General features: G+C 48.0%; 1 protein-coding gene across 1 annotated transcript; it reads left to right on the forward strand.

Annotated features, from left to right (window-relative positions):
- The first annotated feature begins 117,559 nt into the window (after positions 1 to 117,559).
- On the forward strand, positions 117,560 to 240,007 carry klhdc4 (kelch domain containing 4). The gene is made up of 11 exons (XM_072518082.1): positions 117,560 to 117,788; positions 124,868 to 124,959; positions 129,062 to 129,140; positions 131,682 to 131,780; positions 132,496 to 132,632; positions 153,267 to 153,359; positions 161,936 to 162,095; positions 226,984 to 227,062; positions 234,017 to 234,637; positions 236,320 to 236,433; positions 239,437 to 240,007. Exons 1-11 carry the CDS (start codon positions 117,690 to 117,692, stop codon positions 239,607 to 239,609), a joined length of 1,746 nt encoding a protein of 581 aa, XP_072374183.1. The 5' UTR covers positions 117,560 to 117,689; the 3' UTR covers positions 239,610 to 240,007.
- Positions 240,008 to 261,183: the final 21,176 nt, after the last annotated feature.

Here is a 261,183-nt window from a genome sequence, read left to right on the forward strand (position 1 = left end):
CATTGCTGACCGCCACTCCAATAAGATCCGTTGCTGGGAAATCAGAGAGGCGAAGGCCACAATGTCAGCCTTTCTCCCCTCCATCAGCTCCAGCTTCTCCGAAATCCAAAATACCGCCATCAAAGGATCCAGCTCCACCTCCTCCCCCACTATCCTTGCTAGCGCCGTGAACACACCCGCCCATAATCTCTCCAACTTTTCGCAGCCCCAGAACATGTGCGCATGATTCGCTGGTCCCCGCCCACACCTCTCACACTCATCTGCCACCCCTTGGAAGAACCCACTCATTCTTGCCCGAGTCATATATACCCTGTGTACGACCTTGAACTGTATCAGGCTCATCCTTGTGCACGAGGAGGTCGCATTTACCCTTCGTAGTGCCTCACTCCATACTCTGAAATTTATCTCTCCTCCCAGCTCCCCTTCCCATTTTTCCTTAATATTCACCACTCGCCTACCTCCCTGCTCTCCCAGCCACCTGTATGTGTCTCCAATTCTATTCTCCCTTTCCACATCAGGAAGCAATAGTCGCTCCAGCAGGATGTACCTCGGCGACTTGGGGAAATCCTTCCAAACCTGCCGCGTAAATTCTCTTACCAGCAGATACCTAAACTCACTCTCTCTCGGGAACTCTACCCTCTCCCTCAATTCATCCATTCTGGCAAACCCTTCTTCCAGATACAAATCCTTCACCTTGACCAGCCCCACTTCTCTCCATTTCCTGTACATGCCCTCCATCTCCCCTGGCTCAAATCCTTGATTCTCAAACAGCGGCGTTAATACCGCCATCCACTCTCACCTAAAGTGCTTCCTCAACTGGTTCCAGATCTTCACCGTGGACTGCACCACCGAGCTCCCTTAGTACCTGCTCAGCACCATTGGGAACGCTGCCGTCACCGTAGCCCTTAAGCTGGACCCCTTCAGGATTCCTCCTCCAATCTAACACATCCTACCCCTTCTCCTTCCCATCATCGCTTTGCCTTCTTCACGTTAGCCACCCAATAGTAATGAAGCAGGTCGGCAGCGCCAACCCTCCCTGCTGCCTCTGCCTCTGTAACAGGGTCCTCCTAATCCTTGGCACCTTCCCCGCCCATACAAAGTCCAAAATAATTGTGTCCAGTTTCCGGAACAAAGATCGGGAGTGTCTGAAAAATGAACAGGAACCACGGCAGAATGATGATCTTTACCACTTGGACCCTCCTCACCAAAGTCAATTGCAACGCTTCCCACCTCTTGAGATCCTCCCTTGCCTCCTCTATCAGCTTCGTTAAATTCCACTTCCGTTCCCTCGCTAGGTATCCCCAGGTATCTGAACCTGTCCCTAGCCACCTTAAATGGCATCCCCCCTAAATTGGCTGTTCCCTACATTTAACTTATACCCTGAGAACTCCCCAAACCTCTCCAACAGCCCATGATCCTCTCCATGCTCTCCAGCAGGTCGTAACATACAACAGTAGGTTGTCAATTTAGAGTGACACCCGATGCTCCCTCTGTCCTCTCATAATCCCTTGCCACTCTGCCGACCCCTAAGAGCCATTGCCAGAGGCTCTATCGCCAGTGCAAACAGCAGTGGCGACAGCGGGCACCTTGTTCCGTGTGCAATTCGAAGTTCCGTGAGCCCATGTCATTAGTCTGCACACGCGCCCTCAGTGCCACATATAACAAGCGACCTGCCTCCATAGCTGTGTGCTAGCATTCGACTCACCTTCTCCCCGCATCGTACTGCACCCCTCTTGCCCTATGTAGCTGTCCTACCACCCTCCCTGTTGTCAGCCTGTCAAATTGCCCCTGTAATTCTTTCCTCCTCGCCAATCCCTCCATGGTGGGCACCCTCGAGTACTCCCTATCTACCTCCAATAACTCGTTCATGAGCCATTCATATTCCTCCCTCCTTTTCCTATCCAAATGAGCCTTGGACGAGATAATCGCCCCCCGGGCAACCACTTTTAGCGCTTTCCAAAATGTGGCTGCCGCCACCTCCCCGTTCTGGTTCAATTCCACATAATCTTTAATCGCCGCCCACACCTTGGTGCTAAAGCCTCCATCTGCCAACATCCCGAATCAAGTCTCCACCCCGGACTCTGTTCCCGTCCCGGCTCCCTGGATGTGGCCTCCCGAAACGCCCGCGCTTACATCCCCGACTGCGCGGCAGCCCCCTGGGCAGCGTGGAACCCCCCCCGCGGCCGACCCCGAGGCATCTCCCATCCCCCCACAAGCTTGTGCTGCAAGGTGGCCTGGCAACCCTGGGGAGCTCCACTTCTATTTTTGCAGGCAAGCCAAGCACCCCCGACAGCGCTGTCCGGCCCGTGCATCCACCTGCAAGGGATGCGGTAAAAAGGACCACTTTGTGGCGGTATGCCAGGCCCGGGCGGTCGCTGCGGTCTCCGGTGGCGAAAGTGGACCGCCACCACAAACCGTTCCACGGTCCCCGTGTGGCCAGCGGGTGCCGCCACCTTCCTCCTCCAGGGCCACGTGCGGCATCCGGGCGCCGCCATCTTGTCCCGCGGACGCAACGTGCGATGGATGGGCGCCGCCATTTTGTGCACCCCCAGCCATGTGCGACCAATGAGCGCCGCCATCTTGGATGGACTCCCAGGACCCCAGCTCGGCTGACCACACACCGCCCGAAGAAAACATTCAACTGCTGCCACAACTAGCCTCAGTGACCCTGGACCAGTCTCGGTCCCGAACACTATCGACTGCTACGACGACGGTGCTTATCAAAGGATATGAAACGTCCTGCCTAATCGACTCTGGGAGCACGGAGATCTTCAGACACCCTGACAGGGTAAGACGCTGTTCTCTCCCCGTCCACCCCGTTAATCAAAAAATCTCCCTGGCCTCCGGATCTCACTCAGTAGAGATCAAGGAGTTTTGTGTAGCTAACCTCACAGTCCAAGGAAGGGAGTTCAAAAACTACCGACTCTACGTCCTTCCCCACCTCTGCGCGGCCACACTCCTAGGTTTGGATTTTCAGTGCAACCTCCAAAGTCTAACGTTCAAATTCGGTGGCCCTATACCCCCCCTCACTGTCTGCAGCCTCGCGACCCTCAAGGTCGATCCGCCTTCCCTGTTTGCGAACCTCACCCCGGATTGCAAACCCGTCGCCACCAGGAGCAGACGGTATAGTGCCCAGGACCGGATCTTTATTAGGTCAGAGGTCCAAAGGCTACTGAGGGAAGGGGTCATTGAAGCCAGCAACAGTCCCTGGAGAGCTCAAGTAGTGGTGGTAAAGACCGTGGAGAAGCATAGGATGGTCATCGACTACAGTCAGACCATCAACAGGTTTACGCAGCTCGACGCGTATCCTCTCCCCCGCATATCCAACCTGGTCAACAGGATCGCGCATTACAAGGTCTTCTCCATGGTGGATCTTACGTCCACCTACCACCAGCTCCCCATCCGCACTAGTGACCGCAAATACACTGCCTTCGAAGCAGATGGGCGGCTCTACCACTTCTTAAGGGTTCCCTTCGGTGTCACTAACGGCGTTTCGGTCTTCCAACAAGAGATGGGCCGAATGGTTGACCGGTACGGTTTACGGGCCACATTCCCGTACCTCGATGTCACCATCTGTGGCCACGACCAGCAGGACCACGACACCAACCTCTGAAAATTCCTCCAAACCACAAAAATCCTTAACCTAACGTATAACAAGGATAAATGTATGTTCAGCACCGACCGCCTAGCCATCCTCAGCTACGTAGTGCGTAATGGCGTTATAGGCCCCGACCCTGAACGCATGCGCCCCCTTATGGAGTTCCCCCTCCCTCACTGCTCCAAGGCCCTGAGGCGCTGCCTGGGTTTTTTTTTCCTACTATGCCCAGTGGGTCCCCAACTATGCGGACAAGGCCTGTCCACTGATCGAATCCACAGTTTTTCCCCTGTCGATAGAGGCCCGCCAGGCCTTCAGCCGCATCAAAGCAGACATTGCCAGGTCGAGAGCGACGCGTGCGACGTAGCTCTGGCGGCCACCCTCAACCAAGAGGGCAGACCTTTGGCCTTCTTCTCACGCACCCTCCGCGCCTCCGAAATCCGCCATTCCTCAGTTGAAAGGAGGCCCAGGCCATAGTAGAAGCTGTGCGACATTGGAGGCATTACCTGGCCGGCAGGAGATTCACTCTTCTCACTGACCAACGGTCGGTTGCTTTCATGTTCGATAATGCACAGCGGGGCAAGATAAAAAACGACAAGATCTTACGGTGGAGGATCAAACTCTCCACCTACAACTAGGAGATCTTGTATCGTCCCGGGAAATTAAACGAGCCTTCTGATGCCCTATCCCGCGGCACATGTGCCACCGCACAAGTGGACCGCCTCCGAGCCCTCCACGAGGACCTCTGCCACCCGGGGATCACTCGATTTTTCCACTTCATCAAGACCCGCAACCTGCCCTACTCCATCGAGGAGGTCAGGACAGCCACCAGGAATTGCCAAATCTGCGCGGAGTGCAAGCGGCACTTCTACAGGCCAGAGAAAGCGCACCTGAAAAAGGCTTCCCGTCCCTTTGAATGCCTCGGTATGGATTTCAAAGGCCCCCTCCCCTCCACCGACCGCAACACGTACTTCCTGAACGTGGTTGACGAGTACTCCCGGTTCCCTTTCGCCATCCCCTGCCCAGACATGACCACAACCCCCGTCATAAAAGCCCCCCATGGTATCTTTACGCTGTTCGGTTTCCCTGCCTACATACACAGTGATTAGGGGTCCTCCTTTATGAGCGACGAACTGCGTCAATTCCTGCTCAGCAAGGGCATCGCCTCGAGCAGGACAACCAGTTACAACCCCCGGGGAAACGGACAGGTAGAGAGGGGGAACGGAACGGTCTGGAAGACCGTCCTACTGGCCCTGCGGTCCAGGAATCTCCCAGTCTCCCGCTGGCAGGAAGTCCTCCCGGATGCCCTCCACTCCATCCGGTCACTGCTGTGTACCACGACCAAACAAACACCTCACGAACGTCTCCTTGTCTTCCCCAGGAAGTCCGCCTCTGGGACCTCGCTCCCGGCCTGGCTGGCAGCTCCCGGACCCGTCCTTCTCCGAAAACACGTGCGGGCGCACAAATCAGACCCATTGGTCGAGAGGCTCCACCTCCTCCACGCTAACCCTCAGTACGCCTATGTGGCCGACAGGATACGGTCTCCGTACGGGACCTGCCGACCGCTGGATCCCCACACACCCCCCCGCCACCAGCCCCATCCTCCCTCCCACCGGCACACCCCACAGTCGTCCCCTTCCCAGGTGATCGGTTCTTCCACTGGCCCTGTCTAGGCCCTGCCCACCGGTACACCCCACAACCGCCCCCTTCCCAGGTCAGTCGGCCATTCCACCAGCCACGTCTAGGGGTGATGAAGCCGCCGCAGAAGCCGAAACCACGCTCCCGGAGTCACAGACGCCCGAACCTCCACCGACATCACCACCAAAGCTACGACGATCGCAGAGGATAACCAGGGTCCCCGATCGTCTAATTGCTTCCTTTTGAAATGTACATTACTGTTGTAAATAGTTAAAAGTTGTAATGAGGCAAAACGCTGTACGAAGGCATTATGGTACCTTCATAACTATAACTTCTATCATTTTTACCACGTTGTAATACGAAGCCACCACTCCCGCCGGACACTTTTTTATTTTTAAAATTTTTTTATTCTCCTCCTTTTTCACATTTTCTCCCACATTTACATCCATCACCAATAAACAATAATCAGCAAGATATGTCAGTCCCCATAATAACAACAGCGATCCCATCCGCCCACCAACCCCCAAACATCAGCCCGCATGTTTACATAAACAAATGACAAAAAGGAATCAGGGATTACCCATAGTCACCCTTAATCTTACACAGCCCCCCCCCCCCCCCCCACCCACCCCCCCCCCCCCCCCCGCGCACCCCAGATCTCCAGCTCCTCCCGTCCACTGCCTCTTGTAAAACTCCTCCTCCCAACCTCGGTTCCATCCCCCCAACTTTCCACCCCGGCTAGATCACTCGGACCCTGTTCTGCCAGGCTCCGATGGCCGCAGCCCCTCCCCCCACCTCACTCCCGTTCACTGGCCGGCTTAAACCGGCCAGCGTGGAGGCCCCCGCCCGGGTCCCTTTCCCACTTCCCCGGCCCTAGGAAAGCCCAAAGATCCCCTTTTAGCACACAAACCCCGCATATCCACCCTCACCCCAAAGAACTCTCATTTCGAGTGAAAGTCTCGTCCCTTCCCTCGTCCAAATATATACCACATTGGCTCCTTTAGTCTCTACACCCGCGCGCAGTGATACAAAAAAGAAGAAAATACAGTCATGAGGTTACATCGGCACATGGCCATTCCTCAGTTTGTCAGTTCTGCCACAGTCCTTCTGCTTTCGCAAACTCCTCCGCTGCTTCCGCCGTTCCAAAATAAAAGTCCCTGAGCTTGTAAGTCACCCTCAGCTTCGCTGGATATACAATGCCGCACCGCACCTTGCTAATGTACAGTGCCCTCTTCACCCGGTTGAAGGCAGCCCGCCTCCTTACCAGCTCCACCGTAAAGTCCTGGTATACACGTATACCAGCTCCAGCCCACTGCACCACCCGCTTCTGTTTGGCCCAGCTCAGGACCTTCTCCTTCACACTGTACCTACGGAAGCACAGAGTCACTGCCCTTGGCGGCTCACTCGCCTTTGGTACAGGCCTCCACGACCGATGAGCCCGATCCAGTTCATATCGGGATGGATCCTCCCCCTCCCCCAATAGTTTTGCCAGCATCGCAGCAAAATACTCAGTCGGCTTTGGTCCTTCAACTCCTTCGGGCAGCCCCACAATCCTCAAATTCTGACGCCTGGATCTGTTTTCCAGGTCTTCCATTTTTCCTCGCAGATCCTTGTTAGTATCCATTACCTTCCGCATCTCTTTCCCCATCGAGGCAAGTTGATCACCGTGCTGCAATAACGTCTCCTCCACTTCCTTCAGCGCCTCCCCTTGCTCTCGCACCTCCGCCACTGCGCTCGCCACCTCCGTCCTCACCGGGGAAACCGCCTCCTCCACCAGCACATTCAAAACCTCCCTCATCTCCTTGCTCACCGTCTCCATGCATTTCGCAATCTGCGCCAACTGCTTTTCAAATTCCGCAGCCATCACCTGAGTTATTTCTTCAGCCGTAAGCAGTGCGGCCTTCCCTGGTGTTCCAGCCTCCATTGTCCTTGGTGACCCCGCGGTGACCTTTCCACTCCCCGACGGACCTTCAGCTGTTTTTTTTCCGACCGTTTTTTTGCTCACCCTCGACATTTTTCTTTGTTTTTTTCCCCTCCTGTGTCTTCACTGTGCCTCCTCCGTGCCTTCTCCCTGCTTCTGCCGCCTCCGTGGACCCTGGGACCGGGCTTAAAGCCCCGAAAATGCCGTTCCCGAACGGGAGCCCTCCATTGTGCGGCCTCCTCCTGCCGGCCGTCACCAGAAGTCCGCTGGACTCTTTTTTTACAGGGGGTGAATGTGGTAGTCTGTGTTAGGAGGATTACGGTACCTAGTAATGCCGGAATACCATTGGTGGAGAATGTACTTGTTCCCATTGGATAAGCTTGTATGTTAGCTCCACCTTGCAAGGCGGGGTACAAGAGCCCGTGCTGCCCCAGCAGCTTTCTTCTGTACCTGCGCTGCTGGGGGAAACATCTAGCGTATTAAAGCCTTCAATAACGGGCAGCACGGTAACATTGTGGATAGCACAAATGCTTCACAGCTCTAGGGTCTCAGTTTCGATTCCGGCTTGGGTCACTGTCTGTGCGGAGTCTGCACATCCTCCCCGTGTGTGCGTGGGTTTTCTCCGGGTGCTCCGGTTTCCTCCCACAGTCCAAAGATGTGCGGGTTAGGTGGATTGGCCATGCTAAATTGCCCATAGTGTCCAAAATTGCCCTTAATGTTGGGAGGGGTTACTGGGTTATGGGGATAGGGTGGAGGTGTAGACCTTGAGTAGGGTGCTCTTTCCAAGAGCCGGTGCAGACTCGATGGGCCGAATGGCCTCCTTCTGCACTGTAAATTCTACGAATTCTATGAATTGTCTCCAACCTCGTTTCTGAGGTTATTGATCGTGCATCACTACCCAGCTCCTGTGCCATTCGTATCCTACCCATTGACCTGGGGCTCTAAGACACAGTTAAAATCTCCTCCCATAATAAACTGGTGCGTGGCCAAGTCCGGGATTGCTGCCAGCAACTCCCTCATAAAACCAACATCATTCCAATTTGGTACACACACATTCACCAGTACCACCCGCGTCCCTTCTAATACCCCACTGACAATCACATATCTTCCACCTGGGTCCTCACTTCCTTTGCGCTCACACACCCTGTTTTCTTACACATTAAAATTGCCACTCCCCGCGACTTTGAATCAAACCCTGAGTGAAAAACCTGACCAACCCACCCCTTCCTTAGTCTGACCTTATCCTTCACGCGGAGGTGCGTCTCCTGCAGAAACACCACCTCCGCTTTCAAGCTCCTGAGCTGCGCAAAAACCCTAGATGTTTTAACTGTCCATTGAACCCTCGCACGTTCCACGTTATCAGCCTTACTTACCGTCCGCCATCCTCCCCTTTTGGCTCTAGCCCCGTTGATTGCACCCTGCACCTGGCCCATCCATGATGGACCCCCTCTCCGCCTCAGGACACGGGGGGGGATTCTCTGACCCCCCGCCCCGACGCCAGCTGATTCTCCGGGGCCGGTTTTTCGGCGGGGGCGGGAATTGCGCCGTGCCGGTCGGGGGGCGTTGGCGATGGGCCGAGTGGCCGCCCGTTTTCGCCGGGTCCCGTCGGTGTAAAATACACGAGGTCCGTACCGTCGGGACCTGGCTCTGCGGGCGGCCTGCGTAGTCCTCTGGGGGACGCGGGGGGATCTGGCCCCGGGAGGGGCCCCCACGGTGGACTGGCTTGTGACCAGGGCCCACCGATCCGTGGGCGGGCCTGTGCCGTAGGGCACTCATTCCCTCCACGCCGGCCGGTGTAATGGTCCGCTATGGCCGGCACGGAGAAGAACCCCCTTGCGCATGCGCTGGGATGACACCAGCACACGTTGGCGCTCCCGCGCATGCGGCAACTTGCGCCGGCCGGTGGAGGCCCTTCGCCGCTGGTTGGCGTGGCACCAAGCCCTTTGGCGCCGGCTGACGCTACGCCAATCCCACCGGCACCGGCCTAGCTCCTGGATGTGCGGAGGATTCCACACCTTCAGGGCGGCCCGACGCAGGAGTGGTTCACGCCACTCCTCGGCGCCGGTACAGCCCGCCCCGTCGGTTAGGGGAGAATCCTGCCACATGTCTCTTCTCCCACTTTGCCTCGTCTCGTCACCCTCCCTATCCTCCCCACCCCCCTCCAAGCTGCCTTCCGCCCCCCCCCCCCCCGCCCCCCCCCCCTCCTCCCCATGTCCACCTCTCTCGGCCTTCTCCCTCACCTCACTTCCATTCACCAGCATTATGTGCGGGGGTAGTAGGGAACGTTGTTTATAGGTTTTTGGTGTGGGTCGGCCCACACGGTTGTTTAAGGAGTGTTAAAGTGTGAGACTGTAAACTGTGAAAATTACAAATGCTTCAATAAAATATTTTCTAAAAAAAGACTCATCTTGAACCACAGGTCACCGCTCCTGAGAGCAAACAAACAAGAGATAAAACACACAGGAGGGGGGAGAGGGGGGGGGGGGGGGGGGGGAGGAGCCATCCCAGCACAATCCTTTTACCCCTGCTACACTTTATCAACCCAACAGTAAATGACAAACAAGAACAAAAACCTCCAGAATGGAGGAAAAGAACCCCCCACTCCCTACCCCCACTTTACCCGTATTCCCAGTCATTTCAAAGTTCCAGCACCTTAGTCTCTCAGAATTGTTCAATTCAGTTCCCCCCCCCCCCAGTTTATGCTCCTCGATGAAGTCCTTGGCCACTTCTGGCATCTCAAAATAGTATTCCTTGCTTCCATACGTCACCCATAATTTTGCCGAGTAGAGCACCCCAAACTTGATCTGCTGTCGATATAGCACCGCCTTGGCCTTGTTGCACCCTGCACACCGTTTTGCCAGCTCAGCTCCAATATCCTTGTTCCCCTCCCATTCACAGTTGCGCTTCTCCCTGGCCCGCTGCAGAATCTTCTCTTTCTCCACAAACTTATGGAGTCTCACAATCACTGCCCGTGGCGGCTCCCCCGCTATAGGCTTCTGCCTCAGAGACCTGTGCGCTCTATCCACTTCAGGGGCCTTATACAAAACCCCCTCTGCCACCAGCCCCGCCAGCATCCTCGAAATGTACCTTGTGGCACTCGCACCTTTCACTCCTTCAGGCAGGCCCACTATCCGCAGATTCTGCCTTCTCGGTCTATTTTCCTGCTCTTCCACCTTTTCTCTCAACATCTCGCAAAGGTCTCCTAAGAGCCCCACCTCTGCCTCCAATACCACCACCTGATCGCTGTCGTGCAACATCACCCTCACAATCTCTCGGATCTACGACCCTTGTGCCTGCAAGCATTTCTCCACCCTATCCATCGAACCCTTTAGGGCTGCCACAGCCCCTTTGATGGCCTTCGAGCGATCCTCCTGCATTTCCTTCCTCTGCTGGCGGAACTCTTCCTTGATGAAGGCCATCAACTGTTCCATCTGGGGCTTTGTTACTTGCACCAGCCCTTCCCCCTCCGCCATCCTTCCACTGATTGTGGTGTGACAGGTTCCTTCTAACTTCTTGGCCAGGTCTTTCACCTTCTTCTGCTGGGTTTGGTAACCAGCGGATATACCACTCCTGGGGGGGACTACTCCGCCAACCTTCAACTACACCTTCCTGTCGAAGTTACACCCAATATCGGGTAAAAAGATGTATTTTCTACGGTTTCAAGCATGAGCTGCCCGATGTGCGACCATTCACACCATGGCCACCATCGGAAGTCCCCTGACTTGGAAATATATCGCCGTTACTTCACTGTCACTGGGTCAAAATCCTGGGAACATCCTCCCTAACAGCACTGTGGATGTACCTAGTCATAGGAATTCTATAGTAAGAGGCACAGATAAGCACTTCTGTGGAAGTGAAAGAGATTCCAGGATGGTGTGTTGCCTCCCTGGTGCCAGGGTCCAGGATGTCTCTGAACGAACACAGGAGATCCTGAAGGGGGAATGTGAACAGCCAGAGGTCGTAGTACACATAGGTACTAACGACATAGGCAGGAAGAGCAATGAGCTCCTGCAGAAGGAGTTCAGGGAGTTAGGCAGTCAGCTAAAAAGCAAGACCTCCAGGGTTGGAATCTCAGGATTACTCCCTGTACCAGATGCCAGTGAGGCTAGAAATAGGAGGATAGGGCAGCTAAACACGTGGCTAAACCAGTGGTTTAGGAGGGAGGGTTTCAGATTTCTGGACTATTGGGATCTCTTCCGGGACAGGTGAGACCTGTACACGAAGGACGAGTTGCATCTAAACTCGAGGGGCACCAATATCCTTGCTGGGAGGTTTGCTAGTGTCACTCGGGAGGTTTTAAACTAGTATGGCAGGGGATTGGGAACCAGAGCGTCAGCTTAGAAGGTGTCATAACTGATGGGGAAATAGAGAACAAAAATAAGAGAACAACATCACTCTCAGGCAGGACAGAAAAGGTGACAAATGTGAGAAGGGAGGTGGTTAATGCAGGACTGAGGGTGTTGTACCTTAATGCGCGCTGTATACGGAACAAGGTAAATGAGCTTGTTGCGCACATTGAAATTGGTCGGTACGATCATACAGACCCATTACACTGCTGAACGTGGATGCAAAAATACTCGTAAAGGTCCTGGCCAAAAGGCTGGAGTGCTGCGTACCAGAGGTGGTCGCAGAGGACCAAACGGGCTTTGACGCCCCCCCCGGGAGAGAACGCCAGAGGTGATCGTCTCCCTGGACGCAGAAAAGGCCTTTGACAGAGTTGAATGGAGCTACCTCCTCGAGGTACTGGAAGGGTTTGGGCTAGGAGCGGGATTCACCGCCTGGGTGAGGCTCCTGTACAACGCCCCCAAAGTGAGTGTCCAAATTAACACCACCAGCTCTGAATACTTCCAGCTACAGAGAGGAACAAGACAGGGCTGCCCCCTGTCCCCACTCTTGTTCGCGCTAGTGATCGATCCCCTGGCATTAGCCCTGCGGGATGCAAAAAGCTGGAAGGGAATCTGGAGAGGGGACAGAGAGCACAGAGTCTCACTTTCTGCAGATGGCCTGCTCCTCTGTGTCTCGAAGCCACAGGAGGGACTGAAGGCAATACTGCAAATGCTGAAAGAGTTTCGAACCTTCTCGGACTACAAACTTAACCTGGGCAAAAGCGAGACATTCCCAGTGAGCCCAAAAGGGGGAGGGACAGAGCTGAAGGGGCTCTCGTTCAAAGCGGCCTAGAACAGATTCCCCCCAGCCATGCTAGATACCACCTTTGATGGAGGCGGGACGGGGGTACACTGACGGTCGGGGACTTCTACATAGGACGCAGACTGGCGACATGGGACGAACTGACGAGGAAGTGGAAACTAGCAAGAGGACAGGAACTGAGACACCTCCAAATAAAGCAGTTCCTCCGCAAAGAGACAGTAGGGTACCCTGGGGCCTCAGAAAGCACACTACTAGAGAATTGATAGGTACAAGCAGCGAGAAGGGGGTGCTATGTGGGAGAATATACGGACAGCTACTGGACAGAGCCCGAACACCACTAAGGCTAAGCCTAATGCAGCTCAAAGTGGTGCACAGAGCGCACCTGACCAGAATCCGAATGAGCAGGTTCTTCCCGGAGGTGGAGGACAAATGTGAACGGTGCCAGAGGGGCCCGGCCAACCACACCCACATGTTTTGGGCTTGCCCCAAGCTTGCTGGGTTCTGGACAGCCTTCTCCAAGGCAATGTCCACGGTTGGTGGGGTGAGGGTGAAGCCATGCCCATTAGAAAAATGGGGAAACCACAAAAGAGGAAGGGTGCTGAAACCAATGGGGGGTGGGGGGGGGTGGGGGTCGGGGTAGAAGGAAGGGGGGATATCATAGACCGATCCAGAGGGCAGCAAAATGTACATACAGTTAGTCAAATGAAGGACAAAACAAACCTCTCTGTAAAATAAAGCAAATTAGCGCAGGCAAGAAAAATGTAATGTATATAAGTAACAACTGTTTAGAAATATGAGAAAAGCCAATAAAAAGATTTTTAAAAAAAGAAATTGGTCGGTACGATGTTGTGGGCATCACAGAGACGTTGTTGTTTTGAAAGGGCAGCATGGTAGCATTGTAGATAGCACAATTGCTTCACAGCTCCAGGGTCCTAGGTTCGATTCCCGGCTTGGGTCACTGTCTGTGCGGAGTCTGCACGTTCTCCCCGTGTGTGCGTGGGTTTCCTCCGGGTGCTCCGGTTTCCTCCCACAGTCCAAAGATGTGCAGGTTAGATGGATTGGCCATGATAAATTGCCCTTAGTGTCCAAAATTGCCCTTAGTGTTGGGTGGGGTTACTGGGTTATGGGGATAGGGTGGAGGTGTTGACCCTGGGTAGGGTGCTCTTTCGAAGAGCCGGTGCAGACTCGATGGGCCGAATGGCCTCCTTCTGCACTGTAAATACTATGATAATCTATGTGGCTGCAAAAGGATCAGGGCTGGAATCTAAATATACAAGGATATGTATCCTATCGAAAGGACAGGCAAAAGGGCAAAGGGGGCAGGGTTGCATTGTTAGTAAGGACTGAAGTTAAATCAATAGCAAGGAGCGAAATAGGATCAGAAGGCATAGAATCTCGGTGGGTAGAGTTGAGGAATCGCAAAGGTAAAAAGACCCTGATGGGAGTTATGTACAGACCCCCTAGCAGTAGCCAGGATGTGGGGCAGAAAATAAATCCGGAGATAGAGAAAGCATGTAAAAAAGGCAATATTACAATAATCATGGGGGACTTCAATACGTAAGTGAACTGGAAAAATCAGGTTGGTAGTGGATCCCAAGAAAAGGAATTTGTGGAATGTTTAAGATTTTTTTTGCAGCAGCCTGTGGTAGAGCCCACTAGGGAACAGACAATTCTGGATTTGGTGATGTGTAATGAGGCAGACTTGATTAGGGATCTTAAGGTGAAGGAACCTTTAGGGAGCAGTGACCACAATATGATAGAATTTACCCTACAGTTTGAAAGGGAGAAGCTGGAATCCGATGTAACGGTATTACAATTAAATAAGGGTAACTACAAAGGCATGAGGGAGGAGCTGGCCAGAGTTGATTAGAGAAGGAGCCTAGCAGGGAAGACAGTGGAACAGCAATGGCAGGGGTTTTTGGGGGTTATTAGGGAGGCACAACAAAAATTCATCCCAAGGAAGAGGAAACATGCCAAGGGGAGGACAAGGCATCCATGGCTGACGAGGGATGTGAAGGACAGCATAAAAGCTAAAGAAAAAGCATAAAAGTGGGATTAGTGGGAAACCAGAGGATTTGGAAGCTTTTAAAAGCGAGCAATGAACAACTAAAAAAGCAATAAGGGGGAAGAAGATGAAGTACGAGTGCAAGCTAGCTAGTAATATAAAAGAAGTTAGAAAGCGTTTTTTTCAATAAATAAAAGGTAAGAGAGAGGCAAAAATAGACATTGGACCACTAGAAAACGTGGCTGGTGAAGTAATAATAGGAAACAAAGAAATGGCAGATGAACTGAATAGTTACTTTGCATCAGTCTTCATGGTGGAAAACACCAGTGGGATGCCGGAACTCCAGGAGAATCAGGAGGCAGAGGTGAGTGCAGTGGCCATTACTAAGGAGACGGTTCTGGGGAAACTGAATGGTCTGAAGGTGGATAAGTCACCTGGACCAGATGGACTACACCCCAGGGTTCTAAATGAGATAGCTGAGGAAATTGTGGAGGCATTAGTGATGATCTTTCAGGAATCACTGGAGGCAGGAAGGGTCCCAGAGGACTGGAAGATGGCTCATGTAACACCATTGTTTAAGAAGGGAGAGAGGCAGAAGATGGGAACTTATAGGCCGGTTAGCCTGACTTCGGTCATTGGTAAGATTTTAGAGTCCGTTATTAAAGATGAGATCGTGGAGTACTTGGAAATGCATGCTAAAATAGGACTGAGTCAGCACTGCTTTGTCAAAGGGAAGTCATGTCTGACAAATCTGTTAGAGTTCTTTGAGGAGGTAACAAGGAAGTTAGACAAAGGAGAACCAGTGGACATGATTTACTTAGATTTCCAGAAGGCCTTTGACAAAGTGCCACATAGGAGATTGTGGCCATCTAAAATGTCCGCCAGCAAAGGATGATGAGATTTGTGGTCAGGTTGGGAAACAGACAGGACACAACTTATGTATATTACAAACAACAACTCAGATTTATACAGAAATTGCACCTGCTAGAGACCACTCACAGGTCTTCCCAGGACAATGGGCTTCAGATTGAAACGTACCATTAGTAGCAGACTCTGGGGCATCTTTTTGCCTTATTTGGGAGTGCCTATGTGCTTTGGACAATAACAACTGGGACCCACCCAGCCGTCAAGGTACCCGCCCCTAATTGGCCAGAATCGATTAAGGTGATTGAAATCCTATCGATCCATTGGATCCCTACCTGGGACCGCCCAAAAGAGCACAAAAGATCGGAGGATAAGAAGAACTGCGCAACCAACATTCTGTCTCGTTTGGGGGACTGGCTTCTGTCATCCAACTGCAGCACATCAACCAGCCAAGTTCAAGGACCCGCAATCTCCACCTGAAAGACGACACTCAGCCTAGACGAACAAGACAACCTCCAGCCGCCACATGGGGGGAACCAGATAAGGTCTTATCTAACCTGCACAGAGCCGGTCACTTGGAAGTTAAGTAAAGATCGTTTAACTGCTAAATATAGTCTAATGTGTAGTAGCGTGTAATTTATTCAGTATAGAACTAATCCTATGTTCAATAATAAACTGTGATTATACTAAGTACTTGTTGTGTGGCCATTTGTCCAATACACGGAACACACTCGCACATTGTGGTTATTAATAGTAATAAAGATAGCAGTCAGTCAACAAGATTGTTAAATAAGTTAAGAGCCCATGGTGTTAAGGGTAAGATCCTGGCATGGATAGGGGATTGGTTGACTGGCAGAAGGCAGAGAGTTAGGTTAAAGGGGTCTTTTTCAGGAATGCCAGCCGGTGACAAGTCGTGTGCCTCAGGAGTCTGTGCTAGGACCACAACTTTTCAGAATACACATTAATGATCTGGAAGAAGGAACTGAAGGAACTGTTGCTAAGTTTGCAGATGATACAAAGATCTGTCGAGGGACAGGTAGTATTGAGGAAGCAAAGGGGCTGCAGAAGTATTTGGACAGGCTAGGAGAGTGGGCAATGAAGTGGCAAGTGAAATACAATGTGGAAAAGTATGAGGTTATGCACATTGGAAGGAGGGATGGAGGCATAGACTATTTTCCAAATGGGAAGATGCTTCGAAATCAGAAGCACAAAGGGACTTGGGAGTCCTTGTTCACGATTCTCTTAAGGTTAATGTGCAGGTTCAGTTGGCAGTTAAGAAGGCAACTGCAATGTTAGCATTCGTGTCGGGAGGGCTAGAATACAAGACCAGGGATGTACATCTGAGGCTGTATAAGATTCTGGTCAGACCCCATTTGGAGTATTGTGAGCAGTTTTGGGCCCCATATCTAAGGAAAGATGTGCTGGCCTTGGAAAGGGTCCAGAGGAGGTTCACAAGAATGATCCCTGGAATGAAGAGCTTGTCGTACGAGGAACGGTTGATGACTCTGATGACGGTTGATGATTCGTTGGAGTTCAGAAGGATGAGGGGGGATCTTATTGAAACTTACAGGATACTGCGAGGCCTGGATTAAGTGGACGTGGAGAAGATGTTTCCACTTGTAGGAAAAACTAGAACCAGAGGACACAATCTCAGACTAAAGGGACGATCCTTTAAAACAGAGATGAGGAGGAATTTCTTCAGCCAGAGTGTGGTGAATCTGTGGAACTCTTTGCCGCAGAAGGCTGTGGAGACCAAATCACTGAGTGTCTTTAAGACAGAGATAGATAGGTTCTTGTTTAATAAGGGGTCCAGGGGTTATGGGGAGAAGGCAGGAGACTGGGGATGAGAAAAATATCAGCCATGATTGAATGGCGGAGCAGACTCGATGGGCCCAGTGGCCTAATTCTGCTTCTATGTCTTCTGGTCTTATGGACTGCAGCAGTTCAAGAAGGCAGCTCACCACCACCTTCTGACGGAAAATTAAGGATGGGAAATAAAAGTTGGCCCAGCCGTTGAAGCCCACATCCCTTGAATGAATTTTCAAGGTTGTAAACTATGCCCACCTTCAACCTGTCATCTTTCTCAATAGAAAGGTATAGACTTCCTGAATGTACAACTTATTTCCAATCACAGGCATTTCCTTATGGAGGGCATTTTCTGGTAGCACCTATGGTCCATTCATCCTGTGGCAGTGTTCTGTGCCATCTCTATTCCAACCAGGCTGGCTGTGTCCAGGCATGGCTCATGACTCGCGTCAGGTACCCGGCATGGTACCAGAAGAACTGTGCCACCACTAGAAATAGCATTGAGTGGACCATTGATGTTGGCAATTTCAATTAACATATTCAGTGATAACAATTTATTTGTTTTAGTTACAACATTGACCGTAAAAATGTTAGCTGCAGAAAATCCCATGCTTATTACTTTAACATGGTCTGATTCCATCTGCTGAGACCAAAAATATCTTTCCACATCATTACAGGCACATTCAGTCGGAACAATGTCTGCAGTCCTATTTGTTTCCCTTATCTGTTAATTTGTCTTTGACGCAGTCAATTCAGCCAACATCCTATTCAAAACTAATTTCCTCTCCAAAGTTTGAAAGAACTTTCACATGTGTGATATGGGTTCACAAGGCAGCGTGTTCAGCTGAGTTTTTCAGAATTGAGGTTAAAAGATGTTAGTGGACTTGTAGGCTGTACATTTATTTTAGGTTACAATAGTCAACAATATGGTTACAGAGAGTAATGGTGATGAATCTCTGAAAGACTTACTGCAACTGGGAAGTAGAAAGCATCGAACTAAGGCTACGTATTAATATCATAGTACGAAGTCTTACAACACCAGGTTAAAGTCCAACAGGTTTGTTTCGATGTCACTAGCTTTCGGAGCGCTGCTCCTTCCTCAGGTGAATGCAGAGGTCTGTTCCAGAAACACATATATAGACAAATTCAAAGATGCCAAACAATGCTAGGAATGCGAGCATTAGCAGGTGATTAAATCTTTACAGATCCAGAGATGGGGTAACCCCAGGTTAAAGAGGTGTGAATTGTATCAAGCCAGGACAGTTGGTAGGATTTCGCAGGCCAGATGGTGGGGGATGAATGTAATGCGACATGAATCCCAGGTCCCGGTTGAGGCCGCACTCATGTGTGCGGAACTTGGCTATAAGTTTCTGCTCGGCGATTCTGCGTTGTCGCGGGTCCTGAAGGCCGCCTTGGAGAACGCTTACCCGGAGATCAGAGGCTGAATGCCCTTGACTGCTGAAGTGTTCCCCGACTGGAAGGGAACATTCTTGCCTGGTGATTGTTGCGCGATGTCCGTTCATTCGTTGCCGCAGCGTCTGCATGGTCTCGCCAATGTACCACGCTTCGGGACATCCTTTCCTGCAGCGTATGAGGTAGACAACGTTGGCCGAGTCGCACGAGTATGTACCGCGTACCTGGTGGGTGGTGTTCTCACGTGTAATAGTGGTATCCATGTCGATGATCTGGCACGTCTTGCAGAGATTGCCATGACAGGGTTGTGTGGTGTCGTGGTCACTGTTCTGAAGACTGGGTAGTTTGCTGCAAACAATGGTTCGTTTGAGGTTGCGCGGTTGTTTGAAGGCAAGTAGTGGGGGTGTGGGGATGACCTTGGCAAGATGTTCATCGTCATCAATGACGTGTTGAAGGCTGTGAAGAAGATGACGTAGTTTCTCCGCTCCGGGGAAGTACTGGACGACGAAGGGTATTCTGTCGGTTGTGTCCCATGTTTGTCTTCTGAGGAGGTCCAACATCTTCATGCACAAGTTTGAACAGGACCTACTCACCGCACAGGACCTTCAACCGACGTTATACACCAGATACATCGATGACATTTTTTTCTTTTGGACCCACGGCGAAGAATCACTGAAACGACTACACGATGGCATTAATAAGTTCCATCCAACCATCAGACTCACCATGGACTACTCTCCCAAATCAGTTGCATTCTTGGACACACTCGTCTCCATCAAGGACGGTCACCTCAGCACTTTGCTTTACCGCAAACCCACGGATAACCTCATGATGCTCCACTTCTCCAGTTTCCACCCTAAACACATTAAAGAAGCCATCCCCTATGGACAAGCACTCCGTATTCATAGGATCTGCTCAGACGAGGAGGAGCGTAACAGACATCTACAGACGTTGAAAGATGCCCTCGTACGAACGGGATATGGCACTCGACACATCGATCGACAGTTCCAACGCGCCACAGCGAAAAACCGGACCGACCTCCTCAGCAGTCAAGGGCATTCAGCCTCTGATCTCCGGGTAAGCGTTCTCCAAGGCGGCCTTCAGGACCCGCGACAACGCAGAATCGCCGAGCAGAAACTTATAGCCAAGTTCCGCACACATGAGTGCGGCCTCAACCGGGACCTGGGATTCATGTCGCATTACATTCATCCCCCACCATCTGGCCTGCGAAATCCTACCAACTGTCCTGGCTTGATACAATTCACACCTCTTTAACCTGGGGTTACCCCATCTCTGGATCTGTAAAGATTTAATCACCTGCTAATGCTCGCATTCCTAGCATTGTTTGGCATCTTTGAATTTGTCTATATATGTGTTTCTGGAACAGACCTCTGCATTCACCTGAGGAAGGAGCAGCGCTCCGAAAGCTAGTGACATCGAAACAAACCTGTTGGACTTTAACCTGGTGTTGTAAGACTTTGTACTGTGCTCACCCCAGTCCAACGCCGGCATCTCCACATCATATTAATATCATGTTAAGTCAGTAGCCCAACCATTAAGGAGGATATCATTTAGATTTCATCTTGTAGATTGTACACACGGCTGCTACTGTGCATCAGTGGTGGAGGAAATGTTTGTGGATGGGGTGCAAATCAGGCGGGCTGGACAGCTTTTAGCTGATGAAATAATTGAGCCACGAATGATCTTAGACCAAGATTAGTCCTTTAATCAAGCCAATGGGGGTGCTTGATCATGCATGGATATCCACCATGGTGTACAGTGAAAAAAGAATGTCACCATTTCTGATGCTGGAGGAGAGTGAGGAATTTTTATGGCAGTAAAATGTTTTCAACACTTTGGTATGAATGTGCAGGAAATCCAAAAGTAGTCCAGGATTTGTGAAGCGCAGGGAGATCGAGGCCTGCAAGATTCCCACCCCCACCACAGGACTTAGCCAAATGATGGAAGAATTCCGCCTTAAGTATTCAACACCAGGGCCGGGATTCTCCCCTAACCGGCGGGCGGCCGCACTGGCGCCAAAGAGCGGCATGAACCACTCCGGCGTCGGGCCGCCCGGAAGTTGCGGAATCCTCTGCATTCCAGGGGCTAGGCCGGCGCTGGCGTGGTTGGCACACGCCAACCGACACCGAAGGGCCTCCGCCGGCCGGCGCAAGTTGGCGCATGCGCAGAACCTAACCGGCGGGAGTGCCAGTGTGTTCTGGCGTATGCGCAGAACCGCTGGTGTGATCCCTGCGCATGTGCAGGGGGTTTCTTCTCCGCGCCGGCCGTGCCGGAGCTTTACTGAGGCCGGCGCAGAGGGAAAGAGTGCCCCCAGCGAAAACAGCGCCGGAGGAGCGAGCCGGGAGATTTTAAAAGCGCGGGAGGAGAGAGCCGGGACAGTGAAAACAGCGCGGGAGGAGAGCGAGCCGGGACAGCGAAAACAGCGGCGGAGGAGAGAGCCGGGAGATTTAAAAAGCGCGGGAGGAGAGAGCCGGGACAGCGAAAACAGCGCCGGAGGAGAGAGCCGGGACAGTGAAAACAGCACGAGAGGAGAGAGCCGGGAGATTTAAAAAGTGCGGGAGGAGAGAGCCGGGACAGCGAAAACAGCGCGGGAGCAGAGGGAGCCGGGACAGCGAAAACAGCGCTGGAGGAGAGAACCGGGAGAGTTAAAAAGCGCGCGAGGAGCGAGCCGGGACAGCGAAAACAGCGCGGGAGCAGAGAGAGCCGGGACAGCGAAAACAGCGCCGGAGGAGAGAGCCGGGAGAGTTAAAAAGCGCACGAGGAGAGAGCCGGGAGTGCTGGGAGAGGTGAGTGCACAAAAGGTGTGGCAGGAGTGCCTTTAGTCACGGAGTGCTGATTGGAACAGAGTGCATCTGAGTTTAGGTGAGTGACTGAGTGCTGATTGGAACAGAGTGCATCTGAGTTTAGGTGAGTGACTGAGTGCTGATTGGAACAGAGTGCATCTGAGTTTAGGTGAGTGACTGAGTTTGGGTAAGTGGCTGTGTTTTTGTTGGTGTTCGGGTTTATCCTTGAGGTTCTATAAAGAAAATTTTAAATATATATATATATATATATATATATTTAAATTAATTAACTAGTTGAATATGGCTGGACAGGTGATGTGCTGTTGCTGTATGATGATGGAACTGGTGGATCCCATTGAGACCATCAGTGACCACATCTGCAGCAAGTGTTGGCTGCTCGAGGAACTTCGGCTCAGAATTGATGAGCTGGAGACTGAGCTGCACACACTGCGGCACATCAGGGAGGGGGAACATTACCTGGAGGCTTTGTTTCAGGAGGCAGTCACACCCGGGAGAAAAAATTCTGTTAATTCTGACAGTGGTCAGGGACAGAGTGGTGTGACTGCAAGGGAGGCAGGTAGGGGGATCCTGAGTTTAGGAGTTGAGGAGCCTCAGCCCTTGACCTTGTCCAACAGGTATGAGGTACTTGCTCCCTGTGTGGATGAGGAAGAGGGCTGTAGGGAGGATGCGTTGACTGACCACTGCACCGTGGTACAGGAAGCCATTCAAGAGGGGGGAGCAAAAAGACAAGTGGTAGTTGCAGGGGATTCTATAATTAGGGGGATTGATGGCATCCTTTGTAAGCCAGATCGAGAGTCCCGCATGGTATGTTGCCTGCCAGGTGCCAGGGTGAGGGACATCTCTGATCGGCTTGAAAGGATTTTGGAGAGGGAGGGGGAGGATCCAGTTGTTGTGGTCCACGTTGGGACTAACAACATAGGTAAGACTAGGAAAGAGGACCTGTTTGGGGATTATCAAACACTAGGGACTAAATTAAAGAGCAGGTCCTCCAGGGTTATAATCTCTGGATTACTACCCGAGCCACGTGCCAATTGGCATAGGGTTGATAGGTTGGCCACAAGGACTTTAAACTAGCAAGTTGGGGGGAAGAGAAGTGTAAAGCTATGGACAGTATAATGGTTAATGGAGATCAAGGCAGCAGGTTACGTGACAGGTTATTATGTAGAGACATGGGTTCAAAGACAAGGAAAATTAGGAGAAAGGGTAAGAGGAAAAATAAATTGCGAAAAGTTACTGATCAAGGTGTTAGGATTCATAACAAAGACATAAAAAACAGCATAAGTGTACATTACCTGAATGCTCATAGTATACGAAATAAGGTAAATGAGTTGATGGCGCAAATCATCGTGAATGACTATGATTTAGTGGCCATTACTGAAACATGGTTAAAAGACGGTCACGACTGGGAGTTAAATATCCAAGGGTATCAGACTATACGAAAGGATAGAATGGACGGTAAGGGCGGTGGTGTAGCTTTGTTGTTTAAGGATGGCATCCGGGCAATAGTAAGGGATGATATTGGTGCTATGGAGGACAAGGTTGAATCAATTTGAGTGGAAATCAGGAATAGTAAAGCAAAACGGTCACTGATAGGAGTAGTCTATAGGCCACCAAATAGTAACAGGATGGTAGGGCAGGCAATAAGCAAAGAAATAACGGATGCATGTAGAAATGGTACAGCGGTTATCATGGGAGACTTTAATCTGCATATCGATTGGTTTAACCAGGTTGGTAAAGGCAGCCTTGAGGAGGAGTTTATAGAATGTGCCTGGGATAATTTCCTGGAACAGTATGTAATGGAACCTACAAGGGAACAAGCGGTCCTAGATCTGGTCCTGTGTAATGAGGCAGGATTGATTAATGATCTCATAGTTCGGGATCCTCTTGGAAGGAGCGACCACAATATGGTGGAATTTAAAATACAGTTGGAGAATGACAAGGTAAAATCAAACACTAGTGTTTTGTGCTTAAACAAAGGCGATTACAATGGGATGAGAGAAGAACTAGCTAAGGTAGACTGGGAGCAAAGACTTCATGGTGAAGCAGTTGAGGAACAGTGGAGAACCTCCCGAGCGATCTTTCACAGTGTTCAGAAAAGGTTCATACCGACAAAAAAGAAAGACGGTAGAAAGGGGAAAAATCGACCGTGGATATCTAAGGAGGTGAGGGAGAGTATCAAATTGAAGGAAAAAACATACAAAGTGGCAAAAATTAGTGGGAGACTAGAGGACTGGGAAGTCTTTAGGGGCCAACAGAAAGCTACTAAAAAAGCCATAAAGAAGAGTAAGGTAGACTATGAAAGTAAACTGGCTCAGAACATAAAAGCAGATAGTAAAAGCTTCTACAAATATATAAGACAAAAAAGAGTGGCTAAGGTAAATATTGGTCCTTTGGAAGATGAGAAGGGAGATTTAATAATAGGAGACGGGGAAATGGCTGAGGAGATGAACAGGTTTTTGGGGTCAGTCTTCACAGTGGAGGACACAAATAACATGCCAGTGACTGATGGAAATAAGGATATGATAGGTGAGGACCTTGAGATGATTGTAATCACTAAGGAGGCAGTATCGGGCAAGCTAATGGGGCTAAAGGTAGACAAGTCTCCTGGCCCTGATGGGATGCATCCCAGAGTGTTAAAAGAGATGGCTAGGGAAATTGTAAACGCACTAGTGATAATTTATCAAAATTCACTAGACTCTGGGGTGGTCCCAGAGGATTGGAAAGTAGCAAACGTGACACCACTGTTTAAAAAAGGAGGGCGGCAGAAAGCGGGTAATTATAGGCCGGTGAGCTTAACTTCGGCTGTAGGGAAAATGCTGGAATCTATCATTAAGGAGGAAATAGCGGGGCACCTGGAGGGAAATTGTCCCATTGGGCAGACGCAGCTTGGGTTCACAAAGGGTAGGTCGTGTCTGACTAATTTGGTAGAATTTTTTGAGGCCGTTACCAGTGCAGTAGATAATGGGGAGCCAATGGATGTGGTATATCTGGATTTCCAGAAAGCTTTTGACAAGGTGCCACACAAAAGGTTGCTGCATAAACTAAAGATGCATGGCATTGAGGGTAAAGTGGTAGCATGGGTAGAGGATTAGTTAACTAACAGAAAGCAGAGAGTGGGGATAAATGGGTGTTTCTCTGGTTGGCAACCTGTAACTAGTGGGGTCCCTCAAGGATCAGTGTTGGGCCCGCAGTTGTTCACAATTTACATAGACGATTTGGAGTTGGGGACCAAGTGCAATGTGTCAAAGTTTGCAGACGACACTAAGATGAGTGGTAAAGCAAAAAGTGCAGAGGATACCGGAAGTCTGCAGAAGGATTTGGATATATTAGGTGAATGGGCTAGGGTCTGGCAGATGGAATTCAATGTTGCCAAGTGTGAGGCTATCCATTTTGGGAGGAATAACAGCAGAATGGATTATTATTTAAACGGTAAGATGTTAAAACATGCTGCTGTGCAGAGGGACCTGGGTGAGCTGGTGCACGAGTCGCAAAAAGTTGGTGTGCAGGTGCAACAGGTGATTAAGAAGGCTAATCGAGTTTTGTCTTTCATTGCTAGAGGGATTGAGTTCAAGACTAGTGAGGTTATGCTGCAATTGTATAGGGTGTTGGTGAGGCCGCATCTGGAGTATTGTGTTCAGTTTTGGTCTCCTTACCTGAGAAAGGACATATTGGCACTGGAGGGAGTGCAGAGGAGATTCACTAGGTTGATCCCAGAGTTGAGGGGATTAGATTATGACGAGAGGTTGAGTAGACTGGGACTGTACTCATTGGAGTTTAGAAGGATGCGGGGGATCTTATTGAGACATATAAAATTATGAAGGGAATAGATAGGACAGAGGCGGGCAGTTTGTTTCCACTGGTCGGGGAAAGCAGAACAAGGGGGCATAGCCTCAAAATAAGGGGAGGTAGATTTAGGACGGAGTGTAGGAGGAACTTCTTCACCCAAAGGGTTGTGAATCTCTGGAATTCCTTGCCCAGTGAAGCAGTTGAGGCTCCTTCTTTAAACGTTTTTAAGAAAAAGATAGATGCCTTTCTAAAGAATAAAGGGATTCGGGGATATGGTGTACAGGCCGGAGAGTGGAGCTGAGTCCACAAAGATCAGCCATGATCTCATTAAATGAAGGAGCAGGCTCGAGGGGCCAGATGGCCTACTCCTGTTCCTAATTCTTATGTGCTTATGTTCTTATGGTGACCTAAAAATGAAAAATGAAGCCATTGAAGGTACAGTGGAAGCTAATTCTCACTCAATAGCACAAACTATGTTCAGAGCCCAATGCAATGGGAAGAACGAAGATGTGCTGTGACAGATAGCAGACACTAAACAAAAGCTCCCCATCTCAGCTGAAGTCAACAGCTCGGATTTGTAACCCTCCGTGCACCAGAAGAGATTTGCAGTGTTTTGCACAACACAAAGCCACTGACTACTGAACAGATCCTAACAAATTGAAAAGATGGTTTCACAGGTTTTGAATGTCTTCCTGGTGTGTACCATCTTGAAGTAGATGAGAGTGTGAAACCAACTCAGCACCTTCCGACTTGAGTCCCAGCTGCCCTCAGGTCCTGCCTGAAAGACAAGACGGAGGAACTTAAAAAGAAGGGAGCTATCAAGCAAATGGCAACTATGGCAGACTGGATTGGAGCAGTGAAAAACCCTGGAAACTGAGAGGGTGCATAGATCCCACTATCCCAGGCCAACCATTGAAGAAATGTTGCGGTAACTTGCCAAGGTAAAGGTCTTTAGCACCCGAGATATGAAGGGTGGTTGGTGAAGTTGGATTGAAATTCAGGCTGGACATAGGTCTGGGAGATGTCAGTGGAACTGATGCAAGCTCCTGGCAGTAATGTCATGGGATGCCAGCACATGACATGATGAGTGAAACTAATTCCTCTGTTGGTGGAAATCAAGGACGACTTAAAGTTAAAGCTATACCAGTCAAACGGGCACTCAACTGCAATCCACTCATTTCAGCTGGTCAGATTTTACACCAAGCCGGCCAAAAAATAGGGCTTCATGGCAGCAGTGTTCTCATTAACCCGATCCTGTGCGTGGCTGCCCAATAGCCCGGGAGTTATTGCACAGGCCTTGTTCCATGTTAGATACGTGTTAGCAGCGAAGCACAAATATTAACAGATACAACTGAAGAAAGTGGGGGCACCTCAACAAAATTTGGAGATACAACCAGGCTGGCATTGCATCCCTAATAGCCTCAGCAAAAATGTTACTTAAAAAAAAATCTGATTCCGTTCCTGACCAGCCTCCAGCAAACATTTTAAAAATGGCTGCGATTGTTGGCACCGCAAGCAAAGAATGGAGGGCAGAGGCTCCATACATACACAGTCAGCTATCTGCATTAAAGATGGTGCAGACCAATCAAACTCAAAATGGAGACCCCCACCCCCATCACAATGTATCCTCCCCCTGCTCCCTTCGCAAAATATCCCCCCAGCTTCTTTTACAGCTGATGCGACCATCAATTCACTCAAAGACACTGGAGAAGTAAACCGTGGTTTTGATCAGCTTAGAACTGAGCCTGCCTGTCACCGGTACAACACTGAAGGCGGCCCCGCAGGTCGGCAGCTCTTATACTTCCTGTAAAGGGGGTGGCGCCTTGGGCGGAGCCCTTACATGCCCCAACATATCCCCTGTGGGTGAAGCCACACAATGGCCCATAGGTAGAGCCCACAGGGTTAATAACATAATACAGTGCACTAGTGAATTATCAGTAATTATACATTCACCACATTCACCCCCTGTTTAAAAATGAAGTCCGGCGGGGGTGACGGGCTCATAGATTCAGTCGGTCCGGTGCCCGGATCGTGCGTTGCGACCGCCGAAGCACTGGTGTTGCAGCCGCTTCGGGTGGCTGTGGAAGTGGGTGCGGAGCCGGCACAGGGCGTGGATTCCGGGAGCGGCTCTTCCGGAGCTTCATTCCTGTGGACCGGTGCGGCGGATGGGAGGGAACGCGGGAACCATAAAGGGGTGGGGGCGCTGAACATGAGAGGTTGGACGGGACATAGTGTGGGGGATGCAGTAGTGGGAGTGGTGTTGGAGCCTGCGGGCGCCAGGTCCCGGAGGGAGACGGTATCTTGCCGGCCATCGGGGTGTTCGACATACGCATAGTGTGGGTTGGAGTGCAGGAGCTGGACCTCTCTACCAGGGGGTCGGTCTTATGGCTCCGAACATGTTTTCGGAGGAGGACTGGACCCGGTGTCATCAGCCAGGGCAGAAGCGAGGCCCCTGAGGTAGCTCCCCTAGGGAAAACAAACAAAGGGTCATGAGGAGTCTGGTTTGTGGCCGTGCAAAGGAGGGACCTAATAGAGTGGAGCGCATCGGGGAGGACCTCCTGCCAGTGAGAAACTGGGAGATTCCTGGACCGCAGTGTCAGTAGGATGGTCTTCCAGACTGTCGCGTTCTCCCTCTCCACCTGTCCGTTTTCCCTGGGGTTATAACTGGTAGGCCTGCTCGAGGTGATGCCCTTACTGAACAGGTACTGACGCAGTTCGTCACTCATGAACGACGAGCCCCTGTCGCTGTGGACATAACTGGGGAAACCAAACAGGGGGAAGACACTATGCAGGGCTTTAATGACAGTGGGGGTGGTCATATCAGGGCAGGGAATGGCAAACGGGAAGCGGGAGAACTCATCTATGATGTTAAGGAAGTACGTGTTGTGGTTATTGGAGGAGAGGGGCCCTTTGAAATCGATACTGAGGCGTTCAAAGGGCCGGGATGCCTTTACCAGGTGGGCCTTATCCAGTCGATAGAAGTGCGGTTTATACTCCGCACAGATTTGGCAGTCACCGCTGGTTATAGCTCTGACCTCCTCGGTGGAGTAGGGCAGGTTGCGGGCCTTGATGTAATGGGTGAGCCGGGTGACCCCTGGGTGGCAGAGGTCATTGTGGATAGCCCGTAGTCGGTCATCTTGCGCGCTGGCACATGTGCTGCGGGACAGGGCATCTGGGGGCTTGTTGAGCTTCCCAGGACGATATACTATATCGTAGTTATAGGTGGAGAGTTCGATTCTCCACCTCAAGATCTTATCATTCTTGATCTTGCCCCGCTGCGTATTGTCAAACATGAAGGCAACCAATCATTGGTCGGTGACGAGGGTAAACCTCCTATCAGCGAGGTAGTGCCTCCAGTGCCGCACGGCTTCCACGATGGCTTGGGCTTCTTTTTCGACCGAGGAGTGTCGAATTTCGGAGGTGGTGAGGGTGCGTGAAAAATACGCTACCGGTCTGCCTGCTTGGTTGAGGGTGATGGCGAGAGCGGCCTCTGAGGCGTCGCTCTCCACCTGGAAGGAGACAGACTCGTCCACTGTGCGCATCGCAGCTTTGGCGATGTCCGCCTTGATGCAGTTGAAGGCCTGGCGGGCCTCGGCTGCCAGTGGAAAGAGGGTGGCCTTAAATAGTGGGCGGGCTTTGTCCTCATACTGGGGGACCCACTGGGCATAGTAGGAGAAAAATCCAAGGCACCTCTTCAGGGCCTTGGGACAGTGAGGGAGAGGGGGTTGTAGGAGGGGGCGCATACGGTCAGGGTCGGGCCCTAGGACCCCGTTTTCCACGATGTAGCCGAGGATGGCTAGCCTGGTTGTGCGGAAAAAGCATTTCTCCTTGTTGTACGTGAGGTTGAGTTTTGGGGCGGTTTGGAGAAAACGGTGGAGGTTGGCGTCGTGGTCCTGCTGATCATGGCCGCAGATGGAGACATTGTCCAAGTACGGAAACGTGGCCCGCAGCCCGTACTGGTCCACATTCGGTCCATCGCTCGTTGGAACACCGAAACCCCGTTTGTGACGCCAAAGGGGACCCGGAGGAAATGGAAAAGGCGGCCGTCTGCCTCAAACGCCGTGTAGTGGCGGTCCTCCAGGCGGATTGGGAGCTGGTGGTATGCAGGCTTCAGATCCACCGTGGAGAACACGCGGTAGTGCGCGATCTGATTTACCATGTCTACAATCCGGGGGAGGGTTTACGCATCGAGTTGCGTAAACCGGTTAATGGTCTGGCTGTAATCAACCACCATCCGTAACTTTTCCCCGGTCTTGCTGACCACCACCTGAGCTCTCCAGGGGCTATTGCTGGCCTCTATGACCCCCCTGCCGCAAGAGACGCTGTACCTCGGACCTAATGAACATCCTGTCCTGCATGCTATACCGCCTGCTTCTGGTGGCTACTGGCTTACAATCAGCGGTGAGGTTTGCGAAGAGGGGGGAGGGTCGATTTTTAGGGTCGCGAGGCTGCACATGGTGAACGGGGGCAGGGGCACCCCGAACTTAAGAGTTAGGCTCCTGAGGTTGCACTGGAAGTCGAGTCCCAAAAGGAGAGGAGCGCAGAGGTCTGGGAGCACATATAGTTGAAAATTAGCGTACTCAGCGCCCTGTATCGCTAGGGTTGCAGTAGTGCACCCTGGGATTTGCACTGAGTGCGACCCAGAGGCGAGGGATATGGTTTGTTGCGTCGGAAATATTGGGAGCGAGCAGCGTCTTACCATGTCCGGGTGAATGAAGCTCTCTGTGCTCCCGGAGTCGAAAAGACAAGGTGTCTCGTACCCGTTAACCCGGACGGCCAACATGGAGCTCCGGAGGTGCCTAGGTTGCAACTGCTCCAGGGTGACCGCGCTGAGGTGTGGGTAGCCGGCGGCGTGATCGTAGGTGCTGGGGCGGCCCGCGATGGCTGTCCGTGTAGGTCATACGCGTCGAGCGGTGTAGCAGATGGCGGCCAAAATGGCGGCCACCGTTGGTCGAGCGTGGCGGGCAGTGAGGAAGATGGCGTCCAAGATGGCGGCCCCCATGGATCGCACGTGGCCGGCTGCGTGGGGGAGGATGGCCAAGATGGCGGCCCCCATGAGTCGCACATGTAATGCGGAGCCGGAGTCGGCAAACATGCTGCCACCTTGCAGGGTCTGCGGGCCTGTGAGTCTGTGGATCGGGTCTGTGAGTTCGAGTTCTTAGACCTGGCCAGGCAGACCTTGGCGAAGTGTCCTTTTCGCCCACAGCTGTTGCAGTTCGCGTTGCGGGCCGGGCAGTGCAGTCGGGGATGTTGGGACTGGCCGCAAAAGTAGCAGGGTAGCCCCCCCATGATGGGCGGGCGGCCGCGAGGCACAGGCCTGGGGTAGTCTCGGGTCGGGGGCCCACGAGGGGGTCGCGTGATCGGCTGGGAACGCAGTAAGGCTCTGAAAAGTGGCCACCAGAGAGGTAGCCATTTTTACCGTGTCATCCAGGTCCTGGGCCCCTTTTTCGAGCAGGCGCTGTCTCACATAGTTCGATCGGACCCCCACCACGTAAACGTCTCGGACGGCGAGCTCCATGTGCTGAGTGGCCGTAACGGCCTGGTAGTTAACAGTTGCACGCGAGGGTTTTGAGGTCGCATAGGTAATCATCGAGCGACTCCCCGGGACGCTGGCGGCGAGTGGTGAAGACGTGTCGCGCGTACACCTCGTTCGTGGAAGAGGCTCAGCTTCTGTTCGTCAGTGATGGATGGCGTAGACGACGCGGTGAGATAGGCCTTGAAGCATCGAAGCCAATGTGAAAAAAATTATTTCGCCTCCGCGGCCTGTGGATCGAGTTCCAGTCTGTCAGGTTTGAGGGCTGATTCCATAGTAGTATTTTAAGCTGATTAAATTGATGCGACCATCAATTCACTCGAAGACACGTGGAGAAGTAAACCGTGGTTTTAATCAGCTTAGAACTGAGCCTGCCTGTGACCGGTACAACACTGAAGGTGGCCCCGCAGGTCAGCAGCTCTTATACTTCCTGTAAAGGGGGTGGAGCCATGGGCAGAGCCGTACTTGCCCAACATATCCCCTGTGGGTGAAGCCACACAATGGCCCATAGGTAGAGCCCACAGGGTTAATAACATAACACAGTGCACTGGTGAATTATCAGTAATTATACATTCACCACAACAGCGTTACCCCAACTTCCTCCCCTAGTGTTTTAACCCCCATTTTCTTCAACGTGTTTCCACCCCCCCAGTTCCCTTTACAGTGCTTCTGCCCCCAGCTTCCATCCCAGTGACCCTCCCCCCCACCCCACAGCAGCTTCCTTCACTGTGCTTCCGCTCTGTATACCCTGCTCCCTTCGCCACTCATGTTGGGGAACATGATAACATAATCATGCACATTCACAGATTGCATGGGAGGCACGATGGTGCAGTGGTTAGCACTGCTGCCTACGACGCTGAGGACCCGGGTTCGATCCCAGCCCTGGGTCACTGGCCGTATGGAGTTTGCACATTCTCCCTGCACCTGCGTAGATTTCACCCGCACAACCCAAAGATATGCAGATCAGGTGGATTGGCCACGCTAAATTGCCCTTCAATTGGTAAAATATAATTGGGTACTCTAAATTTAAAATAGAAACATTCACAGGTTGCATAATGGCAACCAGGAAACAGATGTGTCCCAACCCCCCAGAATGATTTCATTGACCAGTGTGAGATTGGTGCCAATACTGGGAGACACCCAGCCATTCCGGGAGCGTTGTCGTTCCTCAGTATGCAATTTTCTTTTTCATTTTATGGAATGGGAACATTTGGAGAAATGGTATTTTGCACTGCTGTCTCTTGTGCACTCTGGCCTGCCATAGTCTTGTGGCCATTGAGATCATCATGGGCGAAACAAAGTCTTTGGGCAGAAGCTATTTTATCCACCACATGGAATAGAAATGTAACCAGTGGTAAATTTTGATGGTTGGCAACAGGGGCTTAAAACAACAACAGCTGACTACATATCAGTGAATGATGCTGCTAAGAAAGTAAGGAAGAGGAGGGTGGTCAAAGTTAGATCCTTGGGGATTCTGGAGATAATGTTGTAGAAAGGAATGGAACCATTAAAGTTGTAAGGACACAAGCACAGCATGCCACCTCTAATACGTCAACTCCTCCAAACTTGTAAATAGAGAATGCCACTTGAACAAGCAACCCACCATGTAATAGTCCTGGAAATGGATGGAGCTAACCAGAGTCATGCAGCTTTGAGAATCGGATCGTAAATTCCAAGCTTGCAAAACAGGTGATCAGTAAAGAAGCAGTAAAAACCATGGAATAAAAATATATATATTTTTAATTTAGAGTGCCCAATTCATTTCTATCCAATTAGGGGCAATTTAGTGTGGCCAATCCAAAGCCTGCACATCTTTGGGTTGTGGGGGTGAAACCCACGCAAACACGGGGAGATTGTGCAAGTTCCACATGAACAATGACCCAGAGCCGGGATCAAACCAGGGATCTCGGCGCCATGAGGCAGCAATGCTAACCACTGCGCCACCCTGCTGCCCTGAAACCATGGAAAAAATATGACCTGGCAACAGGTGCAGGAGAATCAGATTCCTTTCACAGCAATAAAGCAACAAAGGTGCTTTGGAACATTGCAAAGGCATTCCTGCGGATTATGGGGCCCAGTTCTAACTTAAATTTCTTTGGAGTCTTTAATAAACCCAGCACACAACATGTTCCTTTGGACAATAAGTGTTTCTGGCACATTCTGATGTGCAGTGGCCTCAGAACCCCATAATCCAGGTGCTGGCATCCAAGTAGCAGTCATGTTGCTGAAGTTGATAATTGCATCAACACCAATTTCTTTTTTGAAAGGCTACTCATGCACATGATCCGATACACTGAGGTTTTGTGACATTGACGCTACTTTGAGATTCAAGTAGCTCACTTGATTATGCCCCATTGGTCAAAATTATAATTACATTAGATGAATAAAATATAATTTAGAAATATAAATGAAATGCTGAATTCGTGTTTTAATACTAATTGCCACGTACAGTTCTGGGAAAATCTAATCATACATCTCTATTTGATGGCATTTGCAGATTTAAAGAATTAACTCAACCTACTGATTAAGAAGGCTACACAATGGAGCATAATCTTGTCCCATAAGCCTCACAGTGCAGTCACCATCGGCTGACACTAATGCTGTTCTGAAGCTGTCTGACCAATCCTAATTCAACTGCATACCACAAATACAATGCCAGAGGAATGATGTGCTTGTTTTGTGGCTAGGCAACGCTCATAGTACAAGCTTGACACAGATGGAATGAGCTTACAGCAGTAATGATTACTGAAGAAATCAGTGTGCTCCAAGTTTTAACTTATGAGTGCTGTACAACAGTGCTGAAAGCAGATCTACCAGGGTAGCATTAACATTTCTCCCTTCTTTCAAGTTTATTATAGATGTGTATTTCATGTAAGCTCTTATTTGTTTAATTGGGGTTTGATCCTCCTTTCATGGCACTATTTAGGAGCAGTCAATGCAGGGCACACTGGAAACGCATTTGGCCTCACTGATAGAACCATAGAAGAATCCATAAAACCATAGTATCCCTACAATGCAGAAAGAGACCATTTGGCCAATCGAGTCTGCACCGAATCTCTGAAAGAGCACCCTACCCTAACCCAGGCCCATCTAACCTGCACATCCTTGGACACTAAGAGGCAATTTTATTGTGGCCAATTCACTTAACCTGCACATCTTTGAACTGTGGGAGAAAACCGGAGCACCCAGAGGAAACCCACGCAGACATGGGGAGAACGTGCAGACTCCACACAGATCGTCACCCGAGGTTGAAATTGAACCTGGGTCCCTAGCACTGTGAGGCAGCTAACCACTGTGCCACCCTGATATCTTCAATGCTTGGATCACTTGGGTTTCATCATCATCATATGGTTGGCACTCACTGATGTACACAAGGACAGATAGAAAATTACATTCAGGTGCTGCTAGTGCCTTAAAGACACCTGCAGGTTCAGTTAAAGTCCCATTGGAAAGCTGAATTGAATTAGCTATTGGGGCAGGATTTTGATTGGGCCAGTTTCTGATGGACAGTTCTTAAATGAATGGAAATGTGCCAGTACCTGCATTTTGCATCTTGATGGACTTCAAATTGATTCAAACATTCAATTCAAAACTCAATGCATTTTGGAAGGTCTAATATTGGTGGGAATTATACAGTAAATGGCAGAACCCTTAGGAGAGGCAGAGAGATCAGGGCGTACAGGTCCACAGATCACTGAAAGTGACAACGCAGGTGGATAAGGTAGACAAGAAGGTATATGGAATGCTGCGTTCAACAGTCAGGGCATTGAGTATAAAAATTGGCAAGTAATGCTGCAGCTTAACCTTAATTAGGCCACATTTGGCAAATTGTGTACAATTCTGGTTGCCACATTACCAGAAGGTTGTGGATGTTTTGGAGAGGGTACAGAAGATGTTTACCAGGATATTGCCTGGTCTGGTGGGTATTCGCTATGAGGAGAGATGGATAAACTTGGATTGCTTTCACTGGAACGACGGAGATTGAGGTGACCTGATAGAGGTTTACAAAATTATGAGTGGCATGGACAGAGTGGACAATCAGACGCTTTTTCCCAGGATGGAAAAGTCAATTACGAGGGGACATAGGTTCAAGGTGTGTGAGGGAAAGTTTAGAGGAAATGTGCAAGGCAAGTTTTTTATACAGAAGGCGGTGAGTGCCTGGAACGCGTTGCCAGGGAAAGTGGTGGTCGCAGATACAATAGCGATGTTTAAGAGGCATCTTGACGAATACATGAATAGGATGGGAATAGAGGGATATGGACCCCGGAAGTGCAGAAGGTTTTAGTTTGACAGGCATCATGATTGGTACAGGCTTGGAAAGCTGAAGGGCCTGTTCCTGTGCTGTTATGTTCTTTGTTCTTTCCCTGTGAGTCACCTAGCATAACTGTGATAGTAGTATCACCCTAAGCAGCAGTCTGAGTTCCCTGCAGTCTACCTTGGAGGGAGCTGATGAGGAGGATGTCACTGAGGGTCAAGCATAGTTGAAGGAATAGCAGCAACAAGGTGTGTGTATGAAGTGATGGTGCTGTCATGAAATGCAAACATGCAGCTCATGAACACATGGAATAGGACACGACCAATGAGCAATCAGAACACTCAGGGGTGGTATCTCACTATAAAAGGGATGAGGCACTCACACCCGGCCTCTTTCCACAGAACAACATCTACAGAGTGAGATAGAGTGTATCCTCAGCATCACACCCCAGCACGTAGCTTAGAGCAAGGCTGGTTCAGTTAGACTGAGTTACTACATTTAGATTAGCAGAGAGTCGGACTCATTGAGAACTGTGCTAATAGTTCAATAAAACACATTGAACTCACTTCAAAGTCTGGAGCATCTTTTACTCAAAACTGCATCAAGTGGCAGCTTCTGTTATTCCAAATTACATAGCACAACAGGTGCAACCACAAGCTTGACTCTGAAGTTTGTATTTTACTTCAGGCCGAATGAGCAGTTGAAAGATGAAGGACATAAATTTTTGCCCTGATATAGGGACTCTGGAGTTAGCCAAGCAACAAAGGACTGTAGCAGCAAAATACTTTTAAACTTATGTTCAATAAAAAAGCCCTTTTTGATCATACCAATCGGTTTAAAGGTGCAGAAAGGGAAGCTCTGATTGACAGGTCTGTGGGAGATCTGGGGTTGCAAGCATTTGAGTGCCTTGACTGCATTGTGCCTGATGCAGCCTTACCTCTGAGATTCTTACACACACACGGAGGTGAGCCAGCCAAGCCAAGAGACATCAACTGTAGGACAATCCTGCACACCAAGCTGTGCATTTTCCGATGTTGCACACAGCCCTTGCTCCTCCTTCCAGTTGGGCTACACCATGCTTCCAATGATTGTTCCTTCTGCATGGCTGCTGCCCTTCTCATAGAATCATAGAATCGCCACAGTGCAGAAGGAGGCCATTCAGCCCCATCGGATCTGCACCGACCCTCTTAAAGAGCATCCTACCTAAGCAGACTCCCGTGCCCTATCCCCGCAATCCCATCTAACCTTTGAACACTAAAGGACAATTTAGCATGACAAATCCACCTCACCTGCCCACCTTTGGACTGTCGGAGGAAACCGGAGCACCCGAAGGAAGCCCACGCAGACACGGGGACAATGTGCAAACTCCATACAGAATCAAACCTGGGTCCCTGGTGCTGTGAGGCAGCAGTGCTAACTATTGTGCCACTGTGCCTGCACTGCACTGTCTCCTTTCTCCGACTTCAGACTGAGAGGCCCACATAGCCGCTAAACTGCATGTCATCTGTAATATTTCCATTTTGCAGGAGGAATCTCTGCACTCTGCGACTCCTGTTGTCAGCCCCTGAAATAAAACAGGAACTTTGACATATTTCCCCTTTCCAAAGAGGAGTAAGGACAACAGCGCCCCGCCCAAACCACACTACCCCCGAATTCTGAGTGCTGGTACGAACCATCCTTAATGAGCCACATTAACGATCCCCCACCCCCTATTTTGGAATCTGCATGCATCCCCTTCCTGTAAACAAAGTGGTATCCCTTTGACCCCCTTTTTGGCAGCGTATCATGCACACTTGTCGGGGTCCAGCTTCCTAGCCCTCTGTCTTTCCTCTACCTTCCATTGTTCGTCATTCTCATCCTGCCTCCTTGATCTTCCCCTCCCATCCTTGCATACCCCTTTTTCCTTGTGTCTGGTGTTTCTCTGTCCTTGTACTTGGACAGCCCTCCTTCCCTACTAGCTCCTTGTGTTTGCTCGTCCCCCTCCGCTGCCTTTGCACAGCCCTCCTTCCCCATTGTTCCCCTTGTCTTTGTCAGCCGCGCTGATCACGCCGGCGCCAATGGCGCTGATTCTCCGCTCTACGGAGAATCGGCAGACCGGCGTCGGGGCAGCATTGTGCGATTTGCGCCTGTCCCGGCGATTCTCTGGCCCGGCCTGGGCTGAGAGAATCCCGCCCCCTGTGTTTGCTAACTTTATTTAAAAGTGGGCTTTGACCTGTGATGGGTTTTGTTTGATTGGAGATAAACGAGGTAGCAGTTAGGAGTTAAACTATTTCATTTTATTGTTAAGCTTTGTTTAACTGGTAAATGTAAGCTATATTTCTGTCATGTTAAAATAGTATAATACTGTGTTAATAATAACGTTGTTTCACTCCTGGAATACGGGCCCCTGCGATGCTTTGCCTCAACTTAGGGGGAATTCCTGTTGGCGAGATTCACTTGTGCTTTTAAAAATCGGGAAACAGGAGCCGTGGCTGATGAAGAGAGAGAGAGGTAGGACATGCAGAGGCGTGAACTTGGGCTGCCGGTCCTGACACTGGTCACTGTTGGGCTGGCTGGGGGTGGGACGGGGCGGGGGTGGGGTGTGGGGGGGGGCACTGCTCGGGCTCGAAAGGGGGTTGTAATGGGGGGACAGGCCATGGATCTGGGGTGACCCTCCATGGGGCTGGGGTGGTGTCCAGGCACGGACCTCCATTGCTGCGGTCTGCAAGGCAGCCATCTTGCTGTGCACCCCACTGACTACCCATCTTGGCCCCTGGTCCTGCAGAGTGCCACCGGCCGTATGGTGGACTTCCTCCTAGTCGCGGCAGCCCTGGGGGATGTACTGCAGCTGTACAAGCTGGGGCAGCTCGAGGAGGAGGAAGCTGCGGCAGCGGAGCCTTCCCAGAGGAATAGGCAGCTGGTGAGGATGGCGAGCCAGTCGCCCAACAGACCAAGGAGGAGGATGTGCAAAGGAGCTGCCGCATCAGGCCTCGTGTGTACCGGCATCGCCTGTCATTCGAGGTCCTGCCGGTCCGGGCAGGTCGTCAACTCCGGCTGAGCAGGGAGACAGTGCGACATATCTGCCAGATCATGGTGCATCTGGTGCCCCAGGGGAACGTGGGAGGACACCTGCTCCTGGTGGCAGTCAAGGTGACTGTCTCTCTGAACTTCCACAACAAGGGGTCCTTCCAGGCGCCGAGTGGGGACCTGTCCAGAATTTCACAGAACTCAATGCACCGGTGCATTCTTGTTGTCACGGAGGTCCTATATGGCCGGTCGCCACATTACATCCATTTCAATGTGGAGCGAGTCCACCAGGGTGCCCGGGCAGCGGGCATCGCCACCATCACCTGGATGCCCCAGGTCCAGGGGGTGATCGACGGGATGCATGTCCCCCTACAACCTCCTGCAGATGACAGGCCGCTCTACACAAACTGAAAAGGGTTCAACTCGATGTACGTGCAGCTGATATGTGACCATCAGCTGCGCATCATGCATGTCTGCGTCCGATACCTGGACAGTGTGCGCGAGGTCTTCATCCTGGCGCACGCGACGATTCCTGGCCTCTTCGAGGCGCATTCCCGGCCGGGGGGTTGGTTCTTGGATGACAGGAGTTATCCATTGCAGTTGTGGCTGATGACATCGACAGACCGATGCAGAGACCCGCTACCCTCCAGTATAGTATTGGGAGGGTCAGCCACATCATGGTGGCCTGCTGCGTCCTATATAACATCGCACAGCAGAGGGGCGACATGCTAGAGGAGGTGGATAAGCGTCAGTCCTCGTCCAACGAGAAGGATGCGGGACAGAGGGAGGGTGGGTAGGGCGAGAGGAGGGTGGGGTGGGGGGAAGGGGGACTGGCCAGGGACACAGGCACCGCATCCCAACACCCCTACCCCTACCCCCCTGCCCCCCCCCCCCCCCCCCCCCCCCCCCCCCCCGGCCACACATCCCTGCCGCAACCCCCTCCATGATACCAGCTTGTCTCACTGCACGATGTGGGCCCTGGGGGGTTGGCAGTAACAGTGGGTAATGTCCGTGTGATGGAGGATGATGACAACCCACCCTGCGATGAGCTCTGGTGCCTCGCATCATTTGGCAACGTCTGACTCCTGCCCACAGTAGCACTTTCCACCATCCACCTGGGTGATCACTGCGTGCGAGCTGGCCAATCCATCACACGGTCCCATCGATTCCCTGATGCGCTCGCGGAGGTGGGGAGTGAAGGGGGGACAACAGAGCGGTGAGAGCTGGCTGAACTGCGGTCCCTGGGTCAAGCCCACCATCAGTATTCAACCATTTCACCCCCACCCGCACCCCCGCACCCCTCTGCAGCCAGCCCAGACCAGCCCACCTCTCATACCCTTCTGACAGAGCACGAGACAGGTTGTAACATTGTGCACAGGTGTTTAATGTGAAATTATATATACTGGTTTGTGCCCTAGCCCCTATTGGTAAACTATGCCCTCCACCCATGCCAACTTAACTAGTGTCTACTTTACTGGCCTTATGGGCCCTAACACTACGTCTAGGTGTATCCCCAGATGGTACATCAGGAGTAGAGGTGGCCTGCTGTGCATCCCGCCCTGTGACCTGGGTCCTCTTTGGCGGCTATCTTTTTGTGTGATCAGGCGTTGATGGGTCCGGCTGCTGCTCGGCTGTCCCAGGTGGCGTGGTGCCGCCCTCTTCTGCCCGCTGCCCATGTTTTACACCAGGGACGGGAGGGAAGGGGGGGTCCGAGGTGCTGCGGTGTTCTGGCACGTCGCCTGAGGGAGTCACCGGCATGGGCCCCGTTACCTCCTCCTCTGTCGGGGTAGACGGTGGCTCCCCAGGCTAGTCCCTGGGATGCAGATGTGAATAGAGCTAGCCACTGAGGTGCTGCCAGTCCTGGAAGCCCGCTGCCGACTTGACCAGTGGCTGCATGCTCGTGGCCATGGAGCACAGGGTGTGGACCACCTCCATCTGGGACTGCGCCACATCACACTGCAACTGTGCCACCAACCTCTGGGTGTGTGCCACATCAGCCAGTGACTGCACCGTCTCCCTCTGGAACTGGACCACCTCCCTCTGTGTCTGTGCCACGTCAGCCAGCACCTGGGCAATGCCACTGACGCTCTCAGCCATGGCAATCTGTGACTGGGCAGGAGCGATGCTTCAATGTCCAGGTGGACCTGACACATGGCTGCCTGTGAGTGGGCATTCTGTCCTGGGCCTCAGTCACTGCCTGCGCAGACAGCCTGTGTGTGGTGTGCACTAGATAATGCCCCAGGAGCCTCTTCACTAAGGTGCCCAACCGATGTGAGTGTCTCCTGGATGGTGGAGGTTGTTGGAGACAGCTGTGATGGTAAATCAGTGTCATCCTCGGACTCGAGCTCTGGGGTGTCCTGGGATGCGGGTCAAGGGCTCCTGGCTGTGTCGTCTTCGTCGCTGCCTGGCACCTGGAGTTCTTGCTGTGGCTGGGGGGGGGTTCTCGAGTTCCATGTCATTGCTGCCATCTTGTTGGCTGGGATGGTGTGTGTGGGGAATACAGCGTGTCTGTACGGCAGCAGCTTGTCAGCCTCCTGAGTGTCAATCACGGACCCGGCGGATCCTGCACTGTTTCTCATTGGAATCGATTGTGTTCCACATGGCGCCGGTGCTCGTCCCTTAACGGGCGTTGAATCGGTCCAGGTGCGGAACCAGTTTTGCTGTGGTAGAACTCCACAAATCCTGTCCCGGATGACACTTCGTCTCAGGAACGGAGAATCTGGCTGCTTGAGGAAGTGACATCCCATATTGACTATGGTAAGCACAATTAAATGGTACATCGTGACTCCCAATAGACACAAGTATTGATAGAAATGCTCATGCAATAAAAAAAGGTTATTGTTAACTGCTGCCTTGTTTGATTTTAATTAACCGTGCTTCTCATTCTACCATCACTGAGAAAAGTGCAAACACCTCTTCAGTATTGAAGTGTTAGCAGTTGTGGTGAATATATCAGACATTCCAGTATCAACTTAGAATTTAAAACACTGCCTTTTGTTATTTGAAAAGCCTGTGCAGCTTTGTTTAGCCTTGTAAGGGAATTACACATAATCCAGGCTTTAGTTATGGCCAAGTGCTGCTGTCAGAGATCTGAGTTCTTCTAATTCCCACCATTTACTTCCAATTCTTCTCACACCAGCTCTGGATGGACTAATGAGGTAGTTAGTGAAACTGCCTCTTGTTCAAGTAACTTTTCTTTGGTTTGGACAAATTAGAGGTGAGTTTAACTCTGGACTACTTTTCCCATCTTAAAGGACCTTTCTGATTGGCCTAGCCTCGGTTCTGAATGATTATTTTGTAGGCCAAGACATCCAGGTCTCTGATGAAGAGTGGTAGTGCTTAAATCTTGTATTCAACTGACATTGGAAGGAGACATCTGTAGCCAAGAGATTTCCCCTTTTTGCCATTTGGACTCTACAGACGTGAATTTTTTGTTCTTTCTTCACCACCAGCAGTGATCATGTTGAAATATTTCCAGAAAAACACTGGTTGGTCATTTTAATCACAAACACTGTCTGTGGGGTAAAATAAACCAGTTTGTCTCCTCTTTGCCAACAGGATTATCAGCCAAGAGCTTTCATTCTCTTCAGTGCATTCTTACTCTGAAGGAAACATTTGTGTTGTTGTGGATCAGTTGCTTCTTTCAGACTTTTTGAACTTTACAGTAACTTCAGCTCTGTTTCTAAAGCTTGATGTAAAAAATATTTATTTTAATTGGGTTTGCTTTACAATTATGATTCAAAGCAAACAATTCTATGTATAAACATTACATTTGTACAATGCAGAGACAGTACCGCAGTAACTATTTCTTCCATGAACCATGCATGCTCAAAGGCAGACGACACTTCAGCCATGATTTCCTGTTGGGGGTGACAATCTTGCTTTACCACTTATCAAAACCTACTGGAAAATATTCTTGCTGGCGTTAATGGTGACAAACTTGTAGAAACTCTGCTGCCTGTGTCCTTACTTACAGCAAGTCCTGTTCACCCAGTAACCCTGGGCGGGATTGTCTGATCCTGAGGCTCAGTGTTGACGCCGTCGCAAACGCCGTTGCGTTTCCCGACGGCGTCAACGTGGCCCCAGGATCAGCAATTCTGGCCCCTAGGGTGGAGGCGCTGGAGCGACCCACGCCGCTCCAGCTGCCGATCCCAGCATCAACAGGGTGCCGCGGGGTCCACGCATGCGCAGTGGCTCCCTTCTCCACGCCGGCGCCGATGCAACATGGCTTGGGCTACAGGAGCCGGCGCAGAAGAAATGAGGCCCCCAGCCCGAGAGGCCGGCCTGCCGATCGGTGGGCCCGATCGCGGGCCAGGCCACAGCGGAGGCCCCCCCGGGGTCGGACCCCCCCTCCCACAGGCCGCCCCCGGATCCTTCCACGCCGAGGTCCCGGCCGGGTAAGACCAGGTTACAACGGTGCCAGCGACACTCGGGTTTTTTGTTACGGCCGCTCGGCCCATCCCGGGGCAAGAATCGCTGGGGGGGGCCCCGTAGAGTGGCCCCCGACCGGCGCCGCACTGACCACGCCAGCACCAATGGCGCCGATTGTCTGCTCTGTGGAAAATCGCGTCCGGCGTTGGGGAGGCGTGGTGCGATTCACGCCGGTCGCGGCGATTCTCCGCCCGGCCCCAGGCTGGGAGAATCCTGCCCCCTGTGCTTGCTGACTTCCAGTTGAGACAGCACCTCAGTTTTAAAGTTCTCATCCTTGTCAAATCCTTCAACTGCTCCTTAGTTCTGATACTCTTCCAGTCTCACAATGCTTCGAGAGATCTGTGCTCCTAGAATTCTGGCCTCTGCAGCATCCTCAATTTATTTGCTGCACCATTGGTGGCTGGGCCTTCAGCTGCCTAGGCCCTAAGCTCTGAAATTCCCTCTCGAGAACTCTGCTTCACTTCCTTTCTTTCCTCCTTCAAGACACGACTTAAAACTTCCTTCTTTGACCCAACTTTTGGTTATGGAAACATAGAAAATGTGGTGATATTCCTATGGGCTCTTTCATAGTTGGAAGGTGTGCGACCTCCATCCAGCAGGTGGCGATACAAACACACCATGCTGTCTCTAGACTAAGTTCATGTGACCTGTGACTCCGTTATAAAGGGAGACACATCCAGCCATCTTCAGAAGAAGATTGAGAGGGTAATAAGACATACATGTGAATGGTCAGTGCTAGTTGCAAGTTCCAGAGGAGTAGTTAGCAGACTCCATGATAATGTGCTCTGTATCAGATTGCTATCTTACCACATGAGACTCAATAAAAGATTCTGGTTTGGAAAAGTCAAAATGAGTTTGTTTGTGGTGAAGTACAAAGGACCAAAGCCAGCAGAAAATAGAGCAGGAGGAGGCCATTCGGCCCTTCAAGCCTGCTCTGCCATTCATATAATCATGGCTGATCATCCAACTCAATAGCCTGGTCCCTCTGCCCCTCCATATCCTTCAACCTAAGCACACACCCCCCCCCCCCCCCAGGAGAAGATCCCCCATAACCGCCGGGAGTGGGAGAAGACTTGAGACTGGAGTGGGATTGCCGGACCTGTGGACCCTCACTGCAGCAGAGCAGAGGGCCCAGGACGTAGTCGGTGGGCCCGTGGAAAGGGCAGTCACTGGGGTGGAGATCGGCCTCGGGTGAGGAAGTGAGACCTGTCATGATATGCAAACATGCAACCAATGAACACTCAGAATAGGACACAACCAATGGGCAGTCAGGACACTCAGAGGTGGCATCACCACAGGAGGGCATGACATAAAAACTATAAAAGGATGAGGCACTCACACCCTGCCTCTTTCCACAGTTAGACATCTAGAGAGTTACACAGGGTTGATCAGCAGCATCACACCCCAGCACTGAATCTGACGAGGTTGGTGGACCAAATGGAGGAGGACTTCAAAAGATGGGACATGTTACCGCTCTCGCTGGCGTGTAGAGTGCAGTCGGTCAAAATGGTGGTCCTTCCGAGGTTTCTGGTTGTGTTTCAGTGCCTTCCCATCGTGATCACCAAGGGCTTTTTTAAGAGAGTAGGTAGGAGTATTATGGGGTTTGTGTGGGCGAATAAGACCCCGAGGGTAAGGAGAGGGTTCCTGGAACGCAGTAGGGACCAAGGAGGGTTGGCGCTGCCAAACCTAGGGAGCTATTATTGGGCAGCAAATGTGGCGATGATCCGCAAGTGGGTTATGGAGGGAGAGGGGCGGCATGGAAGAGGATGGAGATGGCGTCCTGTAAAGGAACGAGCCTGGGGACATTGGTGACGGCACCGCTGCCGTTCTCGCCGTCAAAGTATACCATGAGCCCGGTGGTGGCAGCAACGTTAAGGAACTGGGACCAGTGGAGACGGCACAGGGGTGCAGTGGGAGCCTCGGTGTGGTCCCCGATCAGGGGTAACCACCGGTTTGTCCCGGGGAAGATGGACGGGGGGTTCCAGGGCTGGCATCGGGCGGGGATTAGAAGAATGGGGGACGGGACATTTGCGAGCCTAGGGGCACTGGAGGAGAAGTTTGAGTTACCCCCGGGAAATGCTTTTAGATATATGCAGGTGAGGGCTTTTGTGAGACAGGTCAGGGAATTCCCGTTGCTCCCGGCACAAGAAATTCAAGACAGGGTGATCTCGGGTGTATGGGTCGGGGAGGGCAAGGTGTCGGCAATACACCAGGAGATGAAAGAAGAGGGGGAAGCGCTAGTAGAAGAGTTGAAGGGTAAATGGGAGGAGGAGCTGGGGGAGGAGATCGAGGAAGGTCTGTGGGCTGATGCCCTAGGTAGGGTTAATTCCTCCTCTTCGTGTGCCAGGCTCAGCCTGATACAATTTAAGGTGGTTCACAGAGCTCACTTGACGGGAGCGAGGTTGAGTAGGTTCTTTGGGGTAGAGGACAGATGTGGAAGGTGCTCAGGGAGCCCGGCGAACCATGTCCATATGTTTTGGTCATGCCCGGCACTGGAGGGGTTCTGGAGAGGAGTGGCGGGAGCAATATCTCAGGTGGTGAAAGTCCGGGTCAAGCCAAGCTGGGGACTAGCAATATTTGGAGTAGTGGACGAGCCGGGAGTGCAGGAGGTGAAAGAGGCCGGCATTCTGGCCTTTGCGTCCCTAGTAGCCCGGCGAAGGATCTTGCTAATGTGGAAGGAGGCGAAGCCCCCCAGTGTGGAGGCCTGGATAAACGACATGGCTGGGTTCATAAAGCTGGAGAGGATTAAGTTTGCCTTGAGAGGGTCTGCGCAGGGGTTCTACAGGCGGTGGCAACCGTTCCTAGACTATCTCGCGGAGCGTTAGAGGAAGGTCGGTCAGCAGCAGCAGCAACCCTGGGGGGGGTGGGGGGGGGAACGTCTTGGGAGGGGGGGGTGGGGAAGGGGGGGGAATGGGGGATTGCTTGGGGGGATGGATGAGCAAGAGATAACATGAAGGGTGGGGGAAACTGGCACGTGCGGGAGAGAGCCAGTGTATAAAGCTATGTAAATATACCATTTTCCCATGTATATATCTTGCTCAGTGCGATTTCTTGTTGTTTTGTTACGGGGCGGGGTGGGGGTTATTGTTTGTAAGGGGAAAAAATTGTGTTGTTAAAAAACTTTAATAGATATATTTTTTAAAAAAAAGAAAAACTAAGCAAAATATTTGCAAGATTTGGAACATTGGAGCAGATTGTCAGTGATAATGGTATGCAGTTTACTGTGAAGGAGTTTGAGGATTATTTGAAAGGGAACGGTATTCACCATATCAAGTTAGCTCCATAGCATCCAGCAACAAATGGATTGACTGTATGTTTTGTGCAATCATAATAATAACCTTTCTTAGTGTCACCAATAGGCTTACACTAACACTGCAATGAAGTTACTGTGAAAATCCCCAAATCACCACACTCCGGCCCCTGTTCGGGTACACTGAGGGAGAATTCAGAATGCCCATTTCACCTAACAACATGTCTTTCAGGACTTTGTGGGAGGAAACCAGAGCACCCGGAGGAAACCCACGCAGACACGGGGAGAACGTGCAGACTCCGCACAGATAGTGGCCCAAGCCGGAAATTGAACCCGGGTCCCTGGTGCTGTGAAGCAACAGTGTTAACCACTACTACCATGCTGCCCATGATTAAAGTATCCTTATAAAAGTATTGAAGGACCAAGAAGAGTAAAGAAATTCCTAATATTGTGTTGAAATGCTGTACATGCTACCACGTAAAGTTCACCGTCAATGCTGTTGTTCAAGAGGAAACTGCAATCAGTTTGATTTGTTAATTTCACCTGATACTTCAGAGATTATCAAACGACAACAACAAGCACAAATTTCTAGGAGGGAGAAAATCTCGAATGCGAGTATTCCACCAGGGAAAGAGAGTGCTAGCTTAGAGCTACACCACCAACAAGAAATGGGTATCTGCTATGCTCCTAGCAAAGGCAGCTACAATATCTTACATGATACAGGGGGGTGATGAAAGAGTTTGGTAATGTCTTGCTGATCAGTTATTTGCTGTACAAAGTGAATTTGCAGAAACTTCTCAATAGGTTTTACTTTTAGAATATCTAGAGAGCTACACTTTGGAACAGAGATCAGAGGCAGTGATGAGCTCAGATTCTGTTTCTGAGGGCTTGCCAATGCGCATTGTGAGATACTGATATAACTACTGAAGAAGTGCCATCTTGCAGGCTGCAAGGAGGTTCTCACTGGGCAGTGCACCATGATAGAGGAAGAGCTGAGCCTTATGAGAAGTGGGGTGCCCCCCCCCGCCCCAATGTCTGTGCTGTTGAAGGTCACTGTGGCACTGAACTTCTACACATAATAATTATTTCAAGGATCAAACAGAGAAATCTGTGGGATTGTCCAGCCTGTGGCTCATTGCTGCAATGCGATTGTCACCAGTACACTCTTCAGGAGAGCTAGGCAATACGTCAGCCTCTGTAGCAATCTGGATAGTAAATTTGAGAGAGCCATTGGCATCACTTGATTCTTCCATGTGCAAGATGTAATTGACTAGATGAATGTGGCCATTAGCCATCACACCCACAGTTGAGAGAGCGACCTTCATTAACAGGAAAAGCTACCATTTGCTCAATGCACAACTGGCCTGTGATCTCCACAAACAGATCTTCAGGTCTGTTCATGGCTCCCAGGAAGCAGCCACGGCACCAATGTACGAAGGCAATCTCAAGTCCCAGACACTTTTATGTCCCCTACACGCGTTTAAGAATGGCTACTGGGTATTACGGCTTATCCCATGAAGACATGGCTACTAACACTTTTAAGGTACCCAACCACAGATGTAGAGGGGAGACACAACTCCTGCCATGGCACAACTCAAGTGATTATTGGGCAACCATAGACCTTCTGAGGATGAAGTTCAGATGTGTCAATAGATCCAATGTAGCCCTACAGGATGCCCCAGCAAGGGTCTGTAAGTTCCAGTCAATGTTTCAGGCCTTTAGTTCTGACTGTTCACCTACCTCTCTGGGTTCGAGGCATTTGCTATAAGCAGTAGTAAATTTATTAAGTAGAAGCAGAAGTAGTATAACAAAATGGTACTCAGCAAGGCAATAGTCATAACCTATTCTTATGAACATTGGCTCCAGGCTCTCCGGCTGATTGGGGCACTGTCTCTTGCTCTGTTCGTGTTGCTGCTGCCTTCTTGTTGACCATAGTCTATCTACTCTCCTCTTGATTGTGGGTTGAGGGTCACTGATCAGTTTATCTTTGAGTAGGGTGAAATCTCACTTTAGCTAATCTGATTAGTTTACTGTTATCGGCAGGATTAGTTCACCATTATTTAATTATTGTTAATCACTGTATTGTTAACTTACATGTCCCTCCTGCATGAACTTTTTATTTACTAAGCAGGAGATCCTTTAGTTGACATAGTTAAAATAACACAGTTCTTTATCTTTACTATTGTCTTATTACAGAATTCAACAGAAGACATGCTTGTCCAAGCTTCCAATCAGCCAAAGGTCAGAACACTCCATGACCCAAGCTTTTATAACTGCTTGAGGTTTTTTTCCACCATCCTCCATAAGTCAAAATCTTACATTGATTAAATTATTTTAAAATTAATTTTTAATTTTTCCAATTAAGGGGCAAATTTAGCATGGTCAATCCACCTGTCCTGCTCATCTTTGGGTTATGAGGGTGAGACCCATGGAGACACAGGGAGAATGTGCAAACTCCACATGGATAGTGAACGGCCCTGGGATTGAATTGGAGTCCTCGGCGCTGTGAGGTAGCAGTGCTAACCACTAAGCCATCATGCCTTTATTGTAACAAAATAAAAACAATATTTACATTTTTAAACTTCAAACCTGCCAAGAACAGCTTACATGTATCTCTTAATTTCCCATTTAACAGCACGTAAAATGAACATACAGCTCCACTTACACCAGGCCAATGAGGTCACATGCTTAAGATTCAAAGCAGATTCAAAAGGACTGCATCCCCTGAGGACAAGGTGAGGGCCATACAAGAAGTCCCTGAAACAAAGAATGTTGCAGAACTTTGATCATTTTTAGGGATGGTAAGCTACTATAATCACTTCATCCTCATGTTGGCAACTAAGTTGGTGCCACTACACCTCCTTTTAAAGAAGCATCGATGCTGGCATTAGAAGAAACCACAAGAACAGGTTTTCCACCATGTTAAACAGGCCCTGCAGAGGTCCAGCTTATTGGTCCATTTTTATCCAAGGAAACAAATCGTCTTGAATTGCAACGCTTCGCCTTTTTGGTATAGGGGCAGTTCTATCCCATTGGAAGGAGGACGGGTCAGAAATACTCATCGCCTTTGCCTCCCGTGCTCTCACAGATGCAGAACGGAAGTATGCACAGATTGAAAAAGAAGGCCTCACTGTAATTTACGGTGTCAGAAAATTCCACCAGTACTTGTATAGCCGCTGTTTCACCATTCTCACAGACCTCAAGCCACTGCTGTGACTCCTTCGTGAGAACAAGTCAATTCCTCTGATTGCTTCTGCCAGGATACAGTGGTGGGCTTTATTGTCAGCCTGTAACTATATTTTCCAGCATTGGCTGGGGGACGCAGACCTCAAACGTCAATGCCCTCAGTCGGCTCCCACTTCCCCAAAATCTGGCGCTGCCACCTGTCCCAAAGAAATGATCCTGCCGTTAAACTTTCTGGACACCCTGCCGGTCTCGTGGGCCTTCTTCAAGAAGTGGACTTGATGCAGTCCAGTCCTTTCCAAGGTGAAACGAATGGTCCTGACTGAATTGCACCATGAGCAGTCAGACCAGCTGAGGCCCTACATCACCAGAAAAGGTGAATTCAGTTGTGAGGGTGGAGTTTTACAAGGGACCCCCAGGTGGTGGTACTGCTCCCAGCAAGCGAGCCGCTGATGGAAGAGTTGCATAGTGAACACCTTGGTCAAATGAAGATGAAAATGTTGGCCAAAAGCTACACATGGTGGCTCAGCATTTAAAAGGATAATGAGAACCTCATGCACCTGTGTGATTTGCGTTTGATAAGGTTCCCCACGGTAGGCTATTGCAAAAAATACGGAGGCTGGGGATTGAGGGTGATTTAGAGATGTGGATCAGAAATTGGCTAGCTGAAAGAAGACAGAGGGTGATGGTTGATGGGAAATGTTCAGAATGGAGTACAGTCACAAGTGGAGTACCACAAGGATCTGTTCTGGGGCCGTTGCTGTTTGTCATTTTTATCAATGACCTAGAGGAAGGCGCAGAAGGGTGGGTGAGTAAATTTGCAGACGATACTAAAGTCGGTGGTGTTGTCGATAGTGTGGAAGGATGTAGCAGGTTACAGAGGGATATAGATAAGCTGCAGAGCTGGGCTGAGAGGTGGCAAATGGAGTTTAATGTAGAGAAGTGTGAGGTGATTCACTTTGGAAGGAATAACAGGAATGCGGAATATTTGGCTAATGGTAAAGTTCTTGAAAGTGTGGATGAGCAGAGGGATCTAGGTGTCCATGTACATAGATCCCTGAAAGTTGCCACCCAGGTTGATAGGGTTGTGAAGAAGGCCTATGGAGTGTTGGCCTTTATTGGTAGAGGGATTGAGTTCCGGAGTCGGGAGGTCATGTTGCAGCTGTACAGAACTCTGGTACGGCCGCATTTGGAGTATTGCGTACAGTTCTGGTCACCGCATTATAGGAAGGACGTGGAGGCTTTGGAGCGGGTGCAGAGGAGATTTACCAGGATGTTGCCTGGTATGGAGGGAAAATCTTATGAGGAAAGGCTGATGGACTTGAGGTTGTTTTCGTTGGAGAGAAGAAGGTTAAGAGGAGACTTAATAGAGGCATACAAAATGATCAGGGGGTTGGATAGGGTGGACAGTGAGAGCCTTTTCCCGCGGATGGATATGGCTGGCACGAGGGGACATAACTTTAAACTGAGGGGTAATAGATATAGGACAGAGGTCAGAGGTAGGTTCTTTACGCAAAGAGTAGTGAGGCCGTGGAATGCCCTACCTGCTACAGTAGTGAACTCGCCAACATTGAGGGCATTTAAAAGTTTATTGGATAAACATATGGATGATAATGGCATAGTGTAGGTTAGATGGCTTTTGTTTCGGTGCAACATCGTGGGCCGAAGGGCCTGTACTGCGCTGTATCGTTCTATGTTCTATGTTCTATTTCTGTCAGATACAGCAACGCTTGCCGCCCACGGCCCATCTGCATCCATGGGAATGGCCTAGTTCTCATGGATGAGGATACATAATGATTTTTCAGGCCCTTTCTAGGATAAAATGTTTCTGATACTATTTGATACCGACTCTCCTTTTTTTTCTTTTTACTAAATTGAAAGCACCCAATTCTTTTTTTCCAATTAAGGGGCAATTTAGCATGTCCAATTCAACCCTGCACATCCTTTTGGGAGTGAGACCCACGCATACACGGGGAGAATGTGCAAACTCCACATGCACTGTGGATCCGGGGCCGGGATCGAACCTGGGTCCTCGGCGGCGTGAGGCAGCAGTGCTAACCACTGCACACCGTGTTGCCCTGATGCTAACTTCAGTGGCTATATGTTCAGGAGATGGGGACGACAACCTGAGCGGTCGCCATTGACACTATGCATCGCATCTTCACTACCCACAGCCTCCCCGAGGTATTAGTGTCTGACAATGGCACCGGGGTCACCGGGGAGGAATTTCAGCATTTCGTCAAAACAAACGGCATCCACCACATTCGAACAGCATCTTACCACTCGCCCTCAAACAAGTTAGCAGAGACAGCAGTTCAGACGTTCAAGTCTGCAGTGAGGAAAGAACCTGACAGACAGTTACACCTCAAGTTAGCTAACTTCCTTCTCTTGTACAACACTACCTGTCATGCTATCACTGGAGACACACTGGCACAGCTCCGAATGGGTCATCACCTCCAGACTCGCTTAGACCTTGATTTTCCCAATTTGGCAGGCAGCGTGGAGGCACGACAGGTCCCCTGAAAGAAGCAGCACGATTCAGTAAAAGGAAACAGGCCAATTCAAATTGGCAACCTGGTCTATGTAAGAAACTTTGCACCTGGCCCATTGTGGTTACATGGCAGAATTGTGGCCAAGTCTGGTCTCATACATGGTGGACTTGCAAGGCGGAAGCTCATTGACCTTGTGTGATAAACCACATTATTGTATTACATGTATTGTATTGTATTGTGCATGCTTGTACATGCCTGAGCTTGTCCAGGCTGGCTCCGCCTGTGGCTCCTCCCCTCGGGCTGATGTATAAAGGTGGCAAGTCTCCGCCTCCGACCCAGTTCGGGTCCAGAGGCAGCAGGCTTGCTGCTTAGTGTATTAAAGCCTCAGTTACGCTCATCATTCGTTGTGTGTTATTGATGGTGTATCAATTTCATACACTAAACTCCTAAAGGTGAACTCATCACTCAAGCCTGATCGCTTGGAGCTGGACCCACGGGCAGCCGACGCTACAGAAACGTTTGAACACTGGCTAAGCTGCTTCGAGGCGTACCTCGCATCCTTCAACAGAAGAAACAGGTCCTCCACGCACGGGTGAGCCCAAGAGTCTTTCCTCTCATCAGGAACGCCCCCTCGTACGCGGAAGCAGTCATGCTGCTAAAAGGACAATGCGCGAAATCCGTTAACCAGATATATGCTAGGCACCTCCTTGCCATGATACGGCAGCGCCCTGGGGAATCACTCGCGGAATTCCTGCGTGCCTTGCTGTGCCGGAACTGTGACTGCCGGGCGATATCGGCTACCCAGCACACGGAGCTGCTGATCAGGGACGCTTATGTCGCGGGCATGATCTCTAACTATATCCGCCAGCGATTACTAGATTACTCGGCCTCCTAGAGACAGTATAATTCTCCAACTCACTGGAGGTGGCCTCCCAGAACACGGGGGCCTACACCTCCGACCGCGCGGCACCCTCGTGGGCCTCGTGGGCACGGCCATCAACCAACCCGGGTACGAGACAAGCTTGTGCCGCACAGCGGCCCACCAACGCCGGAGGCCCGAGGTGGTACTTCTGCGGCTAGGGTAATCACCCCAGACAACGCTGCCCGGCACGGAACGATTGCGGGAAGAAGGGCCACTTCGCAAAAGCCTGCCAGGCCCGATCCCCCCTAAATCTTCTAGGCCCAGCAGCGCTGCCTGCTGCCTGTCAGGGCCGCACCCAGCTCCTGCGCCACCCGCCATGTGCGACCCGTGGGCGCCTCCATCTTTAATTTCGGCTGACACGTGCAACCCATGGAGGCCGCCATCTTGGATGCGATCGCTGCTGACACCCGCCATGCGCGACCCATGGGGACTGCCATCTTGGACGCCATTGCAGATGCCACCCGCCATGCGCGACTCATGGGGGCCGCCATCTTGGGACCACTCCGCAGCCTCACGGGAGCCCAGCTCACCCGACCGTACGCTGGCCGCCGCTACCTGCGACCGGCCTACCGACCGCCTTCCGACACTCACCTCCATCACACTCGACCAGTCCCGGCCGCACCACCTCGGCAAAGTCCACGATCAACGGGCACGAGACGGCCTGCCTTTTTGACTCCGGGAGCACAGACAGCTTCATACACCCAGATACGGCAAGGCGCTGCTCCCTCCCCATCCTACCCGCGACCCAGAAAATCTCCCTGGCTTCCGGATCCCACGCAGTAGAAATCCGGGGGTACTGTGTCGCGACCCTTTCGGTACAAGGCGTAGAGTACACCAACTTTAGGCTCTACGTCCTCCCCCATCTCTGCTCTGCCCTATTACTGGGGCTCGACTTCCAGTGCCATCTCCAGAGCCTTACCTGAAAGTTCGACGGACCCCCCCCCCCTCACCGTCTGTAGCCTCGCGACCCTTAAGGTCGCCCCACCCTCCCTCTTCACACACCTCACCCCGGACTGTAAGCCCGTCGCTACCAGAAGCAGACGTTACAGTGCCCAGGACAGGGCCTTTATCAGGTCAGAGGTCCAGCGACTCCTGCGAGAGGGGATCATTGAGGCTAGTACCAGCCCCTGGAGAGCCCAAGTGGTGGTCGTCAGGACTGGGGAGAAGCACCGGATGGTCATCGGCTGCAGCCAGACCATTAACCGGTACACGCAGCTCGATCCGTACCCCCTCCCCTGCATATCTGACATCGTCAATCAGATTGCGCAGTATCGAGTCTTCTCTACAATCGACTTGAGGTCTGCATACCACCAGCTCCCTATCCACCCGGAGGACCGCCAATACACTGCCTTCGAGGCAGATTGCCGCCCCGACCACTTCATCAGGGTCCCCTTCAGCGTCACCAATGGGACTTCGGTCTTCCAAAGGGAAATGGACCGAATGGTTGACCAGTATGGGCTGCGGGCCACGTTCCTGCACCGAGACAACGTCACCATCTGCGGCCATGACCAGCAGGACAATGACGCGAACCTCCGGCGCTTCCTCCACACCGCGAAACTCCTGAACCTAACCTATAATAGAGAGAAATGCGTCTTCCGCACAACCCGCCTAGCCATCCTCAGCTACGCCGTGGAACACGGAGTCCTAGGGCCCGACCCCGACAGCATGCACCCCCTCCTGGAACTCCCCCTTCCCCACTGCCCCAAGGCCCTGAAGGGATGCCTGGGGTTCTTCTCGTACTATGCCCAGTGGGTCCCCAACTATGCGGACAAGGCCCGTCCGCTGATCAAATCTACCATTTTTCTCCTGACGGCTGAGGCCCACCTGGCCTTCAATCACATCAAGGCAGATATTGCCAAAGCCGTGATGCACGCTGTGGACGAGTCCATCCCATTCCAAGTGGAGAGCGATGCGTCGGACTTTGCTCTGGCCGCTACACTCAACCAGGCGGGCAGGCCCGTGGCTTTCTTCTCCCGTACCCTCCACGCCTCTGAAATTCGACACACCTCCATCGAAAAAGAGGCCCAAGCCATAGTAGAAGCTATGAGACATTGGAGGCATTCCTGGCCGGCAGGCGATTCACTCTCCTCACTGACCAACAGTCGGTTGCCTTCATGTTCAATAACACACAGCGGGGCAAGATCAAGAATGACAAGATCCTGAGGTGGAGGATCGAGCTCGCCACCTACAGCTATCATATCTTGTATCGACCCGGGAAGATCAATGAGCCCCCAGATGCCCTCTCCCACGGTACATGTGCCAGCGCACAGGTAGACCGACTCCGGGCCCTCCACAATGACCTCTGTCACCCGGGGGGTCACCCGTTTTTTCAACTTCATCAAGGCTCACAACCTGCATTACTCCATCAAGGAGGTCAGGTCCGTGACCAGGGACTGCTAGGTCTGCGCGGAGTGCAAACCGCACTTCTATCGGCCAGACAGAGCACATCTGGTAAAGGCCTCCCGCCCCTTTGAGCCTCAGCATGGAGTTCAAAGGTCCCCTCCCCTCCACTGACCGTAACGTGAACTTCCTCAACATCGTTGACGGGTACTCAAGATTCCCCTTCGCCATCCCCTGCTCTGCCTCCGTTATCAAGGCCCTGCACAGTCTTTTCACCTTGTTCGGGTTCCCCGCCTACATCCACAGTGATCGGGGCTCCTCCTTTATGAGCGACGAGTTCCGTCAGTTCCTGCTCAGAAAAGGCATCGCCTCCAGCAGGACGACCAGCTATAACCCCCGGGGAAGCGGACAGGTGGAGAGGGAGAACGCGACGGTCTGGAAGGCCATCCTTCTGGCCCTATGATCGAAAAGTCTCCCAGTCTCCCGCTGGCAGGAGATCCTCCCCGATGCGCTCCACTCCATCCAGTCGCTCGTATGTACAGTCACTAACGAGACTCCTCATGAACGTATCTTTGCCTTCCCCAGGAAATCCATCTTCAATCCCGGGGCCTGTCCTTCTCCGGACGCATGCGAGGAGCCATAAAACTGACGCCCTCATCGAGAAGGTCCTGCTCCTCCATGCAAACCCCCAATACGCCTACGTGGCACACCAGGACGGGCGGCAGGACACAGTCTCCCTTCGGGATTTGGCACTGGCAGGTTCCCCAGCGACCATCACCACCACCCCCCACCCTACACTGTCTTCCCCACCCCTGCCCACTTCCCTCACGAGCTAACACCCACAGGCTCACCGGCGACAAGCGCCACCACCTCCACCCATACACTGCCCCCTTGCCGACTAAACATCTGGGTGAAGAAGAAGAAGACAGCACGCTCCCGGACGCGCAGGTCTCGACGCCGGCGCCCACACCACAGCCGGGATTGAGGCGATCACGGCGGAAGGTCAAGGTCCCCGACAGACTTGACCTTTAAGGCCACCTCACCGTCGCCAGACTCTTTTTTTAAACAGGGGGTGAAACCACATTATTGCATTATATGTATTGTATTCTTTGTGCATGCTTGTGCATGCCTGGGCTTCTCCAGGCTGGCTCCGCCTGTGGCTCCTGCCCTTGGGCTTATGTATAAAGGTGGCAAGTCTCCGCCAGTTCGAGTCCAGAGACAGGAGGCTTGCTGATTAGTGTATGAAAGCCTCAGTTACGTTCATCACTTGTCGTGTGTTAGTGATGGTGTATCACCTTGCAAGGAGCTGAGAAACCACAACCCCAAAGGCTGAACAGGTGGAAATAGAGCAGACATCACCAACGCCCCCGTGGCGGAGTCAGAACCGATGGACCTGGGAAGTTCCGTAGAGTCCTTACCAATGACACCTGAGGGAGCAGGTGGAGGGGCCACTCCTGATGTACTGGTTAAGTCGTCGAAGCAACCTCCTGCTGTTAACAACGATGCTGCCTCATTGGTGGAGGAGCTGGTTACGGGATGAGGCAGTTCACCAGGCCTAAGAAATCTCCTGACAGATGAACCCAATGAAAGACTGTTATGGACTCCCTCTTTTATTGTCTCAACTTTTCCTTGTACATTGTTGACCGCAAATGACCCATGTTGTATATATGTTACTGAGGGACTGAAGGGGGGAGGGATGTAGTAGCCCGGCCCCTTTAATGGGTGATCCCTCACAGTCCACATGACCGACCCAGGGCCTATCTTGCGTGAGCACGCGAACCCTGACCAATGTGGAAAAGCACGGGGAGCAAAGTCCCGGGCAGTGCGGACTGGGGAGTCATGCAGTTCAGACCTGTTTTGGAGATCTCTGCGCCTACATATAGTTAACCTTTTCCTTGTTCTCAATAAACCCCTTTTCGTTATACAAGAAACCTTTGCAGTATTACCTCAAGCCACCACAGGGGTAATGATGCTTGTAGACAAAACTGGCCCCAACTCACTCACTGAGATTTTTCTGGAAATCGGCAAAGGCCAATGGCGGCTGGAAAAGTGGTGTTGAAGCCACTGACAGCAATGGCGACTTTCTCTGTCATATAGACTGAGACTTTGAAAAAAAAATCAAGGGGCAGGTCCCATGATGTTTTCCTGATAGAGTGGCCTCTGCTTTTTCCGCCCGTCAGCAGCTTAGACACTTGGATTGGAATTGGATTGGATTTGTGTATTGTCACGTGTACCGAGGTACAGTGAAATGTATTGTGCTGCATACAGCTTAGAAAGATCATTCCATACTTGATAAGAAAATACATAAGGCAAACATAAAATACACAATGTAAATACATAGATACAGGCAACAGGAGAAGCATACAGGTGTGTAGTGCTACTCAGTGGAGAAGATGTGTGAAGAGGTCAGATCAGTCCATAAGAGGGTCATTTAGGAGTCTAGGCTGCCCCAGCACAGAGAGAAAAAGAAGTCCACCCTGGAATGCCCTCACGCCCCGACAATGTCACCTAGCACTGCCAATGCCAGAGGAAGTGCCCGAGCAGTCCGAGGGAACGGGGGCAGTTCAAGGGCAGTGCAAGGGGGCAGTGCTGGGTGACAGTGGCAGGGTTCGGGTAGTGCCCGCTGTGCACTGTACTCACTTGAGCTCCCATGGTGGTCTGCTCACCAGGTGAACACCTTGGGAGACAAGTCTGGTTCTACGCCATTCTGCTGTCACGCCGATGTGAATGGATTTTCTGACAAGGGGAAATGATTCAGGCATACCAATGATTCATTGATAATGATATGTTAATATAATCAAATGATGTTCCCAGCGTTGAACATTGGGAAATTTATCCCATCACTGACAGGGGGCTGAGGACAATTACGTCACGCGTTTACAAGTTAAAACGTGACTGATAGTTCTCGCAACATTTTCGGCTCCCATCGCTGAAGCCACCAGACGTGATGGGGAGGGGAAAATCCAGGCCGCTCAAAGGTGCCAATGAAAAATTGATTTGAAATCTCCAGAAAGGTTTTCTTTCATCACCCGGAGATTGATGCTGATTCCAAGAGTCTCTCAGGCATCCCAGCTGGGTTGGCAGCCCTAGTCTTTAAGCATCTTGCTACCTACTGCCTATTCTCACAAGCAACAAGCTGGAAGGCTGATTAGCACCGTGGACTGCATCCTGAGCAAGATATTTAATAACAGTGGAAGCACGGGCGGCATGGTGATGCAGTGGTTAGCACTGCTGCCTCGTGGGGCCAAGGACCCAGGTTCAAACCTGGCCCCGGATCACTGTCCGTGCGGAGTTTGCACATTCTCCGTGTTTGTGTGGGTCTCACCCCCACAACACAAATATGTGCAGGGTAGGTGGATTGACCACGCTAAATTGTCCCTTAAATGGAAAAAAGTAACTGTGGAAGCATGTCATGTGAACAAACAAGTTATCCACAAATTTTATTACTGTGTCATTGTGGAAAATGGAATTACAAACAATTTGTACACTTTAAATCCTCTTGTTAAGGTGTTAGAATTGCTTCAATGACCACACTGGGAAGAAAATCCCATTCACAAAAGAATAAATCATCTGGATTACAATTCAACAACCCTGCTTGAAAAAGGCTTACATAGTTGCTTTTTCCCTTGTTATCTGCAGTTTACACAGGCATTATTTATCATGTATGTTGTGGTAGTATGTATTGGGGGTCATGTGGGACTGGAAGCCCTAATGTCATTGGCTGACAGATCCCGGGTCCTGGTTGGCCGTTGACCTCAAGCTCCGCCCTGAAGGCGAAGTATAAGAAGCCGGTGTCTTCCCCCGCAGGCCAGTTTACTATCGAGCTGCTGGGGAACAGACACGCTTAATAAAGCATCATCGACTTCACTATATTCGTCTCATGGAGTCTTTGTGCGCTACAATTTATTAAGCGTGCCTAAAAAGGACTATGGAGCTCAGGATCATTCCAGAATGCCTGAGGATCAGCCCCCACGCAGTGAATGCGGCAGCAGCCTTCAAACACTGGCAGACTTGCTTCGAGGCCTACATCAGGACGACCACCGGCCGAGTCTCAGACGAACAAAAACTGCAGGTCCTGCACTCGAGGGTGAGCACGGAGATTTTCACCCTCATTGAAGACACCGACGATTTCCAGACGGCATTCACAGCACTGAGAAGTCTCTACGTTCGCCCAGTTAACCAAATCTATGCTCGCTACCAGCTCGCGACGAGACGGCAAGCTCCCGGAGAATCGATGGACGAGTTCTACGCCGCGCTGCTGATTTTGGGACGAGCCTGCAGCTGCCCGTCGGTGAACGCAAACGAACACACGGACATGTTAATGCGCGACGCTTTTGTGGCAGGTATGCAATCCTCCCAAATCCGCCAAAGACTTCTAGAAAAAGAGTCGCTAGGACTCTCAGAGGCACGGGCCCTAGCAGCCTCCCTAGACGTGGCCGCGCGTAATACCCGCGCCAACGGCCCCGACCGCGCGGCAGGCCATTGGGCTCCGTACGTATCCGTCGCGGCAAACCCCCTACCCCCCCTCCCGGACGCCCCACAGGCTTGCGCAGTCCAAACGCCGAGTCGCACCGCTGTTATTTCTGTGGCCAGGCAAAACACCCCCGACAGCGCTGTCCGGCCCGCGCAGCCATCTGCAAAAGCTGCGGGAAAAAGGGCCATTATGCGGTTGTGTGCCGGTCCCGCGTGGTCACCGCCGTCCCGGGAGCACAGGGAGCCCTACAAGCAGTCTATGCGCCCCAACCCCCCCAGCACGCCATGTGCGACCCGCAGGCGCAGCCGCTCTGGGTCCCGACCACCGCGGTCCCGGGAAAACTGGGAGCCCTGCACGCCGCCTACGCTCCCCAACCCCCCTCCCCGCAGCCCACGTATGACCCGCCGCCGGCGCTACCGCTTTGGGTCCCGGCCAACACTCCCCACGGAGAGGAGGGGTTTTTCGCGTCCCTAACGCCACCCTAACCCCCGTCCCGCGCCCCACGCCTGACCCGCCGGCGCCACCTACTTGGACCCTGACCACCGCTGTCCCCGGTGAGGGAGCTCCTCGCGCTCCTTGCGCTCGCGGCCCCACGCCTGACCCGCCGCCGCCGCCGACTTGGGCCCCCACCACCGCTGTCCCCGGCAAGGGAGCTCTGCACGGTCCCAGCATTCGCGGCCCCACGCCTGACCCGCCGGCGCCACCTACTTGGACCCCGACCACCGCTGTCCCTGGCAAGGGAGCTCTGCACGGTCCCAGCGCTCGCGGCCCCACGCCTGACCCGCCGGCGCCGCCGACTTGGGCCCCGACCACCGCTGTCCCCGGTGAGGGAGCTCCGCGCGGTCCTAGCGCTCGCGGTCCAAGAGCTCGCGGTGAGGGAGCTCTGCGCGGTCCTAGCGCTTGCGGTCCTAGCGCTCGCAGTGAGGGAGCTCCGCGCGGTCCTAGCGCTCGCGGTCCTAGCGCTCCCCAGACCCCCCAGCACACCATGTGCGACCCGCAGACGCCGCCATTTTGGGTCCCGGCCACCACGAGGGGAGGAAGGGCGCCGCCATCTTGGACCACCCCAGACCTGTACGCGCATGGGGGCGGCCATTTTGTCCACCCCCGCCGCCATCTTGTGACCCCCCAGCCACGTGCGATGTATGGGGGCGGCCATTTTGTTCATCCCCGACGCCATCTTGGACGGCAACAACGGACCCCACTCCACTACTACAACCACGGCTCGCTTCGGTTACGCTCGATCAGGCTCGGCCCCGGACACTCCAGACGACGACGACAACGGTCCTAATTAACGGCCACGAGACGCCATGCCTAGTCGACTCCGGGAGCACGGAAAGCTTTATACACCCCGACACGGTAAGACGCTGTTCCTTGACCATCTATCCCAGCGCACAAAAGATTTGCCTAGCTGCAGGAACCCACTCCGTACAGATCCAGGGATTCTGCATAGTTACCCTAACGGTGCAGGGGAGGGAGTTCAAAAACTACAAACTTAACGTCCTTCCCCAACTCTGTGCCCCCACCTTGCTGGGATTAGATTTCCAATGTAATCTACAGAGCCTTACGTTTAAATTCGGCGGCCCCATACCCCCACTCACTATCTGCGGCCTCGCTACCCTCAAGGTACAACCCCCATCCTTGTTTGCGAACCTCACCCCGGATTGCAAACCCGTCGCCACTAGGAGCAGACGGCACAGCGCCCAGGACCGGACCTTCATTCGGTCCGAAGTCCAGCGGCTACTAAAGGAGGGCATAATCCAGGCCAGCAATAGTCCCTGGAGAGCGCAGGTGGTAGTAGTGAAGACAGGGGAGAAACAAAGGATGGTCATTGACTATAGCCAGACCATCAACAGGTACACACAACTAGACGCGTACCCTCTCCCCCGTATATCCGACATGGTCAATCGGATTGCCCAGTATAAAGTCTTCTCCACCGTGGACCTCAAGTCCGCCTACCATCAGCTCCCCATCCGCCCAAGTGACCGCAAGTACACAGCCTTCGAGGCAGACGGGCGATTATACCATTTCCTACGGGTCCCTTTTGGCGTCACAAACGGGGTCTCGTTCTTCCAACGGGAGATGGACCGGATGGTTGATCAACATGGGTTACGGGCCACGTTCCCGTATCTCGACAATGTAACCATCTGTGGCCACGATCAGCAGGACCACGACGCCAACCTCCAAAAATTCCTCCAGACCGCCAAAGCCTTGAACCTCACGTACAACGAGGACAAGTGCGTTTTTAGCACCGACCGGCTAGCCATTCTGGGCTACATAGTACGCAATGGGATAATAGGCCCCGACCCCGAACGTATGCGCGCACTCATGGAATTTCCCCTCCCAAAAGCCCTGAAACGCTGCCTGGGGTTCTTTTCGTACTACGCCCAGTGGGTCCCCCAGTACGCAGACAAGGCCCGCCCCCTAATACAGACCACGACCTTCCCTCTGTCGACAGAGGCTTGCCAGGCCTTCAGCCGCATCAAAGCGGACATCGCAAAGGCCAGGATGCGCGCCATCGACGAGTCCATCCCCTTCCAGGTCGAGAGCGACGCCTCCGACGTAGCTCTAGCGGCCACCCTTAACCAAGCGGGCAGACCCGTGGCCTTTTTCTCCCGAACCCTCCACGCCTCAGAAATCCGCCACTCCTCAGTGGAAAAGGAAGCCCAAGCCATAGTGGAAGCTGTGCGACATTGGAGGCATTACCTGGCCGGCAGGAGATTCACTCTCCTCACTGACCAACGGTCGGTAGCTTTCATGTTCGATAATGCACAGCGGGGCAAAATTAAAAATGAGGATCGAGCTCTCCACCTTCAACTATGAGATCTTGTACCGGCCCGGAAAGCTGAACGAGCCGTCCGATGCCCTATCCCGCGGCACATGTGCCAACGCACAAATTGACCGCCTCCAAACCCTCCACGAGGACCTCTGCCACCCGGGGGTCACTCGGTTTTACCACTTCATCAAGTCCCGCAATCTCCCATACTCTTTAGAAGAGGTCCGTACAGTCACAAGGGACTGCCACATCTGCGCGGAATGCAAGCCGCATTTTTTCAGGCCAGATGGAGCGCACCTGATTAAGGCTTCCCGCCCCTTTGAACGCCTCAGTCTCGATTTCAAAGGGCCCCTCCCCTCCACTGACCGCAACGCATATTTTCTTAATGTAGTGGACGAATACTCCCGCTTCCCTTTTGCCATTCCCTGCTCCAACATGACCGCGGCCACAGTCATTAAAGCCCTGAACAGCATCTTCACACTGTTCGGTTACCCCGCATACGTCCTCAGCGACAGGGGGTCCTCTTTCATGAGTGATGAGCTGCGCCAGTTCCTGCTCAGCAAGGGCATAGCCTCAAGCAGGACGACCAGCTACAACCCCCGGGGGAACGGGCAAGTAGAAAGGGAGAACGGCACGGTCTGGAAGGCCGTCCTACTGGCCCTACGGTCCAGGGATCTCCCAGTTTCACGGTGGCAGGAGATCCTCCCGGACGCTCTCCATTCCATCCGGTCGTTATTATGTACAAGCACTAATCAAACGCTGCACGAGCGTCTCCTTGTCTTCCCTAGGAGGTCCTCCTCTGGAACGTCGCTGCCGACCTGGCTGGCGGCCCCAGGACCCATCCTGCTCCGAAAGCATGTGCGGGCACATAAGGCGGACCCGTTGGTCGAAAGGGTTCACCTCCTCCACGCAAACCCCCAGTACGCCTACGCGGAGTACCCCGACGGCCGACAGGACACGGTCTCCCTGCGGGATCTGGCGCCCGCCGGCACCACGCACACCCCCCCCGACACCATCACCCCAACCGCCCCCCTTCCTGCCACCGCCGCACCCCGTGACCGCCCCCTTCCCAGGAGGATCAGTCCCCCTCCCCTTTGCACCGACAGCTGAAACCGTACAGCTCCTGGAGGCGACAACACTGGTACAAGCACCACCACCACCGCCGGGGCCGAGGCGATCGACACGGACAACCAGACCTCCCGACCAACTCGTGGCGTCGATGTAAAACAAAGATGGACTGTTCAAAGAACATTTTGTTTTTCCTATACCCTCTGTAAATAGTTGTAACAGGACGAAACTGTCCAATACTGTACTACCATGTAAATGTTCTATCCTCCCAGGACCAGCCCTGTAAACCCTTACCACCATACGAAGCATCACCCCGCCAGGTTCATTTTTGACAAGGGGTGAATGTGGTAGTATGTATTGGGGGTCATGTGGGACTGGAAGCCCTAATGTCATTGGCTGACAGATCCCGGGTCCTGGTTGGCCGTTGACCTCAAGCTCCGCCCTGAAGGCGAAGTATAAGAAGCCGGTGTCTTCCCCCGCAGGCCAGTTTACTATCGGCTGCTGGGGAACAGACACGCTTAATAAAGCCTCATCGACTTCACTATATTCGTCTCATGGAGTCTTTGTGCGCTACATATGTTTACTTCTGTAAAGGGTAAAAGGTACTAAACTGCTCCTAACGCAGTGTGATGAGATTTGTGTCAGCTGTGGTTTAGTTGGTCGTATTTTCACCTCTGGGTCACAAGGTTCCAGTTTCAAGTCTTAATCTGGGACTTGGGCACAAAAGTCAATGTTGACTCTCCAGGGCGGTACTGAGGGAGGTGCCATATTTCTGATGAGACATTAAACCATTAAAACATGAAATATTCTTCCCCTCAGGTGGACATAAAAGATGCCGTGGCACTATTTTGAAAAAGAACAGGGCAGTTAACCCTTGTGTCTTGGCCAATATTTACACCTCAATCAAAAGTGCAAAAATGGATTGTCTAGTCATTAACATGTTGTTTGTGGGAGCTTGCTGTGCACAAATTGGCACTACCTATATTGGAACAATGACTGCACTTCAAAAGTACCTCACTCACATCGGGTGGTGGTGAAAAGCATTCGATAAATACAAGTCTTTCTTTATTTTGCATTGTTCCTTTGGTTCTCCACTTCATCTTCCAAAATATCATAGAATTTAATCATAGAATTTATCATAGAATTTACAGTGCCGAAGGAGGCCATTCGGCCCATCGAGTCTGCACCGGCTCTTGGAAAGAGCACCCTACCCAAGGTCAACACCTCCACCCTATCCCCATAACCCAGTAACCCCACCCAATACTCAGGGCAATTTTGGACACTAAGGGCAATTTATACAAGTACAAAGGGATTAACATCGGAACACTCATTGTGTTATTGCTAATAAAATGGCACTAGTCCAATTGCTGAGATATCTGAACATAAAAATGACAAGAAAAAAACCAATAAATTCTCCCTGCCATTTTCAGATATGCTGTTGAAAAGCAATTTTAGTGGTAGCTCAGATCCTGTTCCATGAACATGTTGATATGACAGTAATGTCCTGACTGCAACACCAGGAAATTGCAAAAAGGATGCTAATGTTATTGGGGCCTCACTGACAAATCAACACTGGTGTGTGAATGCAAGTGGGTGCGAAATAAGCAAACAATATCTAGCCAGTTCTAACCAGAAAAGGCCATCAACTAGAAATCACTTTAAGGATGCAATCTGCCAGTAATGTTGCGCCGGGCGAGAGAACGGGTGGGCTGGTTAGATAGCCAAAATCGGGAGCCATGCCGGGCGACAATCAGTTTCCGATTTAACCGGCCTGTTGCCGTTGGCAAGATCCTGCCACAGTGAGGCGAGAAACCAATAATCACCAATTAAGACCAAACTCCATCCCATGAATGGGAAAGACCCTCTATCAAACAGCCTCCCGTGATCTAACCGCCTCCCCAGCGAGCAATCACGCAGGCGCGCTTTAGTACATCTATTTAAAAACGTTAATCTAGGGAAATGGCTGCAGTCGGGATCCGAGGAGGTGAGTAGCCATCTTCGAAATCGGGCAGTAAGCCCGGGGGCACTGGGATCTGGGGTCCAGTGCCCAGGAACCCTGCTACGGCCAGAGGTTGGAGGGCACTCTGAGGGTTGGTAGTGGATGTGAGGGTGGGGGACGCCTGGGGACCCGAGGGCTCCAGGGTGGAAACCAGAGCTGTCTGTCGGTCTCACATCCTTCTTTTCAATTCCTGACAGATATCAGAGTATGGATGATATCCTTGACCGTGCGGAAGCTGCTATCACGGTGCTGGTGGCAGTCCAGGTGGCCAGACAGGTGGCCAGACATGGTGCGGCAGCAGCATCGACAGAGGCTCGAGTCGGCAGCCCATGTGCAGGGGCCCGCCCCACACTCTGAGGACCCAGCCTGCCCGGAAGACCAGGGAGGCCCTCATCCTCGCCCGCTTCACATAGGACGTGGCTTCAACCACCATCTTTCCCCTCTGCTCTTCCCAACCACTGTCCCACCGCCACCTGTCCCCCGCAATTCTCCCACGCAGACAGCCAACTCCCACCCCCTCCCACCATCCCCACCTCCATCACCCTTTTCCACATTCCCAGGGTTTTTGTTACATCACTCCATGGTAATGGGCCTGTGTCAGCACTGTCAGCGGGTCAATATACAAGGTAGGAGGTTGATAAAAACCCGCTATCAGCTGAGCTCTGGTGCTCCTGAATCTATGTCATAGTCTAATTCCTGGATTCCAACCAGCAGTCCGACCTCATGGTTTATGGTGGACAATCACACCGAGGGCGTGGCCACACTTCGCTGCGTACAGGGAAACTTCGACTTCCACATTGTGGCCCAAAATCACAAACCACTAATAGGACCCCTCTTATCTCATTAGGAGACATTCAACTTGGCCCAGAAGTCCATGCTGTGCAACGTCAAGCCTCGGAGATGACAAGGTACAGTGACATTTTTGGCTGTCAGACAATCGGCAAGCTACCTGTTGTATATCATATGAGATTAGATGACTCGATCACGCCAACAATATGTGCGCCAAAAAAGATACCGATTGCGATAAAGCAAAAGATCATCAACGAATTGCATTAAATGACAGAAATGGGCCTAATTACCCCAGTGAAAGAGGCCACAGAATGGGTTTCGGCAATGGTAGTCGCAGTGAAAGAGAATGGTACAATCAGGATATGTATCAACTATGTACATTTAAACAAAGCTCTACTCAGGCCACATCACCCATGAAGATAGTAGAACAGGTCATCCCAGACATGCTGCAAGCTAGGGTATTTAATGCAGTAATTTTCAAACCCAGGCTCGCGACCAACCCACGGGTTGGTCATGTTGGAAGGGTCGCACCACCATGCCTCGTGGCGTTCCCGATCACAGGAAGAAGTGCTCAACGGCGCGACTGGCTTTTAAAAATGCTGGCCGCGATCGGTTTTCGGAATGCCGGCCGTTCCGCGCATGTATGCTCACTCAGCAGTGGGCAGGCCCGGAGCCCAGCAGGGCAGAACGTCTTCTCCTAACGTCGGCGCGCTGACCCAGGAGCAGATCGTTTTTTAACCGCTGGAATCTTCCTGCCTGGAGCGGTGGCAGAGAGCACGTCACATGCCCTGTACGCTGACGTCACGTACTCTGGGCGCACAAGAACGATTCCTCCATTTTGCGGCTGCCAACAGTGCTGGTGTGAGATCCAGGGTCTCTGGTGAACAACCCATGAAGAAGCTAAAAACAGGTACAGATGATTACTAGAGGTGTGGCTTTATTAATTGTGCCACTGCAAATCAGGATTCAAAGTTCATGTGTGTTATCTGCAGGGAAGCACTGGCAACTGAAAGTTTAAAACTCTTATAACTTCAAAGACATTTTAAGACTAAGTATGGCGAGTTTGAGGACAAACCTCTTTATTTTTTTCAACGGATGCAGTGAGATCTTAAATCATCAGCTGAAAACATTATCAGAAATGTAACATTGAATAACAAAGCAAGTGAGATCGTGAGGACCAAGCAGGCTCACCTGTCACACTAAGGCAAGTGGAAGTGGTGGGTCGCGAAGGTCAGGCGACGTGGGTCATGAAGGCTGGCCTGCGTGGGTTGTGAAGGTCGGGTGCCATGGGTCGCGAAGGTCGGCTGGCGTGGGTCCTGAAGGATGGCTGGATGGTAAAAAAGCGTCCCAGGCAAAAATAGTTTGAAAAACACTGATTTAGTGTGTTAGATGCAAAATGCAGATTTTGGCAAATCCCACTGGATCAGGGATCCTCAAGATTGACAACATTCATGTCCCCAGTAAGCAGATGCTGTTTTCTCTGAATGCCATATGGTGTCTCTACCGGCAGTGAGGATTTTCAGCTTTGTATGGAACAGCCCTTTGCAGGTCAACCATGTGAACCCATAGTTGATGACATCCTGATCTGGGGTTGTACTGTAGCTGACCATGATGAGCATTTGCATCGTGTCCGAAACAAAGTCAGGGATTTCAATTTATCATAGAATTTACAGTGCCGAAGGAGGCCATTCGGCCCATCGAGTCTTCACTGGCTCTTTGAAAGAGCACCCTACCCAAGCCCACACCTCCACCCTATCCCCATAACCTAGTAACCCCACCCAACACTAAGGGCAATTTTGGACACTAAGGGCAATTTAGCGTGGCCAATCCACCGAACCCGCACATCTTTGGACTGTGGGCGGAAACCGGAGCACCCGGAGGAAACCCACGCGCACACAGGGAGGATGTGCAGACTCCGCACAGACAGTGACCCAAGCCTGGAATCGAACCTGGGACCCTGGAGCTGTGAAGCAATTGTGCTATCCACAATGCTACCGTGCTGCCCACTTGAAGCTTAATCATGCAAAATGGCAATTCAAGGTCAATCAGGAGCTGTATGTGGACAATCATATAAAAGCAAATTACTGCAGATGCTGGAATCTGAAACAAAAGCAGAAAATACTGAGCAATCTTAGCAGGTCTGACAGCATCTGTAGAGAAAGAAGGGAGCTAATGTTTCAAGTCTGGATGACTATTTGTCAGAGCTGGAAATAAGATAAGGTTTATACTGTTGTGGGGAGGGGAGGGTGGGGGGGTGGGGGGTTGGAGCGGTGGGGTTGGGTAGGGAATAGATGTAGATTGACAAAGATGTTGTGGACAAAAAGACAAAGGAAATGATCAAGGCATAGAACATACAGTGCAGAATGTGGTCATTCGAGCCATTGAGTCTGTACTGTACTGACCCACATTAAGCCCTCACTTCCACCCTATCCCCGTAACCCAATAACCCCTCCTAACCTTCTTAGTCACTAAGGACAATTTATCATGGCCAATCCACCTAACCTGCACATCTTTGGACTGTGGGAGGATGCCGGAGCACCCGGAGGAAACCCATACAGACACGGGGAGAACGTGCAGACTCCGCACAGACAGTGACCCAGCGGGGAATCAAATCTGGGACCCTGGTGCTGTGAAGCCACAGTGTTATCCACTTGTGCTACAGTGCTGCCCAAGAAGGGTACTGATAGTGGCAAATTAGGAGATTATAATGTGTTAATTGCAGAACAAAGGACAACTAAGAATAGGGGACAGATGGCCCAAGTGGGGTGGGGTGTGGGGCAATGGTGATGGAAAAACAGATCAATGGAAGAAATGAAAATAGATGGATAGAAATAAAAATGGAGTGAAGGTGAAGGAGAGAATTCACAGACTGAAATTGTTGAACTGAATGATATGTCTGGAAGGCTGTAACGTGCCTAGTCGGAAGATGAGATGCAGTTCCCCCAGTTTGCGCTGGGCTTCACTGGAACATTGCAGCCGGCCAAGGGCGGACATGTGGACATGTGAGCAGGACGGTGAGTTGAGATGGCAAGCGACAAGAAGGCCTGGGTCCTGCTTGCGGATGGACCGAAGGTTTTCTGCAAAGCAGTCACCCAGTCTGCGTTTAGTCTCTCCAAAGTAGAGTAGACCACATTGGGAGCAACAAATGCAATAGACCAGATTGAAGGAGGTGCCCATGAAGCACCTCTGGGTGCCTCTGGTTTAGCACAGTGGGCTAAACAGCTGGCTTGCAATGCAGACCAAGGCCGGCAGCGTGGGTTCAGTTCCCATACCAGCCTCCCCGAACAGGTGCCAGAATGTGGCGACTAGGGGCTTTTCACAGTAACTTCATTGAAGTCTACTTGTGACAATAAACGATTGTTATTATTTATTATTATTATTATTATTAAGCGGTGCCTCACTTGTAAAGTGTATTTAGGTCCTTGGCTGGTGAGCAGGGAGGAGGTAAAGGGGCAAGTGTTACACCATCTGCGATTGCATGGGAAGGTGCCGTGGGAAGGTGAGGTTTTGGGAGTGATGGAGGAGTGGACCAGGGTATCCCGGAGGACACGATACCTGTGAAATGCTGACAGGAGGAGTGAGGGGAAGATGTGTTTGGTGGAGGCGTCATACCGGAGTTGGCGGAACTGGAGGAGGATGATCCTTTGAATGCGGAGGCTGGTGGGGTGAAAAGTGAGAACAAGGGGAACCCAATCCTGGTTCTGAGAGGGTGGGGAAGGGGTGGGAGCAGAGGTGTGGGAGATGGTTTGGACATGGTTGAGAGCACTGTCATCTACAGTAGGGGGGAATACAACAGCAGGGATGTACCTCTGAGGCTATATAAGGCTGTGGTCAGACCCCATTTGGAGTATTGTGAGTAGTTTTGGGCCCCATATCTAAGGGAGGATGTGCTGGGTTTGGAAAGAGACCAGTGGAGGTTCACAAGAATGATCCCTGGAATGAAGAGCTTGTCACATGAGGAACGGAAGAGGACTCTGGGTTTGTACTCGTTGGAGTTTAGAAGGACGAGGGGGGATCTTATTGAAACTTACAAGATACTGTGAGGTCTGGATAGAGTAAACGTGGAGAGGATGTTTCCACTAGTAGGAAAAACTAGAATCAGAGGACACAGCCACAGACTGAAGGGTCCTTCTAAAACAGAGATGAGGAGGATTTTCTTCAGCCAGAGGGTGGTGAATCTGTGGAACTCTCTCCTCCACCTTCAACCCATTTTTATTTCTGTCCATTAATTTCATTTCTTCCATTGTACTGTTTTCTCATCACCATCAGAAGGCTAAATCACTGAGACTCTTCAAGACAGAAATAGATAGATTCTTGATTAATAAGGCGATCAAGGGTTATGAAGACCCATCATTGTGTTGCTGAAGACCCATCATTGTGTTCACCTGCACCATCCACCAATGCACACACACCTCAGTGGATCTTAGATCTAGATTAGGTTCAAGCAGGCATTTTGGGGAACACGTCACTGATATGTCTCCACAGCAGTCGGAGGCAGTGACAACAGGTCTCCGGCACTCAGAGGACTGCTGGAGAACAGGCATATGCTAAGTCTAAGTCCAATGAGCCTCTGGAAACGGCATTAACATGTATTGGAGTTGCAAAGATAGGTGGCAGCGGAACATCAAGCAGAGTTGCAAGACAAAGTCAACAGACTAGAGTGAAGGATGGAGGAGACTGTCTGTGTTCTACCTGTGGTAAACCACTGTTGCACCTGTATTAGGTGATGTAAGGTAGGACCTGTACTACAGGTTCGCCGGTAGTCCCTGCCTGCTGGCTCCGCCCAGTAGGCGGAGTGTAAATATGCGTGTCCTCCATTCAGCAGCCATTTCACCAGCTGCTGTGGGAGGCCACACATCTTAGAGCAATAAAGCCTCAGTTGTATCCAACTCTAGTCTTTGTTCAATTGATCGTGCCTCACTACCTGATGTCATGATTCCAACATACGAGTGCCTCGAGGTCACTTTGGGAATGATGGAGGCTGCCTTGGAGATACTGGTCCAGCAGGTTCTGCCTGATTTGTGCCTGGACCTGCACTCCATTGCTCCATCCATAGGTGGGTTTCACCAGTGGCCTGATGAAAGGGGGGCAGGGCACCTTGATCTTCCACCAGATGCCCCTTCCCCTCAAATAGTCAAAGACTATGGGCACCCAAAAGGACACTGCAGGGCCACCTACCCTGAAAACATAGAAACATAGAAAATGGAAGCAGGAGAAGGCCATTCGGCCCTTTGAGCTTGTCCGCCATTCATTATGATCATGGCTGATCATCAAGTTCAATACCCTGGTCCCACCTTCCCCCCATATCCCTTGATATCTTTAACCCCAAGAGCTATATCGAATTCCTTCTTGAAATTACACAAAACTCCTGGACTATCCAGTTGCTTCCAAACCCTTCTGCCTAGAACCCCATCAGCTCCAGCTCCACAGGCTGAGGAGAGTGCACCTGCCCTACAGCAGGAGACACAAAACAGGCTGGAATCCATTAGGCCTCGTCTCTCAAGAGGATGCCTGGCAAGGACAGAGGGCATAGCTGTCAGCTGGCTGCCTCCCCTCTGCTGTGACTGTCGGGGATACACCTAGATGTAGTGGTACCTAGGTGCAATGGTGGCATGGATGCTCATTCGCTGTATGTATCATGCACCTTTATAAATACACCCTGAGTTCATGATGATGGTCTCATCATGTGAATGCATTTTGCATATGAAACTATGTACCCTTTTATTGCAAGGCTGACCCAAGCTCCATGATTGCACCCCTTTATGTGTCTTAGATTCATGTGATGTTTAGCCAACGCATGTTAGTCATTCATCCCTTGTATCATGTCAAGGAGATGTGTCAAATCACATCCTGAAAGTGAATGCACATGGAGATTTGATCCTTTAAGCCTTGCAATACATCATAAAATTAAGCGTGCACATTTGTATTGGAGGGTTAAATAGTTAAGCTATGTTATTAACACTGTGTGTTTTTTGTGAGTGTGAAAGCACATGGATGGGGATCATTATGGTCTCTGCAAACACGTGCAACTCTCTGCGGCCACTTAAAGTGTCTCCTTTTTTAAAATAAACCTTGCAAGGTAAAACACATCTAGGAAACATAACTGGACGGGAGGGGTCTTTCCTCCCCTCTCTTCTATTCTCTCCTTTTTACCGATCATCTAACTGGGATGCCAATGCTTTTTACATTCTGTTGTACAGTTGTCTCGGCATCGGCCTTTACTCGTTTCCCCTTCTTGTTTTTCTTCGCGTTCTCTCGGCGTGCTGTGGTTGCTGCCACTGTTGTCTTCCCCTGTGCTCTCCCCCCACCCCACCCCATTTTTGTTCTCTTATCTGTTCCCTCTTCTGTCTCCCCTTTTTTGTTTCCCCCCTTCCCCCCCTTCCTCCCTTCCCACCCCCCATCTTCACTGTTGCCCCCCAATCTTGCTGGGTTTTGCTCCCTACGATGGGCGATCAGAGGCAAACACAAGGGCTTCCATCCTCCTCCCCATGAAGAGATGTGGCTGGTCACATACTCCGAAAACCGCCACTTTTGGACATTGCATCGAAGAAGGCTGTCCGAAACACAGCAAGTCTGGGGCAAGACCAGAACATGTGGGTGTGGTTGGCCGGGCCTCCTTGGCACTGTTCACACCTATCCTCCATCTCCTGGAAGAACCTGCTCATTCGGGTTCTGGTCAAGTGGGCTCTATGGACCACTTTTAGTTGCGTTAGGTTGAGCCTCGTGCATGGGGAGGTGGAGTTGACCCTATGCAGTGCTTCGCTCCAAAATCCCAACCCTATTTCGAACCCCAACTTTTCGCGGGTATATCCTTGTTTCCTTCCATAGGAAGTTTTTAAGCTGCAGGTATCTGAATATGTTGCCTTTAGCTAGTTGGAATCTCTGTGACAGTTCTTCCAGTATTGTGACCGACCGTCAGTGTATAGGTCCCTGACTGTCAATGTCCCTCTGTCCTGTCCCCACCTTTTGAAGGTGGCGTCGGTGAGTGCTGATGTGAACCTGTGGTTATTGCAGATGAGGGCTTTGTCGGACATTTCGGTCAGTCCAAATTGCTGCCGTAGCTGGTTCCATGACTGGAGGGTAGCTACCACCACTGGGCTGCTGGAGTGTTTCTTGGGTGGGGATGGGAGTGCCGCTATGGTGAGGGCCCGGAGAGAGGTCCCCTTGCAGGAGGCCTCCTCCGCGCGCACCCGCTTGGCTTCTGACTCCTTTATCCATCCCATCGTTCTTTCCGCTGTCGCTGCCCAATGGTAGAATTGTAGGTTTGGGAGGGCTAGCCCTCGCCTGGATTTTGTCTTCTGTAGGACCTTCTTTGTGATCCTTGCATTCTTTCTCCCCCTATACAAACACCATGATTAACTTGTCTAGTGAATTAAAAAAGGCCTTGGGGATATAGATTGGGATGGATCTTTGTAGGTAGAGGTACCTGGGCAGCAGGTTCATTTTGATCATCTGCACTCTCCCTGCGAGGGAGAGTGGGAGTGTGTTCCATCTCTGCAGGTCCTTTTTGACTTCCTCTGTCAGACTGGTCCATCTGTGCTTCCTCGTCCAGTCATGAGCGATTTGGATCCCCAGGTAGCGGAATTTGTGTCGGGCTTGTTTAAATAGCAGCCCACCCCCCCCCCCCCCCCACCCCCCCCCACACACCTTGTGGGTTCACCGGGAAAATCTCACTTTTGCTCGTGTTGAGTTTATAGCACGAGAAAGTACCGAACTCTTTTAGGAGTGCGATGATTCCTTCCATGCTGCTCTGTGGGTCCGAGATGGAGTGGAGCACGTCATCCGTGTAGAGCGACACTCTCTGCCTCCTCTTTGGATCCCCCTCCAGTTCTTTGCTGTTCTGAACGCAATCGCTATTGGTTCATTCACTAAGGCGAACAGCAGCGGGGAAACTGGCATCCCTGCCTTGTGCCCCTGTGCAGCTGGAAGTACTGGGAGTTGATGTTGTTTGTCCATAGGTTCCATATGGGAGCGTTGTACAGGAGCTTCACCCATGAGGTGAATCCTTTTCCGAGCCCGATCCGTTCCGGCATCTCTATGAGGTACTTCCACTCGACTTGTCGAAGGCCTTTCCTGCGTCCAGGTGCTCAGGTGCTCTGTCCCCAGATGGGGGTCATGATCATGTTCAGCAGGTGCCTGATGTTTGATGTTAGCTGTCTACCTTTGACAAAGCCCATTTGATTCTCTGCGACCACCTCTGGTACGCAGTCTTCTAGCCTTTTGGCTAGGATCTTGGCCAATATTTTGGCATCTACGTTGTGGTGAATGTATTATGCCAATAATCCACCATTGTATTTGTATCTGTGCTATGCTGTTGCCCTTGTGAGCTCCTCCTATGGGCCATTGTATGGCATTATCCATAGGGGAACATGTTGGGGACTGCATGGGCTCCGCCCATGGCTCCTCCCATTGAAGAGAGGTATAAAGAGCAGTCGACCTGTAGGTGGTTCTCAGTATTGGATCAGTCGCAGGCAGGCACTGTTCTAAGTTGATTAAAGCCACAGTTTACTTCTACTCCCGTCTCAAGTGAATTGATGGTCGCATCATACGTTTAGTAGCGAGATGGGTCTGTATGAACCACATTCAGTTGGGTCTTTGTCTTTCTTAGTATTAGCGAGATTGAGGCTTGTGCTAGCGTAGGTGGCAGTGTGCCCCTTGCCAGCGAGTCTGTGAGCATCTCCCGGAGGTGCAGAGCCAGTGCTGTCGCGAATGGTTTGTAGATGTCCGCCGGAAACCCGTCTGGTCCCAGCGCCTTCCCCACCTGCATGGAGTTTATTCTTTCCATGATCTCTCCCAGTTCTAGCGGTGCTCCCAGGCCCCATTTTTTGTCCTCTCCCACGACTGGCATGTCCAGACCATCGAGGAACTGTTTCATCCCCGAGTCCCCTGTTGGGGGCTCTGAGGTGTACAGTCCCCGGTGAAAGTCCTCGAAGGTTTTGTTAACCTTGTCTGGGTCTGTTTCTAGCGTGCCTCTGTTGTCCCTAATTTGCGCAATCTCTCTGGTAGCTGCCTGCTTTCTCAGCTTGTGTGCCAACAGGCGGCTGGCTTTCTCCCCATGTTCGTATAGGGTCCCCCGTGCCTGGCGGAGTTGGTGCACTGCTTTCCTCGTGGACAGCAGGTCAAAGTCCATTTGTAGCTTTTTCCTTTCCACCAAGTGCTCTACGGTCAGGGCCTCGGAGTATTTACGGTCTACCTCCAGTATGGAGTCGACCAGCTGCTGCCTAGCCGCACTCTCTCCTCTCTATCCCTTTGCGCTTTAAAGGCGATAATTTCCCCTCACGGCCTTTAGCGCCTCCCAGAGCGTGTAGAGTGAGACCTCCCCATTTTGGTTGTTTGTCGTATACTCCGCTATGGCCTGTGATACCCTCTCGCTGAAAGCCTTGTCGGCCAGTAGGGCGGTGTCCAACCTCCATGTGGGGCATTGGGTACTGCCTGTCTCCAACCTCACATCCATATAATGTGGAGCGTGGTCGGAGATTACAATTGCGGAGTACTCCGCCTTGACCAGCCCTGGGAACACCGATTTTCCGACCACAAAGAAGTCAGTTCTTGAGTATACATTGTGAACTGGGGACAAGAAGGAGAAATCCTTCTCCCCTGGATGGGTGAACCTCCATGGGTCCACCGCCCCCATCTGCCCCTTAAAGCGACCGAGTTCCTTCGTTATTTTCAAGGTCTTACCCGTTCTGGGGTTCGACCTGTCTGTCTGCGGGTCCTGTACATACTTAAAGTCTCCCCTCCCCCCCAGTGATCAGTCGGTGCGTCGCTATGTCGGGATTTCCGCCATGGTCTTTTTAATGAATTTTAATGAGTATTACCCTGGGTTACAAGATCATCCGTCCAGTGACAATGCCACTGCCTCCACTAATATATTAGGTGAAAGATGGCCTGTCACATCATATATACTTACCCAAGCATAAGGTTAATGTGAGTTAGGGAAGAGAACAAACTGGCAAATTATTTTTGCCTTCGTGCAATCATACAATTTTGAAATACTTTTCTGCTTTAAGTTTTAAGGTGAACTTTTGAAACTTCACCAAACCATGGCAGATTTGTAATCAAAATACAAGAGGAACAGAGTTGGTCATGTTCCTTATTAAATCAGATATCAGAAATAGAGTAATAACCTTTCCAAGTATGAATCATACTCCTTGTCATTTTGGCATTCAGTGTACACAGATTTAATTAATTTTATCAGTTCTTATGCATCTTACTTGAAGAATTAATTCTTGTTTTAACATTTGAGTAGATTGTCAACATGCTGCTCATACAGAACAAAACTGAAAATCAGGTGGTTTCTTCAATACGTGTCTGGTTGGGACATTCGGCACTGTCAACTAGACCATGAACCTGCAATCCTACGTGTCCATAGTAATACCAACCACAATCTGTGCCAAGCAGACATGGAAGAGAACATAATAGATGTCATATCAATTGGATATCTTTTACCGGGTCTGCCTACTTAAGATCCTGGCCATCACTTGGAGAGACTCCAACGATGATGTACAAGAGGACTGGTCAGAGGTGCTTGCGGGACATCCTGATGGAAAGGTGACTGAAGTTTGCGGGGCACATATTTTGCCTCTTGGATGTACACCCTGCTAATGTGACCATGGAATGTACACCACCAGACGGTAAAAGGAGTCAGTGGCGTTGGAATTTGGGGCGGGATTTTCTGGCCGTTCACGTTGGGAGGATCTTCCAGTCCCCACCACCGGCACATCCCCACCGTGGGTTTTGCAGCAGTGAGGGTAGCGTTCAACACAAAGCTCCGTTGACAACAGTGGGATGAAAAGATCCTGCCACCGGCCATTGGCGAGCTGCCCTCCAGAGCAGCAGAACACGCTTCGGAGGGGGAGGAAAATCCCACCCTTGGATTCTATAGTAAAACTGAGAGTATGAAAATTCTACTCCCAAGTAGGAGAGCAAACCTCCACGGATCCACTCCCCCCATTTGATCCATAAATCCCCTTAGCACCTTGGCCGCTGCCGGCCTTCTTCCGGTCCTGGATCTAGACCGGTCTAGCCCTGGATCCAGCACAGTATTAAAGTCCCCCCCCCCATTACCAGGCTTCCCACCTCCAGGTCCGGGATACGTCCCAGCATCCGCTTCATAAATCCCGCGTCATCCCAGTTCGGGGCATATACATTTACCAGCACGACCGCCTCGCCCTGCAATCTACCACTCACCATCACATATCTGCCCCCGTTATCCACTACTATATTCTTAGCCCCCGTTATCCACTACTATATTCTTAGCCTCGAACGCCACCCGTTTCCCCACCAGTATCGCCGCCCCCCTGTTTTTCGCGTCCAACCCGGAGTGGAATACCTGTCCCACCCATCCTTTTCTTCACCTAACCTGATCCGCCACCTTCAGATGCGTCTCCTGGAGCATGACTATGTCCGCCTTCAGTCTTTTTTATTGCGCGAACACCCGGGCCCTCTTAATCGGCCCATTTAGGCCTCTCACATTCCACGTGATCAGCCGGATTGGGGGGCCACCCCCACCCCCACCCCCCCCGCCGACTAGCCATCCCCTTTTCTGGGCCAGCCCCCCGTCCAGGTCCCGTGCACCCACCTGTCCCCCAGGCGGCGCCTTCCCGTCCCGACCACCTCTTCTGTTGCCAGCTCCCCCTTGCACACAGCGGCAGCAACCCAGTTAGTCCATCTCCCCCCCCCCCCCCCACCCCCCCCCCCCCCCCCCACCCCCCGCTAGATCCCCATCTAGCATGGTTACTCCCCCCATGATGCTTCTGAAAGTCAGCTAACTCTAGTTGACCCCGGCTTCCCCCGTTCTCTCTTTGACCCCCCTGTGTGTGGGGCTCTCTTCCTTCCTGCGCCTATCTTCCCGCCATCATCTCCATAGCGCGGGGAAAACCCCGCGCTTTCCTATCGGCCCCGCCCCCTGTGGCGCAGCTCCCTCATTCCCCATCCCCCCTCTCTGTCCTTTTTTCCACCGGCGCCCACATTTCTTCGTGTCCCCCCATCAAGGGGAGAGGAATTCCCTATCCAACGTTACTATATAATAAACCTCCCATTTCCCAATTTACATTTCTGTACCCCAACCTCATTGTTTCCCCCCCAACATCAAACTCTCAGTTCTAGTACAGTTTCTCTTCTTGGATGAAAGTCCATGCCTCATCCGCCGTTTCGAAGTAGTAGTCCTTGCCCTGATGCGTGACCCACAATCGCGCCAGCTGCAGCATCCTAAATTTTAGTTTCTTCCTGTGAAGCACCGCCTCGGCCCGATTGAAGCTTGCCCTCCTTCTCACCACCTCCGCGCTCCAGTCCTGATACACTCGTATCACCGCGTTCTCCCACTTGCTACTCCGTACCTTCTTGGCCCAGCTCAGAACGGCCTCTCTGTCCATGAAGCGGTGAAATCTCACCACTATCGCCCTTGGTATTTCACCCGCCTTTGGTCTTCTCACAAGGACACGGTGCGCTCCTTCCACCTCCAGGGGGCCCATTGGGGCCTCAGCTCCCATTAGCGTATGGAGCATCGTGCTCACATAAGCCCCAACATCAGCTCCCTCTGTTCCTTCGGGGAGACCTAGAATCCGTAGGTTCTTCCTCCTCGAGCTGTTCTCCAGGGCTTCCAACCTTTCGATACACCTCTTCTGTAGCACCTCATGCGTCTCCGTTTTTACCACCAGGCCCTGTATCTCATCCTCATTTTCGGCTGCCTTTGCCTTCACTCCACAGAGCTCTATCGCCTGGACCTTTTGTGTTTCCTTCAGTCCATCGATTGCCAATAGCATCGGCGCTAGCACCTCCTTCTTTAGTTCCTCCACACACCGTCGGAGGAATTCCTGCTGGTCCGGGCCCCATGTAGTCTGGGTCCATCCGCCGCCATCTTGCTTCTCCCTTCTCTTCTCTGCCGCCGCTCCAAAGGATCCTTCGCAATCTGACCACTGCCACTGGTCCTTTCCATACACCCCCAGGGGGACACCTTCCTTCATCACCCCACACTGGGTTTGGTCTGAAAAAATGTCTGTAGGGGCTCCCGAAAAGAGCCCAAAAGTCCGTTAGAACGGGAGCTGCCGAAACATGCGGCTTAGCAGTGCATCGCCCCAGCCGGAAGTCAGCATTTATATTTTCAATTAACACAATGGCAAGATTGACTGCTCCAAGCCCAGTGCTGCTCTATAATTAGTTAGTAGGAGTTGGCAGCAATCCTGCAATTATTTCCTCCTCGGGCATTGTTACAACAAAGGTTCCATTCAGCAGCCTGACTGAGAGCTGCTTGACCATTGTGATATTTAGTACAATTGAGTTTAAATAACGGTCAAGATCACATTATTAAATAGTCTTTGCATGGGAACTGTAGAACCAGCAAGTCAATCAGGAAACTTATGATAAACCCATGAATGAGGCATTCTATATATCCGAAGAAGGGTAATTTAGACTCAAAACATTAACTCTGTTTCTCTCTCCACAGATGCTGCCAGGCCTGTGTTGCTAATTGTGTTTCTCTTCATTTGACTCTGAAGATGGCGACCAATATGGTCGCCTTCCTTAATTCTAATTACGTTTGCTCTAGAGTCGCCAGGTATCTTTCGATACCGCCACAAGGTTCAAAACCGAATACTGATCAAAGACTCAATACACCAGTTAGTTAGTTCAAACTCAATGCTCATTTATTTAGACACACAGTCAAATATACTCATGCATAAAACTCTACCAACTAAACTATCACTACTGCTAAAGCCTATACTTAGCTTTGGGCACCCACTCAGTCAGAGGAACAATGGCCGTTGTTCGGTTCTGAGGCTGCTGGGGTCGAATTGGTATGGAATAACAGCGAGGAGCGTCTGTCTCGTAGCGTGCGTTGACCTTGGACTTACTTGTTCTGATGTTGCTGTTGGGCAGGTCTCTCCTTGGTGAGAGCCAGAGCCACGAGAGCGATTCTCTCTTGGGGGATTATTCTTATACCCAAAAGGGGCTTCGCGTGCTTTTGGGCAGGCCTTGAATTTGGCCCCAATTAATTGTGTCATTTCCCAATCGTTCCTATCGATTTCCTCCAATAGAGCGGTGGGTGCCCTGTTTGCTGGGCGTGTCCTAGGTGGCCGTTGGCCTGCTTTGTTCTGGTCTCCTCTGGCACCGGGGTTTCTGCCTTGGTATCGTTTACTTAAATGTTACTCTTTTGTCCCTGGGGATGGCTCATTAGTGTGGTAATGGAGTTGCAGTGTCAGCCTTGTCTGGGAGCTACGGCTCCAATCAACAGACAAACCCTGCACCTGCTTGCTTTCTTAGTATTGTCCATTTTCCCTGCAATCTTTGCAAAGTGTCCATTTTGTAATCGGGAAGTGGCAATCCCAGATGGCTACACCTGCTGAGTTTATCTTGCATTTTCTGTTTTTATTTCAGATTTCCCACATACTTAGTATTTTGCTTTTATTCTATACATCTATCAATCATATAGTAAAGATGGTGAGAGATTCCAAGATTTTAAAGGTATTGCACCAATGGTAGTGTTCATGGCATTTACACGTTGGACAGAGAAACTTGTGGGTGCTACTTAATGTCAAGTTACCTCCAGTGTTTGAAACTTTCCCTTCGCAGTCAGCCACACAAAATACTCATTGTGCAAAACAATTAATTTAAAAGTGAGACATCACTGAGTTGAGCAGTGAGTCTCACTTTCTGGATCAAATTCAAGGAATAATGACAAAGAGACATTCAAATGCCTACCTGTTTCTTAGATGTTTGAGAGCAGCAGGTATTGCCACAGCTCACATGCCTTTTCCCAATTTCAACAGGCAACACGTGACCAAGTAAATGTAACAATCACTGTATATTTATTGCAATATATTTCAGCACCAAGCTGAATCATACCACAAATCTCTCATTGGACCCCAGCAGTGAAATGTGAACAGCTTTGGAGCCACCAGCGCAAAAGCTTATCTGCATGATCAGAAGAAAATCTGATATATTTTAGCAAAATAAAAGTATGACCAGTCCATATCATTCCTCTTATCTAAAGTGAAGATCTGGCCACAGGCACCTACAATAATAATAATAATCGCTTATTGTCACAAATAGGCTTCAATGAAGTTACTGTGAAAAGCCCCAAGTTGCCACATCGGTGCCTGATCAGGGAGGCTGGTGCAAGTGTTGACCTGCGCTGCTGGCATTGTTCTGTATTACAAGCCAGCTGTTTAGCCTACTATGCTAAACCAGCCCCTTCGACGCTCCTCACTCTTCCAAAGGGAATGCTCCCCCATGCCACCCCATACCAGAAAGAATTAATAACTGCAGCCCACCTCTCAAACTATGTTATGTGTTCTGCTTGTGAGCTAACATTACATGACAGCCCCCTTTTATATTAATCCCTAATCTACCGTTTCCACTTGAGCTTAACAAAGACAGTAGTAGAAGTTGGGGGCAGCAAACGCTGGAATAAAATGAAGATTGGCATAAAACAAAACATTGTTGATGTTGGGGTATTACAAAATAAAGGCATATGTATCTTTAAAAAAATTATTTCACAGGATAATAATCATAATAATCTTTATTATTGTCACAAGTAGGCATACATTAACACTGCAATGAAATTACTGTGAAAATCCCCGAGTCGCCACACTCTGGCGCCTGTTCGGGTACACTGAGGGTGAATTCAGAATGTCCAATTCACCTAACAACACGTCTTTTGGGACTTGTGGGAGAAAACTGGAGCGTCCGGAGGAAACCCACGCAGACATGGGGAGGACGTGCAGACTCTGCGAAGACAGTGACCCAAGCGGGAATCGAACCCAGGCCCCTGGTGCTGTGAAGCAACTGTGGTTCCCACTATGCTACCATGCACGGATATGAGTGTTGCTGACTGATATCCAACACGCATACCCAAAAATGGGGTGTCAACCTGGTGAAGCTCAACATAAGACTACTTGCATGCCAAACAACAGAAGCAGCAAGTGATGAAAATGAAAATGAAATGAAAATCGCTTATTGTCACAAGTAGGCTTCAAATGAAGTTACTGTGAAAAGCCCCTAGTCGCCACATTCCGGTGCCTGTTCGGGGAGGCTGTTACGGGAATTGAACCGTGCTGCTGGCCTGCCTTGGTCTGCTTTCAAAGCCAGCGATTTAGCCCTGTGCTAAATTGTGCTAAAGGCAGAGCTAAGCGATCCAACAACCGATGGATCAGGTCTAACCTCTGTAGTCCTGCCATATCCAGTCGTGAATGGTGATGGACAATTAAACAACTCACTGGAGGAGGCTCCGCAAATATCCCCGACCTCAATGATGGTGGAGCCCAATACATCGGGCAAAAGACAAGACTGAAGCATTCGGAACAATCTTCAGCCAGAAGTGCCGAGTGGATGATCCATCTTGGTCTCCTCCAGAGGTACCCTGCGTCACAGTTGCCAGTCTTCAGCCAATTCAATTCACCTCATGTGACACCAAGAAACGGCTGAAGTATCTGGATATAGCAACGGCTATGGGCCCTGACAATATTCTGGCAATAGTATGGAAGACTTGTGCTCCAGAACTTGCTGCACCCTTAGTCAAGCTGTTCCAGTACAGCTACAACACTGGCATCTACCCAGCAATGTGGAAAATTGCCCAGGTATGTCCTGTACACAAAATGCAGGACAAATGCAACCTGGCCAATTACCATCCTATCAGTCTACTCTCAATCATCAGTCAAGTGATGAAAGAGGTCAGCAACAATGCTATCAAGCAGTACTTACTTAGCAATAACCTGCTCACTGATGGTCAGTTTGAGTTCCGCCAGGATCACTCAGCTTCTGACCTCATTACAGCCTTGGTTCAAAGATGGACAAAAGAGCTGAACTCCAGTGGTCAGTTGAGAGTGACTGCCATTGTAATCAAGGCAGAATTTGATCGAGAATGGCATCAATGTCCCGAGCAAAACTGGAGTCAATGGGAATCAGGGTGAAAAAGCTCCACTGGTTGGAGTCATACCTGACACAAAGAAAGATGGTTGTGGTTGTTGGAGGTCAGTCACCTCAGTCCCGGGACATCACTGCAGGAGTTCCTCAGGGTAGTGTCCTAGGCCCAACCATCTTCCGCTGCTTCATCAATGATCTTCCTTCCAACATAAGGTCAGATGTGGGGATGCTCGCTGATGATTGCACAATGTTCAGCACCATTCATGACTCCTTCGACACTGAAACGTCAGCAAACTTCCATCAGAACATAAAATGTCATTAAAAACTGAGCTTACCAAGTACACCATCCTCTGGTTAAATATTTGAAATACTTTAACTTTACATATCAGTAAAGTATGTTTTGAAGAACGTGTAATCTTATCAGAAATTATCTTGAAAAGTCTTTCTTGCAAAGGGAGAACATATTCCCACCCAATTTGATTGTCTTATTTGGAAAAGTTCAACAACTGTAAGTTTTTTTTAAACCAGAAATATACAGCTCAACAAAAAGAAGCAATTTTCAATTAACATCTTTTAACAGTTAAGACCAAGGAAAGTGCTGTATTTACAATAAAAAGCTTTTGAATTGGCTACATTCTCTCAGAGAAGATTAGTAAATTGGTGTGACTAAGTCACAATTAATTTCACCACTCCTAGGAGTTATTTGTTTTTCCTTTAGCAGATGTACAGAAAATTTGATCAAGCAAAATGGTGCAATTTTCATCACAGTAAAAAATAGGGCTGGACGAAGGCTATTTCTCAACTTTTGTTCCTTCTCTGCAAAATAAAACTTACACAATTTTCAACCAATTTTTACATGCACAATACTCTGGAGGCAAAAGTCTCCAAATCTCCAACGTGCAAATGCAGCTAGACCTGGGCAATATCCAGGCTTGGACTGACAGGTGGAAAGTAACATTTGTGCCACACAAGTGCCAAGCAATGGCCACCTCCAATAAAAGAGGATCAAACCACCGCACCTTGACATTCAATGTCATTACCATCACTGAATTCCTTACTATCAACATCCTGGGGGTTATCATTGACCATAAACTGAACTGGTATAGCCATATAAATTCTGTGACTACAGGAGCAGATCAGAGGCTAGGAATCCTGTGGTGAGTAACTGACCTCCTGACTCCCCAAAGTCTGACAACCTACAAGGCACAAGTCAGGAGTGTAATGGAATACTCTCCACTTGTCTAGATGAGTGCAGCTCCAACAACATTCAAGAAACTCAACACCATCCAGGACAAAGCAGCCTGCTTGATTGCTACCCCTTCCACAAATATTCAATCCCTCCACCACCGATGCACAGGAGTAGCCGTGTGTACCATCTACAAGATGCACTGCAGAACTCACCAAGGTTCCTTAGGCAGCACCTTGCAAATCTACGTCCACTACCATCCAGCAGGACTAGGGCAACAAATACATGGGAACACCATCACGCGGAAACTCCCCTCCAAGTTACTCACTACCCTGACATGAAAATATATCGCCATTCCTTCACTGTCGCTGGGTAAAAATCCTGGAACTGGATCCCTAACAGCACAGTGGGTGTACCTGCATCACATGGACTGTAGTGGTTCAAAAAGGCAACTCATCACAACCTTCTGATGGGCAATTAGGGATGGGCAACAAATGCTGGCCTAGCCAGCAAAGTCCACATTCTATAAAAATGAATTAAAAATGAAGCAAATGAAAGATACTTTACATTACAATAGGTGATTTGCATCTGAAATTATCAAGGATAATTATAAGTATTCCATTTACAGAGCACCCTTCAGCAAATCTTTGTAAAACATAGGCTGGAATTTCACTCCCAGGTCGGGAGCACAGAGTCGGACCATTGCCAGGCTCCGCAAATCCGAACTGGGAGGAAGTGTCCCAGAAGTTGGAATTTTTGTGCCTGATGTGATTCTCTGGGAGGCGGGACGGGTGACCTCGGAATAAGCGCAAAGGCTGCCAGGTGTGGAGGGGGGCTTGTCACAAGACCAATCCACATGCGCTGGCACTATGTTGAAGTTAAAAAAACAGTAAAACAGCCTTCCATCCCTCATATCACCTCACATCTCCTGATACACACACTCCAAGTCCCATCCATGGCAACACCTGCCTCCCACACCACCCCCATGGCCTTTTAGAGCCCCTATTCCACTTCAAGTCCTCCATCCGCCACCCCATTACTCCTCATACTCTGAATGCCACCACAGTTTCCTGCTCACACCCCCTTGGCCCTTTATAGACCCTATGCGAACCTAGTGCTAACTCATACAATCACAAGTCTTACCATCCTTTGCCCTTACATCTGCCATGCCAACTCACCCAGTATCCACCATGGGCAGACCTCAGGAGACACGCTGAGATGAAATAAAACAAAGTTCTATGTATCTATTGCAAAGTTTGGTCTGGATCTTTGCAATTGTGGAGAGCATCTTGTTGTGAAAATGGAGGAAGAGGCCAAAAATCAGAAGCCCCAACACCAAAAATGGCTTCTCCCATTTTTGTGGGGGTGAGAAAGGGCCAGGGTTGGGATTTGTACATATACTTTCACAGAGGCAGCTGCTCATATAAATCAGCAGCAGCCTCCACTCATGTTTAAATTTGGTGACCATGGGTGTATGTAACATGACGTACACAGATTAGGCCTGGTAAGAACAGATCTGAATTTTGTGGTATCTTTTGGAAAGGCATGATAACCCTTTCGAGAGGTAGGGTACACCTTTGGATATCACCTTTTGGGGTGGATATCACCTTGGGAAAGGTAAGATGCCCCTTGGGATTGTTAAAAGCATACATGAATATGCTGAAAAAGTGCATAAACGTATTAACTGTAAAGCTCATTGGAACTGTTAAAAGAGTCAAAATGAACTGACAGAGGAATTGTCAAAGGCAACTGTCAAGCATTTAAAACTCCTGCTCTTTAAATATTGAAACCAGTCTGAAGTGTTAAAAAAAAAAAATTGCTTTTTTTTTACACTCTGTTGCCAGAGGCCTGAGTGTTTCCATTACTGGATTAGTGGTGTCTACTGTTCACAACTTTCAATATCACAGTAGGGTGCGTTCCCTTTCACAACTTTCTTGGCAGCTCCAAATGGTTATCGACTTTTTGAAGTGGAACCATAAATTCCAATGTTTGTTTATTATTAGGGATTAAGTACTTGAATTAAATATTTGCTTTTTTAAGAATATAGTTGAAGGAATATAAATGTAATGAATTGGGATTTTAAATACTATGCCAACAGTAGACACATGGAGTTTAATTTAATTTTATGCCAGCATGGATCCTGAGATCTACCCGTGGTGGATACGGGGTGAATATGCATGGTGGGTGTAAGAGCAAAAGGTTATAGTTGTGGTGGAATGGGTTGGCACTGAGTTGGCATAGGGCTAAACAGGGAGATCAAGGGTGAGTAGAGTTGCATAGTGTGGGATTGAGGGATAGAGGGACATTTTGAGGGTGGCTAAAGGAACATGGGTTGGCATGCTGGATATGAGGAGCCGTGGAGTTGGGTAGATGGCATGAGGTGGCATGAGTTAATATGGATGCAACGATATTGCTGTTCCTTCACTGTCGCTGGGTCAAAATCCTGGAATTCCCTCCCTCACAGCATTGTGGATGTACCTACACCACATGGAGTGCAGCAGCTTTAGAAGGCAGCTCACCACCGCCTTCTCAGGGCACTAGCCAGTGACATTCACTTCCCATGAAAGGATTTTAAAAAAAACTGCTTTGAATGTAAAGGCAGGGGTTTCAAAGAAATACGATATTAAACATTAAATAATGTGTCTTGAATAAAGTTTTAAATATCTTCTTTTTTGAAATACATTTGCCCCCTACTGTCCGAGAACAATTATAATTTAGGAGCTTTAAATTAGCTCAGGTGCCTACAGCCACATATGTTACCCAGGCATACTTTATGTCCAAATTAGAAACCAAAATAAATAACTTTTGTAGTAACTTTGCGAAAAGGGATGCAATGGTCACATACGTGCATTACTAAACCAAAATATAAAGTTCAAGAATACCATTCAAGTAATTCAAATCAGAATAGAAAGCAAACATTTGGCATTGACATTGGCCACTATTCCTGCTGTGTGGTATTCTTTTCAACTCTCCGGCAAATTGTGATATAAATTTGTCACTTTGATATGGGGGGCCAAATGTGCCATTCCAGTATACTCTGCCTATGCCATTGACTCATTAATTTACAGCAATAATGTCCATCGTCTGTTCCCATTTCCATAAACATTTGTTTTGGCTGAACTTCAGACACTTAATTACCTTTTGTTTGAATTTATCAAACTAGACCAATGAGGCTAAAATGAACAAATGACCCATAAAATCAGGATTTCAGAAGCTTTCCCCCCGAGTAACTGTTAACAACCCTGGATTAGGCCTGTAAAATAGGCTGCTGTCTCACCCTTAGGGAGGGATTAAGATCTGCTGACTAGCACTTGCTGTAATGGGGCTGTCCTGAATACAAATCATTCCTTTTCAAGCCATTGTACCAAATATTTTACAGCATGGAAAAATTTTCAGCCAAAGACATTGTTTATAATTCTAGATTTTAGAGCTGCCACGTTTAAATAATTAAAAATCAAGTTAAATCTTAAAATTTGAATTCCCACCCTCAATAATAATTACTTAGAATCAAAGTAGTTTAGAGCACAATAGGAGACCGTTTAGCTGCCTCTTTACTGGAGTAATTTAACAGAAATTAATTTTTCAGCCTATTGTGCGTGATCCCTGAGAGTTGACTGCCATGTGGGGTTTATAAGCTGATTGAGCATATTGTTATAACGTTGTGAGAATGGAATGTTCATGAATCCTTTAAAATACACAATTCTCATGCATCATCAATGCAGAACGACCCCCTACTTTTACATGACAAATAGCATTAGAGTTACTCAAATTGGTGTGAAATATTTTGACAGTCTTCTTAGAATGCTCCAGACATGCAGGGGCCAGTCATTGTGTGATCAGTCATGTCACCAGCTGATAGGTTCCTTGTGGTACATTGCTTCCATAATGTCCCCCAATCACGAAAGATATCCTCAGTGATGCTTTTGTGATTGTTTTCAATGTTCAGACATAGGACAGAATTTTATGCTCCCCACAGGTGGGTTCTAACATAAAACTGCATGGACAGAATTCCATCTGGGCACCCAACTGCCCCAACCTGTCGTGTTGGGTGTTCTGATGTACAAACGATCCAACACGGCTGGAGATGGTGTAACTCAGTTTTTGCAAAGCAGTGGCCATTGTCTGACATCACGGTGAACGGAATGCCGTGGCGAGCAAAGGTCACTTTGCAGGCCCAGATGACAGCCGATGACGTGGTGTCGTGCAGGCGGATGACCTCTGGATAGCTGGAAAAGTAGTCGATGATGATGATGTAGTCCTTGCCGAGTGCATGGAACAGGTCCATGCCCACCTTCGACCAGGGGGACGCGACCAACTCACGGGGCTGAAGGGTCTCACGGGGTTGTGCCGGCTGAAACCGCTGACAGGTGGGGCAATTGAGTACAGTGTTAGCAATGTCCTCAGTGATTCCCGGCCAGTACTCAGCCTCTTGGGCCCTCCGTCGGCACTTCTCAACGCCGAGATGGCCTTCGTGCAGTTGTTCTAAGACAAGCCGGTGCATGCTGTGTGGGATCACGATGCGGTCCAGCTTCAGGAGGACACCATCAGTGACTGCCAAGTTGTCCCGAACGTTGTAATACTGTGGGCATTGTCCCTTGAGCCACCCCTCCGTCATGTGGCGCATCACACATTGCAGAAGGGGGTCGGCCGCAGTCTCATGTCGAATGTGGGCCAGGCATGCATCAGTGGCCGGCAGATTGGCAGAAGTGAAGGCCACATGTGCGTCGACTTAGCAAACAAACCCCTCAGGGTCGGACGCCGTGTTGACTGCCCTGGACAGAGCGTCTGCTATGATGAGGTCCTTACCCGGGGTGTGGACAAGTTGAAAGTCGTACCTCCGGAGTTTGAGCAGAATGCGCTGGAGGCGAGTGGTCATATCATTGAGGTCCTTTTGAATGATGCCAACCAGCGGGCGATGGTCAGTCTCCACAGTGAACTGGGGAAGGCCATACACATAGTCGTGGAACTTGTCAACGCCAGTCAACAGGCCTAGGCACTCCTTTTCAATCTGCGCATAGAGCTGCTCTGTGGGGGTCATGGCCCGTGACGCATAGGTGACTGGGGTGCATGATGAGGCGTCATTCCGTTGCAGGAGGACCGCCCCAATGCCGGATTGGCTGGCGTCAGTCGAGATTTTCGTCTCCCTTGCGGGATCGAAAAACGCCAATACTGGGGCGGTTGTGTGCTTGACCTTGAGCTCCTCCGATTCATGGTGGGTGGGAAGCCACTGGAATTCAGTTGTCTTCCTGACAAGGTGCCGGAGAGCTGTAGTGTGGGAAGCAAGGTTGAGGATGAACTTGCCCAGGAAGTTGACCTTTCCGAGAAAGCGTAGCACCGCCTTCTTGTCTGTGGGCTTCTGCATGGCCGTGATGGCTGCCACCTTGTTGGCATCCGGCCGCACCCCCAATTGGGAGATGTGGTCCCCCAGGAACTTCAGCTTGGTTTGTCCCAAAGAGCATTTGGCTCGGTTAAGACGCAGGCCCTGGTCTCGTATCCGTTTAAAGACGCGCTGGAGGCGACTGATGTGCTCCTGCGGTGTGGTGGACCAAATAATGATGTTGTCTACGTAGACGTGTACCCCTTCGATGCCCTCCATCATCTGTTCCATGATGCGATGGAACACTTCAGAGGCCGATATGATGCCAAATGGCATCCTATTGTAGCAGTATCTGCCAAATGGAGTGTTGAACGTGCACAGCTTCCTACTGGACTGATCCAATTGAATCTGCCAGAAGCCCTTTGAGGCATCAAGCTTGGTGAATATTTTTGCCCAAGCCATCTCGCATGTGATCTCCTCGCGTTTGGGTGTGGGGTAGTGTTCCCTCATTATGTTGCGATTTAAGTCTTTTGGGTCTATACAGATCCGGAACTCGTCGGAAGGTTTCTTGACGCACACCATGGAGCTGACCCATGGATTCTCCCTGCCTGTGGCCTCGAGGAAGGGTTGGAAGCGCTGCTTGTATAGTTTCCAATTGACCCCGAGATTGCCAGCGATTCGGAGCGGCGGCGGCGGGTTGATGTTCTCCTTGATGCAGGACGGTGGATTGCTGATACGTTGCAGGTAGGTCTCACAGGCGCTGGCTTGCGTCCACTTCTGGTATCATGATGTGTTGGGTGTTCTGGTGTACAAACGATCCAACACGGCTGGAGATGGCGTAACTCAATTTTATTAACTACGTAACTGTAACAGCACACTGCTAACTTGGGTACGTGCATGACCAGCTAATCTGTGAACCCTGTCCTATTACTATCTGGGTGAGACACTCAGCACATGGTGAATGTCTGAGTGGCAGGCTCTGAGCTCGGTGCTCTGAGCTGGCTGCTGCTGGAATGAGCGGGAACTGTAGTGTCCCCTGTTTTTATAGTGTGTGTGCTCTCACTGGTGATTGGCTGCGATGTTGTGTGTGTGTTGGTTGGTCCTACTGCATGTCCATCCGTGTGTGTTTGGTTGCACCATGATATGCTGATCTAAATATCATGACACAACCCAGACGCAGTTTCACAGTGGGGTGAGCAAGGCTTCAGGCAGGATACCAGCCCTTTCTCCTAGTAGAGGCAGTGGGGTAGTGGTATTCTCGCTGGTCTAGTAATCCAGAGACCCAGGGCAGTGCTCTGGGGACCCGGATTCAAATTCCACCATGGCAGATGGTGAAATGTGAATTCAATAAAAACCTGGAATTAAAGGTCTAATGATGACCATGATAACATTGCCAATTGTCATAAAAACCCATCTGGTTCACTAATGTCTGTTCGGGTTGGAGATCTGTTGTCCTTCCCTGGTCTGGCCTACATGTGACTCCACATCCACAGCAATGTGGTTGACTCTTAAATGCCTTCAGGATTCTGAAATAAATGCTGGCCCACATCCCCTCAATAAACAAAAAAGTGAGCACTTTATAGCCACTTAAGGGTCTTTTCTCGCCCAGCCTCATTTTTTAGACTGGCTGGTGCGAGTCAGTGCAAGGTGGGAAACTGAGAAATCGATGAATCTCCATTCTGGGTGGGAAAAGGTAGGCACCTCAATCTGAAGCCCCCTTCCTGGGAGTGGCAGTCCTTCCTCTTCCCCTGGCCAACATCACCACCCCCCCCCCCCCCCCACCACCCCCACCCATGCCGAGATTACGCTCTCCCAACCCCAGGGCATCCCCTATCCTCCCGCCCCTGGGAACCCCGAGACATGCCTCAAGTGGTCTTGGCACTTAGTTCCAGGCAGAGTACCGCAGTACCTCTTCTAGCCAATGCAACACTGAACGTGAACATGCCGGAGCGCTGCCGGCGAATCTCATTGGTTGATAGCTCTCAAAGGTGGAATTTCCTTCCAAGGGTTGTTGGAAGTCCCACCTATTGCCAATCAGAGTTCAGTTGAACATGAAATGGCAACGGGCCTGTCAGAGTTGGCAGGTATGGGTTATGCGTCGACTCTCAGGATGATGAGCACTCTGCAAGAGCCCGCCCTGCCAGCAGCTTCGGTTGTAAAAGATAAGGTCGCGGCCTTGATACAGGAAATTTAAAAATAGGAACGTCCCTGCACGTTCCCCTCTCAACACAACCCCACCCAACAGAACACCCATCCACACAACACAACCCCGCAAACTGATCTCCCCTGGCATTGCACCCTGCAATGCCTGAGCACAGCACCCTGGCACTGCCTGGCACTATCCCCGGCACTGTCATGGTATTCGATGGTATTCCCGTTACAACAATGGCAGGGGGCGGAGACAATCAGAACGGGAAATCCTATTGGCGTAAGCCATGTATTGGGACTCCCTCAGAATTTCCCACTCCTGCTGCCGATCCCTACCCTCGAAGATGGGAGCACAAAATCCCCCTCAGAATTAATGTTTCAAATGAATGGATTCATCGGATTCTAAACATTAACCCTGTTTCTCTCTCCACAGGTGCTGCCGGCCATGCTGAGATTTTCCAACATTTTCCATTTTAATTCCAGATTTCCAGGATTTGCAGTGGCGGCACGGTAGCACAGTGGTTAGCACTGTTACTTCACTGCACCAGGGACCCGGGTTTGATTCTTGGCTTGGTTCACTGTCTGTGCGGAGTCTGCGTGGGTTTCCTCCGGGTGCTCCGGTTTCCTCCCACAAGTCCCGAAAGACGTGCTGTTAGGTGAATTGGACATCCTGAATTCTCCCTTAGTGTACTCGAACAGGTGCCGGAGTGTGCCGACTAGGGATTTTCACAGTAACTTCATTGCAGTGTTAATGTAAGCCTATTTGTGACACTAATAAAGATTATTATTTTGCTTTTATTTAAGGATTGGATTAATGAGGTCTATCCCTCTAAAACCTGATTTTAACATCTGTCTGTGTTGATCAATCATTTTGTTTGGGAGGAAAACACACATTTTACCCACCACCATTCATTCATTCACCTCACTTTTTCACCGTTTTAGCTTTTGCATTCAGCGATGTTTTGTTTTGGCGCTGTTGACTCTTTCTTGCTTTAAGAATCTGATTGATGTCTCTGAATATATTTCGAAGAAAAATAAACTCTTATTTTCCCAAGTCCAGCCTCTATTTTATTTACGTGTCCAATTGCTTGTTCTTTGCCTAGATTAAACAACCTTCCCTTTCATTTGCTTTCACTCATTGGGTTTTCTTTATCACTGCCAGCTGAGTCATTAATAGAGCAACTTTAGCTGAGTTTGTATTTCCATTGAGGCCTGTCCATTAAAAACAATTGACTCTGTAAAAGATATATTCACCCGGATAAAGGCAGGACATAATTACAGTACAAACAATGCCAGATGTGGTATAGGAGTTCCTGGTTTGCTAGCTTTGAATTTGTTTGCTTTCATCAATGGTTGTGTGCGTAGGTTAGACATATATTTTGGCAGATATGCCATTGCAATTTAACCAAAACAACACTTGGCATTATGCACTGCTCTATGGGATGCCTACAATGACGTTGGGGTCTTGTCAGGCAATTGGTAGCATCCCTGCCTCTAAGTTAGGAGCTTTGGGTTGAAGTGTCCTCGCACAACTTGCCCCCGCCACCTCTCGCAAGAAGGAGCAACCAAACTATGCGTACCATAAAATGGAACTCCAGTTTGGACCTATTATATTTTTGCTGCCGCAAAGCGAAAAGGGATGGAGGTGTCCCACACTCTGGATTCTTGTAAAACATGGTGAGAGGTTTATTAAGGGTGTTGCTCATACAATCAAGATGGTGATCTGCTGAAAGCCAGAGCAAACGCTCTGCTCACGTTACTTCACATCATGTGTTACATAACCAGCCAGAATGTATTTTCTGATTAAAAAAACACCCCACCCCCAATCCATTAGTGTAACAACAATGATTAACATTTATACAACAAATCCCTTTATATAATGGCATGATTTTCCAGAAAGTTCACTAAGTGTCATAGCGAGCTTCCCGGCGCTTGGCCAGGCGAGGTCAGCAACGCAATACAACGTTAATTGGTCACACGAGGCGCAACGCTGCAAACGAAGGCTCGTCAGCCAATTCGCAACATGGTCAGGAAGCACTTGGACAGAACTTGCACAGTCAACCCCATTCAGCGGGTGGCCATGGCGCCAAGACGACAGGCCCCAAGGTTTGGAGATGCCCGGGAGGCTCCTAGCTGTGGATGATGTCAGGCAGGATCTCCTGTTCCCCTGAGGGTCCCGGTGGGTGAGCCACAGGGCAGCCAGTGCTGCGTGGGGTGAAGTGGCAGCGGCCATCAGCTCGGGAAGTGTGACCAGGGGGACAGGCAAGAGGGTCAACAACCTACACCGGGCAGCATGCATGAGTTCACCCCCCCACCCCCCAACCAGCTCCCCATGGTGATATGTAGATAATATTACATGTACTCAGCAGTGTGACATCCCACCAGCAGGTGGCCATGTACTCAGCAGTGTGACCTCCCACAGCAGGTGGCATCCGATATATGTCAGGTGACTTCCGGCTACCAGCACAAGGTTGTAAGGTGTACATGAGGACATCCGTGCATAAGGGTAGGTCCAGGAGAGTCTAATGTAACTTTATGATAACTTGGTTTGCATCTGATCGTTATCTTACCAGGTGTACATTGATAAATTCTAGTTCTGGCAAAGTCGCCAGCAGTTCTGTAGAATCATTGCAAGACAAGAACGTGGAACACAACACCCCCCAAACCCTCCATTTGCCCCCCCCCAACCCACCGTTCACCACCTCCCTTCAACTCAACTCTCCCTTCACTCCCTACTCCCTTCTTCCCAACCCTCCCTTCACTCCCCACTCCCTTCACCCCGCGAAACCTTCCTTCACACCACCTCACCCCCCCCCCCCCCACCCCAACCTTGTGAACCGCAGGTGTAGCTGATAATGCCCTCCCTGTCTACGCAGGAAGAGCAGTCCCACAATCGTCGAGAGAGGACCCAGACTGTCGGAGTACTACCGGACATAAGAATCCTCAGAACCTTCAAGGAATGCGGTGGCCGAGGACAGAGCAGTCACCAATGCGGAGGTTGGCGCATGTCGCAGAGGTGAGGGTCCACCGGGCCCCTCCCGGAAGACCTGTCAAAAGTGAATTGTTATTGGCGTACAGACTGACACATTCCTCCCACGAACCACGTGTTCATTCTCCCGCCGGCCCTCTCACTGACAGCGCCAATCCTTCCGGGATGGCCTCCTCCCCTTCATCCCATTGAACCACCTCAGAGGAGTGCTCCAAGGATGCCACAATCGATGTGTCACAGCTGTCAGCCCCACCCTCCACCAGCGCAGGGACACTCACATCAGTGGACAGGCGTCTGGGCACAATCTGGTGAGCATCACACAGTTGCTGATGTACATCAGGTGGAGGCAGTAATGCCCAGGCGAGACAGCGGTAAGAGGGCTGCTGGATCCCAGCTGGGTCCCAGCCAGATGCTGAGCCAATGGAACATGCTATCCCGGAGCTTATGGAGACGTTAGGGAACAGCCGGGACATTCAGAGGGCGATATCAGCAACACTCCAGCAGGCCCATAGCTGATTGGAGGACTCCCAGAGGCTACTAGCACAGGACATGTCGCCGGTAATGCGTGGTACCGAGGCCAACACAACAACATGGGTGGCACGGTAACACAGTGTTTAGCATTATTGCTTCACAGCGCCAGGGTCCCAGGTTTCCGCTTGGGTCACTCTGTGTGGATTCTGCAAGTTCTCCCTGTGTCGGCGTTGGTTTCCTCCGGGTGCTCCGGTTTCCTCACACAGGTCCCGAAAGATGTGGTTGTTAGATGAATTAGACATTCTGAATTCTCCCTCAGTGTACCCAAACAGGCGCCGGAGTGTGGCGACTAGGGGGTTTTCACAGTAACCTCATTGCAGTGTTAATGTAAGTCTACTTGTGACAATAAGAAAGATTATTATTATTATTATTATTAGGGTGGTGACCACAGTGGAGAGCCGGCAACATGACTGAAGGTGTCCAAGGCATGGCACAGTCGGTGACAGCCGTGGCTGAGGGCCTCGGCAGAATGGCCGACTCGCTGGGGAACGTGACCCAGTACCAGGCTGACCTTGATGAGGCACTGAGGGACATGCCCTGGTCTGAGATAGGAATGGTCGAGGCACTGCAGAGCTTGCCCAATCGCAGGTGGGCATTGCCGAGGCACTGTAGAGCATGGCCCAATCACTTAGGAGCATCACTGAGAGCATTGAAATCTGGTGCAGACAATGGGGAGTCACCAAGGCTGGCAGAGCTGGATGACGCAGTGGCAGCCGGAGCTCAATCCAGCTGCCCCTCCAAGCACATTGAGGATCGTTGAGGACACTGGGAGTGGGGGGTTGGGGGAGGGGGGGGGGGGGGGGGGGGAGGCTGGGTAGGTGGGGTTCAATCACAGTGTGCATGTATCAAAATGTGATTGTGATGCGAGGCAATGAGCCCCACATGACACATGACACCCACCACCCACAGGGATCCACTTGGGATGTGTGAAGTGCTCACTTAACCACGGTTGCCAATTCCCATTAGCCATTGCCTTCAGCCACACGGCCAGAGACCCTCGCGGTCAATGGGAGTTATGGGTGATTGTTGGGCAAACAGGCAGGGCCTAGGGCTGCCTCTGGAATGGGAACACATGGTCCAGAGGTTGGCATGGAGGACCCCAGAACCCACCCACAGCCACAATACCCCCAACCCCCATGGTGGCCCACCCCAACTGGAACTGCATCCACCCCCCCCCCCCGGTTTTCCCCCCCCCCCTCCCCTCCGAGCACAGGGATAGCATGCCCAGTGCCTCCAGGCTCACTGCCTGTGAACACAGACGGCTGCTCACCTCCTCGGCTCCCTGCAGCAGCCCATCCCCCAGCTTCACGTTTTTCAAAAGAAGTATTAATTGGCGCCAACGTGGCCACTTGCTGGGGAGGCTGCTCGATCACAGGAGGCCTTCGGATATTGGGTGGCTCCATTAATTGCCTGGAAATAGGACTTAAATGGTGAGAATTGTTATCTCACCACGGTACGGCAAGATCCTGATTTAGCCTAAGGGAGCGGGCCGGTTGCATCACAAATTGCCGCCTGGCACGATTCTCGTTTTTGGCCTCTCCTGCTATTCACTGTTCTCGTTGCGCTCTCACTCGAGCGAACAAGGCCAGAGAATCGCACCCATATATAGAAATATATACAATTCAATAAGACAGTCTCTGTGCTGGATGTCTATTCCTTTTTGGCAGAATTTGGTGTTCTTGAACTTGGCTACTTGAGACCTCAGAGGTGTCCTCATTCCTTTCTGTACATGGTACTTCTTGAGTAATTATTTCAGTATCTGTCATTATAAGCAGTGAAAAATCCTCAGACACAGAATCTGAACTCACCCCTGTCTCTCTATCGAAGTATTGCTCCCGAGATTTTTCAAGGGTAGAGTCACTTGAGCGGTTTCTGCAAACTCACTTTCTGCAGCAAGTAACTGATCGGCATGACATCGCCAAACTCTTTCATCATCCATCTGTATGGTTTATGAGAGTAAGTAAAGGAAGTAAAGTTGACATAGTCCCAGATGACCATATACTGTTTTCCCCTTTGAGGGGGAAAGTTGGCTGGTGGTTATTTAAACTGGGTGAACATCACAGTTCAGGTGAGGGGCAAGGTTGAGAAGACAAGGCCTTCATGAATAACCTGTATGATATTGGACCTATCCTTGCTAGGATCATAGCAGGTACCCGTTTCTTGTTGGTGGTGTAGCTCTGAGCTATCACTTTCTCTCCCTGGTTGAATATTCGCTTTTTAGAGATTTTCTCCCTCCGGGAGCTTTGTACTTGTTGTTGTCGTTTGACAATCTCTGATGTATCAGGTGGAGTTAACAAAACAAACTGCGTTCGCAGTTTCTTCTTGAACAACAGCATTAACGGTGATCTTTGCGTGGTAGCATGGACAGCATTTCAACAAGATATTAGGAATTTGTTTACACTTCTTGATATTATCCCCTGGTCCTTCGATGTTTTAAAAAAATGCTTTAATGATTACACAAAATGTTCAGTCAATCCATTCGTCGCTGGATGATATAGAGCTGACTTGATATTGTGTATACTGTTCCCTTTTTAAGTAGTCCTCAAACTCCTTTGAAATAATTGGCATGTCATTATCACTGACAATCTGCTCCAGTGTTCCAAATCCTGTAAATACTTTGTTTATTTTCTCAATGTCCTGCTCAGGCATTGACTCCATGAACACGACTCCTGGCCATTTAATCACTAAGAATATGTGACCCTCCTGTGGATCAGCATGACTGATGTGTATTTTCTCTTGGTTTTGCTGGGTGAACGAGATTCTGTAGCAGCATAAATGTTTTATGTCCTACTAAGCTGAGAAATGCTGTGATTTCCAGGTCCTCCGGTGTCTGATTTATTATTAGGAACAATTGGAATCTTTCCTCATAGAACATAGAACATAGAAAATACAGCACAGAACAGGCCCTTCGGCCCACGATGTTGTGCCGAACCTTTGTCCGAGATTAATCATAGATTATTATTGAATTTACAGTGCAGAAGGAGGCCATTCGGCCCCCTGAGTCTGCACCAGCTCTTGGAAAGAGCACCCTACCCAAACTCAACACCTCCACCCAACACCAAGGGCAATTTGGACACTAAGGGCAATTTATCAATCCACTGAACCTGCACATCTTTGGACTGTGGGAGGAAACCGGAGCACCCGGAGGAAACCCACGCAGACACGGGGAGGATGTGCAGACTCCGCACAGACAGTGACCCAAGCCGGAATCGAACCTGGGACCCTGGAGCTGTGAAGCAATTGTGCTATCCACAATGCTACCGTGCTGCCCTTAAGAACAAATAAATCTACACTATATCATTTTACCGTAATCCATGTACCTATCCAATAGCTGCTTGAAGGTCCCTAATGTTTCCGACTCAACTACTTCCACAGGCAGTGTATTCCATGCCCCCACTACTCTCTGGGTAAAGAACCTACCTCTGATATCCGTCCTATATCTTCCACCTTTCACCTTAAATTTATGTCCCCTTGTAATGGTTTGTTCCACCCGAGGAAAAAGTCTTTGACTGTCTACTCTATCTATTCCCCTGATCATCTTATAAACCTCTATCAAGTCGCCCCTCATCCTTCTCCGTTCTAATGAGAAAAGGCCTAGCACCCTCAACCTTTCCTCGTAAGACCTACTCTCCATTCCAGGCAACATCCTGGTAAATCTTCTTTGCACCTTTTCCAAAGCTTCCACATCCTTCCTAAAATGAGGCGACCAGAACTGTACACAGTACTCCAAATGTGGCCTTACCAAAGTTTTGTACAGCTGCATCATCACCTCACGGCTCTTAATTTCAATCCCTCTGTTAATGAACGCGAGCACACCATAGGCCTTCTTCACAGCTCTATCCACTTGAGTGGCAACTTTCAAAGATGTATGAACATAGACCCCAAGATCTCTCTGCTCCTCCACATTGCCAAGAACTCTACCGTTAACCCTGTATTCCGCATTCATATTTGTCCTTCCAAAATGGACAACCTCACACTTTTCAGGGTTAAACTCCATCTGCCACTTCTCAGCCCAGCTCTGCATCCTATCTATGTCTCTTTGCAGCCAACAACAGCCCTCCGTACTATCCACAACTCCACCAATCTTCGTATCGTCTGCAAATTTACTGACCCACCCTTCAACTCCCTCATCCAAGTCATTAATGAAAATCACAAACAGCAGAGGACCCAGAACTGATCCCTGCCGTATGCCACTGGTAACTGGGATCCAGGCTGAATATTTGCCATCCACCACCACTCTCTGACTTCTATCGGTTAGCCAGTTCGTTATCCAACTGGCCAAATTTCCCACTATCCCATGCCTCCTTACTTTCTGCATAAGCCTACCATGGGGAACTTTATCAAATGCCTTACTAAAATCCATGTACACTACATCCACTGCTTTACCTTCATCCACATGCTTGGTCACATCCTCAAAGAATTCAATAAGACTTGTAAGGCAAGACCTACCCCTCACAAATCCGTGCTGACTATCCCTAATCAAGCAGTGTCTTTCCAGATGCTCAGAAATCCTATCCTTCAGTACCCTTTCCATTACTTTGCCTACCACCGAAGTAAAACTAACTGGCCTGTAATTCCCAGGGTTATCCCTAGTTCCTTTTTTGAACAGGGGCACGACATTCGCCACTCTCCAATCCCCTGGTACCACCCCTGTTGACAGTGAGGACGAAAAGATCATTGCCAACGGCTCTGCAATTTCATCTCTTGCTTCCCATAGAATCCTTGGATATATCCCGTCAGGCCCGGGGGACTTGTCTGTCCTCAAGTTTTTCAAAATGCCCAACACATCTTCCTTCCTAACAAGTATTTCCTCGAGCTTACCAATCTGTTTCACACTGTCCTCTCCAACAATATCGCCCCTCTCATTTGTAAATACAGAAGAAAAGTACTAGTTCAAACCTCTCCTATCTCTTCAGACTCAATACACAATCTCCCGCTACTGTCCTTGATCGGACCTACCCTTGCTCTAGTCATTCTCATATTTCTCACATATGTGTAAAAGGCCTTGGGGTTTTCCTTGATCCTACCCGCCAAAGATTGTTCATGCCCTCTCTTAGCTCTCCTAATCCCTTTCTTCAGTTCCCTCCTAGCTATCTTGTAACCCTCCAATGCCCTGTCTGAACCTTGTTTCGTCATCCTTACATAAGTCACCTTTTTCCTCTTAACAAGACATTCAACCTCTCTTGTCAACCATGGTTCCCTCACTCGATCCTCTCTTCCCTGCCTGACAGGGACATACATATCAAGGACACGTAGCACCTGTTCCTTGAACAAGTTCCACATTTCACTTGTGTCCTTCCCTGCCAGCCTATGTTCCCAACTTATGCACTTCAATTCTTGTCTGACAACATCGTATTTACCCTTCCCCCAATTGTAAACCTTGCCCTGTTGCACGTACCTATCCCTCTCCATTACTAAAGTGAAAGTCACAGAATTGTAGTCACTATCTCCAAAATGCTCCCCCACTAACAAATCTATCACTTGCCCTGGTTCATTACCCAGTACTAAATCCAATATTGCCCCTCCTCTGGTCGGACAATCTACATACCGTGTTAGAAAAGCTTCCTGGACACACTGCACAAACACCACCCCATCCAAACTATTTGATCTAAAGAGTTTCCACTCAATATTTGGGAAGTTAAAGTCGCCCATGACTACTACCCTATGACTTCTGCACCTTTCCAAAATCTGTTTCCCAATCTGTTCCTCCACACCTCTGCTACTATTGGGGGGCCTATAGAAAACTCCTAACAAGGTGACTGCTCCTTTCCTATTTCTGACTTCAACCCATACTACCTCAATAGGGTGATACTCCTCGAACTGCCTTTCTGCAGCTGTTATACTATCTCTAATTAATAATGCCACCCCCCACCTCTTTTACCACCCTCCCTAATCTTATTGAAACATCTATAACTAGGGACCTCCAACAACCATTTCTGCCCCTCTTCTATCCAAGTTTCCGTGATGGCCACCACATCGTAGTCCCAAGTACCGATCCATGCCTTAAGTTCACCCACCTTATTCCTGATGCTTCTTGCGTTGAAGTATACACACTTCAACCCATCTCCGTGCCTGCAAGTACTCTCCTTTGTCAATGTTTTCTTCCCCACTGCCTCATTACACGCTTTGGCGTCCTGAATATCGGCTACCTTAGTTGCTGGACTACAAATCCGGTTCCCATTCCCCTGCCAAATTAGTTTAAACCCTCCCGAAGAGTACTAGAAAACCTCCCTCCCAGGATATTGGTGCCCCTCTGGTTCAAATGCAACCCGTCCTGCTTGTACAGGTCCCACCTTCCCCAGAATGCGCTCCAATTATCCAAATACCTGAAGCCCTCCCTCCTACACCATTCCTGCAGCCACGTGTTCAACTGCACTCTCCCTATTCCTAGCCTCGCTATCACGTGGCACCGGCAACAAACCAGAGATGGCAACTCTGTCTGTCCTGGCTTTTAACTTCCAGCCTAACTCCCTAAACTTGTTTATTACCTCCACACCCCTTTTCCTACCTATGTCGTTGGTACCAATGTGCACCACGACTTCTGACTGCTCCCCCTCCCCCTTAAGGATCCTGAAGACACGATCCGAGACATCCCTGGCCCTGGCACCCGGGAGGCAACATACCTTCCGGGAGTCTCGCTCGCGACCACAGAATCTCCTACCTATTCCCCTAACCATTGAATCTCCTACAACTATTGCTTTTCTATTCTCCCCCCTTCCCTTCTGAGCCCCAGAGCCAGACTCAGTGCCAGAGACCTGGCCGCTAGGGCCTTCCCCCGGTAGGTCACCCCCCCCCCAACAGCATCCAAAACGGTATACTTGTTTTGAAGGGGAACGGCCACGAGGGATCCCTGCACTGTCTGCCTGTTTGTTTTTTCCCCTCACTGTAACCCAACTATTCTTGCCCTGTACCTTGGGTGTGGTTACCTCCCTGTAACTCTTCTCAATCACCCCCTCTGCCTCCCGGATGATCCGAAGTTCATCCAGCTTCAGCTCCAGTTCCCTAACACGGTCTTTGAGGAGCTGAAGTTGGGTGCACTTCCCGCAGGTATAGTCAGTGGGGACACCGGTGGTATCCCTCACCACCCACATCCTACAGGAGGAGCATGTAACTGGCCTAGCCTCCATCCCCTCTTACCTTACAGAATATAGCTGCCGTATGGACTAACTAGATCTCCGCCCTCCGACTTTGCTCCCAGTCAGCTACACTTTCTGTAAACTCCTGGCTCTCTTCGCACTCTTTGCGGAAATGTCGGAAACAAAATGAAAGGAGCACCTTACTCCCTCCTCACCTAACTCCCTCGGTCACCAAACTCTCACTATCGCACTCAAATGCACCAAATTCAGCACTCCCTCAGTCACCAAACTCTCACTATAGCACTCAAATGCACCAAATTCAGCACTCCCTCAGTCACCAAACTCTCACTATAGCACTCAAATGCACCAAATTCAGCACTCAGTGCAAACTAAGTCTGCACTGTAGTGGATCACTTTTATACTGTGAATCTAGCCTCTGAAAAACTGGCCTAATCCAATTAACTAATTAACAAGCTCCAGCTGCATGTGCCTACAAGTAGAAGCCTGTTTAAAGCTGATTGAAAATTCACCTTCTTCTAAACCAAACAGCAACTTTTAAGTTAATTAACTAAATAAAAGAAAGACTAAACTTTAGATAAAAATGAAGCCTTATACTCCCTCGGTCACCAAACTCTCACTATCGCACTCAAATGCACCAAATTCAGCACTCAGTGCAAACTCAGATGAACCCCATGTCTCAGAACCTTCATTAAACTCATCCATGGTGCCCGTTTTTCCTGACATTTTTGGATCTTGGCTCCCAGCGTCTACACTTCCTCCCTTCTGATTTTTAATGGAAAGTATGGCACAAATTATCCTTTTTACAAGCAACTAAGAATTGTTTTCCGTTTTGCCTGACTGCAATTTGACATTTTCCCCCAAGTAATGGCCTGTGCAGAGTTGGTTGACTGCAAAATCCCTGTTCCCCGCAGCCCATGATGCTTCGCCACATGCACAATCCCTCCAGCCCAGACCTCTTTTGCTTCAACATGAGCATGCCTTCCCTAACTATTGGTCCCCTTATGCACATGTCCTGTTGAAAAATTTGTTAAACCTTCACATCGGTTGCAGTGCTTCCGTTGCTCCCAATGCCATCTATTACCATCCCACACCAGACAGTAATGGAATAGGATACTGGACAGAAACCCCCATATTTTATTTTAATTTTGTAAGACGGCGAGGAAAGGATACCTCGCTCCACGAGTGATTTCACAAAAAATAGGGATATGGTATATCAAAGCAAACTTTTATTATGAACATAGTTTTTAAATATTTGGATTTGGATTGGATTGGATTTCGTTTATTGTCACGTGTACCAAGGTACAGTGAAAAGTATTTTTCTGCGAGCAGCTGAACAGATCATTAAGTACATGAAAAGAAAAGAAAAGAAAATACATAATAGGGCAACACAAGGTACGCAATGTAGTGTTAATGAGGTCAGTCCATAAGAGGGTCATTTAGGAGTCTGATAAAAGTGGGGAAGAAGCTGTTTTTGAGTATGTTTATGCATGTTCTCAGACTTTTGTATCTCCTGCCCGATGGAAGAAGTTGGAAGAGTGAGTAAGCAGGGTGGGAGGTGTCTTTGATTATGCTGCCCGCTTTCCCCGGGCAGCGGGAGGTGTAGATGGAGTCAATGGATGGGAGGCAGGTTCGTGTGATGGACTGGGCTGTGTTCGCTACTCTCTGAAGTTTCTTGCAGTCCTGTGCCGAGCAGTTGCCATACCAGGCTGTGATGCAGCCAGATAGGATGCTTTCTATGGTGCATCTGTAAAAATTGGTAAGCGTTAATGTGGACATGCCGAATTTCCTTAGTTTCCTGAGAAAGTATATGCGCTGTTGTGCTTTCCTGGTGGTAGCGGCAACATGGGTGGACCAGGACAGATTTATAGAGGTGTGTACCCCTAGGAATTTGAAGCTGCTAACCATCTCCACCTCGGCCCCATTGATGCTGACAGGGACAGTAATTTGCTTCCTGAAGTCAATGACCAGTTCTTTAGTTTTGCTGGCATTGAGCGATAGATTGTTAGTCGCTGCACCACAATTGTTTTAACATCATACTACAAAATAGCTCACAATTACCCCTTCAATAATGCTAATACAGTGAATACAGTAACCCTTAACTGCAATCTTTATTCTCACTCAAACAACAAAAAGAATCTCAGTTCTTTTAAACACAGTTAGCACTCAATAATACTTGCTGGCGGTGGCAACCGTTCCTAGACCATCTCGCGGAGCGTTAGATGAAGGTCGGACAGCAGCAGCAGCAACCCGGGGGGGGGGGGAGGGGGGGACATCGTTCGTCGGGGGGGGGGGGAGGGGAGGGAGGGGGGGGGTTCTCTGGGGGGTATTTGAGCAAGAAAACACATGAATGATCCGGAAACTGACATGTACGGGATGAACCCAATGTACAAAGTTCTGTATCTTATTGACTTGCCATGTTCATGTCTTGCCACGCAAGTTTTCTTTCTCCTTTTTTTTTGTTACGGGGGGGGGGGGGCGTTGTTCGTAAGGTGGAGAATACTGTTGAAAAATTCTTAATAAAAACATATTAAAAAAAAAAAAATACTTGCTTTGCAGAGATGTTTTTGGAGAAAGAGTGATTGTGTGCCACTGCTTTAAAAGTAAAATCTGAATCCTGTCAGAATCAGGCAGAAACTCTGGCTATATTTCTTCAAAAGCTGCTTCAGCTCACCTTCTAATTCCAATTTTCTTAACTGCTTGGAAAGAAACTGCTAATCTAACTACAGGCATATCTTTTAACTGAATCGAAGTGCTTGACTTCTGCTCACATCTTCAACTAACTCTCAACTAAACCCTGTTTTCTGCAAAATGACGGATACCTTGACTCCTCCCAGTAATTACATCATCTTACCATGCTGAAATCTATTTAACTCCACAGGTAACCTCCCTTAATCCAAATGAAACTGCATTAGCGAGAACTTTTTATGATGCCTAATTGCAGCCCTGGCTCCCAACCTTTCAAACCAGGATTCTCAAAAAACACTGCTGCAGCAGTCAAACACACTCTAACCCAGGCTTTTAACTCTTACTGCACCAAATACCTATAATACAATATATCTGAAATTCCTACATTCATCACACATCTCACTGTTAGTCGACAAAAATATTTTCTTTCAGTCTTCTGCCTCAACCCTCATAGCCAGTTTTCCCTTCTGTTATATTTCTTTCTTACTGCACAGAGAAAAGGCGTGGAAGTGCCCAGCTCTGGATTCTTGGGAAACATGATGAGAGGTTTATTGAGGATGTTGCACAATACAATCAAGATAGTGATCTGCTCAAAGCCCGTGAATACACTGCCACTGCACATCATATGACCCATAAACAGCAGGAATGTATTCTTGGATACATAACTGGAACCACCATTCATTTACTGTCTTTTTCCTTCTGGGTGATGGCCAAGGACGGTTTGTTCATAATGCAGCCAAACAGGTTGATTAACAATCTGCAGATCCTTCCAACACATGCCAATGATATGCCAGCAATAAACTTACACAAGTAACAATCACCACTGAGTTATGTCCCACCAAAAAAATCTTGTTCTTTCTTTAATATATTATGTTGTTTGTAAAATTTACTTTGTATGGTTCATTGTAAACATATTTTGAACTATGCGACTTGAAGTCAGCCTTATGATGGAAAGAAAGTTGGAGCCTCTACCGTGGGCAGCACGGTAGCCTGGTGGGGGCAGCACGGTAGCCTGGTGGTTAGCACAATTGCTTCACAGCTCCAGGGTCCCAGGTTCAATTCCCAGCTTGGTTCACTGTCTGTGTGGAGTCTGCACGTTCTCCCTGTGTGTGCATGGGTTTCCTCCGGGTGCTCCGGTTTCCTCCCACAGTCCAAAGATGTGCAGGTGAGGTGGATTGGCCATGATAAATTGCCCTTAGTGTCCAAAATTGCCCTTAGTGTTGGGTGGGGTTACTGGGCTATGGGAATAGGGTGGAGGTGTGGGCTTGGGTAGGGTGCTCTTTCAAAGAGCCGGTGCAGACTCGATGGGCCGAATGGCCTCCTTCTGCACTGTAAATTCTATGATCTATGATGATCACTATCCATGGCTCCAGGCTACAACATCTATGTAAAAGTGCAGCTTGCCACAGCAACACGGACTTCCTGAGTGAACTGGCACCACACTGGCATTGTCTGTTATAGAGTCAGAGAGGTTTACAGCATGAAAACAGGCCCTTCCGCCCAACCTGTCCATGCCACCCAGTTTTCACCCAATTGCCTGCATTTGGCCCATATCCCTCTATACCCATCTTTCCCATATAACTGTCTAAATGCTTTTTAAAAGACAAAATTGTACCCACCTCTACTACTGCCTCCGGCAGCTCGTTCCAGACACTCACCACTCTCTGCGTGAAAGAATTGCCCCTCTCGACCCTTTTGTATCTCTCCCCTCTCACCTTAAACCTATGCCCTCTAGTTTTAGACTCCCCTACCTTTCGGAAAAGATATTGACCATGTACCTTATCTATGCCCCTCATTATTTTATAGACCTCTATAAGATCACCCCTAAGCTCCCTACACTCCAGGGAAAAAAGTCCTAGTCTATCTAGCCTCTCCTTATAATTCAAACCATCAACTCCTGATAGCATCCTAGTAAATCTTTTCTGCATTCTTTCTAGTTCAATAATATCCTTTCTATAATAGGGTGACCAGAACTGTATACAGTATTCCAAGTGTGGTCTTAGTAATGTCTTGTACAACTTTAGCAAGACGTTCCAACTCCTGTATTCAACGTTCTAACCAATGAAACTAAGTATGCCGAATGCCTTCTTCACCACCTGTGACTACTCTCAAGGAGCTATGATCCTAGATCTCTTTGTTTTATAACTGTCCCCAACACCCTACCATTAACTGAGTGTAAACTCCATCTGCCATTCATTGGCCATTGGCCTAATTGACCAAGCTCCTGTTGCAATCCTAGATAACCTTCTTCACTGTCCACTATGCCACCAATCTTTGTGTCAACTGCAAACTTACTAACCATGCCTCCTAAATTCTCATCCAAATCATTAATATAAATAACAAATAATAGTGGACCCAGCACTGATTCCTGAGGCACACCGCTGGTCACAGGCCTCCAGTTTGAAAAACAACCCTATCCAACCACCCTATTTCTGCTGTCATCAAGCCAATTTTGCATCCAATTGCCTACCACAACCTGGATCCCATGAGATTTATCCTTATGCAACAATCTATCATTGTCAAAGGCCTTGCTGAAGTCCACATAGACAACGTCGACGACACTGCCCTCATCTGCCTTCTTGGTTACTCCTTCAAAAAGCTTGTGCAACAAAAGTAGGCATAAAGTGAATGTGTAGGTCTCCACTGTTTAATCAGTGGTTAAATTCATTAACCCAATGTAGTACTAGCACAGGAATGTCTGATTGCTCGTTTGACTATCCTGACACAAAAGGCAACAGGATTGCCTCCAAACGTCTTTAGAAGGCTAAAATAAAGTCATACAGGATTCACACTCCTGTTTCCCATCCAGTGATACATGCTGGAGAGCACGTGTGTGCAGACGTATAAGCAGAATCATGTTGTCTGTGGTGCAAGTGAATACAGCACTGCTTCTTCTGGAGCACCATTGGGTTGGTCACATTTAGTATTTCTGCAACGTTGTATTGGTAGCAATGACAAGCAAAGAAAAAAACAGAATGAACTTTGATCCTGACACAATGTTGAAGATATTTCCACATCTTGACAGAATTGGTGCTCGGTACCAGCAAAAAAAAGTTTCATCAAGCGAAACAAAAGTACTAATAAATATGTTCAACCGCATAACTATTTTTTATAGAGTAAAAATATTTTTGATGTGTTACAGGGGTTTGTGGACTTTTTATATTACAAGTGGGCCAGCGCTAAATGTACAAAAGTTAAGAACCCGTGAACTAGATCTAATTCCTTATCTTGTATGAAATGATAGAGTCAAAAGCTTTATTACAAAAAAATCTTTCCTTCAAATTTCCCAACAAGGAAAAGTAAAAATTGAAACTCCAAGAACAGATCTTACAAATAAATTAAACTCATGACTAATGTGAGAGACACATTTATTGAATGTGTTTTGAATACTGTGGCCTAGCAAGCAGCACCTCCCTGAGGAGAATGTGTAATGCTACATTCATTTCAAATATGAAATGAAAATCACTTATTGTCACAAGTAGGCTTCAAATGAAGTTATTGTGAAAAGCCCCTAGTTGCCGCATTCCGGCGCCAGTTCGGGTACACAGAGGGAAAATTCAGAATGTCCAATTCATCTGACAACCACGTCTTTCGGGACTTGTGAGAGGAAACTGGAGCACCGGGAGGAAACCCGCGCAAACACGAGGGGGGGGCGGGATTCTCCCGCACTTGGCGCGATGGCCCGACGCCAGCGCCAAGAACAGCACGAACCACTCCGGCGTCGAGCCACTCGGAAGTTGCAGAATCATCCGCACTTCCGGGAGCTAGGCCGGTGCCAGAGGGGTTGGCGCATACCAACCGGCGGCGAAGGGCTGCCCCGCGCATGTGCAGAACCACCGGCGCATGCGCAGAATCGCTGGCCTGTTTCCTACACGTGCGCATGGGGGTTCTTCTCCGCGCCGGCCAAGGCGGAGCCCTACAGAGGCCGGCGCGGAGGGAAAGAGTGCCCCCACGGCACAGGCTCGCCCGCAGATCGGTGGGCCCCGAGCGCAGGCCAGGCCACTGTGGGGACCCCCCTGGGGCCGGATCCCCCCACGCCCCCCCGAGGACGCTGCTAGATGGCCGACAAGCCAGGTCCCGCCTTGATGGACCATGTCCATTTCACGCCGGCAGGACTGGCTGAAAATGGGCGGCCGCCCGGCCCATCGGGGTTCGGAGAATTGCCGGGGGGGGGCACTGCCAACGGACCCCAACCGGCGCGGCATGATCCCTGCCCAAAAACTGGTGGCAGAGAATTCAGCAGCTGGCGTCAGAGTGGCCTGGCAGGATTCACGCCGCCCCCCGGGGTTCTCCGACCCTGCGGGGGGGTCGGAGAATGCCGCCCGGGGAGAACGTGCAGACTCCGCACAGACAGTGACCCAAGCCGGGAACCGAACCTGGAACCCTGGCGCTGTGAAGCAACTGTGCTAACCACTGTGCTACCTTGCTGCCCATTAGCAAGGATCAAAGCCTTAGAATTATTGTTAGGATCCCTGTAGAAACTGATAACTTTTTAAAAATAGTGACTTAAAGGAATCGTACAATAAGATTTCAAGATTTAAGATTTTCAAATAAATGAAAAGCAACATTTACTAAACAATATTTAATAGACAACTAATATACTAAACTACAAAAAATATATTCCACCTTTAATTTTTAACATGATCGAAAACCACATACCAAGTTGTTGAATCATAGAATCCCTACAGTCCAAAAGGAGGCCATTCAGCCCTTCTAGTCTACACTGACCCTCTGAAAGAGCACCCTACCTAGGCCCAATTCCCCATCCTATCCTCGTAACCCCATCTAGGAGCAATTTCTCATGGCCAATCCAATTAATCTGCACATCTTTGGACTGTGGGAGGAAACTGGAGCACCCGGAGGAAACACACGTAGACACAGGGAGAACGTGCAGACTCTGCACAGATGGTCAACTGAGGTCGGAATTGAACCCAGGTCCCTGGCGCTGTGAGGCAGCAGTGTTAACCACTGTGCCTCCGTGCCGCCCTTCTTCACTGCTAACTCTCCACTAACTTCAATTTTTACATGATTCCAACGTGATTCCCAGTTTTTACCCAGTTATTTCTCCCTATTTTGACGAGTGGTAATGTTGAGTGTGCATCAAAAGGCACTTCTCTGAGTTTCCAGAGAGGTCCTGAATGAATACCAGCGGTGGGCCTGCTTTGAATTGAATATACGAACAGTGGGGCCTGCTCTGAACTGAATACAAGCAGTGGGACCTGCTCTGAACTGAATATACCAGCAGTGAGGCCTGTTCTGAACTGAATATCGGCAGTGAGGCCTGTTCTGAATTGAATACCAGCAGTGAGGCCTGCTCTGAACTGAATACCAGCAGTGAGGCCTGCTCTGAACTGAATACCAGCAGTGAGGCCTGCTCTGAACTGAATACCAGCAGTGAGGCCCGTTCTGAATTGAATACCAGCAGTGAGGCCTGCTCTGAACTGAATACCAGCAGTGAGGCCTGTTCTGAATTGAATATACGAACAGTGGGGCCTGCTTTGAACTGAATACAAGCACTGGGACCTGCTCTGAACTGAATATACCAGCAGTGAGGCCTGTTCTGAACTGAATATCAGCAGTAAGGCCTGTTCTGAATTGAATACCAGCAGTGAGGCCTGCTCTGAACTGAATACCAGCAGTGAGGCCTGCTCTGAACTGAATACCAGCAGTGAAGCCTGCTCTGAACTAAATACCAGCAGTGAGGCCTGCTCTGAACTGAATACCAGCAGTCAGGCCTGCTCTGAATTGAATATACCAGCAGTGAGGTCTGCTCTGAACTGAATACCAGCAGTGAGGCCTGCTCTGAACTAAATACCAGCAGTGAGGCCTGCTCTGAACTGAATACCAGCAGTGAGGCCTGCTCTGAACTGAATATCAGCAGTGAGGCCTGTTCTGAATTGAATACTAGCAGTGAGGACTGCTCTGAATTGAATATACCAGCAGCGAGGCCTGCTCTGAACTGAATACCAGCAGTGAGGCCTGCTCTGAACTAAATACCAGCAGTGAGGCCTGCTCTGAACTGAATACCAGCAATGAGGCCTGCTCTGGTCTAATACCAGCAGTGGGACCTGGTCTGAACTAAATACCGGCAGTGGGGCCTGTTCTAAACTGATTACCAGCAGTGAGGCCTGTTCTGAACTGAATACTAGCAGTGGGGCCTGTTCTGAACTGAATACCAGCAGTGATGCCTGTTCTGAATTGAATACCAGCAGTGAGGCCTGCTCTGAATTGAATATACGAACAATGGGGCCTGCTCTGAACTGAATACAAGCAGTGGGACCTGCTCTGAACTGAATATACCAGCAGTGAAGCCTGCTCTGAACTGAATATCAGCAGTGAGGCCTGTTCTGAATTGAATACCAGCAGTGAGGCCTGCTCTAAATTGAATATACCAGCAGTGATGCCTGCTCTGAACTGAATACCAGCAGTGAGGCCTGCTCTGAACTAAATACCAGCAGTGAGGTCTGCTCTGAACTGAATACCAGCAGTGAGGCCTGCTCTGATCTAATACCAGCAGTGAGACCTGGTCTGAACTAAATACCGGCAGTGAGACCTGGTCTGAACTAAATACCGGCAGTGGGGCCTGTTCTAAACTGAATACCAGCAGTGAGGCCTGTTCTGAACTGGATACCAGCAGTGGGGCCTGTTCTGAACTGAACACCAGCAGTGAGGCCTGCTCTGAACTGAGTACCAACAGTGAGGCCTGTTCTGAACTGAATACCAACAGTGAGGCCTGCTCTGAACTAATACCAGCAGTGAGACCTGCTCTGAACTAAATACCAGCAGTGAGGCCTGTTCTGAACTGAATACCAGCAGTGGGGCCTGTTCTGAACTGAATACCAGCAGTGAGGCCTGCTCTGAACTAAATACTAGGAGTGAGGCCTGTTCTGAACTGAATACCAGCAGTGAGGCCTGCTCTGAACTGAGTACCAGCAGTGAGGCCTGTTCTGAACTGAATACCAGCAGTGAGGCCTGCTCTGAACTGAATACCAGCAGTGAGGCCTGCTCTGAACCGAATACCAGCAGTGAGGCCTGCTCTGAATTGAGTATACCAGCAGCGAGGCCTGCTCTGAACTGAATACCTGCAGTGAGGCCTGCTCTGAACTAAATACCAGCAGTGAGGCCTGCTCTGAATTGAATATACCAGCAGTGAGGCCTGCTCTGAACTGAATACCAGCAGTGAGGCCTGTTCTGAACTAAATACCCGCAGTGAGGCCTGCTCCTAACTAATACCAGCAGTGAGACGTGCTCTTAACTGAATACCAGCAGTGAGGCCTGCTCTGAACTGAATATACCAGCAGTGAAGCCTGCTCTGAACTGAATATCAGCAGTGAGGCCTGCTCTGAACTAAATACCAGCAGTGAGGCCTGTTCTGAACTGAATACCAACATTGAGGCCTGCTCTGAACTAATACCAGCAGTGGGGCCTGCTCTGAACTGAATATACCAGCAGTGAAGCCTGCTCTGAACTGAATATCAGCAGTGAGGCCTGTTCTGAATTGAATACCAGCAGTGAGGCCTGCTCTAAATTGAATATACCAGCAGTGATGCCTGCTCTGAACTGAATACCAGCAGTGAGGCCTGCTCTGAACTAAATGCCAGCAGTGAGGCCTGCTCTGAACTGAATACCAGCAGTGAGGCCTGCTCTGATCTAATACCAGCAGTGAGACCTGCTCTGAACTGAATATAGCAGCAGTGAGGCCTGCTCTGAACTAAAGACTAGCAGTGAGGCCTGCTCTGAACTAATACCAGCAGTGAGACCTGCTCTGAACTAAATACCAGCAGTGAGGCCTGTTCTAAACTGAATACGAGCAGTGAGGCCTGCTCCGAACTAAATACCAGCAGTGAAGCCTGCTCTGAACTGAATACCAGCAGTGAGGCCTGCTCTGAACTAATACCAGCAGCGAAAACTGGTCTGAACTAAATACCAGCAGTGGGGCCTGTTCTGAACTGAATACCATCAGTAAGGCCTGCTCTGAACTGAACACCAGCAGTGAGGCCTGATCTGAACTAAATACCAGCTGTGGGGCCTGTTTTGAACTGAACAACTGCAGTGAGGCCTGCTCTCAACTGAATACCAGCAGTGAGGCCTGCTCTGAACTGAATACCAGCAGTGGGGCCTGCTCTGAACTAAATACCAGCAGTGAGGCCTGCTCTGAACTGAATACCAGCAGTGAGGCCTGCTCTGAACTGAATACCAGCAGTGAGGCCTGCTCTGAACTGAATACCAGCAGTGAGGCCTGCTCTGGAGATTCCTTCCTCCCATCTTCCCCACATTTGCCGTGTTGAATCTTCTGGATTTTTTAGGTTGCCATGGGATGCATCTCTTTGACCAAAAAGCAAAGCTTTCTCTCGCAGAATAGGAACACACTCTCCTCTCATAGATTCAATCTTTTGCCTCATTATGAGACCGCCCTCTCTCTTTCTATCCGAAATCTCAGACATCGAACATCTGCCCACAATTAGCCCAACTACTATTGCCTTTTTATCAGGTGTGAACATTTTGCAGCTTGCTGTCAATAAACTGTGATTTGGGACCCTCACTCCTCATGGTAACCAATTTGTCACATGGTCTTTAGTCAGGCAGAATTCAGAACAAATGATATGACTCACTTCACTATTCCATTTTATTTTGATTTAAAGAGACACTTCCAAAACATAATGATCTTATGTAACCTTATGATCATAACACTATGGAAGAGCTGACAGTGCAAATATATGTTGCTTCTTCTTAAAGAGTCACTGGCATGGTTGAGAGGCTGTCACTGTCTTACATCATTCCCTCCTTTGTCCTTGCAGGAGAAAGGGGCTCATGATTCTAAGGAAAAGGCAAGTGCATGTGGAGGAGTGTCTCAGCTTTCCATTTTACTGCTATGGAGGAGGCAACAATGGACATTGCAAGGGGACAACGCATGAAGAAGTGGGCATTGGGAGATGGAAGGAGACACAACCATGCTCAGCTGGGCACAGCAGCAGGGCCTCTGGAGTCGCAAGCAAGGCAGCTCTACTTTGACCCTTTGAGCACCAGTATGAAGTATGCACCCACATGGAGTTCCCTGAGGTAGTGTGGAGTCATGGGCTGTGATTTGAGGAGGACATTCAGCTCATGCGCTCATAGTATTTTGAACACAAGAGCTTCACTAGTAAGAGAATAGCCAACTGCATGGAGAGTTATATGCGGCATCATTCTGAATGGGTGTAGGAACAGTGCGCCGACATGGATAGAATGCTTATGTAATTCCCTGTAGCATGGTGGTGCTGATGGTGCACCCACTGGCACCTTCTTGATAAGGACAACTGCCATGTGCATCGCAGCCACAAGCAGATACAAATGAGCAGGTTGCCTGCACATAATCTGAGGCATAAGAGGAGCACTGCATAGAAGTGGCTTGCTCATGAAGAGATCAAATTGGAGATTGCTCTGATTTGGGCAGTTTTCTGGGTCCCCCCCATCTGAACAAAATTGCTGAAAATCAGAACAATGTCAGGAAACTGCCATGATGGCTGGTGGTACAATATTCCACACCTACCACCTCCATTCCCATATTGGGATGTAAACCTTGCCCGGAGAAGTGGAGTTGGTTGGAATCTCTCTGCAGCATTTACTGAGAAAATCAAGGTTCTGGAGTGTCACCATTGATGGGAAGGTGTATTTATGATGTGTGAAATTGACCTGGTCTACTTTATAAATATGGACAGAGAAATGTTTTTAAAAACTTGATCAGCAGTCAAAATCATTGTTGAAAGATTTACAGGGAAGGTGAAAATGTTTTCACTCAGAGCCTTCTTGGGATCTGAAAAGGCATTGGGAGTTGATTCCAAAAATAGTTTTAAAAATGAATTGGACAGCGACTGGAGGAACAGGAACTAATGGTGTAACAGACAATAAAAACAGGGATATGGGGGTAAACGCATTTGCTCTTTCAATGGGCCAGCACCAGGCAAGATGGGCCGAATGGCTCTTTCCGTGCAGCCGCTGCTGTACGTTTCTACAATTCTATGTGTGTGCAACATACATATTTAATAGAAATAAAATTATAAATAGATTATATAATTTTCAGCCACTAAATTTAAGTCAATCAATTACGGCTTTGGATTTCATTCCCTGTCATCTACCAATTCAAACAGGGCAGCATGGTGGCGCAGTGGTTAGCACTGTTGCCTCATGGCACTGAGGTCCCAGGTTCGATCCCGGCTCTGGGTCACTATCCGTGTGAAGTTTGCACTGTGCTTGTGTGGGTTTCGCACCCACAACCCAAAGATGTGCAGGGTAGATGGATTGGCCACACGAAATTGTCCCTTAATTGGAAAAAAAGAATTGTGTACTCTAAAAATTAAAAAAAAATTCACCTCACAAAGACGTATTTTAGACCTTAGTGGGAGGAAACCGGAGCATGCGGAGGAAACTCACACGGACATGGGAAGAACGTGCAGACTCCGCATAGTGACCCAAGCCAGGAATCGAACCTGGGACCCTGGCTCTGTGAAGCAACAGTGCTAACCACTGTGCTACCATGCCGCCCATATATGATCTTATGGAGCCATTACAACACAGGAGGACATTCGGCCCTTCAAGTCCATGCTGGCCCATCATAGATCAATCAGATCAGTCCCATATCCCTTCTCTATCCCCATAGCCCTGCAAGTTGATTTATCTCGAGTGCCTGTCCAATTTCCTTTTGAAATAATTGACTGTCTCCACTTTGATCCTTGTGGGCAGCGAGTCCCCCAACTGCCCCGCCCCCCTTCCTCGCCTTAACTATCACAAATGCGAAGGTGGGATAAGAATTAAATAAGGTCTGAGTTGTGGCCGTGTCCCCTTGTCCAATGAACCCCCCCCCCTTCTTACTGGAAACGCAATATTAGTTAATTTCCACTTGGGTGAGCCAGCTAGCAGATGCTATAATTGTATTATTGCTCTGAAGCATTGTCATTCATTCCAGATCCCTGTCTTCCCCTCTTCAGTGTCAACTGATATCTGTTGTATTGCAGCAATGTCTAGCACTTCCAGATGTAACAATGTCTCACTCTAGAATGAATGATAGTCCTGTTTTTGTGTCTGTGAATTCTATCAATTTCCAATTTCAATTGGCATTTGATGGGGAAGCTAAACTTTCACAAGGCATAGTAAAGCTAAAAGCGTCACACCCATGTAGCTATAGGGCTGGCTGTTCACCCCTGGTCGCTGCCGGCGGGGACTCTGGGCAAAGGGACGGGGGGGGTGGCCTGTGGGGCGGGGAAAAGCGCTCCTTCACCGGGGGGGGGCTTCCGATGGGGTCTGGCCCGCGATCGGAGTCCACCAATCGGCGGGCCGGCCTCTCCCCCCCCCGGGCCTATTTTGTTGCGCGGCCGGCCCCTGAATCCCCACGCCATGTTGTGTCGGGGCCGGTGCGCTGAAGAAGTCCCCCACGCATGCGCAGGTTGGCGCGGCGCCCATTTGCCGTCGGGAAGGGAGGCTGGAGCGGCGTGAACTGCTCCAGTGCTGTTCTGGCGCCCTGTGGGGGACAGAATCGGTCGTCCCCGTGCCCGTTTCGTGCCGTCGTGAAACATAACGGTGTTCACGACGGCGCGAACACTTTGTCTCCATTTTGGAGAATCGCCCCGAGGCAGATGGGGTTTCTTATCTAAAAGGTCTTCCCTCAGTATTGCACTAAAATGACAGTATTTGCAGAGCTGGAGTCTTCAGAGACTTTCCAGTGGTCTGCAAAATAACCTTGAGAGTAAGACCTGGAGACATTGAGAGCAGTGAAATAACTGGAGTGTATCAAGGAAATCAGTCTACCTGCTTTGATCTATTTGGGCTTGGTGTGAGGCACTTGTAGGAGCACTGGGAGTACCACAAAGATTTGCAAGATGTAAATAACCATCTGATTGGGTTTATTGTTGCTGACTTGGTGTTGAACATTGGAGCAGAATGTAGTAAATTACCTAAAAGTACCAGTGAGCAGAGTTTATTGTGTCTATTAAATATTTTCACCAATATAGTATTATAACGCATATGTGGGTGTTCATTTGAAAAGGTGAGCTTCAAAAAGTTTGAGAGATACTGGCCTAGATGGGTACATAGGTACAAAGATATTAGGAGCAGAAGTAGGTAATTCAGCCCTTCGAGCCTGCTCCACCATTCAGTCAGATCATGGCTGATCTCTTCCTGGTCTGAAATCCACCCCCTTGCCTGTATCCCATATCCTTTTAACCCAGTTTAAAATCAGAAATATATCTAACTCCTTCTTGTAACCATTTAATGATTCAGACTCCACTGCACCAAGGGGCAGCGGGTTCCACAAATTCAGCACCCTCTGCGAGAAGTAGTTCCTCCTCATCTCAATTCTAAATCTACTGCCACTCAACCAATATCTGTGACCTCGCGTTCTAGATAGTCCCACAAGGACGAACATTTGGTCTAAGTTTACTTTATCAATCACGCTTAGTATTTTATATACCTCAATTAGATCCCTTTTCTTTCTCCAGTAAGTATAAGCCCAAACTGTTCAATCTCTCCTCATACGTCAACCTTTTCATCCCTGGAATCAATCTGGTGAACCTCCTCTGAACTGCATCCAATGGCACTACATCCTTCCTCAAATGAGGAGACCAAAACTGGACATAATATTCCAGATGTGTTCTCACCAACACCCTATACAATTGCAACAACTTTTCTACTCCAGTCCTTTTGCAATAAATGCTAATATTCCATTTGCTTTTTTAATTACATGCTGTACCGGTATACCGAGTTTCAAAATTCATGAACAAAGACACCCAGGTCCCTCTGCCCAGCTGCATTTTGAATCTGTTTTCCATTTTTTCTGGGCAAAATCCTCACACTTATCCACATTAAACTCCATCTGCCAAATTTTGGCAGATTATGCGCTGAAGTTTCTGGAATGGGCTTTGAACTTTCTGACTCACAAACGAAAGTGCTAACATTGAACCAAAGCTGACACCTTGAACAAGACTAATTACATTTTTTTTAAAAAATCAGTCATTTCAAAGTGTACAGTGAATTTCATCCATTGTCCTCATGCAGTAAATTGGACCATGGAAGCGGCTATGTGGCCATTCGCCAATTAGCGGCGCTGTGGAGGGCGCGGCGTCCGAAGCCGCAGGAGGATGTTATCTGCGCACGCGCAGTATTTCTATTGTTTCTCGGATGAGTCGGCGAGCTTGGAGCCGCGCTGGCGGGTGTGTTCAGAAGCGGTGAACCTTTTACGCGGCGGTGTCTCGGAGCTGCCTGTGTTTGACCCGGATGTATTTATCTGTGAGGCGAGGGCCTGACCGCACGTGGCGAGCTCCGAGCGCGTTAACCGGCCAGCAGAGAGAGAGAGAGGGAGTGAGTGAGAAGGACTGGGAGGGGTGGCACCATGGGCAAAAAGAATAAAAAGGACAAGAAGGGGAAGGGAGCTGATAAAACCGCGGCCAAAATGGAGAAAAAAGTCTCCAAACGGTCGAAGAAGGAGGAGGTGAGGAAGGATATTTGGGAGAGTAAGAGACCGGGATGGATGGAAATTGTCATTAATGTCCCTGCTTTCAGCCCTCAGGTTCTGCAGAGATGACTTATTTCTTTAAAAAAACATTTTTTCCTTGAGGATGTGTTGATTTAACAATTAGGAAGGGCGTAGTTGAGGTGGTAGAGTTGAGGTGTGTTTAGGGGTCGACTAGACTATAGGTGCAGAAATGTGAGCACAGGCTGCTGACATGTCGGTACCTGCATCAACTTATCACCCTTTCGGCACTTTTTTTCTTTTGCTGTCCGTATACTAATAAAGTAAACCTGCAATGTTAACTATTTTCAATTCAATATGCTGACCCTGTCTTGACAGTCTTTGCATGCAAGCTCCACGCAGGAAAATCTGAAATCACCGGCTTTGTGCTGCTCTCAGTAACCCAGCTAGACAGCAGCTTCTTTATGCTGTCCAGCTCCAGATTGACCTCAACACCAGGAAAGAGCTCTGTGGCAATATTCAGCAAATGTTTTTGTGATTTTCAGAAGTGCCCTGGGGTCCAAAAAGGATTGCAGAGACTTTAAAACTAGGTTTGGCATAAGCCTCACCAATGGCATAGTTTGACTTTGGAGTCACTTGTTAGTTTTAGTGTTTTGTAGTAGGAACTAATTTGCAGTAAAGCATGGTTGGCATTCTTTGGGTGACTGTGGAGCTTGTGTGTCCTCACTGTGTCTGCGTGGGTTTCCTCTGGGTGCTCTGTTTTCCCCCTACATAGCTTATCATAGAATTTACAGTGCGGAAGGAGGCCATTCGTCCCATCGAGTCTGCACCGGCCCTTGGAAAATGCACCCCATTTAAGCCCACACCGCCAACCTATCCCACCTAACCTTTTTGGACAATAAGGGCAATTTAGCATAGCCAGTCCACCTAACCTGCACATCTTTGCACTGTGGGAGGAAACTGGAGCACCCGGAGGAAACCCAAGCAGACACGGGGAGAACGTGCAGACTCTGCACAGACAGTTGTCTAAGCCGGGAATTGAACCTGGGACCCTGTAGCCGTGAAGCAACGGTGCTCACCACTGTGCTACCGTACAGTCCAAAGATGTGCAGGTTGGTGGATTAGCCATGATAAATGCTTGGGGTTACGGGGATAGGGTGTGGGCCTAGGTAGAGTGCTCTTTTGGAGGGTTGGTGCAGACTTGATGGGCTGAAAGGCCACCTTCTGCACTGTAGGCATTCTATGGGATTAATGTCATCAGTAATAGTCCTAAAAACACAATTTGTCCCTATTTTGCACAAGGAGTTATTTATTTAACACTTATAAAGTGCTTGGTGGAGGTGGGGATGGGTGTAGATGGAATTAAGTGTTTAGGGGTCCACCTAGTTGTACCTGCCAAATTTTAAGAACAGAACAAAGTTGTGAATGATAAAATGTCTTTTGGTCCATCAATAGTTCTTACTCCTGTTCTTGTCTACAACTAATTTTGTATCTAATTGTGATTTGAATAAACCTGTTATTTTTGATTTTATTGCTATGATTGTAAGATTATTCCAGATGTTACTGTTGAGTAAAGGAGGTTTATTGGAAATGACGAATTTATATATCTTATTAATATTTTAGTATTTAAATAGTTTTACCACTTGCATTGTGGTAGCATCAATTTTACCCATAGCAAAGTAAACTCCAAACATCTAGCTTTAATTCCACCCTTGTGTTTCCTTTCGTCAATCTCATTTTGGACCTCTGGCTGATCATGGTGAATGGCTGATCATGGTGAAGTTTATCAGAAAGTTATTCTTGATAGTCAAAATTATTTGAAATTGCACTGAAATTAATAGTACCCAGCTTCAAGCTAGCCATCTGTGTTTTGGAGCCAAATTGTGTTTCTACTTGCAAATGAAAATTAACATTGACCAGGTTGCATCAAGTTTATCCACTAATGTCCCTGCTGTAAGAGATTGGGAATTTCTACACGCATGGAAATCATGGTAACAATTCCAACAAGTCAGAACTTGCGAGGATACAAGAACACGAGGAACAGGACTTGGCCACACAGCCTCTTAAGCCTGCTTCGCCATTTATGGCTAATCCGATCTTGGCCTCAACTTTATTTTCCTGCCTAGCCCCTCTAACAGTTGACTTGCTTGAAGTTGCGCATTGATACAAACATACAAATTAGGACCAGGAGTTGGCCATTTGTCCCCTTGAGCCAGCTGCGACATTCAAGGCCATGGCTGATTTGGTTGTGGCCTCAACGACATTTTACTGCATGCCCCCAATGCTCTTTATTCGTCAAGAACCTACCTACCTGCTAAAACCGTTCAATGACTCTGCCTCCATCGTTTCTGGGAAAGAGAGTCCACAGATTCACGAGCCTCTGAGAAAAAAAATTTGAATCTCTAGCCAACCTTTCCTCATAAAATGATCCCCTCATTCCAGAAATCAGTCGAGTGAACCTTCTCTGAACTGCTTCTAATGCAATTATATGCTTTCTTAAATATGGAGACGAAAACTGAGGAGGAAATAAACACAAGCTGGGAGTGACAGTGTGGGGGAAAGTGCTTTCAACACTTTCTCCTTCAGGAACTCTCATACTTGTGTTTTTTTAAACTCTTATTACGATGAAACCATGCTTGCTAAACCTGAAACTTGTATCAGAAGGATCGTTAAATTCTTTTTTCCACCTATTTTTTGCAAGTTGAATTGGCAAAACTGATTCCTGAATGTAATGACAAAATCATAACATTTCTGTTTCTAATTATTTTTGCCCAAATACTAGTTTCTATCAAATTCTTTTAATGCAGAATTTTGCTTGCGTTTCCTGATTTTTACCACAAATTTGAAGCTGAACATTAAAACCCCCAGGAATTTTGATTAGGTGATTTAAAAAAATAAATCACTGTTCCTTAGTGACAAGCCATGCTACACACTTTCAGGGTGCTTACGAAGTCTGAGAGTTGTCAGCTTTTTTGAAACAGTTTGTCAGTTTTCCATGCAGGCAACAGTGGAATGATTGGGATTCCTCTGTTAATTTTATGAAATATGCATTGATATAAAGTAAGGTATTATTTGACACCATACTTTCCAAGCATCCCAACTCTCTCTTCAGTGTCAGCTGAATGTATTTGTAATTCTGCAATGTCTAACTCTCTTGGATGTAAGTCCCATGCCTCGATGTAAAATGAATGTGCTTTTAATTATTTGTTCATGGATGTGGACGTTGCTGGCTAGGCCAGCATTTATTGCCCATCCCTGAGGGATGGATGGAGTCATATGTCAGCCAGACCAGGTAATGACAGCAGTTGACATTTGTGAACCAGGTGGATTTATAAGACAATTGGCAATGCAGGTCATCATTAGACTTTTAATTTCAGGTTCTTTTTATTGAGTTCAAATTTCACCATCTGCCATGATGGGATTTGAACATGGGTCTCCAGAGCATTACCATGTGTTTCTGGATTCCCAGTTCAGTAACAATGCCACTACGCCACCGCTTCGCAGTTTGGGTCTGTGAATTCTGTCCGTTCGCAATCTCAGGATTTGAAGAGGTGGCTAAATTGCCAAATAGCATAGGAAAACAAAAGGTGCTACACTTGTGAACCTACAGCCTGGTGATTGTGGTAAAGGAAGAAATAACTTGCATTCATACGAAAAGAAAAATATTGATCTAAAATTAAACCAGAAATGCTGGAAATTCCCACCTGCAGAGTGAAACAACACTAGCATTTTAGATTGACCGTTGATCAGAACTAGAGAAAGCTAAGAGAGATAACTGATTTTACACATATACAGGCAGGGAAAAGGGGCAGCAGAGAAACAACAAAAAGGAATGTCTGTAATGGGTGGAAGGCTGACTGAAAAGCTGGCGACCTGAAATGTTAACTCTGTTTCTTGCTTCACAACTTTTCACAGGTGCTGCTGGACTTGCTGAATATTTGCACCATTTTTAAATTTTTATTTCAGATTTTTAGCATGTTCCATGGTATTTTGCTTTTGAGAAGGGATGATGATGCACATCAGAAGGGATGGAGGGGGTAGTGCAATAATGAGACGAGTAAAGAAACAAAAGTTGGGAATAGTAAAACCATTAATAGCAACTGTGGAAAAAAATGGTTTTGATCAGAAAGTGTTGAACTCGATGTGTGCCAAAAGTGAGTGTCCAGCCAAAAGATGAGGTGCTATTCCGTTAGCTTACTGTGAACATCTTTGGAACAGTGAAGGGGGTTGAGGACAGTGACTTCATAGTGGGAGTGGGGTGAAGAATTAAAATGATAGGTGATCAGAAGCTTGAGATCGCCCTTGCAGACTGAAGACATCCAATCTGCATTTGGTCTCCTCAATATAGAGGAACCCTCTTTCAGAATTCTGAGGGACGCATATCTCTCCAGTCCCCACTATACGCTGCTCTTTTTTTCCTAATTTCTTTTGAGGAGGCTGTGGTGAGCTATCACCTTCAACCGCTGCAGTCCATGTGTAGGTGCATCCACAGTGCTGTCATGAAGTGAGTTCCAGAATTTTGATTCAGTGACAGTGACGGAATGGTGTGTGGCTTGAAGGGGAACTTGCAGGTGGTGGTGTTCCCATGCGTTGCACTTGTCCTATGTGGTACAAGTTGTGGATTTGAAAGCTGCTGTTGAAGCTTGGTGAGTTGCTGCAATGTATCTTTTATATAATACACACTGCCATCACTCTGCATTGATGGTGGAGGAGTGAATGTTGGTGGAGGTGCCAATCAAATGGGCTGCTTTGTCTCCAATGGTGTTGAGCTTCTTGAGTTTTGTTGGAACTGCACTCAACCAAGCAAGTGGGGACTATTCCATTACACTCCTGACATGTCTTATAGATGAGGACAGGCTTTGGGGAGTCAGCAGGTGAGTTACTTGCCTCTGAATTCCCAGCCGTTGACCTGCTCTTGTACTCCAAGTACTTATATGGCTGGTCCAATTCAGTTTCTGGTCAATGATAATTTCCAGAATGTTGATGGTGGGGAAATTCAGTGATGGTAATGCCATTGAATGTCAAAGGGAAGATGGTTAGATTCTCTCTTGTTGGAAATGGTCATTGCCTGGCTTGTGTGGCACAAATGTTACTTCCCACTTATCACCCAAGCCTGGATATTGTCCATGTCTTGCTGTATATGTTTCATAGAATCCCTACAGTGCCGACGGAGGCCATTCAGCCCATTGAATCTGCACCAAACCTCCGAAAGAGCACCCTACCTAGGTCCACACCCCACTTTATGCCCATAATCCCACCTAATGTTTTGACACTGAAGCGCAATTTTGCATGACCAATCCACCTAACTTGCACATCTTTGGACTGTGGTAGGAAACCGGAGCACCTGGAAGAAACCCCTGCAGACTCATTGAGTATGTGCAAACTCCACACGGTCACCCAAGGCTGGAATCACACCCAGGTCCCTGACACTGTGATGTACTGGCGCTAACCACTGTGGACTGCTTTAGTATCCGGAGTTGTGAATGGAGCTGAGCATTGTGCAAACATCAGCAAAATCCCCATTCCTGACCTTATGGGGGAAAGGTTATTACTGAATCAGCTCAAGATAGTTGTGCCTAGGACACTTTCCTGAGGAATGTCCTGGGACGGAGATGAGTGGCTTCTAACAAACGCAACCATCTTTGAGCTAGGTATGACTCCCAACAAGTGGAGATTTTTACCAGATGCTCATTGACGTAAATTATGCCAGGGCACTTTAATGGCACACCTGGTTCAAAAATCCCTGTTAAAATGCACTTGTGCTTCTTTTAGTATACAGTATTATTGCTCACGTTGGGGTCTGCTGTACACGGGCCCACTTATTGGGTGACCACTTTGCACAATACTGCTCAGTCCACAAGCCTGACATCGAATTTATGGTCACTTGTCATTTTAGTTAACCAGCCAAATCCTACTTTGACTTCTCTGTCTTCCGCTGCTTCTAGTGAAATTCAGTGTTATTTGAGGAAGAACACCTAATTTCTTAATAAGGCACTTTACAGCCTTCAGGACTCTTAAGTGCAATGATCTTAAATGGTAACCACGGTCTTCATTTTGTAGACCACAGCTGTTGATTATGATTCAGCAATTTACATTTACACCTCTGGACTCATCTTTAGATTCTGTACTCGCCCGTTTACCATCGACACCCCTGCCTTGTACCATCATAACCAATTTTTTTTTCCAATTAAGGGGCAATTTAGCGTGGCTAATCCACAGACCGTGCATGTCTTTGGGTTGTGGGAGTGAGACGTGGGGAGACTGCAAACTCCACACGGACAATGACCTGGGGCCGGGATCGAACTCGGGTCCTTGGTGCCTTGAGGGAGCAGTGCTAACCACTGCACCAACGTGCCCTACATCTCTAACTTCTGACACTTCTAGCAAAATGTTCATCAACCGTTGTTTCTTACTCCACAGATGTTCCCCGACCTGCTGAGTCCCACTTTTTCTGTTTTTACTTGCATTCATATAACCGTTTTCAGGAGATTATTATGTCCTAAAATGTTTGACAACCAATTTTGTGCTTTATTTTTTTGATCTGGTGTGGCTATATATGACAATGTGGCATTTATCTTGGGCACAGTCAGGTAGTCCCACAAATAACAGATTATCATCATTTGTTTTGCTGATGTTGGTAGAGGAGCAGATATTGAGCAGGACCCAGAGGTGGATACCATTGCTCATCAAAATGGTGCCATGGGATCTTTTATGCCTACCTAAGAGAGCAGGCATTGATAGTATCTCTGACTATGCAGGACTCCATCAGTTCTGTACTCAAATGACAGCATGGATTATCGTGTGTTGAAGTCCATGAAGTGGAATTTGAAACCACATCCCTTTTGTCTTGGGCAAGAGTGCTACTGCTGGGCCAAGGCTGACACCTCATGCTATCGTTGTTTATTGGGAGCAAGGTGCTGGAGGAACTATAATAAGAAACCCATGTTGAGTTAATGATGATCAATTCTGAATTCTGCTGCACTATTTGTTATTGCGTTTTCATTTTTATAATATTGTTGGTGTTTAATCTTATTGCAAGTTATGGTTAAAGTTCTGAAAAGGTAGTTTGCTAAAGATATTCTGTTTGTTCCACTCAGGAAGATCTAGAAACACTGATAGCTGAATTCAGGCAACTTGATGCAAAAAAGAGCCAAGTAACAGAAGTGGCCTGTACTCTTCCTTTGCCACGGTAAGTAGTGGAAAGAAACAAGCTATGTTCTGCGATTCTGCTGAGAGTTTTGTACTTCAGATTAGCTTTTGTCACTTTTCCCTCCCTTTCTGAACAAATTACTTGGGTTACTGTAGTACATCACTGTCTTTCTTCAAAACAGTTACAAATAAAGCAACAAAGGAAGGCTATTCAGCTCATTGTCTTCTGGTCGTGTTTCAGAACCTGATCTGACTACTAAAGGAGAAACCTAGCATAAAAAAGTACTTCAGGACATACTGTGACAACAAAAACAAAAACTTAGAATAATTACTTGAAAGGACATGCACAGTAGTAGGTTATTTGGCCCTCTGCTCCTGTGCTGCCTTTCTGAAGATCTGAACCCTCTGGCCTTTTTCCATACCCTTGATTTTCCTTTCTTTGTCAAATGCTTACCCAATTTTCTTTTAAAAGATATAACTATTTTGTGTCACACCAGTGTTGATGTTGCATGCGTGAAAGACCCTTTTTCAAACATATTCCTCTTAGCCCTTTTGTGGTGATCATTAAAACTCATCCCCTCTAATTATCAAGTCACTCAGCAGTGGAACTTGTATCTCCTTAACCAACTCAAGTAAAACCATTTTAATGATTTTGAATTTTAAAAGTTACATAGAAACCACAGCACAGAATTAGGCCATTTGGCTGAACTGTTCTATGCTGCTCTTTAAACTCAACGTATTCTATTTTCCCCCTTCATGTGTGCCTCCCTTTAAGTGCTCTAACCACTGCATATGGCATCAAGCTCCACATCTTCAACAATCTTCTTGTAAACCTTTCCTAAATTCTTTATCTGACATTGTTACTTGCAATCTTATATTAATGAGTCCTTGCATTGGACTCAACCCACAAGTGAAAACAATTTCTCCACAACCATGCTTTTGAACCCTTCAATAATTTTAAAGGTCTCTATTGACTCTCCTCTTTGTCTTCTTTTCCGAGAACGCAGTCCAAACCAGTTTATTCTTTCCTGATAATTGTAACCTCTCAATTCTTGTCATATCTCCGTTTTTCTGTGGTGGAGTATTTGATTCAACTGTACCAATTTTAGCATTTCAAAATGATAGAAGTAGTGCTGGTGAAAAATGTATTTAATGAGTGAATTTACTGTTGGAAATGAGAAATTGATGCAGCTGTTCTGTTTTTCACTGATGGTAAAGACTCAATCCTTTGATGGGGAATTCCTTGCTATGTATTAATCCAAGGAGCTTCAGCTCCACACTGTTAATCTGCTTCATTGTATTTTCAAGCCTGGTGGTTATTGCAAGCTATTGCTTTCCAATGTATCATCTTTCATCCATGTTGTTCAAACAAAACAATTATGTTTTACAGAGGGAGTGTGGAGTGGGGTGGCAGGGGAGAAAGGAAGCCAAATCTACATTTGATGTTTTAAAAATAATAGTGAAGCAGCTTTTAAGGCCGAGAAAAGTCTATTGTTTGGAAATGCCATGCGCTTTATCTAATTTCAAGGCCTTGGTTTCTAAACAAGGTTGAAAGAGTTTGTGTGAGCATGACAACAACCTGGACAGGTTAGAGATGTGGAAGCGATGGCAATCTTAATGGCAGGCCCTTTTTGTCTAGAATAATTACCTGCAGACAGGCAGGACTGGGAATCTAGGGGCAGGATTAGAGCCAGGGACCTGTGGGAATTGTCCTTGGCACAATGTGGGGTAAGAAGGGAGGAAGTCTGGACTTCCTTCCATATACCAAAGGTGATGGATGTGCAGCAAGCACATGGGTTGTCTTCACATGGCACACCTTTGATGGATGAAGAGGTCAATTCTTGAGAGGTAGGTTCTGCCGTAGGAGTCATACATGCAGTTACGAAGTATTGTTGTGGGTTAATTTTTGCATTAATGTCTTTTGCCAAGCCATTGGTCATCATAGTAGTGTATACCAGACCACAGGAGATATCAACATTTTCCTCTATCGTCATCTAGTGAGTCCCTGCTGCGATAATCTGTATCTGTGGAACATTCATGTTATGCTTGCAAGAATCCTTGAAGCGGAGCTTTGGGCATTCTACTGGTTGTCTGGCTCTGGCTAAGACACTGTACCGAACGTCCTGGGGTATGTAACCATCTTCCATCCTGCATTGTGCCCAAGCCAATGAACCTCTGTTTGATGGGTGCGAACAAGTTTGGGAATCCTGCTTTTGGGAGAACTGCCGCACTCATGGTTTGTTCTGCCAGGATATACACAAGGCATCACAGACAGTGAAGATGGAAATTGTTGAGCTTCTTGAGAGCTATCAAGCCATAATTCACAGCCACACAGCAAGGGTGGAGGAATTTGTCATTATTTGAGTGGGGGTTCAGGGAGGCTCTGGTAACAATCGGAGGAATGGAGAAAGGCTCTGGCCACAATTGAGACATTGTGGCCACAGTGGTCATCAGGGGATGGGGAGGCTCTGGTCAGAATCGTAGGAGGATGGAGGGTCTGGTTGAGCTTAGAGGGAGGGAGCATTGTACCCTCCAATTATTTTTGTTGCCTATTCATTTCACTGTGCAGTAGCTATACATTTTTTTGTGTGGCTCCACTTGGACTCAATTTCTGCACGCTAACATTAGACTTGCTGTGCAGTTGAGCACTCTACAGGTAACATTGGTGGGGCAGGAGGTGGGATCTTCTAGTCATGATCAGGAAGAAGAGAAGCTCTATTTTTTTTGTATTTTAATTATTGCTCACTGGGTGTGGGCATCGCTGGCTAGGCCAACATGAATTGGCCATCCCTAATTGCCCTCGAGAAGGTGCTGGCGAGCCCCTTCTTGAACCGCTGCAGTCCACATGTTGTAAGAACACTGACAATGATTTTTAGTGAGGGATTTCTCCAATTTTGACCCACTGACAGTAAAGGAATGGTGATAGAGTTCCAAGTCAGGATGGTGTGTAACTTGGATGGGAATTTGCAGGTGGTGATGTTTTCATGTATCTGCTGCCCTTGTGCTTGTGCTAGAGGTCACTGGTTTGGAGGGTGCTTTTGAAGGAACCTTGATGAGTAGCTGCAGTGCACCTTGTAGATGGCATATATCGCTGCTGGTGGTGGAGGAAGTGAATGTTTAAGTTGGTGCCAATCAAGTAGGCTGCTTTGTCAAGCTTCTTGAGTGTTGTTGAAGCTGCACACATCCAGGCAAGTGGAGAGTATTCTATTACACTCCTCACCTGTGCCTTGTTGATGATGGTCAGGCTTTGGGGAGTCAGGAGGTGAGTTACTTTCTGCAGAATTCCCAGGCTCTGACCTGCTATAGCCACAGTATTTGTATTCCTGGTCCAGTTCAGTTTATGGCCAATGATAACTCCCAGGATGTTTAGTGGAGGATTCGGTGATGGTAATGCCATTGAATGTCATGAGGAGATGGTTAGATTCTCTCTTGTTGGAATGGTCATTGCCTGCCATTTAAGTGGGAACTAACATTCACACCACACATCTGCTCAAGCCTGCATATTGTCCAGGTCTTGCTGCATTTGGAGATGGACAACTTCATTATCTGAGGAGTCGTGAATGGTGCTGAATATTGTGCAATCATCAGTGAACACCCCCACTGGATGCCCCATTCTGTGAAATGCTGCCTTGATGTCAAGGGCAATCACTCCCAGCTCTTTTATCCATGTTTGGACCAACCTGTAACGTGGCCAGGAGCTGAGTGGCCCTGGCAGAATCCAAACTCCGTGTCAGTGAGATTGATAACCCTATCCACAACACTTTCCATCACTTTGCTGATGATTGTGGGTAGACTGATGAAGCGGTAATTGGCTGGATTGGATTTTTCCTGCTTTTTGTGGATAGGACATATCTGGTCAATTTTCCTTGTTGGAAAGATAGAGGTGTGGTTAGTCTTCAGTACTAATACCCAATGTCTGTTATAACTGACTTAGCGTGACTAATGCATGCTCTTAAATGAACAAATTCCTCGTCTCTGGAGCGGTATGGAAATTAAGCTGTGTTTTATATTGTGATGGGATGCTCACCCTTAACTTCTATCCAAAATAGAAAACACACCATTTCCAGTATTAGTATCAGTCATTTAACAAAACCTGCATATTTGTTTTATTATAAGTTTAATATTTTTTGTTTTTCTGACAGGTTGAATGCATCATTTTCACCGTACCCTGAGAAAGATGAATTAATTCTCTTTGGAGGTGAATATTTCAATGGCCGAAAGGTAAAGTATTCACTGTTCTATGGTAGCACAATTTTGGGTTGGTCGATCAATAAGAAAAAAAAATCTTCTACTTAAATAACACTTTTTAGGGCTTCAGGACATCCCAAAGTAATTAATAGTCAAAGAGATGCACATGAAGTGCAGTTGCATTGTACTTTTTAAAAATGTATTTTATTGCAAACATGTATCAAAACAGTTTACAACAACAAACATCCCGGGAAACATGCTTCCCAACAATCAACTATGCAGTCTGTACGGATTTTTCATCTTTTTCACCCTCCCCCACGATGAACAGCTCCTCTAACATGGTCACAAACATCCCCCACCTTTCCTCAAACCCCCCTGAAGAACCCCTTAACTCATACTTTGTCTTCTCTAATCGCAGGAAGTCGTACAGGTCACCCAACCAAGTTACTACCCCGGTGGTAATGCCGACCGGCACTCCAGCAAAATTCGCCGCCGTGCCATTAGAGAGGCGAAGGCCAAGACATCGGCCTTCCTCCTCTCCATGAGCTCCAGCTCTGAGACCCCAAATATCACCACTAAAGGGTCCGGGTTCACCACCTCCTCCACTATCCTGGCTGAGACTGCGAACACTCCCACCCAGAATCTTCCCAATTTTTCCCAACCCCAAAACATGTGCGCGTGATTCGCTGGCCCCCGCCTACACCTCTCGCACTCATCTGCTACCCCCTGAAAGAACCCACTCATTCTCGCCCGAGTCATATGCACCCTGTGCACCACCTTAAACTGCATCAGGCTCATCTTTGCACATGAGGAGGTCCTGTTTACCCTACGCAGTGCCTCACTCCATGCTCCCCAATTGATCTCCCTTCCCAACTCCGCTTCCCATTTCTCCTTAATCTTCACCCGCTCGCCTCCCTGCTCCCCCAGCCACTTGTATATATCCCTAATTCGTCCCTCCCCATCCACATCCGGGAGCAGCAGTCGCTCCAGCAGGGTGTTCCCTGGCAACCTAGGGAACCCACTCCAGACCATTTGTGCAAAGTCCCTAACCTGCAGATACCTGAACTCACTCCCCCTTGGCAGCTCTACCCTCTCCCTTAGCTCCTCCAGACTGGCGAACCCTTCCTCCAAATACTGATCACTCACCTTGACCAGAGGCATTGTGGACAATTGGGGGCAGCGGAATTGTATACCCCCACAATCTAACCACAAAATCAGGCATATCTTCATTTCTTCTTTACTATCAAGCTAGATATCGAACCCTGGTTCAAAAGGAGGTGTGAAAGTACATAAGGAAGAGCAGGACAAAATGTGAAAATGAGCTGCCAAACGTCTGTAGCTACAACAGAGAACCATATATGAGCTACTTAACAAGTACAACAGAGTGAAGTGATCCCGTAAACAACAGATGAGGCCAAAAATTCTCCAGTCCTGCCATATCCAACCATGAATGATTGTGTACAATTAAACAGTTAGTAGGAGGAAGAGGCTTCCGGTCCTCAGCGATGGTGGAGCTTAGCATGTGAGTCCAAAAGACAAGGCTAGGGTGTTTTCAACCATGTTGAGCCAAGGCTAGAGCGGATGATCATCCTAGCAGGTCCCCACCACAACAGATGCCAATTCGTAAGAGGAGAAGAGGGTAATGATTGTATACTGAAGTATTGCAAATAGCTTTCTCAGTCTAGAAACTTAAATGATGAATTGATGTTGGAAGAGAGAAGCATTTTGGATGTTATAAGTTTGAGTCATTGTATCTCATTATAAAATCTTCCCAAGGTTAATGATTTCAAAAAAGAAAGAAAAAGTATTTATGCAGCGCCTTTGACAACTTGCTTTATAAGCAGGGGTAATTGTGAAATGTAGTCACTGTCCCAAGGCCCCATAAAAAGTAATTTGATAAATTACATGATAATTGTTGTTTTAGTGATGATTTAAGCAATAACTATTAATCTGGACACTGCAAGCACTGGAAGAAATTTCCTGCTCTTTGAATAGTGCCATGTGATCTTTAATGCCCACCATGGAAGGTACCTCGGTTTAAAGTTTCACCTGAAAAACTGCACCTCCATAAGTGCAGTCACCGTGCTTGTGATTTTTGTATGTTGTATTTCTGGAACTGTCAATATTGTTAGTTGTGAAATTTCCAGCTGTGAGGCAAATGCCTGACATGTTAACAAATTCTAAAAATATAAAGATAGTTAACAGTGGCAAGTTGCATTTGTAACCTGTGCCACAGGGAAAGCTAAGTGGCTTTACTATAATCTTCTCTTGACTTTCACCCACTTTTGTGTATTTCTCATTTGTTGTCTCATTGTCTGGAGGATTTGTAAAACTGACGTCTGATCTAAACTTGCTCGTTTTCTGCCAAGTGGGTCAGGTTAAAATTAGCCCAAAGTGTTTGTCTAGATTGAGAGACAGTTAAAAGAGTATATCTGTTCAGCTGTTCTGCACTGTCAGAAGCCAAAGAGCTGTCTCGGTCTTGTTCAGTATGGAAATGGTGCATGGTGGAATGAGATGAGAAAAAAATGATATATAGATGGTGATACTCCTGTTAATCGTTTTCTACTATTGCAGACTTTTCTCTATAATGAACTATATTTGTACAACATCAAGAAGAATTCATGGACAAAACTGGAAATCCCAAATCCACCAGCTCCTCGCTCTGCACATCAGGTAAACTTGGGTAAAGAAATGCAGACAGTAAGAGAACAAGGGTGTTGTTTTCCCTCCGAGATCTGGACCTCTAGCAATTATAATAGTATGCAAACAAGTTGCTGATCATGCATAATATTTTACCAGTCAAGGATTTGATAGTTCTTATTTTATCAAAGTGGGGACTCCATGTAGATTATTTTGTTTGCTTTCTTTTCAACTTGATCCAATAATAGTGGGTCTGACAAGAATATTTTGAAACGTATTTGTGGAGAATCCTCCCTCTTTAAGAAAAGGAAAGTGAATGGTTACATTTGTCTGGTGAAGTTGGGTCTCATCATTCATCTCTCAACCAAATAAATGCACCTTTTGCCTCCTATTCTGAATATATTGGTGTCAATGGTCTTAATCAAATACTATATTTCATTGTTGACATGTTTCAGGAAGTGAGATCTAATAGCATGAAATTAAGCTTTGCTCTTGCCAATGGTGATTTTCCTTGTCTCGGTTTGGTACCTCTTAGGTTTAAGATTAGGAGCTTAGAAGAGTGAGTTTAAATTAAAGGTCTATGAAAGATTTATTTTGTAATATTTAAGAAAAAATTGGTATTGTTTCACCATGCAGTGTCACTATAACATGCTACACTACCATGCTTTCTCCACTAATGAATAGAGTTCAGTGTAACACAGGATGTTGTAGAAATGTTAGTGTAACATTTATTTTGTTACTGTGACAGGCTGTGGTGGTTTCTCAAGATGGTGGACAACTTTGGGTGTTTGGAGGAGAGTTTGCATCCCCAAATGGTGAACAATTTTATCATTATAAGGACCTTTGGGTGCTGCATCTTGCAACTAAGACATGGGAACAAATCAAGTAAGAACTATTTTGTACCTGATCACAGATAGAAAAAAGTTTCTAATTTTTTGTTTAACATCTTAGTGCTATATTATTTAACCATTCTTTTATCAAAACGGAATCATTTAGTCACAGCGCAATTAATCTCCTGCCAGTATAGCCACTATACCATCCTGCAACAGTTCTCTGACACTTTGATTAAAAATGGGTCTTTGCTGTTGTTCTCCAACTAATCCGAATCTAAGGATTGAATATTCCGGCCCCGAAACTGGCGGGCATCATTGTGGGCGGGATGGGAAAAATTGCCATCCCACCCACGATTATGCCTGCTGGTGGCATTGAATCCTTATCATCGAATCCCTACAGTGCAGAAGGAGGCCATTTAGCCCATGGAGTCTGCACCGGCCCTTGGACAGAGCACCCTACTTTAGCCCACGCCTCCACCCTATCCCCATAACCCAGTAACCCCACCAAACCTTTTGAACACTTAAGGGGCAATTTAACGTGGCCAATCCACCTAACCTGTAAATCTTTGGACTGTGGGAGGAAACCGGAACACCCGGAGGAAACCAGACATGAGGAGAGAGTGCAAACTCCACACAGTCAACTGAGGCCTGAATTGAACCGGAGTTCCTGGAGCTGTGAGGCAGCTGTGTTAACCATTGTGCCACCATGCCACCTGTATCGGGGCCGGAAAATCCTGGCCTAATTTTGCTTATGAAGATCCTGTTTCACAAACAGCTGATGGGTATCAGGACATGCAAATATGAAGCTCGAAAAATATATATTTTAAGTAAGTATTATGGAAATTTAACCTGTCTTTCATATGCCATAATGTAATTTATTTAACTGGTTACCCCGCTTAAAGCATGTTCGAATAGCATGCTCCCATTTTAGCACAGTTGGTAAATTAGGAACGTTCCCCAATAGCACTGCTGCCATTTTCAGTTAGTGCAGTTACTGAGCATGCTCAGTTTCTGTTTAAACAATTAACTGCTGCTTCACCACTTCCCTCCCTGACCCTGTGTTAAGAAAACAAAGCTGGTTTTAAGGGATTTGTATTGATAAACATTATAAAGAAAGTATAGTTTTAAGTGAGTTTAATGTTTGAGGCGAGAAGGGTAAAATCTGTAGTCCGATTCATGCTGGGCAACGGTGTTGGTATGCTCGGGGTAGTCAGATTCATGCTGGGCAAAGGTGTTTGTATGTTTGGGGTTGGTTAAGTTCCAGCTGTGTTTCTGTTGTGCTGAGAGAGGGCTACGGCATGATGAATAAATGGGTCAGCAGCGGTTAGCAACTGGAGGCCCTTGTAAGGTAAAAACGTTTTAGTTTGAGCTGGATATATTCCAGTTGGAGATGGAACACTGGGGAGTGAACATTATCAACTCTGCCAGAAGAAAGACAACATGACGGGAGCTGCAAAGAGGCGGGCTTCTTAGAGTATCAGTTACTGTCCAGATAACCCGGGATTGGGACAGCAGAAAATTCTGAATATGACTGAAGTTAAGAGAACAGAGACCAAGGTACTGTTCAGTGGTTAGCACTGCTGCCTCACAGTGCCAGGGCCCCGGGTTCAATTCTGCCCTTGGGTAACTGTGTGGAGTTTTCACTTTCTCCCCGTGTCTGCTAAGGTTTCCTCCAGGTGCCCTGGTTTCCTCCCAAAGTCCAAATATGTGCAAGTTAGGTGAATTGGCCATGATAAAATTTCCTTTAGTGTCCAGGGATATATACAAGTTAGGGATTAGATGGGAATAGAGTGAATAAGGCAGGGGGAATGGGCCTAGGTAGGGTGCTCTTTCAGATGGTCGCTGCTGACTCAATGGGCCAAATGGCCTGCACGGTAGAGATTCTCTAGAAGAAGCCAAGGAAGAGTAAACAAAGTGTTCTGAGTTAAAGAGACAATTGTAGTCACCAGATTTAAAATGAGACAGTAGATTTCAGAGGTCACTCAAACATCTGATGTCATTTTACCAGAGTCTGAGGTGGGGGGTGGGTAGTTTATCGACAGTTAAAGCAATTGTGAACAGTTTATACAGCAGTCAAGGCAATGGAATCTAAAAGGGGTGGTGTGAAATCCTGGGGTGGATTCACTGTTAAAAAAAGTAGACCAGCAGCTTTGTGTAAAAGTGTAATTTGGAAAACCTGGCCTGGAATTCGGAATGCAAACTGCTGAGGGAAAGCATTATTATTATGAGAGAAGATTTTAAGGGTGTTTTTGGGAGAGTTTGGAAACTCTCATGTGACAGTCACCTGGGGGGATTCTGAGGAGAAAACCACAGACACTAACTTGGGTTCAGAGCGGCGTGTCTGTATTTGAACACATTTTTTGTGTTTATGGGACCATTGTATCTTCAGATGCACTTTGTAATCCGTGTTAATCTTAAACTTTTTGTGTATTTGTTAAGGTATAGGGGAGTAAAGGAGTATTGTATAATAATCCAACTTTTCATGTTTACTAAATGATGTTTTCTTGTTAAAATTAGTTCGTAGTCCTGTGACTCTGAACCTCCATGTTTCATACAGAAAAAGTAAAAGTTGTGGTCTTTTGAGCCAGGGTGCCATTCCTGTCCAGTTATAACATCAATTACACCTGTCACTTGCTGCCTCTCCCACTCGTGCTTCTTGTGCTTCCGCTTACCATCTCTCCCTGACCCACCTGCTCCCTACCTCCCACTTGCAACTCCACTGCTCGCTCACTGCCCTTCTCCCAGAGTGAGGTTTCGAGAGAAGGAAATGACAAGCAAGAGAAAGTGGGAGGGAGAAGTATCAAGCACTTCCTCTTCCTTAGAGCTCTCTTCCTCACATCGTCCTTCTGTGTGAGGCTGAAGCTACTAAGCAGCTGGCAATTCTTAGCATAAGAGGAGAGTAATGGTGAGGCAAGTGGGATGTGCAGGAAAACAGGTGGTCCATTGTCACTATAATTAGTTTCTATTTCATGGTTTTCACTTGTGGAGACTGCAGGTAGCCTTAAAGGATGTACTTGAGCGGCTCTGGTCCTTGAAGGCTCACCTTTAGGTTGCACCACTTGGGTGCTAGAAATCTGATAATAATAATCTCTCATTGTCACAAGTAGGCTTCAATGAAGTTACTATCGGCCAGGATGAGAATGAGTGAGTGAGGGTGCATGGGACTGTAATTTGCTGTTGTCCAGAGTGGGCTCTGTAGCACTAGATGTATGGCATTCTTGCCCATAATCCTCAGGATCATCTATTTGAGGGCATTGAAAGGATGAATTCTTCAGGGTCCTCTGCCTCTATCACCTGTTTAGGAGACTTTCTCCTGCAGGGGAAAGGACAGATTGTCAGTGAATGTGTGTCAGTGTGTTTGTGGGATGTGCCTAAATAGCTGGAAGCAGTGCGAGGTTGGTGTAAGGTAGATTGTAAGGATGTTCGGGGTGAATCCTGAGTGTCTGTGTGTGCTTCTGCATGGGTCCTGAATGTTAGGGTATGCTACTGGTTGAGTAATGGGGTGTGGTGCATTTAGCATATATTTCTGATGCAGTGGGCATGAAATATGATGCACAAATACATTCACTCACCGTATCTACTTGAGACTACTAAACGTTTTGTGGCACTGCTCCAGGGTTTGTGGTACTATGCTGTTGGCATTCACTACCCTCACCATGCTTCTGAAATCTGGGAATTCTCTCCATCCCTTGGTGTGCCAGTATTTCTCCCTGATTAGCCAAAAACAATTATTCTGCAGCCTTTCGTCCCTTCCTCTCCCTGCTCTTCTCCCGGAGTGAGGATTCAGGAGAAGGAAATGACAAGCGAGAGAGAGAGTGGGAATGAGAGCGCATTGGTACAAATTTCCTTTTCTAGAGACTGTGCCCTTAAAATGTAAAGGCTGCCTGGAGCAAGTGGTTTCTGAACAAAGCTGCTTTGCCCCCTGGGGTTTGCTACACGGGAGCTGCTTGTGGCCATGCTATATTCATGGGAATCAAGTGGGTAGACAGATTTTGTCTTACCAACTTCATTTCCAGTGCACACAAGCATACTGCAAATCGTGGATCCTGTGCCAAATATTACAAAGAACATTACAGCACAGGAACAGGCCCTTCGGCCCACCAACCCTGCGCTGATCCAGATTCCTTAACGGCACAAAATTCATTTGTATCAACATGTCTACTGCATTACTCCTATCTACTGTTTCTATTCCTACTTCAAAATATTTACTGTTGGTCAAGCTTGACCTTCCATGTTGACATCTGTGCTAGGTATATTTTCAGTTCCGATATGTTTTTTCATTACATATTTGAGTAACGATTGCATTATTTTTCCGAATTCCACGATTAGATGACTGGTCTGGGTTTTCCTGGAATTGTTTTCCTTGTGGGAGAGTCCAGGACAAAAGGGCTTAATCTCAGAATAAGGGGTTGCCCATTTAAGACCGATGAGGAGGAATTTCTTTTCCCAGAAGGCTGCGAATCTGCAGAGGGGGATAGGGGCCGGGTTGTTGAGTTTGTTCAAGGCTGAGATAGAAAGATTTTTAATCAGTACGGGAATCATAGAATCCCTGCAGTGCAGAAGGAGACCATTCGCCACATCAAGTCTGCACAGACCCTGGGAAAGAGCACCCTACCTACACCCCCACCCTATCCCCGTAATCAGTAAGCCCACCACCCTTTTTGATACTAAGGGGGAATTTAACATGGCCAATCCACCTAATCTGCACATCTTTGGAATCAAAGATGGGAAAGTGGAGTTGAGGATTATCATATCAGATCAGTCACAATCTCGCTCCATGTCAGAGTGGACTTCATGGGCCGAATAGCCTACTTCTCCTTCGTCTTATTCAGCAACTTATGCTGTGAATGAGCTTATCGACAGGGCAACCTGGATACGTTGCTTTGTGGATAAATTGACAAGTTTGATTCATAAGTAGCATGTACTTCTATGAAAGTGTTTAAAAAGTGTCTCCATCATAATTGAGTTAAATCTGTTTCATTATTTTTTCTGATAACATTGACAAATAAGATGGCTTTCTATCTGGGGAATCATGGATATGATGCTGCATCTTATGTGTTCTTCTGCAGTTTAGTGTTTTTTTAAAATTTGAGGTTTATTTACAAATTCACAGAAGAAAAATAGAAACCACACAAGCGCTAACAAATATTTGCTTAGAATAGATGGTACCATTTAACATGTAACAATACATACTTGGTAATTAAACACCATTAACCAGTAGATGCAGATAGATGGATTCAATTTTTATTTCATGTTCTCTGAGTAATGTGATAAATTGCCAGTTGGATGACTAATGAATTTTGCTGTTCTCCTGTTCCATATCTTTTTATAAATTCATTTTTTCCAATTAAGGGGCAGTTTAGCATGGCCAATCCACCTACCTTACACATCTTTGGATTGTGGGGGTGAAACCCATGCAAATACTGGGGGAATGTGCAAACTCCACACGGACAGTGGGCCGGGATCAAACCTGGGACCTCGGCACCGTGAGGCAGCAGTGCTAACCACTGTGCCTCCATGCTGCCATCCAGTTCCATATCTAACTATACAAATTATCTGAATTAAAAACCCAGCATTCTAACTTTGAAATGTTGGTCAAGCATCAACACAATTCAGTACCTCTGCCATCTGATGGGATTTTTGGTGGAGAGAACCGAAGAAAGCTTGTGTAAAATGTAATTTTGTTTGGTGATAGTTAGGAAACAAGTGTACAAAATTAAATATTCAGTCCACAAATTAAAGGTCTTTTCCGATCCTCTATGGTTGTAGGATAATCATCCCCACCAGGAAGAAACTTGGCTCAAGAAACAGCCAACAAAATTCAACTAGTAGGCCCATCTATAATGGTGATTTCCTCCCTTGTATCGATTCTGCTATTCGGGTGACATGGGTTGAATCACTTATTCACTTGACATTTTTTATCAGCCAGCATACAACCAACACTACTATTGCTTGGGCAATAGAAGTAATCTACCCATGTTTCCCTTTGCATGTGAAGCTAGGATTCCTAAACTTAGGAAAGGTGTCAGTTCAGGTCATTGCGGGTGTTCATGTGGGAGCAGTGGCAGCCATTGTTGTACTCTTGTGGGTGCACTCCATGGAAAAAGGTACTGATGAGCTTAACTCTGTTTCTGATATTGAAACCTTGCTAATCTCATTTGTGATTTTAAAAAAAATTCTCTGGACGGATTTGAAAATCACAGGGAACAATATAAATTTGGTTGCACTGTCCCCAAGCAAAGGAAATGCAGCTTCTATTAGTGGGTTTTGGATGACATTTAACTGCCAAATATTTGTGCAGCAAAGTCATCCATAACAGTGATAGGAATGTCGAGCCCACTGCCACATGGAGTGATTTAAACGGATAACATTGATACATTTAAGAAGGCTGGATACATATATAAGGGAGAAGATATAGAGGGCAAGGGAGGTAGGATCAAAAATGGGAGGATGTTAACTTTTGGTTGGCTCAATTTGCTCTCTTTTATAACCTTTGCTCTAGAGTCGCCAGTTATCTCTATGATACTGCCACGAGGTTCAAGTTCAAGTACTGATCAATAACACAACACACCAATTAGTAAGATTCAAATCAAAACACATTTATTATACACAGTCAATCGCTACTCATGCATAAATTCTACTTAATAAACTATCTCTATCACTAACAGGCCTGTACTTCGCTTTGGACTGGCCCACCAGGTCAGGGGAACAAATGGCCTTGCGTTTGGGTTCTGAAACTGCAGGATTCAAAAGCTGGTATGGACTGGTATCTAGGAGCGCCTATCTCGTAGCGTGCGTTGACTGGAGACTTACTTGGTTGATGCGGCAGCTCGGGCAGTTCACTCTCAAGGGTTGATTCGCTGCTGAGTGACCCTGCCAAGAAGGACGATTTGAACTTGGGGACTCTACTTTATAGTCCCCAGGGGCTTCCCTCTCCTTTTGGGCGGACCCCGTACCTGGTTCCAGGTGATTGGACTGCGTTCCGATCACTTGGATCGATTTCTCCAATACTGGAGTTGTTCCCTGATCGCTGGGCGGTCCCTAAGTGTCCGTTGGCCTTTCTTTGTCTTGGCTCCTGCTGGCGCCGAGGAGTCTGGCTTGGCCTTTTTCACCTTAAATGTTTCAATTGTTCCCGGGGATCGCTCATTAATAGGCAGATGGCTGCTGGTTTTGGTGCTGTCTGGGCTTCTGCAAAGTCTAATACACAGGAAACTTTGCACCTGCTAGTTTCTGCCTGTGTTGGCTGAATTTCCCTGCAGCCTTTGTGGATCTCCATTTTAAGTCGGGAAGTGGCCAACCCAGGTGACTACACTGTCCATGTAGACCATTTAATGTTTACGTAGATCAGTTAACCTGAATTACCTGTGTCTGAGCCGTAGATTCACAGTATTTAAATAAAGTAATTTGAAAGTTCCAAATTGTCACTTTGCCATACATTTTTTGATAGTCTGTCTGGGAAGCAGGATTATAGCTGTCAATGTTTTAAAAAAACTGTCTGTTGAAAATAACTCCAGTCCCAGTTCAACGTAGTGCAAGTTACTTCCATTTAGATTTGAATAAATGCAGTACCAGCATTAGAATATCTGTATTGCTGTAATCTGTATTTAAATATTTGAATTCCTGTTTTTTGTTAGTCCCTTAAGTTGCTCGGAGAAGCCTTGCATTGGAACAAGTTCAGGTCTCCAGGAGATGTGTGGGCGGTTAACAGCCCTGAAGACTTGTTTGGTTGGAAACAATATAAAAATAGCTTGTAATTTGCAATGATTCAGAGCTCTTTCCGGTGGGCTGTTGAAAATTGTTTGCATTGCCATCAGCTGCTTGACAATGCTGTACTAATTGCATTGTTCCTGCAAAATACAAGCAACTGAATGCATGCAATAGTGGATTACTAGCAAGGAAAAATAAACATTAAAAAATTTAATCATACAAGCAAAATAATTTTTTTAATGCCCTTCCATGAACAGAAAAAAACCCCATACAGGTTCAGAAGACTGGAAGATATTCACCATGGGATAGAGTTTCTACTCCTTCACACCTGTAGAATGTGATGGCATAATCCAGTCTGAATTGAGTGGGACCAGTTTGAAAGTTTGGGGAATTTTAAATGTAAATAAGTTATGCAGAAAGATTTGGGCTTGCGTTTTTGTAATCTTTTACGTGGATTCACGATTCAATTCACCAGAATCAGGTCATGTCCACATCACTGGCCACATTGACGTTGTGAGTTTGCGCTGATTACATTGGCTGAAAATGTGACTAGATTGCTCATTTTCTTAGGTGCACATTGCTGAGGAATCAACTAGTATGCACCAATGAAAATTCCTGAGATTTGGCCTTGCCTACTACCCTGCAACTGAACACTCCCTTATTTCAAATCCTTGTTTGTACAATGGTGACTGGGTCCTCCTCCTCTGGAGCATTCTTTGTGTTCCATTCTCCTTAACTTCCCACACTATTAGGGCAATTAGGGCATTTCTATCCAAGTAAGTTTTATTTATTTATTTATTTATTTATTTATTGCACCCTCTCCCTATAATGATGTGCTTTCGGCCCCCATGAACCCCATTTTTCTGTTCCTACCACCTCTCCCCTAGAATGATCTTTATTGTCACAAGTAGGCTTACATTAATACAACAATTAAGTTACTGTGAAAAGTCCCCAGTCACCACATTCCGGCGCCTGTTCGGGTACACAGAGGGAGAATTCAGATTGTACAATTCACCTCACAAGCATGTCTTTCGGGACTTTGGGTGGAAGCTCACACAGACACTGGGAGAACGTGCAGACCCCGCATAGGCAGTGACCCAAGCAGGAATCGAACCGGAGACCCTGGCGCTGTGAAGCAACTATGCTACCCACTCTGCTTCGTTCCACCCATCGCTATCCTCTTTGTCTTAACTTTCTGTCTCTCTGAATCAGCCTACACATTCTGCTCCCAAACCCATCTTTACATGATTTTTCCATCTTTGACCCTTACCCTGCTTTTCTGTCATTTCATTGTCTCTCTCCCTGATCTCCCTTTCAAATTCCCATCACCCTATCCTTTGCCGTCTCTCTTGGTTCCCATTCTTCCTTCTGAACCATTACAAATATTAGAACCCTATTTTCCACCAATGGCCTGGGAAATGGGCTTTTAATTTTTTTAATGCACATTGGATTAAAAGCATATAAAGCAATTACATGGCGAGAGTTTAATTCGGGACCAGTGTTTACTGAAGCAGAGGCTTGCAAAACAAAAGGTGAATGATTAGGACTGGGAAGCGGAGCAGTGCAGCCTAAAATTTACAATTTTTGTGGTAGGGGAGAGGGGTAGAGCAGGGAGTAAGACTGAGCAGACCAGGGAGACAAGTTTTATAATAATTTTGGTCAAAGGCCAAAGAAGCACAGGTCTTCAATGCAAATAAATAATAAACTTTATTGTCGTTACTGTGAAAACCCCCATGTTGCCACATTCCGGCACCTGTTCGGGCACACGTGAGGGTGAATTCAGAATGTCCAAATTACCTAATAGCACGTCCTTCAGGATTGGTGGGAGGAAACCGGAGCACCTGGACGAAACCCACGCAGAAACGGGGAGAACGTGCAAGGTCCGCAATTGACCCAAGCTGGGAATCGAACCTGGGACCCTGGCGCGGTGAAGCCATAGTGCTAACCACTATGCTGCAGTGCCAAGATGGGGGCTGAATTTTCCTTCCGGGGGAGTAACAGGAGTCCGTACTATATCCAGGTCCTGAAAATCACCGCAGGGACAATCATTGAGGCCTTTAAATATGGAACAAGTTCCTGTTAAATTAAGGGTGGCCAGAGAGTGGCCTTGCACGTTGAGAGGAACAGCAGGCTACAGTAGAAGGTAATTAGCTGAGGGGGCGCTTCAACTTGGAAGCACACTCTGCAATATTTTTAAGAGTTGAAAAAAAAACTATGCAGCTAGGCCACAGCTGTTGGGGCTAAAGGCGGGTAAAATCCCTCCATGAGGACAGCCTTCAGCTGTGCCCATACTCCAGCAGGCAGAGATGGCCTGCAGGCACACCTGATGTGGGGTGGGGGGTGCAAGCCGTTGTAGGGAGAAGGGAGTTCTTAGTTCTGGAAAATGGCACGCTGGTTGTCGCTGTTATTTTCAGGCCCCAATTGTCTTGTGTTCCCAACCTTGGGCTCAAAGATTCTGCTCTGGGTGTGGATATGACAGACCCAGATGTTTTACATTTCCCAGACGTAAAGTCAAATAGAGCCATCCTATTTCTGTTTTACAGGAAATAGGGCAGTTGTCAGGGACCAGGCCTTGAGAAGTGGGCAAGTGGGAGACATTAGCTATTGAATTTGGCTCAGGCCGAAAGGATTATTTTTAAACTCACGGTCGATGCTTGTTATAGGGTAACAGTATTACGATCCCAAACCAGACCCCAACAGTGCCTAGGATACTGGACAGAAACCCCAATATTTTAGTTTATTTGTAAGACTGTGCAGAAACAATGATTCTCGCCAGGTGTGATTGCATGAAGAAATAATGCTTGGGTATTTTTAAAACACAACTTATTGATGAATACAACATTAAACTTTAAATTTCACTCTCAAAGAACAGCTTACAATTACCTCTTAATCACTACCACTCAATTTCAAATTAATCAACAAGAAAATCAAACATACAGGTCTCTATCTTACTGAGGGAGAATTGTGGACTCAGAATTCCACTCCTCTTCAAAGTTTTTCCAAAAACTGCATCTCTAAAGCTTTTCAAAATGTCCATCTGCATTCCTTGGCTCTACCCAGACGTAACCTCATCTCCCCAAGCTGCAAAAAACAAATGGGGCGGAATTCTCCGAGCTGCAGCACCGAAATTGGGATTGGGGCGGAGAATGGGCTCTGACGCCGCTCCTGCGATTCTCCGCTCCCCGCGTGCGGTCTACACGGTGCATGTAGGGGACTAGTGACAGAGGACCCCCCCCCCCCCCCCCCCCCCCCCCCGCATTTCACCGAAGAAAACTGACCGAGTTCCCAACGGCGTGGTTCTAACCATGTGTTTTGCCTGTCGTGAATGGTCGGCGGCGGCTGAGGAGTCAGTCCGCGGCTGCCCTGGTGGGGGGCGGGGGATCCTTCACGCGGGGGGGCCTCGGGGACAGCCAGGCTAGCGTTCGAGGGCCACCGATCCTCGGACGCACGTGATCTCTGGGAAGTCCAAAAGTCCAGCGTGTAACACCCGCGTTTTGATGCTGGAGTGGGGACATAGCCCCATTATTGGAGAATCCCGCCCATGATTCCTGCAGGCTACAAAGCACAGTTACTTCCCATGGACTTTACCAGTCAAACCACAGTCCATAAGACCAGACTCAGAAATATATTCATTTGGCTGGTAAAAGCACCCAGGCCCTGCGGAACAGAATTCTTAAAAAAAAAAATGGCCACTGCAGTCAAACACGCTCTAACCCTAGTGATAATCAGCGTACACCTCTCATCTGCTTCACACTTTCTATTTGTCTCTTTCCAATTCCGTGCTACTCCACTACTCTTCCTCCTTACTTCCCCAAGTCAGTCATGTCAACGTTCCCCTAATCAGTTCCCCTTGTGTAATGCTCATATTATCAGAATCCCTGCTCCTCTTTGCTGAGCTTCCAGACTGATCATTGAAGTTTACTCTTAGCTTCCTGATTTCATTCCTGAATGGGCCTATCTCTAATTTTAATACCGTGAACCCTCGTTCTGGATTCCCCCATCAGAGGAAATAGGCTCTCTGTACTTGCCTCATTGAATCTTTTATTATTTAAAGCATTTCAACTAAATTATCCTTCCACCTTCTTAATTCATGGGGACATTAGACCGGTTTAAGCAAACTATCCTCACAATTTCACTGTATAATCCTTGGTTTCATTCTGGTGAAACTGCAGCCTATCCAAAACCCAAAATATATTTGCTGAGGTGCTGTGCTCAAAATGGTAAGCAGTATTCTTGATGGGATCTGACCCAAGGCTCTGCCAACTGAAGCACAAGTTCCTCCCTTTAATCTTCCAGTCCTTTGTGATAAGAGCCAATATTACAAGGATAACTTGACCCTCCAGGGAATTGGATGCACATTCACCAAATTTATATCGGGGCTTAATGAGTTAAATAATGAGGACAATCCATTAGATTTTAATTACACATTATAACTGTGCAGTAGCTTTTCATGACTGTTATGGGCCAGGGTTTAGAGAACCCCAAAGTATATCATGGAGTTTACCTGACCCACAACTTTTACTAGATTGTGGTATGGGGAGCACACGGCCCACTCTACAGGTGTGGTACAGCAGAAATGGAAAAGTATTTTTTAAAGCAAAACAATGTTTATTCTATGAACTCAAGTTAACCTTTTTAAAACAAACAGTGAACATCTTAGCAACCATCAATTCAAATGCAACCCCCAAAGAATACAACACTAAGTAATCCTTAATAACTTCCCAAACAACATCCAGAAGATGCAACAACAGAAGCACATCAGGTTTACATTCACTACTGAAAACATTTTTATAATTCTGAATTCACCAAATGATCGAGAGATAGTCTTTTCATGGCAGAGAGATCAACAGTACACCTGCTTTATCTGGCTTCAGCTCCAACATTGAAAACAAAACTTAACACACCCTGCAGCAAACAGCCTAAAACAAAAGTAAAAGGCTGACAGACAGCCCAGCTCCACCCACACTCTTGACTTCACTGATAAGCACCCATTTCTTAAAGGTACATTTCTTAAATACCCATTTCTTAAAGGTACTCTCACATGACAGTGACATTCCAATTTGTCTTTCTCTGATTAAAAAGTGATATCACACTTCCATACTGAACTCGAGTTGCTACAGTTTTGCCTCCTCACTTAATCTGTCTATGTCCCTTGTAGCTTTCCGGTCCCATCTAGACAACTAACATCACTTCCTAAACTTTGCGATGTCTTCAAACTTGGATACCCATGCCTTTTTCCTCATCAAAGTCAGTACTCACATCTTGCTAATCAGACTACTTTTCTGGCAATTGTTCTCTTTTGTCTCCTTGCCAATACCTGTCACACGGTTACCTCTAATTCTGTAATCTTTATTTTAGTACCAATCTCTTACGAGGAACCTTATCAAGTGCATTCTGAAAATCTAGTAGTTATCATCCATGGATAGTCCCCTATCCACCTCTTTGTAACCACCTCAAAAAAGTTAATTGGACTATTTGAACATGATCTATCCTTCACAAGTCTACGTTGGCTCTTTCATCAGCTTATAGTTGTTCAAGTGCTCAGTTAATCTATTTTTTGATATATTCTGATAACTTCTCCACAATTTAAAAATAAATATTTGTTCATAGGACATGGGGTTTGCTAACAAGGTCAACATTTATTGCCATATCTAATTGCCCTTGAAAGGTTGATGGTGAATGATGTTCTTGCACCTCTGCAGTCTGCCATTATAGGTAGATCCACAGTTTATTAGTATGGAGTGGCAGGATGGTGTGTGAATGGGGGGTAACTTGCAGGCGACGATGTTCCACTATGCATGCTGCTGTTCTTCTCGGGAATAGAGTTTGTGGGTTTGGAAGGGGCTGTTCAAGAACCATTGCCTTGGGTTTGGAAGGTGCTGTTGAAGAAGCATTGGTATGTTGATGCAGGTCATCTGTGGATGGTACACATCATAGGCAGCTGCCCCAGTGGTGGAGGAAGTGAAAGTCAAAGGTAATTAATGGGGCTCCAGTCCAGTGAGTGCCTTGTCCTGGATAACATTGAGCTTCTTGACTGTTATCAGAATTTTATAAATTTTAATTAGACTCTTGTCATTCTTCTAAATTCCAGTAAATACAGGCCCAATTGACCTAATCTCTCCTCAGATGAGTTGCACTCCCTCTATGGCAAGTATCTCCTTTCTTGGACAGGAGACCAACACTGCATACAAAACTCGAGCAACAAAAACAGAAAATGCTGGACAATCTCAGCAGGTTGACAGCATCTGTGGAGAGAGAGCAGAGCTAACATCGATTCTGGATGATTCATTGTCAAAGCTAGGGAAACTGGAAATAGGATAGGATGGGAGGACAGGGGTATGGGGGATAGAGAGCATTGGGGCTGGAGAGAGGGCCAGTGATAGATGGAGAGTGACTAAGATGTCATGGACATAAAGATAAGGGGAATGTAAATGGTGGTGATAATGACTAAGAAGGGTGGCACATACTCCAGGTGTGGCCGTGTCAAGATCCTGTACGGTTGTGGCAAGACTGCCTTTCTCCTGTACTCAAATCCTCTTGCGATGAAGGCCAACATATTATTTGCCTCCTTAACTGCTTTTGGAGCTGTATGCTTGCTCTCAGTGACAGATACACTAGGATCCCAGGTGCTTTTGTAAGCCAACATATCCCAATTTATCACCATTTAAATAATACTCTCCATCTGAAGTGAGTAACTTTGCATTTATCCACATTATACTGCATCTAAGATAACCTGCCCATTCCTGGTATTAGTCTAGTAAACCTCTTAACTGCTAACGCATTTACATCCTTCCTTAAATAAGGAGACCAATAGTGCATAGTGCTCCAGATATGGTCTCACCAGTGCCCTGTACAACTGAAGCATAACCTCCCTACTTTTGTAATCCATTCCCCTCTTAGCTTTCCTAATTACTTGCTGTACCTGTATGCTAACCTTTTGTGATTCATGGGATCCCTACAGTGCAGAAGAAGGCCATTCGGCCCATCGAGTCTGCACTGACCCTCCGAAAGGGCACTCTACTTGGGCCCACTCCCCCACTCTATCGCTATAACCTGAGCATTGATCATGGCCAATCCACCTAACCTGCACATCTTTGTGTAAGGGGCAACTCAGCATGGCTAATCCACCTGATCTAATTTGTGCAGTATGACAACCGTTGAAACTCCGAGCTCTGCAATCTCTCACCATTTAGATAACATGCTTTTTTTATCCTTCCTGCCAAAATGGACCATTTCACATTTGCTCAAATGATTCTCCATTTGCAAGATATTTGGCCATTCACTTAACTCCTTCATTTTGTAGCCTGCTTATGTCCTCTTTACAACTTACTTTCCTACCTATCTTTGTGTTGTCAGCAAATTTAACAACCATACCTTTTGTCCCTTCAAATTTATATATATATATATATATATATTTGTAAAAAGTTGGCCCCAGCATCGATCCTGCGCCACAACACTCATTACATCTTGCCAGCAGGAAAAATACATATTTATGCCTACTTGTTTTCACTCAGCTAGCCAATCTTCAATCCATGCCAATATGTTACCCCTATACCGTGAGTGTTTATTTTACACAATAACCTTTGCTGTGGCACCTTCTCAAATGCCTTCTCAAAATCAAGTCCAGTACAACCACTGGTTCCTCTTTAACCACAGCACATGTTATTTCTTCAAAAAACTCAAATCAGGTGATTTCCCTTTCACAAAACCATGTTGACTCTACCTTTAAATTTATTTTTTAAAAATCTGTAGAAGCTCTTGCTATCCAACTTTGTTTCCAGCTATCTTTTATTCGTACATTGTACTTTAATTTTTCCCTTCTTATTAATCTTTTTGTCATTCTTTGTCGTGTTTTATATTTTGTCCAATCTCTGACCTGCCACCCATCCTTGTGCAATTGTATGGTTTTTGTTAGGTTAGTTTGATACTGTCTTTAACTACTATTTTAGATAACACAGATGGTGGCTCTGCCCCTGGCATTTTTATTTCACACTGTATCTCACCTGTGTATTCTGAAATATCTCTTTAAATGTCTGCCACTGCATCTCGTTGACCTATTCCTTAACCTCATTTGCCAATTCGTTTTAGCTAGCCCTGCTTTTGTGCCCTCATAATTGCCCTTATTTAAGAGAGAAGTACTAGTCTTGGATCCACTCTGCTCTCCCTCAAACTGAATATAAAATACTGTGGGCAGCATGGTGGGTAGCACTGTTGTTTCATGGCTCCAGGGTCCCAGGTTTGATTCCCGGCTTGGGTCACTGTGGAGTCTGCACGTTCTCCCTGTGTCTGCGTGGGTTTCCTCTGGGTGGTCCGGTTTCTTCCCACAAGTCTCGAAAAACGTAACTTCATTGCAGTGGTAATGTAAGCCTACTTGTGACGATAAAGATTGTTGTTATTATTAATTCAACCATATTATGAATGCTGCAACATAGGGGTCCCTTCACTTCTTCTCAGATGGCTGGTTTGTGATGTGGATCAATGCCAACAACACTGGTTCAGTTCCCGTCTTGGCTGAGGTTATTCATGAAGACCCTGCCTTCTCAACCTTGCCCCGCGCCCAAGGTGTGGTGACCCTCTGGTTAAATCACCACCAGTCAGCTCTCTCTCTCTGAAAGGGGAAAACAGCCTTTGGTCCTCTGGGACTATGGCGACTTTCATTTCATAATTAGTCTTATCTCGTTGCGCAATATCCTGAAAACATTCTATGAACTCCTTATCTATGCTGCCTTTGCACATTTGATTTTTCCAGTCTGTATGTAGATTGGGATCCCCTATGATTATCGCTGCACCTTACTGACAAGCTTCCATTATCTCATCCTTTAATACCAGTGGTGGACAACTGCAGCCCGGGGGCCGCATGAAGCCCATCAAAGTTCTGAGTACGGCGCAGGAGACATTTTGTTGACTGTTGGCCACGCGCAGATTTGCCACATTCTGCGGCTTTCCATCCGCCTAGTTTTATTCCTCCCGGTATGACTGAAATGACATGCACGTAAAGCAAGGGCATGTGAAATGAGGTGAATGCTGCTTGCACACAGCATTGATTGTGAGAACCGTGTGCTCCCTCTCTGTCCAATAAAATGTAAATATTTATTTTGTTTTTACCACTTGAAGTTGATAGTTATTTTTATATATGAATGATTAAGCATTTTCTATAGCTTGTTATGACATATTCACCTGTGTATTAAATGTATTCAATCTTTTTCAAGGGTCATAATTTGAATAATCCTGATTTCAATCTTGCGGCCCATTGAGATGGAGAGCCCTCATGCGGCCCATTCACTAGTCTAGGTTGCTCATCACTGCTTTGTAGTTACAATTAGGGGGCCTGTACACCACTCCCACAAGTGACGACTTGCCATTATAATTTCTCACCTCAACCCAAACTGCTTCATCCTAGTTTCCTGAATTACAGTCATCCCTATTTAATGTCCTAAAACCATCATTAATTTACAGGGCTGCCCCTCCACTTTTTCCTAATTTCCTGTCCTTCCAAAATGTCACATACTCTTCAATATTCAGGTCCCAATTTAGTCATCCTATAGCCATGCCTCTTTGGATACCAGATTGTACTTGTTTATTTCTGTTCGTGCTATCAGTTCATCTGTTTTGTTTCAAATACTACATGCATTCAGGTACAGAGCCTTTAGTTTTTCCTTTTAGTATTTTTGTAACATCTAGCCTTATCTGCTAATTTACTCTTAGATTTGTACTCTCTGTCCCTTCCTGTCACAGCCTGTTTATCATTTCCCACATTAGAATCCTTCTCTCCAGCATTGCCCCTATTCTTTGCCACATATTCGCAAATATGATCCCTTGCCCCCACAACTTTGTTTAAATCCTCTCTACTTCCCTAGTTATGGGTTTGCTTGGATACTAGCCCCAGCACAACTTGGGTGTAGACTTTTCCAACGGTACAGCTCCCACTTTGCCCAACATTGGTGCCAGTGCCCCACAAACCAGAATCACTTCTTCAATGCCAGTCTGTGAACCATGCGTTCATTTCTCTAATCTTCTTTCCTGTGTGCCAATTTGCATGTGACTCGGGCATAATCCAGAGATTATTGTTTTTGAGCATCTGTTTCTTAATTTGATGCCTAGCTACTCATATTGACACTGCAGAACCTCCATCCACATCCTGCCTTTGTCATTGGTACCTACATGGACCACAACAACTGGATCCCTCCCACCCCCCCAAACCCTGGCAGTTTCTCTCCAGCCCTAATCAAATGTCTCTAATGCTGGCCCCAGGCAGGCAACACAGCCTTCTGGACTCTCGTTCTTTATTGCAGAGAACAATGTCAGTGCACCCCAAGGTACTGACCCCTACTACCACTAAATTCCTTTTTGTTCTCCCCTTGTGAATGGCTTACTATACCAAGTGTCAGCTCATCCACTCTGTAGCCCCCCCACTCTCATCCAAGTAAGCTGAAAGAACCTAAACCTGTTGGACAATTGCAGAATTTGACACCCCTGTACTCTGGGTCCCCATACCTGCCTCAGCTGCAGTTACATGCTCATGTCCCTGACCACCTTCCAAATCAGAAAACCCTATCCTAAGGGGTGTGACTGCCTCCTGGTACAAAGTGTTCAGATAACTTTTCTCCGCCCTGATGTGTTGCAGTGTCTGCAGCTCAGCATCCAGTTCAAAGGCTCTAAGCCAAAGCTCCACAGACACTTGCTGCAGACATGTTTGTCCTGGATCACACTGGTATCCAGGAATTCCCACATGCTATAGCCATGATACATCACCTGTCCTGCCATCCTAATGTACTCAAATAAAATAATTAAGTAATTATTAAATTATGTATTTTTTTAATCTAACCACAAATTCTGTGCTATTTTAAATGTTGGGAATAGAAGGGACCCAAGCAGCTAGCTTCTTCCCCTGTGGTAGAGCGAGAACCAATTCCTACAGGATGAAAAATTAGAAAAGACAAAGCAGTACCTTATTCACCTCTTAATCGAACGCCCTCAACTCACCAAACTCTCACATTTCATTGAGGTCACACAGATGAGGTTTATATAATTTGATTGACTGTTTTTCTCTAAATAAGAGTCTAACCGAGTGTTCTCAATAGGAAAAGGAAGACCCACTGGATGTGGGAGAAAAGCAGATATTTTGGAGATGTGCTTATGGGATTTATGCAATTCTTAAACTTTCACATGCAAAGATCCATAGTGGTTTAAAATACTTGGTTGGGTGAAAAAGATTTGTGCTATTCGTCATTTAAAGCAAAATTGTAAACATTGATGTAAATAATACATTTGTATTCTTGCTATAAATATCGAGTAGTGGAAATTATCCTCCTTGGTGGCATCATATTTTCCAATAGGAAGACTTTTCACTTGGGGTGGATTTTTGTTTAAGACAAGCCACCTGACTTGCACTATTATGAACAGTATTACAGCCAGACAGTTACGTTACCCAGTAAAGATGAATGATATTGTCGGAAAAGACAACAAAGCATAAACATTGAAGTTTGAAAACCTTGAAGGAAAATCACTTGTATCACATTATAAAGGATTTCTTCACAATTTTACATTGCAACCATGTCATTTTGCTCTTAATATGAATAATTTAAACCTTTGTATCTGTGCTGTTTATTCACCTGTGGGAACCCTGGTTGGATACAGCAGCTTTATTGTATACAGTATCCATAACAAGTATTTACAGCAGCTGGGCGGGGTTGCTATAACTTGGGACTTAGAAGATTTCCACTTCTGGAGACTAAGCACATGCTTATGTCTGTTTTCAGTGGCCTATCTTTCCTGGAACAGGTCACAAGCCTCATGCTAGAGGCCACAGCTTTAGGGCCACCACTTTGCACGAAGCATGGCTCACCAGGGGTTTCTTCTACTCTTAATACCCACCATTGACGTGTTGGAAGGATTTGCAGGTTGACCATCAACAAATTTGGTTGTGGTAGGAAAGCACTCCAATGGCCATCAAATCTTGGAATGGAACCCCGAGCTTCTGCTCCGAGGCAGGGAAGCTACCTACTGTTCCTTAAGACCCTCCATGGGTATAACCTTGGGGCATTAATAAATTGAGTTATTTTCATCGTTTAGAATGGTGTTCAAGTCAGTTTAAATCAATGTTTTTCAAGCTTTTTCTCCTGGGATCCATTTTTAGCAGCCGACCGCCGCGCCCATGCCAGCCGGCCGTCATGCCCCGCATCATGTGAAATGGAGCCTGTTTTGTCCTCTCAATCTCACTTGAATCCGGTTCAAAGGAGTGAGGGCAATGCACAAATCAGGTGCAGACTTCAGCCAGTTCCTTTGTGCCGTCTTCATTTTTAAGCAAACGGAAAATCCAACCTCGCACATGTAGGCCGTCATGCAGGGTAATAGCAACAAAATACGTGTTTTACTCAGCAGTGGATACTCCTGGGCGATGTTACACCAGAATGCTGACAGCCCCACGGGCTTTTGCTGTGTTTTTAATGTGGTATTGCAGGTAAGCTGCAGCAGGGTAGTTTTTTTATTTGGAGTCAGCCCTAAGTAAATAATTGACTCAACCTCAAAAGGAATTTTTATCCACCACTTCTCTTTCAAATTTTGAAACTTCTCTCCTTTTCTAGTACTTCCCTGCATATAACACATATGGCTTTGCCTCCTTATTCACCTTTACTGGTGGGACCAACGGGACTGATCACTCCGCAACCCTTCCCACACCCGCCCACGCACGACCCGGAGTTTGAAAAACCCTGGTTTAAATGATTCAATGAATATGTAGTTTTGTTCTTGAATGATATTGATCATTTATATAACTTTAATATAGATTAGTAAAAGGTTGGTTGTGAAGTATTGTCCTCCCATGATGAAAATCCTAACACCTCTTTCACTTCATCTATTTCTGCTATTGAATCTTAGGCACAGTTTGTGGGTTGAAAGATATTAAGGGTATTCTGGCTTACCATGTTTTATGATACTTTCAAACTGTGTTGTAACTTTGTAACTTTTCTGTCATTAATAGGGCAACAGGTGGACCATCAGGTAGAAGTGGACATCGGATGGTTGCTTGTAAAAGACAGATCTTAGTGTTCGGTGGATTCCATGAGAGTACAAGGTAATTTATACGTCGAAGGTGACGACAGTTCTAGGTAAAACATCTGTTTAACACATCAGTAGCCAAACCAGTTATATACATTGAATTGGTTTTTAAAAAAACACAAGGTCTTGCAACTGTTTTCGTCCATTCCACCACAGTCTCAGATTTTATGTCTTTGTTCTGTATATAGATTTGAGAAATGGTGTTTTAATCATTTGCAACGTGAGGCAATTGTCTTGCTGTGTAACAAACTGGTGTGATTGATTTATCCAATGAGACTATTAAAGAGCCTATTATTTATTCAGATACAACAACACTTCCAAAGTATAATAAAATCTGAGCATAGAACTGACCAGGAAATAAACTACAAATATACAAAGGAATGTAGAACCACAAGGGCCCCTGTAGACTGCAATACCATTTACCTAATGACTGTAAGCAATTTGTCAACCGATAAGGCTCACATCAGCATAATATAGAACACATCTGCATGGGTCTGGAGTTTTGGAGTTTTGTTTTGGTAACCTAATTATTTCAAAATACAGCTCGCAACATATTTGTATAGCTCAGTTGGCCGGACAGCTGGTTTGTGATGCAGAGCGAGGTTAACAGTGCATGTTCAATTCTTTTACTGACTGAGGCCTGCCTTTTCAACCTTGCCCCTCGCCTGAGGTGGTGGTGATCCTCGGGTTAAATCACCACCAGTCGGCTCTCCCCCTGAAAGGGTAAAGCAACCTATGGTCATCTGGGACTTGACCTTTTATTAAGCAACCAGAATTTTTGCAGCAGGAACCATTACACCCAGATATAGTATGTGTTTGTCTTGTGTGTGCCTGACTTCCATCATTGGAGTCATTTGTTCTTGCAATTGACAATGGCAGTATTTATTGGCCATCCCTAATTGCCGCTGAGAAGGTGATGGTGGATTGCCTTTCTGAGTCACCTCAGTCCTTGTTCTGAAGGAGCTCCCACAATACTGTTCGGTACAAATTTCTGTGATTTTTGAGCCAACGACAATGTAACAATAGCTATATTTATTAAGCAAGGATGGTTTGTGACTTGATGTGAAAACTTTGGAGATAATGGTGTTTTCCCTTTTCCTTCCTGCCCTTTTCCTTCTAAAAAGTGGAGGTTGCAAGTTTGGGAGTTGTTGCAAAGAAACTTTAATGAGTTGCTGCAGTGCATCCTGCAGCTAGTACATGCAGCTGTCCCGGTAATCTGATGGTGCAGAGAGTGGATATTGAAGCCAGTAGATGAGATGCTGTTCAGATAGACTGTTCTATATATTGAGCTTTATTTGAGCTGTACCCATCTCGGCCAAGTGTGTATTCCATCACACTTCTGACTCTGGCCTTGTAGCGCATATAAAGGTTTGGGAGAGTCAGGAAGTGAGCCACATAAAGGCCGATAGAGAGGGCCCCAAGTGAACAGGGTAAGAGAGAGCAGGCAGAACAAGCAGAGGGAGAAATGAGAGAAGCAATAACAAAAGTTGAAGGAAACAATAGAAGGAGACTGAACAATGGGATGAGATTTTGAAAAATGGAACTTGTTGTCCAGCGACTCTTAGTATGAAATAGATTAGGAATAGAACAGGGCATCTCCTCAAATGCATCTAGTCAAACTTAGATATGATTTTTTAAAAAACATTCGTTCATGGGATGTGGGTGTCGCTGGCTGGCCAGCATTTATTGCCCCATCCCTGAGAATATTTAAGAATCAACCACATTACTGTGGATCTGGAGTCACAGACCAGGTAAGGACGACAGATTTCCTTCCCTAAAGGACATTAGTGAACCGGATGGGTTTTTACAACCAATGAGGAACCCAATTCCGAAAGAGGTTTTATTCCTCAATCCACAACACAGACAATAATTGTATCGGGCAGAAATTCTTAGTGGCTGACAAGGACATTCAGCGTGGGCCTTTAATTGTGCACTGTTTTCATGGAATTACGACTGGTTTCATGGTTACCGTGAGACTTCTAATTCCAGATATTTATTGAATTCAAATTTCACCATCTGCCATGGTGGGATTTGAAATCGGGTTCCCAGAGCATGAGTCTGGGTCTCTGGATTACTAGTCCAGCGACAATACCACTACGTCCTCATGTGTCCTACTCCACTATCCCCAAAAAGCTTCACATCCCTCCTGTGCTCATTGCATGTGAGTGTAACAAAACATCTGTTCGATGACCCTGCTTGAGCTTATTTTTCATTCTCTGAAAGTGTCTTTGTGCTGTCATCTGATAATTCTTGGTGGAAAACTCTGCTCTTTAAAGTGGAAGATATAACGGCCATATGCCCACATTGTTTCATTAAAAACTTTCAGCTAATTAACGTCTGGTGGTGGTGATGAGGTGAACAGTTGCACATAGGGTGGCTTCTGCTTGGGGATTCGGCTTTTGGCCTATTTAACAAGTGTTGTTTGGAGAGAAAAGTGGTGCAAGTTGAAAGCTTTGGTTCCTCCTCCAACGCGTGGTGTCGGGACATTATAATACGAGGAATAAGGGGTCCTTATCTGACTTGGAAGGCCCTTGTGTCGCAGGAATGGAGAAAATAGCGGGGGGGGGGGGGGGGGGGTCGGGGGTCTATGTCGTTGCCATCTGAGTGGACAATTGAGAAATAATAATAATTGCTTATTGTCACAAGTAGGCTTCAATGAAGTTACTGTGAAAAGCCCCTAGTCGCCACATTCCAGCGTCTGTTCGGGGAGGCTGGTACGGGAATTGACCTCGCGCTGCTGACATTGTTCTGCATTACAAGCCAGCTGTTTAACTCGCTGTGCTAAACAGCCCCTGGTTGGTGGAATTCCCCTCACAGCAGTTCTGGAAACGATATTAGCACAGTCTGATGACCTGGCGAAGAGGTTGAGGTTGCGGTGGCACCCATTCGTGTAACTTTGGACAGGGTGAAACAACGGTTGGAGGTACAGGACGCGACGATTTTGAAAGTGGAAGAGACAGTCACGAAGCATAGTGATCAGATTGCCTCTTTGGAGGCAGAGGTGGCAATGTTGGCGGAGAGGTAGAAGATATTGAAGGCCAAGGCTCATGACCTGGAGTATCGCACCAGACATCAGAATTTGAGGATCGTGTGGCTGCTGGGAAGCATAGAACGTATAAGTGCCATGGAGTATGTGGCAAAGATGTTTGGTAAGCTGGTGGCGGAGGGGGTCTTCGCTAACCATCCCTAAGTGGACTGGGCCCACCGATCATTTTGCCAGAAGCCGAGGTCTGGGGAGCTACATGGGCGATTATAGTCCGACTCCACAGATACTTGGATAAGGAAAGGATCGAAGGCTATCCCATCACAATCAGGATGTCGGGGAAGAACTGGCAAAAAGGCGAGCAGTGTTTAACAAAGCCAAGGCGGTTCTTTACAAGAGCAAGGTGCATTTTGGAGTGGTGTGCCCTGCTCGCCTTCAGGTCAAGTTCAAAGATTGGGACTATTATTTTGAGATACCTGGGGAGGCGAATGACTTTGTAAAGAAGCATGGACTGGGGGAGAATTGAATGAAGTTGTTGATTACACCTGATTGTTGCTTTTTTAAAAAAATGTGTTTTGCTATTTCTTTGCCTCCTTTCAGAATTTGTAGTTTGTTTGATTTTTCTTTACTATATTGATGGAAACGTTTGGGGGAAAAGGGATTGGGTGTGGGTTTATGTTTTTTCTTTTTTTTTTTTTGTTGCCCTTTTGCTGAAATGTTTTATAATGAAGATGGCTGATCCATCGTGTTATAACTTGATTATTTTCCCACGGGTGGGGGCCACCCTGATAGCAGTTATGCTAGTTAACCGGAGTGGGCGACAGAGCTATGGGCCGGTTACCTGGGGTGGGGGAGGAGGAGGAGAGAAGAGAGAGAGATGATATGTTTTTTTGTTTCTTTTGTTCGTTACGGTAACGAGTCAAGGTTGGTTGGGTTTTTGTTTGGGGAGGGGGTGCACTTGTTGGAGCTTGGTGGGTTGTTTATTTGGTGCTTGGGGGAGGGGCAGATTGCTGGCTACGACTGATTCTTTGTTTATGTGCTGGTCTGACGGCAGCAATCTTGGTTGGGCCTGGAGCTGAAGTTGGGGCCCTGTAGACTTCCTCGTGGCTAGGATATGGCTGATGATAGGTTGGTTACATGGAACGTGAGGGGGTTAAATGGGTCAGTTAAAAGGTCCTGGGTGTTTGCCCACCTAAAGAGTTGGAAGGCACCTGAGAGTTCGTGATTAGTCAAGACTGCAGAAAGGATGGGCAGGGCAACTGTTCCACTCGAGCTTTGATGTCAGGATGAGGGGACTGCGGTGCTGATCAATAGGAGGGTGACCTTTTTGGTCACTAATATTTTGATGGACTCTGGGTAGATATGTGATAGTGAGTGCGATGTTGGCAGCCGCTCCAGTGAATGTATATGTGCTGAATTTGGATGAGACAAACTTCATTAAGAAGGTGCTGACGGCCATCCCCGAGCTTGACTCCTATCAGTTGATTATGGGGGGAGACTTTAATTGTGTGATAGACCCACGGCTGGACAGGTCGAGCCCCAAATCCTTTATAACATCAGGGGTGGCAAAGGAGCTGCTCTTTTTCATGGAAACGATTGGGGCAGTGGGTGGGTGGAGATTTAGATGCCAAAAGGAGTTTCCCCCTTTTTCCATGCGCATCGGGTTTACTCCCGTATTGACTTATTTGTTGTGGAGAAGTCGTTACTCCGAGGTTGTGGGGAAGTTGTTACTTCCCGAGGTTGTGGGGGAGACGGGCTTGTAATACCAGACCATGCCCCATACTATGTGGATATGTGGTTGGAGAATGGCTGCGCTCAGCGACCCCCGTGGAGGTTGGATATAGCTTGCTTGTAGACAAGAGGTTTTGTGAGAGGATAACTTCTGCAATCGAAAATAATGTGGATTTTAGTAAGAATAAGGAGCGGCGGGATTCTCCAATAATGGGGCAATGTCCCCACGTCTGCGGAAAAACACACGTGAATCACTCTGGACTTATCCTGGAGAAAGTCTCGGGTGATTCTCCGATTTGCAGGGGGCTAGCAGGGCGTCGGAGTAGTCCTCGCAGCTCCGGCTGCCGATACGGGGCCCTGAACTTGCATTCGGGGGTTCCGCGCATGTGCGCGGCGGCCTACGTCGGCCGTCCCGCGCGACATGGCCGACCCACACCGCGGACCGGCACTGAAAACATAGCCCCCCGCCCCCCAGATCGCGCGTGCCCACGGATCGGTGGCCCCCATGTTGGCCCCCGATCGGTAGCCTGGCTGTCCTGGAGGACCGTCTCCGGTGAATGATCCCCCCCCCCCCCCCCCCGACTCCACCAGCGTGGCCGCGGACTGAGTCCATAGCCGCCACATCGAGTTCCCGACGGGTGGAACCATGAGAGAACCAGGCAGCTGCACTCGGTGAATAGCCGTGGGGGCCTCTTTCAATGGCCATCTTTCAATCGCCAGGGGACCGGAGAATCGCGAGAGCGGTGTCGGACCCGATCTCTGGTTTGACGCCCATTCTCCGCCCCTGTGCCGATTGCGATTTCGGATGAAGGCTTGGAGAATCCCGCCAAGGTCTCCCTTTCCACATTCTGTGAAGGACAATAGCGGTCATGGGGGACGGAATCATTTTGTTTTAAGTTCATAGAGATTAGTCTGGTAGAGTGGAGAGGCAGATTGGTGGATTCCATCCATGAAATGGACCGTCAATACTCAGCTGGCCCAACGGCAGAGCTGTTAACGAAGGGGAAGTAGTTGGTGACGACGGGGAAGGCAGTGAGCCAGCTTTGTCGTATGAGAGGGACGTTTTACGAGTATGGGGAGAAGGCCAGCCATTGATTGGCTCACCAGCTGAGGCGGTAGGTGGCCTCAATGGAGATAGCTCAGGTGAAGGACCTGGGGGGGGGGTCGGCCATCACTGGAAATTTATAAACCGTTTGCGACCGTGTTGGGGCAATATCTCATAGAATCACTACAGTGCAAAAGGCCATTCGGCCGATTGAGTCTGCACCAACCCTCTGAAAGAGCACTCTACGTAGGCCCTATCCCCGTAATCCCACTTGTTGTACATGTTTAGTGATTCTCTGTCCTGGGAGCTACTGCCGGCTGAACTGGCGCAGGCATCAATCTACTTAATTTTGAAAAAGGAGATTCCATGGAGTGTGGGTCATATCGGCCCATTTCTCTTTGAATGCTGATGCAAAGCTGTTGGCTAGGGTACTGAACATCTGGATGGGTGTCTGCCGGGGGTAATTTCTGAGGATTAGACCGGTTTTGTTAAGGACTGGCAATTATCGGCCAACATTAGGAGACTCCTGAATGTGGTGCTGTTGCCCTCGATCGACCCAGAAGTAATCATTTCCATGGACACAGAAAAAGCATTCGACCGGGAGGAGTGGAGGTACCTTTTTGAGGTATTGGGACAATTTGTTTTTGGATCTAAATTCACTTTGTGGGTTAGGCTTTTGTACATAGCCCCCACTGTGAGCATTTGTATCAATGCATTGCGTTCAGGGTACTTTCAGGAAGAGAGGGGTACAAGGCAGGGATGGCCACTTTCGCCGCCACTATTTGCTTTGGCCTTCGGCCAGGTGGCAGGGTATAGAGAGGGGAGATAGGGAGCATCGGGCGTCCTTGTATGCGGATGATTTATTGCTGTATATCACGGACACTCTCTCTAATTTGGGAAAGATAATGGAGGTGCTTAGAAAGTTTGGTTCCTTCTCGGGATATTGATTGAACGTGAGCAAGTGTGAGGTTTTTCTGGTGAACCCCCCCACCGAGGGAAGGGAGCTGATCTGGTGAGGCTACCGTTTCAGCTGCCAGGATGGTTTTAGATACTTGGGAATACGGGTGGCTCACGACTGGATCTCGTGTCATAAGTTGAACCTGGCCAATCTGGTAGAGGGGGTGAAGGTGCACTTGAAGAGATTGGACGCCCTCTAGTTGTCCTTGGCGGGAAGGGTTCATCCTTCCAACGTTCTTGTTTGTGTTTCAATGTCTCCAGTCTTCCTTCCTAAATCTTTTTTAGTGGGGTCAACAAGTTAATTTCTACTTTCATTTGGGTGGATAAGACCCCTGTGTTTGATATTGATTGAACGTGAGCAAGAGAGATCTCTTCTTGCAGAGAGATATGCAGTCGGGGGTTAATGCAGGGTTTGGTTAAGGATTCGGGTTCGGTTTGGGGGCAGATGGAGGATTTTTCTTGTACAGGTTCTAGATTGAGGGTATTGGTAAATATGGGATAGGTAGGGCTGGGTTGTGGGGATTTTTGATAGAAAATTGTATAAATATGATTTTTTTATGTTATAATTAAATCTTTTTGAATAAAAATATTTTAAAAAAACTTTCAGCTGGTCAAGTGCGTTCCATTGACTATTATTTCCCTTATTATGACTATTGTTTTAAATCCCGAAGGAAAGTTTTAACAGAGCAAATGATCTGCTGATGATTGATTTTAGAGAACAATGCTACGATATTGTTTCCTTCAATGCTACTACTTAAGTGGTGCTATATTGTGTGAAGTAAATGTATCAAAATGTATTCACTTAAAAATCTTGTTAATTTTTAAGTGCTCAATACAGAAACTGAATATGCGTCATGCAAGCAGGACACAGCAAAGTGCTGGATATGTTTAGAACTTGTGTTCCAAATTTGGGGCAATACAAGAATGAAAATAACCCATAAAATTAGGACATTATAGTAATATCTGGATGCCATCAATGTGTAATATGAATAAAATTGTTCTATAATCAACATTAACAGTAATGCAGGCATAGTTGATTCATAGTCCTTGGCAAGAGTAAAATCACAAAGTTATAGAACATAGAACATAGAAAATACAGCACAGAACAGGCCCTTCGGCCCACGATGTTGTGCCGAACCTTTGTCCTAGATTAATCATAGATTATCATTGAATTTACAGTGCAGAAGGAGGCCATTCGGCCCTTTGACTCTGCACCAGCTCTTGGAAAGAGCACCCTACCCAAACTCAACACCTCCACCCAACACCAAGGGCAATTTGGACATTAAGGGCAATTTATCATTGGCCAGTTCACCTAACCCGCACATCTTTGGACTGTGGGAGGAAACTGGAGCACCCGGAGGAAACCCACGCAGACACGGGGAGGACGTGCAGACTCCGCACAGACAGTGACCCAAGCTGGAATCGAACCTGGGACCCTGGAGCTGTGAAGCAATTGTGCTATCCACAATGCTACCGTGCTAATTAATAATGATCTTTATTGTCACAAGTAGGCTTACAATGAAGTTACTGTGAAAAGCCTCATTATTTCAGTTTCACAAAAGTATGGAGAAGTTCTGCTTCTAATAATATAAAATTGAATGTTTTCCAATCTTCGTAGTAATAAGAATATCATGCTTTTGTTACAAATATATGGGGTGTTGGCGACTGAACCATATGCAGGTCACTTCTAAGTGTTTTTCTATTAAGTGTTATATGCTTGTTTTATCTTGAAATTTACAAAACATTCTCTTCAAGGAAAAATTGGTATTTCTATTTAACGGCAATTATAAATACAAATGCAGTGGAAAATATATTAAAAGGATTAGCTTATCACCATTTTGACAGAAAAGGTTTAATAAACAATTCTTTGTTTCAGGGATTTTGTTTATTACAATGACATTCACTCCTTTAACCTGGATACGCTTACATGGTCAAAGTTATTTCCCTCTGGAACCGGTCCATGCCCTCGTTCAGGTTGTCAAATGGCATCCACTACAAATGGCAACGTGATCATTTATGGAGGTTATTCAAAACAGGTAATTCATTCATTTTTAGGGATCTCCTATTTATTCGGTTTTGCATAAAACAACATGAGAGATACTTAAATAATAACTGCACTGAAGCATTTATAAATATCTCAGTAATTTTCTTTTGACTGATTTGATTAGAAATGTTTGATTAGGAAATAAATGTTTCTTATATCACAGTTAAGATTCTGGCTAGTAAAAAAAAAATTATCAAATTTTGTAATAGTCACTGATATTTTCATCAACAGTTCAAATGCATTTTTAAGATAGCCTTGGGAAATCTGATGCGGGAGAAGGGAAGTACAGTAAGCTTGGGGGATACAGCAGTAGCCTTGGGATAGCGATTGATTGATGAAAATAACAGGCTTTCCTGATTAGAATTTGTTTCTATTTTAGTTACAGGTAGCCTGTAATCTGAGTGTTTGGTAATTGGTATTGTCATCCATATAAAACAGCATTGTTTTCTCACCCGAGATTAATTTGATTGAAGATTTAAACATAGACATGATGGAAAGTCCAGCAAATTTCAGCGAGGGTGGTAGCAAGAGCCTTGCAATTCACTTGGTGCCGCTGAGTTAGACAAGGACATAACAAAGGAGATGGGCCCTACCATCATTCTCGAGACCAAAGCTAGTTGTTCCTTTCGCCAAACTGTTCCTGTAAAGCTATGGCACAAGAATCTACTTAACAAAGTGTAAGACAGGATAAATGTAACCCTGTTGACATCCTCCCAATGATCACTAAATTGAATGGAATAGAATGGTGGGAGGAATTATCCATTGTGTTACTCAGGGACATCTACTCATCAATATTCTTAAAAATCAGAGCTGGTTAATAAAGCTAGTACATTTGATATTGTGTTTATGAACAAAGGAGGAAGTAGTTAGCACTGCTGCATCACAGCTCCAGGGACCTGGGTTCAATTCCGGCCTTGGCTGATTAGCTGTGTGGAGTTTGCACTTCCTCCTCGTGTCTGCATGGGTTTCCTCCGGATTCTCTGGTTTCCTCCCACAGTCCAAAGATGTGCAAATTAGATGGATTGACCATGCTAAATTGCCCCCTAGTGTCCAAAAGGGTTAGGTAGGATTAAGGGGATAGGGTGTAGGTGGGGTGCTCTGTCCAAGGGCCAGTACAGACTTGATGGGCTGAATAGCCTCCTTCTGTCTGGATTCTGTAGTTGAGAAATTGGATAGCATAAAAACAGACAAAGAGGAGGAACTTAAAGCTTGGCAGCATTAAAAATTGAGAAGTACATCAGTCTGGATGGAACACAACCTAGATTACTGAGGGAAGTATGAGTGGAAATAGTGGAAGCTCTGGAGGGTTGCAGATGCTCATTTGAGAAACCATTGGGTAAAGCATGTTCGACTAACATGTTTGAGTTCTTCAGTGAGAAAGGTTTGAGAGCCAGAGGGCACCAATTTAAAGTAATTGGCAAAAGAAAAGATGACATTCATAGAAACATACATATAAAATAGAAGCAGGAGGAGGCCATTTGGCCCTTTTAGCCTGCTCCACGATTCATTATGATCATGGCTAATCATCCAAGTTCAAAACACTGACCCCGCCTTTCCCATAGAAACATACATCAGGAAAACCTTTGTTATGCAGCAAGTAGTTAAGTTTTGGAGAGAATGGTGGAGGCAGATTCAATCCTGGCTTTCAAAAGGCAATTGGATAATTAACTGAAGAGGAAAATCTTGCAGGGCTACAGGGGAAAATGGCAGGAAAGTGGGACTAGCTGAGGTTGCTATTGCAGAGAGCTGACATGAACACAATGGGCCAAATGGCCCCTCTCTTTGTTGTAATCATTATGATTCTTTCAATTAATGGAAGGGTTGATGAAAATACATCTTGAACTGCAATGGCCTCATTAACAAAAAAATGTCCCTATTAAACACACAACACGACTTGTGGTCAATACACACACTCTGCTCTGAACCCAATTTAGTGTCAGTGGGTTTCTCCTCCGAAACCCCTCCAGATGATGACCACTTACACAAGCTCTCGAGATCCAGCCATCGATTTCCATAGTTATTTCAACTCGTTCTGCAGGCTGCAGTAAAATCTCAGAAACCTGAAAATCACTTCAGATATCTTTCTGTCCTCTCCAATGCTTTTACAACTCTCTTGTGACTGTTCTAGTACCTTTAAACTCCAACTTCTTGGAAACTTGCCTTCAGTTCTCTCGTTTCCTTAACTAGCTGCTCTTCAGATCTTTGCACTTTTATTAACCATTACTCCATGATGTGGCTTTTTTTTCTAGAAAAGCTGAGGAGGATGTTCCCCTCTAGCCTTCTGAACCAACTGCTTCTAGCAGAGCTGTGAGTTGCCTTCTCTCTCACTTTCTATCTAGTTGCAATCAAATTCAGCTAAACTAAAACGTAAAAGCTTCTTTACCGTACAAGACATAAATCTAACTAGATTTTACACTTCCAGGCACAGAAACATTAAATTAAACACACTTCTAACTATACCCTATTTCTAATATTTAACAATACAAGTATAAATCCCTTAAAAACTACCTTTGTTTTCCAAATTCCACACAATCCCTTCATCCAATTCATTGATTTAAGTTATTGAGGCCCCAATACTGATCCTACTACACTCGTCACATCTTGCCAACCAGAAACTGATCAATTTATGCACACACACTGTTTCCTATTAGCTAACTAATCCTCTATCCATGCTAATATGTTAGCCCCATACCATGAACTCTTTGTCATAACTTTTGATGTGAAACCTTCTGGAAATTTAAGTATATGGCTTCCCAATTGTCCACGTTGCTTGTTACTTCTTCACAGAACTCCAATAAATTAGTAAAACGTGATTTCCCTTTCGCAAAACCTTGTAAACTCTGCCTGATTACATTGAGATTTTCAAAGTGCCTTGCTATAACCTCCTTAATCGTAGATTCCAGCATTTTCCCTGTGACAGATGTTAAACTAATTGGCCTGTAGTCTCATAATAGGAAAAGGATTAATCTGGGTAGATGAAAAAACATTCTGCCAGGGCAATCCATGTTGGTTTATTTTTATCATCATACTGGTGATCCCTGTAAACTTTACATGTGACACAACTGACAGGAGGTAACAGCAGGCTTTTCATTGCACAATTATTCTGATGAGACTGATGCAGAACCTCCAGTCATTTCCAATTGGGCTAAAGTACTTCCTCATTAACATTTTGGCTTGTATAGTACACTTATTTTAGCTTGAATATCTTTATTTTCAAATTAGATGAACTTTATTTGTGAACAAAATCAGCATAATAGTAGGGTAAAGCAGAACCTGAATGCAACACTGCGATAGTGGAAAACATAGCCTCTTACTGAGTGCCATGAAAATCACAAGTGAAGCAGTGATGAACTCTGATCCCCCGAATGTAAAGGCATATAAAGTTTATTTCAAGAAATATTCTATTTGTAGAGTGAAAATTCACCTGTGCTCTGAAAGAAAATTATGACAAAGGCCATTTGTGTAGTTGACACAATTCTAAGCAAGTCATGAATACAAAAAGAATAATTATTTAGAATTAATGTTGCTGGCAAAGCCCCTCAGCAGTCTCAGAATCTAGTCTATAGAGACCAGATCTGTGACATATAGGAGCAGGTCATCATAAAGCGACACCCTATTCTCCCCCCCCCCCCCTGATTAATCCCCCTCCATCTCCCAGAAGCCCTCAGTGCTATTGCCAGAGGTTCTATCGCCAGAGCGAAAAGGAATGGTGACGTTGGGCACCCTGTCTTGTACCCTTGTTCAGAGCGAAGTATCCCAAGCTTGTCGCATTAATGCAAGCACTAACCATGGGGTGTTTGCACAGCAGCCGCACCCATGAAATTAATTCCTGCCTGAACCCAAACTTCCCAAGTATCACGAGAGATACTTCCACTCCACTCTGTTGAATGCTGTCTCTGCATCCATAGATATAGTCACCTCTGGCTCAGGGGCTGTAGCAGGTGAGAGGTCAATGTTCAGAACCCGCCATGTATTGCATGACAGCTGATTTCCCTTCACAAAACCTGTCCGGTCTTCTGCCGCTATATCTGGACACATGACTCTAACCACAAAGCCAGCACCTTAGCCAATACCTTGCCATCCACATTTAGCAGCAAAATGGGGCTGTAAGAACCACACTTCATGGGGTCCTTGTCTTTCATTAACATAAGGGAGATGGAGGCCTGTGAAAGCGTATCTGACGGGGATCAAGCGTCATTGAGCATATCTGCCATTAATGGTACTCGCTGGGGGTGGCCATGGAGTGAATGGTCACGCATTTAGCAGCTCTCACCTCTAGTGGTCTTTTAACGGCTTATAAGTTGGAATTTCGCGGGAATTTATCAATATAAGTTGATAAAAGTTGGTGGAGAAGGAGGCGACCCCTAATTTATGGAACCGCGCCCAAAACAGTTGGAAAAGAAGAAATCAAAAGATGAATGGAAACAAAACTCAAAGCAGTGGGTTCAATGACAACGAGGCAAAGTTCGGCCGCGTCTGCCCAATGGACGATGGACCAGTAGGTCGAATACTTGGATGGGAAGTTCGCACGGCATCACAAGGAGTGTGCCGAGGACATGATCCAGTCGGTGGCCTCGATTTAAGGAGGAGGTCGACCGGGTGGAGGAGAAAGTGAAGACTCTGGGACAGGAGATTTAAAAGCTGCAGGAGCAGGCAGCGGAACGAGAGGAGGAGTCCACAGTGATGGCAATGGAAATTGGTATTCTACAGAAGCAGCTGTTGGAGAAGGTGGAAGACCTGGAGAATCGTTCTCGCAGGCAGAATATCCGGATTGTCTGTCTGCCAGAGGGAAAGGAGGGATCAGATGCCGGTGCATACGTGGGGAAGATGCTGGAGAAGCTGATGGGGGAAGGTTCGTTCCCCAAGCCGTTGGAGGTGGACCAGGCCCATAGGGCTTTTGCGCGCAAGTCCCAGGGTCGTGAGCCCCCCGAGGGCGATTGTGGTACTGCTGCATCAGTTCCTAGACCAGGAACGTATTATGAAGTGGGCTGGGCAGACTAAACGGTGCACCTGGGAAGAGTCCGAGATCTGGATGTATCAGGGTTGGGGAGCAGAGCTTGCAAAGAGGAGGGCGAGTTTTAATGAAGTCAAGGCGGTCCTGTATGCAATTGGACTGCTCTACCTGGCACATCTCTGGGTGACCTACGAGAACTGGGAGCTATACCTTGGCTCGCCGGAAGAGGTGGAGGTCATTATGAAAGACAAGAACTTGGTGGATGCATAAGGACTTTAAAACCTAAACTGTAGTGGACTGTGTTTTTTATAAGAAGGGGGGAGTTTTGTGCTGTTCTTTCTTTCTCTGTCTGGAAAAATCTCAACCTTTCAATTCTGTAATTTAAGTTGCGACTTTTGGGAGGAAACCGGTTTTTTCTGCTTGAGTTGATTTTGATGATTTGTTGTTGTGTCTGCTGAATTGTAGTGAAAAGGGTTTTGAGTTGCACTGTAGCACCTTCTCCTTATCTCAGAAGCTACGAAACCTGATGATCAACACTCGAGGTGGCTCATTCTGTCGAGATTTTTCCTGAACCTCGTGTGTCGCGTACTGCTGAAATGTTCCATGAGGCAGCCAAGAGAGAGTCTGTTCCTGGCTTCCTCGGTTCTTTTCCTTTTTTGGGGGAGGGGCATAGATTTAACTAGGGAGGCTTATTAAATCGATCTGTACCTTTCCCTGGAGAAAAACATCTGAAAAAAACGGCCGATAAAGAGTGGGTTCCGGCTGGAGCTACCAGAAGCGCGACCTCCCTCCTACATATCACACCGGAAGTCCATCCTCAATCTTCCTATTCTGCTTCTGGTATCATGGTCTTGACTTCTTGCTTGATTAGCTCACTGCTTCACTCTATTCCACACTTTGTATCCTGCAAAGGGGTCATTAAGGCTCTTATTCTTGCCTCTTCCTACCTCTTCACGAGCAGCAACTCCCCAAGCTGCAAGCTACTTTCTAGCCACACTTCTCTCCCAGTGTACTCACTTAATCACTAACCTTGCTGACCGTTTGGAATCTGCCAGTGGATCACCTATCACCACCCAGGCGGCACGGTGGTGCAGTGGTTAGCACTGCTGCCTCGGCGCCGAACACCCGAGTCTGAACCCGACCCCAGGTCACTGTAATGTTTGCTCATTCTCCCCGTGTCTGCGTGGGTCTCGCCCCCACAGCCCAAAGATGTGCAGGGTAGGTGGATTGGCCACACTAAATTGCCCCTTAATTGGAAAAAAATGAATTGGGTACTCCTAAATCACCAACCCTCTGAATATCTCCCTCCAGAATATTTATTCACTTTTGAACAAAGCCCTTGCCATTCATGAACTTATTGTTACACGAGTATGATACATCAGCATCATGATCTTTATAGAAACCTGGTTAATGGGTGATGACACTTTAATCTCCCTTCATGAAGCTTTAAAATCCATGTTTCCCATTACCGATCCAAATTCCATTTCAGGTTTCTCTCAACAAGATATCTTCACTGCTTTCCTCACTTATCCTCTGCACCGAGTGACTTCTCATCTTCAGGGATTTCACTCCATTTCAATACATCATACTCGGTCTCCTCCAGGTTCACTGCCCTCCCAGGCTCCTTTTAATATCTCGCTACACATAAACTCCACTATCCATATTCATAATAATCTTTATTAGGTTTACCTTAACATTGCAATGAAGTTACTGAGAAAATCCCCTAGTCGCCACATTCCGGCGCTTGTTCGGGTACACAGAGGGAGAATTCAGAATGTCCAACTCACCTAACAAGCCCATCTTTCTGGACCTGTGAGAGGAAACCGGAGCACCCGGAAGAAACCCACGCAGACATGGAAAACGTATGGACTCTGCACAGACAGTGCCCCAAGCAGGAATTGAACCTGGGACCCTGGCCATGTGAAGCAACAGTGCTAACCACTGCTACCGTGCCGCCCACCATGGCCATTCCCTTGGCCTTGCCATTTCATGTGGCTGCTCTGCAGTTATTGTGTCAATCATAGATTGACAATAGTTATTGTGTCAATCGGCCATCTCTGATTACTTCCTTGCATCACTCTCCTTCCAGCCCGTCTGCCTCTGGAAAAAAAATCACCGCAAGTCACTTTCATTGCACTTCAAATTGCCATCTGTCTAGCCTTTAGCTTTCCATTCACCACATAATTTCTGCAGGTACCGATCTGCTTAATCAGACCCTCACCTCCACTTTGGATGCCCTTGTCCCCATTAAAACCATTACTTGCCCTCACTGTTTCTCTGTTACAGTCTTCTCTGGTCCCTTGAATCTAAGGGGATGGATTTGAAAGTTTATGGCAGAAAATTGATTTAATCAGTTGGAGGAAGACTGTGGTCAGCTGCATCAGAGGCTATAGACAGGCTAAGAAATCGCATAGGATTTTTAAAATATCTTTGGTAATGGCTGTTTCACTACTGTTGGAAGGGTGGAAGCCTTTCTTTGTATTCCAAAGTCCTTGAAGGTATTGTCGCTTCCTGATTTTGATTTAATTTATTGTCACGTACCGAAGTACAGTGAAAAGTAGTTTTCTGCAGCCAAGGGAACGTACACAGTACGCACATAGTAGACAAAAAGAATAATTGACAGAGTACATTGACAAATAGTACATTGACAAACAGTGATTGGTTACAATGCGGAACAAGGGGCCAAACAAAGCAAATACATGAGCAAGTGCAGCATAGGACATCGTGAATAGCGTTCGCACAGGGAACAGATCAGTCCAAGGGAGACTGAGGAGTCCAGTAACTGTGGGGAAGAAGCTGTTCCTATGTCTGGATGTGCGGGTCTTCAGACTCGGTATCTTCTGTCTGATGGAACGGTCTGGAAGAAGGCAAAGCTTGGGTGTGAGGGGTCTCTGATAATGCTGTCTGCCTTCCTGAGGCAGCAGGATGTGTAGACAGAATCAATGGGAGGGTGGCAAGCTTGTGTGATGCATTGGGCTGAGTTCACCACACTGCAGTTTCTTGCGACCTTGGGCCGAGCAGTTGCCATACCAAGCTGTGATACAGCCAGTTGGATGCTCACTATGGCACATCTGTAGATGTTTGTGAGAGTCTATGCAGACATGCTGAATTTCTTTAGTTTCCGTAGGAAGTAGAGACATTGTTGGGCTTTCTTGACTGTTGCATCAACGTGAGTGGACCAAGACAGACTGTTGGTGATGGTGACCCCCCAGGAACTTAAATCTATTGACCATCTCCACTTCAGAGCCATTGATGCAGACGGGGGTGTCTGTCGTGCTGCGCTTCCTGAAGTTGATGATCAGTTCCTTGGTCTTTCTGGCATTTAGAGAGAGGTTGTTTTTGATACACCCATGCAACTAAGTGATTTATCTCCCTTCTGTAGTCTGATTCGTCGTTGTTTGAGATACGACCCACCACAGTCCTATCATCCGCAAACTTATAGATTGAGTTGGAGTTAAATCTTGCAGTCGTGTGTGTGTATAGGGAGTACAGTAAAGGAGTTAAATCTTGCAGTCGTGTGTGTGTATAGGGAGTACAGTAAAGGACTGAGCACACATTCCTGCGGGGCCCCAGTCCTCCAAGTCCTTGAAGGTATTGTCGCTTCCTGATTTTGATTTAATTTATTGTCACGTACCGAAGTACAGTAAAAAGTATTTTTCTGCGGCCAAGGGAACGTACACCGTAAGTTCCGTTCAGAACGTACACAGAGTGTTGAGGACTATTGTGGAGGAGGTGCTGTTGCCGATCCTGACAGATTGGGCACTGTTGGTGAGGAAGTCAATGATCCAGCTGCACAGGGAGGGGTCAGGTCCAAGATTGCAGAGTTTGAGTATAAGTCTTGTCGGGATAATGGTGTTGAAGGTGGAGCTGTAATCTATGAACAGCAGTCTCACGTAGGTGTCCTTGTTGTTGAGGTGTTCGAGTGTTGATTGTGGATCCAGGGAGATAGCATCTGCTGTGGACCAGTTTCGGTGATAGGCGAACTGCAGTGGATCGAGACGTCTGGGAGGCTGGCCATCTTTCCCACAACTCCATTTTAAATCCCTCTGATCAGGTTTTTCCCAGCCATTAACTCATCCCTCTTCTTGGCAACTGTCAGAAGCTGAGCCAGACCATTTGCAATCTTTTATTTGACCTGGTGGTGAGCTTTCAAACACGCCTCTGTGCCTGTTTCTACTTCTGTAACATTTCCCGACTCTGCTGTTACCTCAACTCATCTTCTGCTGAAACCCTCATGCGTGTCTTTGTTAACTCTAGACTTGCCTCTTCATAAATCTTCCTGGCCAACCTCCCATCTTCTATCCTAACTAAACTTGATTTCGTCCAAAATTGTGTTGCCCATAATCCTAACTTGCACCAAGTCCTGTTCACCCATCATCCCAGTATACACAGACCTACATTGGCCCCACACTTGGTATCAAAATCCCCATTTCATTTTCAAATCCTTCCATGGGCTTGCCCCCTCTTTGTAACCTCTTTCGACTCCACAGTCCTCTTGAGATCTGTGCACTCTGCCAATTCTGGCCTTATGTGCTTTCTCGATTTTAATTGCTCCACCATTGGTGACTATACTTTCAGGTGTCTGGACTCTTAAGTTCTGCAATGCCCTCCTGAAATCTTCCTGCATTACCGCCTCTCTCTCTCTTCCTTAAAGACGCACCTTACAGCCTGCTGTTTTGGCAGACTTTGTTTGATAATGCTCTTCTAAGCACCTTGGGACGTTACACTACATTAGTAATGCAATGTAAATACAAATAGTTATTTTAGTAATTTCAATCTCTTTTTTAAAAAAAATATATTTTATTCACAATTTTTGGCCAACCATAACAGTACATTGTGTATCTTTTACACAGTAATATAACAATATAAATAACAATGGCCAGTTTTTTAAACAAGAAATAAATAATATATAAACAACATCAAAATTAAAAAACAAAACTAAATGGCAACTGCCTTGTCCCAAATAAATACTCTCCAAAAATACAATTCAGCAGTCCAGTATACAATTACCTATAACAACAACCTATACATATTATACTTATACACTAACATCCCTGAGAGTCCTTCTGGTTCCTCTCTCTCTCTCCCTCTCCTCTCTCTCTCTCTCTCTCTCTCTCTCTCTCTCTCTCTCTCTCTCTCTCTCTCTCTCTCTCTCTCTCTCTCTCTCTCTCTCTCTCTCTCTCTCTCTCTCTCTCTCTCTCTCTCTCTCTCTCTCTTCCCCCCCCCCCCCCCCCCCCCCCCGGGTTGCTGCTGCTGTCTTCTTCTTTTCCATTCCCTCTATCTTACTGTGAGGTATTCGACGAACGGTTGCCACCGCCTGGTGAACCCTTAAGCTGATCCCCTTAGGACGAACTTAATCCGTTCCAGCTTTATAAACCCTGCCATGTCATTTATCCAGGTCTCCACACCCGGGGGCTTGGCTTCCTTCCACATCAACAGTATCCTGCGCCGGGCTACTAGGGACGCAAAGGCCAAAACATCAGCCTCTTTCGCCTCCTGCACTCCCGGCTCTTCTGCAACCCCGAATATAGCCAACCCCCAGCTTGGTTCGACCTGGACCCCCACCACCTTCGAAAGCACCTTTGTCACCCCCACCCAAAACCCCTGTAGTGCCGGACATGACCAGAACATGTGGGTGTGATTCGCTGGGCTTCTCGAGCATCTCGCACACCTATCCTCTACTCCAAAAAATGTACTGAGCCGTGCTCCAGTCATATGCGCCCTGTGTAGCACCTTAAATTGTATCAGGCTTAGCCTGGCACACGAGGACGATGAGTTTACCCTACTTAGGGCATCAGCCCACAGCCCCTCCTCAATCTCCTCCCCCAGCTCTTCTTCCCATTTCCCTTTTAGCTCATCTACCATAATCTCCCCCTCGTCCCTCATTTCCCTATATATGTCTGATACCTTAACGTCCCCCACCCATGTCTTTGAGATCACTCTGTCCTGCACCTCCTGCGTCGGGAGCTGCGGGAATTCCCTCACCTGTTGCCTCGCAAAAGCCCTCACTTGCATATACCGAAATGCATTCCCTTGGGGCAACCCATATTTTTCGGTCAGCGCTCCCAGACTTGCAAACGTCCCATCTACAAACAGATCTCTCAATTGTGTTACTCCTGCTCTTTGCCATGTTCCAAATCCCCCATCCATTCTCCCCGGAGCAAACCTATGGTTATTTCTTATCGGGGACCACACCGAGGCTCCCGTCTTTCCCCTATGCCGTCTCCACTGCCCCCAAATTTTCAGAGTAGCCGCCACCACTGGGCTTGTGGTGTATTTCTTCGGTGAGAACGGCAACGGCGCCGTCACCATAGCTTGTAGGCTAGTCCCCCTGCAGGACGCCCTCTCCAATCTCTTCCACGCCGCTCCCTCCTCTTCTCCCATCCACTTACATGCCATTGAGATATTGGCGGCCCAGTAGTACTCACTTAGGCTCGGTAGTGCCAGCCCCCCCCCTATCCCTACTACGCTGCAAAAATCCCTTCCTCACTCTCTGGGTCTTCCCGGCCCACACAAAACTCATGATACTCTTCTCAATCCTATTGAAAAAAGCCTTCGGGATCACCACCGGGAGGCACTGAAACACAAAGAGAAATCTCGGGAGGACCACCATTTTAACCGCCTGCACCCTCCCTGCCAGTGACAGGGATACCATGTCCCATCTCTTGAAGTCCTCCTCCATCTGTTCCACCAACCGCGTTAAATTTAACCGATGCAATGTACCCCAATTCTTGGCTATCTGGATCCCCCAAGTAGCGAAAGTCCCTTGTTACCTTCCTCAGCGGTAAGTCCTCTATTTCTCTGCTCTGCTCCCCTGGATGCACCACAAACAACTCACTTTTCCCCATGTTCAGTTTATATCCTGAAAATTCTCCAAAAACCCCAAGTATCCGCATTATCTCTGGCATCCCCTCCGCCGGGTCCGCCACATACAACAACAAATCGTCCGCATACAGAGATACCCGGTGTTCTTCTCCTCCCCTGAGTACTCCCCTCCACTTCCTGGAACCCCTCAATGCTATTGCCAGGGGCTCAATCGCCAGTGCAAACAATAATGGGGACAGAGGACATCCCTGCCTCGTCCCTCTATGGAGCCGAAAATACGCAGACCCCCGTCCATTCGTGACCACGCTCGCCATCGGGGCCCTATACAGCAGCTGTACCCATCTAATATACTCATCTCCAAAGCCAAATCTCCTCAACACCTCCCACAAATAATCCCACTCCACTCTATCAAATGCTTTCTCGGCATCCATCGCCACCACTATCTCCGCTTCCCCCTCTGGTGGGGGCATCATCTTTACCCCTAGCAGCCTCCGTATATTCGTATTCAGCTGTCTCCCCTTCCAAACCCAGTTTGGTCCTTATGGACCACCCCCGGGACACAATCCTCTATCCTCATTGCCATTACCGTGGCCAGAATCTTAGCGTCTACGTTCAGGAGGGAAATAGGCCTATAGGACCCGCATTGCAGCAGGTCTTTTTCCTTCTTTAGGAGAAGCGATATCGTTGCCTCTGACATAGTCGGGGGCAGCTGTCCCCCTTCCCTCGCCTCATTAAAGGTTCTCATCAGTAGCGGGGCGAGCAAGTCCGCATATGTCCTGTAAAATTCAACTGGGAATCCATCCGGTCCTGGGGCCTTCCCCGCCTGCATGCTCCTAATTCCTTTCACTACTTCCTCCATTTCGATCTGTGCTCCCAGTCCCACCCTCTCCTGCTCCTCCACCTTAGGAAATTCCAGCTGGTCCAGAAAACACATCATTCTCTCCTTCCCATCCGGGGGCTGAGCTTCATATAATCTTTCATAGAATGCCTTGAACACTCCATTCACTCTCTCCGCTTCCCGCTCCATCTCTCCCTCCTCATCCCTCACTCCCCCTATTTCCCTCGCTGCTCCCCTTTTTCTCAATTGGTGGGCCAGCAACCTGCTCGCCTTCTCCCCATATTCGTACTGTACACCCTGTGCCTTCCTCCACTGTGCCTCTGCAGTACCCGTTGTCAGCAAATCAAATTCTACGTGTAGCCTTTGCCTTTCCCTGTACAGTCCCTCCTCCGGTGCCTCCGCATATTGCCTGTCCACCCTCAGAAGTTCTTGCAGCAACCGCTCCCGTTCCCTCCTCTCCTGCTTTCCTTTATGTGCCCTGATTGATATCAGCTCCCCTCTAACCACTGCCTTCAGCGCCTCCCAGACCACTCCCACCTGGACCCCCCCATTATCATTGAGTTCCAAGTACTTTTCAATACACCCCCTCGCCCTTAGACACCCCCCCTCATCCGCCATTAGTCCCATGTCCATTCTCCAGGGTGGACGCCGTTCTTTTTCCTCCCCTATCTCCAAGTCCACCCAGTGTGGAGCGTGATCTGAAATAGCTATAGCCGTATACTCCGTCCCCCTCACCTTCGGGATCAACGCCCTTCCCAAAACAAAAAAGTCTATTCGCGAATAAACTTTGTGGACATAGGAGAAAAACGAAAACTCCTTACTCCTAGGTCTGCTAAATCTCCATGGGTCTACTCCTCCCATCTGCTCCATAAAGTCTTTAAGCACCTTGGCTGCTGCCGGCCTCCTTCCAGTCCTGGACCTCGATCTGTCCAGCCCTGGTTCCAGCACAGTGTTAAAATCTCCACCCATTACCAACTTCCCCACCTCTAGGTCCGAGATACGTCCTAACATGCGCCTCATAAAGTTGGCATCATCCCAGTTCGGGGCATATACGTTCACTCAGACCACCGCCTCCCCCTGTAATTTGCCACTCACCATCACGTATCTGCCCCCACTATCCGCCACTATGGTCTTTGCCTCAAACATTACCCGCTTCCCCACTAGTATAGCCACCCCCTGTTTTTCGCATCTAGCCCCGAATGAAACACCTGCCCCACCCATCCTTTGCGTAGTCTAACCTGGTCTATCAGTTTCAAATGCGTCTCCTGTAACATAACCACATCTGCCTTAAGTTTCTTAAGGTGTGCGAGTACCCGTGCCCTCTTTATCGGCCCGTTCAGCCCTCTCACATTCCACGTGATCAGCCGGGTTGGGGGGCTCTTTACCCCCCCCCCTTGTCGATTAGCCATCCCCTTTTATCCAGCTCCTCACCCGGTTCCCACGCAGCTGTGTCCCCCCCAGGCGGTGCCCTCCCGCCCGCCCCACCCCATACCAGCTCCCTCTTCTCCCCAGCAGCAGCAACCCAGTAAATTCCCCCCTCCCACCCCCCCCCCCCCCCCCGCTAGATCCCCCACTAGCGTAGTTACACCCCCCCATGTTGCTCCCAGAAGTCAGCAAACTCTGGCCGACCTCGGCTTCGCCCCGTGACCTCGGCTCGCACCGTGCGGCGCCCCCCTCCTTCCTGCTTCCCTATTCCCGCCATAATTATCATGGCGCGGGAGCAAAGCCTGCGCTTCCCTTTTGGCCCCGCCCCCAATGGCCAACGCCCCCAGCTCCTCCACCTCCCTTCCTCCCTCCCCCACAACCTGTGGAAGAGAGAAAAGTTACCGGGTCGCAGGATTAACAACATAAAAATCATCTCTTCCCCCCTTTTTCCCCCCCTCTTCGCCCCCCATATTCGCCCCACCACTTTGTCTCAAACGTTCTTTTAAATAACCCGCTTATTCCAATTTCTCTTCAACAATAAATGTCCACGCCTCATCCGCCGTTTCAAAGTAGTGGTGCTTCCCTTGATATGTGACCCACAGTCTTGCCGGCTGCAGCATTCCAAATTTAATCATCTTTTTATGAAGCACCGCCTTGGCCCGATTAAAGCTCGCCCTCCTTCTCGCCACCTCCGCACTCCAGTCTTGATATACGCGGATCACCGCGTTCTCCCACCCACTGCTCCGAGTTTTCTTTGCCCATCTGAGGACCATCTCTCTGTCCTTAAAACGGAGGAATCGCACCACTATGGCTCTGGGAATTTCTCCTGCTCTCGGTCCTCGCGCCATCACTCGGTATGCTCCCTCCACCTCCAACGGACCCGTCAGGGCCTCCGCTCCCATTAACGAGTGCAGCATCGTGCTCACATATGCCCCGACGTCCGCCCCTTCAGGAAGACCAAGAATCCTTAAATTCTTCCTCCTCGCATTATTCTCCAGCACCTCCAGCCTTTCCACACATCGTTTATGGTGTGCCTCGTGCATCTCCGTCTTCACCACCAGGCCCTGTATATCGTCCTCGTTCTCGGCAGCCTTTGCCTTCACGACCCGAAGCTCCCGCTCCTGGGTCTTTTGCTCATCTTTTAGCCCTTCAATCGCCTGTAATATCGGGGCCAACAGCTCCTTCTTCATCTCCTTTTTAAGCTCTTCCACGCAACGTTTCAAAAACTCGTTGTTCAGGGCCCCATATTAAACTGCCACCTTCCAACGCCATCTTGGATTTTGCTTGCCTTCCTTGCCGCTGCTCTAAAGGATCCACCGCAATCCGGCCACTTTCCTCTCCTTTTTCCAATCCTTATCCAAGGGGGATTCCCTTCTGGTTTACCGCACAGTGCTTTTAGCCGTTAAAATTGCCGTTGGGGCTCTTATTAAGAGCCCAAAAGTCCGTTCCACCGGGAGCTGCCGAAACGTGCGACTTAGCTGGTCATCGCCGCACCCGGAAGTCTTCAATCTATTTTTAAAGTATTCAGAGCATTCAGTTCTCACTTACAACTGACTTTAAGATTTTAACCATTGGTTGAGCACCACAGTTTGCTTCCAGAGTTCCTATAAGTTATGATATTTAATGCTATTGTAATATTTTCCTATTCTAAACAAAAGTTTGGGAACTCTTATGATTTTAATGGAACGGGGGAAGAGTTTAAATACTTGAAGTGACTGAAAATACTGGACGATCGAATGAAAATTTAATTATAAGTGAGTTATGCCATATTAAGAAACATATTAAGGGAAGCTTTTATCAATGAAACCGGCAGGTTATTTAATTTAATAGAACAATTGCAGATGATGTAATAACCTGAGCAAGCCTGTCAATTAGTGAATCTCATGCATGACACACAATCTGTTTCATTAAGCAAACCAAGACTTTCTCTCTTGTGTCGCGTTCTGTTTGGAATAGTTTCCATTCTCTGCAGCACTTCTAAGCACTCATGGTGACCAGCAACTTTAAATGCCGTTTTAAGAATAAATGTGACACTTGTCTGACTGGCCAGTGACTTGTTTTGTGCTTGTAGGGTAGCTAATCTGGATTACCGTTTGAAAGAAATGGTACATGTTGTGAATATCGACACAAAAAACGTCAATCTTGAGAATTGAAACATATTAATGCTGCGTGACATCTTTATTTGGCAGATTTCTGTGTCACCTGTTAACTTGCATGATAGCCAGTTCATAGGTTTAAAAAAAAACACAACCCAAAGATTGTTTTGTTTAAAATGTGCGCATAGTGCTGGATAGCCATTGTTTGAAACATGCTTTGAAGCTTTTACATTTCATGGATCTCATTATTAAAGAGAATTAAATAAAACAATTTGTTATAAATGTGAATGAGAATTCATATTTATGAGATGTAATGGGCAGCACGGTAGCATGGTGGTTAGCACAATTGCTTCACAGCTCCAGGGTCCCAGGTTCGATTCCCGGCATGGTTCACTGTCTGTGCGGAGTCTGCACGTTCTCCCCGTGTGTGCGTGGGTTTCCTCCGAGTGCTCCGGTTTCCTCCCACAGTCCAAAAATGTGCAGGTTAGGTGGATTGGTCATGCTAAATTGCCCTTCGTGTCCAAAATTGCCCTTAGTGTTGGGTCGGGTTACTGGGTTATGGGGATAGGGTGGAGGTGTGGACTTGGGTAGGGTGCTCTTTCAAAGAGCCAATGCAGACTCGATGGGCCGAATGGCCTCCTGCACTGTTAATTCTAATTCTATGAGAAAAAAATGTAGATATATTTGTTATATAATAGATTATTTGATTATCTGATTACATCAATCATTTTCGTATTTAAACTCAATTATTTTTGTTGCCTCTTTAAATTTAGATTAAATTTAACCTTGTAGTATTTCAGAATCACTTTGTTGTATTTCACATATTGCATCATTTTTTTGTGTACAAACTAAAGGGCACAATTTTAATGAGGATACAAGAACAGAGACGTGGAGTAATACATAGGCAAATCTCCGAAACTGCCAGGACAAGTTCATAAGGCTATTAAAAAGCATCCAGGAGTCTTGGTTTTATAAATAGAGGCATGTGGGGCCAAACCAAGGCAGTTATTCTCACCTTTGGTTAGGCTTCAGCTGAAGTATTCAGTTCTGTACACAACACAATTAGGAACGGTGCCAAAGCCTTACAAAGGACGCAGATGAGATTTTTTCAAATGGTACCGGGAAGAAAAGACTTCAGTTATATTGGGGAACGAGAGAAACTTGGGTTTGATCTTTGTAAAGCAGAGAAAGTTGAGGGGATTTGATAGAGGTGTTCAAAATCATAGAGTTTTAATAGAGTAAATACTGGCTGAAGAGTCCATAGCGGAGGCCAAAGTTCGAAGGGAGTTGGCAAGCGAATCAAAAGATGACATAGAATAATAGAATTTACAGTGCAGAAGGAGGTCATTCGGCCCATCGAGTCTGCACCAGCTCCTGGAACGAGCACCCTATTCCCCAACCTAACATTTTTGGACACTTAAGGGCAATTTAGCAAAGCCAATCCACCTAACCTGCACATCTTTGGACTGTGGGAGGAAACCAGAGCACCCGGAGGAAACCCCTGCAGACACGGGGAGAATGTGCAGACTCCTCACAGACAGTGACCCAAGCCAGGGATCGAACCTGGGACCCTGGAACTGTGAAGTAACAGTGCTAACCACTGTGCTACCGTACCGCCCCATGAAAAAATTTTGCAGCGAGCTGTTACGAACTTGGATGCATTGAATGAAAAGATGGTGGAACCAGATTCAATAATAAACTAAAAGGGAATTGGATTCCTACTTGCGTGGCTATTGAAAAAGAGCAGACGAATAGGACTATTTGGATAGCTTTTTCAAAGAGCCAGCATGCTGGAACAAATGGTCGTCTCCTGTGTTGCATCATTCTGATATAAATCGATCTGTTTCTGGACAATAGAATATTGAGCTTTTGGGTACTGCTCTACAGTAAAGCCCTTTTGGTAAAAATTACAGCTTGTTGCACACAAGTAATTGGAGGATGAGACTTCACAGTGGATTATCTTTATTTCGATCACAAAATTCTTGCGGTGCAAGGAATATAAATATATGCAAGAGTTGTCATCAATGAGGTAAGACAGAGCTTTCTATGGATCAGTAGATGAGTATTTTCCATTTTGTATTTTAATGCTGTCAGTAAAGAAAACAGACAAAAACATTATTACCAGCATTAAAATAATGCTGATTGAACCAACAGTGTGGTCTAAATTTTTCATGCTTGGCTTTCAGTTTCTAACAGCAGGATGTGTATTATAACGGAAAGTAAGGGAGTGAAAATTAGAGCAACTTAGCATTGAAAAGCTCCAGTAAAACAATATCATAAATGTAGGTTAGAAACAGAAAATGCTGGAAGCATGCAGGGTGTTTGGCTGTATCTGTGGAGAGAGAAACCGTGTTTAGGTCAATAACTCTGTTTGTCTCTCCACAGACGCTACCAGATCTGCTAAGTATTTCATAGCGTTCCTGCAGTGCAGAAGGAGGCCATTCGGCCCATTGAGTCTGCACCGACCCTCAGAAACAGCATCCTACCCAGGTCCAACTTTCCCGCCCACCCAGCCCTAGCTCCGTAACCTAACCTGCACACGAGGCAATTTAGCACGTCCCATCTACCTAACCGCACCCCTGGACACTTAAGGGGCAATTTAGCATGACCCCTCCACCAAACCTGCACATTTTTGGGCTGTGGGAGGAAACCGGAGCACCCGGAGGAAACCCATGCAGACACTGGGAGAACGTGCAAACCAGACACAGTCACCCAAGACCGGGGGGGGGCGGGGCGGGGGGGGGGCGGGGCGGGGGGGGCGCGGGCGGGGCGCGGGGGGGGCGGGCGGGGCGCGGGGGGGGGGGGGGGGAGAACAGCACCCATTATATTTGGACCTGTTTGTTGCAGATTTGTCCATGGGTACGATTCAATTAAACATTTTCTAAGTGTGGTAGCTAGTGTGAAATGCCGCAAGCTTCCTGGCGCTCGGCCCGGCGAACCAGCACCGCAATCCAGCGTTAATTGATCCACTTGAGGCCCCAACATGTTTCATGCCGCCAATCATGGCTTGCCGATTCGCCGGGACTGCGCTTGCCAGCCCCCACCTAATGAGGTAGCGCAGCACTTAAACTGCTTTTGCACAGCCAACCCCACTCAGCTCGTAGCCATGGCGCCAAAACAACCGGCCCCACGATTCAGGGATGCAGACTTGCAAAGGCTCCTAGAGGTGGTAGAGGCCGGGAGGGATGTCCTGTTACCCCAAGGCTCCCAGAGGGTAAGCTACAGGGCAACTAGTGCCACCTGGGAGGAAGTGTCAGCTCAGGCAGAGTCACCAGGAGGACCTGCATCAGGACGCACGGGTAAGTTGGCACCGGCCCCCATCCCCCCAGGGGAATGCCCTGGTACCACCACCACCATGCATCCTACCCACGCTGCTTCCTCCCCCCAATCTGCAGTAAACCACCCTCTCTGTGCCACCAGCCTTGCATGAGAATAACCTTGGAGAACTCCGAGGATGCCACCATAATGTTTTGCAGCTGTTATCTCTCCCCTCAATCAGCACAAGAGTCACGCACATTGGTGGGCAACAGTAGTGGTCAGGCTTCTGGGGCACATTCTGGTGAGCACTGCAGTTGCAGATGCACATCAGGTGGAGGCAGGAGATCACAGACGATACAGCAGTCGGAGGTTTGCTGGATCTCAGTCAGATGCTGAGTCTCTGGAACAGGTTTACCCGGAGCAGATTCAGACGTTAGGGTGTGGCCGTGAGATTAGGAGGGGAATGTCAGCGACACCCGAACAGCTCCATAGCTGATTGGAGGAGTCCCAGAGGCTATGGGTGCAGGAGATGGCGTGGGCCATGTATGGCACCGAGACCAACACTGCTAGGGTGGCGACCGCAGTGGAGAGCCTGGTGCACGATGTCAGTAGCATTGAGTGGAGGTGATGCAGTCGGCGACAGTCATGGCTGAGGGCATCGGTAGACTACCTGACCTGCAAGCCCAGAGCCCCCGGGCTCTCTGCCTATGTGTGAAGATGGCTACTCGCCTCGGTCCCCACAGGAGTCCATCCACCTGATTCACGTTTTTAAAAAGGTGTACTGATCGGTGCCAATGTGACCAATTGCTGGGGTGGCGGTTGGATCACAGGAGGCTGTTGGATATGTGATGGCTCCAGTTAATTGTATGGAAAGGGTCTTAAGTCGTGATTATTGGTTTCTCGGATCCCGATTTCGCCTATGGGAGCGGGCCTTGCGAACAGTTTGGTGCCCGGCGCGGTTCTCGTTTTTGGCCCCTCACTATTTACCGACCTCGTCACGCTCCCGAGCGCAACGAGGCCACTGAACCGCACCCCATGACTTTTTACATTTAGTTAATAATCTATTAGTCACATAGAAGACAAGTATTTTTCATGCATAGATTTTAAATGTTTGTGTATTTTTTCTCCTCTTTGAAAGATCGACACAAACTTTTGTCGCATTTTTGTTATGATGGATTCTTTTGAATAATGATTATTACATTTTTGCACCAAATTCGCTTTCTCTTTGCTAAATTGTTTGCAAATTTTCTAATATTGCTATTGTCCATAATAACCAGTGTTGAACTAACATGTAGACTTTAAGTTAAATTAGACATGTGATATATAATCCTTCACCACTCACCCCATGCTTTTTCAGTAAGATTCACTTGAATGCAACATTATTTTGGCTCCGAACCTGCCAGGTTAGCATTTTGTTGGTTATATTCATGTTTAACCCATATTTTCTAACAAGAATATGAATGTTGTGTAAGTATACCGTGGGAAGACTGATTTTTGAAATTCTGCAGGTTAATATACTAAATGTTCATTCTGATCCTCCTCGCGCTGCATATCAACAACAAGAGCAAGAAACTAGAGATTAAGGCATCAAAAACCCAGTGGATTGGAGAGTGCTGTTGCTAGGCAACTGGAGGCTGAGACATGATTTCCGAGAAAAAGGATGGCAGCTGAACATAGCAACATAGAATAAGAAAATTTGCGGTGCTGAGGAGGTCATTTGGCCCATTCAGTTTGTGCTGGCCAAAATTAACGATCCAGTTTAATCTCTTGGACTGTAGTCCCATAGGCATCGGCACTTCAAATACATATTAAATGTAATGAGCGTTTCTGCTTGTACTACTCTTTCAGGCAGAGAATTGCAGAACCTTGCCATCCTCTAAGTGAAACATATCTCTTGGACTACCCTCTAATCCTTCTACCCGTTAATTTAAATGTATGGTACGGGAAATAGATCCTTTCTATCCAGATCCCTCACCGAGGGCGAGGGGCAGGTGGAGGAGGAGAGAAAGAGAAGTGGGGGCACGGGAGAGGGGGCTGTGGGGTCAGTCGGGGCATTTTTTCTCCTCTTTGAAAGATCTACACAAACTTTTGTCGCATTTTTGTTATGATGGATTCTTTTGAATAATGATTATTATTCAAAATCATTATTTTGATTTTGGGCTCGAGAGAGAGAGAGAGGGGGGGGGGGGGTGGGCAGTGGGGTCTCGAGAGAGCGAAATGGGGGGACAGTGGAGGCTCGAGAGAGAGGGCAGTGTGGGCTCGACGAGTGAGGTGGTCAGTGGGGGCTCGAGAGAGGGGGGAGTAGGGGTTTGAGAAAGGGGGGGCAGTGGGGGCTTGAGCAAGAGAGGGTTGGGGCAGTGGGAGCGTGGTGGCTCGAGAGAGAGGAAGTGGGAGGGTGGTGGCTCACATACAACTCCCCACCCTTCCTGCACACGCTCACATACCTGCCCGCCAGCCCCTAGCAACCCCCCCCCCCCCCCCTGCACCATTCCTCGCCACACTCCCTGCCCCCCCATACTTGCTTCTGAGTTTAAATTAAATGAACGTATAACCAGCTCGTCCAATCATAGGTCAGTTCTCAGTACATTGGCTGTTAATAGGTTGACTAGCACGCCTATCAGTCGCCAACAAAGTGAAGCAATACTCTTCAATTTGTCAAGCTGGAAGGGCAGCTTTTATAAAATCTTCAAAAAGCTTACATAGCACGTCTCTTTTTTCAGCAATCTATTCCATCCAATATTTTACATTGTTCTTTTTTTAATTTTAATTTTTTATTCTCCTTTTTCACATTTTCTCCCACATTTACACCCATCAATAATCAGCAAGATATGTCAATCCCCATAATAACAACGATCCCATTCGCCCACCAACCCCCAAACCTCAGCCTACATGTTTACATAAACAAATGACAAAAAGGAATCGGGGATTACCCATAGTCACCCTTAATCTACACAGCCCTCCTCCCCCCCACCCCACCAACTAATGTTCGATGTTATCCAGTTCTTGAAAGTGCATAATAAATAGTGCCCATGACTTGTAGAACCCCTCCGAGCTTCCCCTCAGTTCGAACTTAGCCTTCTCAAGGGTCAAGTATTCCAACAGGTCCCCCCGCCACACCAGGGCACTGGGTGGAGAGGCTGCTCTCCATCCCAGCAGGATCCGCCTTCGGGCGATCAACGAGGCGAAGGCTATGATATCTGCCTCCGCTCCCGTTTCCAACCCTGGCTGGTCAGACACTCCGAATATGGCCCCCCCCCCCCCCCCCCCGCAACGCTCACACACATCCTCTACTCCTTCAAAAAATCGGCTCATCCTCGCCCTCGTGAGGTGCGCTCTATATACCACCTTCAGCTGTGTCAGCCCCAAACTCGCACATGAGGTGGAGGCACTCCCTCTCCGGAGCACCTCACACCAGACCCCCTCCTCTATAACCTCTCCCAACTCTTCCTCCCACTTTGCTTTGATCCCTTCCAGTGGTGCCTTATCCTCTTCCAGAATAGCTCCGTACACCGCTGACACTGCCCCCCTTCTCCAGTCCCCTTGTCGTCAACGCCTCCTCCAGCAATGTGGAGGCCGGTTCCTCTGGGAAGCTCTGTATCTCCTTCCTGGCAAAATCCCGAACCTGCATGTACCTAAACCCTTCTCCCTGCTCCAGCCCATACTTCGCTTCCAGCTACCTCAATCCTGCAAACCGACCCCGAAGAAACAAATCTTTTAGTGTCTTAATCCCCCTCTCTTCCCATTTCCGAAAACTTCCATCCCACCTCCCTGGCTCAAATCTGTGGTTCCCCCGAATCGGCATTTCCCTTGACCCTAAACCCAACCCGAAGTGTTGGCGAAACTGCCTCCAGATTTTCAATGAAGCTATTATTTCCGGACTCCCTGAATATTTCCCCGGAGCTATCTGTAGCGGCGCTGTTGCAAGTGCCTTCAGCCCCGACCCCCTGCACAAACTCTCCTCCATTCTGACCCACTGAGAATCCACCCCTCTGACCCAGCTCCGCACTTTCTCCACATTCGCCGCCCAGTAGTAGTACAACAAGTTCGGGAGACCCAAACCCCCTGCCTGCCTTCCCCTCTGTAGCAGCACATTTCTCACTCTGGCCACCTTCCCTCCCCATATGAATGAGGTAATCCTTCCCTCAATCTCCCTGAAAAAAGACTTTGGCAGGAAAATCGGTAGGCATTGGAAAATAAACAGGAATCGCAGCAACACATTCATTTTAACCGCCTGTACCCGACCTGCCAGTGACAGAGGAAGGCCATCCCACCTTGTCAGATGGCTTTCACTCTCCCCACCAAACTAGTGATGTTGTACCTGCGAAGCCTCCCCCACTCCCGGACTACCTGCACGCCCAGATACCTAAAATGAGTCCCTGCTCTATGGAATGGCAGCCCCCCCACCCCCCGGCCGAGACAACACAAAGTACTCACTCTTGTCCAGGTTCAGCTTGTGCCCCGAGAATGACGCAAATACCCGCAGTAGCTCCAGTATTCCTTCTATCGACACACTCGGCTCCGACACATACAGCAGCAAGTCGTCAGCATATAAGGACACCCTATGCCCTATTTCCCCCCCCCCCGCACTATTCCTTTCCATGCTCCCGAACTTCTCAATGCGATGGCCAACGGCTCAATCGCAAGTGCAAACTGCAGGGGGGACATAGGACATCCTTGTCTCGTCCCACGGTGGAGAGAGAAATATCTCGAACTGATATTATTTGTGCGGACACTCGCCTTTGGTTCCTTATATAATAGCTTTACCCAGTTCACAAACCTTGTTCCAATCCCAAACCGCTCCAGCACTGCCATCAGGTACCCCCATTCTACCCGATCAAACGCCTTCTCGGCGTCCAATGCCACAACTACCTCTGTTTCCTTCCCTTCCGCCGGTGCCATAACGACGTTCAAAACCCTCCTAATGTTCGAAAACAGCTGCCTCCCTGTCACAAACCCTGTCTGATCCTCCCCTATCACCTTCGGGAGGCACTCCCCCAGCCTACCCGCCAGTACCTTCGCCAACACTTTTACGTCCACATTCAGAAGTGATATGGGCCGATATGACCCACACTCCATCGGATCCTTATCTTTTTTTAGTAACAGGAAAATCGATGCCTGCCCAAGGTTTGTGGCAACATCCCCTTCCCTGTCGCCTCCTCAAATATCCCCACCATCAGGGGTGCCAACCTATCCTTAAATTTTTTATAATATTCCACCGGAAACCCATCCGGCCCAGCCACCTTCCCTGACTGCATCCTCCCAATCGCATCCTTTATCTCCTGCTCCACTATTGCTCCTTCTAATGTTGCCCTGTCCCCCTCCCCTAGCCTCGGGTACTCCAACCCATCGAGAAATTCCTGCATCTCACGGTCTCCTCCGAGTGTTTCTGACTTGTACAACCTCTCATAAAACTCCTCAAAAACCTTGTTAATCAGCACTGGGGCCACCACCAACTTCCCTGCCCTATCCTTCACCTGAAGAATTTCCCTTGCCGCTGCCTCCCTCTGGAGCTGACCTGCACCAGCTTCTCCACCATCACCATACCACCAGGCCCTGTCCATTGTTAACATCGAACCCCTTTCCCCCCCCCCTCCCAAGAACCCCCCCTACAAAAAAATCCCCCAACATCCCTCCCTCCACCCCCTCTTGCTCGCCTCGTAGGCCCATTGAAGCCTGCTATCCAGGCTCCAACGTCCGCAGTCCTCCTCTCACCTCACCCCCGTTCACTAACTGACTCTAGTTAGCTAGCGCGGGTGGCTCCCCCCCGCCAATACCTCTCGCCCCCTTCCACCCAGTCCCAGAAAAAGAAACACCAAAACAAACCCAACAATCCAACCCGTACAATTCACTAACATAACATTTAACCGTCGCAACACAGAACGCCATTAACTTGAACTCTGTAACAATGCAATGAGAAGTAAATTTCAATACAAATCAGTAAAAAGAAAGTTGTAACATTTGTACATTTTCCAGCCGCTCAAACACAGTCCACGGTCTCTCTTCCAGTTCCGCTCTTCACGTCTGTCCCAAGCCTTCTGCCCTCACAAACGCCTCAGCCGCCTCCGCTGTCTCAAAATAAAAGTCTTTGGCTTTATATGTTACTCTCAACTTCGCCGGGTACACCACACCAAATCGCACCCCCTTCTTGCACAAAGCCGCCTTCACTCGCCCAAACGCCGCTCGTCTTTTTGCCAACTCCACCGTCCAGTCCTGGTAGATCTGAACCGCAGTACCATCCCACAGCACCTCACGCTTCTGCTTCGCCCAACTTAATACTTTCTCGTTCATGTAAAACTTATGGAAGCAGATAATTACTGCCCTTGGCGGCTCGTTCACTTTGGGCTTCGGCCTTAATGACCGATGAGCTCGGTCTAGCTCGTACAGGATGGGGTTCTCACCCTCCCCCATCAGCTCCGCCAACTTCTTAGCGAAGTATTGCGTTGGCCTTGGGCCCTCTGTCCCTTTGGGCAAGCCCACAATTCTCAAATTGTGCCGCCTTGAGCGGTTTTCCAAGTCTTCCAGCTTTGCTCGGAGCCCTCTGTCAACCTCCACCACCCTCCGCAGCTCATCCTCCATCGAGGTGACCTGGTCGCTGTGTCGTGTCACGGCCTCCTCCACCTCCTTCATCTTCTCGCCCTGCTCTCTCACCTCGGCCAATGCCTTTGCCACCTCCACCCTGATCCGGCCGATTGCCTCCTCCAACAATGACCTCACAACGACCACCATCTCTTTCCTCAGGATCTCCATGTGCCTCACCAAATGTTTTTCCAGCTCCACCACCATCACCTCGGTCATCTTCTCCACCGTAAGTAGTGCCCGCCTTGCAGTTCGACTTTCGCCATCCTGTCAACACTTTTGCTCGTCTTCTCCTTCGGTGGCGAACCCGCGTTTCCTCCTTTCTTTGACGCTGCTTTTTGCATCTTTTAGTGGCTTATTGTTTTTTATCTTCTTTCCTTTCTCCTCTCTCCCCCTTCACCCTCCTGCCCTTCATCAATCTGACATTCTTTTTTGAAAAAAAAACTTTTACCATACTTCCATAAATCTGCTTTCTTTCTCCTCTACATTCACCTGGGACCAGGCTTCAACCTTCTTCTTCCTAGGTGGGAGCCATCCGACATGGAGCACCCTCCCTACATGGCGCTCGGGCCTGCCGCCTCGACCTCCACATTGTTCCTTCTTAACTACATTGTCCCTCCCTTCTGTGAAGAAATGTGTCGTATTCATTCAGTACCATATGCATGTCTTACACCTCCACACACAGGGTTCTCTCTTTGATCTCTAATAGGCCCAGCTCTTAGTTATTGCGATGGTCTTTATGTTTTTTTTAAACTTTTAATTTTAATTAATTGACGCAATGTCAGTTAGAGGGGTGCTGTGCTCTGACTGTGAGATGTAGCAGGTCAGGGAGGCTTCCAGCGTCCCGGATGGCTTCATCTGCAGAAAGTGCACCCAACTGGAGCTCCTCACAGACCGCATGGCTCGGTTGGAGCAGCAATTGGATGCACTTAGGAGCATGCAGGTGGCGGAAAGCGTCATCGATCGCAGTTATATAAATGTGGTCACACACAAGGTGCAGGCAGAGAAATGGGTGACCATCAGAAAGGGCAGGCAGTCAGTGCAGGAATCCCCTGTGGTTGTCCCCCTCTCGAACAGGTATACCCCTTTTGGATACTGTCGGGGGGGATAGCTTATCAGGGGAAAACAGCAGCAGCTAGAGCAGTGGCACCACGGCTGGCTCTGATGTTCAGAAGGGAGGGTCAAAGCGCAGAAGAGCAATAGTAAGAGGGGACTCTATAGTCAGGGGCACAGATAGGCGCTTCTGTGGATGTGAAAGAGACTCCAGGATGGTATGTTGCCTCCCTGGTGCCAGGGTCCAGGATGTCTCCGAACGGGTAGAGGGCATCCTGAAGGGGGAGGGCAAACAGGCAGAGGTCGTTGTACATATTGGTACGAACGACATAGGCAGGAAGGGGCATGAGGTCCTGCAGCAGGGGTTCAGGGAGCTAGGCAGAAAGTTAAAAGACAGGATCTCTTGGGTTGTAATCTCGGGATTACTCCCTGTGCCACGTGCCAGTGAGGCTAGAAATAGGAAGATAGAGCAGCTAAACACGTGGCTAAACAGCTGGTGTAGGAGGGACGGTTTCCGTTATCTGGACCACTGGGAGCTCGTCCGGGGCAGGTGTGATCTATATAAGAAGGACGGGTTGCATCTAAACCGGAGAGGCATAAATATCCTGGCCGCGAGGTTTGCTAGTGTCACACGGGAGGGTTTAAACTAGTATGGCAGGGGGGTGGACACGGAAGCAATAGGTCAAAAGGTGAGAGCATTGAGGGAGAACTAGGGAATAGGGACAGTGGGGCTCTGAGGCAGAGCAGACAGGGAGAAATTGCTGAACACAGCGGGTCTGGTGGCCTGAAGGGCATATGTTTTAATGCAAGAAGTATTACGGGTAAGGCAGATGAACTTAGAGCTTGGATTAGTACTTGGAACGATTATATTGTTGCCATTACAGAGACCTGGTTGAGGGAAGGGCAGGATTGGCAGCTAAACGTTCCAGGATTTAGATGTTTCAGGCGGGATAGAGGGGGATGTAAAAGGGAGGCGGAGTTGCGCTACTGGTTAGGGAGGATATCACAGCTGTACTGCGGGAGGACACCTCAGAGGGCAGTGAGGCTATAATGTAGAGATCAGGAATAAGAAGGGTGCAGTCACAATGTTGGGGGTTTACTACAGGCCTCCCAACAGCCAGGGGGAGATAGAGGAGCAGATAGGTAGACAGATTTTGGAAAAGAGTAAAAACAACAGGGTTGTGGTGATGGGAGACTTCAACTTCCCCAATATTGACTGGGACTCACTTAGTGCCAGAGGCTTAGACGGGGCGGAGTTTGTAAGGAGCATCCAGGAGGGCTTCTTAAAACAATATGTAGACAGTCCAACTAGGGAAGGGGCGGTACTGGACCTGGTATTGGGGAATGAACCCGGCCAGGTGGTAGATGTTTCAGGAGGGGAGCATTTCGGTAACAGTGACCACAATTCAGTAAGTTTTAAAGTACTGGTGGACAAGGATAAGAATGGTCCTAGGATGAATGTGCTAAATTGGGGGAAGGCTAATTATAACAATATTAGGCGGGAACTGAAGAACATAGATTGGGGGCGGATGTTTGAGGGCAAATCAACATCTGACATGTGGGAGGCTTTCAAGTGTCAGTTGAAAGGAATTCAGGACCGGCATGTTCCTGTGAGGAAGAAGGATAAATATGGCAATTTTCGGGAACCTTGGATAACAAGAGATATTATAGGCCTCGTCAAAAAGAAAAAGGAGGCATTTGTCAGGGCTAAAAGGCTGGGAACAGACGAAGCCTGTGTGGAATATAAGGAAAGTAGGAAGGAACTTAAGCAAGGAGTCAGGAGGGCTAGAAGGGGTGATGAAAAGTCATTGGCAAATAGGGTTAAGGAAAATCCCAAGGCTTTTTACACGTACATAAAAAGCAAGAGGGTAGCCAGGGAAAGGGTTGGCCCACTGAAGGATAGGCAAGGGAATCTATGTGTGGAGCCAGAGGAAATGGGCGAGGTACTAAATGAATACTTTGCATCAGTATTCACCAAAGAGAAGAAATTGGTAGATGTTGAGTCTGGAGAAGGGTGTGTGGATAGCCTGGGTCACATTGAGATCCAAAAAGACGAGGTGTTGGGTGTCTTAAAAAATATTAAGGTAGATAAGTCCCCAGGGACTGATGGGATCTACCCCAGAATACTGAAGGAGGCTGGAGAGGAAATTGCTGAGGCCTTGACAGAAATCTTTGGATCCTCACTGTCTTCAGGGGATGTCCTGGAGGACTGGAGAATAGCCAATGTTGTTCCTCTGTTTAAGAAGGGTAGCAAGGATAATCCAGGGAACTACAGGCCGGTGAGCCTTACGTCAGTGGTAGGGAAATTACTGGAGAGAATTCTTCGAGACAGGATCTACTCCCATTTGGAAGCAAATGGACGTATTAGTGAGAGGCAGCATGGTTTTGTGAAGGGGAGGTCGTGTCTCACTAACTTGATAGAGTTTTTCGAGGTCACTAAGATGATTGATGCAGGTAGGGCAGTGGATGTTGTCTATATGGACTTCAGTAAGGCCTTTGACAAGGTCCCTCATGGTAGACTAGTACAAAAGGTGAAGTCACACGGGGTCAGGGGTGAGCTGGCAAGGTGGATACAGAACTGGCTCAGTCATAGAAGGCAGAGAGTAGCAATGGAAGGATGCTTTTCTAATTGGAGGGCTGTGACCAGTGGTGTTCCACAGGGATCAGTGCTGGGACCTTTGCTGTTTGTAGTATATATAAATGATTTGGAGGAAAATGTAACTGGTCTGATTAGTAATTTTGCAGACGACACAAAGGTTGGTGGAATTGCGGATAGCGATGAGGACTGTCAGAGGATACAGCAGGATTTAGATTGTTTGGAGACTTGGGCGGAGAGATGGCAGATGGAGTTTAATCTGGACAAATGTGAGGTAATGCATTTTGGAACGTCTAATGCAGGTAGGGAATATACAGTGAATGGTAGAACCCTCAAGAGTATTGACAGTCAGAGAGATCTATTTGTAGAGGTCCACAGGTCACTGAAAGGGGCAACACAGGTGGAGAAGGTAGTCAAGAAGGCATACGGCATGCTTGCCTTCATTGGCCGGGGCATTGAGTATAAGAATTGGCAAGTCATGTTGCAGCTGTATAGAACCTTAGTTAGGCCACACTTGGAGTATAGTGTTCAATTCTGGTCGCCACACTACCAGAAGGATGTGGAGGCTTTAGAGAGGGTGCAGAAGAGATTTACCAGAATGTTGCCTGGTATGGAGGGCATTAGCTATGAGGAGCGGTTGAATAAACTCGGTTTGTTCTCACTGGAACGAAGGAGGTTGAGGGGCGACCTGATAGAGGTCTACAAAATTATGAGGGGCATAGACAGAGTGGATAGTCAGAGGCTTTTCCCCGGGGTAGAGGGGTCAATTACTAGGGGGCATAGGTTTAAGGTGAGAGGGGCAAGGTTTAGAGTAGATGTACGAGGCAAGTTTTTTACGCAGAGGGTAGTGGGTGCCCGGAACTCGCTACCGGAGGAGGTGGTGGAAGTAGGGACGATAGGGACATTTAAGGGGCATCTTGACAAATACATGAATAGGATGGGAATAGAGGGATACGGACCCAGGAAGTGTAGAAGATTGTAGTTTAGTCGGGCAGCATGGTCGGCACGGGCTTGGAGGGCCGAAGGGCCTGTTCCTGTGCCGTACATTTCTTTGTTCTTTGTTTGTATTTATAAACACCTTTGGGTTTTCGTTGATTTCACCTTATTTTCATGTCCTGGCTTTGCTTTCGTCATTTCCTTTTTAATTTCACCTCTTGCCTCCGATGCCTCTTCAGGTTTTCTGTAGTACTGAGCTCTCAGTATCTGACATAAACTTCCTTTTGTTGTCTTATTGAACCCAGTACGATTCTTGATATCTGGGAGCTCTAGATTTGGGAATCCCACCCTTTTTCTATGTGCTGACATATTTACCCTGAACCCTTCATTATCTCCTCTTTCGGGGAGGAGATAGTGCTCCTTACGGGGCTGGTTTAGCACTGGGCTAGATCGCTGGCTTGTAATACAGAACAATGCCAGCAGCGCGGGTTCAATTCCCGTACCAGCCTCCCCGAACAGGCGCCGGAATGTGGCGACTAGGGGCTTTTCACAGTAACTTCATTGAAGCTTTCTCGTGACACTAAGCTATTATTATTATTATTATTATTATTATTATTATTATTATTATTATTATTCAATACATCTCACTGCTCTGACACTTGCATACCTTCATGTATATATTTCCACACCACTTCAGCTAAATCACATCCTGGCTTAATAAAATTGGCCATTCCCCAGTGGAGAACCTTTGTTTTTGATCTAGTTTTTCCCTTTTCTATGACTACGTTAAATCTAATTAAATTATAATAACTACCCCCAAAATACTTTGCCACAGAATCCTCTTCCACCTATCCAGCTTTCATTGACCTAAACTATGTCCAGGAGGACATAGTTTCATTGACCTAAACTATGCCCTTCTCCAAATGGGCTTGTTAGGTTCTGGTCAAAATAAATTTCCTGAATGCATTTCAAGACCTGCATCCTGTATACCTTTTATGCTGATTCTATCCCAATTAATATTACGGTTGTTCAAATCCATAACTATTACTACTCTATTGTTTTGCACAGCTCTCAACTTTGCCTACATATTTGATCTTCTATCTCCCGCTGACTGGTTGGAGGTCTGTAATATACTTTCCTCCGTGTAATTGCCCCCTTTTTGTTCTTCAGTTTGACTCCCATGACCTCATAGGATACTTCTTGCACGTCATCCCTACTAATAGTCCAGCAAAAGGCCTTTGAGAACTGGAAGTCACATGGTTTATTTATTGGTCAAATGTGGCAATGGTAAGAATTGCTGTATTTTAATTTGGTAAGCTTTAAAAAAGAATTACTGGAATGAGTTCATTCCACATTTCCTTCATAAATGATTTACCTCATAAGAATTAAACTGGAGGAGTGAGTCGCACCAACGCCTGGTCTGCTGTGCTTGATAGATTTGTAGTTAATGGATTTGTTTATTGTCACGTGTACCGAGGTACAGTGGAAAGTATTTTTCTGTGAGCAGCTCAAACAGATCATTTAGGGCATGAAAATAAAATAAAAAGAAAATACATACTAACCAGTTCTTACTCCATTTGGATTGGGAAGAAAAGTTAACAAGGCAGTACCTTACCAGATATTTCCTACTCTCTTGCAAGAAGTATCTTACACCGTTTACTTTTTGGTCAATTAGTTGACATCAATCTGTCATTTAAATTTGAAGCCTTAGCAGAGTAAAGCAGATCCGCTATGTATTTTACTGTGCCTTTGACCGATACTTTTATATTAAAAAAAAAATTAAATTCCCTTTATTACTGTTTTTCCTTTCTGCTGTGGCTGCAAAGCACAGCTGGAGTTTATAGTCCGATATTGTTCCCTTATGTAAAGTTAACAGATTACCTAATTAATTTAAAACATCTGAACATTGATTTGCTCTGTTCTTAAAATAGGTTTGATATGCACCATATAGGACATTTATAATGAGTCAGTCTAAATACTGAATTGATGCATCAATAACTAATGCACTGTATATTTGTTTTGAAGATCATCTTGCTCAATGTCATCTATAGTTGCAAATGTTGAATTATGCACTTAATATATTAGTTAATTATTGTAAAGCTATTGCATATAGTTTAGTCTTTGAGGTAATGCAGAATGTATCACTCCTGTTGTAATACCGTGAAAAGTATTTTTTCTGTGGCATTTAATTGTACTGATCACTAAACAGATTGCTGTTATCATAAACTTTGGGCAAAATTGCCCTTATCCTTTAGAGGCGGATATGGGACGGCAGGAAGGTCAGATGGGAGGGTATTGGGTCAGTGGGACGAAAGGTTCCTGTCTCTGGCCGATTTATGTTCGGGGTAGGGTGGAAGGGGCAAGGGCTACCTGAACTGCCCTCCACTGAGGCCAAAGCCTGGCAGATGCAGTGTCAGAAACCCACCTCCCTGACTTCCGGTGACGGTGCACACGCTCTCCTCCGAACCAGGGCAAAAGAGGCACTTTTAGTTGAATTTTGACCAAATTTCAAAGAAAGAAAATCCCTCCTCTACCAAAGGAGGATAACCAAGAAAATATGCCACCGAAAGGATGCTTGAGGGGCCGAAGAGACGGCTGAAGCGGCGGAAAGAGCCACGCCCAGCAGGCAGACCAGACTGCGGACCCACGTGGCGAAGGGGCCTATGCCACGCAGGAAAGAGGGCGGCCAACGACTGAGCATCACCCCACCACCACCTAAAGACAGATGGAGGAGCTTCCTGATGAAGGAGCTGACCTCCATGACGGAGGCGATTAGAGACATCCAGGTGTCAGTCAAGGTGGCGGTAGCAGAAGTGATGGCCACCATGCAGAAGGCAATCGACGAGCTGGGGGGAAAAGTGGCAACTTTGGAGAGGACGATCCTCGACCTGGAAAAGGCCGAGACGAACGCACCTGAGGGAGAAGGACCGACTGCGGGTAAAAAAGGATTGGGTGGGACAGACGTGCCATTCATGCTATGGGACGAGGGCTAGGGAAATAGCCGCATTGATCAGTAAGAGGACGAGGTTCATGGCGACAAGCACAGTTACAGACCGAGGGGGAAGGTTTGTCATGGTCAGCGGTGTCCTGGATGGGACACCAGTAGTTCTGGTTAATGTGTACGTGCCCAACTGGGACGACACAGGCTGCATAAAAAAGACCATGGCGGAAATCCCTGACATTGACACACACTGATTGATCATAGGGGCGACTTCAACTGTTACAGGACCAATTGAGCCCCAGATTGGGGAAAAGGACAGGCATGGTTATGGAACTGGGAACATTCATGGAGCAGATGGGGGGGGGGGGCGGTTCCTACACCTCGGTGAGATGGAATTCTCGTTCTTTTCGCCGGCCCACATAGCATACTCGAGGATAGACTTCTTTGCGATGGGGAAAGCGATGCTTCCAGGAATAGTAAGAGCAGAATACTCCATGATCGTTATCTCCTACCACGCTCCAAATTATATAGATGTGAGGTTGGCAATGGGCCGTGCCCAGCACCCCACGTGGAGGTTGGACATGGACCTACTTGCCAATGAGGTCTGCCAAAAAATATCACAAGCCGTAGATGAGTATGTTTCAAATAACCAGAATGGGTAAGTCTCTCCTTCCATGCTCTGGGAGGCACTGAAGGCGGTGATCAGGAGAGAGATTATAGCCTACAAGGCACGAAGAGATAGGGAAGCGAGGGCGGCTAGGCAACAACTGATCAACTCCATATTGGAGGTCGACAGAAAATACTCCCGAGACCCCGACCATAGAGCTTTTGGCGGAGAGGAAAAAGCTACAATTGGACTTTAACCTGCAATCCACAAGCACCTACTCCGCCAGACACGGGGGGCCTTTTAGAAGCACGGGGAATAGGCTGGCCACCTACTGACTCACCAGCTGAGAAAGCAGGCAGCCTCGTGGGAGATATCGCAGGTGAAGGAGCGCAGAGGCAGACTGGTAATCGAGCAAAAAGAGGTCAACCGAACGTTTGAGACCTTCTATTGAGGGCTGTACACCTCCGAACCCACTGACGGGGATGCGGAGATGAAACGGTGCCTCAATGGACGAGACATACCAGTTGTGGGGGACGATAAGGGGGGGGCGGAGTCTGGAAGCACCAATAGGACTAGGAGAGATCATGGAGAGTATCAGCTCCATGCAGGTGGGACAGGCGCCGGATCCTGACGAGTTCCCGGAGGACTTCTATCAGGAATACGTGCCAGCCTTGGCCCCACACCTATGGGACGTGTTCGCAGACTCAATAGCGAGTTGCACCCTGCCTCCTACGCTAACACAGGCCACGATTTCGCTGATACTGAAAAAAGACAAGGACCCAACGGAATGTGGATCATATAGACCCTTTTCACTGCTGAATGTAGACGCGTAGATTCTCTCAAAAGTCCTGGCCAAGAGACTGGAGAATTGCATACCAGAGATGGTCGCAGAGGACCAGACGGATTTTGTCAAGGGTAGGCGCTAACTGCGAACATCAGGCGGCTGCTAAATGTAATAATGACCCCTTCCGGGGAGAGAACACCAGACGTGATCATCTCCCTGAATGCAGAAAAGGCCTTTGACTGAGTCGAATGGAAGGAGCTCATTGAGGTGCTGGAATGGTTTGGGCTAGAGACGGGATTCACCTCATGGGTGAAACTCTTGTACAATGCCCCTCAGGCAAGCATTGGGACCAACACCACCAGCTCTGAACATTTCCAGCTACAGAGGCACAAGGCAAGGATACCCACTGTCCCCCCTCTTGTTCGCCCTGGCAATTGAACCACTGGCGATCGCTCTGCATGACGCAAAAAGCTGGAAGGGTATACAAAGGGGGCAGAGAGCACAGTGTTGCTCTATGCGGATGACCTGCTCCTCGACATCTCGGACCTACACAACAACCTGAAAACAATAATGCAGCTTCTGGGAGAGTTTGGCGTCGTCTTGGGCTACAAACTCAAGTTGGGCAAGAGCGAGGCACTCCCGGTGACCCCGAACGGGGAAGGGACAGAGCTAGAGGGACTACTGTTCAAACTAGCCTAAAACCAATCCGCTACCTGCCGATCCAGATAGCCTATGACTGAACACCGATCCAAAAGTGGAACCTGACCAGTCTGGTGGAGGAAGTAAAAAAAGAACCTGCAGAGGTGGGATGCACTCCCGCTTTGCCTGGCGGGGAGAGTGCAGACTATCAAAATGAAAATACTGCCGAGGTTCCTCTTCCTGTTGAGGTCCATACTGACCTTCATCCCCAAGGCCTATTTCCAGAAAGTAGACAAAATGGCTATGGCATTTGTGTGGGGGGACAAGAACCAGAGGACCCCTAAGTCGACACTGCAATGGAGGAAAAACATGGGCGGTCTAGCCTTGCCAAATCACTGGAAGACGATAGCGGTCAGGGATCTTTACATGGGACAGACTCGCAACTTTGGACGAACTGACGGAGGACCTGGACCTACCGACAGGACAGGAGCTCAGACACCTCCAAATTAAACACGTTCTCCGCAAAGAAACGGCAAAATACCCCAGGGCCCCGAGAGAGACACACCTAGAGGAGCTAATCAACATGGACAGTAAGGAAGGGGGAACTGTGGGAACATATGTGGACGGTTGCTAGACAGTACAAAACTACCACTGGATGAAACTAGAAGGAAATGGGAGGATAAATAGGGGACTGAACTGGATTGGGTCTCTGGAGCGGAGCACTGAGCAGGGCCTCGACGTGTTAGGTTAAGCCTTATGCAGTTTAAATTGGTGCTAAACAGCTCATCTGACTAGAACCTGAATGAGCAGGTTCTTCCCCGAGGCGGAGGATAAATGTGAATGGTGCAAAGGAGGCTCGGACAACCACGCCCACATGTTCTGGGCCTGCCCCAGACTTGTCGGGTTCTGGACAGCCTACTTTAAGGCGATGTCCAAGGTTGTGGTGGTGAGGGTGGAGCCGTGCCTGAGAGTGGAGTTTTCGGGGTATCGGACCAGCGCTTCATATGGGAAAGAGGGCCGACGCCCTGGCTTTTGCATTCCTAATTGCACACCAGAATCCTGCTCGGCTGGCCGCAGCTGCAAACTGGCTGGAAAACCTGGTGAAATTTCTCCACCTGGAGAAGATAAAGCACACCATCCGTGGGTCAGATGGGGGCTTCCACAAAGCATGGGATCCATTCATCAGCCTGACCCAAGACCTGTTCGAAGCAAGCAACAACTAGGAAGGTTGGGGGGGGGGGGAGAGAGAGAGAGAGAAAGACAGGGAGGACAAGCACAAGAGAAAGGGGCAGAGGGGGAGGGAAGGGGGCCCAAAGAAGGCACAAAACAAAGCTCGGGGGGGGGGGGGTGCAAGGGGAGGGGCCAGGTAGCCCCCCCCCCCCCCCAACATCAAGAAGAAATAAAAACCCCAGCAGGAGGTGGTGGAACATGCCTCCAACAGGTTGGGGGGGGGGGGGCCTGTAAAAACTGTTGTACATAAAACACGAACTTGCTTTTAAATATCAGACACACGAACTGCTACTTTGTAAATGTCATGTGCTTTATATGTGAAACTGTTACACTGTTAAAATTGGAAAATGACAATAATATTTTTTAAAAAAAAGAACCCCACCTCCCACCTTTTAAGTAGACAGTGGACACAGACACAGCCGAATAGGAGGCAATGCCCCAGAAAAAAGCAGCTGCAAACAGGCTGTCAGCAAGTGCAGGTTCAGGACCTCCCATATTCCCGATCAGCAATTATTTTTAAAGATGTGGGTATTTGATCCATTTGTTCCCTTTGAAAATGGACATTCAAGCTAAATTTATTTTTTAGATACTGATGTGACGCCTGTGTGGCTGAAAAATTGTTGGTTCAAAAAAAACAACATTGAATGGGATTTGAGCGTTGTTGGCATGGCCTGCAATTTTTGCCCATCTCTGATTACTTTTGTAGGTGGTGGTGAGTTGCCTTCTTGAATGGTTCCAGTTTGTGATGTAGGTGCATCCACTGTGCTATTAGAAATGTTTTCGGGACTTCCGGCGGCGGCTATGAAGGAGTACGTCGCACATTTGGTGGCTCCCGCTCTGGTCGGACTTTTGGACCCTCCCCCCCCCGACTTTTTTCCGGTTTTAAACTGTCAATTCGAAGGCTGAGGCAATTGGGCACCGTTTCCACATATCGGTGTATGGAGAAAAGAAGCAGAAGTGCATGAAAAGGCAGAAATAAAAAGACAGCAAGGGCTGTGCTGAAGCTGCAGCAGGAGACAGCATGGCCGAGGACTGGACTCCTGGTGTGTCGGCCCAGCGATCAACAGAGTAGTTGATGCAGGTCATCCAGGACGGCTTTGCCAAGCAGAAACGGGACTGCCTGGACCCGATTAAAGAGTCAATTGATTGGCTGGAGCACAGATTGGACGCCCAGGATCGGGCGATCCAGAAGGTTGAAAAGGCGTTGGCTGAGCATCAAACTGCAGTGGAGCTGGAGGTGGGATATTGAGGGACCAGCAGAAAAGGCTTTTGGAGAAGGTGGAGGACCGAGAGAACAGATCCCATCGGCAGAACTTACGAATTGTCGGGCTCCCGGAGGGGTCTGAGGGAGCTGGTGCAGGGACATACATAGCGGGTATGTTTGAGAAGCTGCTGGGGGAGGGGACATTCTCCCGGCCCTTGGAAATGGACAGAGCGTACAGAGCGCTTGCGAGGAAGCCGCGAACGGGGGACCCTCCGAGGGCAATGGTGGTGAGATTTCACAGGTTCCTGGACAAGGAATGTATTCTTCAGTGGGCCAAGCGAGCGTGGAGCTGTAAGTGGGACAACAGTATCCTGCGGGTTTACCAGGACCTGTGTGTGGAGGTGGCCAGGAAAAGGGCAGGCGTCAACCAAATTAAGTCCATCTTCTTTAAGAAACAGGTGAAGTTTGGACTGCTGTATCCGGCTCGTCTATGGGTCACATATGAGGACCAGCATCATTATTTTGAGTCGCCTGAAGACGCGCTGGACTTCGCGAAAAGAAAAGACTGGTGGTGGACTGAGAACTATTGAACTTAGATGCAACTTGTTGGCTTACATTGGGTATTTTATTTTTTCTCTTCTGTTTTTGAGTTCTGTTTAAGAAGGGGAGAGAGAGTTTTTCATTTTCGGGTTTTCTTTCTGGTGAATGTTGGCAATGCATTTTGCTTTGATGTGCACTTTTGTGGGATGGCGACGTGCTTGTTTGGATTTCGGTGTTTTTTTTTCAGTTGGGTGATTGTGTGGGGATCGTGAGATGAGGGAATTTGTTTGTATGAGTGGTGGGGTGGGGTGGGGAGGGGTGGTGGGGTGGGGGGGGGAAGTGAGGGAACAATAGGTGGGAGACTATTTGGCACCGGGGTGGGGGCCACCCAGCTGGCTGGGTGAGCTAGTTCATGGAAGCACAGTGGGGGGGGGGGGGGGTGTATATGTTTAGTTTATTGTATGGGTTAGGTTTCAGAGTGGTGTTGCTAGGGGGGGGGGGGGGGGGGGGTAGTTCTTCTGCTGACGAGGGAGGGACTTCGGTTGAGGGACAGAGAGGAGGTCGGTGGGGCGGGCCGGAGGAGGCGCGGCGCGTGGGCTTGAGGCGGGCCCAAGAAAGGGGATGGCTGATCGGCGGAGGGGTGGGAACTTTGCCCCCCAAATAGGCTGATCACCTGGAATGTTCGAGGATTAAATGGGCCGGTTAAGAGGGCACGTGTGTTCACGTACCTGAGGGGACTGAAAGTGGACATGGTAATGTTGCAGGAGACGCACCTTCGAGTAGTGGACCAGGTTAGATTGAGGAAAGGCTGGGTCAGTCAGGTCTTCCACTCGGGGTTGGACACCAAGACTAGAAGGGTTGCGATCTTGATTAATAAGCGGGTGATATTTGAGGTGGGTAGAAAAGTTTCGGATGTGGGAGGTCGATATATTATGGTCAGTGGTAAGCTGGAGGAGATGAAGGTAGTGCTGGTTAATGTGTATGAGCCAAATTGGGATGACGTGGAATTCATAAAGAGGATGGTGGGGAAGGTACCGGACCTGGACTCGCACAAACTGGTCATGGGAGGGGACTTTAATACAGTTATTGATCCCGGCCTGGATCGATCATGCTTGAAAACGGGCAGGTTGCCAGCAATGGCAAAGGAACCAAAAGGGTTCATGGAGCAGATGGGGCGGGGGGGTGGATCCATGGAGATTTAGGCAGCCGAGGGGGAAGGAGTTCTCCTTCTACTCCCACGTGCATAAGGTATACTCTCGGATCAATTTCTTTATTTTGGGTAGGGCCTTGCTGGCAGGAGTGGTGGACACTGGGTACTCGGCGATCACAATTTCAGACCATGCTCCACACTGGGTTGACCTGCAGGTTAGCAAAGATAGCAATCAGCGCCCGCAGTGGAGGTTAGATGTAGGGCTGTTGGTCGACGAAGCGGTGTGCGAGAGGCTGAGGAAATGCATACAAAATTACCTGCAGGTAAATGATACGGGGGAAGTCTCAACAGCGGTGGTCTGGGAAGCGCTGAAGGCAGTGGTGAGAGGAGAGCTGATCTCGATCCGGGCTGACAGGGACAGGACGGACAGGGCAGAGACGGACCGACTGGGTAAAGAGATTCTACAAGTCGACAGGAGGTACGCAGAGAATCCGGAGATGGGGCTTTTAAGGGAACGGCGGAGGCTACAGGCGGAGTTCGGCTTGTTAACCACAGGGAGGGCAGTGGAACAGCTCAAAGGCGAGGAGGGTGATTTACGACCATGGTGAGAAGGCCAGCAGGATGCTTGAACAGCAGCTCAGATAGAGGGAGACAGCTAGAGAAATTGGGAAAGTTATTGACGGGGATGGGAACTTGGTTGGGGATTCGGCAGGGGTGAGTAAGGCGTTTAGAGATTTCTACATCAGGCTGTACAGGTCGGAACCCCTTAAGGGGCCGGAGGGGATGAGGCACTTCCTGGAGGGGCTGACTTTCCCAAAGGTGAACGGGGAGCTGGTAGAAGGACTGGGGGCCCCGATCGGGTTGGAAGAGATAGTGGAGGGCTTGAAGGCCATGCAGCCGGGTAAGGCCCCAGGACCGGACGGGTACCCAGCGGAGTTCTATAAAATATTCTCCAGGATATTGGGACCGGTGCTGATGAAGGTGTTTAATGAGGCAAGGGAAAGAGGGGTTCTGCCCCAGACAATGTCACAGGCCGCGATTTTGCTTATCATGAAACGGGACAAGAACCCGGAGCTATGTGGGTCCTACAAGCCGATATCCCTGTTGAATGTAGACGCCAAACTGTTGGCCAACATTTTGTCCTCCAGGATTGAAGATTGTGTACCGAATGTTATTGTGGAGGATCAGACGTGGTTTGTTGAGGGCAGGCAACTGGTGACCAATGTAAGAAGGCTGTTGAATGTGATCATGATGCCCCCGGAAAGTAGGGAGGTGGAGGTAAAGGCTTTTGACCGGGTTGAATGGGATTTTCTATGGGAGGTTCTGGGGCGGTTCGGATTTGGGAGGGGCTTTATTGACTGGGTCAGGTTGCTGTACCATGCTCCTGTGGCAAGTGTACGGACGAACAGGATGACTTTGGACTATTTTAGACTGCACCGGGGGCGAGACAGGGATGCCTCCTCTCCCCACTGCTGTTTGCGCTGGCTATAGAGCCCTGCTGGCAATTGCTCGGTGAGCCTCAAGAGGCTGGTCCGGGGGGGGGGGGGGGGGGGGGGGCTGGAGCACAGAGTCTCGCTTTATACGGATGACCTGCTCCTGTATGTTTCAGATCCAATTGAGGGGATGGAAGAAATCATGGGTATTTTAGGCGAATTTGGCCGGTTCTCGGGGCATAAGCTTAATATGGGGACGAGCGAGATGTTTGTGGTCCAGGCGAGTGGTCAGGAGAGGCGACTGGGGGAACTGCCGTTTAGATTGGTAGGGGACAGTTTCAGGTACCTAGATATTCAAGTAGCGCGGGATTGGGACCGGCTACATAAATTGAACTTGGCCCGGTTGGTAGATCAGATGAACGATGATTTCCAGAGATGGGATGCGCTCCCGTTGTCTCTAGCTGGGAGAGTCCAAACGGTGAAAATGACGGTCCCCCCGAGATTCCTGTTTGTATTTCAATGTCTCCCCATCTTTATTCCGCGGTCCTTTTTTAAGCAGGTCAATAAAGTTATTGCGGGCTTTGTTTGGGGGGGGCAAGTCCCCGCGAGTGAGGAGGGTACTGCTTGAGCGGAGTCCGGGAGAGGGCGGGCTGGCGCTGCCGAACTTTAGCAATTATTACTGGCCGGCTAACATAGCCATGATTAGGAAGTGGCAGGTGGTGGCAGGTGGGGGGGGGGGGGGGGATCAGTATGGGTGCGTATGGAGGCGGCTTCATGCAAGGGCACAAGTTTGGGGGCGCTGGTAACTGCCTCTGCCGTTCCCGCTGGCGCGGTACTCCACAAGCCCCGTGGTGGTGGCGGCCCTGAGAGTCTGGGGGCAATGGAGGAGACATGTGGGGGCAGAGGGGGCATCGGTGTGGTCCCAATTTGCGATAATCACCGGTTTGCCCTGGGGAGTATGGATGGGGTTTCCGAATATGGCGGAGAGCGGGGATTGAGAGGATGGGGGACTTGTTTATAGAGGGGAGCTTTCCGAGTATGAGGGCGCTGGAGGAGAAGTTTGCATTGGTGAGGGGAAACAAATTTAAATATCTGCAGGTGGGGGACTTTCTGCGTAGACAGGTATCAACCTTCCCACTCCTGCCGCTAAGGGGGATTCAGGACAGGGTAGTTTCCAGAGGATGGGTAGGAGAGGGGAGCGTCTCTGACATTTACAAGGAACTTATGGGATCAGAGGAGACGCAGACCAAGGAGCTGAAGCGAAAGTGGGAGGAGGAGCTGGGGGGAAAGAAAGAGGAGGGCCTTTGGGCGGACGCGTTGAGTAGAGTCAACGCGACCGCAACTTGTGCCAGGCTCAGCCTGATTCAATTCAAGGTCGTTCACCGGGCCCACATGACAGTGGCCCGGATGAGCAAATTCTTTGGGGTGGAAGAGAGGTGTGCAAAATGTGCGGGAGGACCAGCGAACCATGTCCACATGTTCTGGGCATGTCCAAAACTTAGGCGGTTTTGACAGGGGTTTGCTGATGTCATGTCCAAGGTATTAAAAACAAGGGTGGAGCTGGGTCCAGAGGTGGCGATTTTCGGGGTGTCGCAGGATCCGGGTATCCAGGAGGAGAAAGAGGCAGAAGTTCTGGCCTTTGCTTCCCTGGTAACAGAGACGGATACTATTAGCTTGGAGGGACTCAAGGCCCCCAAAGTCGGAGACCTGGTTATCGGACTTGGGTAGCTTTCTCTGTTTGGAGAAAATCAAGTTCGCCTTGAGAGGGTCACTGATAGGGTTCGCCCGGAGGTGGCAACCGTTCGTCGACTTCTTCGCGGAAAATTAATCGTCAGCAGAGGGGGGCGGGGAGGGGGTTAGGTTAGCGTAGATTAGGGGGTTAATTAATGGTGGGACCTGTTGGGGAGGGAGGTGGTATTTGCGCTATGTTTATATTCTCGTGTACATTGTTTATATTGCTGCTGTTACAATGCCCCAAAAAAAGATATGTTTTCAAAGATTTTGACCCAGCAGCAGCAAAAAAATGGTGGTGTGTGTCTTGGGGGAGAATATGGTGTGTTCCCATGCATCTGCTGAACTTCTTGGCGGCAGAGGTTTGTTGAAGGAGGCCTGGCGAGTTACTCCAGTACATCTTGTAGATGGTCCACACTGCTGCTACTGTGTGCTGGTGGTGAAGTGAGTGATTGTTTAAAGTATTGGGTGGGGTGCTGATCCAGATGGCTGCTATGCTCTGGGTGATGTTGTGGTTTCTTGTGTGTTATTGGAGCTGTACTCATCCAGGCAATGGAGAATATTCCATTACACTCTTTTCTTGCGCCTTGTGGGTGGGTTTTGCGGAGTCAAGAGCTGAGTTACACACTTGGAATCCTAGCCTCTCACTTACTCTTTACATAGATGGCTGGTTCAGTTAAGTTTCTTGTCAATGGGAAGCCCATGTATGTTGATGGTGGGGGATTCAGTGATTGTAATACCATTGAATGTCATAGAACATAGAAAAGTTACAGCACAGAAGGGGTCATTCAGCCCATCTTGTCCATGCCAGCCCGAGGACACCTGGGTGACATTTCTATTCCCATATTGCTCTGTAGCTTACAGAACTTAAGATGCAGATCCAGGTACTACTTAAAAAGAGTTTAGGGTCTCAGCCTCCACCACCAGCCTGGGCAGCAAATTCCAGATTCCTGATACCCTCTGTGTAAAAAAAAAAAAAAGTTCTTCCCCATGTCCCCTCTCCACCTTCTGCCTCTTATCTTGAATCTATATCCCCTGGTTCGAGAATTTTACACCAAAGGAAACAATTTTTTTCTGTCCACAATATCTCTTCCCCTCATAAGCTTGTACACCTCAATTAAGTCACCCCTAAGCCTCCTTTGTTCCAAGGGGAAAAAAACAACCTATCCAATCACTCCTCGTAGCTACACTTTTCTAGCCCTGGCAATATTCTTGTCAACCTCTTCTGAACTCTCACCAGAGCAATTATGTCCTCCCTGTAATGTGGTGACCAGAATTGCACACAATTCTCCAGTTGTGCCCTCAGCAGTGTTTTATACAATTCCAACATTATAGCCGTACTTTGATATTATATACCTCTGCCAATGACGGAGAGCATTCCATCTGCTTTCTTTACAACCTTGTCTACTTGAACTGCTGCCTTTAGGGACCTGTGTACTTGTAAGCCAAGATCTCTCACTTCCTCTACCCTTCTTAGAATATTCCCATTTGTTGTGTATTCCCTTTAACTGACCGCCCTAAATGCATGACCTCACACTTCTGTGTTAAATTCCATCTGCCACTTTATCGCGCACTCCACCAACCTATCTATTTAATTTTGGAGAGTATAGCTATCCTCTACACTGTCCACAACGAGGCCAATCTTTGTGTCGTTTGCAAATTTCCCAATCATGCCCCCTACGTTCACGTCCAAATTGTTAATATATAACGCAAATCGTGAGGATCCCAACACCGAGCCCTGTGAAACACCACTTGAAACTTTCCATTTGCAAAGGGAGCCATCGAACATTACCCTATGTTTCCTGTTACTACGCCAACTTTTTATCCTGTTTGCCACATTGCCCTGTATCCCATGGACTTTTTTTGATCAATCTGCCATGTGGGACTTTGTCAAACACCTTGCTAAAATCCATGTAGACAACATTTGTTGCACTATCTTCGTCAACCCTTCTTGTCACTTCCCCAATGAATTCAATCAAATTTATGAGCCAAGACCTTCCTTTAACAAATCCATGCTGACTATCCCGGATGGGATGGTTGTTTTCTCCCTTGTTGGAGATAGTCATTGCCTGGCACTTGTGTGGCACAAATGTTACTTGCTACTAATCAGGCAAAGTCTGAATGTTGTCCAGGTCCTGTTGCATTTGGGCACGGACTGCTTCAGTATCTTAATGAGTCACAAATATTGTGAATAATATGAGCTGCAATCATCAATGAACATCTCCACTTCTGACCTTATGATGGAGGGAAGGTCATTGATGAGGCAGCTAAAGATGACTTGGCTGAGGACACTGCACTGAGGAAGTCCTGTCGCCATGTTCTTGAGCTGAGTTGATGAGCCTCCAACAACCAGTCATGTTCCTTTGTGCTACGCAAGACATTATTTCTCTGTACCCTCGCTTCAGTCAGTAATACTGCCTGAATACCGTGCTTCGGGCAGCACGGTAGCCTTGTGGATAGCACAATTGCTTCACAGCTCCAGGGTCCCAGGTTCGATTCCGGCTTGGGTCACTGTCTGTGCGGAGTCTGCACGTCCTCCCCGTGTGTGCGTGGGTTTCCTCCGGGTGCTCCGGTTTCCTCCCACAGTCCAAAGATGTGCAGGTTAGGTGGATTGGCCATGATAAATTGCCCTTAGTGTCCAAAATTGCCCTTAGTGTTGGGTGTGGTTACTGGGTTATGGGGATAGGGTAGAGGTGTTGACTTTGGGTAGGGTGTTCTTTCCAAGAGCCGGTGCAGACTCGATGGGCCGAATGGCCTCCTTCTGCACTGTAAATTCTATGATATTCTAATATTTCCTTCCCCAAGTTCACATAATTTCAAAATGTCCCTCCTAGTTCCGATTACCCACTTGTGCAGATCCTACCAATCCACTCTAATATTTTGTACCAGGTATAAGTCCCTCCTGAATGGGCCCCCATATCATCTCTTTACCCCAAGTTAGCTATCCTCAGCTTTGCGCGCCACTACTGGCTCTCCCAGTGGAGCAATGTTAATATCCAAACTCCTCTCTCAACAGTCATCCCATCAACCCTTCTCCCTAGAGTAAAATTCTCCAAATGGGTATATGCCATTTGTAGTCTCAGAGACGAGGTTGGTGTCCTTCGAGACCTGTAGTCTCGAAGGACACCAACCTGAAAATGTTGTTGGGTCCGTTGTCTATCAGAGGCCCGTTTCCTACTTCAGCCTTAATATGAAATTGGTTTCCAACTGACTACAGCATGCCCAGTCAATTTGCTCAAGCAACGTGCGGCCAAACCAGCAGTCCTTAAAGGGAGCATTGAGTTCATAAAAATTGGGAGCAGGAATAGAACATAGAACATTACAGCGCAGTACAGGCCCTTCGGCCCTCGATGTTGCGCCGACCTGTGAAACCACTCTAAAGCCCATCTACACTAGTCCCTTATCGTCCATATGTCTATCCAATGACCATTTGAATGCCCTTAGTAGGCGACTTGGCACCTCAAGCCTGCTCTGCCATTCTATAAGATCATGGCTGATCTGATTGTAACTTCTCACCTATCCTCAACAACCTTTCACCCTCTTACTTATCAGGAATCTATCTACTTCTGCATTAAAAATATTCAAAGATTCTGCTTCCACTGTCTTTTCAGGAAGAGTTCCAAAGACACACTAACCACCCTCAGAAAAAAAATTGTATCATCTTGGTATTAAATGAGCGACCACTTATTTTTAAACATTGTTCCTTAGTTCTAGATCTCCCATAAGAGGAAACATCCTGTACACATCCATCCTGTCCAGACCTCTCAGGATCTGTTTTTTTTAAGAATGTTTTTACTGGGTTGTTTACATATTGTATATTCACAGATGTACGTACACACAGAGAAACCAAAAAGAAATAACAAAAACACTACATAACTAAAAAAAACCAAAGAGTGGGAAAATAAAACGGGGGCAGTGTATATACAGAGAAGCAATGAAGAGAAAATGTCATTGTACATGTCATTGGAGGGGGGGGTGGGCTGGCTATTTTTCCCCCTGGGCCCCCCCCATTTTTCTATTTAAAAAAAAAAAAAATACATACAGAACAAAACAAAACAAAACTGAGTGGGATGAGCACCTGGGCGGTGCCCCTGATGTTACTTGCTCCCTTTTTTGTTTTTGTTTGCTTGCCTCTCCACCGGCTGTCTGTCGTTCCTTCCTCTTGTACTTTCTTACACTCTTTGCCCTGCTGTGTTTGTTGTGGTCATTGCCGTTTCCCGTGCTCTCCTTCCAGTTTGTGTTCCCTCCTCGTGGCTCCTCTCTATTCTCCTCCCCTTGTCATTCCCTGCTCCCCCTCCCTCTCTGCAGCTCCCCCCCTTTTCAGCTGTGTTTGGCTACCCCCTCTTGCACTGCTCATCTCTTTCTCTCTCTTTCTTCCCCCCCCCCCCCCCCCCCCCCCCCCCCCCCCGGGTCCTCCCTCCGCTCTTTTTCTCTCTTGTCTTGCCCTCTTTCTCCTTGATTATTTATTTGTTTGTTCGTTGGCCACAAACCGGTCCCAGAACAGTTGGGTGAATGGCTCCCATGTTCTGAGGAAGCCATCTCCCGATCCCTGGGTGGCGAATTTGATTTCTTCATTTGGAGAAATTCTGATTGGTCCCTCAGGATCTTTAACGTTTTGATCAAAGCACCTTACTCTTCTAAACTTCAGTTGGTACAAGCCTAGCTTGTCCAGCCTTTCTCCCTAAAACAATCTGCCCATTCCTGGTAGCCAAGTAAATCAACTCTGAACTGTTTCTAATTCATTTACATCCTTAATTAAGGAGACCAATACTGTTCACAGCTCTCCAGGTGTGATCTCGCCTCTGTCCTGTACAATTGAAGCATAACCTCCCTATTTTTATATTCAACTCCCTTTGCAATAAATAATAACATTCTGTTAACTTTCCTAATTACTTGCTGTACCTACATACTAACCTTTTGTGAATCATGCACCAGGACAACCAGATCACTCTGCATCTCTGAGCTTTGCAATCTCTCATCATTTGGATAATATGTTTTTTATTCTTCCTACCCAGATTGTACTCCATTTACCAGATCTTTGCCCACTCACTTAACCTATCCGTATCCCTTTGTAGTCTCCTAGTGTCCTCTTCACAACTTATTTTCCTACCTACCTTTTGCATCATCAGCAAATTTAGCAACCATACCTGGTCCTTCATCCAAGTCAATTCTATAAATTGTAAAAGGTTGAGGCCCCAGCACATATGTAGAACTCCACTCATTGCACCCTGACACCAGAAAAAGACCCATTTATGTCTATTCTCTTGTTTCCTGTTAACTAGCCTGTGAAGTCGATGAATGGTTGCCACCTTCGGGCAAACCCCAGTACAGATCCCCTCAAGGCGAACTTAATTTTTTCCATACCCAGAAAACCTGACATGTCTGAAAGCCATAGTTCGGTCTTTGGGGGTTTTGAGTCCCTCCATGCCAGCAGTATTCGCCACCGGGCTATTAGGGAAGCAAAGGCCAGAACATCTGCCTCTTTCTCCCCCTGGACTCCCGGGTCTTCCGAAACCCCGAAAATTGCCACCTCTGGACTCATCACCACCCTTGTTTTCAGCACCTGGGTCATGATCCCCGCAAATCCCTCCCAGTACTCCCTAAGCTTAGGACATGCCCAAAACATGTGAACATGGTTCGCTGGTCCACCCGCTCATCGAGCGCACTTGTCCTCTACCCCAAAGAATTTGCTCATCCGAGCTACTGTCATGTGGGCCCAGTGAACGACCTTAAATTGAATCAGGCCGAGCCTGGCACATGTTGCGGTTGAGTTTACCCTACTCAGAGCTTCTGCCCACAGCCCGTCCTCCATCTCCCCGCCAAACTCCTCCTCCCATTTGAGCTTCAGTTCCTCCGTCTGGGACTCTTCCCCCTTCATGAGCACCTTGTAGATATCCGAGACTCTACCCTCTCCTCCTCCTCCTCTGGAGACTATTCTGTCCTGGATCCCTATTGGCGGGAGTCGTGGGAAGGATGGGACCTGTCTGCGTACAAAGTCCCGCACCTGTAAGTACCTGAAGTCATTTCCCCATACCAACCCAAATTTCTCCACAAAGCCCCTCAAACTCGCAAAGCTCCCCTCCAGGAACATATCGCCCACCCCCTCCCACCACCATGTTCGAAACCCTCCATCCATGTTCCCGGGGGCGAATCGATGGTTATCACATATTGGAGCCCAGACAGCCCCCCCCCCCCCCCCCCCCCCCCCCACATGCCTCCTCCACTGGCCCCATATCTGCAGGGCCACCCCCACTACTGGGCTGGTGGAGTACCTGGCCGGCGACAGCGGTAGGGGAGCCGTGACTAGGGCTGCCAAACTGGCACCCCTGCACGAAGCCGCCTCCACTCGCTCCCAGATAGACCCCGTACCCACCATCCACTCCCTTATCATGGCTATGTTAGCCGCCCAGTAGTAGTTGATCAGACTCTGCAATGCCAGTCCCCCCCTCGCTGTGGCTCCTTTCAAGCATCGCCTTCTTCACCCGCGGGGATTTTCCCGCCCAGACAAAGCTCATGATGATTTTGCCAGTCCTTTTGAAGAAGGACCGTGGGATAAAGATCAGGAGGCACTGAAAGATGAACAGAAATCTAGGGAGGATTGTCGTCTTTACAGTCTGCACCTTCCCTGCCAGAGACAGCGGGAGTGCATCCCACCTCCGCAACTCCCTCTTCATTTGTTCCACCATCCTAGTCAAATTTAACTTATGCAACCTGCCCCCGTCTTGTGCCACCTGTATCCCCAAGTACCGGAAACTTTCCTCCATCAGCCTAAATGGCAGCTCCTTCAGTCTATTCTCCTGGCCCCTTGCCTTCACCACAAACATCGCACTCTTGGCCATATTTAATTTGTACCCTGAAAACTGGCCGAACTTCCTCAATGTTTCCAGTATATTTTCCATCCCGGCCAGTGGGTCCGACACGTGCAGGTCGTCCGCATAGAGAGAGACCCTATGTCGTTCCCCCCCCCCCCCCCCCCCCCCCTAGTCATTCCCTTCCACCCCTTCGCAGCTTTCAACGCCATTGGCAACGGCTCTATGGCCAGCGCGAACAGCAACAGGGAGAGTGGGCACCCCTGCCTGGTCCCGCGGTGTAGTCTGAAATAATCTGACATCCTGTTCGTCCTAACGCTAGCTTTTGGGGCCTGGTACAATAGTCTGACCCAATTAACCAGTCCCTCCCCGAACCCAAACCGTCCAAGCACCTCTCACAAATAGCCCCACTCCACCCGGTTGAAGTCCTTCTCAGCGTCCATTGCCACCACTACCTCCACCTCCTTGCCCGTCGGGGGCATCATGATCACATTAAGCAATCTTCTCAAGTTAGCTGCCAGCTGCCTGCCTTTCACAAACCCTGTCTGATCGTCCCCAATCACCTCCGGTATGCAGTCCTCAATTCTAATCACCAGGAGCTTGGCATCCACATTGCTCAGGGAGATTGGCCTCTATGACCCGCAGGATTCCGTGTCCTTGTCCCGCTTCAGTATCAGCAAGATGGTGGCTTGTGACATCGTCGGTGGCAGGATCCCTCTGTCCCTTGCCTCATTAAAAACCCTTGTCAGGACCGGTCCCACTATCTCTGAGAACTTCTTGTAAAACTCTACTGGGTATCCATCTGGTCCCGGGGCTTTCCCCGACTGCATGGCCTTTAGGCCCCCCAATACCTCCTCCGCTCTAATCGGGGCCCCCAGCCCGTCCTCTAGTCCCCTGCCTACTTTTAGGAAGGTTAGTCCATCCAGGAACCTTTTCATCTCTTCCGGGGGTTCTGAAGTGTACAGCTTACTATAGAAGTCCCGAAATACCTTATTCAGTCCTGCCGGGTCCTCCACTCTGCTTTCCTCCCCATCAACCACTCTACTTATTTCCCTGGCCGCCTCCCTCTTCCTGAGTTGCTGCGCTAGCAATCTGGCTTTTTCCCCATGCTCATACACCACTCCCCTCGCCTTCCTATGTTGTTCCACGGCCCTACTCATGGATAGCAACCCCAGTTCCGCCTGCAATCCGGTGAATTTCCCTAACCAATCTGTCCATTTCTGCTCTGTCCGCCCTGACCCTGTGAGCCCGAATTGAGATCAGCTCCCCCCCTCACTACTGCCTTCAGCGCCTCCCACAGGGTCGCTGCTGAAACCTCCCCCGTATCGTTCACCTGCAAGTAATTTTGCATACACTTCCGAAGTCTCTCACATATCCCCTCCTCCGACAACAGTCCTACGTCTAACCTCCATTGAGGGCGTTGGTAATCGCCCCCCCGACCTGCAGGTCCACCCAGTGCGGGGCATGGTCCGAGATAGTGATTGCCGAGTATTCCGTATTCTTTACCTCCCCTACACAGTCCCTGCTCAAGATAAAAAAAATCAATCCTAGAATATACTTTATGAACATGCGAATAAAACGAGTAGCCCCTTCCCGTTGGCTGTCTGGTTATCCATGGGTCCACAGCCCCCATTTGCTCCATGAATCCTTTTCAGCTCCCTTGCCATTGCTGGGAGTCTGCCCATTCTGGGACATGACCGGTCCAGCCCCAGGTCAAGGACCGTATTAAAGTTCCCCCCGCCCCCCCCCCCCCCCCCATTATCAACTTGCGTGAGTCTAGATCCGGGATCTTCCCCAGCACTCTTGATAAAGTCAACGACGTCCCAGTTCGGTGCATATATGTTCACCAGCACCACTCTTCTCCCCTCCAGCTTGCCCCTTACCATAAGGAAACTGCCCCCGCCGTCTGCCACTACGCCCTCCGCCTCAAATTGAACCCGCTTATTGATCACAATTGCTACCCCCCTGGACTTAGAATCCAAGTCCGAGTGGAAGACCTGGCTGATCCAGGCCTGCCTTAGCCTAGTCTGGTCAGACACTTTCAGGTGTGTCTCCTGCAACATAATTACGTCCGCCTTTAGAGCCCGCAAATGCGCGAATGCACGTGCCCTTTTAACTGGCCCATTTAGTCCCTTGACATTCCAGGTGATCAGCCTAGTTGCCCCCCCCCCCCCCTAACTGGTCAGCCATTAACCTTTCTTGGGCCCGCCCCCTGGCCCTTGGGCCGTGCCATTCCTGGCTCGCCTCTTGGCTGCCTCCACCCCCGACCTCCTTTCCGTTATCTACTTCAGACCCCCCCCCCCCCATGTCAGCAAAATAATTCTCTCTTCCCCCCCCCTCCCCCCCCCCCCCCCAGCCCACATGACTCCCTTGACTAGCCAATCTGCTAGCCTGGTGACTCATCGCTCCGGCGCCCCCTTGTCTCACTTCCATTGTTCCCCCGACCTCATCTCCACACTCCCCAGCACACCATCCCCCACTCCGACCCACTGGAGCAGTCTCACTAAGATGGGAAAGGTCAAACAAGATGTAAACATCAAACAGCAACGCAAGGCTGCTCCAGGTACAATACAGTCCCAGCTGTGTACACAGAAAAGTGTTAACCCACGTCCCTTTCTGAGCACCAAAAAAATATATACATATATATAACACTGCAATAACCCAGTACCCGTACATCCCCCATCCGAGACAAACATAAAAACCATAGACATAAATGAAATAAAAGCCCCCAACCAACATCTTTAATCTCCATTGCTGACCGGCCACCCTTTTGTTACAATACAGGCTCCAGTGCATTCAGAGAGCCCAACAAAAGGTACCCACCACAACGTAAGAAAAAAAAAAGGAGAGAAAAGAAAAAAAAACAACTGAAAAAAGGAAAAAGACCATTCGAAAGGGGGCAAAAACTTCCCACAAAAATTACACCACAAGGCACCTTTAAAGCAGTAAACAGTCGACTTACAGTGCAGGCACAGTAGGCATCCCTTCAACCAGTAATTCTCGGACCCTAGCTTGCATCCGTGGGTCCTTTTTTCGAGACCAGCCCCTGAGGCTGGTTTAGCACAGGGCTAAATCGCTGGCTTTGAAAGCAGACCCAGGCAGGCCAGCAGCACGGTTCAATTCCCATACCAGCCTCCCCGAACAGGTGCCGGAATGTGGCGACTAGGGGCTTTTCACAGTAACTTCATTTGAAGCCTACTTGTGACAAGCGATTTTCATTTCATCCCTCACAATGTCCATCGCTTCTTCGGGCTCTGAGAAGTAGTGGTGTTGGCCCTGATGCGTAACCCAAAGACGGGCCGAGAAGAGCAGACCAAACTTCACATGCTTTTTTAACAACACCACCTTTACTTGTTTAAAGGCTGCTCGCCGCCTGGCCACCTCCTGGCTTAGGTCCTGGTAAATGCGAAGGACACTGTTATTCCACATGCTGCTCACAGCGCTCTTTGCCCACTACAGCACCCGCTCCTTCTCCACAAACCTGTGGAACCTAATCACCATCGGACAAGGCCCCCCCCCCCCCCCCCCCCCCCCCCCGGACGCACCTGTCTTGCCTGTACCCTGTGTGCCATCTCCAGCTCCGGCGGTCGCGGACAGGCTTCAGCCCCCATCAGCTGCATTAACAGGTCCGCCACGAACGCTGTGGCATCAACTCCCTCCGCCCCCTCCGGGAGGCCGATGATCCTCAGATTTTGTCTACGGGCTCTATTTTCCAGCTCCTCTACTCTGTCCAGCAGTCTTCTCTTGTCTCCTTCAACCCGTCTAACGCAACAACCGACTGCGCGTCCGCCTGCTCCTCCACCGCCTCCCCCAGCTCCTTAACTTTTTCGTCCTGGGCATCCAGTCGCTGGTTCAGCTGATCCACTGCCTTCTGAAGTGGGTCCAAGTTATCCCGCTTCAACGATTCAAAACTGCTCTTTATCACCTGCAGCATGTTTTCCAGCGCCTGCTGGATCGCCGGGACCGAGGTCCGCAGGTCCGCCATCTTTGCTCCCAGGTCAGCTTCCCCTGCACCTTACCTTTGTCCCTTCCTCTCCTGGTGTGCTGCTTTCTGCTCTCCCGCAGTTCCATGCAGCTCTGCTTGCTCCTTAGCCCCCCGTGGCCGTCCTTTCAGCGCTCCACAGCCCCGCAAAACCGAGCAACCAGATCCTCAAATCCTGCCGGAGTGAGAGCCCCCGAATGTGCGGCTCACTCACTCATTGCCGCCACTGGAAGTCTGTCCATAAAACAATCTTTTATCCATGCGCGCATCTTACCCCTACACTGCAAGCTTTTATTTTTTGCAATAATCTTTGGTGTGGCACCTTCTCGGACGCCTTCTGAAAATCTAAGGACAATACATACACCAGATCCCCTGCAACCACACCACATGACACCTTCAAAAAAAACTCCAAGACATTGGTTAAACATGATTTCCCCTTCACAAAGATCAAGACTCTAAAGGAAAAGATGCGGATTTCAGTGGATGTGAACAGTGTTCCTCTGACTAATATGGGAGATTTCTGAGGTCACACAAAACGAATTGAAGAAGAATGCTCTTTCATCGATCCTCCTGGCTGTTAAAATGAGATGTAAAACAACATGCTCTGATCACAGGTACAGTGGGGACATGAAAGCTGGCAAGTGGGATGCACATGGATAAGAGAACATTGACTTCCACCAAGTTCTAGCTAACACCAAGCAGGCCTCTACCAAAACCCAAAGATGGTAAAGATCGCCATTATTTCCAAAATTTCAAAACCCTCCCGCCATTAGTCTGTTGGGAGCTTAAAATACAAAAACAAGACCCTAGGAACTGCTGTACACTGATTCCTGTACAGTCTGGGAAGAGATCTGTGGTATCATTCCATGACAGCCCACTAGACTAAGATGGTGCTGTCAAAGCCATTTCCAAGCCAGAGACCACAGCTATCTGGAAACTCCGTGCCAAGAAAGGACGGAGTGCACTCCTCCCTGTTTGACAGCATGCAAAAACGACAGCTGCATTGGGAAGCCTTAGCTCTGCAGAATTATCGGTTGTCAGATGAGTTCTCATCATCTCATTCTTGTCTCCAACAATGCCAGTTGTGGAGGCCCCATCACTGTGGGCCTCTGACAACATGAAAGTCGCAGACCTAGCACCGACATGTTATTCAAGCATCTCCTCCACCAGCGCAGATATGCTCACATCTTTGCATCCTCATGTGCAGTTAGAAAGGCTTGCACTGGGTGAAGAGCATAGCATGAGTGAGCAGGTGAGAGAGACCGAGACAACTGTGGACAATCCCCCTCGGAGGATGGAGTACAGACTCAACCATGCTGAGCCTTGAGAGTCACAAGCAAGGTGGCTTTGATCCACAACAGATATGTGCACACAGACTTAAAAACAGCTTCATCACTGTCACCAGACTCCTAAATGACCTTCTTATGGACTGACCTCATTAATACTACACCCTGTATGCTTCATCCGATGCCAGTGCTTATGTAGTTACATTGTATAACTTGTGTTGCCCGATTATGTATTTTCTTTTATTCCCATGTACTTAATGATCTGTTGAGCTGCTCGCAGAAAAATACTTTTCGCTGTACCTCAGTACACATGACAATAAACAAATCCAAATCCATTAGAGTTCCCTGAGTTGTGGGCTGATAATGGCGGAGTCCATTCAGCCTGTGCACCTGCATGGCTCAGGGTTTTGAACTTATGAACTTCTCCAATGAGAGAATAGTCAACTTCATGGGGAGTCATATGCAGAGTGATATGCAGAGTGAATGGGTGAATGCAGAGGATACAAACAATGATTTCCATTATTAACTAGACAGTGCTGGTGGTGCAAAGATTCATACAGTGGATGCTGGCATTGCACCGTCAGGTCCCCTCAAGCAACCCAGAGTGCCATAGAAGGGTTGAAGCAGTTACTGAGAGGAGCACCATCATTTTCATGCCCCTCTGTCGGAGGGACCATTTCTACTTTGATGTTGGCTGCTGGTCCTGCATTGACACAGATGAGCAGCTTCTGGAGGTCCCCCACTGGCACTTACACAATGTAGACGACTGCCATGGGGGCATTTGAACCACAAGCTTGACATACACGAGCAGACTTCCTCCAACTACGACATCTGAGACACAAATGGAGCACTAAGTAGAACTAGCCAAGAGTGAAGGCCACCACAATGGTCATGGCGCTGAATGTATCACTTGGGTGGCCTTCATTTGTGCTTGTGCGAATTGCTGTTGCTATAACTGCTGGACTATAAAAGACAGTTACATTTTAAACGCCCTTTAATTCAAGGTTAAAATCCTCCGAAGGGATCCACCCAAAAACAAACCCATCTGACCTGTTTATTAAGGAGACAAAAGCTCATTCAAAGTCCGGTGCAAGTTGTAACACCTCAACATAAAGCAGCGGGCCTTGAAACATGCACTCAGGATCACATCAGGCCAAGAGATTTGGGGGAAGGAGACCCACAGGTGCAATTCACTCAGGTGCTGCTGTGCCAAGCAGGAAAAAGGACAAATTTTGAGTTAGCCATCAAGCAAAGGGCTGGTGAGGACAGATTTCCAGTTTGAAGAAACTATGCTTCTGGAGAGCTGAAGACCGTGGAATCATTGGAGGGTACTTTGCGACTAGAAGACTATTCTATTATTCGTAGTAGGCTGAGTGAACAAAGGAATTAGGAGCAGAAGTAGGCAATTCATCCCTTTGAGCCTGCTCTGCCATTCAATCAGATCATGGCTGATCTCTTCCTGGTTTCCGATGCACCTCCCCATCTGTTGCCCATATCCCTTTAACCCGTTTAAAAAAAAATCAAAAATGTATCTATCTTTCTTGAATACATTTAATGTGTTCAGATTCCACCGTACCAAGGGGCAGCGATTTCCACAAATTCACCACCCTCTGCGAGGAGTAGTTCCTCTTCATCTCACTTCTAAATCTACCACCCCTCAACCTATGTCCATGACCTCTATGTATTTACATTGTGCACCCTGTGTTGCCCTATTATATATTTTCTTTTTATTTTATTTTCATGTACTTAACGATCTGTTTGAGCTGCTCGTAAACAAATCCATCAATCTCGTTCTAGGTTTCCCCACAAGGGGGAACATTTGGTCTACGTTTACTTTGTCGATCCTATTTAATACACTTTGATCAGATCCCCACTCATTCTTCTGAACTCCAACGACAATAAGCCCAAACTGTTTAATCTCTCCTCATACGTCAACCCTTTCATCCCAGGAATCAAACTGGTGAACCTCCTCTGAACTGCATCCAATGCTACCACATCCTTCCTCAAATAAGGAGACCAAAACTGGACATAATACTCCAGATGTGGTCTCACAATACCCTATACAATTGTAACAACACGTCTCCACTTTTATACTCCAGTCCTTTTGCAATAAATGTAAACATTAAATTTGTCTTTTTAATTACATGCTGTACCTGCATACTGACTTTCTGCGATTCATGAACAAAGACACCGAGATCCTTCTACCCAGATGCATCTTAAATCTGCTTTTCGTTTAGATAAGAATTTGCTGTTCTATTTTTTGGCCAAAATGGAAAACCTCACACTTAACTACATTGAACTCCATCTGCCAAATTTTGGCCCAATCTCCTAGCCTATCTACATCTGTCTGTAAAACCTTTATCTCCGCTTCACTGCCTGCTTTCCCACATATTTTAGTATCATCTCTTGCGTACTCCCTTGTCCTGTTTTTCTTCCAAAGTAATTATCTCGCACTTATCAGGGTTAAATACCATCTGCCACTGCTCTGCCCATCTGACCAACTCATCTATATCTTCCTGTAACTTATGACCCTCTTCTTCACAGTTGACCCCTATCAATCTTGGTGTCGTCTGCAAAGTTACTTATCATTCGCCCTCATTCGTCTCAATCCAGCACTGAGCCCTGTGGTCAGTTACTCAAACAGCCTTCTATCGCCACCTTTTATTATTGTTATCAAGGAAACTTGTCGAGTCCTAAACTGACTTAGTAATAGGACTTTGCGTTTATTGTAAAAGGACTGGAATATAAAAGTAGAGAAGTGTTGTTGCAAAAATATAGGGTGTTGGTGAGACCACATCTGGAGTATTAATTCCAGTTTTGGTCCTATTACCATCATGATGTGAGGGTTTCAGTTGTGTTCAGTTAATATGGAATACCTTTACTATAGCTTAATGTATTAGGTTGTCTACTAAATAATGTTTCGTCAATGTTGATCTTGAGTTTGTTACAGTAAAAGATGGGCGGCACAGTAGCACAGTGTTGTTTCACAGCGCCAGGGTCCCAGGTTCGATTCCCGGCTTGGGTCACTGTCCGTGCGGAGTCTGCATGTTCTCCCTGTGTCTGTGTGGGTATTCTCCGGGTGCTCCGGTTTCCTCCCACAAGTCCCGAAAGACGTGTTAGGTAATTTGGACATTCTGAATTCTCCCTCTGTGTACCCGAACAGGCACCGGAAAGTGGCGACTAGGGGATTTTCACAGTAACTTCATTGCAGTGTTAATGTAAGCCTACTTGTCACAATAAAGATTATTTTATTTTTTAAATATTAAAAACTGACTGAAAACATGAAATCCTGTCATGTGATTCTTTGCTTACATTACAGAAATTTTTATACTTTTTTTAAGAAAAGTTATTAGTTTCTATGTCGATCATATCACTTGATTAATCAATACAATTGATTAATTACATTGGAGATGTTGATCTCAGATGTGTGAGTTTCCATTCTTTGATGGCAAAACTGGAAAGGAGGTCAAAAGCATTGAAGGAAAGCAAGGTCTTTGAACTTGGACACTGAAACTGCTGGAGAAATATGTAATATGCATTGTTGGTGAAAATTGAACTATTTTTACCAAGAACACATCCATGTGTTTAATGGATGTGTTTACATGTGATATACAGCAGAGAAATGGGCCATTCATCTACCCAGTCCTTTTTGGTTTTTATGCTCCATTCGAATCTCCTCCCATCTTTCATCATCCAAATCTACCATGGTAACCCTCCATTCCCTTCCCCCTTATGCAGTTTGAAAAGCAGAATATTGCAAATGCTGGACATCTAAAATGAAAAGTTAAAATGCTGAAAATACTCAGCAGGTTAAGCAGCTGTGGAGAGAGAAACAAGAGTTAATGTTTCAGCAGATCATGCAGTCCTGGATGAGTTGAGCTCAGGTGAAACATACCTGGAGCTGATGTGCTTTGGCATTTACAGCATTCTGACCTGAAGGTAAACCCATACATTAAAGACACAACCTTGAATAGTTCCATGCTTACCAATAATGCGTATTACACATTTCTCCAGCGGTTTCAATGTCCCTGTTCAAATACCTTCCTTCCCTTCAACACTTTTGCAGGCAATACCTCTTTGCACAGATTGGCACAGCTCCCCTTTTCCTCCTCTTACAGGGAGCTGTGTCAACCCAATATGTCACCTCTTCAAGATCCGCCTGTATGCGTGCAGCTCTGACAACAAGAAGCTTGACACCATCCAGAACAAACTGGCCTGCTTGATTGGCACCCTATCACAAACATTCACACCCACCACCACCGATGCATAGTAGCAGTAACAAGATGCACTGCAGGAACTCGCAAGTTCCTTAGACAGCAATTTCCAAACCCACAATCATTACCATCTAGTTTGTTTGCACTGAGTGCTGAATTTGGTGCATTTGAGTGCTACAGTGAGAGTTTGGTGACTGAGGGAGTATAAGGCTTCATTTTTATCTAAAGTCTAGTCTTTCTTTTATTTAGTTAATTAACTTAAAAGTTGCTGTTTGGTTTAGAAGAAAGTGAATTTTCAATCAGCTTTAAACAAAGGTACTACTTGTAAGTACTTGCAGCTGGAGCGTGTTAATTAGTTAATTGGATCAGGCCAGTTTTCAGAGGCTAGATTCACAGTATAAAAGTGATCCCCTACAGTGCAGACTTTGTTTGCACTGAGTGCTGAATTTGGTGCATTTGAGTGCTATAGTAAGAGTTTGGTGACTGAGTCTTTATTTTTATCTAAAGTCTAGTCTTTTATTTAGTTAATTAACTTAAAAGTTGCTGTTTGGTTTAGAAGAAGGTGAATTTTCAATCAGCTTTAAACAAAGGTTCTACTTGTAGGTACTTGCAGCTGGAGCTTGTTAATTAGTTAATTGGATTAGGCCAGCTTTCAGAGGCTAGATTCACAGTATAAAAGTGATCCCCTACAGTGCAGACTTAGTTTGCACTGAGTGCTGAATTTGGTGCATTTGAGTGCTATAGTGAGAGTTTGGTGACTGAGGGAGTGCTGAATTTGGTGCATTTGAGTGCTATAGTGAGAGTTTGGTGACTGAGGGAGTGCTGAATTTGGTGCATTTGAGTGCTATAGTGAGAGTTTGGTGACTGAGGGAGTGCTGAATTTGGTGCATTTGAGTGCTATAGTGAGAGTTTGGTGACTGAGGGAGTTAGGTGAGGAGGGAGTAAGGCGCTCCTTTCATTTTGTTTCCTACATTTCCGCAAAGAGCGAGAAGGGAGCCAGGAGTTTACAGAGAGTGCAGCTGACTGGGAGCAGAGTCGGAGGGCGGAGGTCCAGTTGGTCCACAGGGCAGCTATATTCTGTAAGGTAAGAGGGGATGGAGGCTAGGCCAGTTGCATGCTGCACCTGTAGAATGTGGGTGGTGAGGAATACCACCGGTGTCCCCGCTGACTATACCTGCGGGAAGTGCACCCAACTCCAGCTCCTCAAAGACGGTGTTAGGGAACTGGAGCTGAAGCTGGATGAACTCCGGATCATCCGGGAGGCAGAGGGGGTGATGGAGAAGAGTTACAGGGAGGTAACCACACCCAAGGTACAGGACAAGAGTAGCTGGGTTACAGTCAGGGGAAAGAAAACAAACAGGCAGACAGTGCAGGGATCCCTCGTGGCCGTTCCCCTTCAAAACAAGTATACCGTTTTGGATGCTGTTGGGGGGGATGACCTACCGGGGGAAGGCCCTAGCGGCCAGGTCTCTGGCACTGAGTCTGGCTCTGGGGGACATAGATAGGATGCAGAGCTGGGCTGAGAAGTGGCAGATGGAGTTTAACCCTGAAAAGAGTGAGGTTGTCCATTTTGGAAGGACAAATATGAATGTGGAATACAGGGTTAATGGTAGAGTTCTTGGCAATGTGGAGGAGCAGAGAGATCTTGGGGTCTATGTTCATACATCTTTGAAAGTTGCCACTCAAGTGGATAGAGCTGTGAAGAAGGCCTATGGTGTGCTAGCGTTCATTAACAGAGGGATTGAGTTTAAAAGCCGTGAGGTGATGATGCAGCTATACAAAACTTTGGTACGGCCACATTTGGAGTACTGTGTACAGTTCTGGTCGCCTCATTTTAGGAAGGATGTGGAAGCTTTGGAAAAGGTGCAAAGGAGATTTACCAGGATGTTGCCTGGAATGGAGAGTAGGTCTTACGAGGAAAGGTTGAGGGTGCTAGGTCTTTTCTCATTAGAATGGAGAAGGATGAGGGGCGACTTGATAGAGGTTTATATGATGATCAGGGGAATAGATAGAGTAGACAGAGACTTTTTCCCCGGGTGGAACAAACCATTACAAGGGGACATAAATTTAAGGTGAATGGTGAAAGATATAGGGGGGATGTCAGAGGTAGGTTCTTTACCCAGAGAGTAGTGGAAGCATGGAATGCACTGCCTGTGGAAGTAGTTGAGTTGGAAACATTAGGGACCTTCAAGCAGCTATTGGATAGGTACATGGATTGTGGTAGAATGATACAGTGTAGATTAATTTGTTCTTAAGGGCAGCACAGTAGCATTGTGGATAGCACAATTGCTTCACAGCTCCAGGGTCCCAGGTTTGATTCCGGCTTGGCTCACTGTCTGCGGAGTCTGCACATCCTCCCCGTGTGTGCGTGGATTTCCTCCGGGTGCTCCGGTTTCCTCCCACAGTCCAAAGATGTGCAGGTTAGGTGGATTGGCCATGATAAATTGCCCTTAGTGTCCAAAATTGCCCTTTGAGTTGGGTGGAGGTGTTGACCTTTCCAAGAGCCGGTGCAGACTCAATGGGCCGAATGGCCTCCTGCACTGTGCATTCTATGATAATCTATGATTAATCTAGGACAAAGGTTCGGCACAACATCGTGGGCCGAAGGGCCTGTTCTGTGCTGTATTTTTCTATGTTCTATAAGGACAGGGACCTCCAAAATAGGGGAACACCACTGAGTTCTCCAATTCAATCTCCATCCTGACTTGGGAATATATCACTGTTCCTTTACTGTCGGTGCGTCAAAATACTGTAACTCCCTCCCTAACAGCACTGTGGGTGTAGCCACACCACGTGCACTGCAGAGGTTCAAGAAGGCAGCTCACCGTCACCTCAAAGGAGAAATGGGCAATAAATGCTGACTAAGCCAAAGTAGATCATATCCCTTCAATTATTTTTTTTTAAATTCCTTTGAGAAAACCAATGCTAAACAGCATGGAATGAAGGAAAGATTGGTACCCACCTTATCACCCCTGCTAAAGGTGGTGAGATCTCTAACCATCTTACTCCAACCTCCAGAATCCCTACACCAGTCACTCTCTTGAAGCCCCATCCTCCTCGCCCCAATCACACTCCTAGGCTCAGCCAACTATGCTGCAGACCCCCCACACATTTTGTTCCAGATCTCTCCGCTTCTCTGCCTTAACCCCCCCACCCCAATCGTACTCCCAAAGTCCAACCAGTAATACTGAAGATCCCCACAATGTTCTTCCTGGCCTCCTGTTCTGCCCCACCAACTGCATCCCAATGCACAGTTCTTCTGCTCCATACCCCTATAATTTACTGACTCATTTACTTAAGCATCGGCGCAAAAACCTGTTTGGGTACCTACTCTTGTGCCTTCTACATGATAGAGGCCGAAGGCCTGCCCAAAACCCCATGTTCCTCAGACCTCTCCAATTGAGCATGAGACACGCCCCCACCCCCACCGTCGACAAACACAGCCCGATTGGCTAGACGGTGTCTTGTTTTATCTCCACAGAGCCGATAACACCTGCTTCCTTTCCACTCTGTTTCATGATTCCTGTGCACTCAATGTTTCAGAGCTACCCTTGCACTTTCCACGAAGCACTCGAGAACAAAGAGGCAGACTCGTAAAACAAATTGTGGTTAGGAAAACACCTAGGGCAGCACGGTGGTAGCACTGCAGTCTCACGGCGCCGAGATCCCAGGTTCGATCCCGGCTCTGGGTCACTGTCCGTGTGGAGTTTACACATTCTCCCCGTGTTTGCATGGGTTTCGCCCCCACAACCCAAAGATGTGCAGGGTAGGTGGATTGACCATGCTAAATTGCCCCTTAATTGGAAAAAATGAATTGAGTACTCTAAATTTATTTTAAAAAAGGAAAACACCTGCTACCCTGAGTTATGGATCCGTGCAGAGCTGTATGAATAATCTGAATCTCCCCTTTGAAAGTGCCTCAACCTGTCAATCAGAAAGCTAGTAGAAGGCAATGGGGCATGACATTGAATGTAAACAATGCAGATCAAAGCTGAATGTAAACTATGCAGATCAAAGCTATCAGCCTTAAAGGCATAGACACAGACTTCTATACTTTAAAGGGCAGTGTAATAGGATGTATGAAAACTACTTCCAAGGTTTCTACCACTTTAAAGGGGTTACTTTAATCTTCATCTTACCAACCTTTAAACCTGGCATACGGGCAGACTTTTTAAAGGGTTGAGGGGTACGATGAGAACACTTGCAATTTATGTAAAAATTAAAGTTTTCTCATACTACTGACTGTTTAAAGGCTGCAGATGAGGAAAGCAGCCAGACGAGCACCATCCCAGGAAGGACCCAAGACCTGAGCGCCTCCAACTCAGCACAACACCCTTAGCCTGACCTCCCAGGTTGGCACGCCAAGGGGTAGGGCCTGAAGAGAGTGCTGAGGAGGGAGGACTTGGGCTGTGGGGGGTAAGGGGCATCAGTGCTGAAGGGGGAAGAGTACTAAGGAGGGAGCCTTGCAAGTAATTATGATGTGGGCTACCCTGCCAACAATCCAGGAGGGGTTGCAGCAGCTTTTTAAGATTGTAATGCCCTTGGTGCGGGACCTGTCAGAGAGATTAGGACCTGCCCCTCTCTGTTGTAGCGCGGACCCCGGTGTGCCATGGAATGGCACGGAAACCTGTTGAGAAAGAAAGACATTTCCAAGTGCCATAGCATAGTGCTAGTAGCAATGTCGGGTTTGCTACTAGCACCAGCAGGAATCGCTGGTTTTCCTGCTTGCAGGAACATTTAGTCGTGGTTCTGGAGAATCATGCCCCGTATCCATTGAATGCAGAACTAAATTTCCTTTAGTTCATTCATTGAAATTGTTCAGGAATCTATGATTACATTCAACATTTTGTTAGCTGAAGTAAGAGCAAAGGTGGGAAAATTGCTTTATGCTAAAGTATTCAAATTAAGATCTAATTGAAATGCAGTGGTACACTGCATTATGAAATGGGAGTATTCCAAAACTTCAGCATAATGTAGTCTCAGTGTCACTGCAATTACATAGTATTCTGATGATTTTATAACCATTGTAGTATACAAATTCAATTTATTGGAAAATTCATGATTTATGTGTTTTTGAGGATTGTGAACATTCTCAGTATCCTTCAGTTCCAGAATATTGTCATAAATCATACTTCCATCTTACAGATTTAAGCAGAAAGTACAATAAAATAAGGCAGATTTAATTTCTTTTCACTTCAACCTTTCTGAAATTAGCAATTTACAGATCATTAATAGTTGCCATGACATTTTGGAAGTCAGCACTAAGTAAATTAGAGGCTAAAAATAAAGTCAGCAAATTTTAACCTGCTTTCTATGCACAGTATTTGTTACATTGTACCCTTGCAGCAGGCAGAGCAATCTATACTACAGACTTTGATCTGTTACTGTATGGAAGCCCGCTTCAGTGCGGGCAAGCGTATGAGGCTGGTCTTGTTTCTCTGTTCTGGTCCTAGGAACCGCTATTACTTTAACAACTGACGTCGTAGAATTAAAATTGCAAGTAACCCATGGGCATGAGCCAGTGAACTGATTGGGAATAGAGTATTCAACCTAATAAATACTTTCTTTTCATTTTAAACTGTGAAGCACTTTCACAAGATAAAATTTTATTATCTAAGGGTATAAGCACCTGTAAAGATATTAAGATATCTTTGAACTACTAACAAGCTGATGAGTATACTTGTCTTTTTGCATATTTAGAAAGGTGAATCAAGTTCAACATTTTTGAAATATTTGTTTATAAATGATTTGTGTTGTGTTTTTCTTCCTGCAGCGAATAAAGAAAGATATAGAAAAGGGCATTGTTTATACTGATATGTTTCTCCTGAAAAATGAAGGAAAAGAAGGTGCAGGTATGTAGATATGGAGCAGTATGTTTGTTACCATATCGTAGCAACTGTTAACTGATGCAGCAACAGGTCCACTCCAGTGTCTCTGCTCCACATGAATCCCTGCTAACCCTCCTTCATCTAACCCCATCAACATATCATTCTACTCCTTTCTCAAGTGCATATCTAGGTTTCCCTGAAACGCTATTCACCTTGGTTCATTGTGGTAGAGAGTTTCTCATCCTAGCCATTCTTTGAGTAAAGAAGTTTCTCCGGAACTCCCTATTAAATTTATTGGTGAGGTTTATTAACCAGCGATTCAGAAATTCTGCAATCTTTATTAATGTTTTTCTATATTTTATTGCAGTGCTTCTTTGTATGAGCTACACCCTGATATATAGGTGTCACCTGTAAATTTTAAAAGTGTATTTTGGATCCATGAGTCCAATTGATTTATATCAGTGGAGAACAGCACTGATCCTAGCACCAATCTTTATGAAAACTAATTCCCATCTTTTGCCAATTTTGAAGACAACTTGGTATTACCCATTTGTCCCCGACTCCACAAGTTCTGACCTTTAGGTTTTCATTCTAACTGATGTGCAATCTTTATACACATCCAGTTCAACATTTCAAAGGACAAATGACATTGCTTACATAAGCCAGAATATGCACGGAAAAGGTGCCAAAGCATTGTAAGATAGTTATGAAAATAGAAAATGCCTGAAAGATTCAGCAGGTGTGGCAGCTGACTAACGTTTCGAGTCCATATGACTTCTTCATATGGGCTCGAAAGGTTAACTCTGGTTCTCTCTCCACGGTTGCTGCCAGACAGTCTTTCCAGCATTTTCTGGTTTACCCTGTGTCAGTGTGTTTTTATACATCAAAGTTTCTGGAGTCAATTCCTGCCACCTACCAACATTAGTAACTATGCTTATCCCGTACAACAGTTGGCTTCCCTGCCTCACCAGACAACAGTAAGAGCACTTCACCTTCAAAAGGAAAACTCATAATTTCCTGCATGCTGATGTACTTTAGTAGCAAGCACAGGCAAACCTACCAGCTTATCTAAGTTTTACTTGCTGGGACAATATTTTCTGGAAGGGCATTGTGATATCTTTCAAATGCTCAGTTTTGTTTTTTTAATTTCCAACATTTGTCCTTTTTTATGACAAACATGACATGTTGGTATCCTTGAGTCAACCTTCACCTCCGGACTGTGTCTCTTCCCACTCTGAGGAGATTTTGTTTCTTCCCCCGGGCCATTTTCCTTACCAGGATCAGATTTCTTACCCCCATCAGACCACTTATCTCCCAGCGTATTAGAGCAAGACAGCTAGTCTCACTTTAATATGTGCTTTCTCGAGATACCCGAGGCATTGGTATTTATCCCCTTCACCTTGGAGACTTTGGACGAGTGCAGTTCAGTACTGGTCTCCACAAACTGAGACCAGACGGAACGGCACTCGGGAGCGGGGGCGCGGGCGGGGGGGGGGGGGGGGGGAGATCCCAGGGGATCAGAGGCCCCCCCCGGTGGATCAGAGGCCCCCCCCGGTGGATCAGAGGCCCCCCCGGTGGATCAGAGGCCCCCCGGTTCATGCCCTTTGGGAAGGATAGTACCCTGGCACTGCTGGAGCAAGCTGGGCACCCTGACACTGCTAGCCTGGCACTCTGGCAGTGCCACCTGAGTGCCATCCTTGCACTTCCAAGGTGCTCAGGTGTCAATGTCAGCTGGCAGGGACACTGCAATGGTGCCAGGTTGGCACTGCCAAGGTGCTAAACTAGCATTTTCTGTGTGCTGCCGATCTGGCTGGGGGAGCTGGGTCCCACTCATAGTGTGTTGGGGCTTGGGGGAGTTGCGGGTTCTGGCTGGGGCGAGAGATCTGAACACCATTTATAAATGGCGTCCAGAGATCTCGCTACACTGAGGAGCTTTGCCGAGCGGAACGTCTCGGTGTAGAAAATGGGGCTACATGTGGTCTTGGCCGTGCTTTCCCCGCTGAGGCCCCTTATTTAATGCGAGTGGTGTTTTATAGCCATGTGTTTCTCGGCACTGCGGGTGCCTGAAAACACGTTGCTAAACCTGCTCGCTGTGGAACCTTTTTCCTATTTCTTTGAATCGCGCCCTTTAAGTTCACAAAGGCTTGTCACTAATAGGCTTGTGAGACAACTCAAAGTCATGTGCCATACTGCAACCTCTCTTAGAAACTTTATGATTTTCCAGGTGGCACCTTACTCCTAAAGCAATACTTTTTAAATTCTTCCGTTAACACCATCTCGATAAAGTTTTAAAAGTCTGATTCAGCCTATCAAATACCACAAACACACACTGCAGTAAAGTAGTCCAATTTTCTTCTCCCATTGCAGTTTTTATGGCAATTTTCTCAAAAGACACAAAATGCAGTCCTTACTGACTTTAGGCACTAAGTGCTTCCTGCCAAATATCCTGAATCATCCTCGGGTTTTCCCGGCACCCTCTGTTTGTGTAATTTAAGTTTTCCTCTGCCTAGTTCAAATTTCTCACCTCATTTTGCCTCTGGAATTCAGGTTTTCCTTTTATTCCTTTTCTCTTCTACCTTTTCTCTCTCTTTCTCTTTGGAATTCTAGGTTTTTTCCTCTTCTCTTGCTCTTTGGAATTCTAATTCAATGTTTCACATTTCTCATTTTTTTTCAAGTTCTTGCCTTTCTGACTCCGATTCCAGTTGTTTAATTTGTAATTGAATTCTAGCTGATTCAACCTGTGTGCTGTCGGGATCACCCTTTTAGAATCCATAGCATCGCTACAGTGCAGAAGGAGGCCATACAGCCCATCAAGTCTGCACCAACCCTCCAAAAGAGCACTTCCTCCTCAGGATTCAAGTAGTGAGGCAGTACTTCAACAACCTCTGCCTTTTTGGCTCCGACTTTCAAGTCCACCTCTAATTTATCTCCCACAGCCTTCAAATTAACCATTGTTATATATTGCAAGGCACTAACAGGCAGGTCTTCCCTTTCAAAAAATGCCTGAGGAACAGAAGTAGTCATGTTGACTTTTCACTGAATACAACAGGAGTAAATGTGAAGTTGTGTTTGCTTAAACTCAGGAAAATTCCAATGTGCCCATTTTACAGCCTCTGGGTTTTAATCCTGCAAGCACCCAAAATTTGTTGCGATTCCTGGAGAGACATAACTTTGAAAAGAAAAATAGATTTTCTGGTTAGAAATAACCGAAAGACAAGATTTCACATTTTACGATCAGTTTACTGTGCCAAAAGAACTAAAATCATCATAGTTCAACCAGGGGTAGGCCACTCGGCCCTTTAAACCCTTGCTGTTCATTCCCCTTTTGGGAAATGTATAGCATTTCATGACCCAGTTCGAAGATGCTCCCAGCTTTCCTACAGGCTCACTTTTCCTTGCCACACCAGGTTAAATCTTCCATTGTCCTTTAAAAATCATTCCATTCCGTCTGCACTAACCGATTTCCACCAGCAACATCCACCTTGACAACTCCATGTTCCTTAAATCTCCAAAAATCCCACCTGTTTCATCTTTACAAACAGTGGACCAGATCGCACCAGTATCCTGCATTTTAAAAAATGTTTCCAATTAAGGGACAATTTAGCGTGATCAATCCACCTACCCTGCACATCTTTGGGTTGTGGGAGTGAGACCCATGCAGACACGGGGAGAATGTGCAAAATCCACACGGACAGTGACCCAGGGCCAGGATCAAACCTGGGTCCTCGGTGCTGTGAGGCGGCAGTGCTAACCACTGTGCTACTTTGCCATCCCACCAGTATCCTGCTTGGCTGTTGACACAAACACAGTACGAAGTCTTACAACACCAGGTTAAAGTCCAACAGGTTTGTTTCGATGTCACTAGCTTTCGGAGCGCTGCTCCTTCCTCAGGTGAATGAAGAGGTATGTTCCAGAAACACATATATAGAGAAATTCAAAGATGCCAAACAATGCTTGGAATGCGAGCATTAGCAGGTGATTAAATCTTTACAGATCCAGAGATGGGGTAAACCCCAGGTTAAAGAGGTGTGAATTGTACCAAGCCAGGACAGTTGGTAGGATTTCGCAGGCCAGATGGTGGGGGATGAATGTAATGCGACATGAATCCCAGGTCCCGGTTGAGGCCGCACTCATGTGTGCGGAACTTGGCTATAAGTTTCTGCTCGGCGATTCTGCGTTGTCGCGGGTCCTGAAGGCCGCCTTGGAGAACGCTTACCCGGAGATCAGAGGCTGAATGCCCTTGACTGCTGAAGTGTTCCCCGACTGGAAGGGAACATTCCTGCCTGGTGATTGTTGCGCGATGTCCGTTCATTCGTTGTCGCAGCGTCAGCATGGTCTCGCCAATGTACCACGCTTCGGGACATCCTTTCCTGCAGCGTATGAGGTAAACAACGTTGGCCGAGTCGCACGAGTATGTACCGCATACCTGGTGGGTGGTGTTCTCACGTGTAATAGTGGTATCCATGTCGATGATCTGGCACGTCTTGCATAGATTGCCATGACGGTTGTGTGGTGTCGTGGTCACTGTTCTGAAGACTGGGTAGTTTGCTGCAAACAATGGTTCGTTTGAGGTTGCGCGGTTGTTTGAAGGCAAGTAGTGGGGGTGTGGAGATGACCTTGGCAAGATGTTCATCGTCATCAATGACATGTTGAAGGCTGTGAAGAAGATGACGTAGTTTCTCCGCTCCGGGGAAGTACTGGACGACGAAGGGCATTCTGTCGGTTGTGTCCCATGTTTGTCTTCTGAGGAGGTCGGTCCGGTTTTTCGCTGTGGCGCGTTGGAACTGTCGATCGATGAGTCGAGTGCCATATCCCGTTCGTACGAGGGCATCTTTCAACGTCTGTAGATGTCTGTTACGCTCCTCCTCGTCTGAGCAGATCCTGTGTATACGGAGCGCTTGTCCATAGGGGATGGCTTCTTTAATGTGTTTAGGGTGGAAGCTGGAGAAGTGGAGCATCATGAGGTTATCCGTAGGTTTGCGGTAAAGCGAAGTGCTGAGGTGACCGTCCTTGATGGAGACGAGTGTGTCCAAGAATGCAACTGATTTTGGAGAGTAGTCCATGGTGAGTCTGATGGTTGGATGGAACTTATTAATGTCATCGTGTAGTCGTTTCAGTGATTCTTCGCCGTGGGTCCAAAGGAAAAAAATGTCATCGATGTATCTGGTGTATAACATCGGTTGAAGGTCCTGTGTGGTGAGTAGGTCCTGTTCAAACTTGTGCATGAAGATGTTGGCGTATTGGGGTGCGAATTTGGTTGCCATGGCTGTTCCGTGCGTCTGGATGAAGAACTTGTTGTCAAAGGTGAAGACGTTGTGATCCAGAATGAAGCGGATGAGTTGCAGAATTGCGTCTGGAGATTGGCAGTTGTCGGTGTTGAGTACTGAGGCTGTTGCAGCAATGCCGTCGTCATGGGGGATGCTGGTGTAGAGTGCCGAGATGTCCATTGTGACGAGGAATGTTCCTGGTTCAACTGGTCTTGTTCCTGGTTCAACTGGTCACAAACACAGTCTTTCAAGCTCATCGCCATATCCTGCATTGTCTCTTTTGGTGTCTCGATCAAGCATCCGTCCCTTTTCTGTGACAACACTTTAAAAAAAATTATTTCATGGATATGGGTGTCACTGGCATGACCAGCATTTGTTGACCATCCTTCATTATCCTTGAACTGAGTGGCTTGCTGTACTACTGTAGAGAGCACTTAAGAGTCAGCAACAATGCTGTGGATCTGGTGTCACATGTAGGCCAGACCAAGTAAGGGCATAATATTTCCTTCCCTAAAGGACATTAGTGAACCTGATGGGTTTTTTTTATTACAGTTACTGAGACCAAGTTTATATTTCAGATTTATTAATTGAATTGCTGTGGTGCAATTTGAACCCATGCCCCCAGCACATTAGTCTGCGCCTTTGGATTACTGGTCTTGTGATGTTACCACTACGTCACCATCTAACCCAAAACACCTGAGAACTGTCATTTGATTTCCTGTAGTTTTTTATTTATTTCCCCATGACTATATACATAGACCTGTCTCTGGGCAGATGTTTAGTATGGCCACCATATTAAGTTAAAGGAAACATTTTAGACATAACCGGCCTGTAAAGTACTGCATTACAAAATTATAAAGAAAATATTGTTGGAGACTCCTTCAACAGCACTTTTGATTTGAGATTACTACCAGATTCTCCAAATGTTCCAAATCCTGAGATCCTGCCAGCTGTAAGGACAAGGGCAGCAGATGCATTAGAGCACCACCACAGTTCAACTTTAAGCCACATGCCATCCTCACTTGGAAGTATATCGCTGTTCCTTCACTGTCGCTGGGTTAAAATCACACTACTACTATCCTAGCAGTGTTGTGGTTGTATGTGAACTATAGGGACTGCAGCAGTTCAAGAAGGTGGCACACCACCATCTTCTTCAGGGCAATTTGGGATGGGCAACAATTACGAGTGGGCCTAGCCAGTGACTTCCATATCCTGTGAACATTTTTTTTTAAATGTCCTGGATTTTGACAGTAGTTGGATAAAATTTGATTGTAAGCAGTGACAAGATATTAAACATAATATTTTTTTTTAAAAACTGAACATTTTCCTTTGTTTTTTTTCAACAGTTTTTAAATTAATTTTTTACATGATGTGGGCTTCGCTGGCTAGGTCAGTATTTGTTGCCCATTCCTAATTGCCCTTGAGAAGATGGTGGTGAGCTGCCTTCTTGAACCGCTGCAGTCTCTGTGATGTAGGTGCACCTATTGTGCTATTAGGGAGGGAGTTCCAGGATTTTGACCCAGCAACAGTGAATGAACGGTGATATATTATCATGTCAGGATGGTGAGTTAACCACATCTTGACAAAATGTTTTGTTTGGTTTAGGCAAAGAAACCGTTATCCTTTATAATTCAGATATGTAATACTATTTGATATGAACTTGTTTGTTGATCTCAAAGCCACAATATATTTATCACTTGTCTTTCCTCAGATAAATGGACCTGGGTTCGCATGAACCCTACAGGAGTGAAGCCATCACCACGTTCCGGATTCTCTCTGGCTGTTTCCCCCAATAACCGTGCTATTCTTTTTGGCGGTGTGTATGATGAAGAGGAGGAAGAAGATATTCAAGGAGAGTTTTTTAATGACATTTATATTTATGATATAGTAAAGAATCGATGGTATGCTGGGAAGTTAAAGGGACTCAAAGGAGAGAAAAAAAAGCGAAGACGGGGAAGAAGAGAGGAAGAAGGAACAGAAGTGAAAACTGAAAAGCAAGAGTTGCAGTGTTCCACAGAAATAGTGAAAGAGGTTGTTACTGAAGATGGTACTCTCATGACTGTAAAACAGGTCATAAGCAACCCTGAGGCCAAAGCAGATACAGAAAGTGAGGAGGAAGAGGAGGAGGAGGAGGAGGAGGGTGCTTGTGAAACTGGCCCCATCATTGAGCCATGTCCCCGGTCCAGTGCCATGGCAGCCATTAAAAATGGTCTGTTTTACATCTATGGTGGAATGTTTGAAGTGGGAGACAGACAGTTTACTTTAAATGACCTTTACTGCATTGACCTGCATAAGATGGATGAATGGAAGGTTCTGGTGGAAACTGATCCAAGTAAGTTTGTTATTTTTACTGGAACCAAGCAAAATCCATATCTCTGTTTAAACGTAACCATTCCTTTATTATTTTGTGGGATGTGGGTGTGACTGGCATGGCCAGCATTTGTTGCCCATCCCGAATTTCCCTTGAACCGAGTGATTTGCTAGACGATTTCATAGGACAGTTACATGTCCTTCAGCAAGTGTGTTGGGTGTCTCAAAAAATTGGTAGAGATGTTTTTTTAAGTTTGTAACTGCATTGAGCAAAAATAACTGTCAAAAACAACCTCAAAGTTAATTCTTAGGAAGTCTATTTGTATCGAGCTGTCACATGGAGCCTCTTTGTGGTTCTTCAGTTCCAAAAATCTGCTTACCTTTTCTTTTTTGAGACATCTGGGGCTGCATTTTTGTTCCGAGATGGAAACGGGTTTGGAGGCAGACATGTCGATTGGTCAGCATATCATCAGTCTTTGAACAGTTTCCCACATCCTGTTGATTTTAGGGTAGGTGGCGTCTGCGGACTGAAGGCTACATTCCCACCAGTGCAGATAGCCAATTAGGATGTCTAAACTGTCAATTTGAGGACCTCTTCGCATGCTGTCTGAATTCTCTGGATGGCAGGCAGCAACCCCCGCCGTCCTCCACCCCCTCACTGTGACTGGAGCCTATAGATGGATGGTGGCAGCCTCTTACCAGAGGCACATCCTGTAAAGCAGCCCAGTATGGATCTGCTGGCCTGCGATGGCCATGGCCACAGGCTGTGGAGAGGTTCCCATCTACAATGATGGTCTCACAGCTGTGGCCACAATATGTTTCATACCCATGTACGAGTCTTCAGGGGGTGCCTTTTGAGGTGCCCTTGTGGTTCCCCCACCTACAGCACCAGTACCAATCTCTTCCATTGGGGCTACTGGCCCCTTAGAGCCTCTGGTGCTTCCCTTGCTTCCGAGCTACAAAAACAGCCCGTGTTCTTAATTGGATAAGGCTCCCAGACGAAGCCCCTTAATTGGGCATCTCTTCAAGAATCTCTTCCAGGAAAACAGCACAACCAGTCCTGGGTTCCCACCCCAGAATTCAGCCTGATGTCGAACCAAAATTTAGCCCCTGAATTCCAACTCAGCCATGGTGTTTTCATCCACGACTGTAAATACTTCTTCCTGGTGCAAGTAACTTAATAAAATGTGACGTCTTAAAAGCTTATGAAATATCTATAGTTTTAACATCCTCATTGGCAGCATTTACTGAGCCTCCACCATCAACTATCTGCAGAATTTATGACACAGACTCCGTCTTTCAGAACTCGAGAGCGCGTCTTGGGATTCATTGAAATGTTTACAGACAGGCTGTGGTCTTTTCAGTGGAGGAGAAAGTGAGCAGGGAAAAGAAATTGGAAAATTAATTATTTCCTGAAGAAATAACCTGAAGAAATTGCTGTGTGCCTGCTGTACTCCTCTTGCTTAAGGCACAAGGCCCTGTGTCAGGCTAATATCGGACCCTTTTAATTACTTGAACTCAGAAATACAATTGCGATGAGTTCATTCAGCTGGTATGCATTTCAGTGTGGGGAGAAAAATCAAATTGGCTCTGCATAATGGCACAACAAAGGCTTCTTTGGTCTAAAAAATGTCTGATTCACTTATGAAGATTTTTTAAAATCAAAGATTGTATTTTTCTTTCACTTGCCTTTGTTCTCTGCAGAGACCCAGGAGTGGCTGGATGAAGATGAGTCAGAGGATGAGGAAGAGTGTGAAGGAGCTGCTGGAGGGGAAGACGAGGAGGAGGAGGAGGACGATGACAGCAGTGAAGAAGAGGGTAAATACTTCAAATAAATCTACATCGTTCTCATGTACCTAGGTGGTTCTTTTGAAAGGTCATGCATGAGGCTTATGAAAAAAGAGCCTGTCATAATATACACCAGTATATCATGGTGCAGACACACAGCAAGACCAATCAACACACAACACCGCAGCCAATCACCAGTTAGAGCACACTCACTATATAGACAGAGGGCATCAGAGTTCCCGCTCATTCGGGATGCAGCTTCTCAGAATGACAGAGCTTACAGCACAGATCACCATGTGCTGAGTGCATAGACTGGTTAGGACAGGCATAGGTCTTCAGTTTAATCTAACATCGTGTTAACCCACAGTGAAAGTATGTTTAACCGTTTCTAACTTAATAAAATAGTGTTGCACTATTTTAAGTGTTGGTGGCCTGTATGTGTTCCACGGATCCAGAGCACCCAACACAACAGAGCCATTGTGACTCTGGTAGTGCTCCTGTTTCTGTATCATGTGCCCTTTGGGTCAAACCTTACTCTGAGTTGACCACATAATTATGACTGATATTTCAATGCAATACTGAGGGAATGCAACATTGTTGGAATTTCTGTCTGACAATTCAAGCAAATTGCACTTTTTCAGGGAAAACCAAAGGGTTTAATTGGCCTGATCAACATTCATCACTCAACCAATGTCACCATAACAGATGAATTGGTCATTTATTTCATTTATTGTTTGTGATGCTGTACTTTGTGCAAAATGACTGCCAGGTTGCCACTAAATCAGAGTGACTATTCATTGATTGTGAAACACTTTAGAACATCCTGAGAATATGAATGGCAAGTCCTTTCTTTCCTGTATAAATGCCAGTTTGCTTGTTCGTCAACAACTTAATTTTTTTCGATCAAAGGATTATTCTTGACAATGAGAATTGATCAATTTATATTGTATACTCACCAATACAATCTGTGGATAAGTGTTCCAAATGACATATAACTGTATTGTGGAAAAATTAAGCTTGCATGCAAAAGACTGATCATATGGTCTGAGCTTACTCCACTGATGACAGTGATCCGACAAATATTAGAACCTTTTTACCTTTCAGTTTTGGGTGTGGGGGTGGGAAGAAGAGCTTTCTTGATTATTTGAAGATATCTTTTCAAATAATTTCTTTTAGTGTTTTGTGCTGATATTTGCAGCCACCATGCCCCTTAATGCTGAAAAATAATTAGATCAGCCTTGAAATTTTTGAATTCTCAATGTATCGACGCTGATAAAACAGTCACTCAGAGGCAATCTTCATTGATGCTTGTACTCTGGTTTTATACTTCCCCATATTGGTTCGGTCTCTGTTGTCCATGTATTTGTGATACAAAACTTTGAAGTATTGTAAACTGTGAGGAGGATTGTGTAGAACTTCAAAAGGATATGGAAAGGTTGGTGGAGTGGGCAGATAGGTGGCAGTTGAAGTTCAATGCAGAGAAGTGTGAGATGATGCATTTTGGTAGGAAGAACACGGACAGACAATGCAAAGTATGGGGTACAATTCTTAAGGGGATGCAGGAGCAGAGGAACCTAGGTGTATATGTGCATAGATCATGGCAGGACAGGTTGAGAGAGCAGTTAATAAAGCATATAGTATTCTGGCTTTATTTATAGGCCATAGAATACAAGAGCTGAACTTATAAAATACTCTAGTTGGACCTCACCTGGAGTATTGTGTACAGTTCTGGATGCCACACTATAGGTAGGATGTGAACACATCGGAGAGAGTGCCGAAAAGGTTTACATGAATGGTTCCAGGATGAAAAACTTCAGTTATGTGGATAGATTGGAGAGGTTAGGACTGCTCTCCTTGGAGAAAAGAAGGCTAAGTGGAGTTTTGATAAGAGATGTTCAAAATTATGAGGAGGCTGAACAGAGTAGATAGGGAAAAACTGTTCCCGTTTGTAAAAGAATCGAGAATGAGAGGGAACGGACTTCAAAATGATTTGCAAAAAAGCAAATCTGATGTGAGAAAAATGTTTCACGCGAGCAGTTCACGTCTGGAATGCACTGTCTGGAAGTGTGGTGGAGGCAAGTTCATTCGAGAGGGCATTCAAAAGGGGATTAGATGATTGATGGCACTAAGTCATAATGCTGATTTGGAGAGCCGGTGCAGACATGATGATCCAAATGGCACCTTTTGAGACGTAACAATTTTATGATTCTGTGTGACCGCAATAGGAGAGACGTCTATGTCCTAAAATTTGAGGAATCTATTCAGCTATCTCAGACAAGATAACATTTTGCAGTTCACCATGTAAAACCCAAACCAATGCATGGATAATTTTATCAGATTTTATTCTGCTTATTTATCAGAGATCGATTTACTAGTCCAAACCACAATCTGCAAACATTAAAATATTTTTAAAACAAATTTCAATAAGAGATGGTTTAATTTTTCCATTGTATGCTTGGTAACATGGACTTTTATGGCAAATATTTCCAGGCCAGGTTAGATTAGTTTAAGCAACAAAAAATATTAAAATTGTATAATTCATTTGTATGATCCAAAGGATGAAATTAGCACTCTACACTTTTTCCATCGCCTAGCTTTTGAAGACTCTGAAGGGTTACTCCCAAACTCAGTTCTATTTCATTTAGAATTTTGGTCACAATATATTGAATGAGAATTCCAGGAATGTGAAGGCGTATCAGCCTTGGCTGTCATTCAGCTTCAGGTATTTTGTCAATGCTCTTTTATGGTTGATCTGAACAACGCTCTTTTATGGATGATATGCTCTGAACAATGTGAACAAAAACAGTTATACTTCATACAAGTACCGAGGTCCACAACATCATTATTGAAGATAAAGAAAATAAATATCTTTAGTTTTTTTCTGACAGTAAGCTTTCATTTTAATTACCATGAAAATATTGATTGAACCATAACATAAAATGGGGATACATGATGATCCAGTGGAGCAGAAATTGCTGTTGCTTTTGAGATTGAGAGAGGATCTGAAATTGTTAATTTCTTTTGCTTTGTCAGGAGATGACCACCCTCCAGTCAAACCAGCAGAGCCTTATTCAGAGTATATGTCACGCACAGAGTCATACTGGATTCAACTGGCCAGGGATAATATGGGCCAGAATGCCAAAGAGAAAAAGACTTTGAAGGTGGCACAGGCAATGGCAAAGACTTTTTATGACGACACAATCTGATGGTCAAACGTTGTGCAGAACTGAACTCCCCCTGCCAGTATTCATTTGTTAATATGCTGCAACTGTTGCCTTTGAACTCAACTGCAAAGTTTATTGTTGATTTAACTAATTGTAATTATTTTATCTTTTCTATTTTGTCAGTTTTGAAGCCGATTTCAGACAAATTCAACGTTACTTTTGCTGTATATTTTTTTTCTGAATCTTAAAATTACAACAGAGGCATTAGCTTTAGTTTCTCAGCAATCCATTGTTTTACTATGATTGTATTGCTTTCTTAATGAGTTTTTCAATCAAATACGTCTTGCATTTTTCTAATTTCTTAACAGAAAAGTGAGACTATTCGGGATTGTCCCTTTCACCTTACTGTGATATAGAATAAAAATAATCTCTCACTTGTTGATCAAGTTTAATTATTAAGTATGTATTTCTGACACAAGACTAAAGGTTATAATAATAAACAGGAAATGTGATTTGCACACGGAAGTTAAAGACAAAGAAATCAACAAGAAAATAAACTTAAATGGTATTTCAGTATTAGGCTAAACCAATAAAATATGTTATGATTCAACAATTATTGTTTCCTTTGCCTGGTGAAAAGGACCACTTCCACACTTCCTATGAATCCAAATATATTATCTATAGAATCCCAACAGTACTGCACGAGGCTATTCGGCCCATTGAGCCTGCACCAACCTTCTGCAAGAGCACCCTATCAAGGCCCACATTCCCGCCCGATCTCCTCAACCCCACCTAAGCTGCACATCTTTGGACACCAAGGGGCAGTTTTAGCATGGCCAAACCACCTAAACTGCACAACTTTGGACTGTGGGAGGAAACTGGAGTACCTGGAGGAAACCCTCCAGACACGGGGAGAATGCGCAAACTCGAAACACAATCACCCAAGATCAGAATTGGACCCAGGTCCCTGACGCTGTTAAGCAGCGGTGCAAACCACTGTGCCACCCGTAGGAACAGAAGTGAGCCATTTAGTCCCATAACCTGTACTATCCATCCCCATCCCTCTTAATACCTTGAAAACTTGATCAAATTACCCCATAAATGTCTAAATTCCCTGTAACAAAACCCTTGTTTGTGTAATTTGCCCTCCTAATTTATGTATCTGTTCATGCCATTATAATAATCTGTGTGGGCCTCCACCTATCTTGGACCTCTACTTTTCCTAGCTTTACATTATTTAGAAAGTACCCTGTTCTATTCCTTTAAGGTTCAAAATACATGACTTCATATTGAAATCCATTTTCTGCAGTTTTGCTCATTCACTTAAGCTATCAATACCTCTTTGTAGTTTTATCCTTCCATCCAGATTTAAATAATGTATCAAGTATCAGCCAGGGCGGTAGCAACTTGTTATTGTATTTGTGTAGCACCTTTACTGCAGTAAAGTATGCCAAGAATCTTCAAGTGTGTTAATAAACCCCTTAATTTGCTGGTAAGTTCACTGAATATAGCACAAACCACCATGTACTCTCTGGGTATCTTTTATCAGCAGTAAAACTGACAAACCCCAACTCTCAGACTATAAACTGAGCCACATTTATTAGGAAGTACAACTGTCATAAACAAACTAACATGAAAGAACAAACAAGCAAGAGCGGAACTGGAAGAGAGACTGTGGACTGTGAGCGGCTGGAAATTGTACAAATGTTACAACTTTCTTTTTACTGATTTGTATTGAAATTTACTTCTGTTTGCATTGTTACAGAGTTCAAGTTAATGGCGTTCTGTGTTGCGACGGTTAAATGTTATGTTAGTGAATTGTAGGGGTTGGATTGTTGGGTTTGTTTTGGTGTTTCTTTTTCTGGGACTGGGTGGAAGGGCGCGAGAGGTATTGGCGGGGGGGAGTCACCCGCGCTAGCTAACTAGAGTCAGTTAGTGAACGGGGGTGAGGAGAGGAGGACTGCGGACGTTGGAGCCTGGATAGCAGGCTTCAATGGGCCTACGAGGTGAGCTAGAGGGGCTGGAGGGAGGGATGTTGGGGGATGTTTTTGTAGGGGGGGTTCTTGGGAGGTGGGGGAAGGGGTTCAATGTTAACAATGGACAGGGGCGGGTCAGGCTTATGGGGCAGGGCCCGGTGGTATGGTGATGGTGGATAAGAAAGGTGGTGGGGGGTGAGAGACCCCCAGTAAGGATAATCACGTGGAATGTGAGAGGGCTAGGAGGTCCGGTCAAGAGGTCAAGGGTGCTTGCACATCTTAAAAGTTTGAAAGCGGATTAGCAATGCTGCAGGAGACTCACTTGAGGGTGAAGGACCAGGTGAGACTTAAAAAGGGCTGGGTTAGCCAAGTGTTTCACTCTGGATTTGATGGAAGGGCTCGAGGGGTAGCGGTGTTGGTCAGCAAAAGGGTACGCTTCCAGATGGAGAAGGTGGTGGCAGATCAGGGGGGTAGATATGTGATTGTGACAGGGGCACTGGAGGGGAGATTAGTGGCGCTGTTAAGTGAATACGGTCCCAATTGGGATGATGTGGGATTCGCGAGGAAGGTGTTTAGGGCTATTCCCGACTTGGACACGCATGAGCTGATTGTGGGGGCGGGGACTGGAACTTGGTGCAGGAGCCAAGGTTGGACAGATCACGGCCGTGCTCGCTGGTCCCATCAGGGGGGGCGAAGGCGCTGGCTGGGCTAATGGTGGAAATGGGAGGGGTGGACCCTTGGAGGTTCCTGCACCCAAGGGAACGGGAGTATTCGTTTTTCTCAGCGGTCCATAAGGTATACCCGCGGTGGGGAGAGTGAAAGCCGATCTGGCAAGGTGGGATGGCCTTCCTCTGTCACTGGCGGGTCGGGTACAGGCGGTTAAAATGAATGTGTTGCCGCGATTCCTGTTTATTTTTCAATGCCTACCGATTTTCCTGCCAAAGTCTTTTTTCAGGGAGATTGAGGGAAGGATTACCTCATTCATATGGGGAGGGAAGGTGGCCAGAGTGAGAAAGGTGCTCCTGCGCATCACCTACACGCCCAGATTGACACCGGGTGTGACGTGGTGGTAGAATTGCGCACCCACGTTTCAGGATTTGTGACACTTCAGGATTTCATTGTGTTCCACCTACCACATTCTTGCCCCTCACTTAACATGTCCATATCCTCTTGCAACCTCTCTATCTTACAGCTTACTTTTCCGCCAATCGGTCTTGACCCAAGTCACTGAAATAGGACGGGATATCCCTGCCAGCACTCCCCCCTCCCCCCCGCACACAGACACAGAGAACCCCCCCTTCCACGACAGAAGTACTGGAGGAAATCTTCCCCTCTCCACCACCGCACGGGTATCACCGAGGGTGTCCTCTTCCCCCACCTCCGTTGCAATACTGTGGGCACCTTCCCCCTTCACAGTCGTACCCCCCCCCCCCCCCCCCCCCCGGTCACAGCCATTGCCATCCCCGCCACAGGCATTGGCTGCCTCCCCCCACCACCCACGAGGGGATGACCCCCCCCCCCGCCAAGTGGGCCTACCCCTGGCACAGTTGGAGGGGATTATACTTACCATGGAACCCCTGGCAGGTTCCCAGTGACAGATTCCCATTCTTATATAACTGTTGTAAACCTTGCTGCCATCACGTCGATGAGGTATGAATATTTAGTTGGGAAGGATCATGTGGCTGAGAAGCCCTTGGAACCTCATTGCGTCACTGGTGAGGGAAATCAGGAAATGAGATCTCGCCGGCGAGAATCTTGTTTCCCGACTCTCGTGGGATTTTACGTTCACGCCGCCATTTTAATCTCTCCTGTAGATTGCAGCTGAGGCTCAGGCCCAGGCACTGACTAATTGCGCTTGCCAGCCTGAAATGGTCTGTTTATTCCCACTGTTTGTTTTTTGTCATCCTTAGTCAAAGCTAATATATTACCCTGAATCCCATGAGCCCGCATTTTGTGTAATAACCATTTTTGTATAAGAAGTGTTCTGATGGGTGGCACAGTGGTTAGCACTGCTGCCTATGGCGCTAAGGACCTGGGTTCGAATCCCGGCCCCTCCACATTATGTGTGTGGAGTTTGCACATTCTCCCCGTGTCTCATAAAATTATAGAATTTACAGAGCAGAAGGAGGCCATTCGGCCCATCGAGTCTGCACCGGCCTTGGAACGAGCACCCTACCTAAACCCACACCTCCACCCTATCCCAGTAACCCCAGCTAACCTTGTTGGACAGTAAGGGCAATTTAGCATGGCCAATTCACCTAACCTGCACATCTTTGGACTGTGGGATGAAACCCACGCAGACACGGGGAGAACGCGCAGACGCCGCACAGACAGTGACCCAAGCCGGGAATTGAACCTGGGACCTTGGAGCTGTGAAGCAACAGTGCTAACCACTATGCTACCGTGCAGTCCCACATCTGCGTGGGTTTCACCCTCACAACCGAAGGATGTGCAGGGTAGGTGGATTGGCCACGCTAAATTGCCCCTTAATTGGAAAACATTATTGGGTACTCTAAATCTATTTTTAAAAATAGATCATCTCAAACTGAAACATTAATTCCTTCTCTCCGAGGATGCTGCCTAACCTGAACTTTTCCAGTATATTTTGGTTTTGTTTCAGATTTCCAGCATCCACACCATTTTGCTTTTGCATAGGGGTTACAGTTAGACTGGAGTTCCACAGGAATTCGTATTGGAACTACTGTCAAATGTAGTTCCCTTTTTAAGTAAAAGATTTGGACTCAGCATTCAGAAGTACAATTTGAAAATCTGGATGATAGCAAATTCCAGATTGTAGATAATATAGAAGAGAACAGCGACAAACCAAGAAAGCCATTCATAAACCTGCAGAATAGATGTAAGTTTTTTTAGTTCTTAGTTCTGTAGAATAGTCATATGGGCTTGAAATGTTAACTCTGTTTCTCTCTCCACAGATGCTGCCAGCCCTGCTGAGTTTATCCAGCATTCTCAATTTTTATTTCAGATTTCCAGCTTCCACAGGGCTGTTATTAGAGTACTTGCCTTGCCTTTCTCAGACTAGACTCGATTCCTTGACGATTTGCATGGATGCGCTTCAGCGTCTCTTAACACTTTGGGGATAATGATTCTAGTTCCTTTGAACAAAATGCTATCTTGAGCAATCATTTGATCTCTGTACACCCAATACTCTCTTATAGCAACAGGTGTGTCCTTGATGTTTTCAGGCCATCCACCCAGTTTCAGCTGCACACTCCTGATACCATGTCTGTGGTGTGTAAAGATGGCTTCTGCCCAAAGCCTTTTGTTACAATCATGTTGATGTTACAACTTGATGAGAAGATCCCATAATGGAACCCTGGCTCAAAAGACTGTAACTTGTATTTTTTATTATAAAATGTGGAGAATCAGTCACGGGACCACTAATTATTTTTAACAAGTAGGAAAAAATGTATTAAACATGAAAATTTAGATTTTTATACAATGCTCTTTACTCCCCCCTTAGTTTAACAAATACACACCGATTTAAAGATTAACATGTATCACAAAGTACATCTTAAGCAACAAATGGTCATGTTAACACAAAAAGTCCCTTTTAAGCACACAAGATGACTGTGGCCAAATACATGCACTCTGCTCTGAATCCACATTAGTGCCTGTGGATTTCTCCCCAGAATCCCCCCAGATGATGACCATGTGACAGTTTCCAAACTACATTCCCAAAAACACGCTTTAAAATCTTTTCTCATAATTATGATTTCCCTTAGTGGTTTGTATTACACAATCCAGTCTGGACTTTCCAAGAGACACTTTTAAACAAAGCTTCCACTTCACTTTTAACAGTGGATCCAGTCCAGGATTTTACACTAACCACCTTAGGACCTCTTTGTATTTACTGTTGTGGAAACTGCTCACTATTGCTTGATTTCCAGACTACTAAAATAGCATCAGGCGTTTGATTTACCTTTGAAGGCTGCTGCCCCACTTTAAATCTGGTGACAGCAATGTCTCTTTAACTCAGAACACTTTGTTTACTCTTTCTTGGATTCTTCTGAACAATGCCTTGGTCTCTGTTCACTTAACTGCAACCATAGTAAACCACTGACCCCATTCCCTGGTTATCTGGACTGTAACTTGTACTTTAGGAAGCCTGCCTCTTTGCAGTTCCCGTTCTGTCCTGTGTTTCTTCTCAGCTCTGCCTGTCTTTACTGAACAGTGCTCTGTTCTTGTACCTGTAACCTCAGACTTATTGAAAACTTCTCTTCATTAATCTTGTTCCTAAACTAGTGTTCTTTGGATCTTGGCACTTGTTTAGAAGACTAGAGATGTTCCCTCTCTAGCCTTCTAAATCAACTGCTTCCAGCAGAGCTGTGAGAGCTGCCTTCTCGCTCACTACCTATCTCCAACTGAAATCAAATTAGCTAAACTAAAACTTCAAAATTTATCTGCCAAACAAGGCCCCAGTTGGTAAGCAACCACTCCTGATCTATTTATTCTTCACACTGTAGCCCTCTCTAAGCAGAATAGATACACAGAACTTAGCCAACACCCACACATATAAACACTTTTGTCCAGAATAAATCTAACTATAAGTTTTACCCTTCCAGGCACAGAAACATTAAATTAGATCCATTTAAAACTATACCTTGTTTCTACTGTTTACCAATACAATTATAAATCCCTTCAAACTACGCTTGTTTTCCGAACACTTTATTGTCCTAAAGTGACCTCAGAGGTCACAGGATTATGGCAAGCCACAGTACAAAATAGCAGCAGTGCATAAACTCGTATCGAAATGGATTTGGATTTTGTTTATTGTCACGTGTACCGAGGTACAGTGAAAAGTATTTTTCTGCGAGCAGCTCAACAGATTATTAAGTACATGAAAAGAAAAGGAAATTTTAAAAATTACATAATAGGGAAATACATAATAGAGGTAGAGAAGCAAAATGATCTGGAGGTACAGGTATGCAAAGCACTAAAGGTAGCAATGAAGGTTAATAAAGCCATGAAAACGAAGCCTGGTCTCATTTCTAGGGGGTATTTTTGAAAAGCAGAGAAGTTATGATAAACATGTACAGAACAATAGCTGGACCGTACTTGAGTACTGGTCTCCATATTTAAAATTGGATATAGAGGCACTGGAGAAGGAGCAAAAAAGATTTACAACAATGACACCAGCACTGAAGGGCTAGAATTATCAGGATTAATTGAACAGGCCGAGGTCATTTCTCCAGAAAAATTAAGGATATGAACTGATGTATTTTAAGAATATGACGGGGGGGTCGATAAGCCAGACACAGAGAATATGGGCGCAATTTAACCAAAAGCTTCCTAAGTGTGGTAGTGAGCGGGAACTCCCACAAGCTTCCCGGCAGTCAAACTAGAAAACATTAATTAGTCCATTTAACAAGGCCCCACGGGCTTCACGCTACAAGTGATGGTCCCATCGGCTGATTCGGCTGGACCGCATTCGCTTCTGCGCAACCAACCCCACTCAGCTCGCAGCCAGACCCACGATTCGGGGATGCCACCTGGGCAGATTGTTGAACACGGTAGTGCCAGACGGGATGCCCTGTTCCCCCGAGGATCTCGGAAGGTCAGTCACAGGGCAGCCAATGCTGCCTGGGAGGAAGTGGCAGCGGTCGTCAGCTGGGGGAAGCGTCACCAGGAGGACCAGCACCCAGTGCCGTAAGAAGATGAACAACCGCCACACCGGGCCGCAAGGGGGGGGAGGTATGGCATCGGACCCCCGAACACCCCCCTCCCCCGAGAATGCGCCTGGAACACTGCCCCCCCTCGCCCTCGGTTCCATGCCCCAGCCCACCCATGCCGCTCCAACCCCATACCCCCAACTCCCCATACTCCCCCTTCCCCCCCCCCCCCCAGAATACGCCCAATCCGCCCCTCCCCACCACCACCAAACCCCTGCACTGAACAGCACGAGCGGCTCACAATGCCCCCTCTGCGACCCTGCAGGAGAAGTTGGCCCACAGCAGACGCGAGAGTGCCCAGAAGACGGGTGGCAAGGTGCTGGACATTAGACTCCTCAGCCTCTATGAGGAACGGGACCTGGAGGTCGCAGGGATGGCCGAGGACTGATCTGTCACCGATGTAGAGGTTGGCGCATGGCACCGAAGTGAGGATCCACCAGCCCCCTCCCAGATGACCTGTCACACGTGAGTTGTTAATGTCACAAAGACTGACCCATCCCTCCCACTGACCACATGTTCATTCTCCCGCAGGATCCTCATCCAACGGTGCCAGCCCACCCACTGTCACCCATCAGAACACCTCGGAGAGGAACTCCGAGGACACCATTGTATTCGCAGCACCCTCCACCAGCACAGAGACACATACCGCATGGGCGACAGTAGTGGACCGACCTCTGGGGCACATTCTGTGAGCATCACACAGTTGCTGATGTACATCAGGTGGCGGCAAGAACAGCCAGGCGAGACAGCAGTCGGAGGTCTGCTGGATCCCAGGGCCCAGCTGGGTCCCAGTCAGATGCTGAGCCTCTTGACCCGGAGCTGATGCAAACACTAGGGTGCGGCCGTGATATTCAGAGGGAATGTCAGCAACACACCAGCAGGTCCATAACAGATTGGAGGAGTCCCATAGGCTATAGGTGCAGGAGATGGCACCGGCAATGCGTGGCACCAATGCCAATACTGCTCGGGTAGCAACCGCAGTGGAGAGCCCGGTGGACGATATCGGCAGTATGCATAAAGGTGTCCAAGGTGTAGCTTAGTCGGTGACACCCATGGTTGGGCATCTCGACAGCATGTCCCAGTCACTGGGGGACATGACCCAGTACCAGATGGATCTCAATGAGGAGCTGCGGGACATGTCCGAGTCTCAGCCAAGCATAGCGGAAGCTTGTCCCAGTCGCAGGTGGGTATTGCCGAGGCCCTCAGAGCACATGCCAATCATTGGGGGTGGTCCCCCAGTCTCATGTGGCCATAGCCGAAGCGCAGCGGGACATGTCCCAGTCTCAGTTAGGCATTGCCGGGGCACTGCGGAGCATGTCTCAGTCATTGAGGGGCATCGCTGAGGGTACCAACATGTGCTGCAGACATTGGGGAGCCGCCAGGGCTGGCAGAGCCAGATGATGCAGGGGCAGCTGTGCTCTATCCGACTGCCACTCCATCCCGAGGTGACCCTGAGGGCCCTATAGGCATCGAAGGAGGGTGGAGGGGGCACTGGGTGCCAACCTGGAGCCATCCTGCAACATGGCGACGGTGCCCACCAGCTCCCCCAAACCCCCCCCGACAACGGCACGTCTTTGGAGTCAGCACCCGAAACTGGGCGGCACAGCAAGGGAGGGGTATCGAAGACTACAGGCGTGGTAGGCACCAGGCTGCCTCCACCTCTGATGTGCACGCTGGAGACACACGTAGGTGCAGTGGTGGAACACGGAGAGCTAAGCAGGCCAAGAGGTCACTGGGGAGGGGGTATGGGGGTGAGGGTGCATTGGGGGGAGGGGTTGGGAGAGTGGGGCGGCACCATTGGTGGATTGGGACAGTTGGGGACACGTGTATAGAATTTTTAAAGGTTAACCTCGATCAATATGACGCCTCTGGCACTTTCTTCCACAATGCAATCCGAGCACCAATTTCCCCGGACAGGGAGCTGCTGGACGCCTCCCCCGCACCCCCAGCACACCACGTGCAGGTGATGGGTGTTAGCGAACAAACAGCAGACAGGCAGGGGATCAGACTATGGCATGAATTGATGAGCACCGGTGCTCATACCTCTGTGGGTTATCATCACCCCCCTGTCCTCGACAGTGAGCCGCTGACAGGGCCGACACATCCTGGAGAGATATTACACAGACCGTGTGAGTGTGGGACAGGGCGGGCGTGGGAAGTGGGAAGTGGGATGGGGAACGGGGGGCGTGAGGGGAGGGAGGAGGCTGAGTGATGGGGGGGAGGGAGGTAGGAAGGGGGTTGATGGGCAGGGAGGGAATGACGGACGAATGCACATCCTATGTGAAGCGGGTGAGGATAATGGCCTCCCTGGCCCTCCGGGCTTGCTGGACCCTTGCTGCTGCCTCCTGTCCTCCATCCACCAGGTGGCCCTGTGGGTCCTTCCCGGGCTTGTCCTCCAGCCCCTCCTGGTCCGGCACCTCCTCATCCTCGGAGGTGGCCACATGTTCCTCCTCCTCCACCTCCAGCATGTCAACCCACTCCTGTGCCATGTTGTGGAGGACACAATAGACCACCAAAAAGCGGGCGACCCTCGAAGGGGTGTTCTGCAGTGCATCACCAGAGCAGTCGAGGCATCGGAACCACGTTGTATTGGACATCCACATCGGTCACCCGCCTCCGTACTGGCTTCATGAGCAAGGTCCCCGGCAAGTCCCTCTTATCCCGCAAGAGGCAACCGAACATCCTGGGGTGGTCCTCGAACAAGCCGGGGTGTCTGACTACTCCAGGATGTAGCTGTCGTTGACACTCCCTGGGAAGTGTGCACACACATGCACGATCGTCATGTGGTGATCTCACACGAGCTGGACGTTCGGGGAGTAGAACCCCTTCCTGTTGATCTAGGACAAGGTGACATACGTGCCATCTATCAGCCCCTGGACCTGGGGCATCCCGTCAATAGTGGAGAATCCTGCTGCACGGGCATCTTATTGGGCCTGATCCATGTCAAAGTTTCTATAATTCGCACCCGGGCAAACAGGGCATCCATGACTTTTCGAATGCACTTATGGGCTGTAACTTGTGAGTTGCCGCACAAGTCCCTGCTCGAGCCCTGTAATGATGCTGAGGCGTAGAGGTTCAGGGCTGCGGTGACCTTGACGGCCACCGGGAGCAGGTATCCGCCTCCGCCAAGTTCGCGAGGACGTGGCACAGATGCCGCACTGTCCCCTTGTTGAGGCGGAACCTCCTGCGGCACACGCTGTCCGTCATCTGCTGGAAAGACCAGTAATTCCTGTACACCTTGGGCCGTTGCCGGCCTCGCCCCCACCCCCCCGGGTCCCTCCCTGGCCTGATGGGAGGCCAGGTACTCAGGATGTGGGGCGGGGCCTGAACATGGACCGCTGCCTTGAGACTCTGTTGACACCGCCCCAGCAGCCTTCATTCTCTACCTGACCTGCTGGGGGAAACATCTAGCTTATTAAAGCCTTCATTTGGACTACAACCTCGCTTTAGCGGTCACTGATCGCGCATCACTGCTGCTGTTGCCTCCTTCGGCATCTGGTCACCTGACCTGCCTGGAGCACCGTGAGGGCAACTTCCCCAGGGTCCAGAGTATCGTCCATTGCCAGTAATATCTGTCAGGAATTGGGAGAGGGTGAGGGACTGGCAACCAGCAGTGTCCCCCACACTGGAACCCCCCCATTCCCCCATTGCTCCCCATTCCCCCATTGCTCCCCCTCCCCACCATTTCCCCATTGCTCTCCCTCCCCATTCCTTCATTGCTTCCCTCATTCCCCCATTTCTCCTTCCTCCCCATCCCCCTATTTCTCCCCCATCCCCATTGCTCTCCCACCCCATTCCTCCATTGCTTCCACCATTCCCCCATTTCTCTTTCCTCCCCATCCCCCTATTGCTCCCTCCCCCCATTCCCCATTGCTCTCCCTCCCCATTCCTGCATTGCTTCCCCCATTTTTCCTTCCTCCCCATCCCCCTATTGCTCCCTCCCCCCCATTCCCCATTGCTCTCCCACCACATTCCTCCATTGCTTCCCCCATTTCTCCTTCCTCCCCCATTCCTCTATTGCTCCCTCCCCCCATCCCCCATTGCGCTTCCTCCCCACTCCTCCATTGCTTCCCCCATTTCTCCTTCCTCCCCATCCCCCTATTTCTCCCTCCCCCCATCCCCATTGCTCTCCCACCCCATTCCTCCATTGCTTCCCCCATTCCCCCATTTCCCCTTCCTCCCCATCCCCCTATTGCTCTTTTGTAAGGGCCACGAAGAATCCGGCACGAGTTTTAAGGATACAAAGTAATAACATTTATTTACTATAACATATATACATAACAGTAGCAGTAACTTCCCTTGCTACATACTCCTTCCTGCTGGTTCCTGAACTGGCCAGCTTATTTATACTAGGAGTTTACTAGTGGTTTCTCCGCCCCCTCATTGGGGAAGCTCATACTCCCACAGGATTGTGGGATAGTCATTAGTCCCCAGCCAATAGTAAGTAGGCAAGTTATAACATACCTCCCCCCCAAAGTCCAAGGAATCCACCGAAGACCCTGGCGAAGGAAGGCGTCGGACTCGTTTGGCCGCAGGCCGGACGCCATTTGCACGCGGCGCTGGATCAGGCGGCGTGTAATGAGACGGAGACCGGCGCTTCCGTGATGAACGGCGCGGTTGTACATCCACGGCCCGTGGACCCGAGGATTTCCCCTCTGATGCATCCTGTGTCTCCATCTCGGAGTCAGAGTCTGCTGCCTCCGTCACGTCAGCGTCTCTATCTCCATTCGGTCCCGTAACGACCTGCGCAGGCTTCGAGTGAGGCACCAGTGGAAGATTGTGAGGACTACCTTCCCTTGTCTCTGGTCTCTGCGGCTGTTGAAATGAGCTCCGGGGGCGGGGAATCTTTTGAGGGGATGATCTTCTGGACCGAACGTAGTCTACATGTTTTCGCTGGAGACGACCCTGGGCTTGCACCTGATAAGATATAGGGCCCGTTTGGCGAAAGATTACACCAGGAACCCATTGGGCACCACCAGCAAAATTCTGAATGAACACTGGGTCACCGGGCGCAAACTGCCGAATCGGCCGATGCCGAGAAAATCCCTGTCCCTGCCGTTCTTGTGTGCGGCGTACTTTTGCGCCAATGTCCGGGAAAACCATACTAAGGCGGGTGCGATGTCTCCGGCCCATTAGGAGTTCTGCGGGAGCTACCCCAGTCACTGCATGGAGGGTGGTCCTGTACGTAAACAAAAAGCGAGCCAGTCTCGTGTCCATTGATCCGGAAGACTGCTTCTTTAGGCCTCTTTTGAATGTCTGCACTGCGCGCACTGCCAACCCATTTGAAGCTGGGTGGTAAGGGGCAGTGCGGATATGGCGGATGCCGTTCATCTTTGTGAACCTAGCAAACTCCTCACTCATGAATGGAGTGCCATTATCCGTGACCAGCACCTCGGGGAGGCCATGCGTACGAAACGATAAACGCATCTTTTCAATTGTTGTGCAGGACGTTGTCCCCTGCATCTTATGCACCTCTAGCCATTTGGACTGGGCGTCAATTAGTAGAAGGAACATGGATCCTTGAAAAGGGCCTGCAAAATCTGCATGCAAGCGTGCCCAAGGCCGCCCTGGCCATTCCCAGTGATGTAGGGGCGCGGCCGGCGGAAGCTTCTGATGCTCCTGGCAAATGGAGCAGTTTTGGGCCACCTTCTCAATGTCGGTGTCGAGGCCTGGCCACCAGACATAACTCCAGGCCAACATTTTCATTTGGTCACGCCTGGATGCCCGTTGTGCAAGTCTGATAGTATCAGCTCCTGGCCTTTTTCCGGGACAATCACAATCCCCCACAAGAGGATGCCGTCTTCCACGCTGAATTCTGACAGCTTGGAGGAAAATGCCCGCAACTCGCCTGGGAGCTGTCTGTGCTGCCCACCATACAGGACTATGTGCCGAACCTTTGACAGGACTGGCTCCGTCTGGGTCCACTCACGGATCTGTGATGCCGTGACAGGCAAGGTGTCCATAAAATTTAGGGTTGCAACCACCTCACCGGTCGTGGGGGTCGACATGGGGCCGGTCGATAAAGGCAATCGGCTCAGTGCGTCGGCATTTGCTATCTGCGTACCTGGTTTGTGCTCCAGAGAATACTCGTATGCAGCAGGCATGGTTTTGACTTTTTGTCTACAGGGAAAGTAGTACGTCAGTTGAGACAGGCGAAAGGGGTAGTATATGAATATGGTGATAAGGCCAATTGCTTGTTGGTGGGACAGCTCTGCCAGCTGGCGACGAGAGATTGTTCAGTTCCGGGAGGGGGCGAAGAGGCTGATGGTGGCGCCGGAGCATGTGAACAGGGCATTTGGGGAGTTTACAAAAACGTTGTCTAGGTCAGAGCCCCCAAGGAATGAGTTGGATATGATAGACTTGTTCGGGCGGCTGGAGTGTCTTACAGTGGGAGTGGGCAGGGTTGGAAGAGTCAGTGGGGATTGAGGAGGTTCGGACGGCGATAGGGAAGATGCAAATGGGTAAAGCACTGGGGCTGGATGTGTTCACGGTGGAATTCCATAAAAAGCTTCTGCATAGTTGCCGGCGTTGCTGATGACGATGTTTGAGGATGTGATGGTTAAGGGGGTGCTCCCAGAGATGATAAGCCAGGCATCTATTTCACTGTTGATAAAAAAGGATAAGGACTTGGTGGAATGTGGGTCGTATCGGCCAATATCTCTGCTAAATGTGGATGCCAAGGTGTTGCCGCTTAGGTTGGAAGAGTGTCTTCTGCAGGTGATTGTGGAGGATCAGACAGGGTAGGCAGTTGTCCTCGCATCTGCAGCATTTGTTAAATGTGGTGCTCTCCCCATTTGAAGGGGGGCGGGGGGGGGGTGCCGGAAGTGGTGGTGGCGCTGGTTGCGGAGAAGGCGTTTGATCGGGTAGAGTGAAGTTACTTGTTTGCAGTGTTGGAGTGGTTTGGGGTTGCGCCTAAGTTTGTGATGTGGGTTAAGTTGTCATAGAAGGAGCTGAAGGCGAGTATGCGTACGAATGAGGTGAATTGGGGTTATTTTCAGTTGCATAGGGGAACAAGACAGGGGTGTCCGATGTGCCCCCCTCTCTTGTTTGCATCGGTGATAGAACCCTTGGCCATTGTGCTGGGGTGTTCGGATAAGTGGAAAGTGATAGTGAGGGTGGTGTGGGGGTGTCCTTGTATGCCGATGACCTTTTGTTGTATATTTCTAACCCGGGTCCCATGATGGGGGTGTAATGGGGCTGCTCAATAGCTTTGGGCTTTTTCAGGATATAAACTGAATTTGGAAAAGAGCGAGTGCTTTTTGGTTTCTGCTTCGGGGGCAGGGGCTGACTCGGGGGAATTGCCGTTTTGTGTGGCGACTACTCACCTCAGGTATTTGGGGATGCAGGTGGCTCGGGACTGGACCCAGCTCCGTAAGTTTTACGAGCCTGGTGGGTAGGGCTAAGGTGGATCTGTCGAGGTGGGATAGCCTTTCCTTATCATTGGCGGGCCAAGTGCAGACAGTAAAGATGAACATCTTGCCGTGGTTCTTACTTTTATTTTAGTGCTTACCGGTCTTTCTGTCAAAGGCATTTTTGAGGGAGTGGAATGGTTGATTTTGGCATTTGTATGGGCAGGTAAGGTAGCGAGGATTCGGAAGATGATGCATCAGAAAGAGTGACAGTCGGGGGTTTGGCTCTTCCAAATCTGTTGTATTATTATTGGACGATGAACGGCGAGAAGGTGTGGGGCTGGGGTAGGGAGCCGTAGGCAACATGGGTCAGGATGGAGGCAGGCTATTGTAGGAGGTCAGGTTTGGCGCCTCTCCCATTTACTCCAGGGAAATACTCAGGTAGTCAGGTGGTGGTGGCCACGCTGAGGATTCGGTGGCAGTTTCAGCAGCATTTTAAGTCCGGGACGGGGCCGAAGCTGATGCCAGTTCGAGAAAATCAATGTGTTTGAGCCAGTGAGACTGGATGCTAGGTTTCGGGGGTGGGAGTAGTGGAGCTGGGGATGACGGAAATGAAGGACTTATTTTTGGAAGGACAGTTAGCGAGTTTGGAGGAGTTGACGGAGAAGTTTGGGATTTCACGGGTGGAGGCCTTTAGCTAAATGCAGATGCAGGACTTTGCAAGGAACATTTTCCCGATGATTCCGGTGAAACCACCCTCCTCATTGTTGGAGGTGGGGTTGTCGGTGATGGGGTTGGAGGGAAGGGTCATTTCAGCGATTTATGGGAGAATTCTGGAGGAGTATTGGTGTTGCTGGATAGGGTTAAGGCCAAGTGAGAGGAGGAGCTGGGAGTGGCGCTGGAGGTGGGGTTGTGGTGTGATGTGTTAGGGAGGGTAAATGCCTCAACCTCGTGTGTGAGGCTGGAGTTAATACAGTTGAAGATGGTGCACAGGGTGCATCTGATGAGGTTGAGGATGAGCCAGTTGTTTGAGGGGGTGGAGGACATTTGCATGCCGTGTGGGGGAGGTGCGGCCAACCATGTACATATGTTCTGGCCCAGCCTGAAATTGGAGAAATTTGGGGGTGGTTTTTCAGCACCATGTCGGCGATCCTGCATGCAGACTTGGAGCTCATCCCCAGGGGGCCATATTTGGGGTGTCGTACGTGCCAGAGCTGCAGCCGGCAGCGGGGCGGATGTTTTGGATTTCACCTCGTTGATTGCTCGCAGGCGTGTCCTGTTGGGTTGGTGGTCAGCTTCTCCACCTTGTGCCTCACTATGGCTTGGAGATCTGATGGAGTTTCTGTATTTGGAGAAGGTTAAATTTGCTTTGAGGGGAGCGATTGAGGGGTTCTACAAGGGATGGAGTCTGTTTATTCTACACTTTCAAGAGTTGGTATCATCAGCTACTAAGGGGAGGGAGGTGGTTGGGCGGTGGGTGTGGAGGGAGCAGTGGGGGGGGGCCTTCGTAGCATTATTGGGGTGTTGGCTTGTTTTTACATTGTTTTGTTTTATGTATAAAATGTTAAAATGTTAAAAATGAATAAATATATTTTTTCAAAACCTCCAAACATGCGTTCCTAATAGTTAGTTTGTTTTGTCGAATCAATGTAAACAGGAGATTCTCATCATCTCCAAGTGATAGTTGGAAACACTTCATATTTTAAGAGGAAAGAATCCTTGAGCATTGTTATTCACCGTTCTGCATATCCAAAGGTATAAAGATTGAAATAGTTTGTGTATCAAGTGAATTCTCTGGGTGTTGTCTTCTGATTCAAATGTCTTCACTGGCTAGCTAGCTGGAACATTCTTCTAAGAATAAGTGGACTAATCATCGTGCTATAGCGAATCAGTCGTGTCATATTGGATTTAATAAAGTACTGATTATGGGCACAGGCTGGGACTCTGTAGGAACACTCAAGTTTTTTTACCCAGGTCAAGGTCAAAGTGCAGGAGACACGAACAGGCGTTATAGAAAATGTTGTCACTGAACAGACATTTCTGATCATACAAATACAATATGGATTTTAAAATATGAGACCAAAAATTCTATTTGAATGCTGCAAAACATAGGTATTATATAAATTGAGTGCATTCTTTAATATTTTAATGCTTGTTTTGAAGCAGTGAGATATCTCCTCTTTCGCTGCCCTCTGATCATTCCTTACCCACAGTTGATGCCTCTCTCCTAATTATTTAACCCCTCTTCCTCGTATTACCTCAGGGTCACTACTGATGTGTTGGGTGCCATGGATCCGTGGAACACAGACAGGCCACCAACACTTAAAATAGTACAACACTATTTTATTAAGTTAGAAACTGTTGAACATACTTTCACTGTGGGTCAACACGATGTTAGATTAAACTAAAGACCTATGCCTGTCCTAACCAGTCTATGCACTCAGCACATGGTGAAGATCTGTGCTGTAAGCTGTAAGCTCTGTCCTTCTAGGAGGCTGCATCCCGAATGAGCGGGAATTCTGATGCCCCCTGTCTTTATAGTGAGTGTGCTCTAACTGGTGATTGGCTACGGTGTTGTGTGTGTTGATTGGTCCCGCTGTGTGTCCATCAGTGTGTGTGTATCTGCACCATGATATACTGGTGTATATTATGACATCCCCCCTTTTATAAAAGAATGTATGTGTATGGCAATAAATAATGTATGGTGAGAATGTTTCTAACTACGTGTGGGGTGCGAAGACATATTTACAGGACTACGTACATGAGAATTAAGCTATTTACGTGGGAAGGTGCCTGGTGCAGAGAAGCAGTATGCAACAAGAATAACGAGATCAACACCAGGGAAACGATCAAACAAAGCAACAAAACAATTCAGAGAGTCTATAAGTCCGCAAAGTTCATAAATTAAGTCTCTGAGGTGGGCGACGAATTCTGGTTGACCGCCTCAAGGGTGGGTCGAGAGCCGCCGGTTCAGGAGCGGGCTAGACTGCGTCAGAGTCAAGAGGATGCAGAGTGACAGGGAGCTCTGCATAGTCCATGGCAGGGTCAGCAGGAGGGCGAGGCCACAGTGGAGGATCACGTGGCGAGCGTGGAACGAGACGAAGGGCGCGTCAATTGCGGCGCAGAATAGAGCCATCCGGTAGACGAACCAGGAACAAGCGGGGGGCCACCTGCCGAAGGACAACAGCGGTTGCAGACCAGCCACCATCCAGAAGATGGATGCGGACTTTGTCATCTGGAGCCAGAGCAGAGAGATCAGCTGCACGGGAGTCATGAGCCGCCTTGTGCTGTGCACGAAACAGCTGCATCCGGCGAAGGACCGGAACGTGGTCGAGGTCTGGGACATGGATGGATGGCTCCGTCGTCCTCAGGGTATGACCCATGAGTAACTGGGCTGGCGACAGGCCAGTGGACTGTGGGGCAGAGCGATAGGCCAGCAAGGCAAGGTAGAAATCGGACCCAGTAACGGCAGCCTTGCATAGGAGCCGTTTGATTATATGTACTCCCTTCTCCGCTTTGCCTTTGGATTGGGGGTACTGGGGACTGGATGTCACATGGGCAAAATTGTACTGCCTGGCAAAGTTGGACTATTCCTGGCTTGTGAAGCAGGGGCCATTGTCCGACATAACCGTGAGTGGGATGCCGTGTCGAGCAAAGGTTTCTTTACATGCACGAATGACTGCAGACGAGGTGATGTCGTGCAACCGTATCACCTCCGGGTAATTCGAAAAGTAGTCCATGATCAGGACATAGTCTCTACCCAGCGCGTGGAACAGGTCGATGCCCACCTTGGTCCATGGTGACGTGACCAACTCATGGGGCTGCAGGGTCTCACGTGGTTGGGCCGGCTGGAAGCGTTGACAAGTGGGGCAGTTGAGCACTGTGTTGGCTATGTCCTCATTAATGCCGGGCCAGTACACTGCCCCTCAGGCCCGTCGGCGGCACTTTTCCACGCCAAGGTAACCCTCGTGTAGTTGTTCCAGGACAAGCTGGCGCATGCTATGCAGGATGGCAATGCGGTCCAGTTTTAGAAGAACCCCGTCTACTACCGCCAGATCATCTCTGACATTATAGAACTGAGGGCATTGACCCTTGAGCCACCCGTCCGTTAGGTGGCGCATGACACGCTGTAGCAAGGGGTCAGCCGCCATCTCGCGGTGAATTTGGACGAGGCGTTCATCCGTGGCAGATAGATTGGAGGCCGCGAATGCCACATGTGCGTCAACCTGGCAGACAAATCCCAGGGGTCACATGGAGTGTTGACTGCCCTGGAGAGAGCATTAGCAATGTTGAGGTCTTTGCCTGGGGTGTATACCAGCTGGAAGTCATATCGCCGGAGCTTGAGAAGAATACGCTGGAGGTGAGGCGTCATGTCGTTCAAGTCTTTCTGTATTATATTGACCAGCGGGCGATGGTCGGTCTCGACGGTGAATTGAGGAAGTCCGTAGACATAATCGTGAAACTTAACCACACCGGTCAGAAGGCCCAGGCACTCCTTTTCTATCTGCGCGTAGTGCTGCTCTGTGGGGGTCATCGCACGTGACGCATATGCAACGGGGGCCCATGATGAGGCCTCATCACGTTGAAGGAGCACTGCTCCAATGCCAGATTGACTGGCATCGGTCAAAATTTTGGTCCCCTTTGCTGGATCAAAGAAAGCTAAGATCGGGGCCGTGGTCAGTTTTGTTTTGAGTTCTCTCCATTCGCGCTCATGGGCAGGGAGCCATTGGAAGTCTGTCGTCTTCCTGACCAGGTCCCTGAGAGCCGTGGTATGAGAGGCGAGGTTAGGGATAAATTTCCCTAAAAAATTGACCATGCCCAGAAATCGGAGGACCGCCTTCTTGTCCTCTGGCGTTTTCATGGCTGTGATGGCAGCTACCTTGTCCGCATCCGGCTGCACACCCAATTGGGAGATGTGGTCCCCGAGGAACTTGAGTTCCGTCTGACCAAAAGAGCATTTGGCCCTGTTGAGACGGAGGCCATGCTCATGTATACGTCTGAATACACGCTGGAGGTGACTAACATGCTCCTGCGGGGTGGTGGACCAAATGATTATGTCATCGACATAGACGTGAACACCTTCAATGCCTTCCATCATTTGTTCCATAATCCTATGGAACACTTCTGATGCAGATATGATCCCAAACGGCATCCTGTTGTAACAATATCTGCCAAAGGGGGGTATTAAATGTGCAAAGTTTCCTGCTGGATTTGTCGAGCTGGATTTGCCAGAATCCTTTTGAGGCATCGGGTTTGGTGACGAGCTTGGCGCGAGCCATCTCACATGTGAGCTCTTCGCGCTTGGGAATTGTATAATGCTCCCTCATGATATTGCGATTTAGATCCTTGGGATCAATGCAAATTCTCAATTCGCCGGAAGGCTTTTTTACACATACCATGGAACTGACCCAGTCGGTCGGTTCCGTGTCTTTGGAAATCACTCCTTGGCTCTGGAGGTCCTGCAGCTGCTGCTTGAGGCGGTCCTTAAGGGGTGCTGGGACCCTGCGAGGTGCGTGCACCACAGGCGTGGCATTCGGTTTTAATAAAATCTTGTAGGTGTACGGGAGCGTGCCCATGCCTTCGAAGATGTTGTGGTACTGGTTGATAATGGCGTCGAGCTGCGCCCTGAAGTCGGTGTCCTGAAAGGCAGATGCGTCAGCAGGAGAGAGAGTGAACTCTCTGAACTAGGTTCAACAGCTTGCATGCCTGCGCGCCAAGCAGGGGGGCTTTCGAGGAGCCCACGATTTCAAAAGGAAGGATGGCTTTGTGTGACCTGTGCGTCACTTCAAGTTGGCACGAGCCGCTGGCAGCAATGGCATTGCCATTATAATCTAATAGCTGGCAGGCTGATGGGAGGATGGCTGGTTTGACACGAAGGCTTTGGAGGCCAATGAGATTGGCGGAGGCACCAGTGTCCAGGCGGAATCGTATTTGGGACCGGTTGACCGTCAGGGTGGCACACCACTCATCGTCTGGATCGATGCTGTACACCGATAGAGGCTGGATTCTTTGCTTCGGGGACACCCTGTTTTTTGTAACGATACTGACTCGAAAAGGCGCCTTCTGGTCCTCGGCGTCAATATCGGGTAGTAGGTCCGCATCGGACTCGGTGACCGTGGGTTGAATGGCCCGGACATTCCTGCGAGGCTGGCTGGAGCGATATGAGTTGGCAGGCTGAGCTGATCTGCATAAAGCAGCATAGTGGCCAAGTTTGCCACATCTCAGGCATCGTCGGGATTTGTTAGGGCATTGCCGCTTTAAGTGGGCGGAGCCACAGTTGCTGCACGTTGTAGCGTCAGTACGTTCGCTGCACCACCGCGCATGCGCGGTGCAGTCGTACGTGGTGCCCGCCTGCGCAGTACGTTCGTCGACGTCGCCGTCCCCTCGTTCGGTGCGCACAAGCGCAGGAGTCCACGAAAAGCGCGCAAAATGGGCGCCTTCATCCAGGCTGAGGCCCTGGAGTTGCTCGATTGCTTGGACCTGTTCTGCCTCGTGGGGACCTTGCCGCGCCGTTTCAGCCGCTTGGATGTGGGAATACCGTCTAGTGGCGTGTTTGTGTAGCACGCAGGTCTCGATGGCGGTCGCTAGGGTGAGCTGCTTT

Source organism: Scyliorhinus torazame, chromosome 10 (assembly GCF_047496885.1).
Source record: "Scyliorhinus torazame isolate Kashiwa2021f chromosome 10, sScyTor2.1, whole genome shotgun sequence".
Lineage (NCBI taxonomy): Eukaryota > Metazoa > Chordata > Chondrichthyes > Carcharhiniformes > Scyliorhinidae > Scyliorhinus > Scyliorhinus torazame.

Bases quoted from the DNA above. Each gene is read 5' to 3' on its own strand.
- klhdc4 (XM_072518082.1), top strand. From the start codon at position 117,690: ATGGGCAAAAAGAATAAAAAGGACAAGAAGGGGAAGGGAGCTGATAAA. The intron at 124,960-129,061 runs GTAAGTAGTGGA...TTTTTCTGACAG, and splicing joins TGTACTCTTCCTTTGCCACG to GTTGAATGCATCATTTTCAC. The intron at 132,633-153,266 runs GTAAGAACTATT...TGTCATTAATAG, and splicing joins AAGACATGGGAACAAATCAA to GGCAACAGGTGGACCATCAG.